This window comes from Schistocerca cancellata, chromosome 1 (assembly GCF_023864275.1).
Source record: "Schistocerca cancellata isolate TAMUIC-IGC-003103 chromosome 1, iqSchCanc2.1, whole genome shotgun sequence".
In the NCBI taxonomy this organism is placed as follows: domain Eukaryota; kingdom Metazoa; phylum Arthropoda; class Insecta; order Orthoptera; family Acrididae; genus Schistocerca; species Schistocerca cancellata.
In genome coordinates, this window is record NC_064626.1 from 762,340,904 (window position 1) to 762,629,261 (window position 288,358).

General features: G+C 39.5%; 1 protein-coding gene across 2 annotated transcripts; it reads left to right on the forward strand.

The window, feature by feature from the left end:
* Positions 1 to 35,718: 35,718 nt before the first annotated feature.
* LOC126186750 (protein SDA1 homolog) lies at positions 35,719 to 236,473 on the forward strand. 2 transcript variants are annotated; one of them, XM_049928238.1, is made up of 21 exons: positions 35,719 to 35,959; positions 41,799 to 41,948; positions 66,047 to 66,144; positions 76,131 to 76,235; positions 114,997 to 115,095; positions 115,183 to 115,365; positions 117,044 to 117,109; positions 124,277 to 124,369; positions 124,447 to 124,521; positions 137,926 to 138,024; positions 138,146 to 138,218; positions 139,009 to 139,170; positions 139,248 to 139,306; positions 144,422 to 144,498; positions 172,574 to 172,748; positions 176,328 to 176,435; positions 176,520 to 176,726; positions 176,886 to 177,040; positions 181,271 to 181,355; positions 211,278 to 211,433; positions 235,851 to 236,473. In XM_049928238.1, the coding sequence occupies exons 3-21, from the start codon at positions 66,055 to 66,057 to the stop codon at positions 235,893 to 235,895; spliced, it is 2,112 nt and encodes a 703-aa protein (XP_049784195.1). In that variant the 5' UTR covers positions 35,719 to 35,959; positions 41,799 to 41,948; positions 66,047 to 66,054; the 3' UTR covers positions 235,896 to 236,473. The 2 variants fall into 2 exon arrangements, with proteins under 2 accessions (XP_049784195.1, XP_049784194.1); XM_049928237.1 differs by lacking the exon at positions 41,799 to 41,948.
* Positions 236,474 to 288,358: the final 51,885 nt, after the last annotated feature.

The window sequence follows — 288,358 nt, forward strand, 5'->3', positions numbered from 1 at the left end:
GTTGAAGATGTGGCTTTGAAAACCATGAAGGAAGCAGTGGAGGAATCTGTAGAAATGAACGGTGGTTCTAGGGATTTGGTAGTGGCATTAGATGGTTCCTGGCAAAAGAGGGGTCATAAATCCGTCAATAGGGTTGTAACTGCTACTTGTGGTGATAGTGCAAAAGTGATAGATGTTGCAATATTATCAAAACATTGTAGGTGCAAAAATAAAATCAAAGGAGAGCACAGTGGAACCTGTGAGGCAAATTTTAGTGGATCAGGTGGAGCAATGGAAGTGGATGGAGTGAAACAAATTTTTGAACGTTCAGTTCCCTGATACAACATTAGGTGCAAATACTCCCTTGGGGATGGTGACTCCAAAGGTTTCAAGACTATAGAGGAACTGAAACCATATGGAAATGAATTTGTAGTTGAAAAGTTGGAATGCATTGGGCATGTACAAAAGCGTATGGGTGCACGGCTTCGAAGGCTCAAACAAAGTTTGGGTTCAAGTAAGCTCAGTGATGGAAAGACAATAGGAGGGAGAGGCAGGCTTACTGATGAGGTGATTGAACGTCTACAGAGATACTATGGGTATGCTATAAGGCAAAATACTAGTAATGTTAGTGACATGCGAAAAGCAGTGTGGGTGTTGTTCCTTCATAATGCCTCTTCCACTGAATACCCTCAACACAGCCTGTGCCCAAAGGATTCCCGGTGCAAATATAATGCAAAAAAGGACTATGATCACAAACATGGTTTGCCAGCAGCTGTGATAAATGCAATAAAACCAATTTTTCATGACTTAGCACAGCCAGAATTGTTACACAAATGTCTACACGGAAAGACGCAGAATCCTAATGAGAGCATAAACAATTTGATTTGGAAAGTGATTCCTAAAAGGGTGTTTGTAAGCATAAAAACACTACACTTTGGCATTTATGATGCAATAGCAACCTACAACCAAGGGAACAGTGTGAAGTTTTGAAGGCATTAGGATTGACAGAGAAAGGGTAAGAGGAGCAGAAAGAAGAGAAAGGCATATGAAGTATGATGGAACAACAGGCCAGAGAAGATGACAGAAGAGGAAGCTTTTGGAGGATGAAGAAGAAGACCCTGATAATCCATCCTATAGTGCAGGAATGTATTGAGAAACTACGATAGCCATTTCCCATAAATTAGAATTTTTCGAATATAAGGAACATCCACTCAAGCTAGAGAGATGAAATTTTTATACAGCACTCCTAGTGGTCAAACTTACACTGTGACACAACCATTAGGCAATATGTTCAGTAGTTTCATTTGAGTTTCATTATAAAGCAATTATTTGTAAAAAAATTTGGGTCATTAATAAAAAAATAATTGGAAGGAAACTAGAAAAGATACTCCAAAATCCCTCTGTCATAACTCCAATACTAAACCACTCCATATGTAAAAAAATTCAATTTTTTCTATTTGGTAGTTTATGCAGAAATGTTCCTCAAACTTAGTGATTTTAACATGGGCTGCATAGGCACCTCCGGCTCCCCTTAAGGACCAGAGTTTCTACAGGCGAGATCGGACTTCCTACTTGCATAGTTCTCACGATCCAGTTAAGTGTGGAAACATAAATTCAATTGTGTAAGTTTCGACATAAGAAACATTAACGAAGAGAAAACGAAACTCCCCAAATGGTCGAAACGAAAATAAGTTCCTTCTAAAAATAATTTGTGTGCTCAAAGACGATAACAAAAGATGTATCGTCCATGAGATTCTGCAGATGCTATTAAGTGAACTTGCTTTCATTTTGCATTTGCCCTTTCGACAGTAAGTTATACGTCTTGAACCATTTATTCATGTGTCTGCATTGTTAACATCACGGTCAAAAAATGAGATTTCCCTTCAACAGCATTAATAAATACTTAGTAAAGTGGAAAATGTAAAGTTAAAACAAGACCCTCATTCTAGCAAACCGAAATTCGCTTCAACCACTGAATACTATTAGCGCACGTGTCACAGGAACATTTCAGTATCACAACGTATTCAGAGATATTGTAGCCTCGCTCGTCTTTGAATGGCATGCACCTATAGCAAATGCCACACTTCGATGTCACTTCACTACTGCACAACTTTCTCTTGAAAGGCCCCCCACACACTGTAGTCTGAAATCTCTGAGGCAAGACAGAATGAAAGTGACATATTGAGGCTGTACAATAACTATCTTTATTTATTTATTTATTTGCACTTACTGTCCTTGAACGCCCTTAAATCAATGTTCAAATTAAAGGATCCGCTACTGTACTATGTTTTACTTTAACAGCCTGCAGAGCCCAGTGATACGGAAAGTTAATATCGTTCAGGAGTTTGTAGCAGAAGCCTCATGAACCGTAGATCGACTTCAACTGCTTTCGCATTCTTCTATTACAATTGGCTTCTCGCCATTCAGCATTATTCCTTCCATCGTGAGTTTGAAGCCTACAAACTGACTGTCAGCCCCAACATATTCACATTGTTCTAACTTCAACATCATTCCAGCCTTTCTTAGAGTTACGAGCACCTCTTCCAGTAACTTAAAACCTTCTATCAATGACGCTAGGGCTATCAAAATTTCAGCAGCATAAATTGAGAGTTTTCGCATCAGATTAGCTTGGCTCAGTAATCCAACGAATACTGGAATTGAAACTGTTTGCCCAAATGGCATTCTCTCTAACTATAATTGTGTTCAGTTTAAGCGCATCTAAAATAATTCTCACTAGCTTATCTCTATTTTTCAGACACTATGGGACACCTACAGAGTCCCATTCCATCTTTTTATTTAAGCTAATATGCATTACATCTCCATCCACAAGTGTAATAGGTTATGAGTTTACCTTGATTCGATCACGTGGCACAACTTTCTGCTTATACTCGAAATACACCACTTCAAAATGTTTTTCCGAAAACATTATCATACCTACTTTGTAACCCCAGTAGTGCTTCTTTTTGCACTGCTGTTAAATCATTAACTGTCTTGATATTACTCATGACTTGTACCCTTGTGCTCTGTGCACCACATCTGTCCTTGATCTTCTCCACTTTGCAACTCAAAAGTATGTCCTTAAATCAAAAATGGGTCTGGTTCATTTCCTGCTTGAACATCTACCCATAGTTCAGAGATATTTTGTATTTAGTCAAGGGCTCTATGCCTCAAATACTTCCCGAACTACAACTAACTGTGAAACAACTTATACCCAGTTCACTTTTTACAAGTAAATATCAACGAAGCTACTTGTTTAAGAGGCTTACTATGGCCACTTGTAGTCATTTTTATTTTTATATCTGCAACTGAAAAATAATTTGATCTTTATTCAGTTTTTTCTTAAAAAGCTGATATTTTCATCAGTTGTCTCCAGGAATTGAAAATCGTTTCTGTCACACTCCACGTACAAAAAATTTCAATGATGGGCTCAACATTCTCAAATGTCTTTCTCTCTAGACGTCATGCCCCCAATAAATTGTTTCCAATATCACAATCTTATTTTATTTATATGCTGCCTTATACAGATTCCATCAAAAACTTCACCTGCTATCTAATCTCACACTATAACCAGCTCATTGAACTCCACTTCAATATCGTGATACTCCTTAGTTTACGAATATTCTATAGATTTTATGCTTTTTACTTTCATATAATTTAGGAAGTTAAACCCTATTCACTGTGCCAAACAGAAATCTTGTTTAACTTTCAACAACAATGTCATGTTGACCTGCCTGTCGAAAGCTGATGGCCTGTACCTCATTAAGCAAATAAATGTGCTAACTCCACCATCAATAGTATGAGTTACAGCATAATCTCTTCATGTATAAGCTCATCATTTCCATCGAATCTGCCTACGCCACTGACATAGATTCTTCACTATTAGTGACACTCGTGGCATGAATTGCATCAAATGATGTGTGACTTTCCTGCCCACTTATATCCCTTTAGTGATAGCAATTGCATATGCAGCAAATGTGCCTGCAGCCACACTGCAATCAACACCTAAAATTTCTTTTATTTTGTGTCATACAATATCACTGTTACCATTGAATATGTACTTCAGAAATAGTTCAAAACACCCACTTTCTGAACTGGTCGGTTTTGCCTCTAACTCCGACTCAGTCGACGAATTTGGCCAGAGCCCTCCATCGGAATTTTGTGATGAATTCCAGTTCTGGGAACCCACATTATCTATATTACTAGCTTCCCTATTTAACAGAATTCTGCACTTTCTCCTAGAATAATTTAACTGTACTGCAATGTTCACTCCATCTTTTCCACAAGTTTTCGCCTATAATCATGTATATAGATAACAAATATTCTACTTCCATAAACATTACATTATTTATATACCTTTTCTGTTAATCTTAGTCCATCTTTCTTTCGCCAATGGTTTCCATCCTCAAAACCCAGACAGGACTCCTCCTAGTTTTGTGAATTGCGCTTGCCATTTAGAGGTCAATTGTTCATTGGTCCCAAAAATCCACTGTCTGGTCATTATAATTCCTGACGTGTGAATAATGGTTATTCGAGTTTGCAGTGGATGTCAGAATGAAGATTGCATCGAAAATAAGAATAACACTGACACTGCAGTATCGTATTATACCGCCAACACCACACAAGCGATTTTAAGTAAAATGTCTACCCTGTACGAAAATATACATAATAGATCTATGCATTCAGGTTGTAGACATGTGGAAGTTTGCGTCTGGCCATGAATCACGCTCAGATAGCCACATGATAAGATAACCATATGCGATAAGTAGGAAATCCAGGTTCAAGTCCTGTTCTGGCACAAATTTTCATTTCATTATTCCACTATAAAGCTGATAGTCATACACATTCGAAACTGTGTATACAATTAATGTAATGGTTATTCTGTTGCCCATGATACAGATTATTATGGTGAATGTTATGCAAACGATTGTTCTTATTATTGTTGTGGTTAATATTGTGATCATGTTGTAAACTATATTCTCATGTTGTAAACTACACCCTGACCAAAATTCTGAATTAAATTACCTGCTCTGGCGCCAATTTTGCCTTGTTTCATGCCTGTTGTGACGCTTTGTACAATTGTTTACTTTTAGAATTTGGAGCAAAGCATCTTACTTGTCCTGTATAATCTGCTTTCTCAACGGAATCCAGAACTTAATCTACCGAATTTGTCAGATTTTCGAGTAGGTTCTACATCAATATATATGTAACCTGTCAGCTCCCCTTGTACTGGAACACTTAACAGACGCATACATGGCTACTCCTTTACCTTGGCACACAGGCCAACAAGGGAACTAAAGTCTGGGTTGCAAAGAGTGGACAAATCAATGAGTCAGTTTTTAGAGTAACTTATGGTTTGTTGTAAAGCTGGAACACAGACCATCACACTAACAAGCTGAATACCAAGCAATTGGATTTTTCCAATTTTTTTTTTTTTTTGTATTTGTGATATGTGAAGTTCAGAACTCAAATACCTGTAAGGAGAAGCTTTTTGATACAGCTCACAAACAGTGTCGATAAAACCGACATTCAAGTTTCCTGAGGCACTTTAATTCAACAAACATAAGGGATTATTCACAACAGCTACATGGCTCACTCGACAGCAATGCCAGGGTAATCAATGGATTGTGGATTCAATGGAATGTGGATTTTTCGCTATATTTCTTTCATTCAATTCGAACATCTACATCTCTTAAATATTAATTAACACATATCAGACCACATTTTTAATGAAAATACACAGCCCTTCTTTCTAATTCCATATCACATACAAAAGTACAGTTTCGTTGTAATTATGAATTCTTAGTTAAAGATATTTTATAAAATATTGTTAATAAATTCGTAATGTTTTTATAATTTGAACTATCTCTATTAACGATTTGTTATAAAATATCGATTATTTACCATTCATATTTGCATTGTGTGCAAGGTGTAATTAGAAACAGGAAGGTGTTGATTTATTAAAAAAAAAGATAATAAGATATGAGTTAAGTAACATACATTCGATGAATGTTGTTTTTAAATGTTGTAAGTACTGGAATTGACAAAGAAATTAAATAAAAGAAAGTCCATAGCATTGGTTTCAAAGACTCATGACATTCAACATTAAGCAGTCTGAGAAAAGTTGCAAAATATTATTTACCTATAGTAAAATAATTTTGATTACTTTAAGTATACTGCAATTGCCAAAACAATATGTTTTCCAAATTTATTGAACTGTAAGCTATAGAATACGAAAAACAACAAAAAATAGAAGACAAATATAAATGACTCGCTGTACTACTAGAAGGAAAGGAAGCAAAAAGTAAAGAACTAAGATTGGTAAATTAGAAAATGTCTCTAATAGAATTGATTAATATAATGTAGATCATCACCGTTGATATACTACAAAAACATGAAGTTGGCATAACAGCAAGCATGTTAATTAATTCTGCATTATCTACATATAACACATGGGAGCATCCAGATGATAAATTTTATTATGCGTGCACCAAAGAGAGTATCAACTCCAGGGTGATTGAAGAAAAGTTTAAATCTGCTTTTAAGTGCTTAAGAATTGAAGAAGGCTGAGACCTATAGAATACTATACTTTAGAATACTTCTTGAATCAAAAGTACATACACTTATTGGAAATAAGAAGATTATGATGTGGAGTGAGTCAGTAAACAGTTTAAGACCAGATAACTCACAAACAAACATTAAGTACTGATAGTTTGTTTTCTAAGCTATTCATAAACAAGGCAGTGGCAGCTGAAGTAGGGCACATATTTTTTTCCATTTCAATCACATAAGTTATTTACAGTCTATGAATGGAATGAACGGACATACATGTTCACCGCCAGGATAAAAAACAGATGGAAAATATAGAGATGAACATTTTTGTAAAATATTTTTTTTATTTAACCAGCTACTATGTGAGTCATTATATTCCAATCATATAACATATACTTTATCTGCTTTGTTCCTCAAAACTTTCTCAACTAGATATTAATGAAGATAATTTTTTTGGTAGTTCTTTAATTTGGATCATAATTTTTGTTACACCTTTGTTGGTTTCCTTTTTATTGTTCAGTGTTTTCTATTATTGTATTCATCAAATAGTTTTATGATTAACTTAACCCACTTATAATTTCCCAATGAACTTCTTTAAGTGTTCTATTAAATCTTTCAACAATAGGCTCTTTTTTCATTTCAGTAAAAGCTGAATAATGACTAATATTGTATTTATTCACAGATTTTTGAAATTCTTTACTGTAGCACTCTTTGCCATTCTCTGTCTGTCCCTTTCTTGGAGTGCCCTCTTTAAATATTTTCCCAAAAGCATCACATATATTTTATACCACTTCGTCTTTGAAGACAAAGCAAAATTTGAAATAAAAGTCAACAACAATTAATAAATATTTACATCCTTTATTTATGTCTGAAATTCCTTTTAAGTTTCCACAATACTTTTCTACTAGAGCAGCTTCCCACAAATCATCTATACCAAGAGAAATTAGATTCCTTCTTTTAAAATTTGTTCCCCGCACTACATGCACCAGGTCTGATCACCCTGAAGGACTGAGTACAATACATGTTCCATTTATATAGATTAAAAACTTGATAAATCTAATGCATTTCGCCAAATATATTTATTTTTACATCTACAGGCAGAGTTTTCTCTGTACCTTTTAATCTTACAGTTAGAAAACTTCATGTAATATTTTAATGACTGGCTTGAAGGAGTTATTTGGTGGAGATCATAGAAGACACTAAGATATCAAAATCATTGAATTATAGATCTTTTTACATAGTTTTGCCAACAACAACAATGACTTTTTTAAGGATAAAATGTACTCAATGTGACATATTTTTTCTTCATTTCGTGCCATAAATGCAAATTCAAAGAACTATTTTCATATGCCTTTACCTCTAGCATATTAATCCTATGTAGTTGTTATTTAATGGTTGTGGATACATTAGTTAACTTTTTAGGCTAATACTCCATAGCATACTTGAAGGGAGCATTTCTCTTCTTAACATCTGAGAATCTTGGTGCATTCATCCATTGTTGTAAAATTTTATTTCCTTTTCTATTTAATTTTAGTAACGTGTTTATTGAATTGTGTTAAGAATCTTGTTTATTAAGCTTTGGTAACGAGATTATTTAATTTATTTTCTAAGTTTTGTTGTTCACTGAATTTTTTTTATCAGTGGGTTCACTTACAGCTACTAATCATTAATTACTAAAATCAATGTAACAAATAGTTATTTTAATAACACTAAGCAATTCTTTATGAAATTATTTCATTGTATTTGATTTCAAATATTCTAAATCTTCTTTATTAATCAACAAGTTGAATTTCTCCAAATACAATTAATTTTACATCTATAGGCAGAGTTTCACTGTGTGTTTTGATCTTACAGCTAGAAAGTTTTGTTTATTGCCTATTTTTATTGACTAGATGGCAGTAGTTATTGGGAAAGATTATCAAAGTCAATTTTCGAGATATCAAAATCATTGAATTATAGGTCTTTATCTATAGTTTTGCCAACAAAAATGACTTTTTTTAGGATAATCCAAAATATATTTTTTCTTCAATTCCTGTCATAAATGTAAATTCGAAGACTTGTTCTGTAAAATAATGTATTTTTTCTGTCATAAATGTAAATTCAAAGACTTATTTATCATAATGATGTTTTCTTTTCTAACATATTAATCCTATGTAGTGCATGATTAATGATTGCTGTTTGAATAGTTATCTTTTTATGGTAATACTCCATAGCACCCTCATAGAGTGCATTTCTATTTTTGATGCGACAGAATCTTGATATATTCGCTCTTACTGATAAGATTTTTGATTTTTTTTATATATAATTTTTAGTAACATAGTTAATAAATTGCGCCAAAATACAAGTTCTTTTTCATTTTCTAAATATATTTTGTTCACTATATATTTTTTATAAGTTAGAGCATTTAGATCTACCAATATTTTTTTATTACAATCAATATAGTTTTCAGTTAATTTGAAAAAGCTAAGATATTGTTTAATTAAATCAGATTCTTGAGATTCTAATTTTTCTCTTTGCTCTGCAAGATTTTTTTGTTCTAATTTTTTTTTAATTTTTTATATTTCTCCATTGATTTTCTCATTTATATTTAACTGCTGAAACACGATGCAGTCTCGTGACAACTACAGCAGTTGTTGCCTTTAGGCTGCATCTTATTTCCAAGACCGCCCATGTATGAGAGTCAAAATTTCGTTAAACTTGTAATTACATATCAACAGTTTTAAAGCAAATAGATACAAATGACCACCTAATATTTCATTGAATGTATAGCTTGTAGTTGCTGTCGATTATAGAACAACTCACTTGAACCAAGACATGTAACCAATTCTTTGGAAATGTTTCCTCCAAATCAATCAAACATGACTTTATTATCATTATTTCTATTGTAGCATATCTGATGTGTGCCAATATTATATGAAATATCTAAACTAACTATTCGTGATTCATTTCTTTCGGTTTATCATGTAATGCATAAATTATACCAATAACACGAAAGTGCTAAATTTAATATAGGTTTATTATTATATTCTTTCATATTTTTTTGGATTTTTTACTGCAGTTCCATTCTTCTCTAATGCTAGATTATGCCTTTTTTGTTCTGTTGGTGCTTCATCATCTTTTGTGTTATTTATTACTGCATTTGCTACAGCAGTTTCTCAATGAGCTAATGAGCCAATGGTAGCTAAATATGGTAATGGTGCCAACATAGTGGTAGGAAAATACCCTCATGTTTGTTAGTCCAGACCCTCTTCCTTTTTGTTATATATAAAGAATTTTTTTCACAACAGGTATGTCTAAGTTATGAGTAAACTTCCACACATTTTTATCTCTTTTTTGAGTATCAGTTAAAAATTATCAATTCTTTGAAGCTGATCATTATTAAGTTTAATTTTAACTGCTTTTGTCTTAGTTTTGCCACAAGGTACTAAACTGTAATCAGTGCTGAAGTTATTCATTTACATAGAGTAATAATTTCATTAAGAAGAATATTTTTAGATAATAGTGAAATGTTGTTACCAAAATTGTTATAGTCCCCATTAACTTTTATCAAATTCAATACCAGCAGTAGATGAAGTAGTCATGGCTGCAATTACAATGAATTCTCTTTTTCTGTTCATTATTCCTTTAAGTGCAGATGCAACTAATTTTTCACCATATGATGCATCAGAAGCATGCATTGTCTCTTTTGCAGCTAGTTGAAAATGTTTAAGTGCTTCGTGTCTTTTTTTCTATCTCTTTATAATCTCTATATGCAATGTCATGTTTACAAGTTTCATATAATGTATTAATTCCTTGATCTCTTCTAGCTAATCTTTCATCTAGTTTTGTCCCTGGTCCACAAAATTTATAGCCTGGTAGATGCATTTCGAATGGAAGTTTGTTTATTTTCTGCTTTTTTCATTCTTCTGAAATGTGTGTGGAATGCTATTCAAAAATCCAGTCACATATGGATATCCCTTTGGGTTGTTCATGATAAAGTAACTAATTTTATTCGTTAACAGTTGTATTATACTAACTTTTTCCTTATAGTAATTTTTACTTCACGCCATTTCTTCTCCATGAATTATTCCTAACCCCTGTATATCATTCATAGAAATATACTCAACTGTTTGTTCAGTATATTGTTTTTAATAAGCCTTATCTGATTTTCTAGTCGAAAGTTGATTGCAAATCTGCCTTTCATATTGGGAAACAGATGTCAACAACTACTTTCATCAAGGTTTTATATTTTTCGCTCTATTTGATTTTATTTTATGTGGATTATTATCAGAATACTATACTCCTCTTTGGTACAATATATAAGTATAATGTGATAAATTACCACCATCAAATTCTGTTTTTAAATCACCTGCAGTAATCTGTTCTTTAATTCAAAGTCCATTTGTACCTTAATATTCTTTTTCACCAATTTCTAATCTATCATCATTCACTTCAACTGGAAAAGAACCAATAAATTTAAAATAACTACAGGTCTCTATGCAATAAATTTATTTTCACTGTGGTTGATGTACTTTAACATTTGTTCACTTTCATCTACTTTTTTAATATTTTTATCCTCTTCATTCTGTTCTATATGTTTCAGTTTTTCTACTTTTTTCTCTTATTCATATTTATTCAGTGCAGCCTGTATTTCTGATTTACTTAATGTATAATCAAAATTTGGACTCTCATATTGTTTAATTTGTGGTACATCTCCAAATTCTTCTGAAAGAGGAGAGTATGTATACGGAATCGTTTGTCTTTGAACATCTCAATATCTTTCACATCATCAACTAATTGTTGTCTGAGAAGACCGACAAACACCAAAATCGGTGACAAAAGACAAATTAGGTACATGAAATAATTGCTATTTTTCTGTCTGTGTAGATATAATCATTTGCACGTCCCTAAGTTATCTTTGACATACAGAGATGGAGCGAATGTTTATTTATATATGTAGACCATTTAAAGGACGTACACAATTACTCCCTCTCCCCCCACTGTATGCTGGCTTGTTTCATATCACTGTACATACGTTTTCAGTGGTGGTACATTGCTCTTTTTGCATCTTTTTTTTGTAATTTAAACTCTTGGTGTCAGGATATTGAGACTTTTATTTGCAGCCATGTTCACCTCGTTTGCTCTCAGAATATTCATTAGGCCACACAGTCAGCAGCCACTCCGTGCAGCATATATATATACGCTGTTAGGTTTGAGGAGCTGTGTCACTGACTGTGTGGTCCCTGCTTCCGGAGGTTTTAGACATCCCTCGGGCATGGGTGTGTGTGTTTTTCGTAGCATAAATTAGTTTAAGTTGGTTTAAATAGTGAGGAACTCTAGAGACTGATGACCTCAACAGTTTGTTCCCTTACAAATTTGAACATTCGAGTATATATATATATATATATATATATATATATATATATATATATATATATATATATATATATATATATATAATTTTGTTTAATTTAAACCTTACAAATTATAACTGAACGATGTACAAAGATTTGTTAAAATTTGTGTCAAAAAGCACATTTGAATTCGGAGTGTTTAGTCTGATAATTGGAATCTAACAGCCAATGTCCAGTGCTTACACCTCTTATGATGCATACTGTGCATACACTTGATTTCGTTACCATTGCAGTTCATTTGAGCTTTCCTAGAATGTTGTTACCCAAAGTCAATAAAAGTGTTTATCCCATAGCTGGAACATGGTGTGCTGAGGCTTGTACGTAGTGGAACCATAGATGCTGCGATGAGCGAATTCATCGTTTACAGCCCAGGCATTTGCTACTGTCATAATCCACGTATTTCAGTGGTTGAACCAGGTTCACGCTATCAGCATCCTGAGGACACATCAGTGGCTGCAAGGTAAATCACCAATGCCTTTATTCGTTTCCATAGCCTCTCTGTGATAGAATGTCGTGTCATTACCCAGTCCACTGAGGATATAAATGTATGCTACTGCTCAGCACTGGCACACGTTTTTCACAGAAAGATACAGAATTACATGGTTCAAACCTTGACAAAATGTTTGTAGGACGTTTACAGTTATTATTTCCAGTATGCAGTCCCAGAAAATATATTCAGCTTAACATAGTGTTTACATTTCAGCCTCCAAACGATAATCTAAGTATTTACATTTTAAAATATATTGACATATGGGGTTTGCATATTTCTTTCTCCATGCAGATACATTTTCATATTGTACTTATATTTCTTTACGTAACTATTATACAAAAATTTATGTAAACACTGTACAGGAATTATACGTACAAGTCGTCTAATACTACATATGTCTCTTGTGTTTTTATGTCATGTAACATCTTTCAGTTTTTACATTATAATTTTTATCGCAATTTGAACGTTCATTTGTGAGCAATCTGTGTTCATAGTCTCATCTCATTTTAACATTACACAGAATATCCATTGTCATAGAAGCGGGTGAAGGAAAGCTTCATAACATGAAGTCCTATGTAACTATGCATAGTTACGCTTCTGACAAGTTTACTTTGATGTATCTACTGGTTTACAGGAAATGTTATGGACAGACAGAAGCATTCATTTTTACTCTACTGCTGCAATACTTCGCTCATCGAGAGAGAAGAAATGAGTACATCGTTTCATGACTTACTACTCATGTTAATTCACTTACTTCGTGTTCACTGTCTACTGATTAATACTGACAGTATAGTGGTGTGTTATACAAGTGTCATGGTTGACCATAAATAGTAAACGTCAGTGTCAGTGACTTATATTTCGTTTTCTACAGGATATCACTCTTGTATATTCTGTTGTGTATAAATATGTCTCTACGAGAGTTGTGCCAACCAACAAGTGTAAAAAAATCTTGAGAAAACCTACGTTCATGTGGAAAGATACTGTAGTAACTCTTGCTTGACGCTCTTCTCTGTCACAGGGACATGTAATGCTTGGACTGCCCTCTTTTCATTCGATAGCACAAGACCTAAGTTCAACCATTTTATACATCTGACGTAATGCAGCTTTTCTCTCATACACACGTTCACACTATCACATTCACACATGTTTTTAAACATATAATCATTTATTTTTGTTGCGGTACTTTTACTTTGGTACCAAACACCTAAGTGTTGTGTTCTCTATTTTACCCAGGACATGACTCGTTCGCTGGAAGGACACTTAAATACTAACTTAAAACTAAATGTATAGTTGCTTGCTGGCTACTAATGCACCATACTTCCAATATTCATATTTTCAATTTCTATCAGTACACAGTTCATCCTCGTATTTCAGAGGGTACATGTTCGTACTACGGTTGTCGTTTTCAATGCTGTTTTGTACCTGGAAATAAAAGTGTTATCTTAGGTGGGGCACAATGTCATCTCTCATAGTATATTCAAGATTTAACTTACACTCCTTCATTCCTCGTGTAGATATCCTCTTTCGTGTGGCATGTGAACAGCCACTTCTACAAATGTAAATAACTTGTACATAGTGTATCATAGTGTGTAGCTAGTTTTCTGTATACAGTGTTTCCTTTGTCCTCTGTATAAGTATATACCTTAACTTAGTTCTTCCTAATTCCTCAATCTTAGTTTAGCTCTGTAGTGCAAACACTGTATTTCCTTACAAGTCAACTCATATTACAAGGTTTCTCCAAATGTAGATTGCTTGGCATTACTTCGCTAAGCTACGATCATCACCTAGTGGTGATCCGTCGGCTTACGGTATGCTGTGAGCATGTGCGGATATTGTGTGAATGAAAGCTAGCTGCTGCGCGTCCGCAGTCCTGTCCTCACCCCACTTCGCTACTTACATGCTCTGCCTCTCAATCACAAGCCAACAACTGTGTTTAAACAGTATAGTAAAGAATATAAAAAGTAACTATTCCAGAATTCGAATCAAGAACAGTTTCCACCATGAGTAACGTTGAGTAGATATCCTCGGAGTAGTGAAACAACTTAAATCACCTTATAAAAGCAAGTCTTCTGGTCCAGATTGTACATGAGTTAAGGGGGTATTACACGACGGTCTGCTGTGAATGGTACTGGTCTATCACGACAGCCATCTAGTGGTAGAACAGGTGAAACTACGAAAATTAGCAGATACATTATACGTGCGGCAGAATAGAGAGCAGTTCTAAACTGCAGTTAATCCACGCATGCGCACTACGCAACGATAACTCGCATGCGCAGAAGGAGTACCACAGTGCTTTCTGCTTGTTATTTGCTCATTGATAGTTCGCTAGTGGCTAATACGTATAAGATTTTCGTTTTGCGGATTTTTCTGCATGTTTTTCTGTAAGTGGAATTCATAAACGCAGAAAAATATTTTTGCCTGTAGACCCTTTTTGTCACGCTGGAAATGAATATCCTCCTGTTACCATCTATTGTACTACAAATTTTTCCTTATTTTGTTACATGAAGATATGACATTTCTGTGTCTTTATGTATTGTAATTGTTTTACTATTTGTTTATATATATATATATATATATATATATATATATATATATATGCATTTATGTCGATGTATAATTGGTTTGTTTTGCAAATATTATTTGTATTTTTAGGCTGGGTCTGGCCTAGGGAAAACTATGCTATCGAACGATTACATCGATAGGTCGTTTGGAGAACCAAAGTGTTTAGGATCTTTGGTAGTCTGGGAGTCTGGCTGGGGTGGTGCAGTGGAACAGGTGTGTTGACTGAAGCTCCTGCGAGTTGCCGCGCTTTCGGGGTTTGGCAGCATGTAATTGCGCTCGACTTGCTATGATAGTTTCTGACACAGTGTCGTGAACGGGAAGCATTAGCTGGCGCATATCAAGAGCCTGTTTTGCATGGTGACTGTGTCGAGAAGAAGGCGCTCCAACGTCCAGCTTCTGCAACAGCGATGGCCGACAATGAGTCACTGTCGCCACGTCCGCGATAGACGACTGCAAACCACAAGGAAGACTAAAAGCACGTAAAGTTTTAGAACTGTATGGCAGACCTCAGCTTTTCAAACTGTTGCATCACAAAAATACAGCAACTTAGCATGAAACTTTGTTGCTCATTGACCCAATTGCATTACCAAGCAGGGTCCCTTCCTTTTCTGGAATGAACCCAAGTGTCGTTGAAATTCATACGCCAGCATTAAAGTAATATAATTCAATTTCGCTGCTTTAATTTCAAAGTTCAGTTAAAGTATTCATAGCTGGCTACAATATTTAGATTACACAACCAGAAATTAAGAGTGCGAGTTTTGTTACCAAATTATAGCTTACCTGTGACTGCAGCTCAGCTTGGTACGTACTTAATTTTACTATTGTTAATTGCTCAGAATCATTTAATTCAAGTTCAAAGTTAAATCTCTTATTTCTAAATTGCGTAGATTCAAGTAGCTTTTGAAATGATTGTTGAGGTAGCCCAAGACTAACCTTATTTTATTGAATTTCGTAGTGCTTCAGAAACATAGTTCACTATTAATTTCAGTCACTAAATTAACTTTCAATTTTTCGGTTTTATTAATTCTTTTGCTAAATTAAGTCAGAGTGTAGAGAAATTTATTACTTCTGACAAACATTCAGTTTTTACACAGCACGTGTCAACCTTCAGTTGCCACGCTTTTAGTGCTAATTATATGTGCATTTATCTTTCATTTTCAGTAGTTGTCCATAGAACTGGTGACCGTAATTTTCACCAAATCTCAAATATCTAATTAACGCCAATTAATTGTTAACATAACGATGGCACAATTACTTTCTTTATTAATTGTACCCCTTTTCTCAAAATTAATTTTCATCAATTTCATTTGCATTTTTCCTTTCATTTAGATGTAACTCTTTCCTCCCTCTTTACCAACAAATTAACTTCGATGACGATTGCTTTTCCCAAACTCCATTAGGTGCACGTGGATTAATTTTTCACTGTCAGTAAGGTCGATAAGTGAGGGGCTGTTTGTGAAAGCATTTTTTTTTCTATTGATTGCTTCATATTTTAGAAATGAAATGGTGCAAAGAGGCTTTGTTGTTGTTGTGGTCTTCAGTCCTGAGACTGGTTTGATGGAGCTCTCCATGCTATTCTATCCTGTGCAAGATTCTTCATCTCTCAGTAAGTACTGCAACCTACATCTTTCTGAATCTGCTTAGTGTATACATGTCTTGGTCTCCCTCTACGATTTTTACCCTCCACGCTCCCCTCCAATACTAAATTGGTGATCCCTTGATGCCTCAGAACATGTCCTACCAACCGACCCCTTCTTCTAGTCAAGTTATGCCACAAACTCCTCTTATCCCCAATTCTATTCAATAGCTCCTCATTAGTTATGTGAGCTACCCATCTAATCTTCAGCATTCTTCTGTAGCACCACATTTCAAAAGCTTCTATTCTCTTCTTGTTCAAACTATTTATCATCCATGTTTCACTTCCATACATGGCTACACTCCATACAAATAATTTCAGAAACGACTTCCTGACACTTAAATCAATACTCTATGTTAACAAATTTCTCTTCTTCAGAAACGCTTTCCTTGGCATTGCCAGTCTACATTTTATATCCTCTCTACTTCGACCATAATCAGTTATTTTGCTCCCCAAATAGCAAAACTCGTGTACTACTTTAAGTGTCTCATTCCCTAATCTAATTCCCTCAGCATCACCCGAGTTAACTCTACTACATTCCATTATCCTCATTTTGCTTTAGTTGATGTTCATATTATATCCTCCTTTCAAGCACTGTCCATTCCATTCAACCTCTCTTCCAGGCCTTTTGCTGTCTCTGACAGAATTACAATGTCATCGGCGAACCTCAAAGTTTTTATTTCTTCTCGATGGATTTTAAGACTTACTCCGAATTTTTCTTTTGTTTCCTTCACTGCTTGCTTAATATACAGATTGAATAACATCAGGGAGAGGCTATATCCCTGTCTCACTCCCTTCCCAACCACTGCTTCCCTTTCCTGTCCCTCGACTCTTATAACTGCCATCTGGTTTCTGTACAAATTGTAAATACCCTTTCGCTCCCTGTATTACGCTTTAAGCGTCTTAATTCAGGCATATGACGAGGAAAGGTGTGAGTAAGACAAGTTGTATCATAATAACGTACATCGGCAATCGTTTCTTTTTGAGTAATATGCTTATAACGGTACATGGGTATGTTCGATTAGTATCTTAATGCCTTACTTACGAAAGTTCATGTTTTATTTGATTGCGTCTTTTGCGTTATTTCAACATGCCAGAAAGAAGAGACTGGGAGCGATAGGGGAGGAATTCGCCAGGAAACGGGATGTCACAACCAGCCCACAACATAACAGGGCTTTAGCCAGCATTTTAATCGTGATTTGGGTTGGTATGATCACAAAACATATAAACATATGATTTAATTCTTACTTTCGAGAATGTGAGACTCTCTCATGACTGTGTCATACTTGTTACTTCCATTTTTTATTAAAGACAATAGCTTCTCGTAACAGGCCAAGTCCATGCACACGAAGTTTCGAAATTCTTGCGAATTTTCGAGCCTCAGTTTTTTTCATAAGCATTGAATATAATCCCCTCCCTTCGTCCCTTCTTTTCAGCCAGGGTCGAACTCAACAAACCCCGGCTTATGTTTTCGTCGTCGTTCTGCCCTAATTTAAAGATTTTCTGTCACTGCCATGGCACTAGCTCCAAAAACAACTCGGTCCTCAATGTGCAAAATGCTGTATAAGTACATATACCTTTGTAACCAAGTGTCGTCATATAAAACTAATTGTAGAATCTGTAATTCAGAACATTAGTAACCTACATAAGAGCCTAACATTTACTTAATTGATAATTACGAAAAACAATTTCTTACTAAATAGGAACCTTGAGCTCACATAAATAATTTGAACGAATGACGTTCCAATATGTCACACAGACTCCCTTGTGTTTGGCGCTGTAGAACGTACACCTTTGCAGGAGATCAGACAATTCTATCTGCGTTTCGCGCGTTATTACCATCTTGCACATGTGCGCCAGGTATATCACACGCTGATGGTGTAATAGGTCTACATGAACCAGCCTGTAGTTACAGATATGCACGCTTGGGGCGCTGGTGCGTAGATGTACGGTTTAGGTGCATCGTGTAAAAGGGGCTTTAGATTCCTTTCGAGTATGCTTAACACTTATACAGAACCGCTCTCTTGAAGAAAGATCTGACTGGAAACTTACAAAGGTCACACGAATATTCAAGAAAGACAATAGGAGTAATCCACTTAATTACAGGCCTATACCATTAATGCCGATATGCAGCAGGTTTGGAACGTATGTTGTATTCGAACATCATGAATTACCATGAAGACAACGGTCTATTGACACATATCAACATCGTTGTTATGAAACAGAACTAGCTCTTTACTCACATGAAGTGTTGAGTGCTATCAACAGAAGATTTCCAACTGATTCTATATTTTTAGATTTATAAAAGGCTTTTGACACTGTACATCACAAGCAGCTTGCAATCAAATTGCGTGCTTATGAAACATCGTCTCAGATATGAGGCTTTAAGAATGGGCTTGTAATCGTACAATGGTTGTAGTTACATGATGCTGTGATGCAGGCCTTCAAAACAGTCCCCTTTGGACTGAACACACCGACTCCAACGGTGTTTCCACTTTTGGAAACATTCCTGGAAGTTCTTTTCCTGAAGTGTGTCAAGGACACTCTCCGTATTTGCCTAATGTCTTCCCTTTCAGTGAAAATTTCAGTTTAGGAAACAGGTAAAAGTTCACATGGGTCAAATGAGAGAAATATGGCGGTTGTAGAAGCACAAGATTTCTGAATTTGGTCAAAAAATTCAACGATGGAGAAGGCATGATGAGCCGGAAATTTGTCATGGTGTAACACCCACTCCTGTCTTTCACAATGCACAATGCACAAACGCTCAAGGCCACATTTGTAATATTCCTCATTAATTGTCTGTCCTCCAGCGGTAAATTCGTGATGCACAATACCGGTAGTATCGAAAAAGTCACCAACACTGTCTTCACCTTCGACCAACTTCACCGTGCTTTTTTCGGTCGTAGTGAACCTGGAGTCTTCCACAGCAAAGACTGCACTTTGGTTTCAGCATCATATTCATATACCCACGATTCGTCACCTATAAGTACCCTATTTAACAAATCTGGATCATTTTAATCCGATTAATCAGTTCTTGGCACACTTCAAGCCGGTATTGTCTCTGGTCACTTGACAATACTTTTGGAATGAATTTTGTGGACTCGACACATGTTCGATCTTCAGTTAATATTGACTGAAATGCGTAGAAACTTAAATGAAGTTCATCAGCCATCTCCTTATTTGTAAGTCTACGATGAGAGCGCACTAAGTCGCGAACTTTAACAACATTTTCATTAGTTTTTTAGGTGGAAGGATGGCCGGACCATGGTTCATCTTCAAATGATTTGTGGCCATTTGTAAATCTGTTGAAACACACAAAAACATGTGACTCCAAAAGCTATTTTTAATAGTTCATAAGTCTCAGAAGCTGGTTTCCTGGTTTTAAAACAAAATTTCATATGAATTCGTTGCTCCGTTTTTACATCCATTTTCACACAGACAGAACCTATGGATTCGTGATTTCCTGTCAAACGAGTCACAGTTCGTAGTAACTGGCGGAAAGTCATCAAGAAAACAGGAGTGGTTTCTGGTCTTCCCCAAGGGAAGTATTCATTTTTTCCTGCGCTGTTCAGGAGTGGAGCAATAGAGCATTATTTCGAAGGTGATGCGATGAAAGGTTTGCCAGGCCCTTAAAGTGTGTTTTGCAGAATACTTAGCCATGTAGACATAGATGAAGATAGTTGTTGCATTATATGTAGATACATTTAAAGCGCTTAGGAATGCTGTCGCTTCTAAGGTTTGTACAGTGAAATGAATGACATTTGTTGATAACTGATGTTGTGTTAGTATACAGAAATGGAGACTGTAAAAATATAACAATAAGGAAAAGATGAGTGCGGCTCACAGTAGACACTTGCATGTAAGACATGCAGATATTTATTACCAATCTAGGTTAACCAATATTCACTAACAAAAGTATATTAGAGTAATTCATTGTGACCAATGTAACTAGTTTTTCTATTTAGTGGCAGACCATGTTAAGGTCAACTGAGTAGTATCTATATATCCTTGGAGGAAATCATTTCATGTACATTTGTGTTGTCTATAGTATTTGATTCATGTTATGTTAATTGTGTAGGTTATTGGAAAGAACTACCAAGTCTTAAACCCTATGTCGCTAAGCTAGGGAGGAAGATATGAAGTGTAATGCAATTTTCGAGTGTGCCTTCGTCACCAGAGCAATGTAAGGATATTTACTCACATTATTCCTAAAATGTAATTCAAGAATTACAATGTTTTTATGAAAAAATTACAAAGCCTTTTTCTTACATTTCATGTTGAACAATTCGAACAATCAAGGATAATAGCAACACAGCTGTGTGTTCTTAGCTGGGAGTGAACTATTGCCACACCAGTCAGAGTAACACATTTAACTGACGGATATTGACTGCAAGAAGATTTTGTTCACGTTGCTTATGACAATTATTTTTTTAATCTTAAAAAGTAAAATATGAAGACCATTGGAATTCATGTTGTTCATGGTAAGGAAAAGATGTCTGATTCCAGGAATATGAAATTGTGATTAGGACATGCTTCTGTTATTTGCAATGTTTTTCTGCTTTGAAGGGTGGAAATAAATAATTTGTTGGTGAAGCATTAAAATTAAACTGCACTGTCTGAAAAGTTTACTTGAAAAAACAACTGCTGACATAATGGAATCTTTAAATGTACTGAATGAATTGAAAAATTTATTATAATTGTGAAAGTGAAGTAATCCTAGATAACATACTGCTCTATTAGTAGTTTCAGTGACCCGGTTTGTACAAAAATTACTAGCTTTCAAATGTTAAAAACTTGATGATCATAAAAAGGGAAGAGCTATTCATGTTACATATGAAAAATTATAAAATCGGTTCAAAGGATATCCCATGAAATAAAACTTCATCTTTAATTAATGACATCACTATGAATGAGTAATGAAAAAATCATGTGTAATTGATGTAATAGTGAAGGAAAACAATGTCTTTGGCTGTTATTGTACATCATCACCCAAATTGTGAAAACTGTATTATGGATCATCTTGTAGACCAGTTGTGATCAACCTGACTCAAACTGCCCATTGTAAGCTTTAACTAACAGCAACTTTGTTTTACGATTTTTATAAAGTAAACAAACTTCCCTACTTTATAAATCATAGTTACTGTGGAAGTGGTGAAGGAATAGAAAATTTAAGTGCTAATAGAGATACAAAAGTAGGTGACTGGTAAAAAAAGTTGTAGATATAGATTTACAAGAGTCAAATATCAGTGCTGTTGATGTTAGATCTAGGTCCAGTGCTGAATACTTGCCATTCTGAGGTCAGTCATTTAGGAGAGGTATGCTTTATGTTTAAACTCAAGTAAATGTGGCTGAAAATATGTAAATTGTTCACTTGTGATATGCAGTTAAGTGTGTCTATCGTGTATGCGAAGTTTGCTGTGCTGTCATCTAGTGAATGCAGTATGAGGTCTGTGGTGGATTACAGTAAAATCCATCGATAGGTATATATTTCTGATCTATTTTTACAGCCCTTGAAAATTGTGAACCTCAGGAACATAGCTCATTCAACTCAGTAAATGAAATTACGAAATAGGGCTCCACAGTCCCATAAGTGATATAAGTGATATATTGTGGTGGTAAACTTACTTGTGAACTTTGAATGTATATGTGGTGCCTTTGGTTATAATACATCTGCCTTTTATTTAAGTCACAAACATAATGTAACATTTAAGTATGTAACTCCAAGATTTTTAATTTATGAACATACAGGAACCACCGTTTACTGATTTATTTTATACATTACAAAATTTTTTTCATAACTGTTTGTTAACAAATGAATGCAGCTTATTATGTTAGTAAGAGTGTGAACTGCATCATTTAAGTAAATATCATTGTTTAGTGATTCCATTTTGTGGTATTGGTTTATTAAGCACCACATGATTTTTTTCAATATCTGGTACAGTATATGATTACCATCTCTTGCCATACACTGTATTCATCTGAACCCTGTGTACAAATAATATGGATTTAGGAAGATACTTACTTTAGTCTGTACCTGACTGTATGATGTCTTCACCAATAAATGAACTACACTCCTGGAAATTGAAATAAGAACACCGTGAATTCATTGTCCCAGGAAGGGGAAACTTTATTGACACATTCCTGGGGTCAGATACATCAAATGATCACACTGACAGAACCACAGGCACATAGACACAGGCAACAGAGCATGCACAATGTCGGCACTAGTACAGTGTATATCCACCTTTCGCAGCAATGCAGGCTGCTATTCTCCCATGGAGACGATCGTAGAGATGCTGGATGTAGTCCTGTGGAACGGCTTGCCATGCCATTTCCACCTAGCGCCTCAGTTGGACCAGCGTTCGTGCTGGACGTGCAGACCGCGTGAGATGACGCTTCATCCAGTCCCAAACATGCTCAATGGGGGACAGATCCGGAGATCTTGCAGGCCAGGGTAGTTGACTTACACCTTCTAGAGCATGTTGGGTAGCACGGGATACATGCGGACGTGCATTGTCCTGTTGGAACAGCAAGTTCCCTTGCCGGTCTAGGAATGGTAGAACGATGGGTTCGATGACGGTTTGGATGTACCGTGCACTATTCAGTGTCCCCTCGACGATCACCAGTGGTGTACGGCCAGTGTAGGAGATCGCTCCCCACACCATGATGCCGGGTGTTGGCCCTGTGTGCCTCGGTCGTATGCAGTCCTGATTGTGGCGCTCACCTGCACGGCGCCAAACACGCATACGACCATCATTGGCACCAAGGCAGAAGCGACTCTCATCGCTGAAGACGACACGTCTCCATTCGTCCCTCCATTCACGCCTGTCGCGACACCACTGGAGGCGGGCTGCACGATGTTGGGGCGTGAGCGGAAGACGGCCTAACGGTGTGCGGGACCGTAGCCCAGCTTCATGGAGACGGTTGCGAATGGTCCTCGCCGATACCCCAGGAGCAACAGTGTCCCTAATTTGCTGGGAAGTGGCGGTGCGGTCCCCTACGGCACTGCGTAGGATCCTACGGTCTTGGCGTGCATCCGTGCGTCGCTGCGGTCCGGTCCCAGGTCGACGGGCACGTGCACCTTCCGCCGACCACTGGCGACAACATCGATGTACTGTGGAGACCTCACGCCCCACGTGTTGAGCAATTCGGCAGTACGTCCACCCGGCCTCCCGCATGCCCACTATACGCCCTCGCTCAAAGTCCGTCAACTGCACATACGGTTCACGTCCACGCTGTCGCGGCATGCTATCAGCGTTAAAGACTGCGATGGAGCTCCGTATGCCACGGCAAACTGGCTGACACTGACGGCGGCGGTGCACAAATGCTGCGCAGCTAGCGCCATTCGACGGCCAACACCGCGGTTCCTGGTGTGTCCGCTATGCCGTGCGTGTGATCATTGCTTGTACAGCCCTCTCGCAGTGTCCGGAGCAAGTATGGTGGGTCTGACACACCGGTGTCAATGTGTTCTATTTTCCATTTCCAGGAGTGTATTTTACAGCACTTCAAAAGGAAATGCTTTGTTTGTCACATCCACCGGTACTGTCATTAATAACAACTTCTGTTAAAAAAAGAAGTGGTGCATCCCTCCAGAAAATCAAAGTGCAATAATTGAAAGTCCTTAAGTCTTGACTCACAATGTGTTAAGTAATTTACACTTTCTGTTACCTATAAATACAAGGAATATCTATCTCTGTATCAGGACTAAACTTACAGTACACAATACAATTTTTACTTTCTATTATTCCTGAATGACATAAATCGAACTTTAGCTGGTGAAAGAATATTTTCACTTCCTAATGGATCATTGTATTACATACACCTAAGTGAAAGAATGTCATTACAGTGGCAGTCAAACAGTAGTTGAGACAATAACAGAAAGAAACACAGGTGATAGCTCTTCATAATGCTTCGGTGTAACATTAAAATTAACTCTGCTGTAACTGCTAATTTGCAAGTAAGTTATGGCGGCAAAGTTTTATTAGAGTTTGCAATCAGAATTTGATAACAAATTCCATGCTATATTATGGTTCTGAAACAGGAAACTTGTAAATAAATTTATGAGCATTTTAATCACATTTATCAGTCAAGTGTATTAACATACACTTGTGGCGATCATGGACCACTAAAATACAGGGTGATTCAAAAAGAATACCACAACTTTAAAAATGTGTATTTAATGAAAGAAACATAATATAACCTTCTGTTATACATCATTAAAAAGAGTATTTAAAAAGGTTTTTTTTCACTCAAAAACAAGTTCAGAGATGTTCAATATGGCCCCCTCCAGACACTCGAGCAATATCAACCCGATACTTCAACTCGTTCCACACTCTCTGTAGCATATCAGGCGTAACAGTTTGGATAGCTGCTGTTATTTCTCGTTTCAAATCATCAATGGAGGCTGGGAGAGGTGGCCGAAACACCATATCCTTAACATACCCCCATAAGAAAAAATCGCAGGGGGTAAGATCAGGGTTTCTTGGAGGCCAGTGATGAAGTGCTCTGTCACGGGCTGCCTGGCGGCCGATCCATCGCCTCGGGTAGTTGACGTTCAGGTAGTTATGGACAGATGAGTGCCAATGTGGTGGCGCTCCATCCTGCTGAAATATGAATTGTTGTGCTTCTTGTTCGAGCTGAGGGAGCAGCCAATTCTCTAACATCTCCAGATACTGTAGTCCAGTTACAGTAGCACCTTCGAAGAAAAAGGGACCAAAAACTTTATTGGCTGAAATGCACAGAAAACTTTCACCTTAGGCGAGTCACGTTCATACTGAGTTGTTTCCCGCGGATTCTCAGTGCCCCATACTCAATAACACAAAAAGCTTTCTGTTGAGCGGTCGCCATCTTAGCATCAACTGACGCTGACGCCTAGTCAACAGCGCCTCAAGCGAACAAATGTACAACTAAATGAAACTTTATAGCTCCCTTAATTGGCCGACAGATAGTGCTTAGCTCTGCCTTTTGTCGTTTTGAGTTTTAAATTCCTAAAGTTGTGGTATTCTTTTTGAATCACCCTGTACTATTGTACATCTTTGATGTTATGATCTTCGACTCTGTTCTGATTTTCTTTGTGTTTGCACAGCTTTACGAGTTGTTCAATTGTATTGTGCTTCTACGTTTCACTAACGTTTTTGATAACGAATGGCTCGTTTGTGATTTCCATCCTCCACCCTATCATCGTTACAACTTGAATTCCCGCGCTGAAGACCTCGACGTCGCTCACCGATGTCGTTTTCGACAGCTGCAACGCGGATTTGTACTTTATAACGGTCTGACAGTGCGGTTATCTATCATTGGACTTCTACATTCACTGGTTTTATAGACCACTGCATCTGGATACATTGCACTGGAAGTGTGATTAGTGTGTATTTTCTCAACCTGAGTGTGTACAGTCCCAGACTCGCCTAAATTCTGGTGTTTGTTTATTTCTGCTTATGCACCATTTCAGTGCTGTAATGTGCTCATTGTAAATAAGTATTACAGTAGTTGTATTACATGTTTATTACCTTATAAATAAATAAAAAACTTTTTTATTTTAAATTCAGTGCATTAGTATTTGTAAAATGACTCTTAGTGTTCATTAAAAAATGACGATCATTCCACTTGGGACCTGTGGAATGGTACATTAGCTTATTTGTTTTAGTTGTAAATATTTGTCATGTATTGTTGTTTTTCTGACAAGTTCCACATCCTGGAGGACCTCCTCACTACGGATCAATTGTAATGAAAGTAAATCTAATCTGATCTAATCTATGCACCTTACTATTAGTACTGCAACGTACAACGTGTCGAAGTTGCAACTGTAGACTGTGAATCTCAAACGTGTCGTCCTCGACATCCTACCACTAAACTGGAGCAGAAACAATTCTATCCTTATGTGGACCGAATGGATGCTCTAACTCTCTGAGTGCGCAATGACGCGAAAACAGCTCACCAACTTCAGTGTTTCCATGCAGTAACGTCGATTTCGGCACTTCGCATGTCACGCAACCTGTTGACATTTTAAGTTCTGGATCTGATGTAACCTTGCAATGTGTAACCACTGTATTACATACTTCGCCACTGCCACTCGATGGCGTGGGATCTGCGTACTACTTTCCTTCTACAGATACTGTCCGCTCTATGGCTCCGTTTTTCCAACTTAAACCGTTTTCGAGAACTGCAGCTGTGGATGTACCTCCAGCGATGGTCTAATGCACCTCCGTACCTTCCACATCAGCCCCTCCCCCCTCCCCTCCCAAATGGGCTATGGGTTACACTTCACAAGACATATGTCTTTCGCATGTTCACCCAATGCTACATAAATGATGAGGTCATCCTGCTGCAATGGCCTACTGTGTTCTTGTGCCTACAATGTTGTGTGCTGCACGTGGTCATCACATCAAGCCTCCCATGACGGCCTCAGGTGGCACCTCAATGAGACACCCACAATGTTCAATCACGATTTCGCCACTCCCAACATTGTACTGCCTTCACTGGTCACCACAGATCTATCTCCTATGCCAACATCTATGCAAATGGTTTTATCTGGTATGTTTCCTATATTTCCTCCATAGCTGAAGGATAATTAAAGTATGTTGTTTATCTTGACAGATAACATATTTGGCCTTCATGGCTTTATGGATGAAACCTCCTGTTCTTTTTCTTGGTTAGTCATTTGCATGACCACACAGCTCTTATCAGTGGCTTGGTCCTCTCTCCAAACATTATTGAAATTCAGAGATTGTGCATCATATTATACATGACGAGAACTGAGGATCCAGGACCCATCCCAACTTTGGCAGCACCTCCGTGCATAACTGGATGCCAAATTCTTACTGGACAGTGTGTTGTGGCATTACGGTTAGTCAGACTCCCATGTGAGGTGTAATTACAATTATTGTCACCTGCTTATGATACACTGGAACATAAGTTACGCCTTGCGGGTCGAGCATATAGCATCCTGGAGTACAGACACATTTTTGTTAGCCCGAGTGGTCGAATGGTTGATAATATTAGAACTGCAGGTGACATCCTCTACCACATTCCACCTCACTCAGTTGCCTGACGCTACATGACAGGGCCCACAGTTGCCTAGCATGATACACAGTCACCAGGCATAATTTCCATACACTGCTCACACTTACCCCCTGATTGCTTCTGACCTCTACCAAGGAAGTAGTCGAAAAGCAGGAAACCTCCGCTCAGAATCCAACAGAGTGCATGCATGCAGCACAGCTTACTCCTAACCCTGTGTACACCCTCTGCTGATTCCGCACTACATTCGCAGATGCCACTCAGAACTGCCACCTGTCCCGCATGGTAAAGGCTATGAGCACCTAACGCCAGCCCGTGTTCCCTGCTACATCACACCTCATCAAAAAACAAACGCTCCCTCATCTCCTGGTAGTCATCTTTACTTTACAGACCCCACAGTAGGTCTCCCATTTCTCATCAATGTAAGTGTGGATGCTAGTGTTATACCTATGACACTGGCCCCACCTCGCACATTTCCTACTGGACTGACATTGTATGCAGCAAACAACTCCTGCATCAAGTCCTCAGCACTGTGAATCTTCAGGTCCATCTGACATCCGAACCGTATTTGCCATGGAATTTTCATGTCGCTGATGTCGACGAATTGGTGCTTGACACTGATTTCCTTAGATGTTTCAAACTTTCACCCAACAAACAGTCAACTTCACTGCTACAACATGCATCTGACTCACTGATTCCAGGCCCATTCGACATTGCCCCTTCCATGCTATATATACAATACACCTTCCTACCCTCCTTCTCTGAGTGCTCTAGGTTATTAACCCAGCTCCCCCTTTCACTGATCGAACTTTCGCTTGGGCACTTCACCATCGATGCTCTTCGAGTGCACATGTCACTACATCAACAGATTGATGCTGCTTCTGCATGGCTGACACAGGCTCTTCACATAGCGTGCCAGCTCCCCAATCTGATTTCCTCACAACCAGCAATAGAGCTGCTATCAAATGTGCCCTCCTTCACTGTCATCAATGTCTCAGAATTCCAAGGTCAGTGACATTTGTCCAATCAGTGTCTCACCCTTGCTCTCTGACAGTGGCGCTACTCAGGTGATTTTCAACAATATATTCATGATAGTGATCTCTAATGGCATGTGGCACAGAATTAATACAAAAGAAGGTGCGTCCAAATATTATAAAGAGAACTGCCTTAACACTTAAAGGTGGCGGCATCCCAAGTCAATTATAAGGAAACTACTTAACGCTGGAACCACATGTCCATTAGATAGCAATTGTTCTTCCCCATACATCTTGTGCAGAATAAAGATGGCTTGTCTCTTCTATGCTGGGATTACTGGGTCCTGAACTCTAGAACTATCACAGACTTCATCCAGTTTCATTATGGTGGACTTGTGTTCAGAGTTCTGGACTGCTGTGAACCTTACCACCACATACCTTTTTTCACTGATGACTTTCCAAAAGCAGAACCGATTACCCCCTTCAGGCTTTATGAGTAATCCTTCATGCCTTACGGCCTCAAAAATAAGGCTCAAATGTAGGGGAGATTTATTGACTATCTCTTGTTCAGCTTGCCATTAGCATGAGCATCTCTTGATAACATTTTGATTTTTTCATCTACCAGTAAGGTGCTTGCAAAGCACATGCAGTGACGTTTGTTGAATGGTCGTTGCGGAGAGACTGTTGGTAGCCCCAATGGTTCATGTGATTTCAATTGATGACGTACTGAAATCTGTGCAACGATGTAGCATTTGTAGTGTCCTGTGTGAACGGTGGCTCACGATCCAACTATAGAAAGTTATAAGTTGTGGCGCCACAGTAAATGCGCCTGCGAACCCGGCTTTATACTTTACATTGTTTTTGAAGCCAGAGTGGGCGAGGCCTGCCGGCATTTTAATTAGCTCAAAACATTAGCAAACTACTGTTCATGAGTGCTTCGTGTTCGTTATTTCTGTCGTGTGCACGCAACAACTGTTTTAAATACTGGAAGTTATAAGACCAATGACCTTGCAGTTTGGCCTCCTCTCCAAATCAACCCAATCAACCCAACTAGAAGTTATAGAGCTTAACTCAGAGTACATGGCCAAGAAAAAGCCAGCAAGTAGCAAACAAGTGAAGTTAAAAAAAAGAGTTGTGATGCTCAGTGACAGTGACGCCAGGATAATTGCCGAAAAAATAAGTGATTATAGTACGTCACTTATGGCTAGAGGAATAACAAAACCGAATGCACCTCTCACTGAGATAATAAAAAACGGTAGCTCACTAAACTAGTTATCCAAGAATGATACCGTCATAATCATGGGTGTAAGCAATGATGTTTGCCAGAATGAGGGTAAACATGCTACACAGTGTTTAAAATCTACACTACATGATCTCAAAGTGCATAACGTCATAGTTGCTAGCATGCCACACAGCTACGATCTGCAGGGTAACACAGTCATAAATTTGGAGCTTGAAAAAATAAACAGTTACATAAATTATGGAAGGCCTATCATAATGTGACATTCTTCGAACTTCCCATATCAAGAGAACTGTTTACGAAACATCGACAACACATAGGAATGCTGGAAAGTCATTTATTGGTAAAATGCTAGCAGAATTAATACAGAATGTTGACCTCATTACAAGAAAAGCGGTTCGATCGCGTCCGCATTACTTTGTGCCCGGAAGGGCTCTTAACAAGGGAAGTGTTCAGGCATCTCGGAGTGAACCAAAGAGATGTTGTTTGGACATGGAGGAGATAAAGAGAGACAGGAGCTGTCCATGACATGCTTCGCTCAGGCCGCCCAAGGGCTACTACTGCAGTGGATGGCTGCTACCTACAGATTATAGCTCCGAGTAACGCTCACAGTAACGCCACCGTGTTGAATAATGCTTTTAGTGCAGCTCCCGGACGTCCTGTTACAACTCAAACTGTACACAATAGGCTGCATGATGTACAACTTCACTCCCGACGTCCATGGTGAGGTCCATCTATGCAACCACGACACCTTCCAGCGTAAAACAGATGGACCCAACAACATGCTGAATGGACCGCTCAGGATTGGCACAACGTTCTCTTCATCAGTGACTGTCGCGTATGCCTTCAAACAGACAATCGTCGGAAACGTGTTTGGAGGCAACCTGGTCAGGCTGAACACCTTAGATACACTATCCAGTGAGGGCAGCAAGGTGGAGGTTCCCTGCCATTTTGGGGTGGCATTATGTGGGGCCAACGTACGCAGCTGATGGTCATGGAAGGCGCTGTAATGGCTGTACGATACATGAATGCTATCCTCCGACCGATAGTGCAACCATATCGGCAGCATATTGGCATGGCATTCGCCTTCATTGACAATTCGCGCCCCCATCTTGTGAATGACTTCCTTCAGGATAACGACATCGTTCGACTAGAGTGGCCAGCGTGTTTTCCAGACATGAACCCTATCGAACATGCCTGGTATAGATTGAAAAGGGCTGCTTATGGACAATATGACCTGTCAACCACTCTGAGAGATCTACACCGAATCGCCGTTGAGGAGTGGAACAATCTGGACTGACAGTGCCTTGATGAACTTGTGGATAGTTTGCTATGACGAATACAGGCATGCATCAATGCAAGAGGACGTGCTACTGGGTATTATATGTACCGGTGTGTACAGCAGTCTGGACCACCACCTCTGAAGGCCTCGGTGGTGCAACATGCAATATGTGGTTTTCATGACCAATAAAAAAGGCGGAAATTATGTTTATGATGATCACTATTCCAGTCTTCTGTAGAGGTTCCAGAACTCTTGGAACTGAGGTGACGCAAAGTTTTTTAGATGTGTGTATCTGATATTACACAGACACAGCAGGTAGGTGAGTAATTTAATGCTTATTACAGAAAATACAAGACAACATTTTAAAAAGTTGTCACGGAAGCAAAAATGAAGGCAAATGATGTATACATTCAGTCTGCTGGAAACAAGAACAATGCTATGCGGAAAGTTGCGAAACAACAGCAGTTAATTCCATAAATTATCTGGGAGTATGCATTAGGCGTGATTTAAAATGGAATGATCATATAAAGTTGATCGTCGGTAAAGTAGATGCCAGACTGAGATTCATTGGAAGAATCCTAAGGAAATGCAATCCGAAAACAAAGGAAGTAAGTTACAGTACGCTTGCTCGCCCACTGCTTGAATACTGCTCAGCAGTGTGGGATCCGTACCAGATAGCGTTGATAGAAGAGGTAGAGAAGATCCAACGGAGAGCAGTGCGCTTCATTACAGGATCATTTAGTAATCGCAAAAGCGTTACAGAGATGACAGATAAACTCCAGTGGAAGACTCTGCAGTAGAGTCGCTCTGTAGCTTGGTACGGGCTTTTGTTAAAGTTTCGAGAACATACCTTCACCGAGGAGTCAAGCAGTATATTGCTCCCTCCTACGTATATCTCGCGAAGAGACCATGAGGATAAAATCAGAGAGATTAGAGCCCACACAGAAGCATACCGACAATCCTTCTTTCCACGAATAATACGAGACTGGAATAGAAGGGAGAACCGATAGAGGTACTCAGGGTACCCTCTGCCACACACCGTCAGGTAGCTTTCGGAGTATGGATGTAGATGTAGATGTAGAAGAGACACGTAACTACCAGAAATGCCAATATCGTCTTATGTCAAGATGGAGAGAAAGTAACAGAGTGAAGCAAAGTAGCAAATACCTTCGACAGCTATTTGACAAACAAATTTGCACAACTAATTAATAAGATTACTATAAGTAACCAAAATACAATAAGATCATCACTTAAGATCAACAGCTTCTTTCTGTACCCAACGAATGAAGAAGAAATCCGGAACATCATAAAAACCTTAAAAGCGAACCAGTCCTCAGGAGTAAATGGTATACGTGACAAAATAATAAAAAAGATGTAGTGAACATATTGTAAAACCACTATCATATTTATGCAACAGTTCAGTGGCATCAGGGACTTTCCCTTCTTGTCTAAAAATTGCAAAATTCAAACCAGTCTACAAAAAAGGAAACACAAAGAAGTTGGCAATTACAGGCCAATTGCCCTGTTGTCTAGATTCTCAAGAATTCTAGACAATGTCTTCCACAAAAGACTTACAGCCTTTATGGAAAAATATCAAATCTGGGTTTAGGAAGAACTGTTCAACCAACAGTGCTACCTACGAATTCCTAAGTGAAATTTACCAGAAAGTGGACAGTTGCGATTATCACTGGTGCATGCCTTGACTCATCAAAAGCATTCTATATAGCAGATTATGAAGCACTCCTACAGAAATTAAATCAACTGGCCATCAGATGCACACCTAATGACTGGATCAGGTCCTACTTTTGTGAACAGAAACAAACAGTGAAAATACAACACAATGACAGCAACAAAATCACAAAACATTACTCAGCTTACCAGGACATGAAATATGGTGTTCCGCAAGGAACAGTACTGGGACCAGTGCTGTCCTCCCCCCCCCTTCCCCGAGTACTGATCCTCCTATGTGTAAATGCCCTACAAACAAACATACAGTGTCAAACTGCTTACCAGTTTGTTGACGACACAAGCTTTCTCTTTACCGCAAAATCTGAAAACCTACTACAAGAAAACATAACAAAGACAATGGGCAGCATAGCAGAATGATTCCCATACAATAAGTTAATAATAAATGAAGGAAATGGTGTAGCAAACAACTTCCATAATGTCAAGGAAAAGATTCCACAAACTTTAAATACCCAGTTGTCAAAGGAAGCTCTAGAGTGAACCTGACAAAGTTTCTCGGATTGTGGATCCAGGATAATGTCAGGTGGGGAACTCATATTGTCCTCATCACATCATGATATGTGATGAGGATACTTGATTGCTACTGTAGTAAAGGCTGCCCAAAAAGTGTGTACTATGCAAGTGTCCAATCAATGCTGAATGATGGAGTCATTTTGTGAGGAGCTTCTCCAAATATCATAAAGCTATTTAGATTCCAAAAGAACCATAGAAGGTGCCAAACACAAAACTCTTGCAAGCCACTCTTCATAAAAATGTAAATCCTCCCACATCCACGCCTTCATGTATATGAAACCCTAGTGCTCAAACAGTAGTATGCGACTGAAAATCCTTCACTCTTCCTCAAAAAGGAATGTGTACCCACTCATAGCACAAGGCAAAAAAGATGGATTTCCATATACATCATACAAAAACTAAGCTCAACCAAAATGAAATTCTACACATTGATAAAAAGTTATTCAGGAATCTACCAAGTAACATAAATCAATAAACATAGCAGAGCTCAGAACTACAGGAAAGTCATATTTAACTTGTCACTGCTTCTACAGGCTTAAAGAGTACCTTGTTAAATAATAATGTACTAATCTTATCCACTGAAACCACAGTAACATTGTAAATATAAATAATGTGCCAATAGTAAATAATTTAACGATAAGAGATTAACGATCTTAAAATGATAGAAACAATATTGTATTAAATGATATCCAACATCTTATGTACATTCTATGTATCAACAAGGTCCCATGGACAAATAAATACATGGATAACATAATATCAGGAAGGAAATTTCGAACGTTTTTCTGTTCTTGAATGCGTATTTGCTGTAGTAATACGACACGGTCAGAGTGATGTCACGGACAAGTGTCTCCACTGTCAACTGTGGGGTATGAATGCAGTGAACCTAATGTTTTAGGCTAGTTAAGATGGCGAACATCGGCTTCAAGTTCGTGATGCAATGCCACCTCTCTTCTTTTTTTTACCTTCTTGTAATTGAGACTAAATGCATGTGTAATATTCGAGAAAACAAATGTGACGCGCAGAGCGGTAGCTGATGGCAGCAACTGTAAATACCTAAATGGGAAATGCCTTTACGGTCGCTCCTACCAGCCACAGCGCCAAGTGTCAACTTAGTTCGAGCATATTATAATCTTTGTATATTTACTGACAAGGGAACCTCCACATCGCACCCCCCTCAGATTTAGTTATAAGTTGGCACAGTGGATAGGCCTTGAAAACCTGAACACAGATCAATCAAGAAAACAGGAACAAGTTGTGTGGAACTATGAAAAAATAAGCAAACTATACAAACTGAGTAGTCTATGTGCAAGATAGGCAACTTTAAGAACAGTGTTAGATCAGGAGCGCCGTGGTCCCGTGGTTAGCGTGAGCAGCTGTGAAGCGAGAGGTCCTCGGTTAAGTCCTCCCTCGAGTGAAAAGTTAAATTTCTTTATTTTCGCAGTTATGATCAGTCCGTTCGTTCATTGACGTCTCTGTTCACTGTAATAAGTTTAATGTCTGTGTTTTGCGACCGCACCGCAAAACCTTGCGATTAGTAGACGAAAGGACGTGTCTCTCCAATAGGAACCGAAAACATTTGATCGCAAGGTCATAGGTCAACCGATTCCTCCACAGGAAAACACGTCTGATACATTCTATACGACACTGGTGACGGCATGTGCGTCACATGACAGGAATATGTTGTCGACCCACCAAACTTGTATGCTTGGCGAATGGGTAAAAAGATTCATCTACCTTGCCCAATTTAGGTTTTCTTGTGGATGTGATAATCACTCCCATAAAAGTGATGAAAACAGAAGAGTTTGTCACATAAACTGCTACAAATGAATGCAACTGTTTCACAGTCGCACAGTTTTCCCTGTGCTCTGTCAAAACATATATTTTTAACGTTTTCAAATTTTTCCGTGTGTAGACCGTCAAATCCTGCATATGTCCAAGCAAATCTGAACATGTCCTGGAATTTTGGAGAGCGAAGTTGATTATGTGTGAGTGCCTGAACTTTGATAATTGTCTGAAAATAAAAAATTAAAATTTTCACTCGAGGGAAGACTTTAACCAAGCACCTCTCATGCCACAGCTGCTCACGCTAACCACAGGACCTCGGCGCTACTGAGCTAGTATTCTCCTTAATGTTGCATATCTTGAGCATGGATTACTCAGTTTGTATATTTTGCTTATTTTTTTTAAATAGTTCCACACAACTTCTTCCTGTTTTCTCGATTGATCCGTGTTCAGTTTTTCAAGGCCTACCCACTGTGCCAACTTCTAACTAAATCTGAGGGGGGTCCGATGCGGAAGTTCCTTGTGAGCTAATTGAAGGATGGTGAATGTTTTCCTTATGTGGTCTTTGGAGAAGTGAACCACGTGGAAATGTGTACATAAGTTTGTTTTTATTGTGGTTGTAATTGTGCGGTGTAAACACGACATAGTTTTCTGTGGTATTTCTATTACTTGTTGTTAACGAACGTACATCAGTACGGAAACAAGATGTTAGTCATCTCTGCTTCTTAAACTTAGCGTATAACAGTAGTAGTGTCAATTTAAAAGAAATATATCCGGCCATTCTACTAAAGGTGAGTTATTATTTTATACTGAGTAAGAGAACTGCGGAAAATTATTTTTGCTTATATATAGAATGACGTGGTCGTAATTATGTTTTCATGGTCATCCGTAAAAATTAGGTATTGAAGATATACATTGACGAAACGTGTGCAGTATTGATGTTATTGAGCAAATGCCTCATTGGGCAGGGCATTGTGAGGACTTGGGAGTACTCTCAACACGTTATCGAGTGAACGTCTCAGTATCGTTACACAGAAGCTGTTGATATCGCTTTTGTGTAATAATGCAATAGTTTACAACATAGCAATAATCTGAATCTGAAACTGTTTGTGCAATATATTCCAGCCATATTCACTCCCTTTACGTAAGTAGTTCATAAAATTTTCGGTGGTGCTCAGAAGTCATTGTAGGGGAATCACTTGCTGTAAAAGGAACCGTTGCTTGTTAATCACTTTAATCATAAGTACCATTACATTAATTAGACGCCTTGGTGCTGACCATTGCGTAGAAGGCCTTCGATATCATATCTTATTAAAGAGGATCAATTCCGTAAAATACCGTTGTTAGTTACAAACATTTTTGCGCCCATCTCACTAGCACAAAACCCAAGTGACGAGTGATAGCAAAAATGTTAAGTTAATGACACAACATCTCAATGGTCAGCCTAGATCTCTCGAACCAGGAACACCTACGATTGGATCGACAAACATTGTCACGCAGACAACGCCAGATATACTCGCCCGTGGTTTGTGATGCAGCAACTTTAATTAATTTCCTAACTTTGTCACACATGTGGAGCTTGACACATTCAATCCATACAACCACAAAAACTTTGTGGTTGTACCCATATCATCGTTCATTCCAGCATACAACCACCATCTGTTAAGCTTCTTAGTCATACCAGTAACTAATTACAAACGAAAAACAAAATTAAATCGCCTAACGTAAAGAACATGTCGAATTAGTAATTCCAAAATCAAAAACAAATCCGTAGCCAGTAACTACTGACATTGAAATAACTCACTAACAAACAACCAGACACACACTTCCAATGTGAATACTAGCATAAGGCCATAAGGCATTCCACTAGTACGATAACTCATTAAAAAAATTAAAAAAAAATAAAAAAAAATTCAATACTAGCGTGTGCCACCATAGCCCTATACTCCAAAAGACTTTCTTCAAACAAAATCTATTCCAAAAATGATAGACAGGGACAGAACATTTAAGCTTTCGAACAAAAACGTCATTCATAGAAATAGGTGACGCACATTCAAGCAAGCACAATTCACTCACATGGCTATGGTCTCTGGCTGCTGGGGCCTGACTGCTGATTACTGTCACAGGAAGCCCTGCCTTTGATGGGATAAGATATACCTGTGACATGGCTGGGGTAGGTGTATAGTAGGAAGTCTTGCATTTAGGTGTATTGTAGGCATATGAGCCATGAGGCAAGGGGTTGGAAGCAGGCCTGGAGAAGGGATGGACAAGGATATTGTGTAGGTTTGGTGGGCACCCGGAGAGTCTGCTTACACAAGTTTACTAAAATTTGATTTTATTTGTTGTGTTGTTGTTGTGGTCTTCAGTCCAGAGACTGGTTTGATGCAGCTCTCCATGCTACTCCATCCTGTGCAAGCTTCTTCATCTCCCAGTACCTACTGCAGCCTACATCCTTCTGAATCTGCTTAGTGTATTCATCTCTTGGTCTCCCTCTACGATTTTTACCCTCCACGCTGCCCTCCAATACTAAATTGGTGATCCCTTGCTGCCTCAGAACATGTCCTACCAATCGATCCCTTCTTCTGGTCAAGTTCTGCCACAAACTCCTCTTCTTCCCAATTCTATTCAATACCTCCTCATTAGGTATGTGATCTACCCATCTAATCGTCAGCATTCTTCTGTAGCACCATATTTCGAAACCTTCTATTCTCTTCTTGTCCAAACTATTTATTGTCCATGTTTCACTTCCATACATGGGTACACTTCATACAAATACTTTCAGAAACGACTTTCTGGCATTTAAATCTATACTCAATGTTAACAAATTTTTCTTCTTCAGAAACGCTTTTCTTGCCATTGCCAGTCTACATTTTATGTCCTCTACTTTGACCATCATCAGTTATTTTGCTCCCCAAGTAGCAAAACTCCTTTACTACTTTATGTGTCTCATTTCCTAATCAAATTCCCTCAGCATCACCTGACTTAATTCAACTACATTCCATTATCCTCGTTTTGCTTTTGTTGTTGTTCATCTTATACCCTCCTTTCAAGACACTGTCCATTCTGTTCAGCTGCTCTTCCAAGTCCTTTGCTGTCTCTGACAGAATTACAATGTCATCGGCAAATCTCAAAGTTCTTATTTCTTCTCCATGGATTTTAATACCTACTCTGAACTTTTCTTTTACTGCTTGCTCCATATACAGATTGAATAGCATCGGGGAGAGGCTACAACCCTGTCTCACTCCCTTCCCAACCACTGCTTCTCTTTCATGTCCCTTGACTCTCATGACTGCCATCTGGTTTCTGTACAAATTGTAAATAGCCTTTCGCTCCCTGTATTTTACCCCTGCCACCTTCAGAATTTGAAAGAGATTATTCCAGTCAGCATTGTCAAAGGCTTACTCTAAGTCTACAAATGCTAGAAACGTAGGTTTGCCTTTGCTTAATCTAGCTTCTAAGATAAGTCTTAGGTTCAGTATTGCCTCACGTGTTCCAACATTTCTACGGAATCCAAACTGATCTTCCCCGAGGTTGGCTTCTCCCAGTTTTTCCATTCGTCTGTAAAGAATTCATGTTAGTATTTTGCCGCTGTGACTTATTGAACTGATAGTTTGGTAATTTTCACATCTGTCAACACCTGCTTTCTTTGGGATTGGAATTATTATATTCTTCTTGAAGTCTGAGGGAATTTCGCCTGTCTCATACATCTTGCTCACCAGATGGTAGAGTTATGTCAGGACCAGCTCTGCCAAGGCTGTCAGTAGTTCTAATGGAATGTTGTCTACTCCCGGGGCCTTGTTTCGACTCAGGTCTTTCAATGCTCTGTCAAACTCTTCACGCAGTATCATATCTCCCATTTCATCTTCATCCTCTTCCATTTCCATAATATTGTCGTCAAGTACATCGCCCTTCTATAGAACCTCTATATACTCCTTCCGCCTTTCTTCTTTCCCTTCTTTGCTTAGAACTGGGTTTCCATCTGAGCTCTTGATATTCATACCAGTGGTTCTCTTTTCTCGAAAGGTGTCTTTAATTTTCCTGTAGGCAGTATCTATCTTACCCCTGGTGAGATAAGACTCTACATCCTTACATTTGTCCTCTAGCCATCCCTGCTTAGCCATTTTGCACTTCCTGTCGATCTCATTTTTGAGACGTTTTTATTTTTTCTGGCCTGCTTTGTTTACTGCATTTTTGTATTTTCTTCTTTCATCAATTAAATTCATATCTCTTCTGTTACTCAAGGATTTCTACTAGCCCTTGTCTTTTTACCTATCTGATCCTCTGTTGCCTTCACCCATTCTTCTTCTACTGTATTTCTTTCCCCCATTCCTGTCAATTGTTCCCTTATGCTCTCCCTAAAACTCTGTACAATCTCTGGTTCTTTCAGTTTATCCAGGTCCCATCTCCTTAAATTCCCACCCTTTTGCAGTTTCTTCAGTTTTAATCTACAGTTCATAACCAATAGATTGTGGTCAGAGTCCACATCTGCCCCTGGAAATGTCTTACAATTTAAAACCTGGTTCGTAAATCTCTGTCTTACCATTATATAATCTATCTGAAACCTTTTAGTATGTCCAGGGTTCTTCCATGTATACAACTTTCGTTCATGATTCTTGAACCAAGTGTTGGCTATGACTAAGTTATGCTCTGTGCAAAATTCTACCAGGCATCTTCCTCTTTCATTTCTTAGTCCCAATCCATATTCGCGTACTATGTTTCCTTCTCTCCCTTCTCCTACTATCGAGTTCCAGTCACCCGTGACTACTAAATTTTCGCGTCCCTTCACTATCTGAATAATTTCTTTTATCTCTTCATACATTTCATCAGTTTCTTCATCATCTGCAGAACTAGTTGGCATATAAACTTGTACTACTGTAGTAGGCATGGGCTTTGTGTCTATCTTGGCCACAATAATGCGTTCACTATGCTGTTTGTAGTAGCTTACCCGCATGCCTATTTTTTTTTATTCATTATTAAACCTACTCCTGCATTACCCCTATTTGATTTTGTATTTATAATCCTGTATTCACCTGACCAAAAGTCTTGTTCCTCCTGCCACCGAACTTTGCTACTTCCCACTACATCTAACTTTAACCTGTCCATTTCCCTTTTTAAATTTTCTAACCTACCTGCCTGATTAAGGGATCTGACATTCCACGCTCCGATCTGTAGAACGTCAGTTTTCTTTCTCCTGATAACGACGCCTGGAGATCCGAATGAGGGACTATTTTACCTCCGGAATATTTTACACAAGTGGACGCCATCATCATTTAATCATACAGTAAAGCTGCATGCCCTCAGGAAAAATTACGGCTGTAGTTTTCCCTTGCTTTCAGCCATTCGCAGTACCACAACAGCAAGGCTGTTTTGGTTAGTGTTACAAGGTCAGATTAGTCAATCATCCAGACTGTTGCCCCTGCAACTACTGAAAAGGCAGCTGCCCCTCTTCAGGAACGACACGTTTGTCTGGCCTCTCAACAGATACCCCTCTTTTGTGGTTGCACCTATGGTACGGCTACCTGTATCATTGAGGCACGCAAGCCTTCCCACCAACGGCAAGGTCCATGGTTCGTGGCGGGGTGATTTTATTTAGAAATTGAAATTTATCCTGGAAAGAAAACTGTTAAAATTAACTTGAGCAGAGAGCCATTGTTGATGGTGGATGCATTTTTGTTAATGGCCAAACTGACTTGCAGAAAAATGCTGAAAAATTTAGAGAAGTTTACATCTTACAATACCGTCAGTTTTGCGGGGTGGTGTCTGTTATTTACTATGGAAATGGAATCGTAGTTTGGAGACTCTGGCCAGATTATTTAAGGTTCCACACTTGGATTCAGGTGCAAAACACTTTGTGATGATCAGTAGATAATTTTTTTAAAAAACTGTTTTGAACTTCTCAAATATAGGGAAATCATATATCTGTAGTTCTTTTAACAGTTCTACTGCCTCTTCCATCATGTGGGCCAACTTCCTCCAGACCAACTTCTGATGGCTCTCTGGGATCAAGATCCATTCCCCAATTCCCGGCCTGACAATAGGAGACGATGTCATCGTGGACCCTATTGCTATCTCCAACACCTTGGGCCACCATTTTGTGGAGATTTCGAGCTCCTCCCACTATCACCCTGCCTTCCTCCATGGGAAATGGGCAGAGAGGGCTTGGGTGAGACCTTTCTCTTCTTAGAAGCGTGACTGCTACAATGTCTCCTTTACTGTGAGGGGCCTAGATCATGCTCTCAGTTCATCCCGATCCTTCACCCCAGGGCCAGATGCTATTTACATGCAGATGTTGCAGCACCTTTCTCTTGCAGGCAAGCACTTTCTGCTTAATACGTACAACTACATCTGGACAGAGGGCACGTTTCCCAAATGCTGGTGTGAAACCACTGTCGTACCCACACCTAAGCTGTGTAACGACAGTCACCCTCGTCCTGGTTACCACCCCATTTCTCTCACCAGCTGCTTACAAAGTGATGAAATTTATGATTCAGGCCCAGCTGGTATGGTGGCTTGAGTCTCGCCATTTACTAACCACTGCACAGTGTGGATTTCGAGCGCGCCGTTCTGCAATTGACCATCTCGTCACTTTATCCACCCATGCCATGATTTTTTTTTTTTTTTTTTTTGCAGAAATCCCGGACTGTGGCTGTGTTTTTCGATTTGGAGGTAGCCTATGACACCTGCCGGAGGACTGGTATCCCACATACTGTCTACACGTTGGGCTTCTGTGGCTGCCTGCCCCATTTCGTTCAGGAGTTTTTAAAAGACTGAGTTTTCAAGGTATGTGTCAGTTCTGCCTCGTCAGACACCTTTATTCAGGAAAACGATGTGTCTTAGGGTTTTGTCCTGAGCGTGTCCTCTTTGCTACTGCCATTAACCCTATAATGGCCTTTTACCTGCTGGAATCTCCATCTCCCTTTTCGTTAATGAATTTACCATATATTGCAGTTCTCTATGGACCTGTCTCATTGAGTGGTGTCTTCAGTGGTGACTCGATTGTCTTTACTCAAGGCACATCAACAACAGCTTTCGTTTCTCCACCGACATGAATTTCTGATGGTGCAATTGGTTTCTTCCACTGCATTTACTTCTTCGGCCTGTTGCTCTTCTGTTTGTTGAAACTACGAGATTCCTGGGGTTCATGCTTCATAGGAAACTTTCTTGGTCCGCCCACATGATCACTGTAGTTAAGCGCTGTCTGGCTGGGCTAGCACTTGGATGGGTGACCATCCAGTCTGCCGAGCACTGTTGGCAAGCGGGGTGCTTTCAGCTCTTGTGAGGCAAACTGAGGAGCTAATTGATTGAGAAGTAGTGGCTCCGGTCTCGTAAACTGATGTACAGCTGGGAGAGTGGTGTGCTGACCACATGCCCCTCCATATCTACATCTACATCTATACTCCGCGAGCCACCTTACGGTGTGTGGCGGAGGGTACTTATTGTACCACTATCTGATCCCCCCTTCCCTGTTCCATTCACGAATTGTGCGTGGGAAGAACGACTGCTTGTAAGTCTCCGTATTTGCTCTAATTTCTCGGATCTTTTCGTTGTGATCATTACGCGAGATATATGTGGGTGGTAGTAATATGTTGCCCATCTCTTCCCGGAATGTGCTCTCTCGTAATTTCGATAATAAACCTCTCCGTATTGCGTAAAGCCTTTCTTGAAGTGTCCGCCACTGGAGCTTGTTCAGCATCTCTGTAACGCTCTCGCGCTGACTAAATGTCCCCATGACGAATCGCGCTGCTTTTCGCTGGATCATGTCTATCTCTTCTATTAATCCAACCTGGTAAGGGTCCCATACTGATGAGCAATACTCAAGAATCGGACGAACAAGCGTTTTGTAAGCTACTTCTTTCGTCGATGAGTCACATTTTCTTAGAATTCTTCCTATGAATCTCAACCTGGCGCCTGCTTTTCCCACTATTTGTTTTATGTGATCATTCCACTTCAGATCGCTCCGTATAGTAACTGCTAAGTATTTTACGGTCGTTACCGCTTCCAATGATTTACCACCTATGGCATAATCGTACTGGAATGGATTTCTGCCCCTATGTATGCGCATTATATTACATTTATCTACGTTTAGGGAAAGCTGCCAGCTGTCGCACCATGCATTAATCCTCTGCAGGTCTTCCTGGAGTACGTACGAGTCTTCTGATGTTGCTACTTTCTTGTAGACAACCGTGTCATCTGCAAATAGCCTCACGGAGCTACCGATGTTGTCAACTAAGTCATTTATGTATATTGTAAACAATAAAGGTCCTATCACGCTTCCTTGCGGTACTCCCGAAATTACCTCTACATCTGCAGATTTTGAACCATTAAGAATGACATGTTGTGTTCTTTCTTCTAGGAAATCCTGAATCCAATCACAAACCTGGTCCGATATTCCGTAAGCTCGTATTTTTTTCACTAAACGTAAGTGCGGAACCGTATCAAATGCCTTCCTGAAGTCCAGGAATACGGCATCAATCTGCTCGCCAGTGTCTACGGCACTGTGAATTTCTTGGGCAAATAGGGCGAGCTGAGTTTCACATGATCTCTGTTTGCGGAATCCATGTTGGTTATGATGAAGGAGATTTGTATTATCTAAGAACGTCATAATACGAGAACACAAAACATGTTCCATTTTTCTACAACAGATTGACGTAAGCGAAATAGGCCTATAATTATTCGCATTTGATTTATGACCCTTCTTGAAAATGGGAACGACCTGCGCTTTCTTCCAGTCGCTAGGTACTTTACGTTCTTCCAGCGATCTACGATAAATTGCTGATAGAAAGGGGGCAAGTTCTTTAGCATAATCACTGTAGAATCTTAAGGGTATCTCGTCTGGTCCGGATGCTTTTCCGCTACTAAGTGATAGCAGTTGTTTTTCAATTCCGATATCGTTTATTTCAATATTTTCCATTTTGGCGTCCGTGCGACGGCTGAAGTCAGGGACCGTGTTACGATTTTCCGCAGTGAAACAGTTTCGGAACACTGAATTCAGTATTTCTGCCTTTCTTCGGTCGTCCTCTGTTTCGGTGCCATCGTGGTCAATGAGTGACTGAATAGGGGATTTAGATCCGCTTACCGATTTTACATATGACCAAAACTTTTTAGGGTTCTTGTTTAGATTGTTTGCCAATGTTTTATGTTCGAATTCGTTGAATGCTTCTTTCATTGCTCTCTTTACGCTCTTTTTCGCTTCGTTCAGCTTTTCCTTATCAGCTATGATTCGACTACTCTTAAACCTATGATGAAGCTTTCTTTGTTTCCGTAGTACCTTTCGTACATGATTGTTATACCACGGTGGATCTTTCCCCTCGCTTTGGACCTTAGTCGGTACGAACTTATCTAAGGCGTACTGGACGATGTTTCTGAATTTTTTCCATTTTTGTTCCACATCCTCTTCCTCAGAAATGAACGTTTGATGGTGGTCACTCAGATATTCTGCGATTTGTGCCCTATCACTCTTGTTAAGCAAATATATTTTCCTTCCTTTCTTGGCATTTCTTATTACACTTGTAGTCATTGATGCAACCACTGACTTATGATCACTGATACCCTCTTCTACATTCACGGAGTCGAAAAGTTCCGGTCTATTTGTTGCTATGAGGTCTAAAACGTTAGCTTCACGAGTTGGTTCTCTAACTATCTGCTCGAAGTAATTCTCGGACAAGGCAGTCAGGATAATGTCACGAGAGTCTCTGTCCCTGGCTCCAGTTCTGATTGTGTGACTGTCCCATTCTATACCTGGTAGATTGAAGTCTCCCCCTATTACAATAGTATGATCACGAAACTTCTTCACGACGTTCTGCAGGTTCTCTCTGAGGCGCTCAACTACTACGGTTGCTGATGCAGGTCGTCTATAGAAGCATCCAACTATCATATCTGGCCCACCTTTGATACTTAGCTTAACCCAGATTATTTCACATTCGCATTCGCTAATAACTTCACTGGATATTATTGAATTCTTTACTGCTATAAATACTCCTCCACCATTGGCGTTTATCCTATCCTTGCGGTATATATTCCATTCTGTGTCTAGGATTTTGTTACTGTTCACTTCCGGTTTTAACCAACTTTCCGTTCCTAATACTATATGCGCACTATTTCCTTCAATAAGAGATACTAATTCAGGAACCTTGCCCTGGATACTCCTGCAGTTTACCAATATTACGTTAACTTTTCCTGTTTTTGGTCTCTGAGGACGGACGTTCTTTATCAACGATGATAATGTCCTCTCTGGTAAGCCGTCAGGTATTTTATCGTTTCGCCCAAGGGGGGGTCCCTCTAACCTAAAAAACCCCCGTGTGCACGCCACACGTACTCTGCTACCCTAGTAGCTGCTTCCGGTGTGTAGTGCACGCCTGACCTGTCTAGGGGGGCCCTACAGTTCTCCACCCAATAACGGAGGTCGATGAATTTGCAACCATTATAGTCGCAGAGTCGTCTGAGCCTCTGGTTTAGACCCTCCACACGGCTCCAAACCAGAGGACCGCGATCGACTCTGGGCACTATGCTGCAGATATTTAGCTCAGCTTGCACTCCGCGTGCGATGCTGGTTGTCTTCACCAGATCAGCCAGCCGCCGGAAGGAACCAAGGATGGCCTCAGAACCCAAGCGGCAGGCGTCATTCGTTCCGACATGTGCTACTATCTGCAGCCGGTCACACCCAGTGCGTTCAATAGCTGCCGGAAGGGCCTCCTCCACATTACGGACGAGACCCGCCGGCAGGCACACTGAGTGCACACTGGCATTCTTCCCCGACCTACCCGCTATTTTCCTGAGGGGCTCCATAACCCGCCTAACGTTGGAGCTCCCTATAACTAATAGGCCCGCCCTCTGCGACTGTCGGGACCTTGCCGGAGAATCGGCCACTGGCCCAACAGGCGAGGCATCCTGTGATGGCTCGGAAACGATGTCATCACCACTAGGAAGCACCCCGTATCTGTTGGAAAGGGGTAAGGCAGCTGCCACGCGGCCAGATCCCACCTTCGCCTTTCGGCCAGGCACGCGCGAGCCCACCACTGTCCGCCATTCACCCTGGAGTGATGGCTGACCGGTAAGATGCTCACTGCCGGAAGACGCAGCGACATCAGGGGTTCCATGTGATTCCAAGGCCACCGAAGTAGGCATAGGTCTCACCACAGTTGCCCCAACGCCACTACGAGCCGACGCCTGCGCCTCGAGCTCGATGAGCCTAACAGACAAAGCCTCCACCTGCCCCCGAAGAGTGGCCAATTCTCCTTGCGTCCGCTCACAACAACCACAGTCCCTACACATGACTATGTTTACCCTACCCTATACGGTGACAAATTCCCAAGATAATCTTCTGATGAGCTACTCTGATAATCAAGAAACACTCACTGAAATACGAGACGCGAAAACTACGCTAGGTTTTCCCAGAAAAACTATTTAAAAGCTAAGCGCAGCAAATAAGTACAAAAACGCTTTATACAAACAGTACTTGCTGCTGCTGGTGCTCTCGCTCTGGCTGTCACAAGCATCCAGTGACATCTGTGGGCTGAGGATGACACGATGGCCGGTCGGTACCATTGGGCCTTCGTAGGACTGTTCGGACGCAGTTAAGTTTTAGGGTGCAGATCAAACCCCCCTCCTCCATTTGTACTGGTCCCATATCTGTTTGAAGCTAGACCATGAGTGTTTTGGGTATGCATCTGCACATTCGTCCCTCTTACGCTGTCTCTATATTATCCAATATTGTGGCATCTGTTTGGCCTCTGGCATCTTTTACACTAGTCTGGTGGATAGTCTGCTTGCAGAAGCTGCCAAACTACTGCTGTCCTACCGCCGTGACTTTCTCCTCAGCAGCTATGCATGCCATTTGTCTGCCATGCGTGATCACCCATCCTATGCCTCCTTCTTAAATGACTCCTGTGATCACCAGTATGGGGCATGTCGTCTGTTACCTCCTGGAGTTCGCTTTTGGCTCTTGCTCCGTCAGCTTGACTTCAAGCTCCCTGCAACTTTCACAGCAGGTGAGAACCCTTCATCACCTTGGCGTTGTGCGGCAGCCTGTGCTCACCTCGGCCATCATTCGCTTCCAAAGGACACTACGCCAGCCTCACTCTAGTGCCTTCAGTTTCATGACCTTCACATGGAACTTCGCAATAGTGCCTTTGTGTATGCTGATGGCTCTTGGACTGATCGAGGTATCAGGTGTTTTTTTTGTCATAGGCGTCAATGTTGTTTTTCGGTATTGGGTTCCAGCACACTGCTCAGTATTTATAGCAGAGCTCTTTGCCCAGTATCAGGTCATGCATTACATCCGGCAACACAGGCTTGTCAGTTGTGTCATCTGCTCAGACTCTCTCGGCTCCATTCAAACCTCTGTGTGCTGTACATGATCCATCCCCTAGTGCAATGGGCCCAGGAAAGCTGTCACTTGCTCACTCTTGATGGAGCCGCTGTGATGTTTATGTGGGTTCCTGGTCACGTCAGTCTGAGAGGAAACAAAGCAGCTGATGTCACTGCCGAGGCTGCAGTCCTTGTACCTCAGCCTTCTAGTTCTTACATTCCCTTCAATGCTCTATTTGTTGCTGTCTGTCAGCAGGTGGTGTCACTTTGGCATATCCACTGGTCCTCCCTTCATGGGAACAACGTCCAGGTTATTAAGCCTCTCCCAGTGGCTTGGACGACCTACTCTTGGGCCGATTGCCATGAGGAGGTTATTTTAAGTAGGTTGCATATTGTGCACAGCCTTTTATGCCATCACCATTTGATAAATGGTGTTCCCCCACCACTTTGTGCATATTGCGCTCAACTTTTAATTGTCCACCATTTCCTGATGGAATGCCCTTTTTTTTAACTGCTTACATTCCTGTTTGTGTTTGCCATCTGAGTTATTGGCCATTTTAGCAAATGATACGCGGGCTGTCAACCATATTTTACTTTTTATCTTTTATAGCAATATGGCAAAAGCCATTTAATTTTTAGTTCTGGATCTCTGTTTCTCTATGGCGTTCCTCATGGTTAGGAAGGATTCCACAACATTTTTCCTCTCTCCTCCCCCCTCCTCCCCCTCTCTCATAGCAGCCTCTCGACTCTGCATCTAGTAGCCAATCCTGTCCCCACGATGCCCGTGCATGCTCCCGCAAGCTGGAAAAAAAGGGGAGGGGGAGGGGAGAGAGAGAAGAAAAATACACACGTACATACAGGCCTGATTAGTAAAATATACTGTGCAAGAAGGATTGAAAAAAAATATATATTTTTTAGAACGGAAAGATATTTTATTGTATTCATTTACTTGTCACAGCTATATGAAAACTGAACATTAATAGGTCAGTGTTAAAAAGAACTCAGTGGGATTTTTTGGCATTGTTTGTCCCCCATGACAGAGTCAAGATCTGGACTAAAACTGTTAATTTTAGCCTCAAATTACTATCTATGTACAGTTTATTCCTTTACTTTTTTTCAAAAAAATTAATTCACATAGATAAGTTCCCAAGAAACCTATCAAATGTCTCAGTACAATTTGCTGTATAGTCGTGCAGAACAAGACTGATGGTGATGTTTCAGAAATGTTGTTAGAGATTTTTTTCTGTCTCCGTTATCCAACATAGTTAGGAATTTTTTAGGAAATCTATAGAAGAAATGCTACTAATAAATCGCTACAACCTCAGTCATTGCTGTCATCCTCACAGTTTCCACCATATCCCTGCAGCTTCCAGATATAATTAAATCCATGTCTGCAAACAGAATATGCCGGCATCAATGCTTCCTCTATTTAAGTTTTGTTAGAAACTGTTGAAGCCAGTGAACTATACAAGGAGGTGTTGTATGTCAGCTATAACAGTGCATAAATAATATACAGGCTGACTTTTCTACGTATTCTGAAGTTTTGCCTTTAAAAAATTACACTCGGTATTCAGCAAAAGTTTTCTCTTTTCTCATTCTCTTTCTTTATTTCACAGTGACTCAGCTATAAAAATTATTGCACATGCTGAAATCCCAATACCTCAGTATCAGGTCTACAAACCTGCCAAATACAAATTCTTTCAGTGGCCAAATATATAGGAAACTCGGTGAATACTAATTCAGCCTTATCTCCGTGGGAACTGAACAAGTTGATGTAATGGCTAAAGCCCTCAAATTGTATTGGAGACACATGGGTTCAATTCCTGGATAGGCCATCCAGGCATCGGTTTTTCTGCGGTTGCCCAAGCAAGTTCTGGTATTGTCCCTTAAAACAGCCATGAGTGCTTCTTTCCCTTCCTATAGAAAGAAATTCAAGCAAAGCTCCACCTCTAATAATCTTAGCTGTGTCGCTGTGGGTAGACGTAAAACACCAGTCGTCCTTCCTTCTTTCTTGTTGTCGTTGGTTATTGGATGAGCACATCCATGCGAGTCTTTCTTGTGACTAACTGTTTCTGAGAAACTACCATCTCAGTAAGTTATGATTGGATTGTGCCATGTTATGTGTTTATGTCATGGACAACCAGCCAAGGTCATTTATCAGCCCTGTAGTGCAGTCTGTAGGCAAGTAGATTTAAAGGGGGTGGGGGGGGGGGCAGTTTTCGACGTGACAAGATGTCGGTTTGTTGATTCGGGGGAGGGGACCAAGCAGCAAGGCCATCAATCCCATCGAATTAGGGAAGGAAATTGGGCGTGTCCTTTCACAGGAACCATCCTGGCATTTACCTGAAGCGATTTAGGGAAATCCTGGGAAACCTAAATCAGGATGGCTGGGCGCGAGTTTGAACCTTCGTCCTCCCAAATGCGAGTGCAGTGTGCTGACCACTGTGCCATGTTGCTTGCTTGGTCAACAGAATGAACCATTTCCTCATGGGTGGTATAGGATAATGATATGGCACTTCAACTCTATTTCTTTCTGTACTTGCTGACCCTGGCAATTACCCCTGAAGCCCCCAATAATTTTGTCTCTCTCTCTCTCTCTCTCTCTCTCCCTCTCTCTCTCTCTCTCTCTCTCTCTCTCTCTCTCTCTCTGTGTGTGTGTGTGTGTGTGTGTGTGTGTGTGTGTGTGTGTGTGTCTCGCCTAATATAATTTTAAAACTGGCTTATTGTTCCATACAGTTGCAAGAAGTCACAATTATGATCTACGGAACATGCAAATAACAAAATAACATGTTTGTTCTTTTCTAAAATCATGTATATCCCATCTTTCATCTTCTAACTACTTGAAATCCAGCCGAGAATTTCCTTAGTCAGTCTATCATTGATTCACTTGATTATGAACCCTGCCTCTCTCCATTTCACTTCGAGTGTTCGACTCAAGTCCCTTCCTGACCCACTGGTTTGGTCCCCTGCCCCTCCTAGTAATTCCAACATACATTTCTAGATTGTTCACTGAACAACCCTCAGTATTTGAATGGGTTTCCCTGTAAAAGCCTGTGTTTCACTACCATGCTGATTGTAAACTTTCTGTTGCAGAAATAGTGGGAAATTCATTTTGAAAACTCCGTATAGTTTAACAGAAGCACTCAAGGTCATTTTTACTCTTCTGTTTATTTCTTTTTCAGTTCATTACATTATCTTCCTACGCCATAAATACAAAAATGAGTCAACTAGTTCAGTTGCTTCATAGATAATGTACATTTTTCTGTATCTTCATTGTGCAGCCCTTTAGTCATATCATAGGTCTAATTGATTTTCACAGCTGCTTTTATATTTCCATAGGTGAATAATGTGTGTAGTGTTTTACTATTTCTTTTGGTGGATTTTTTGTGCTGAGTAAGATGCCAAATTAATAACACTGTAGACTTTTATTTGGGAGGTGCAGGCTTAAAGTCTGCATATGTTGTCCAAATTTATGTTCTCTGTGATTTGCCTGAATCACTTAAGCCAAAGTTTGAGAGAACTGCATTGAAAAAGTCATGGCCCATTTCGTTCCTAATCCTTGTCCAATCTGAACTTGTGCTCTGTCTCTAATGGGATTGATTAGGTTTGATTTTATTTATTCATACATCCAGGGATCATCTCACAGTGATATATGATTTTTCATGACGATACAGTGACAATAATATAGTTCAGAATATACGTAGAATGTATCCTATGTTTTGATGAGTATTGGCCAGGTGGTTGGCTGTGGTATTATTGAGGAAAACAATGTATCCGTATGTTTTCATGAGTATTGGTCAGGTGGTCGGCTGTGGTATTATTGAGGGAAACAATGTGACATTTTCCCAAACAAATCCAGGAAATCCACGGGAAACATAAATAAGCATGGCCAGTCAGAGCAATCTCCAACCTCCTGAATATGAGATCACTGTCTTAACTACCTTACTGCTTTATTTGGTCCCACTCCCCCCATACGAAAATGTTCATTATCTGCACAGAGTTTTCACAAGATAACATATAACGGAAACGTAGTTTTGCAATGCACATCCTGATGACTTGTGGACCATGAACATGCTACTATGCTTCTTGCATTCCCTCCAGCCCATCCGGGAAACTGACTCTAGGTCTGTAAACATGCAACTATGCCCCAGGTATGTCTTCATGTCCTCAACTCAACCTACCTGAAAAACTGAGTCAGCATACCCCTATGATGAGTGGTACATTGAGAACAGGAGAATGACAAAATATTACTGTCATGTGCTGTAGGTCTCAGCAGATGATTTTTTGTAAAAGTGTTATGTTGTCATAATGTGTTGTAATGTGATGGAGTTTTGTCGTTCCCTTTCATTATTAACCACTACTCTGAGTAATCTTGAATTGTATAATATGTGTTGTGCATGAAGAATGTTTTAGCTTCCTTTTTAAACAGATGTGTTTCAGTAATCTGTTTTATACCCTTAGACAATTTATTATACAAATTTATTCCCTGGTGGCAGAATGATGTTGTCAGTTTTTTGTTTACTTTCACTACGTAAATGCAAGTCCAGACTGATTCCTTGTTCTGTGATTATGTATAGAACTAGTAGTGAAATACTTATATCTTCCCAGATTTGCACAAAATATTTGTTGGTTGCAGTCACTTTGTACAGTAAGGATACACAGTTTTATAAATAGTTCTTTACAATGTTTTGTTCCCTTATAATAAACCCTGTCTTATCTGAAATATGTAATGCATCACTTACTCAAGGCAATTCTGCAGAGATATTAAAACATGTCATTATTAAATCTCTCTATAAGAAATGTGTTAAGAGAAATGTTAACAACTATCAACCTGTTTCATTACTGACATTGTTTTCCAAAATTTTTGACTGATTTTTTAATTATAGAATAGTATCCCACCTAAGAAACAATAATATCATCAGTGAATCACAGTTTAGATTTCAGAGAGTTGTTCAACTGAAAATTCCATGTATACATTCACTCACAACATTTTACAAGCAAGAAATAATAATAGTACCAGTTGGTATTTTCAGCGGCATTTGACTGTGTGTGTGTGTGTGTGTGTGTGTGTCACAATATTCTTCCAGATAAATTGAGGTTTTATGCCATTGATGGTATAGTCTACAAATCGATAATGTCAAATCAGAAAAAAAAAAAAAAAAAAAAAAAAAATGTGCAGGAATATGTACTTAGTAATTCAACCAGTTTAATTGGAAGAGATTCTCGTAACATAGAGAAATGAAATATGGGATTCCCCAAGGCTCAGTCTTAGGACCATTATTGTTTCACATATATGTAAACAAACTTCCATCTAATATGCAACAAGTAGAATTAGTTATTTTTGCAGATGACACTAGTATTGTAGTCTGTCGAAGCATAGGTATAGAAACAGAAGAAATGGTAAACAGTGTTCTTGAAAGCATCACTGACTGAATTTCTGCAAATGGTCTCACCCTCAATTTTAATAAGACACAACGTATTCAGTTGTTTGTGTCTAGGGGGTACTACACAGTTGATAAGTGTAACACAAGGTGAGTGGAATAATGGTTTGGGGTAACTCATCTTTAAGAAAGGAAGTCTTCATTGCTAAAAAACGTGCTGTAAGAATAATATCTGGTGCTCACTCACAACCATCTTGCAGACACCTGCTTAAAGAATTTGGCATTTTGACTAACTACTGCTTCAGAGTATATTTATTCCCTCTTGAAGCTTGCTTAAATAATCCATGGCAGTTCAAAAGGAACAATGATGTACATAATTACAAGACCAGAAGAGAAAATGACATTCGTTACTCCACATTAAAGTTGTCTCTAGCACCAAAAGTGGTGCACAGTGCTTCCATGAAAATTTTTGATCACTTACCCAGTGACAGACAACAAAGTAAAATTTGATAACAAACTGAAAAAGTTTCTCCTCAACAGCTCCTTATATTCCATAGAAAAGTCTCTATTATATTGTATAAAAGCGGTGGTGAGGAAATACAAACTTGCATATGTCTATTTTAAAAAAATTAAAAAAAAGGGTCAGTATTTAGCCATGTGATTCTTGAGTTTCTCCCGGCGTATTTGATAATCAAAATATCCACGGGTGTGCTGCCGGTCTATAGTGTCCAACGGGCACATATTTCGGCGATCATACATGTCGCCATCATCATATGTGCTCGTTGGACACTATAGACTGGCAGCACACCCGTGGATATTTTGAGTATTTAGCCATATTTTTAATTTGTTATTTGAATGTAGAATGACTCTTGCCGCATCATTACGATTTATTGTGGAAGTGATCCATGGAACATGAAAGTAACTAGTGCTTGGATACTACTTCTTGCTGTTATTCTCGCAGCTCTAATATTGGAATTTAAAATTTGTTACTTGTTTTATGCTTGTGATCTCCAGAAAAGAATCCCATAGCTGAGAATTAAGTATATGTAGGAACAGCATGTCACCACTAGACTTGGGCTGTTACAAGCTGATGATAGAATCCTAAGAGCATAACATGCTGATGACATTCATTTTGCCAGTATCTTTGTGTGTTCATTCCACATTAATTAATAAAACCTATAGATTTATCATCTATGCATAATAGGATAGAGTTGTTTTCCTTTTTTGTACTAAAGTGCGTACTATCTGTTCAGTGTTCAGTGCTTTCAACTTTCAGAAATGTTTCCATAATCTACATCATTGTCCATATAGCCTACACTTCATCCAAGGCTTGATTTGTCAGTGCATTAGAAGAATAATGTGTTGAAAGTTTTGAGAAGATCCTTTTGTAGGCCTGTGGTTTTGTGGTCTTTAGCTGTATTATCTGACAGTAGTTATTAGAGAGACCAAGATATTTAAATACATTACAATTCATCCCCGTTGAATCTGTAAGTACGTGGTCCAAGAGACTTTTCATACCCTAGTAGCAGCATCTACCATTTTTGCCATGCTAAAAGTGTGACACAGTGTTAAAAGGTAATTTTCTTTCCATCCTCAAGTAAATTTAGCATTCATGAGTCTTGGCTATAGACTTTCCCTACCTGTCGCTTCCTTCCCTTCTTACAGATAAATATTATCTTATTTCCAAAGAAATTCTCCTCTTACTGTGACTGTGGTAGTATTGGATTTCTTGTCAGATTGCAGATGTTTCTCCCTAAACTTGTTTTATGAATGTAATGGATCAGATGGGAAGTTTCAGACAGCTAATAATTAGTAGAATTTTGAATTAATCTGAATGTTTTCTTCAGTGTGAGTGAAAGTTGAGGCAGTGTTTCAGTTTTGGGAGTCACTAATAAACGATACTGAAATACTAGTGGAAATATCCCAGTCACACACGGGAAATTATTAGAACAGAAATAGTGTTATACAGATTGGGAAGTTTGCTTACTCCAACCTGCAGCATGTTAGAAACTGAACGACAAGATGACTGCAGACCAATTGACTACCATACTTGTCTAAGAAACAAACAAAATCCTTCTAATTTCAAATGCTGCTATGCAGAGTGAGAATGGGAGTTGTTAACTAGTCATGAAAATTCTAGTGGCATCTATGAACACAGCAACAGCACATAGGTGGACTGCAAGTCATAGTGTTGATCCATGTGCGCACTGTATCTTCTCCAGCATCTTTCAATGCCATAATCTCACGAGTGAGTGAGTGACATGGCTCCAGCAATTTTATAACCCGTGCAATGTGTGTTTCCACGACTAAAACCATAGTGAACATTGCCAACCCTACCGGGTAGCTGCACTGACTCTTCTGCTCTAGGGCTATCATCACCACATGGTACCAAAGCAAAGATACAGATAAATGAGTATTGACAATGACTGTTTTTTAGTTGTGGTGTAGAGCCGAGAGTTTTGCAGATGGGCCTTTCCGGATCAAGTGGTTCAATTTCAGAAAAAGTTTCTGCATGAAGGTCACGGATTTTGATGGAATTTTGTGTGAACATTCAACATGGGTAAAATTTCATCACCAATTCAATACCCTTGGTGATATAGTCTTTTGTTTGGCTCCATAGCGCAGCTATCCACATTACACCCCTGAGTTTTTGACGACTTTGAGACATAATATCTCCAGCAGTATTTTCTTGAAAGTAACAAAGCTAAGGCCAGCTTGTACAACTTTTTGCAGTCTCTTATGTGAAATAAAAGATTTCATGAGCAATTTTCATATGGATAATTTGAAGCAGAGTCGACCAAAAGAAATAAACAATTGGAAAAAATGTGAAGTTTAGCATTTTCTATCTCCAGAAGTAATTGTGGGATTAACCTGAAACTTTGCCGATAATACATGCAATACAAGGACATAGACTATAAAATTTCATTCTCATTCTGCTTTCCAATAGTTTACAGATTTAAGGCAAATTTGACAATTTTGTAAAAACACCAAAGATAGGTATTTTTATCTCACTTTTACAATAAAGTATTTTCTGTGTGAACTTTTAAACTATTTTAATTAGAATGACTGTGTTATAAACTGCCTAAAAACTAGACTTGGTTTTGCAATATTAACCTATAAGGCTCTAAAAACTTACAACACAGTGGAGCTGCATTGAGAAGCTGACAACTTGTATTATGTTTTATAGTTATATAGTAATGTGTGGGGAAAGTAAAGTCAGAAGTCCTAAAGAATAGGAAATGAGTCTGAATCAGAAAAACAGAAAAAAAGTAATCTACAGCACTCTTTCTTTTTGAGGTACCAGCAATCACAGTTGAAAAGTGTAAATTTTTTGTTTCTGCCCTATCAAACATTCTTACTGAACAGTCGGCCCTATGTGTAAAATTGTGGCTTGCATGTTAAAAATGTTCGTATCAATATAGTGCGGTAGTAATTCTCTCTAAGGTGTGTATCTTGTGATTTTTTTATTTGAAGTTAGTCTGTGAAATAGATACGGGTGTAACAGAAAGTTTGTATTTCAGTACTTTTATGCAGATATCCTGTCTTTAACTGACTGATAGCACATGGAAAATATCACAAGGGAGGCACTGTGTGGGAAAACTTTATCTGCCTATTCAGTATGCAAGTTTACAAAAAATAATAATAATGTGCTTTAATTCCTTTGGCAAAAAGAATTGTAATGCTGTGGGTGTAACAAGCCGGTAAAATTAAACAATGACGAAACTCTACTGACAATGCACATTTTCTGGCTGAACTAAAGGGCAAGATACAGGAATCCAGTCATAAAGAACAGAAGGAAATTTTAAGCTTGGTATCTATAAGCTGGGCAATCAGAGAAACAAATACATATTGTGGAGTATCAGAAAGGATGGTAAAGTGTGGAGAAAGCTTAATGCAGAGAAGAGCATCCCAGCACTTTTTGAAAATAAGCAAGAAAGACAATTACCAGCAGAAATCACTAGTAGAGAGCAAAATATTTTTGAAGATGATGATTTTAGTAGAGTATGTCCTGGAAAAAGGATTTTTACCAGACTCTCAGACACAAAGACATACTTGCAGAATAGGTTGTTACTTTGCAGAGTATGGGAAATGTATGTGTGCTACAGGAATCGAAATGGGCCAAAAACAGGGTTCTCAGAATTTTGTGTAACAGTTGGATCACGTGGAATGCATGCACTGTGTTGTTTGTGTGCCAGCCGCTGTGACCGAGCGGTTCTAGGCGCTTCAGTCCAGAACTGCACTGCTGCTACGGTCGCAGGTTTGAATCCTGCCTTGGGCATGGATGTATGTGATGTCCTTAGCTTAGTTAGGTTTAAGTAGTTCTAAGTCTAGGGAACTGATGACCTCAGATGTTAAGCCACACAGTGCTTAGAGCCATTTTGTTGTTTGTGTAGTTCATGATGATCTTGATCTTCTGCTTATTGGAGCAGCAACAACTGGAATTATAAGGAGCTTCTCAGCAAGGCTGTTTGTATTCTGGAATCTAAGGAATGCTTGGTACTTGAGCATGAAAAATGTCCTGGACCAGAAGCTATAGCATCTGCAGTTGCCAACTATTTTATGGAGCATGCGTGAATGACATGAAATAATTCTGTGTAAGCAATAGATCTATACCAGTTGGGACACTCTGTATGTGCAGCAGATGGCAGTAGATGAATTTATTGAAGAAATAACACCAAAAATTTGGAGTTTGTCATGCCATAATTACATAACCAAACATCGATGTTTGCATCATAAAGCTCTTGAATGTGACCTACAGGAAGGCAAGCGTATTATCCTAATGAATATTGCCAAAAAATTATTGATTTATCATTCAGGATACAGTGTTTCCACTAGGCAAATGTCAAGCAACAAACTATCCATTTGTTGTTTATTTTCACCAAAATCAGAAGGTGGGCTCCTAGTTTTTGCATTGTAAGTGACTGTCTGCAGCATGGTGCAATTATTGTACATGGTTTTTGTGAAGAAGCTAATCAAATATGTAAAAACACAGTTTGCTCATGTATTTTAAATCTATTATTTCAGTGATAGTTCCTGCACCAAGCACAAAAATTTCAAAAACTTTCTCAATTTTGCTGTCTTAAAAGAGACCTTGGAATGATGGCAGAATGGATTTTTTGTTTTGTTTTTGCTATAATGATTGGCAGTGAGAGCAAGCTCATAACTGCCAATTAATATGTGGATTCTTATGCCTATAGATCAGTTTCACTTCTGCTCTGAGAGCATTAATGACCTTAAATTTGCCTTCATCAGCAAAGAAGAAATAAAATGTCACAAGCAGATACGTTTAAACATGAGCGTACTGTAGCAGCAGCAGCAGCTAGAGAAAATGATAATTTTTCTCCAACTGATAAAACATTAATTCAGGTCAGCGGAGTCTCAAATAATGCATCATTCTTTCTGGCCAAAATTAGGGACACCAGTGAAGCAAATATATTACAATCAAACCTCCAGATAGGGTGTTATGCTGCTTGCATTTATGAAAATGAGTGGTGGATTGTACACATTGTGAGACTTCCTCTGAACATAAGGACACTTTAATAAGGGTTATGCTGCCACATAACTCAGCAAATTCATTTTATTGGTCATCAAGTAGTGACGTTTGCTGGGTTTGAATTCACATATTGTTGCAGTTATTCCAGCTCCATCAGTGACATTGTCTGGCCAGCACCAGAGTTTCCCTCATGACATTCAACAACAGATTAATGAAACATTTAGGATCCTAAAAGGATTACTTTTAGTTTTGGCATGGGAGACTTTTACAAATGTATCATTGGGCTTGGGATCCTGTGTAAAGAAACTCTTTATGAGGCTTGGGATCCCATGGTGGCTGCTGTCATGCAGATATCTGGTGTGGCCCCATATGGCGATGGGGATGCTGGTTTTCTCACTTTAAATAAATAAATAAATAAAAGCAGTGGTTAAGCCACCATGGTCCTTAGCAACACATTTATACAATTTTTCAGCAGTACACTAATGTTTCACATTAACTGCAAACTATGTGAACACAAAAATGCACTTAATTTTATTGGACTAGCAGATTATTAGCACTGCACAATAAAAGACACATTTAAAATTCTGTGTAACTGGAATTCCTGTACAAAAAGTGTCAGGTGGACAGATACGAACTTCTCTAGAATTTACACAATATGACAATGGTGTAAAACTTGAATGCAGTTTATGTGATTTGTGTTGCGGCCATTCTTCATCAGTGATCTCCAGTGCCTGGGTAATGAACAATTTAATTTTGAAGTTTGTAACTAATTGAATTTATCTTTATTATAACAGAAAAATGGTCTGAAATATGTCATGATGAGCCACAACAAAAGACACTCCTTTTTTTCTAGTTTTTCTATGTTCTAACTCGATTTCACTTTGTAGTCATCAAGAGTTTTTTGATATTACCTTCCCCAGAAAGTACTAACTATTTGTAGCATATAATAAAAGACGTCATAGTTAATTTGAGTATGAGCAGAATATGGACATATTTTCAGTGCTTCTCTACCTTGTCGTTTTTTTAGAACCTTATATGCTCACACTGCACAACAAAACCTGGTTTTTAGGTGATTTAGAACATGGCCTTTCTTATGAAAATGGTGGAAAAGAGTTTGCAACAAATGCTTATTGTGAAGTTGGGCTAAAACTACCCATTTTTGACATGCAAAAATTGTCGACTTTGCCCTAATTTGTTAGGTATTTGGAAGCAGTAGCAAATTTTATATTCCGAGATCATGTATTGATAAGTTATTATTTGCAAAGTTTCAAGTTTATCCCACGACTGCTTCCAGAGATATAAAAAGCGGAACTTCACATTTTTTTTAAATGTCTATTTTTTTGGTGACGTTGCTTCAAATTATCCATATGAAAATTGCTCATGAAAACTTTCTTTAATATTTCACTTAAGAGAGCACAAAAAGTTATGCAAGATGGCTTAGCTTCATTTCTTTGAAGAAAACATTTTCAGAGAAATAGTGTCTCAAAGTTGCGAAAAACTCAGGGGTGCAATGTTGAAACCTGCACTATGGGGCCAAACAAATGACTAATCTCTGCAGTATTGAATTAGTGCTTGTGAAACATTACTGATGTTCAGTGGGAACAGGTGCGTTATGTTCACACAAAATTTTATTAAAATATTTGATAATCATGCATGAACCCGTAGACCACTTGGCACAGAATGACCAAGATATTAGCCCACGTACCAGCTGTAGAAGTATGAAACCATAATTTCCCTACAGATTGAATGCTTGTTGAAGCTTTTGGTGAACATGCTCCTGGGAAAACACAGTGTTTCGAGTTGTATGAAAAATTCAAAAATTGTGATTTTGACGTGCGAAATGACAAGCATGGGAAACCACCAAAAAAGTTCGAAGACAACAAATTGTAGGCCTTACTTGATAAAGATGATACTGAAACTCAACAGGAACTTGCAGAGCAATTGAATGTGATGCAGAAAGCCATTCCTTTTTGGTTGAAAGCTATACGAAAGGTGCAAAAAGTGGGAAACTGGATTCCGCATGAAGTGAATGAAAGACAGCAAGCAAATTGAAAGACCACTTGTGAAATGCTGCTCACCAGATACAAAAGAAAGTCGTTTCTCTATTGAATAGTGACAGTGATGAAAAATGGATATACACTCCTGGAAATGGAAAAAAGAACACATTGACACCGGTGTGTCAGACCCACCATACTTGCTCCGGACACTGCGAGAGGGCTGTACAAGCAATGATCACACGCACGGCACAGCGGACACACCAGGAACCGCGGTGTTGGCCGTCGAATGGCGCTAGCTGCGCAGCATTTGTGCACCGCCGCCGTCAGTGTCAGCCAGTTTGCCGTGGCATACATAGCTCCATCGCAGTCTTTAACACTGGTAGCATGCCGCGACACCGTGGACGTGAACCGTATGTGCAGTTGACGGACTTTGAGCGAGGGCGTATAGTGGGCATGCGGGAGGCCGGGTGGACGTACTGCCGAATTGCTCAACACGTGGGGCGTGAGGTCTCCACAGTACATCGATGTTGTCGCCAGTGGTCGGCGGAAGGTGCACGTGCCCGTCGACCAGGGACCGGACCGCAGCGACGCACGGATGCACGCCAAGACCTAGGATCCTACGCAGTGCCGTAAGGGACCGCACCGCCACTTCCCAGCAAATTAGGGACACTGTTGCTCCTGGGGTATCGGCGAGGACCATTCGCAACCGTCTCCATGAAGCTGGGCTACGGTCCCGCACACCGTTAGGCCGTCTTCCGCTCACGCCCCAACATCGTGCAGCCCGCCTCCAGTGGTGTCGCGACAGGCGTGAATGGAGGGACGAATGGAGACGTGTCGTCTTCAGCGATGAGAGTCGCTTCTGCCTTGGTGCCAATGATGGTCGTATGCGTGTTTGGCGCCGTGCAGGTGAGCGCCACAATCAGGACTGCATACGACCGAGGCACACAGGGCCAACACCCGGCATCATGGTGTGGGGAGCGATCTCCTACACTGGCCGTACACCACTGGTGATCGTCGAGGGGACACTGAATAGTGCACGGTACATCCAAACCGTCATCGAACCCATCGTTCTACCATTCCTAGACCGGCAAGGGAACTTGCTGTTCCAACAGGACAATGCACGTCCGCATGTATCCCGTGCTACCCAACATGCTCTAGAAGGTGTAAGTCAACTACCCTGGCCAGCAAGATCTCCGGATCTGTCCCCCATTGAGCATGTTTGGGACTGGATGAAGCGTCGTCTCACGCGGTCTGCACGTCCAGCACGAACGCTGGTCCAACTGAGGCGCCAGGTGGAAATGGCATGGCAAGCCGTTCCACAGGACTACATCCAGCATCTCTACGATCGTCTCCATGGGAGAATAACAGCCTGCATTGCTGCGAAAGGTGGATATACACTGTACTAGTGCCGACATTGTGCATGCTCTGTTGCCTGTGTCTATGTGCCTGTGGTTCTGTCAGTGTGATCATGTGGTGTATCTGACCCCAGGAATGTGTCAATAAAGTTTCCCCTTCCTGGGACAATGAATTCACGGTGTTCTTATTTCAATTTCCAGGAGTGTATTTTGAAAATCATAAGCATCATAAATCATGGGTGAATCCACTGCAAGACCAAATCACTTTGAAAAGAAGACAGTTCTCTGTGTTTGGTGGGATCAGAAGGGTGTCATCTGTTATGAGCTGCTAAAACCTCTTGAAACCGTTAACACTGATCGCTACCAACAGCAAGCGATCGATTTAAATTGAGCAATACGTGAAAAATGACCGGAATGTGGTACAAGGCAACACCAAGACTTGGCTTCATCCGATTATTATCTGTTTGCATCGCAGGGACACACTCTCACTGAACAGTGCCTCAATTCGTATGAAAATGTACGAAAATGGCTCGCTGAGTGGTTTGCTTCAAAAGAGGAACATTTTTTTTTTTTTGGCGTGGCATTCATAGCCTGCTGAAGAGGTGGGAGATGATTATAAATAGCAATGGAGATTATTTTGAATAAAATATTGTTTATCAGTTTCAAACAGCAGACATGTAATTACTGCAACCAAATTCTAGTTTCATACTTCTGCACTGATATACTGGTTTCCACTACAGATTATCCACCAGATCTTTGCCATTCCTAACATGTACCACTGGTTTTCATGTCTTGAAAGGGCAGCACTTAGTGCTTCTCAAATTCCACCAGACTGAACTTGGGGAGAAAACTTTTTAAGTTGATTCAAGAAATCAGTGATACATCACATACACTCTTCATAAATATCACTAGACCATGTACAATAGTTTCTCATAAGAGGAGTGAGATACAATGCTGGTCATTGAAATTGCCACCCCAGGTAGGATAGCAAATACCGAAGTTTTGCTTATTTGTGTATAAAGTGCAGTAGGAGTAGTACACAATTAAATTTCTAGTTGATTTGGGGATTTTGAGGATGGAAAATGTGGCATACTGAGCTATCACCTCTGGCAGCTACATCGGTTCTACCTGGCTGGGATTGAGTCAAACTGAGCTTGGATGACAGGCATGGGCACATCATTTCCTGCCTCTCCAACTCTGTACCAGAGTTCATCAATCGTAGTGGAGCATCTCCAACAAGAGTGGTCATATAGTGTGGAAAAATGATGTGAAATGTGTTTTCCAACCTTAATCTAAGATGAGGGTCCATTTAGTTTCTGTTAAGGATGATCTTTGTTTGTGAAAGGCTGTTGTCTCTCATATTCCTTGTAGTTGTGGCATGTCATGCATTGGTCACACTATCAGGATCATGGAGGACCAGTACACTGAGCATAAGTGTCACCAACTTGTGTGATGTCAAAGATAGGGCACAGCTACTGGCATTAAAACATTGGAAATTTAGTAGCAGCTGCATCCAAGTTACCCGCTATGTGGCCCTGAGATGGCTGTGGTGTGTACCCTACAGATCCATATTATGATGAAAATAATTTGCAAATTTTTGTTCTCTTCAGAGCCTCCACCTGTGGATCCCCTGCTCATCTGGATGTGCTGTCACTTCTATGTCCAGTATTGTCATTAAGTATACTATTGTTAGTGTACTTCTCTCTCTGCCGCTACACCAGGGGAAACCACAACAATGTTTTCTGTGCTGACAGTCCGTGGTGCACCAGACATTTTTGCACTGTCCATGGTAATATTTGTCTTGCTGCAAACTGGCTGATTTCCTGTTGTAATTGGCAAGTGTTTTAATGGCATCATTTGTAAACTGACAATGTAATAACTAACAGACTTGTTGTTTGATCCAACTTTGATTGCCTTTATTGTCTCCTTGGTGTAAATCTTCAAGAATTCTAGCTACTTGTCCTGGCAGAACACCTTTTAAAGACGTAAACAACTGTGAACTTAAAATCTTAAGAACAGCACCATGAGGCAGTGTGCCAGTCAGCTATACATTATGTTGGATGTTGTCAGATTTTATGTATCTTGTTTAGGGCTGACAGTCAGTTTGTAGCGAATAATGTCCATTCTAAAGTATACACTTAAATAAATGTCGCTTGTCAAAAATGAAATTTTCCTTCTTCATTGCAGATATCTGCTTCGTAATGAAATATTCATTGGTTGGAAATCTGAGAATGATAGCATTGTTGTTCTTGTTATAATTACTGGTTCAGCCAAGAATACAACATTTGTTTACCATTCTAAAAATTAATACTCCACTGCTAAAGATAATATGTGTGTGACTCAAAGGCAACTATGAAGGACAAGAGAACAGAAGAGTTTACATCTACATAAATACTCTGCAGATCACACTTAAGAACCTGTAGAAGGTTCATCAAACCACTTTCCCAATAATTCTCTATTATTCCAATCTTGAACAGTGAGCACAAAAATCAAACACCTATATCTTTCCTTGCAAGCTCTGATTTCCCGTATTTCATTATAATGATCATTTCTCCCTATGGAGGTTCGTGTCAACAAAATATTTTTGCATTCGGAGGAGAAAGTTGGTGATTGAAATTTTGTGAGAAGATTCCTTAGCAGCGAAAAATGCCTTTGCTTTAATTATGTCCACCCCAAATTCTGTATCATGTCAGTAACACTCTCTCTCTCTCTCTCTCTCTCTCTCTCTCTCTCTCTCTCCTGTTTCATGATAATACAAAATGTGCTGCTCTTAGAATGAAATTTTCACTCTGCAGTGGAGTGTGTGCTGATATGAAACTTCCTGGCAGATTAAAACTGTGTGCTGGACTGAGACTTGAACTCGGGACCTTTGCCTTTCGTGGGCAAGTGCTCTACCTTCTGGTCTACTCAAGCATGACTCACAACCCATCCTCACAGCTTCACTTCTGCCAGTACCTCATCCCCTACCTTCCAAACTTCACAAAAGCTTCTGTGAAGTCTGGAAGGTAAGAGGTGAGGTGCTGACGGAACTGAAACAGAGCACTTGCCCGCAAAAGGCAAAGGTTCCGAGATCAAGCCTCAGTCCGGAACACAGTTATATTCTGCCAGGAAGTTTTATGCTGCTCTTCTTTGAACTTTCTCGGTGTACTCCATTAATCTTATGTTGTAAGGATCCCAGACTGCACAGCAGTACTCCAAAAGAGGACGTACAAGTGTACTGTAGGCAGTCTCTACATTAGATCTATTACCTTTGGTTCACCTTCCCCACAACTTTTCCTGTGTTTTGTTTCCAATTTAAGTTGTGTGTAATTGTAATTATTAGGTATTTAGTTGAATTTATGGCATTTAGATTTGACTGATTTATCATGTAACTGAATTTTAATGTATTTCTTTTAGCCCTCATGTGGATGACTTCACACATTTCATTATTGAGGCTCAATTGCCAATTTTTGTACCATATGGATATCTTTTCTAAATCGTTTTACAATTTGTTTTGATCTTCTGATAACTGTACTAGACGATAAATGACAGCATCATCTGCAAACAGCGTAAGACAGCTGCTCAGATTGTCCCGTAAATTGTTTATATAGATAAAGAATAGCAGAATGATTTAAAGCACTTACAAATACCTCCACGTACCTGTCATCCATGATGTGCATAGCAATTAAGTGATGTCACTCTCTACTTCTGAAACAACTTTAAGGCTTTTTCTTTAGTGGCATTACGTGGAGATGTGCTGACATATTTTAATGGTTAAGGTGGTTGCTTGTGGTAATCAGCAAATCCATATATAAATCCTTCTGTGGTACAAATTTTCGTAAACGTAATATTGCAGATTGAGTATTTCTGGATGGATTTCACTGATGTCAATGTATGTGACTGATTTCTTCTCCAGTGGTTTCATTTCAGGTTATTTATTTAAATTTGTATGTATTCCTATGACCAAGAAAGCCAAATTCCTCATCTGAATTGGTTCAACCAATGGTGCCTTCTCAGATACCCAGTGGAAACATCAATGATTGTGATTTTCAGAAGTGATAGGAGGAAACATAGTACACAGTGAAAGTTTCAGTCAGGCAGGATACTCAGACAGCTTATGGTTAAGGCAGAACTTCGCTATAAATAGACCATGACATGGTTCAGCATGAATCTTTATTTATTATATATTCATTACAATGTAGACCCTGACCAAATTTTACTGATATTGCTTCATGTCACTGGTTTAAACCTCTTAGACTCCTTCATTTCATTTTAAGTAATGTAATGTAATTGAATTGAAATTGCTTTTGCTAATGTAATTTCAAGTATTTGTGACTGACTAATTTGTTGCTCTCTGTTAATACAGCTCACACCATGCTCAAACGCCGTAATAACCAGCTGCCTGATAATTTACCGCAGCTCCAGAATTTAATTAAAAAGGATCCAGAATCCTACAAAGATGAGGTAAGGTCGGAGTGGTGTTATCTTCAAGCATGTCTGTAGCAACATTATATATACTTTGTTAAGCATTGATAGTCAAGAGTCAGTTTTTTTGAAAGCTTAAAGAGGTGTTAGAAAACTGAAGAAATGTATGAAAGTAGTATAAATTGGGTATGTAATGACCAAGTAATGTGAAGCAGTGCTGAGTAGACTGGATTTTCATTCGGGAGGAGCAGAGTTCAAAACCTCGTCTGACCAGCTTAATTTATCTTTTCCATGGTTTCCCCAAGTGGTTTGAGGCAAAGGGTTTCTCTGAAAAGAATTGGCTGATTTTCATCTCTGTCCCTGCTCTATCCAAATTTGTTGTTTGGCTTTCATTGTTGACAACATTTCCATGCATCCTGTCACTCTCCTGTACTTAATGTGTGTTATCTACTCATTTTTACCAGGTGTTGAATTTCACTATATACTCTTCCTCTCTCAGCTTCTGTTTTCATCCTCTCCGTATCCCTCTTTCTAGTTACTAATTGCATTACCCATTACATTCTTCATTTTTCTTCATAATTTCTCTTCATCTTTAATTGACATTTGCTTATTGTTTTGTGTGAATGTGTGTGTATGTTATCTACTTTAGAAGAAGACCTTTTGACTGAAAGCTCAAATGTATAGCATTCTTTTTGTTGTACCTGTCTGCGACTCAACATCTCCTGGTTGAATAGCAGTTTACCGTTTTCACAATACTGACTGACATTGTAAGACAACTCATCTTTCATTGATATGCAACAGATGTGTGAACGCAATTCATATTTGCATTTTATTTTCATTAATTAAGTGTTCTTCGTCTTAAAAATGTTTGTACCATTTTGTTTTGCTTTAGAAAATTATGGTCACCAATATTTTGGTGGTTGACCACCCTGTCATTTTATGTCCAAAACTGGAGGGAATAAGACTATGCAAGTGAATTTCAAAGCTCTCTGTCCCTCTGTTTTTTGACAATATAGGGAGTAGGATTCCGTGCAGAAATTAAGCAAGAATCTCCATCTCTATTTACAAGGTTAATTGCTAATTTAATCTCAACTGCTTTCTTAATAACACTATCCCAATAGCTGGAAATGCATGCCAGAATATCCATGTTGTTGTGTTCCAAAAGATGACCAGTGCCAAGGCAGTGTTTTGCAATAGTGGATTTGCTGGGCTGTTGTAAGCGTGTGTGACACTTTTGCTCAGTGTACTGGTCCTCCACAATCCTGATAGTGTGACCAATATATGACATGCCACAACTGCCTTTCACAAACCAGCATCATCCTGGACAGAACCTAAAAAGGTCCCTAATCTTAGATTACAGTTGGAACACACATATAACATCATATTTACAGAAAATGTGACCAATCTTGTTGAAGGTGCTCCCTGCATAAGGCAGAAAGGTTGTAGACATCGGTGTCAACTCATTATTATCATCACTCACCCATTGTTCAGTTGCTCGATGATGTAACACACGACTAATCTGTCTTTCACTATATCCGTTCTGACGGAAGGTGACCTCAGTAGGAGTTAATTCAGCTTATAGGAGGAGGGCTGATGGTACAATGGGAGATGCTGTTTATAGGAAGCCTATTTCACTGACTTGTACCTTCAGGCTGATAGTTGTCACCATCCGGCTTAGCAGGAAGGTGTGCTTCGTACCTTGTTTCACATGGCACACATCATTGTAGATCATGAGAGTTTGTCAACTGAATTAACCTATCTTGAAGTTACTTTCCATCAGAATGGTTAGGGTGAAAGACAGTTTAGATGTGTGTTGCGCTATCAACCAACTATGCAACAGGTGAAGGATGATAATACTGAGTTCCCACCAAGGTCTATGGTCTCTTTGCCTTACACAGGGAGCATCTCCAACAAGATTGGCCTTATTTACAGAAATATTACGTGAAATGTGTTTTCTGACCTCTATCTAAGATTAAGATCCTTTTAGGTTCAGTTAAGGATGATCTCGATTAGCGGAAGATGGGTGTCTATTGTATTCCATGCAGCTGTGGCATGCCATGTATTGGTCACACTATCAGCATCATGGAGGACCAGTGTACTGAGCATAAGCATCACAAGCACGTACAACAGCCTAGCGAATCTGCTATTGTAGATCATTGCCTTGGCACCAGTCATCCTATGGAATATACCAACACAGAGACTCGGAATGCACTTTCAGCTACTGGGATAGTGTTTTTAAGAAAGCAGTTGAGATTAAATTAGCAATTAACCTTGGAAATAGAGATGGAGGTGTTTGCTTGAATTCTGTGTGGACACTGGCTCTCTCCATTGTCAAAGAACGGAGGTGCGGAGTTAATGCTACCTCATTTGCAATTCAGTAATTTTCGTTATTGGTGTGTGTGTGTGTGTGTGTGTGTGTGTGTGTGAGAGAGAGAGAGAGAGAGAGAGAGAGAGAGAGAGAGTGTTTTATCCTTCCGGAATTGCTCTGCAAACCGAGGTTTTAAATTTATTTGCACAGTGCTTACTTGCTGCAGTTTTGTCTTGAAAATGATACCTGTTAAAATAACAGATGTTGTCAGTGACATCACTCAGCCGCATTCCCACAGTTATTTAATCTTTTAGTCCTGTTAATTAATTGAACCAGTTCTGTTAAATCATAATATTTCTGTATTGTGGAATCATGTCTGTTAATATCATAATATTTCTATATATTCATTTATCATTATCTTTTCTACACCATTGAAGCTTAAAGTGTGCTGGTGCAACTAGGTTCTACGTAAAGAGGCCTATAGGTTTGTTTATAAATAACTCATCTGCTACCTCATGCAGATGAGTTATTTATAAACAGATCTAATGTTTTCACAGTCGCAGACTTTCAGAACTATTTATAATGGATCAAATCAGAAGTAAAGGGGGCTATTACTCATTGCAGTCTTCCATTTATTTTAACATGGCCTGTTGGCCTTTCAGTGACCTTACCATACAGTAGTTACTCCGTTCGTTTGTTTTACATAATTACACTAAATATTTAACTAAAAAAAGAAATCTAGAAAAATGTTAGGTTACTTTTTGGTGCAGTGATAGAGTACCTTGACTGGAAGTTGCTTGGGCATTCCTGCAAATTAGCCTTCCATGTAATCCACCATTTCTAAAATTTTTTAGATATGACACATTAATAATAAACTTTACTGTGTACATTATGGCGAAGTAATTTTCCTTAGAAACTTTTACAACTCATCCATATCATTCAGTAAATTCAGGATTTTACATTCCCATTGTACGAAACTCATACCAATGTTGATAACTATACAAACCTCACCAGATGATGTCATTTAATAAATCAAACCTAGAAAAATCCTTATAAATTATATTCCAATCAACTTCATCCAGATCTTCCCATTGGACTGACATATTCATTAATTTGGAACAGTAATCTTAATTTAAAAACGTGTGATGGGATTGACGCCATCATTTAATTAGTTTATGTTCCTCATAGTGGAATACTCCTAGATGATGATCTGTTTCCTATAGCATTGCATTTCCGGTGGTCTCTCTTATCAGGGCAAAATTCCTGCCAGAAAATTAGTACTTCCCTGTAGCAAGAGAAAAACATTGTTTCCCTGCACAGAGGACAAAGATAGAAACAGGGTAGAAAATTGGCACTTCTCTGCAGCAAGGAAAGAAAAGATATTTCCTTGCGCAGAGGACGAAGTGTATTAAGACCAAAGTACTTGTTGGTAGACTCTCCATGAGTCCCCACTCTTTCACAAAACTTCAATCTACACCACTACAAGTGCCCACCTCTTAGAGGGTAAAAGAAAATGGTTCCTTGGCCACCGCATTAACTAATGCTACAGTTGTTATTGTGTCTTCACATTACTTAATCTATCACAACACACTATGTGCCGCCGTTTGTCTAGGTCACAGAAGTTCCTCAGACCACAAAACATTTATTCTAATCATACATACAATTTACAAACGCTTCCACTTTACTTGCTGCGCTAGTTAGGCATCCTATTCTTCACACTATGATTAACTAATTGGTTGTTTTGTTCCATTACAATCCTTCACAGTTAATACATAACATGACAGTTGTTACCTCTGAAACTTCCTTAAAAGGGTCTCTCAAATCACCATATTGCCAAACCGTACTTTGAAAAACTTGGAAATATTTCAGTACCCAAAATTTTGAAACTTGAGGACATGGATTACTTGGTATACCTTTGTTATTAACTGTCACATTTGGTAATATGTTTTGTCAATATTGGTGCGTCACATTCTGTAATAACTCTTATCTATATAAGGGGAAATCAGAAAGTAACCTTTCGAAGGGCATAGATTCTAGAATCGGCGTGCCAATCAGGCAAAATCACTGTGAACATTGACGCAATCGCTCCTCCGACATACGAGGTTGAAGATATTCTTTTGGGAAAATATTGTGTCCTGCTGTGCGAAGAAGTTTGTACCTGCCTGCTGCACATTCAAATCCAACAGGAGTTGTTGACTTTTCAAGGCCATTTTTAAAGGGCCAAAGGTGTGATAATCATGTGGGAAGAGATCAGAACTACAGTGAGGGTGCTGGAGTCTCTCCCACTTAAGTAGACGTAACTTTTGCATTACATTTGTTATATAGGGATGTGCCTTAACATGAAGAAGCAGCACCCCTTGGCACACCATTTCACTACATTGTTTTTCAACAGACATGTTGCCCCTTACACATTCTTTGTACTCCGATGTCTGCTGGTATTTGTCCTTCGTTAGCCAAGAAAAGAATAACAGCAAGTAGTTCCTGTTTGGACACATTTGGTAATAACATCGCCATAGTTCACATTTTTACATTTACCGCACACACTCCAGAAAAACAAATGCCACACTAATCCCTTGCCTATGTGTCAGTGTTTATAGACCCACATCAGAGTCAAGCTACATTGCTTATACGCTGCAGCAATGTCCTCAAATAGAAACTTTTTGTTTGCCCCTTGTACTAAAAAGTGTGTTAGTGGTCCACAGTTTAAATATCACAAATTAATTAATAAATATAAAATATTATATGCATCTTTGATATCTACTCTCAGTATTTTCTGTACAGCATTAAACAATAATGTTTCTTCTTCTGTAGTACATACTTCTTTGGGCCAAAATATAAATCACCTAGTGCAGGAACAGAGACCAAATGAATATACTATTTTATTAAGTAGCTTGTTCTTCCTTAGTTTCCAACTCAAACTTCTTCAATGCAGATTATTTTCTCACTACAGTCATCACATGAGGGGGTCCTTGGTGGCAAAACCATAAAAGAAATCTTGATAAGTCTAGAATGAAATTTTCACTCTACGGCGGAGTGTGCGCTGATATGAAACTTCCAGGCAGGTTAAAACTGTGTGCCGGACCAAGACTCGAACTCGGGACCTTTGCCTTTCGCAGGCAAGCACTCTACCGACTGAGCTACCCAAGCACGACTCACGCCTCGCCCTCACAGCTTTAATTCCGCCAGTACCTCGTCTCCTACCTTCGTGCTTGGGTAGCTCAGTCGGTAGAGCGCTTGCCCGCGAAAGGCAAAGGTCCCGAGTCCAAGTCTTGGTCCGGCACACAGTTTCAATCTGCCAGGAAGTTTCATATCAGCGCACACTCCGCTGTAGAGTGAAAATTTCACTCTAGAAACAACCCCCAGGCTGTGGCTAAGCCATGTCTCCGCAATATCCTTTCTTTCAGGAGTGCTAGTTCTGCATGGTTCGCAGGAGAGCTTCTGTAAAGTTTGGAAGGTAGGAGACGAGGTACTGGCAGAATTAAAGCTGTGAGGGCGGGGCGTGAGTCGTTCTTGGGTAGCTCAGTCGGTAGAGCACTTGCCCGCGAAAGGCAAAGGTCCCGAGTTCAAGTCTCGGTCTGGCACACAGTTTTAATCTGCCAGGAAGTTTCATCTTGATAAGTGTTTCCTGTTTATATGATCAGTCTCCAGTCTTTACTTTTGAAATAAATTTCTTGTAATTCATATAACCACAAATATTTTTTATGTATCTAACTACAGACATGTATTTGAAGTGGAGACTAAGTTCATACTGGTTCCAACCGAAGGCTTTTCACAAGAGTTTTGATGCTTCATACTTGTCTTGGTTATTCATTGACGACTCTTGTTGTTGTTGATTTTGAGGCCCTCCTTAAATAGTATGTGTGGTGTTAAAAGCTCAGTGCCATATTTGCTGTGACCTAAAGGCATCTGAAGGTGAGCTTGAACAGCTTTATGCCACCCAATTAGTACCTCACACAAATAATATAATGCAAAACAAGAATTTGCACCAATACATCATAATATAATGTGTATAGAAACAATGCACCTAGATATTATTTAAAAAGTGTAACCTTTAATATAATGTCCAGTAATGACACACTTGCTCAACATTTATTGGAAAAATGCCAAATTTAATTCAGGAAAAATTCTGTACTCTCACAGCCTTGTGAAGAAGATACAACAAAACAAATGAAACAGAGCAGTTTGTGGGATATTAGTTGACCACTAGCCATCAGAACCTATGTTCATCAGTGTGCCTGATATGTCTGATCATTGAAATGTTGTGCCCATTGGACACTGTGAACTGGCATTACACCCGTGGATTGTTCAGTCAATTTGTTGACTGAACAAATTTGCTGGGAGAAACTGAAAAATCACAAAAAAAGTTAAAAGATCTATTCCAAACAAGTGGTTTTTGTGTACTCCTTTTGTTATATGTGAATGAGCTCTGTTTACTTTGGCATGAGGAAAGGAACTTTGTGTTTTTACTGATGGAGTGGGTAATTTTGTTAAACCAAATTAATCATTGGGTTATTACTATAAATCAGGTTTTGTGGAATTCGTTAATTGTTTTTCCAGAATTAAAAATACAGTTTATGAAATTTTGTATTGCAACCAATACAACATCAATTAAAATTCATTATATCAAAAACAGGTAGTAAACTCTATAGAATTTTTATCATCAGTGGGTTTTTGAAACTTTTATTAGATGTTGCGCTTCCAAAGAAAATAGGAGAGAATTTCTACTTTATGAAAGACTCAGTTTATTTATTTTTAATTTACCTATACATATTTCAGCGCTGTGGGTGCTATCTTTAGTCAGTTTTTGTATTAATTTGCCTGAAAAGTTGTTGTGACATGATAATACATTGTGAAAGTTAACCCTTTCGCGGCTATGGGCATAAATATGTGCCCGGCAGGTAGAGTGCCCAGATGGCTGTTCAGGTGTATATGTATGTCTAACAGGTAGAACAGCCAGATGGCTAAGCACATTCACTTATACCTGCAGGCAGGAAAGCCTGACAGTGGGGTGCAGAAGCAGGTAAATGTGCACAGTAGAATGACGACTTGCTGTTGGCTGCATTTCAACTTTCCTGCCAACATTGTTGTTAACTGCTCTTCTTTGTAATAAAGAAAATGCTACAGCTTTCACTTGCTCCTGTCTTCTTTCTACATATGAGGAGACAGAACCGATACAATTTGATTTTCTCACATATGCAAGACAAATGACACAAATCTATATAATGCTAACAATGCACAAAAAAAATATACTTGCAGTTTCTCATCAACAATCTCAGCTACGCATCGGGCACTGATAACCTCGCTGTTGTGCGCCCTAAAACACTAATAATCATCATCATCATCAGCTACGCATAACAGAAAACAACACTCACAGCCAGTTAACTGTAATTTGATTTCCCAATTCACAAAGTATACATGATACAAATACACACAAAGTGAAAGGGTATGAATTATTCTACACAATTCATGTATCACATATTTCAAACGGCAGACAGTATAACAAAATATTTGCATTTTGTCATCAGACCTTGCGGCCAGAAGTGACAGAAAATGGCACACACCGTCAAGTAACTGTAGTTTGATTTCAATACGAGAGAAGGAAAGCTGCTACTCAGCATATAGCGGAGATGCTGAGCCATGATAGGCACAATAAAAAGATTCACACAATCATAGATTTCGGCCATTAAGGCCTTTGTCAGCAGTACACACACACACACACACACACACACACACACACACACACACACACACACACACACACACACACACGCACTCAAGCGCAACTTGTACACACATCTGCAGTCTCAGGGAGCTGAAACTACACTGCGAGCAGCAGCACCAGTGCATGATGGGAGTGGCGACTGGGTGGTGGTAGGAGGAGGATGGGGCGGGGAGGGGAGGGATAGTATGGTGGGAGTGGCGGACAGTGAAGTGTTGCAGTTTAGACAGAGGGTAGGAGAGAAGGTGGGGAGGGGGGGGGGGGGGTAAGTAGTGGAAAGGAGAGAAATAAAAATAAAAGAAATTAAAAGACTGGGTGTGGCAGTGAAATGACGGCTGTGTAGTGCTGGAATGGAAACGGAGGGGGCTGGATAGGTGAGGACAGTGACTAATTAAGGTTGAGGCCAGGGGGGTTATGCGAACATAGGATGTATTGCAGGGAAAGTTCCCACCTGTGCAATTCAGAAAAGCTGGTGTTGGTGGGAAGGATCCATATGGCACAGGCTGTGAAGCAGTCATTAAGATGAGGGATATCGTGTGTGGCAGCGTTCAGCAACAGGGTGGTCCACTTGTTTCTTACTCACAGTTTGTCGGTGGCTGTTCATGCACACAGACAGCTTGTTAGTTGTCATGCCTACATAGAATGCAGCACAGTGGTTGCAGCTTAGGTTGTAGACCACATGACTGGTTTCACAGGTAGCCCTGCCTTTGATGTGATAGGTAATGTTAGTGACCAGACTGGAGTAGGTGGTGGTAGGAGGATGTATGGGACAGGTCTTGCATCTAGGTCTATTACAGGGGTATGAGCCATGAGGTAAGGGATTGGGAGCAGGGGTTGTGTAAGGATGGATGAGTATATTGTGTAGGTTCGGTGGACAGCAGAATACCACGGTAGGAGGGGTGGGAAGGATAGTGGGTAGGACATTTCTTATTTCAGGGCACGACGAGAGGTAATCGAAACTTTGGCGGAGAATGTAATTCAGTTGCTCCAGTCCCATATGGTACTGAGTTATGAGGGGAATGCTCCTCTGTGGCCGGACTGTGGGACTTTGGGAGGTGGTGGGAGACTCGAAAGATAAGGCATGGGAGATTTGTTTTTGTACAAGGATGGGAGGATAATTACGGTCAGTGAAGACTTCAGAGAGACCCTCGGTATATTTAGAGAGGGACTGCTCGTCACTGCAGATGTGACGACCATGGGTGGCTAGGCTGTACGGAAGGGACTTCTTGGTATGAAACGGGTGGCAGCTGTCGAAGTGAAGGTATTGCTGGTGGTTAGTAGGTTTGATATGGACGGACGTACTGATGTAGCCATCTCTGAGACGGAGGTCAACATCTAGGTAGGTGGCTTGTTGGGTTGAGTAGGACCAGGTGAAGCAAATAGAGGAGAAGTTGTTGAGGTTCTGGAGGAATGTGAATAAGGTGTCCTCACCTTCAATCCAGATAGCAAAGATGTCATCAGTGAATCTGAACTAGGTGAGGGGTTTAGGATTCTGGGTTTTTAGGAAGGATTCCTTTAGATGGCCCATGAACAGGTTAGCATGGGATGGTGCCATGCAGGTGCCTTTATACATTCTGCGGATTTGTTTGTAGGTAATGCCTTCAAAGGAGAAGTGCCTTCGCCACCTGTAGCCAGTTGGGCAGGTTGGACACTCAGTCCTGAGAGCTGCAAAATGGTTAGAAATGAATGCCAGCTCAAAGCCATTTTCCTGTAGGATAGAGTGCTTTGGCTTGTTAATGTATAACTTAATTCACTCCACATTTGTGACTACATATTGTAAGATTAATCTTCATGATTCTGTTTACGTAAGATGATCTGCAAATGAATGAGTAATGAATTGTATGGGAAAAGTAAGTGAAAAATTATGTTCAAAATCTGCGCTTGGTGAATATGATAATAAAGTGCTTCAGTGATATTTTGTATATTACTTAATAACTTGTGTGTAATTATTAATTTAATTGAATTTTAATTTTTATGTTTTTTCTGTACTTTCCACAGTTCATGCAACAGCATAATCATTTTGACTCGATGTTGAAAGTGTTTCGCCTGCAGCCTGATCGCTACAATAAGAGTCTTGATGAATTAGTAATGTTTCTTGCACAGGTGAGACCACTGTATGACATGTCTTTCCTACCTTTAAAGTCTGTAACCTCTTTAGGTTAGAAACTCTTCAACAGTAATTTTCCTGTAGAACTAATAGGAACTGTATGAATTTATGCTGAAATTATCATGCATAACCAGATGTTTCTTATTATGCTCTAGCTTTTGCATGTGGCGTATTCAGTCAGTGAGAGTAAGTACCGTGCTCTATATACGGTGTTATGGGTAGTGAGTAGTAAGTACAGACCAGAATTCGATACGTGTACTAATGACTGCTGCTTCCTCATGTAGGAATTGTATTTTGATATATTTATGTTCCTTGACTCATGATCTTGCATGACAGATTCCAGTAAAGAATATAACAGGTTATTGAAATGAAAAAGAAATCTTCATACCCACCTTTGACTGACGGGGCAATTTCCTAACATACAGTTGAAACTAGTCTCCTCCTGCAATCCAGGAAGGAGTGTGCATTTCTAGTTATGTATTGAAGTGGCATCTTATCTTGTGTGTTGAGAAGACCATGGAATAGATTGCCATCCAGTGTATTATCCAACTCCTCTTGTAATCCAGACATCCTGTCATTTATGGTATGAGCTCAGAAGCTACTAAGTGTGAATATGCTCTGGGAAACCTGGAAAAAATCTGGGAATTTTTTAGAATTCCAGAAGTTTGTAATTGTTTTAGTTTTAAGTTAAATTGTTAAAATTTTGACAGGTAAGAACCGATATTAATTTTGTCAGGTAAGAACTGATATTCTAATATATAATTTTACTTTCACCTACTACTACAGCAATAAAACATAAATGAGAGATTGACACCAAAATAAAGGTTTAGTTGCAATGGAAATGTGCCCTTTTCAACAACAAAACCCAGTGCATGCACAAGCATCTCCACCAGAAAAATGTGTCAGAGGCTTTAGGACAAAGCCTATGCAATAATTCGTAACAATAAACTGTTTTGATGAGCAAGACATCACAACTGCTTATATTTTTAAAGGCCTCTGACTCATGAGTGACCAGTCACAGTGACAGCACCTGGGCGACCATTTGCTTCATAGTTCGCACGTTTGGACAAATTGCAGTGATTGGTCACTGGTCACATGGAAATCCCAGGCAATCCGATGGATCACATGTAATTTGCACACACAATATGGCTGCATGGCTGGTAACAGCGGTGTGTGGCAATGTGGCAGCAACTCTTTTCTCTATTTATTAAGCATGGTTGTGCAGTTTTGTTGTATGCTTTACCTGCATTGAGTAAGAAATTTACTAATTTATAATTATGCAAGAACAGTGAACTGCTCTTAGAAGTGAAGTGGAAGCCAGAGTTGTCATTTATATCAAGAAGTAAAACCAACTATATTCTCCAGTTTTGCAGTGATTAGCATTTTGAAGCTTGTGCTATGGAAGTAGAATTGATGGGAAGTTCATAATTGTGATCCAGTGGGCTCCCTGTTATGATTTTGAGTTATTTATTAAATAATTATATGCTTTTTTAATTTAAATGTTCAGAGCTAATCTGTTGTACTGTTATACTCAGATCCCTTGTAATTTCATATGATCTAACTCCCCTTCATACAATTTATTACAAGAGTTATAGTAATCAGTAGTGCTGCTATTGACGACATCTGTATAGACACGTCGAGCAAACACTTAACTCCATCCAAACGATGTGGATCTGGACTGTCATGTGCTCAACACATTGCTGTCTCGGTTGTTACTAGCTTTCGTGACCGGAGCTGCTACTGCTCAATCAGATAGCTCCTCATTTGGCCTCACAAGGGCTGAGTACATCTTGCTTGCCTACATCCCATGGCAGACCCAGACAGTGAGAAACAATGCTATGCAGAAAGGCCATTGGCTAAATTGTAAGACCAATGAATGAAAAAGAAATTGAGGACTAATAAACATAATAAGAATTATATTGGCACACTGAGAAAATGTGCACAACTCATTTGGCAACAGTGAAAAACATAATACCTATATTCTGTGAAGTAACCTACAGTTCCCAAGAAAAGCTTTTCAAAACATGTTTAATAAATTATAGTTCTCATTTATTTTACCTTTATGTGTTGCGAGTATTCCTTGGGATACAAATATCAGTTCCAACTGCCGCTAAACATAGCAGCTCATTTTCCATTGCAAAACTTCTCGACACAGTAACATTCATAATACTGATTGAAATTGCTTGGCAAATCACATGTGTGCAGGGTGTCAAGGCAAGTGACTGATTACAGCCGATATCACATTCGACAGATTGCTGCGATCTGTCACGTGTGTGTGGGGCGCTTAACAGGTCGTGGGAAGATATTGTGAATGGTGGTTTGAGAAGCATTACTTTCAAAGTACATTTTCTTTTATGTTAGATGAATTACAATATGAGTGAGAATGTGCGATGGTTTGTGGAGTGTTTGACTTGTAACCTCCCCCTCACTTATCAACCTTAATGACAGTGAATAATGAAACCGCGTGTACCTAATGGGAATTTGGGAAAAGCAACCGTCACCGAAGTTAATTTGTCGGTAAAGAGGGAGGAAAGGGTTACATCTAAATGAAAGGAAAAATGCTAATGAAACTGGTGGAAATTAATTTTGAAAAGAGGTAAAGTTAATAAAGAAAGTAAATGTGCGGTCATTACGTTAACAATTAACTAGCGGTAATTAGATATTTGAGATTTGGGGGAAATTACGGTCGCCAGTCCTAAGGACAATTACCATAGTAACTGAAAAAGAAAGGTTATTACACATATAATTAGCACTAGAAGCGTGGCAACTGAAGGTTGACACGTGTAGTGTGAAAACTGAAAGTTTATCAGAAGTAATAAATTTCGCTGCACTCTGACTTAATTTAGCAAAAGAATTAATAAAACCGGAAAATCGAAAGTTAATTTAGTGACTGAAGTTAATAGTGAGCCTTCTTTTTGAAGCACATCGAAATTCAGTAAAATACGGTTAGTCTTGGACTACCTCAACAATCATTTCAAAAGCTACTTGAATCTACGCAATTTAGAAATAAGAGATTTAACTTTGAACTTGAATTAAATGATTCTGAACAATTAACAATAGTAAAATTTAGTACGTACCAAGCTGAGCTGCAGTCACAGGTAAGCTAAAATACGGTAACAAAACTCGCACTCTTAATTTGTGCTTGTGTAATCTAAATATTGTAGCCAGCTATGAATACTTTAACTGAACTTTGAAATTAAAGCAGCGAAATTGAATTACATTACTTTAATGCTGGCATTTGAATTTCAACGACACTTGGGTTCATTTTGGAAAAGGAAGGGACCCTGCTTGGCAATGCAATTGGGACAATGAGCAACAAAGGTTCATGCTAAGTTGCTGTAATTTTGTGATGCAACAATTTTAAAAGTTTGAAAAACTGAGGTCTGCCATACAGTTCTACAACTTTACGTGCTTCCAGTCTTCCTTGTTGGTTGATTGAAGGTTTGAAGCCGTTGATCGAGGAGGTGGCGACAGTCACTCATTGTCGGCCGTCGCTGTTGCAGAAGCTGGATGTTGGCGCGCCTTCTTCTCGACACGGTCACCAGACGAAATGGGCTCTTGATGTGCGCCAGATAATGCTTCCCGTCTGCGACACCATGTCAGAAACTATAATCGCAAGTTGAGTGCAATTACATGCTGCCAAACCCCGAAAGTGCGGCAACTCGCGGGAGCTTCACACAACACACCTGCTCCACTGCACCACCCCAGCCAGACTCCCTCTGCCCGCGCTCCACGCGACAGAGTTAACACTACCAAAGATCCTAAACACTCTGGTTCTCCACATGACCTATCGACGTATTCGTTCGATAGCATAGTTTTCCCTAGGCAAGACCCAGCGTAAAAATACAAATAATGTTTACAAAACAACCAATTATACATCGACATAAATGCATAAATATATATATACAAACAGTAAAACAATTACAATATATAAAGAGACAGAAATGTCATATCTTGAGGTAACAAAATAAGGAAAAAATTTATAGTACAATAGATGGAAACAGGAGAATATGCATTTCCGGCGTTACAGACTCTCATTCAGAACTTAACACTTCGAGGACCTGCCACATAGAAAAGTTTCGGACCCAAAAGACCAACCATGTATGCCATTCTTTAAAATTTTATTGGCACGTCTGTGTTTCATATACCTTGAAGTGTAACACATGCTAAAAACATCAGTATTATGTGGAAAAGCTTATCTGTTCTTGTAGCTGTACTGTATGTACACTGATCAGCCAGACCATTATGACCACCGATCTACTATTGATATGAACCTGTCCAGGTAATAGCAGCATCTCCTGGCAAGAAATGACTGCTAGGCAGACACACGGTGGTGCGTGTAGTATCAATGAGCGTGCTATCTGTATGTAGATTGGGGAAGACTTGGATCTATCTGTGTTTAACGGAAGGTGATTGAGGGTGATGGACTGGAGGCAATAGGAGCATTTTGGGAATTGCATGACTTGATGGGTATTCGAGGAGTGCTGTGATGAATGTCTTCAACAAGTGACAAAAGCAATGTGAAACCCCATCCAGATGTCATGGGGTTGGGCAGTCACTCCTCATTCAGATGTCGGATATCATAGGCTGGTCAGACTGGTAAAACAGGACACACAATGAATTGTGGCGGAACTAATGTCAGACTTTAATGCTGATCAGAGTACAAGTAAGTCTGAACACACAAATGCTCCTAACAGTGCACTTCCACGCAAGACTCAAGTTTCACACGGAATTTGCAGTCTCCCCTCCACAACGGCCACAGGCCGGTCACGTGATTCCACCTCCACACGGACAGGAGGCGGGGCGTGACTGCCAATGCTCAGCCTTAGACCTACTACAAACAGATGTTATTTGCATTCATCATGATTTTACCTGGGCTTTAATAACTGAAATTAAAATTGTCAAAGTCTACAATTTTTGAACATGTTGGTTACAAGGCATTTTCAATGTCTTTAGATAAACATAAGTATGCACTAGAAACATACCTTCTGTGCAATGTTATTCAAAAGAACAACTTTCTGAAACTAATAACACACACATATTTTGGATATTCAATAGATACGTAAGGTAATTCATAATAATGGCAACAGAGTTTGTCATGGCAGCAAATATATGTTGTTATAGTACAAAGCTTTAAAACCATTCAGCAGTTTGCTGAGGACGACTGTATGGAAAATATTGACAGTTCAATAATTATTGTATCCTATTTGAGCAGCAAATGGATAAAATGTTGGAAAATCATTCTTCAGCGGACTGTAAAACTCTGAAAAGTCATATCCCATGTATTGCCAAACTATGCATTAAATGTTATATCAGCCTAAGACACGGATATATTATGAACATAATGCTTGAAGTATGCGAAATAAAATCTCACAAGAACACCAGTAGACAGCAACTTTAATAAAGAAATGAATCGAACAATGAACTGTTTGCATCTGCTAAATGTTTAGGTACAAAGAAATAGCCAACTCGTTACAGCACGTTAAAGTGGAAATTTCACGAACTTAAGCCTTTTTAATTGCCGTACACGAAATTGAAGCCGACTCCTTCGGCATTTTATTTTGAGCAATAAAAACATCACAGTAGAAACTCATGTTTGCTACACACGAAAGTTAATAAGAAAAATATTTATTTTGTGAAACAAAACGGAAAAAGAGTGCAAACTTTTGTTAGGTCACTTAATCTTCTAGGCTCTTTTTGGGCTGTACATTTTTAAACAACTCGTACCAAAAACCTGAAAAGAATCTGTGCAATCTGGCTGTAGTGCACTCTGCTGGTTTTGCTTACAGATACAAAGCAGGCGAGAGTGTGTTTGTTTTCTGGCGGGAAAGGCAACATAGTACATTCAAGTAACACCAGGAGCGCTGGCAGTCACGCCGCGCCTCCTGTCCGTGTGGAGGTGGAATCACGTGACCGGCCTTTGGCCGTTGCGGAGGGGAGACTGCAAATTCCGTGTGAAACTGGAGTCTTGCCATGCTTCTGCCAATGTTAACACCACAACATTGACAACTATGGCTGCAACGGGCATGGCACCATTGGCACTGCACGTTGACTCAGTGGCAGAGTGTTGCATGGTCTGGTGAATCCCAATACCTTCTTCAACATGCCTTTGTCTTCTAGGTGAACAGCTCCTTGACACCTGTACTGTGGGACAGAGACAGCTTGGTGGCAGCTTTGGGGAACATTAACGTGAGCATTTATTGGACCAGTAGATCTCGTGCAAGGCACCATGATGGCCAAGGACAATGTACACTGGTTGCAGACCACGTACAACCCTTCATCATGATCATGTTTCCGGACGACAGTGGCAGTTTCCAACAAGATGATGCACCCTGTCACAAGGCCAGGAATATGAGGGAGTGGTTTGAGGAAGACAGTGGTGAGCTCCAATTGATGTGCTGGCCCCCCAACTCACCGATCTGAACCCAAGCAAACACATCTGGGATGTGACTGAATGTGGCATTAGAGCTGATTACCCCCCCCCCCCCCTGGAATTAACGGAATAATGGAATTAGGTGACTTGTATGTGCAGATGTGGTGCCAGCTCCCTCCAGCAACTTGTCAAGGCCTCATTACATCTATACCACGTCCCTTTGCCACTATTATCTGTATCAAAGGTGGACGTACCATATATTAGGTAGATGATTACAATGTTCTGGCTAATCAGTGTATATTAACATGAAGCATTTATCTTTCTTATTTGTGTGTTTGTGCTACTTAACAATGATGTTTCTATTGGCTGACTGCATCGCATGCTCTAGGCTCTGAGTGTCTGCTGTCATTGGGTGACTAGATCATGTGGCATTAGTTGTGATTGGCTGACAAAAGTGCATCGCACTCTTGATTTCAGTGGTTCAGAAGCTGCCTTGCTGTATTTAGTGTAATTCGTTTTTGTACTTTTGTACTACAAAAATATGCAGTGTACATGTTGCCATGCAGCAAATATTTTTCCTAAATTTATTCATTTATTTATTTATTTTCTTTTGAGTATCATTTTCTAAAGTGACAGGGAAGTTCTATGCTAGTGGAAGAAAACTTTACCGTTCAAAGGGCAGAAAAGTTTTACAGCACCAAGTGAAAGTATTTTGTCAATTAACATAGAGAAAGTATATTTTCACACAGGAAAACATGTATTTTTGCCCAAGAAAATGTGTATTTTTAACCAGGAAACATCCGGGAATGCTTTTTCTCTTGTCGGTGTACACACACTGCTTCTGCTCACCAGTGCTAACTTAAGCATGCTTTAGTAGACTTTTACTTGATAGGCACCACAGGGGGCTCATGGTTCTTTTGTGAGTTCGTGCACGGCAGCCACAGGGCCCCGAGATGTTGCAGCCCATTCTTCCTTCCTGGGCTGAGTTTTCTTCTGTATGACCCTCCCTCCTATCCTCGCTCTTTCCCTGCTGCCTCCTCCTCCCTCTCTCTTGGTGTTCTTACTTATGTTGACCTGACTAACCACATGGTTTCTTGTATTCCTTGTGGTTGTGTATTCCTTGCCTTTTCTCTTTCATCGTGTTTGGTGTTTTTGTTCCCCCTTTGGGATTTGTCCTCCACTTCTAAATTTTCTGTCTATAGTGTAAGTTATTTGGGGAAGAACTTCCTCCCTAGCGGTACAACATGGCTTCCTCTCCTCCCTTCCTTCTCCTCTTCATTTACCTCTGTAGCCCCCTTCACCAGCAAATGTAACCAGTCCATGTGGTGAGGGTGTTATGTTCCCGTCTGGCTGAGCTCCCTGACAAAACAGGGATCACACTTCTGACACCTGAGCTGTTACCTCCCCATGTATGCATCGGAGTGGTTGCTTGTCATTCCGGAGCATCGGAACTCCCAATAACAGCAGCCTTGCTCAATGGCCCTAGCTGTGGCGGGGTCGCACCCATGGGAACAGCCCCTGATCAGAGTGGGTGGTATTAGGGCAGATGCTTTGCACATGAAGCATATCAAGCTCCAAAAATCTGGCCACTCTTCTATGGCCATTTCTTAGAGTGGCAATGGATTGTTGAATGCTGCTTCCTATGAATCTGTGGCCTTACTTTCCTGGCCACACACTGAGAAGAGGGCCAGAGTCGCCGGCATGGTATGAAACACTTTCCCCATTGGGGCAATCCATACCAAGTGGTCCAGCACTGGTTGCTTCACCATCTCAGAAAAATTTTATATTTGCTGGGTGAATTCCCCAATGGTTAGTAGTCACAAAAATATTTTTTTTTAAATTATTGTTTATTATTTTGAAATGGCAGCCATATTTGTTCTAGGCCGCATGCATTTTTTCGTATTTGCAAGCATCTACATTTTTTACAATTATTCAGTAGGGGATTGTCCTAAGCCTTTCAGATAAAATGCATTTAGTTCAACACACTCTGGGCTACAAATTAACATCATTATCACTTAGCTAAATGCATTCTTTAATATATTTTTAATAGTTCAAAGTTCAGCCACAAATTTAAAAAACTCAATTTTTGAACAGTAGTTTTCCAAAGAAAGATTTTTCTCAGCTTCAATATTTTTCTGCTATTACACTGTATAGTGTAGTTACTTTTTATAGAGTATCAATAGTGAGCAGCTTACACTTAAAAAAATACACTATTTTTTTAAAAAATGGTTGTTTTTTAATTTTTCCATTTTGTGGCCTGCAATTCTTTGTTGGCAGACCAGATAAAAATCTGAAAATTTCACTGTTAACAGACCTTTATGATATCAAACTTCAGTATAAATTTCAAATTTGAGATTAAATTGGAAGTTACGGAAAAAAATTACAAACACGAGTAAAAAATAAATTTTTTAACATCTATGGTATCTAGGCTTATGGAATAAAATATATCAGTTGCAGTATATAATTTAATCATATGATTACTTACTTTATTGAAAATAAGCCTACTAATTACACTATATTATTCGCTTGTTATTTGTTTTTAGTACATCGCTCATTGAACATTTGAGAAATTTGTTCACTCACTTTGGGTGTTAGTAAGTTGTCCCAGTCACAGTTGTAAATTCCATGGCAGACAGTTTCCTTAGTACATTTTTAAGTGGCCTCCAAACTCAATTATTCCCAATTTTTTAAAAGATGTCCTTGGTCCTGGAGGGTGATAAAATACAACATGTACATCTTGGTTTTGATGATCAATATTATCAACTTTGCCCACCCACCACTGTTCATCGTAAACACAAGCCACTATGTCTGTAATTTGATGAACCAGTTACACAAGTTTTCCACACTGATAAAGTTCACTATCAGGCGAAGTTGATGTGATCTTACACTTCAGTAAGTTGTGTGAATGGGGTACAAAACAATGAAAAGATTGAGTGCCTTTAATCTTCTGACAAGTGTTGTACCTTTTCTTCAGGACACTGTCATAGACTTCTTGTATTTCCTCACATTGTACAAAAACATATGTAATTCCTTTGATATGTTTTTTACAGAAGTCAAATACTTCTTGAGGTGTTGTGATATGATTGTCATCGGTCTGCTGCAGACCTGCTTTTGTGACAGCTCACTTTGTTGTATCCCCAACACCATCACAAGCATTCTTCCCATGGCATGAAGCGAAAAAGTGCAATCCTACATCAAACCCAAAATCTTCTTTATGAAAGGAGATGTTAATATTTTTTTTTGTTTTTATATTGACTTGCTGCCCCATCTGAAAAGTAAACAGTTTTTTTCTGGAAGGGTGGTGCTGTTTAATGTAGTTTGTCAATTTTAGTTGAAAAATGTGCACTGCTGTAGTGTTGTGTTCAAGGTAGTCATTTATGACACAAAAGCTGTGGCTCATTAGTTTATCTTCATCTTTATAATATAATACAAATGGATGAACTTTGATATTTTTGTTTACCCAGTGGTGCCCTTGTACTTCATCTTGAACAACAATGGAATAATTTTCCGAAAAGTCAGCAAGAACTAAGCATTCATCGGCTGCCAAGGTTTGCTTTTTGCCTTTCAAAAATTTACTTTGAGCTTTTGGAATATAATGATGCATTTTCAGATTTTCAAGGTTAGCCACCAACACTTCAGAAAACTATTCTCGTGATTTTATGAGTGCCACCTTTTCAGTTCTGTCTTGTCTCACCCATTGTTTGTATTTTATATTGTCAGGCATCAGTTGTCTTCTTCAGATTCTTCAAACATGTCAAGTAAGGCTTGTTTGCCTGGACAGTCTTCAAATTTTCCCTTGATCATACAATTGTAAATGTCAATATTGCATACCATAACTTCCCAAAAGGTCTTTATAGTCAACTCTAAGATTGGCCTCATCTATCATCAACTTTACATCTGATGATACAAACAAACACAAACATTATGGGTGCCAGATGCCCCTGCAACAATACACCATCTTGGTCTCAACTCGCAAAACTTTGATCTTCCAATTTTAATGTCAGGATTTTCTTTTTTAAATTCAGTGAATAGTTCATTTAAATTACACAATATTAACCTTTTTTGTCTTTGAGTCTTAGAACCATTTTCTTTCACAGAAACACAGTCTTTTTTTGTCAGACATCAAACAGCTGTTATTGTCATCATCATAATACTTAATAACTTTATTGACTGTGTTTTCATCTACCAAATTAGATGCACTTTTCTTTTGTATTGCTGGTAAAATTCCCTGTTCTTTTACTAATCACCTTGTTAACTTAACAAGACGTTCTGACACAGTAAATTCATCACTAACTTTTGCTCGACTCCAAGAATTCGGCAGTAAACAGATAATCTTAATGTTATCCTCTTTATTTGAAGTACTGCATTTAGTTTTTAGTTTTTCTATGAAATCATCATATTCGGTTGGTGAAGTTTTAGAACTTCCATCTGTTTTAGTACAAATTGTATTTTGAAATGAAACTTCCAAATTCTTTTTGACTGTAGCTGCCACTTTCTCAATTTTTGTATTCAAGGCACTTGGTCTTTTATCTTGACTTAGTTTTCTAATTTTACTACCAGGCAATATACCCAGGATTTCACAAGCTGTATCTACTTTTTTGATGGTTGCTGATAAGTCACAAAATTCTGTATCTGAGGTTTCACTATCCTTTCTCTTGTGAATTACAAATATCTTAGAATAACATGTTGGACACAATGATTTTCCTGGTATGAGATTGACAAAAAACAACTCTTTTTCTTCTTCACTGTAATCTTTGATTAAAGCATTGTCTTTAGGATACACTCCATACACACTTTTATGACATGCTTCATTAATAATAACACCAACAGAACCCTGAGATGCCATTTTTCAACTGCACACTTCAAGAACTTCTAGCTAAATAAGTGTGAGTAGACAATTGTTGGTGTAGGGGGGAAGACAACAATCAGACTTGTATAGACTTGCAGATGCAATTGTTAGCTTGCTGAAACAATTACCACAGCGTTATTTTGTCAAATAATCATTAGTTAGTGTAATGTGGTGTGTTACATTATGCAATGTGGTGTGTTACATTATGCAGTTGGTATACTTTATTTGATTAGCCTACCAGATATCACAGATGCTAAAAAACGTATTTTTGACTCGTGTTTGTAATCTTTTATCCATAACCTCCAATTGTATCTCAAAGTTGAAATTTATTCTGAAGTTTGATATCATAAAGGTCTATTAACTGTGAAATTTTCAGATTTTTACCTCATTTCCTAGCAAAGATATTGCAGGCCACGATGATGATGATGATGATGATGATGATGATGATGATGAGGTCCCATACTCCGAGGAATGTAGGGGACGATGCAGGAGACCTGCACCACTGTACCAGGCAAGGTGGAGGTGGTTTGCCATTGACTTCCTCTGCTTGTAATGGGGATGAATGATTATGACGACGATGACGACACAACACCACCCAGTCATCGTGAGGCAGGAAAAATCCCTGACCCCGACGGGAATCGAACCCGGTGCCCTGTGCGAGGGAAGTGAGAGTGCTACCACAAGACCATGAGCAGGCCACAAAATGGAATTTTTTTTAAAAAGTCCGTTTTTTAAAATAGTGTATTTTTTAAGTGTAAGCTGCTCACCATTGATACTCTATAAAAAGTAACTATACTATACAGTGTAAAAGCAGAAAAAATATGAAAGCTGAGAAATTAATCTTTCTTTGGAAACCTACTGTTCAAAATTTGAGTTTTTTTTTAAATTTGTGGCTGATAACTTTGAACTATTAAAAAATAGTAAAGAATCCATTCAGCTAAGTGATAATGATGTTAATTTGTAGCCCAGAGTGTGTCGAACTAAATGCATTTTATCTATAAGGCTTAGGACAATCCACTGCTGAATAATTGTAAAAAATATAGATGCTTGCAAATATGAAAAAACGCAAGTGGCCTGGATCAAATATGGCCACCATTTCAAAGATTTCTGAGATGGCCAAGCAACCAATGCTGGACCACTTGGTATGGATTGTGATCCCATTACCTGATGTATAGTAGGACAGACAAAGACACATCTCATCACTACAAAGCTGGTGTTTTTTATGGAAAATATTGAAGACAAGTTTGGCAAAGTGGAGTTTTAGTAAAATGCAGTTGGGTTCCATGTTGATCAAAACTGCTTCTGCCGTCCAGTCTGCTGCTCTTCATGCCTGCGATTGTCTTCACGATGTCCCGGAGTCAGTCACATGTCATCAGTCTCTGAATGTGGTCCAGCGAGTCATTTTTCATTGGGACGTGATCCTTCAAACTGATGAATAACTCTGGACTAATCTGGAGTGAAGGGACATAGATTTTGTCTGACATGTGAAGAAAGGTTGTTAGGACAATCACAGTGATACTGGTGCCTTTATTCTGGATTCCGAGGAAGCTCAAGTTATGTGTTGTCGGCATGACACGAAACTGTGTGACACACCACCAATGAGGTGCTTTCGGTGCTTGCGATTTGAGCACATGTCTTCCTGATGTATGTGGACCCTCTATGTGGTGATTGTGGACACGCCCACTTAGTGAGGGGAGTCCCTGTGTTCTGCCACCCGTGGTTTAAATGGTCATGACTGTCACTTTCCACACTCACCAGATTGGTGGCTTACAAGAAAGGAAAGAAGATACAAGAGTATAAGTCCTTAGATTGTCTTATATTAAACACTGAAGCTCGTCCAAACTATGCCCAGCTCCACCTTGTGTCAATAACTTCTACTTTTGCCTCTGTTACGTCCTTTCCCCTCCTCCCTCTTCCTTGCCCCAGTCCCATCCCTGTCTCCTCTCCCCCTTCCCTGCAGTTTCCACATCCTCCCCTCCAGGTGCTGCTCCCACTCCCCGGCTGGGGAAGTGCCCACTCTACCCTCACTCAGGCATCTCTCACGTTGTAGGCCTGCTACCATGACTTGGCTGTGGGACACACAGTGTGTGTACCCCAAGGTTGCTCGCTCTCTTTCGGTTCCAAATCTTGCAGAAGCCTGCTCTTCCTCAGCCTGCTGTAACCTTTTAGGTTAGAGAATTCCCTCCCTAGGCCCGACAAGACGCCTCCTGAGACGCGGCAAGGTAGGAGTAGGCAAAATGCAACAGGGAATAACAATATTAATGTGCTAATAGTAAACTGCAGGAGCATCTATAGAAAGGTCCCAGAACTGCTCTCATTAATAAACGGTCACAATGCCCACATAGTACTAGGGACAGAAAGTTGGCTGAAACCAGATGTAAACAGTAATGAAATTCTTAACTCAGATTGAAATGTATACCGCAGAGACAGGCTGGACAGTGAAGGGGGAGGCATGTTTTTAGTGATAAGAAGTGCAATAGTATCGAAGGAAATCGACGGAGATCCGAAATATGAAATAATTTGGGTGAATGTCACAGTTAAAGCAGGCTCAGACATAGTAATTGGATGTCTCTATAGGCCCCCTGGCTCAGCAGCTGTTGTGGCTGAGCACCTGAAGGATAATTTGGAAAATATTTCGAGTAAATTTCCCCACCGTGTTATAGTTCTGGGTGGAGATTTTAATTTGCCAGATATAGACTGGGAGACTGAAACGTTCATAACGGGTGGCAGGAACAAAGAATCCAGTGAAATTTTTTTAAGTGCTTTATCTGAAAACTACCTTGAGCAGTTAAACAGAGAACCGACTCGTGGCGATAACATATTAGACCTTCTGGTGACAAACAGACCCGAACTATTTGAAACAGTTAACGCAGAACAGGGAATCAGCGATCATAAAGTGGTTACCGCATTGATGATTTCAGTCGTAAATAGAAATATTAAAAAAGGTAGGAAGATTTTTCTGTTTAGCAAAAGTGACAAAAAGCAGAATTCAGAGTACCTGATGGCTCAACACAAATGTTTTGTCTCAAGTACAGGTAGTGTTGAGGATCAGTGGACAAAGTTCGTACAATATGCATTAGATGAGTATGTGCCAAGCAAGATCGTAAGAGATGGAAAAGAGCCACCATGGTACAATAACCAAGTTAGAAAACTGCTGCGGAAGCAAAGGGAACTTCACAGCAAACATAAACATAGCCAAAGCCTTGCAGACAAACAAAAATTATGCGAAATGCAATGTAATGTGAGGAGGGCTATGCGAGAGGCATTCAATGAATTGGAAAGTAAAGTTATATGTACTGACTTGGCAGAAAATCCTAAGAAATTTTGGTCTTATGTCAAAGCCGTAGGTGGATCAAAACAAAATGTCCAGACACTCTGTGACCAAAATGGTACTGAAACAGAGGATGACAGACTAAAGGTCGAAATACTAAATGTCTTTTTCCAAAGCTGTTTCACAGAGGAAGACTGCACTGTAGTTCCTTCTCTAGATTGTCGTACAAATGACAAAATGGTAGATATTGAAATAGACGACAGAGGGATAGAGAAACAATTAAAATCGCTCAAAAGAGGAAAAGCCGCTGGACCTGATGGGATACCAGTTCGATTTTACACAGAGTATGCGAAGGAACTTGCCTCCCTTCTTGCAGTGGTGTACCGTAGGTCTCTAGAAGAGCGTAGCGTTCCAAAGGATTGGAAAAGGGCACAGGTCATCCCCGTTTTCAAGAAGGGACGTCGAACAGATGTGCAGAACTATAGACCTATATCTCTAACGTCGATCAGTTGCAGAATTTTGGAACACGTATTGTGTTCGAGTATAATGACTTTCCTGGATACTAGAAATCTACTCTGTAGGAATCAGCATGAGTTTCGAAAAAGACGGTTGTGTGAAACCCAGCTTGCACTTTTCGTCCACGAGACTCAGAGGGCCATAGACACGGGTTCCCAGGTAGATGTCATGTTTCTTGACTTCCACAAGGCGTTCGATACAGTTCTGCACAGTCATTTAATGAACAAAGTAAGAGCATATGGACTATCAGACCAATTGTGTAATTGGATTGAAGAGTTCCTAGATAACAGAACACAGCATGTCATTCGCAATGGAGAGAAGTCTTCCGAAGTAAGAGTGATTTCAGGTGTGCCGCGGGGGAGTGTCGTAGGACCATTGCTATTCACAATATATATAAATGACCTTGTGGATGACATCGGAAGTTCACTGAGGCTTTTTGCGGATGATGCTGTGGTATATCGAGAGGTTGTAACAATGGAAAATTGTACTGAAATGCAGGAGGATCTGCAGCGAATTGACACATGGTGCAGGGAATGGCAATTGAATCTCAATGTAGACAAGTGTAATGTACTGCGAATACTTAGAAAGAAAGATCCCTTATCATTTAGCTACAATATAGCAGCTCAGCAACTGGAAGCAGTTAATTCCATAAATTATCTGGGAGTAGGCATAAGGAGTGATTTAAAATGGAATTATCATATAAAGTTGATCGTCGGTAAAGCAGATGCCTGACTGAGATTCATTGGAAGAATCCTAAGGAAATGCAATCCGAAAACAAAGGAAGTAAGTTACGCTTGCTCGCCCACTGCTTGAATACTGCTCAGCAGTGTGGGATCCGTACCAGATAGCGTTGATAGAAGAGGTAGAGAAGATCCACCGGAGAGCAGCGCGCTTCGTTACAGGATCATTTAGTAATTGCGAAAGCATTACGGAGATGATAGATAAACTCCAGTGGAAGACTCTGCAGGAGAGACGCTCAGTAGCTTGGTACGGGCTTTTGTTGAAGTTTCGAGAACATACCTTCACTGAGGAGTCAAGCAGTATATTGCTCCCTCCTACGTATATTTCGCGAAGAGACCATGAGGATAAAAATCAGAGAGATTAGAGCCCACACAGAGGCATACCAATAATCTTTCTTTCCACAAACAATACGAGACTGGAATAGAAGGGAGAACCGATAGAGGTACTCAAGGTACCCTCAGCCACACACCGTCAGGTGGCTTGTGGAGATGTAGATGCCCAGCCCTCCTCAACCTATGGAACAGAAGAAGAAGAAACATAAGTCCCATGACAAGAATCCCCCCCTGTGCCCTCGGAGGTGCAATTTCTGCCCTCACAACCTGAGTCTGACGTCTTATTTACAGATGTCATCCCATTGTCATTGGTGACAGGTGGTGACCAAAGGCTTGATTAGCTCCAGCCCGTTCACCTCCCATTTGGATACCCACTCCGTGATTATTCAGTGGAACTGTAATGGATACTACTGTCACCTCCCAGAGTTTCAGTCTCTTATTGCCTTTTACTCGGTAGCTTATGTTGTCCTTCAGGAATGTCATTTTACTGATGCTTAGTCGTCAATTCTTCATGGTCTCTGTGCTTTCTACCGGAACCGAGTCAGCCCTTTGAGGTCTTCTGGTGGGGTCCGCTCAGTGGTCCTTATGTGATATTATTACATGGGTCCCACGTCGTACCAAATTGGAAGCCAGGTTGGCTCTTTGAGGGCTTCTGGTGGGGTCTGCACATTCGTCCTTACGGGTATTATTTTTACATGGGTTAGACTTCGTATCATATTGGGCGGTTACCATTTGGGTCCACTTGGACTCTGCCATCTTGGTTTGCACTCTCTTATCTTCCTGCTAACAGGCCACCTACATCTGCTGCCCTAACTGTCCTCCTTCAGCATCTCACGCCTCCCTTCCTCCTACTTGGAGATTTTAAAATGCCCATCACCCTTTGTGGATAGTGCTTCTTAATGTAATCGGGGGTTCCTCGTTGACTAATTTCTTGCAGACCATGACCTGTGCCTTCTTAATGACGGTTTCCTCACTCATTTTAGTGCTTCATATGGCCCCTTCTCTGCCATTGATATTTTGCTCTCTTCCCGTCTCCTTCCTTGTTCCTTACACTGGTCACCACATGATGACTAATGTGATGGTGACCACTTTTAGTTAATTCTCTTGTTCCCTTCTTGTCTCCTGATTACCAGGTATCCCCGCTGGGCTTTCCATCATGCTGACTGGCCTCTGTATACCTCTAGGTTGTGTTTCCACCATCTTTGTCAAGTTGTATTGATGAAGTCATCTATGATCTGCCTGATATGACAATCTGCACTGCTGGCGTTCCTGTTTCCCCACTTCACGGCCCCTGTTCATTGTTGGCAAGTTCTGTGGCGGAGCGCAGCAGTTTCCACCACTACCCATGATCATTGTTGCACCTTGCAACATCTTAAGAGGCACCCCTCCTCTGCCAGTCATATTATCTTTAAATGTCTTCGCACCAAAGCCTGTTACTTAATCAAACAGAGGAAATGTGAGTGTTGCGAACTCTTAGTCTCTTCTCTAGGTTCTTCTGTTCCTTCATCACAGGTGTGGGCTACACTCTGCACCTTCCAAGGCAGTTAGCAGCAATCTTCCATTCTGAGCCCTGCCCTTCCAAGTAGCCTTCGTGCAGATCCATCAGTTCTCGTGGAACACGTCATGATCCATTTTACGATGACATCAGCATCAGCCTCTTATCCAGCTGCCTTCTTCTTCCGGAAACAGCTGGCTGAAGTTTCTCACTTCTGTTTTACCCCATGTCAGTTGGAATCCTTCTGGCCCTCACTTCTTCTGATGATTCGGCTTCTGGTCTGGACTCCATCCATAACCAGTTGCTTCAACATCTCAATCCTCGACAACGACAATATCTCCTCCAGGTGTTTAACTGTATTTGGCTCCAAAGCATCCCCTCTCAATGGAGAGCAGTATTGTGGTTCCAGTCCTTAAGCTGGCAAGGATCTACCATCCCGTGATAATTACCGGCCCATCAGCCTGACAAATGTCCCTTGTAAGTTACTAGAATGAATGGAGCCTCATGCCCAAATGGCTTCTTGAATCTTGGGACTTTTTATCTCCTTACCAGTGTGTCTTTCGGGAGAGGCAGTCTCGATTGATCACCTGCTTCAATTGGAAACTGCAGTTCGGCAGGCCTCTTCTCAGCACCACCATGTTGTTGCAGTTTTCTTCAATCTCCATAAGGCCTGCAACACAGTCTCGTGCCATCACATCCTCCTTACATTCCATGAGTGGGGTTATTGACATCCTCTCCCAAATTTTATTCGTCAGTTCCTGTCCCACTGGTCATTCAGAGTCCGGGTCGGCACTGTTCTCATCTCTCCCTGGACCCAGGAGAATGGCATTTGACAGGGCTCCATGTTAAGTGTCCACCTTTTTCTAATTGCAATTAATGGACTTGTGACCTCTGCTGAACCGTTGGTCATCCCTCCTCTATATGTGGCTGATTCCTGTTCTGAACCATTGATCACCTATACCCTGTATGTGGATGATTTCTGTTTTGGGCTAGCAGCCACTCGGTGGCTTCTGCTGAATGAGGGCTCCAGGGTGCCATCAGGCCTGCTTCTACACGGTTTTCAGTTCTCTTCCCTTAAGTTGAGGATTGTGCTTTTCTGTCACCTTACTACAGTCCATCTTAACCGGAGCTCTACCCTGATGCCCAACATCTGATCGTAGCCTCCCACTTCTGTTTCTTGGGTCTTCTTTTTGACAGCACGCTTACTTGGTTGCCCCATATCCATCAACTGAAGGTTGACTATTTTTGTAAACTCAGTGTTCTTAGCTTCCTTGTCCACACCTCACAAGGGCAACGCAACAGTGATCCTATCCCGACAGGATTATGCTGAGAAGATGCGGGGCCTACTTGGTGACAGTGCATACGGCAAGATTGACACCGATCCTACCAAGAGGGTCGAGAGGAAGACTCTGGCATTTCTCAAGGATTTCGTCTTCCCTGACGAGATTACCAAGAAGCTATGCCCAAGGGCTGCTGTTCCTCCTAGACTTTACGGACTGCAGAAGGTGCACAAAGAATCGATTCCGTTACATCCCATTGTCTGCAATATTGGTGCCCCAACGTACCTTCTTGCCAAGCACCTTAAACAATTGCTTAGCCCTTACGTTGGGAGATGTACACACCATATCCGCAACTCTGTGGATTTTATGGGACGCATCAACAACCTTGCGCTTAAGGAATCTGACATACTGGTGAGCTTCGACGTGGTATCTCTATTTACTAAAGTTCCGTTACAAGAATCCTTGGAACTCATCAGCCAGAAATTTGACGAAGAGACCACCAACTTTTTCAGAGATGTTCTGACATCAACTTACTTCTTATTTGACGGTGAATACTACAAGCAGACAGAAGGAGTAGCCATGGGGAGTCCACTCTCACCTGTTGTCGCAAATGTGTACATGGAACATTTCGAGGAAGAAGCTCTTGAATCAGCACATCTAAAACCCACCTGTTTCTTTAGATCTGTGGGTGGTACTTTCGTTATCTGGCCACATGGAAGAGAAAAACGGGCAGACTTCCTCACACATCTCAACTCCAGACACAAGAATATTAAGTTCACCATGGAGATTGAAACAGATGGGATGCTCCCTTTCCTAGATGTTTTGATTAGAAGATGAGCTGACAGCACTTTGGGCTACAGTCTGTATAGGAAGAAGAGACACACCGATTTGTACCTACATGTGGATAGCTGCCACCACCCGGCACAAAAGAATGGTGTGCTCAAAACTCTTGTACACAGAGCTCACACCATCTCCGATAGGGAAAGTCTCCAACAAGAATTGGACCATCTGAAGACCGTGTTTCGAAGGAACGGTTACAAGGAAGGGCAAATTTGGAAGGCTCTACATTCCACACCTGCAGCACCGGCAGAAACTGAGGATGAACCTCAGGAGGAGGCAGCCTTGGGTATTATTCCGTTTTGTGGTAACTTATCCGGAAGAATTGGACGTATTTTACGTAAACACCAAGTGAAAACCATCTTCCGTCCTCCAAGCAAAACCAATAGCCTTCTTGGTAGTGTCAAGGACAACCTTGGTCTACATAATTCAGGGATTTATTAGATACCTTGCCAATGCGGTAGTGTATACATAGGGCAGACCATTCGTACCATTGAGGACCAATGCCGAGAACATCAATGGCACACTAGACTGCAACAGCCCAGTAAGTCGGCAATCGCTGAGCACTGCTTGTCGGGACTCCACAGCATGGATTATGACCAAACCAAAGTCCTTACACAGACTTCCAAATACTGGGACTGTGTCATCAAAGCACCCATAGAGATCAGAGTAAGGGAGCCACAGCTAAATCATGGCAGTAGTTACATCCTTAGCAAGGCGTGGGAACCCGCGATCACCCGGATTAAGAAGAAGAAGAAGGATATTTTCCAGAGTGTACCAACTTCAGGGAAGGAGGGAAGAATAACGAGAGCGGTGCCGGAAGACCCTCCTGAACGAGAAGACCAAGGATGCATTGCCCAGATGGCGGGAGAACGGACGCTGCACCTGGACCGCGCGCGTGCCACGGTCCGCACCGACTCATAGGAAGCGCCTGAGGGAGGAGCGGGAGGGGGATTGTCCTATATATACATGGCGCCGGCCCACCGCTGGTCAGTACATCAGCGCACCTGATGATGGCAACGTTGTCAATTACTGAAATATTGTGTCCTAGCACACTCATACCAGGCTGTTTACCCGAGATTTATTTCGTCAGAAATATTACTGGTGACAGCTAGTTTACCAGTTTGTCTTTAGTCAAGAGACTCCAGTCCAAGAAACTGACATATGTCAGAACAGTATGAAAAAACAAAAGAGAAATGCCAAAAGAATTTGCACTAAATAAAAATGATAGATACCCAAAATCATCTGTCTTTGGGTTTCAAGAAGATTGTACATTGCTGTCATACTGTCCAAAGAGAAATAGGACAGTGTTAGTGCTGTCAAGCATGCATCTTGATGATGCTGTAGACCATTCAACACAAGAATGAAAGAAACATGAAAAGATTACCTTCTGTAACATGTCAGAAGTAGGAGACAATCTTTCAAATCAGCAACATCAGAAAAACAATGTGTCATGTAATATAAGAAGTTGGCCCATGTTACTGTTTTACAATATTTTGAACATTTCAGCTTTAAGTGCTTTATGCATCTGTAAATATCACTACATGTCTTCAAAACTCACTGTAAAGAGGATTGATCTTATAGAAAAAAATCAACTGAGAACTATAAAGCCTCAAATAGATCTATGTTCCTTCATTGAAAGACTTCCATATGAAATTTGAAGACGGGTTAAGTTACTGTTAGGAGCTCATGAAATTGTAAAACTGCCAGAAAGATTAAGTGGATCATGTGGAGGGTGTTGTATGTGGAAGAGCTTGAAATAGAGCAACCCATAGATGTTGTACTGTATGCAACAAGTGGACATGTGTGGATCGTCTGAAATATGTATGCGTAAACTGTTGTCAGGTAATATGTTCCTCATTTCAATTTTGTTTGCACTTTATTGCATGAATTAGTGTTTGTATGTGCTTATTCGTTAGGTCCTTGCTTTGAAATAAACATTTTCATGTTCTTTTGATAAGTATTTGCATTGTTACACATACCTCAATGTGGACATGGGAAACGGATGTGAATTTGTTATATTGAAATTTAAGGTTTTTAAATTCTTGCACAAATGGTTTCAAATGTTAGAATATATTATACGGTAAACTTGTGTTAAATTTATTATAGATTTAATAAAACAATCCTAAAATCATTTATGTACACCATTCAAAGTATCCAAGTAGACCACTTATTTCGTTTATGACAACTGTCATTCGTGTGAGTGACCATGTTGGGAATTATCGTGCAAGTAATGTTGGACTATTTTTTGAAGGTTTTTGGATAAAATATATATTTCTCTCAATTTAAATTCCAGCTATACTTTATCATTGAGACAGATTTTATTGCATTCTATTACATATTAGTAATGCACAACAAGAGAGGACACTCATGATTGATAAAGTCAGCAAGAATGTACGACTACAGAATTCAAACTCATAATAATGTTTCATTACAAGCTTTCTACATGTTCATGACATAATAACGTACAGTGCAGTTTTTGACAACCCAATCAATATCTTGTTCTGGCACTTGCCATTGCCCAAGATGGCACAACAATTTGTGTGACTGTGTCCTCAGAAAAGAAACAGGCTGTATTGCCATGAACTCGTGCACTTACTGTGACATGGAAATATACAATATAGACATAATAAACTACATTAAAAAACAAACTTATATTTCAGGCAAGAAGACATTGGTGTTATAAGGAATATTCTGTAGTACTTAAATACTGGTTGGTTTGATCTTAGGTGATTTATTTTACTGGCACTGTTAGTTGGGTCATAGCAAACAGAGCGAATGAAGTGTGCTGTCTTCCTGTGGGTTAACACAGGCTACTTCGGATATGTGGCATGCCCATGAACTACAAGGTCTACTGTTGTTTGAGATTCAAGCTGGTGTGATTCCATTTTGTCAGATAGTGTATTTTACTTTTGTATCAGCTTATTTTGTGAAACTGCTTACAGTGCTCTATGTGAATGATGAAGATTTGAAAGCTGTGGTGATTAAGTAGTGTTACATATTTAAAAGATAAGAAGGAAAAATGCAAAGTAAAGTTTAAAAAAAATAGACCTCAAAGAAACTAATTAGAATTTTTAAAATGGGTGAATGCATCTCCATAAAAAAGACAGAAATATGACTCCCACTTGTTTCGCAAAGGAACTTTTTATAGAAGCTGACTTGTTCATTGTCAGCAGTAAACAAGTTGAAATTTCAAGACAAAGATGTCCTTAAAATTAGAGCTTTTTCTTATTTATTTCCCATTTTGCTGAAATCTCTATCTAAAATATTGCATAGTCCTCTTGGAAAAGAAAATTGGTTCTAGAGAAGATGGTAAACCAGAAGAAACTGCAGTTTTTGCCTCTGTGTCTTCTGCTGAAGAAAACATTCAGAGTTGAGAACAGAGATTGCCAAAATCAATCTACTGCAGAAGCAGTTCCCAGATGCTAAGTTTTAGATGACTGATCCATATCTCCTAGATCATTCTAAATTCAGTAACAAATAGAAAATTGTAGTTTGGATGATGTTAAAGAAATGTCAATTGAAATACGATAAGGGACTGTTGTATAACAATAAGTATACTGTATTCTGTGTAGTGTATTATTAAAAATTAGGTCATCCAAAGGGTCAGACATTGTCTGATGCCTGAATCGTTACACTTCTATCAGTAATTTGGAAAAGGTATCAAGTACTGATACAATATTAATACCCAAGCTGTTGAAACAATTGGAAACTATTTTGTGAATAACAAGGTGAAAACAGACATCTAGATTTGCTGATTTTTGATGAAGTTAAGCTTTAGCAAGAACTGGAAGTTGATGGTTTCATTAACCCTTGAGCGGGTGTGACTATGTATGAAGTGTGCCATCCACAAATAACATTGTCATGCACCATTTCATTTTTGTTTTACAATTGTGGGCCCGTACCTATTCCTTCATTATTGATTCAGCTAACACAGTGCTAAGTTGTGCTGTCATACATCCAAGTGAGCAGCAGTAACATATAATAAACAAGCTAGGTGAGAAAAAAATTTATGATCTATGCAAGACAATGACATAGATTCTGAGTTAGTGGCACAATTTTCCAATGAGACATTTGTCCACGAGATGAAATAACAATCAAATAAGCAGTTGACTGGGACCTGATGCAACTGCGCTGTTTAATACTTCAACTGCATTCATTAGTGTGGGGTAACACTTGTATGGAGCAACAGGAGATATAATGAAAGTTCATTTTATTATTGTTTAATTATACAGTGATTTAGCCTGTCTAATGTAAGTTTATTTTATCATTGTTTAGTTAAACTAAAATTAAACTGTGATTTTGCTCATACATTTTTACATTGGTAACATTCTTCACATGTGTAGAAAATATAATGCATAACTGCTAGTGTTATAAAAAGCAGCATGCTCACTTGAGGATTAATTTAGTAGAATATCTTAATGATGGTTTTAAGATTAAACTACCAAGTCATGTCCTAGTGGTTTATGTTTGTTCTTCTAGTGCATGATTGGATTCAACTTATTGCTGTATATTTCAAGTCATAATGCAACTCATGGTTCATCATCTTGAAGATCTTGATTCAAATAATTATCCAGCTAGAGCAAGCTGGGAAAAGAATTATTGCTTACACTCCAGGTTGAAGGCAACCGAATAAAAAAAATCTGGCAGCATCTAGGAATTAGTGTGATCTTTTATATGATTTTCATAATAGCTATACTGCTGATTCATGAGAAGTTTTGTGCAGTAATGTATTAATACTTCATGCAAGTTGGCTAAATTACAATGAATTAAAGTTCCCCATCACAGTGGAAATTATCCCATTGCTGTCTGAGAGAGATTGCAGTACTTCTTGGAATCATCCACACATATTATAGTATAAGGTCCTCCGACTGCAGTGCTGGACTGGTGCAAGCTACTGCTACCAGGAGGCCAGTGTGAGTACTTCTGACTTCCTAAATGAATTGTGATGCAGGGTGTATGAGATGTTGAGCTGATAAGAATATATTTTTTGGTATAGAGTTAATGATTAAATTTTGTGAAGGGAAATTCAGGAAAAGGTCACACGGAGAACGTAGCTTGTGCGATATTGGAGCTACATTTGAGCACCGGGTGGCACTGTAGCTCGCAGCTACCTGTGTGAAACCCAGGCAGATTGCTAGTGTTCAGTAAGTTGTTCTGTGCCAAGCAGAGAACTTTCCTCATATCCTCAGATTTTTGTTTCAGTAATAATTTCAAAGATTGTTTTAACAACAAAGGAAATTCCTAGATGGATAATACATAAAATAAACTAAAGGCAACCACTCACTCACAGCAGACTGGTGTGTGATGCCTAGATATGGTGTTCAAAAGTGAAATAATTGTGGGTCAGGATGTGGTCGGCTAGGAGGATTAGGAAAGAGTTGGTAGGTTTGGTATGAGGAGGGTGTTGGGAAGGGTAGTGTTCTACTGCCGCAAGGCTGTGGACGTGGGGGACATTGTGACATCACTTCCACAGTGACCAACAAAGAGTCTGCTGGTAATTGGTGGAGATCCTCAGCCACATAGTCACCACTGTGATTGGATCTTTGTCTGCGGGAAGGATGATAAGGTCTTGATTTGTTTTCAGATTATGGACCGCTGTGTTCCATAGAAGTAATGTTGAACTCACTGGGGAGGAATTGAGGAAAGGAAGGTGTGGCATGGTTAGAAGTCAGGAATTCCTTAAAGGTTACAAGGAAATGACTTGGTGGATGGGGAGGAGGATAACAGTTGGATGGAGGTTAGAACTCTTTTAAACAAAGTCTCCTGTGGGGTTTTGGTTGGCTGTTGTCAGTGGGGGTGTGTGGCAAAGAAATGTTTCCACTGTGGAGAAGAGTAAAGGAAAAGTCCAGCATGATTGAACTTAGGTTTTGGTTTGAAGGTGAGGCCTTTAGAAAGTACTGAGACTTCTGCAAATGTCCGAGTTGCAACAGAAAGGTTGACAACAGTGTTACAGGAAGGGCATTTAGGAGTTTTTGTTTTAGGGAAGGTGGAGGATGTTTTTAAAGGATGAGGAAAGCAAACAAAGTCAGCAAGGCATGGTTGGGGAACTGTGAGGGGTTATGGTGGTGGTGGTAGTGGTGGTGGTGGTAGTGGTGGTGGTGGGGGAGAGGGAGTGTTTGGATCGAGTGGTAGGATCATTGTTGGCTAAAGCTAATCCTATGAGGGCATATGCCAGGAGTAACTAGGGCAACATCCTCAGATGATAATGGGAATGCTATTCTAACTGTTGTCGGGCAAGAGTTTTTATTGCAGAAATAACAATCAGGAAGTTGTGGTCACAGAATACAAGGATTTTGCAAAAGGAATAGAATCTGGCAAGTATAGTTTGAGCTTGGATTGTATGATTATGAAAGAACAGATTGTGAGCATTGGGGACTGACGTAATTAGAAAAGTTGAAGGTTCTTGCAGTAAGATGGCTGACAGCCCGAGATGCAATTTTAATGGTAAGCCCATCAGGCGGGAAACCTTGCGTCAGACAAGAATTCAGTAACAGGATGTGTGATTGGAGATTTGCGTGAGGAAACAAGAATTTTCAGTGTTGACGAGGGTAGAATGAGCAAGGAGTCATGATTGGATGGTCAAAAGACAAAAGGAGTGCCTGAAAAAATTGTTAAAAAAGGTTGAAAACAAGAAGGTGAAAATTAATGGTTGAGATGTTACAATGGATATAAATGGTAGGTACTATGTAGACAGGTATGTGTAATGTTGGAAGGATGCATTAATAAACACACCGCACAACACAATATTAAAGGATCACTTTTTGAACTGGTATAATTGCCTCCCGTTGGGATGTGGAAGTTTGAAATTTGGCCCAGAAGTGACTACAGTCTTCCTCTGTAATGGTGCAAAAGCGTGGCATCCTGCGGCATCACCCTCAGGCTCAGCAATGCTTTAGACAGCAAGATGTTGTGAAGTGCGCAGAAAAGACCAGAGCTCAGAAGTTCATGAAAGGTGTAAGGTGATGTAATGATGTCACATTGGCATTATATTTCACCACATTCCTGCCAAAGTCATTGTGAACATGTCACATGATGAGAAGATTGTCACCCACTATTAGCCACATTTTATCCCTCTTTTTGGCTTCTCTGTGTTGGAGGTCAGAACTGCAAAACCCCATGTTAAAATTATGGGGGTCTTCTTAAGGGTGGCTGAGGAAATATTTCAGACACACTGTTGCTCAGAATCAGCACAAAAACACCTTATAGGGGGGCACAAAGGGCATCAGTGAAACGATCCCTTTCTTTGGGCCATTGGTTCCCATACTTTTTTCAGTGGAAAATGACTGTTGGCAATGTGATGAGCAATGGGATGAAGTTCTTGCTGACATTTGACACTGCTGACACCCATGGATGTTTCATCCTTTTCTAAAGACTTCATGAGCCAGCAACGCTATTGAACGTGATCGTACACCTTTGGAGAGCAGTGCAACCGCAGTTTTTGCTCTGGTGCACTGAATGGAACCACTAGGGACCTTTAAAAATCATTTGATAAAATTTGAATGTCATCCAAAGCAGCAAAGTGTGCTTATACTTTTTCAATCCTTCTGTTTCACATCATCCTGTGGTGTTATCATGGAGGGCTGGGACATTGACACACACATGAATAAAATGGGAAAGGGTCCCCAAAGACCCGTCAGTTCAACAGCACTCTAGGTGCAGACCCGTCCGCCCCTCTCCCACCCTATCGCTACTGGTGTTAAGTTCTTTAAAAACTTACCTGTACAGAAATAAACTGTGACAAGATTCCAGACTCCTGCAGGTAGGCTGTGATGCTGTTCTTGCACTTACTAATTGGCAAGCAGAATTGGAGTGGTGTCAAGGGGTTGCCTGTCTGCAAGTGCCTAGGACTCTGCCACAGCTTGTCTCTGTACAGACATATTTTTAAAGTCTTCAACAAATGTGGGCAGATGGCACCGAGAGTGTCACTAAACTTGTGGGTTGTAGAGAGACTCTGTGCTATTTTATCACACATTTGTCCTTGTTGCACCCCTCCATGATTGCGCCATAGGACGGCCCAGAACAGAAGGGCTGCAAAAGCACAAGCACCCTTTGGTGCATCAGATCAATTTCAGATTTCATCGAATGGTTTTGAACGGTCCCTAGTGATTCTAACTTGCATACCAAAGCAAAAAACGTGGTCGTACTGCACTCCAAAGGAGTGTGATTATGTTCAGTGATATTGCTCCCTCACCATTTGTTAGAGAAGGATTGAATAACCCGGGAGGGTGTCAGCAGTGTCAAAGATCATCAAGAATGCCATGCTGTTGCTCATCACACTGCCAGCTGTCATTCACGACTGTGAAATGTGTGGGAATCAACATCCCAGGGAAAGGGGTGATTTCATTGATGCATTTTATGTCAACTCTAAATCCTTCTTTGTCGATTCTGAGCGGCAGTATGTCTGGAATATTTTCTGTGGCCACCCATAAGAAAACCACTTTATTTCAACACTGGGCATTGCGGTTCTGACCTCCATTGCAGATGTGTCAAAAGATGGGGTTAAATTTATATAAGAGGGTTGTGACAACCGTCCCATCATGCTACACGTCAACGATGATGTTGGGCAGAATTGTATGGAAATTTGCTTCCATTGTGTCACCATTAACCCACCTTATACCTCGCATGAACTGATGAGCTCTGGCCTCCTTCCCCCCCCCCCCCCCCCCCCCCTCCATGTGTCAGTATCTTTTTTTTTTTTTTTTCTTTTTTTTTAAGCATTGCGAGCCCAAAGTTGATGTCACGGTGTGTCTTTCTTTTGCCCCATTACAGTGGGAGATTGTAGGCCAAGGCCAAACGCTGCACAGTGTGCAGACATGCGGAAGTGCTGCACATGTGTGCACGTGTGCGACAGCGACATCTGTTATTAGACATGTGTCCTAAATGAACGGCGGAGGCTCCACTTCCATGTTTATGTGGTAGAAAAAAGAGCGCAACATACCCAGTCTAGTTTACCCGTGGTAATCGTAACCTGAACAGAGAAGTACTGAGAAATGGCAGGTACTGTGAAAAAGCAAAGGACGGGAGATCTATGTTCTCAGTATTTAAAAATGACTAGGAACTGCAATTCTTTTTTGTAGCCATTGGTGAAAACTCAGTGTTTGCTGTGCCGCCGAATAATAGGCGGCCAGCGTAAGTTTTCAATTGAAAGACACTACAATACATGTCACAAAGACGAGTGTAGTGTACTCAACAGTGAAGAACGGCAAGCAAAATTAAATGTCCGTAAGAAAATGGATGAGGCACATCAACTCGATTTTACTGTACGTCAAAGTAACTGACACTTCTTGAACTCTATTAGTTTCTTGTGTTACATTTATGTCTATTTTACTGTACGCTGTGCAATGTACTGTTTTCAATTTTCCAGAATGATAACCACACTAAATCTTCTTAATGTTATTTGAAATCATGAATAAGGTTCATTGGAAGTCGCTAAGTGCTCTCTTTCTCAAATACTACTTCAAAAACATTACGCATATTTACGTGCCGTCAGTCAAGCTGCCTTAATAAAAACCCATGGTTGTTAACTGTAGTACTTGTCTTACTGGGTTAAACTGCTAACATAAAAGTAGATGTCTCAATGAGTAGACTGTGACAGTATTTTAAAGGTTTAATACGTGAAATACCTTCCCATGGTTGGCTTGCAAGCTATGGAAAGAGCGCTAGAATGCGCCGGTACAGAGTATCCCAGCAAGTGGATAAAGCAACATCTGTGCGTAGAAACATGCACTACATGAACGCTGACGGCTGCGGCGTGCACGTTGTGACCCGGAAGTTGCACATGTGCAGGAGCACCGCACGCGTGCAGAATATCTGGCCGGCCCTGTTGTAGGCACTTTTGAGCCAGATTAAAAACTTTGACACCACAATGGGAGACAATTACAGCGTTTCCAAAAATTAATCTGGTAATTGTGTTGCGGAGTGTAGATATGTTCGATTGCAAATTGACATACATGACAGAAAAATATGTGCAATGATAGATTTCGATTGTAAATAAATATACAGGGTTATTATAAATGATTGAAGCGATTTCACAGCTCTACAATAACTTTATTATTTGAGATATTTTCACAATGCTTTGCACACACATACAAACACTCAAAAAGTTTTTTTAGGCATTCACAAATGTTCTATATGTGCCCCCTTAGTGATTCGGCAGACATCAAGCCGATAATCAAGTTCCTCCAACACTCGGTGCAGCATGTCCCCATCAATGAGTTCGAAAGCATCGTTGATGCGAGCTCGCAGTTCTGGCACGTTTCTTGGTAGAGGAGGTTTAAACACTGAATCTTTCACATAACCCCACATAAAGAAATCGCATGGGGTTAAGTCGAGAGAGCATGGAGGCCATGACATGAATTGCTGATCATGATCTCCACCACGACCGATCCATCGGTTTTCCAATCTCCTATTTAAGAAATGCGGAACATCATCATGGAAGTGCGGTGGAGCACCATCCTGTGGTACGTTTAGCTCCATGCTTGCTTTATTCGTGACTTCCGCGAGCTACGCGTGATACTTGCCCGCATGCGTTCAACCGTTTCTTCGCTCACTGCAGGCCGACCCATTGATTTCCCCCTACAGAGGCATCCAGAAGCTTTAAACTGTGCATACCATCACCAAATGGAGTTAGCAGTTGGTGGATCTTTGTTGAACTTTGTCCTGAAGTGTCGTTGCACTGTTATGACTGACTGATGTGAGTGCATTTCAAGCACGACATACGCTTTCTCGGCTCCTGTCGCCATTTTGTCTCACTGCGCTCTTGAGCGCTCTGGTGGCAGAAACCTGAAGTGCGGCTTCAGCCGACCAAAACTTTATGAGTTTTTCTACGTATCTGTAGTGTGTCGTGACCATATGTCAATGAATGGAGTTACAGTGAATTTATGAAATCACTTCAATCATTTGTAATAGCCCTGTACATAATTGGCTAACAGTCAAGTGGGCAATACAAGTTGTTACTGAACAGTGTATTAAAAACAGCATTGGACTGAAATGGTCGAAAAAGGTGGCATTGTCATGAGACCAGAGAGTTGGAATGCTGCACTTATTAGCCTGGTGTGGTATTACAAAAGTAGGCGTTCAGATTATGTAGCAGAGTGTTTGCGGTGTGTATTTTGAAGGCAGGTACTTAGAGAATAAGGAAGTATAGATGTGTGAAGGAATAAAGAGTGGATAAATAAGTAGAGAATGACATTAACAAAGGTAAAATGGAATGGGATGGAACAGAGTCGAATCAGCAATGTGTGACAACACTAGAAACTCCTGGATGGATAATTTGTAAAAGAAAAGAAAGGAACCACTCATCTATTGTATGGCTCATAGAAAACCACAGCTTAAACGGCACCTTACTAGCATTCAAGCTCTTGTTCTTTCTCTGGTAGAAGTACACACGTTCACACACACACACAACTACACAGACACCCGAAAGCACTGCCCATGATGATGGTGAGACCGACTGTTAGTTAGCAGTTGTCGAGGCAGGTAGAGGTGGGGAAGAGGTAAGGAAGGATGTACAAGGTGCGGAGGGGGTAGTCGGATAGTGTGAGACAGGTCTTTCTACAGATAACTCAATAGCTGCACAAGAAGATGAAATAAATTCAAATGGTAGAGCAGATGTGGTTTGATGCAGTTCTCCATTCATGTCAATTGTCAGCTATCCTCTTCATTTGAGCTTACGTGCTGCATCTACCATCACCAGCAATCTGCCTTAGATACTGCTATAAACCTGTTTCTGCAAATCTTTAATTTCCCCAACCATTCAGATATAGTGTGCAGCAAATACTAATATTGTAATGGGTTTGTAATACCTTGCAGTTCTAACGCTTTAGATGACCCAAAGCAATGTGAAGTTGTATTGCAAAATTCACACCTCTCTCACATCAGTTGACTTAGTTGATCTACACAGCCGATCGTCTTCTCTGGATTGCGAGCTCCGTTGATCTCCAGAACCTTCTTCTCTGAAGAATAATGTTGGTTAAAGGAATTTATAAGACTCTCTCTCTACTTTTGAAATAATTTAGTACTCGAAAAATATGTTTAGTTCAGTCTTGGTATATTTCAACTTCCACCAATAACATATTCACCATTTCTCCATTAATATTTGAATGTATACAAGTCAACTGATTCATCTCGCATTAGACTCAATAAAATACAGCTGAAATAAAACTGATTTAACAACCACATAATTTATTAACACGTCTTGCCTCTAGAGAGCCCAATATACGTGAAGTACTTAAAAATCTGTATTCAATTGTTCATTTTTCTTTAACAGTAATCACAGTCGCTAAAACAGCAAAGAATACTACATAATTACTCCTTGTTCTTTCATCATGGCTGCTGTGGCTCTAGTGGAAAACACTTGTCGGCGTCGTTCGACCGCCACGCTTACAGTCTTCTCATAACAAACTTCCAACCTGCACACAGAAACAGGTGGTGCAGTAGATACATTTCCACTCTCCCACTTATATTTAAAATATTGTGTGTTCAACACGATGGAAAGACGAATGGTTCTAGAATTTATGCAGAAATTCTCGAAGCACTACATATTCCTACCTCAGCTCGAACACGCAATATTTTATACGTAATCATCATGTACGTTAATATCCCACATAATAATAATTCACATTTTAACCAGTGTACATTCTATTTCTTTTAATGATCGAGAACAGTCTTTTATTCAATACTTAGCTCTTCTTTTTTCATTCCACTTTGATAATAACAACTTGAGCATTTCACCTAATGTTGGAGACAGTTCTTTTATATCTAGGAATCGTGCAGACAACATTTCTGATTTCTAGTCATAAACTCCAGGTATCGTAGACACTTGATTATTTCATCCTTTATTCTAATTCTTTCTACTAGTTTTTCTTTAGCACATACTAGTTTCATTATTCACAGTAGTTTGTAATCTGGAGGATCTCTGGGCAAATAAAAGTGTTCTTTCTGACACTCATAACACATAATAATGCTAGTGGTATATAGAATCCAAACTTACCAGAATAATTCCTATAAAATGTGTGACTTTTGTCACAATACTGTCCTTTTCCCCTAGGATCAGTACCTATACCTTACATGTCGATTGACCCTCCCTCCCTCCCGAAGTTAGCTTGAGATCTTCCCAGATATGCTGTTTGTATTTCTAATACTCAATAAGTGTGAGTTGCCATTTAAAGTTCTCATCAGGCTCCTTCAGGTTAACTCAATGAACAGTTCAAACAGAAGGAAATTTGTTTCCATTGTGGAGAAGTACTGCTTTCAGACTAATTTGCCAGATGCTATGAATGAGAGCCACTCATTTACAATAACATAATTAAGAGTCTCCATAATGGACATGATGTCATTGCAAAAAGTCATGTCACCTTCTTTGGAAAAATATTCAGAAAAAGAAAACCAGTGTGGCAGTCACAGTAAACTTTCGATTGGAAAGAAGATTCCATCCATTAATTGACAGGCTAAAACCTCAGACTGTTGCTTTGCTTTGACAAATTTACATCACGAGCAATATAGTTGGAATCCCTTTGAGATAAAAAGTGTGGTTTATTTCATCCACAGTGGTCTTCAGATGTTTGCCAGCGTGCATATCTTCTTGACTTATTGGCACATCCTCAGGAGGGACTGCTGTCATCAATACATTACCAAGTCCACGAAGAACACTAGGCCTTCCAATAAGCTGCTGCTTATTAAATTGCCCAGTAAGGTCAATGTTAATTGCTTTCAGTGACCTATACGCAGGAACATACCACCTAAGGCGACAACGATGATAATGGCGACGAGGCATTGCAGAGGTAAGTTAACAAGGAGGACCATGCTGTTAACGTCGCTTGCTTGCAGCGTTCACTTAGTGTTAATGTACCGCTGCAATGCTTCATCTCCGTTATTATCATCGTCGCCTTAGGTGGTATGTTCCCGTGTATAGGTCATTGAAAGCAATTTAATAAGCAGCAGCTTACTGGAGGGCCTAGTGTTTTTCATGGACTTAAAAAGCAGTCCACATGTGATGTATCAGCAGTGTTTAGAGGCAGTACATGGTTGACCTTGACTGTTGTATGGGGCACTCATGCAGACTACGGTGGCCTTGAAGCTTTTCCTGGTGCAAGCATTTTGGCTTGGAAGACTTGAAGTATAGCGGAGAGTGCAGGACTGCTAGCAAAGATTCCCTATGGTACCTTGGTTCCAGACAAGCTGTTCAACATCTCAACTAGAAGAAAGAAACTGCTTAATTCTGATGAATATTTGTTTATTCGGGCCAAAGTAGGCATGCCAATCGTAAGATTAAGATCGTAGGTGACTGTGTGCCTTATAGTAGATAGTAAATCAGGATATTGCATAGTTTTCCTTGTTTTTGATTGTCAGACAAAAGTAACAGTGTATTATGTAAGCCTGTTGCTTCCCTCAGAATCGTAGGAACAGCAGAGGACATGTGAAGTGATCCTTTCAAGCAGCCAGTCATGAGCATGGAAAATGATTAACAGCGTATGTGGGGACCAAATTCCTGTACTGGTCACCAATTTTAGTTCATAGCTCTTCTTTACAAGAGGATGACGTTTCTGTTTTTGCTATTTCAGAGTTAACGTTTCACAGATATAAAAAAAAAAAAAGAATTTTGCTGTATTTCCACAAGTATGATGCATTTATTCTTCTGAATTAATAAAAACCACAAACCTTTGTGAACTTAGAACACCTAGCAGTCACTTCCAGCGGTTGATAGAACTCTCGGTTCTGAGATGCAAGTGGCAACAAATACCTAATTCTTCATATTCAGGCATGACTTTTCGGCAGTGCTGGCAAACCACTTTTATTTCCAGCTGTAGATTTCTGAATTGAGGCTCGTGTGATAATTCGTTATACATATTTTAGTTATTTTTCATCACTTAAATCAGCAGAATATTTAATTTAAGCCACAGAAGAATAATCAATATGCAGCATTTTCAATGATTCTCATAAATTGAGGATAATGTGTTACAAGAAAACTGAGTGCAATAGCCAGCAACTTGTTTAATTTTTTAATTCAGGATCCAGGATTTATGTAGAACACCTTTCACATTATCTGTAATAAATATATTGTTGACATGTATTATCAAAAACTATCTCCAAATCTACGAATGCTATGTTTATTTCCTTGTGTAGTGGAATCTCTTTTATCCACACTATGTCGACACTATAGTTCACCCGGATAATCAGAAGTCTAGATAATCCATGAATACAGAAAAATTAGAATGTCTGGTTAAATGTTATAAACATAAACATTATATTTATTTTCAAGTAACTCACAAATTATACAATATTTCCACATAAATTTTGAGCAGATATACACAATGTGTTTTGCACACTGAAGTAATCAGTAAGTTTCTTTTGAGTGAAATTCATATTTCGATTATATGCAGCATGATCACACAGGTATTTCACCAACATCAGTTCAGCCAAAGTTGTTTCTGCCTGGCATTCCAAATAAATCACTGTTTTGTACAGCTGTGTTGTTGCTTCTGTATATGTCCTAATATCTTCATCAGCTAATCCATCTACATTATCATCATTGTCCGCAGATGAACAAATGGTGATGATTTCTTCACCAGAAATCCTACTGCGCCAATGTGCTTGTCGTTTCACAGCTAGTCATTTATGTCCTTACCACCTATCTCTGAGATACTGAAATTTTACTAATGCTTCAATGAACATTGTCACTGGTATCTTTATTCATTGTGCAAACTACATCAGTGAACTTGTAAATGACTGATCATGGATTATGCTTTTAATTTAACACTGTAAAAATTCCAAGATCAAATTAAGCAGTGATGTTTTTCAACAATTCTTCTTTGTCCATCCCGTACAGTACATCTTTTTGTCCATGGACTACCACCTTCTTATTCTTTGATGTTGTTCTACATTTGCAACAAATGTGGACAATGCAGTACTATACAACTTAATGTTAACCTGTCAACTGGCACAGTTCCAAGGTCCGTGTATTGTGATTTCGATGTATTTAAATTTAATTATGATGATGAGGATGATGATGATCGTCGTCATCATCATCATCATCATCATCATCATCATTGGTTGTTGTCATTATTATTTCCAGAGTATTGAATACTGAGCAGTTAGTGTACTACCAAGATTTAGATTAGTGATATCCCGATAAATGAGGTTTCACTGTATTTTCTTAAGCTTTTACATTCTGTAATGCTGACACAGGGCGTCTCCATGTACTCATTATTTAAACTGCTGCTGTCCAGGCTGTGAGCACGAGTCTCTTTGTGGGAACAATGAGGCTATTGACCAATAATTAGGGTAGGCATTAAAACAAAAAGTGCACTTTCATTCAAATATATTTACATAAGTATTACAATACAAAACTTTTCATTGTGGGATATTTTTTGCATCTCTACAATGTGGACTGTTTCCATCGTTATTTCACTCAAATTGTTAAGAAATGAATCACTGTCATTATTAGAATCATTGTCATTTGTGTTTTCACATAGGCATTCCTCTAAGAGCTCTACAGTTTCGTCCTTAGAAAGGACTGTGCATGAAGAACTAACCATTTCACACGTAGTAATTTGAACATAAGAATTACAACCTTTCTCTCAACACATCTGCTACAGTTCTACTCCGAGTTAACACAGGCCTACATAGATGGCAGTACTATGCAGCACAGTACAGTCAGCTTCAAGAGTGGAGCATGTGAGAGCTGCAAAAAAATCATGTCAAATGAGGCTCGACATCAGAGTAAAAAACTAAATTCACATGTCAAGTGCCATTTGCTGTTGAAGTGTAAATGGTTATCTGTCTTCTGTTATTAGTTACATGCTAAAATTGCTTCTCAAAATCCTCTAGTTCTCCCAAAACTGGTTTGATGTTCTCCTAATCTACTTTCAGTCTTTCCTTCTGTTCTTCAGTAAAGAACTTTGGTGAGTATTTTTGATACATATGATACTAGAATGATTGTGTGTGTGCTTACTTTTTCATCTACCCATTTTTGCTTTCGTTGCAGTGTTATTACATTATTTTCAAAAACTGATGGAATTTCTGTAGTTTCATAAACAACATTCATGAGCTTGTGTAGATTTGTTCCACTATTTAGCTTAATATTTCAAGATAACAAGTGTCTCCTATCATCTTCTTACACTGTGTCATCACTCCTTCTGGACACACTATAAAGCTTTTCCAAGTATTGCTTCCATCTTCTCACCTCTTTTTTTGCTTCCATTAACCGAGTACTTTTTCCATCTGCAATTAAAATTCTCCATGTTCTGAGCTTCCTAAAGTGGTTGTTTAATAATCAGTGTGCAGCATTTGTTCAGTGTCTACAGGATGATTTTTTCCCACTATTTACAGACTAGGGATTGATTGATGAGAGGATACAGAACAAAAAAGGTCTAATGAACTCGTGTCCGCAAATGCTTTATTCAATCATACACTGTTACAGAGGCTGGAGTCTGATATGTGCTATACCATGCAGCCATAGCTACAGTATGTGTTGTAAATGGTTTGCATGTGCCTGAACACACACATGTACGCCGTAGCGTTTCCATCTCACACGTTCAAATTGCCGAGGCTGCATCCGATCAGTGTCAAAGGCAGCATGAATACACTGCTCAAATGTCTCCACATCTGAAATGGGCTGTGCATACACAATACTTTTGAGATGACCCCATAACCAGAAATTGCACAGGTTGAGATCTGGTGAATGAACAGGCCATGCAACTGGACCTTATCGTCCTATCCATCGACCAGGGAAGACACATTTGAGATGCATCCAGATGTTAATGGGAAAGTGAGCTGGATTGCCATCATGTAGCAGCCACATAACCCTTTGAATCATCAATGGCACTTCTTCCAACAGGGGAGGCAAAGTCACCTGCAAGAAACGCCTACAGTTCCAGTGATCTGCAAGGAAGATTGCTCCCAAAATACAGTTGCTAACTATCCCAGTCCACACATTCCAGCTGCACCAATGATGGTAATTCACTGTCACCATATCGTGGGTGTTCTGCATACTATTCCACCTATTACTGTTATCTGTGAATAGGATGGATGACACAAATCCCAGAATCATGGTTCCCTGGTGAAAAAACCAGTAACAAAACTGCTCTCGATGTGGAAAATCTGTCGCTAGTAAGCACTGCACATGCTGTAAGTGATAAGGGTAGTAACAATTGTCATGGAAATGTTCCACATGGTTACCTGGCTTTCCCTGGCCACCTGCCTGGTACTGACACGGCAGTTGCCTTCCACAGTATTAATCACATTTTCCTCCAAGACTGGTGTCCAAACATTTCTGATATGTCCGTCATGATTTCCCACTTTCTTAAATGATCCTGTGTCAGACAAATGGCGAAACACTGTTGGAAACATTGAATGGCATTGTTGTTGTCGCCAGGGATAGATCTTGTGATACAACCTTGCTGCCCATCACCCATTGCCACTTGCCTTTCTATAAGTAAACATCATGTCGGCAAGCTCTCGATTCAAATATGGAACACTGTATCACATCCTCTACAAAGTGAGTCAGCAAGAAAAGTGAATCGGATGCAACATTACCAATAACGATGGCAGGAGAGGGTTGTAGGGCATGATGTATGAGGAACAGTACCACCCTCTATGAGGAACCCATGCATACTGGAACTGTATTCACATGTTACAGTGCATATTAGACCACAGTCTCTGTAACAAAGTATGATTGAATAAATGGTCTCTAGCATGGAAACTATGCATTTGCAGACATAAGTTTGTTAGACCTTTTTTGTTCTGTATCCTCTCATTGATCTATTCCTAGAGTCTGTACACGGTATAAAAAATCTTCCTGTTCAGTACAAGTACATTGCATGGGAAAATAAGTAAATGAACATATAGAAAAAACACATTTCATACTGTTTTAAAATTGCAGAGTCCATTCATTATTGTTTAAGTTTGAGGAGAGAATGGATGTCTTCTATTTAAAATATTCTGTATTGTATGTAATGATTGGATGTGTTTCTATTCATGTGAAAAATTGTGTGTTTGTCGTCTATTTAAATTTCTGATTAATTTTTCTGAATTGCTTATGAATACTGAATCCCTGTTACAGGTTTCACATTGTTATCCTGATGTACTTGCTAAATATCCCCAACAACTGATAGATATCTTACAAACACATCAAACTGTTCTTGACAGTGACTTCCGAATGGTTAGTACAAAGTTATTGTATCTGTTATTTTAATCACTTTGTAAAAATTTCTGAGAGTTTCATTGTTCTGAATCTTTGTTTTTACAGACATTGTGTCGAGCACTTATTTTGCTGCGCAACAAAAATTTGTTAGCACCAACAGACCTGCTTTCTCTCTTCTTCCAGTTGTTACGTTGTCAAGATAAACCATTGAGAAAATTTTTAGAAACACATATAATCACAGACATTAAGAATCAAAATTCCAAGCACAAGAATGCACGGTTGAACACGGTAACTTGATAAAAATATTTCTATATATAATGGACATATCATACATGTAAGTCATTATTCAGTAGATTGAATCAAATTGAAATAATAGCTACTATTTGTATTGTACTTATTGCTAACTGTTCTATCCAAAAATTGTTTCTTATTTATTTTATTCACTTCGTTAATGCTGTGTAATGCCCCTACTTATTGTATAGAATTTGACTATGAAGACTACGAATTTTGTGAGCTACATGCTGCTGGATACATTTCTCCCAGTGATGTCTGACATTATCAAGATAAGCTAATACTATAAAATAGGTTATAAAGAACTACCAGCATTCTAGAGTGTTACTTGCTGAAGATGATTACTCTCACCAATGCAATAGTAAAATGGTTTGTATTAGTCCCCAGGTTTTCTCAGCAGTTTGTCCTTTCTGGCACAGTAATGTGGTGATGTGACTCATTACCCTCATTGAGTCCTACCTGATACTGTCTCAGGTAGCCCCTGATGAAGGTGACAAGCCAAATCATCAAAATGCCATGCAGAGAAGACAATGATATTCGGAAAAAAGTCAAGAATGTCGTATTGTTCATACTTACCACCAAATCTGTTATGATATATTTAGTCATATGTGTCTTCTAAATATTGTTTCAAGCAACTTATGAATTTCCAGGTGCAGCGATTTTTTTTTCTGAATTATTAAAAAATACAGCATTGCTAAGGGCCACTGGGAAATTTCATTTTAAAAAAATGGAATTATAACAGTTGCAGTTCCATTATTCATTTATTTTATTTTTAATGCTATAGTTCAATTTTAAGTTATAAACAAAGTAAAAAGAAGATTTTTCACAGTATGATGCAGTGTGCATGTGTACAGTTCAGTTTCAAGTTACAAATAAAGTAAAAAGAAGATTTTTCACAGTATACTGTAGTGTGCATGTGTACCAATTAGTTGCTGAAAATAGAACAGCTGGCATGAAACTTCTGCACACATGAAAACTGGATATTGTATCTCTGCCCTTCTGAATTGATTAATGAGTTTCTTTGGTGATGGAGAGAGGCACCTAGGGAATAAGTTTAAGGGTAACAGAGTGAACTGAGAGTGACTCTGAATTGCAGATGAAGGCGAAGGAAAGGTAGCGTACTGTAACAACTAGGATTTAAATTTCAGAAAATTGGTGATGTGATACAGCCAGTGGCTTACTGCACTTCTATTCCTCATTCCAGTGTGCATACTTGTAAATTCTGGTGCGCATCTGTAGCCCTTGGAAACATATCAATTGTGATTTGAATGAAATTTCTTTTTAGTCGGATGTACTTTGTATAATTCATGGTGATGTGAAACAGCAAGTCTCACACTCAAAATACTCAAGTATGTGGCAAATGTGCAGGAAGTGTCTTGAGGGAGAAACATAAAAGAAGGTTGGGTTGATTTTTTTGTCTGCTTCCTATTTCTGTTGTAATTTTATCTGTGCAACTTCTAATAAACAAAAAATTTGCTATGTTGCTTTTTTATCCTTGTAAATTATATGTCATTATTAACTTTACATTGCTTTTCTTTAAGCTTTCATTTGAGTATATTATGTACTGGCATTGTTAGTCCTGTGGCAGGAAAAGCAGCTGAATGCCTCATATTTTAATGCATTACATGGCAGCCTGATATGTGTTTAAAATATAGTCTCTATTGTAATTTTTCAGACCTTGCAGAACTTCATGTATAGTATGCTGAAGGATACTAATTCCAAAGCAGCCAAAATGTCAGTGGTATGTGCTGTAAAATAATATATTTTTAATAATATCTACTTCACTGCAATAGTGAATACCAGAACTAGGTGTAAAGTGTTGTTAATTGCTCTGAAATACAGTCACACTAAGAACCTAATAGTCCTCATATAATTTGTTTCACAAATAAAATATTTATTTTTACTTTTGCAGTATTAAATGTATCATTGTGATAAAGAGCTGCTACTGGATAAGGGTTATTGTGCATAGAGAGATGTGGTTGTGAACCATATTGTCGACCTCTGATCTGCCTGGTTGAGAATGTTTGCTGTAACAACATTCTCTTTACAAGATGTATATAATCAACATCATCAGCCAGGCGCAATTAATTTTTTTATTTAATCTTCGTTATGAGTACACTATTTAGACATTAACAGTTAAAAGAAAAATGGGATTTTCTTTAACTTAGACATGAACATACTTCAACTAAATGTTGTTTCTTCACTATCGGGTAAACAAAGACAACCTTAATTTCTAAATACTGAAAAAAAAAAGAAAATCAAGACAACTCAATTCCCTTTGGGATATAAATGATTCCTTAAGTAAAGTGGTGATTGCACTTTGTCTGAGTTTTGTGGCCAAATTTTAAAACTGATCACTAAAATAAATTGTGTCTGACATCAAAGCACTGCTTTATCATTCTTCATTAGAAGACTAATAGTGCTTGTTCAGAATGGAACTCTAAGATTGCTAAGTTGTGAATGCAATTGTTCTCTATGTTGATTATACGAGGGCAGTTCAATAAGTAATGCAACACATTTTTTTTCTGAAACAGGGGTTGTTTTATTCAGCATTGAAATACACCAGGTTATTCCCCAATCTTTTAGCTACACTACACTATTTTTCAACGTAATCTCCATTCAATGCTACGGCCTTACGCCACCTTGAAATGAGGGCCTGTATGCCTGCATGGTACCATCCCACTGGTCGATGTCGGAGCCAAAGTCGTACTGCATCAATAACTTCTTCATCATCCGCGTAGTGCCTCCCACGGATTGCGTCCTTCATTGGGCCAAACATATGGAAATCCGACGGTGCGAGGTCGGGGCTGTAGGGTGCATGAGGAAGAACAGTCCACTGAAGTTTTGTGAGCTCCTCTCGGGTGCGAAGACTTGTGTGAGGTCTTGCGTTGTCATGAAGAAGGAGAAGTTCGTTCAGATTTTTGTGCCTACGAACACGCTGAAGTCGTTTCTTCAATTTCTGAAGAGTAGCACTATACACTTCAGAGTTGATCGTTTGACCATGGGGAAGGACATCGAACAGAATAACCCCTTCAGCGTCCCAGAAGACTGTAACCATGACTTTACCGGCTGAGGGTATGGCTTTAAACTTTTTCTTGGTAGGGGAGTGGGTGTGGCGCCACTCCATTGATTGCCGTTTTGTTTCAGGTTCGAAGTGATGAACCCATGTTTCATCGCCTGTAACAATCTTTGAACCCCCCCATGAACCATGGACCTTGCCGTTGGTGGGGAGTCTTGTGTGCCTCAGCAATACAGATGGCCGTACCGTAGGTGCAACCACAACGGAGCGGTATCTGTTGAGAGGCCAGACAAACATGTGGTTCCTGAAGAGGGGCAGCAGCCTTTTCAGTAGTTGCAGGGGCAACAGTCTGGATGATTGACTGATCTGGCCTTGTAACATTAACCAAAACGGCCTTGCTGTGCTGGTACTGCGAACGGCTGAAAGCAAGGGGAAACTACAGCCGTAATTTTTCCCGAGGACATGCAGCTCTACTGTATGATTAAATGATGATGGCGTCCTCTTGGGTAAAATATTCCGGAGGTAAAATAGTCCCCCATTCGGATCTCCGGGCAGGGACTACTCAGGAGGACGTCGTTATCAGGAGAAAGAAAACTGGCGTTCTACGAATCGGAGCGTGGAATGTCAGATCCCTTAATCGGGCAGGTAGGTTAGAAAATTTAAAAAGGGAAATGGATAGGTTAAACTTAGATATAGTGGGAATTAGTGAAGTTCGGTGGCAGGAGGAACAAGACTTTTGGTCAGGTGATTACAGGGTTATAAATACAAAATCAAATAGGGGTAATGCAGGAGTAGGTTTAATAATGAATAAAAAAATAGGAGTGCGGGTTAGCTACTACAAACAGCATAGTGAACGCATTATTGTGGCCAAGATAGACACAAAGCCCATGCCTACTACAGTCGTACAAGTTTATATGCCAACTAGCTCTGCAGATGATGAAGAAAGAGATGAAATGTATGACGAGATAAAAGAAATTATTCAGGTAGTGAAGGGAGACGAAAATTTAATAGCCATGGGTGACTGGAATTCGTCAGTAGGAAAAGGGAGAGAAGGAAACATAGTAGGTGAATATGGATTGGGGGGAAGAAATGAAAGAGGAAGCCGCCTTGTAGAATTTTGCACAGAGCATAACTTAATCATAGCCAACACTTGGTTCAAGAATCATAAAAGGAGGTTGTATACCTGGAAGAATCCTGGAGATACTAAAAGGTATCAGATAGATTATATAATGGTAAGACAGAGATTTAGGAACCAGGTTTTAAATTGTAAGACATTTCCTGGGGCAGATGTGGATTCTGACCACAATCTATTGGTTATGAACTGCAGATTGAAACTAAAGAAACTGCAAAAAGGTGGGAATTTAAGGAGATGGGACGAGGATAAACTGAAAGAACCAGAGGTTGTAGAGAGTTTCAGGGAGAGCATAAGGGAACAATTGACAGGAATGGGGGAAAGAAATACAGTAGAAGAAGAATGGGTAGCTCTGAGGGATGAAGTAGTGAAGGCAGCAGAGGATCAAGTAGATAAAAAGACGAGGGCTAATAGAAATCCTTGGGTAACAGAAGAAATATTGAATTTAATTGATGAAAGGAGAAAATATAAAAATGCAGTAAATGAAGCAGGCAAAAGGGAATACAAACGTCTCAAAAATGATATCGACAGGAAGTGCAAAATGGCTAAGCAGGGATGGCTAGAGGACAAATGTAAGGATGTAGAGGCTTGTCTCACTAGGGGTAAGATAGATACTGCCTACAGGAAAATTAGAGAGACCTTTGGAGAGAAGAGAACCACTTGTATGAATATCAAGAGCTCAGATGGCAACCCAGTTCTAAGCAAAGAAGGGAATGCAGAAAGGTGGAAGGAGTATATAGAGGGTTTATACAAGGGCGATGTACTTGAGGACAATATTATGGAAGTGGAAGAGGATGTAGATGAAGACGAAATGGGAGATAAGATACTGCATGAAGAGTTTGACAGAGCACTGAAAGACCTGAGTTGAAACAAGGCCCCGGGAGTGGACAACATTCCATTTGAACTACTGATGGCCTCGGGAGAGCTAGTCATGACAAAACTCTACCATCTGGTGAGCACGATGTATGAGACAGGCGAAATACCCTCAGACTTCAAGAAGAATATAATAATTCCAATCCCAAAGAAAGCAGGTGTTGACAGATGTGAAAATTACCGAACTATCAGTTTAATAAGTCACAGCTGCAAAATACTAACGCGAATTCTTTACAGATGAATGGAAAAACTGGTAGAAGATCAGTTTGGATTCCGTAGAAATGTTGGAACACGTGAGGCAATACTGACCTTACGACTTATCTTAGAAGAAAGATTAAGAAAAGGCAAACCTACGTTTCTAGCATTTGTAGACTTAGAGAAAGCTTTTGACAATGTTAACTGGAATACTCTCTTTCAAATTCTGAAGGTGGCAGGGGTAAAATACAGGGAGCGAAAGGCTATTTACAGTTTGTACAGAAACCAGATGGCAGTTACAAGAGTCGAGGGGCATGAAAGGGAAGCAGTGGTTGGGAAAGGAGTAAGATAAGGTTGTAGCCTCTCCCCGATGTTATTCAATCTGTATATTGAGCAAGCAGTAAAGGAAACAAAAGAAAAATTCGGAGTAGGTATTAAAATTCATGGAGAAGAAGTAAAAACTTTGAGGTTCGCCGATGACATTGTAATTCTGTCAGAGACAGCAAAGGACTTGGAAGAGCAGTTGAACGGAATGGACAGTGTCTTGAAAGGAGGATATAAGATGAACATCAACAAAAGCAAAATGAGGATAATGGAATGTAGTCAAATTAAGTTGGGTGATGCTGAGGGAATTAGATTAGGAAATGAGACACTTAAAGTAGTAAAGGAGTTTTGCTATTTAGGGAGTAAAATAACCGATGATGGTCGAAGTAGAGAGGATATAAAATGTAGACTGGCAATGGCAAGGAAAGCGTTTCTCAAGAAGAGGAATTTGTTAACATCGAGTATAGATTTAAGTATCAGGAAGTCGTTTCTGAAAGTATTTGTATGGAGTGTAGCCATGTATGGAAGTGAAACATGGACGATAACTAGTTTGGACAAGAAGAGAATAGAAGCTTTCGAAATGTGGTGCTACAGAAGAATGCTGAAGATAAGGTGGGTAGATCACGTAACTAATGAGGAGGTATTGAATAGGATTGGGGAGAAGAGAAGTTTGTGGCACAACTTAACTAGAAGAAGGGATCGGTTGGTAGGACATGTTTTGAGGCATCAAGGGATCACAAATTTAGAATTGGAGGGCAGTGTGGAGGGTAAAAATCGTAGAGGGAGACCAAGAGATGAATACACTAAGCAGATTCAGAAGGATGTAGGTTGCAGTAGATACTGGGAGATGAAGAAGCTTGCACAGGATAGAGTAGCATGGAGAGCTGCATCAAACCAGTCTCAGGACTGAAGACCACAACAACAACAAACAATCTTTGACAAGAAATTGTCACCCTCAGCCACATGACGAGCAAGCAATTCCGCACAGATGGTTCTCCTTTGCTCTTTATGGTGTTCGGTTAGACAACGAGGGACCCAGTGGGAACAAATCTTTGAATATCCCAACTGGTGAACAATTGTGACAGCACTACCAACAGAGATGTCAAGTTGAGCACTGAGTTGTTTGATGGTGATCCGACGATCATCTCGAACGAGTGTGTTCACACGCTCCGCCATTGCAGGAGTCACAGCTGTGCACGGCCGGCCCGCACGCGGGAGATCAGACAGTCTTGCTTGACCTTGCGGCGATGATGACACACGCTTTGCCCAACGACTCACCGTGCTTTTTTCCACTGCCAGATCACCGTAGACATTCTGCAAGTGCCTATGAATATCTGAGATGCCCTGGTTTTCCGCCAAAAGAAACTCGATCACTGCCCATTGTTTGCAACGCACAGCCGTTACAGACGCCATTTTAACAGCTCCGTACAGCGCTGCCACCTGTCGGAAGTCAATGAAACTATACGAGACGAAGCGGAAATGTTTGAAAATATTCCACAAGAAATTTCCGGTTTTTTCAACCAAAATTGGCCGAGAAAAAAAATGTGTTGCATTACTTATTGAACTGCCCTCGTACTTTGGGCAGGTGAAGATTAAATTGTTAATGTCCTCCACATTTACTTAGTTTTTGGAGTCACAGGTATCAGAATTCCTAAGTTGTAGACAAAATAAATGGGAAGGAAAGCTGACATGATTAAATTTCATTCTCTTGAGTGTAGAAATAGCTCCACAGTGTACACTGTACAGTCATGTGGGGTTGTATCCAACTATAATATTCTCCTTTATTAACAGATGATGGTTCCCATTCCTCTTCCCTATGGCATCTGACTTTCATATTAACTTGATATGTAAATTCAGTGAAAAGTAACTGGATATCTAAGAAGGATCAAAATATGGCAGCTCCTTTAGCTAACTGGTCTACAATTTTGTTATACAAAATGCCTGTGTAAGCTTTAATCAAAAGTAGATAATTGTATTTATTTCTTTGAGAACATTTTGTTATTTCTTGAGCTGTGTCAATAACTAGTTTACTGCTGTGCTCTATGGCACTAAGAATGCTTTTAAAACCATAAATAATCAATATGCTTTCTTCATTTTGAATTGAAGATGATGTAATGACCATCATGGTTGGTACTGGATCCACTCTTGGAACATATATAAAAATTAAAGGATTTAAAGTGATACAGCTTTCAGATTGCATCTTTGAACAGAGCTCTGTATCACTTATCACTTGTTTCATGTCTGGCAGTGACTTTTTTAATGTGAAAAATGAAGTTACATGTGGTTCGAAGCCCACATTAAATTTTAGGTCATCTTATAACTGACTTAGTAACTAACTTAATAGATCCGAGGAAAATCAGGGCATATGTTGTGAAGTACTGCAGTGTTCAAACAAACCATTGCATTGAGAAGTGGTTTACTTTGAAATATTGGTTGTAGAGTATTCATGTTCTCACAGTTGAACCTGTTTGTTAAATCGTGAATCCACTCAGAGAAGACAAAATTACCAGTTCATGCCAAATTGAATATAAAAGCCAAATATCAAGAGCACACTAGAGATTATAAAAGTAGTGTTTCTGGTTTTAAAATCTGAGAACCACAAAGCATATAGAAAATTTTATTGAAATATTAAATTGCGATAATGGGTAAATTTAGACATAACAAAAACATTTCGTAATGAAAGACAGAAGGAGCAGCAAAGATTAAACGATTAATGAACTAAATTAATAAACTATATAAAGCAACTTTCTAACCAAACAGCATCATTGGTGCAACAAGAAATGGTGTCAGAAATTTGTTAAAATATAAATATAAACTAAAATACATTGGACAATCCGCTAATGTGAAAAAGGAGCAACAAGTTTCACAAATTTGCTAAAATTCAAACATATATCACAAAATCATAGACAGCAATTTAATAAGTGAGTACTCACTAATGTGATAAAGAAGTGAAGAGTAACTAGACATAAATACCTACATATACAACATTATATAGCCATAGAATGTAAATAAAAACAATTTAAGAAAATCATGATAAAATACTATGTGTTATTTGCACATACATTGACAATGGCAATTACAGCTGAAATAGCCCTATTGAGAAAGAAATTCGGTTGAAGCTGTGGACTTTCACACACACACACACACACACACACACACACACACACACACAATATTTACTCTAGTAGAATACTGATTTTGTAACAAAATGACAGCTGTTCTTTCAGCAGCATGCTAAGTGTTGGCTACAACTAATGATCTGTTACTAAAGTGAGAATCTGAGTTGGCTTAAGAGGTGTGTGTGTGTGTGTGTGTGTGTGTGTGTGTGTGTGTATAGTTTATTAATTTGCATATTTTTGTTTAAGGACATTATGATAGAACTGTACAAGAAAAATGTGTGGAATGATGCAAAAACAGTCAATGTGATTGCAACGGCGTGCTTTTCAAAATTTGTGAAGGTAATGTCTTATTTGCTAGTCAGTATTGAATTATTTCTTGTAATTAGATTGCATGTAAAGTTTGTTTTATCTTTTAGGTTATGGTAGCAGCACTAAAGTTTTTTCTTGGAACTGATCCAGCAGAAGAGAAGTCCGATGATAGTGACTCTGATGTAAGTAAATGTTATTCAGTTTGGCAGATATGTTTATAGTTTTGACTTGCCAGTGTGTCAGTGAATGGCAAGAAGTTATTCAGTGTCCTAGACAGTAGATAAAAATCTGTTAAACTAGAAAAATATACTGTTCCACATGAATAAAAGTGGAATGAATAAGTTCATTAGGCAGCAATATGGCTCACACTACATAAAAGAGAATTGTCTGCACAAGCCTGAAGAAACATACCAGATGTTGGAAATTGTAGAAAATAGGCTGCCCTTCTTGTGCTGCATTGTATAGAGGCCAAGCATAAATATTCCATAAATGGAAGGACAGTACATTAGGGGTTTAATGTCCATCAACAATGCATTCAATAGAGAAGCAGCACAAGCTCAGATTGGGAAATGGTAAGGAAGGAAACCAATTTGCCATACATATTGTTGGATTGCTGGACCAAGATTTGTTCTTCCTGAATATGAGTTCAATGTTGTACCATTGTACCACCTTGCCCTGTTGAAGTTTAGCATCTAGGTGAATAAAGATACTATGCAGCTTTTTTTTTTTTTTTTTTTTTTTTTTTCCAGTGATAGGCACCCTTGATGCTCCAGCGTATTTCCTAACATCATCTATCAACCTTTCATTATTTCTTGTCTTGGTCTTTTCTTATCTCTTTGAATCTTACTAAAAGACCCTTGGTCCACCTTTAATTACTGCAGTTACAGGTACTGTCAGAAGAGCTAAAGGAAAATCTGATTGAACTCCTCTCTCACCTGCCTTGTGGTGTTCAAGTAGAATTTGTACCGAAAATCTATTCTAAATAAATAATTACGCCATTAGAATGGTCTCTGAAGATGGGATTAATTTTAAGTACAAAAAAAGTATGTCTTTAATGAACCTATAGGAAAACAAATCTTACCTCTTGTGCTAACATATAATTTGTTTTCTTATCCTTATATCATGCACACATTTTCAGTAGTTTCTCGTTCTTTCCAAAGAGAGTTTTAACCCCCCCCCCCCCCCCCCCCCCTCCCCATCTTGCCCCCATGGACTTTGCCGCTGGTGGGGAGGCTTGTGTGCCTCGGCGATACAGATAGCCACACTGTAGGGGCAACCACAATGGAGGGGCATCAGTTGAGAGGCCAGACGAACACGTGGTTCCTGAAGAGGGGCAGCAGCCTTTTCAGTAGTTGCAGGGGCAACAGTCTGGATGATTGACTGATCTGGCCTTTTAACATTAACCAAAACAGCCTTGCTGTGCTGGTACTGCAGACGGATGAAAGCAAGGGGAAACTACAGCCATAATTTCCCTGAGGGCATGCAACTTTACTGTATGGTTAAGTGATGATGGCGTCCTCTTGGGTAAAATATTCCAGAGGTAAAATAGTCCCCCATTGAGATCTCCGGGTGGGGACTACTCAGGAGGACATCGTTATCAGGAGAAAGAAAACTGGCATTCTACAGACCGGAGCGTGGAATGTCAGATCCATTAATCGGGTAGGTAGGTTAGAAAATTTAAAAAGGGAAATGGATAGGTTAAAGTTAGATATAGTGGGAATGAGTGAAGTTGTGTGGCAGGAGGAACAAAACTTCTGCTCAGGAGAATACAGAAGCTACTACGAACAGCATAGTGAACGTATTATTGTAGCCAAGATAGACATGAAGCCAACGCCTCCAGCAGTAGTACAAGTTTATATGCCAACTAGCTCTGCAGACGACGAAGAGAGTAAAGAAATGTATGATGAGATAAAAAAAAAAAATTATTCAGATAGTGAAGGGAGACGGGGACTACTCAGGAGGACGTCATTATCAGGAGAAAGAAAACTGGACTCTACGGATTGGAGCGTGAAATGTCAGATCCGTTAATAGGGGAGGTAGGTTAGAAAATTTAAAAAGGGAAATGGATAGGTTAAAGTTAGATATAGTGGGAATTAGTGAAATTCGGTGGCAGGAGGAACAAGACTTTCGGTCAGGTGAATACAGGGTTATAAATACAAAATCAAATAGGGGTAATGCAGGAGTAGGTTTAATAATGAATAAAAAAAAATAGGAATGCGGGTAAGCTACTACAAACAGCATAGTGAACGCATTATTGTGGCCAAGATAGACACGAAGCCCACGCCTACTACAGTGGTGCAAGTTTATGTGCCAACTAGCTCTGCAGATGACAAAGAAATTGAAGAAATGTCTAATGATATAAAAGAAATTATTCAGATAGTGAAGGGAGATGAAAATTTAATAGTCATGGGTGACTGGAATTTGATAGTAGGAAAAGGAAGAGAAGGAAATGTAGGTGAATATGGAATGGGGGTAAGAAATGGAAGAGGAAGGTGCCTGGTAGAATTTTGCACAGAGCATAACTTAATCATAGCTAACACTTGGTTCAAGAATCATGAAAGAAGGTTGTATACATGGAAGAGGCATGGAGATACTGGAAGGTTTCAGATAGATTATATAATGATAAGACAGAGATTTAGGAACCAGGTTTTAAATTGTAAGACATTTACAGGGGCAGATGTGGACTCTGACCACAACCTATTGGTTGTGAATTGTAGGTTAAAAACTGAAGAAACTGCAAAAAGGCAGGAATTTAAGGAGATGGGACCTGGGTAAACCGACAGAACCAGAGGCTGTAGAGAGTTTCTGGGAGAACATTAGGGAATGATTGACAGGAATGGGGGAAAGAAATACAGTAGAACAAGAATGGATAGTTTTGAGGGGTGAAATAGTGAAGGCAGCAGAAAATCAAGAAGGTAAAAAGTCAAGGGCTACTAGAAATCTTTGGATAACAGAAGATATATTGTATTTAATTCATGAAAGGAGCAAATATAAATATGCAGTAAAAGAAGCAGGCAAAAAGGAATACAAATGTCTCAAAAATGAGATTGACAGGACGTGCAAAATGGCTAAGCAGGGATGGCTAGAGGACAAATGTAAGGATGTAGAGGCTTATCTCACTTGGGGTAAGAGAGATACTGCCTACAGGAAAATTAAAGAGACCTTTGCAGAAAAGAGAACCACTTGTATGAATATCAAGAGCTCAGATGGAAACCCAGTTCTAAGCAAAGAAGGGAAAGCAGAAAGGTGGAAGCAGTATATAGAGGGTCTATACAAGGGCGATGTACTTGAGGACAATATTATGGAAATGGAAGAGGCTGTAGATGAAGATGTGAAGAGTTTGACAGAGCACTGGAAGACTTAAGTCGAAACAAGTCCCTGGGAGTAGACAACATCCCATAGTCCTACTGACAGTCTTGGGAGAGCCAGCCCTGACAAAACTCTACCATTTGGTGAGCAAGATGTATGAGACAGGCGAAATACACTCAGACTTCAAGAAGAATATAATAATTCCAATCCCAAAGAAATCAGGTGTTGACAGATGTGAAAATTACCGAACTAAGTCACGGCTGCAAAATACTAACATCAATTCTGTATGGACAAATGGGAAAACTGGTAAAAGCCAACCTCGGGGAAGATCAGTTTGGATTCTATAGAAATGTTGGAACACGTGAGGCAATACTGACCCTACAACTTATCATAGAAGACAGATTAAGGAAAGACAAACCTACATTGCTAGCATTTGTAGACTCTGAGAAGGCTTTTGACAATGTTGACTGGAATACTCTCTTTCAAATTCTGAAGGTGGCAGGGGTAAAAAACAGGGAGCTAAAGGCTATTTACAATTTGTACAGAAACCAGATGGCAATTATGAGAGTCGAGGAACATGAAAGAGAAGCAGCGGTTGGGAAGGGAGTGAGACAGGGTTGTAGCCTCTCCCCGATGCTATTCAATCTGTTTATTGAGCAAGCAGTAAAAGAAAAGTTCAGAGTAGGTATTAAAATCCATGGAGAAGAAATAAGAACTTTGAGGTTTGCCGATGACATTGTAATTCTGTCAGAGACAGCAAAGGACTTGGAGGAGCAGTTGAACGGAATGGACAGTGTCTTGAAAGGAGGGTATAAGATGAACACCAACAAAAGCAAAATGAGGATAATGGAATGTAGTCGAATTAAGTTGGGTGATGCTGAGGGAATTAGATTAGGAAATGAGATACTTAAAGCAGTAGATGAGTTTTGCTATTTGGGGAGCAAAATAACTGATGATGTTCAAAGTAGAGAGGATATAAAATGTAGACTGGCAATGGCAAGGAAAGCGTTTTTGAAGAAGAGAAATTTGTTGACATCAAGTATAGATTTAAGTGTCAGAAAGTCATTTCTGAAAGTATTTGTATAGAGTGTAGCCATGTATGGAAGTGAAACATGGACGATAAATGGTTTACATAAGAAGAGAATAGAAGCTTTTGAAATGTGGAGCTGCAGAAGAATGCTGAAGATTCGATGGGTAGATCACTTAACTAATGAGGTGGCACAACATGAGTAGAAGAAGGGATCAGTTAGTAGGACATATTCTGAGGCATCAAGAGATCACCAATTTAGTATTGGAGAGTAAAAATCATAGAGGGAGACCAAGAGATGAATACACTAAGCAGATTTAGAAGGATGTAGGTTGCAGTAGCTACTGGGAGATGCAGAAGCTTGGACAGGATAGAGTAGCGTCGAGAGCTGCATCAAACCAGTCACTGGACGGAAGACCACAACAACAACAACAACAACAAAAACAATGGTAATAAAGAGATTTAGGAACTAGTTTTTAAATTGTAAGACATTTCCAGGGGCAGATGTGGACTCTGACCACAATCTATTGGTTATGAACTGTAGATTAAAACTGAAGAAACTGCAAAAAGATGGGAATTTAAGGAGATGGGACCTGAATAAACTGAAAGAACCAGAGGTAGTAGTGAGTTTCAGAGAGAGCATTAGGGAAAGGTTGACAAGAACGGGGGAAAGAAATACAGTATAAAAAGAATGGGTAGCTTTGAGAGGTGAAATAGTTAAGGCAGCAGCCGATCAAGTACGTAAAAAGACAAGGCGTAGTATGTCCTTGGATAAGCTTTCTATCATCACCAATTTGATTCAGTAAAACCAGTTTCCAAAAAATTCTATTCTCATCTTGTCTGAACTGCTTATCATCCATGTTTCACTTCCATGAAAGACTGTTGTCCATACAAATACCTTCAGAAAAACTTTGACTCATTTTTTTCCAAGAAACTTTTATAGTTATTACCAGCCTACATTTTACATCATTTGTACTTTGGGCTTTGCCATTTATCTTGCACACCAAATAACAAAGCTCGTCCAATAATTTTAAGGTAACGTTCCGAGCGCAGCGACAGCGACACTCGACAGAGACAGGTGACAAAGAGAAGTGTCCCCCAGCGAAAGCGACACTACTGGTTTCTATTATTTCTTATGTGAGCTCATTTACAGGGCGCGACAAGTGCTGCGCTGCACGTCATGCCTGTACCTGTCACGCACACGATGGGCGACACTGCTGCTCCCAGACCAGTAGTGTTGCTTGTCGCCGAGCGTAAATATTGATTTTACTCGCGAAGAAGAAGAAAAACTGATCAATTTGGTCTGTGTTAACCTCCAGCTATATGACGTCAAATTAGATGCATACAAAAATACACTTGTGATAGACAATATGTGGAAAGATGTAGGGTAGGAAGTCAATAAGAATTATCGTTATTTACAGCATTATCTTGCCATGGTACTCCGCCCTGTGTACTACAAAAAAACTGTTTAAGCTTATCTCTCACCTCAAATCCAACACTGTAAAACTTCCGTTGTGCACCAATTCTGTCATACTTGTTGACTGAGTCGATGTTTCACATTGATAGGAGGGAATTGGCTGATCGTCAAGATAAGCATCTCGCAGAATATTATGTAGGCAACAAGCTGTTATAATCAGGTCATCAACTGATTCTGGTAAAATTGCAATTTGTGTATAAAACACTCTAAATACTTGAGACTATAACCCAGAGGCGTTTTCTACTACTCGAAGAGCACGACACAAACGGTAGCTAAAAATTTCTTTTTACCGATCCAGTCGTGCAACTCTTCGAGAGTATGGCTTCATCACAAAATCACTAAGTGCAAATGCTTCATCGCCAATTATGAAGTGCGGCATTAAAATATCTGTTGGGAAGGCATTTAGATGCAGGGCAATTAAAATTGTTTGTGGCAATCTTTTTCCCCATCTCGGATTTTTGAAAAATACGGCTGTCACCTTCTTTGCCATAAGAGCCAACATCTACAACAATGAATTTGTAATTGACGTCAAGTATTGCAAGCAGAGCAATGGAAAAGTTAATTTTTACAGTTGAAAAAAAGAGATCCACTGTTTTTTGGTGCTTTTATGTGCACATGTTGGTAGGACATGTCCTGAGGCATCAAGGGATCACAAATTTAGCTTTGGAGGGCAGCGTGGAGGGTAAAATTCGTAGAGGGAGACCAAGAGATGAATACACTAAGCAGATTCAGAAGGATGTAGATTGCAGTAGGTGCTGGGAGATGAAGGAGCTTGCACAGGATAGATTAGCATGGAGAGCTGCATCAAACCAGTCTCAGGACTGAAGACCACAGCAACAACATGCGCACATGTTTGCCATCAATACTACCCACACAGTATGATATATTCCATATCTTCCAGAAATCTTGTTCAACATGCTTAAAAGTATTTTCATGTGGCGAGGGCAAGGCTGTTGGCATCAGTTTTGTTCTCAATACGTTCAAAACTTTCCTAATAATCCAGGAAATATAACTGCCTGATATGCGATAGGCATCCGACAAAGACATAATCGTTTCTCCTGTGCCCATGAATCTGTAAAAAAATGGAAAAAAGAATTCCTTATCATTATTTATATAGACAATATGTGTTTTGTAAATGTACATGACATGCATAAGAAACTGTGATTAGTATTTGAATGTTAACATTAAAATGCATGTCATAATTTTCGTTACAGGTGAGGATTGTAAAAGACGGTGGAAACACATTAAAGACTCCTACAATAGATTCAAGCACAACAATAAATCAGGAACAAGATCTGCTGCCCCTAAGAACTCTAAATGGACAATATTTAAACAGTTGAGTTTTCTTGAGACCGTATCTCAGCATAGAACTGTGGCACTAATGTGGTGAAAGATAGGGTAGACAGAGCTGATACTGCTGACGAATCTGGGGATGAGAGTATTGTCGCTTACAGGGAGGTAAATGAAGGACGAGCTGCAAATGAAACTCTTACAGACTGCCAACCTACCACAAGTACTGAGGCTACGAATACTAAATGACGACGCCGAAACAAAAAAGACGATACCATTCTCAATTACTTAAAAAAGAGGAATGACAGTCGGCAGACATTGTTAAATAAAATAGCACAAAAACATGATATTGAAATACATTCATTTTCAATCACGTCGGAGATTTTTTGGGCTCGCTACCACAAATTTACAAACTTAAAGCAAAGCAAGAAATTTGTAACATCCTGATTAATTATCAAATGATGGCAGCTGAGTATCCTGATCCTTGTATTCAGCAGTTCAATACCGAAGTCTCATTTAACTCTAGTTCTTGTCACTCAAATTCCTGAAGTCAGACTGCAAGCACTCCTGATTACATAATTTCAAAGCCTTCTGTTTCCACCAATTCTGTTGCCATGTATGCATACTCGCGTCAAGAGCTTACTGATTTGACGCTATCACCTGTTCGAGAACAGCATGATTTCATTGTAGAAGAAATTGAAAATATGATACAAGACAATACAAATACAATACCTTAACATTAAGTATAATTTTTCTTCGACTGTAATCACATCTCTTGTAGTTCTTGGTTGTAATTCTTCACGAATTAAATTCAAAATAAAATGAAATTGTTTTTTATTTAATCTGCAATTAAATCTAAATTTTTCTTCATCACTTTGTAAATGTTTTCCTAACATGTAGAAACCTTCCTTGCGTCGTTCCTTGAACATCAAATTAACGCGGCGTCTCCTCTTTAAATATTGGTACAAAAACAAATCATCATCTTCCTCCTCCCCAAAAAGTGAATGCACAATTTCATTGTCGAAATGTTTTCACAGGCAACCGTCGTCTTCAAATTCGAACGACACACTGTAGAATCTGTCACTGGGTACAGCAATAACGTGTGGCTGTCATGGGCAACACCTGTTTCTGTCAACTGTCGCCCGTCACTGTTGCTGCACTCGGAATGTTACCTTTAATGTCTCCTTCACTAATCTAATTCCATCAGCATCAACTTATTTAATTTTAAAATTTTTGAAAAAATTATCAGCGATCTTATATTACTGTGGTAATTAAAAACAGTCTTGATTGCAAATTTCTTTTAATCGAAGTGACCAGTTTCAATAATTAAGAATCATCTTCAGACTCCAGAACGGAAGGTGGACTCCATGGAGCAGGATGTTCAACGTCATGGATGGGCGCAGCCTGCTCCACGGAGTCCACCTGCCATTCTGGAGTCTGAAGATTATCCTTAAGGATTGAAACTGGTCACTCCAATTAAAAGAAATTTGCGATCAAGACTGTTTGTTTAATTATTATTTAATTTTACTACACTCCATTACTCTTGTTTTACTTTCCCTGATGTTCATCATATAACCTCTTTCCAAGACACATTCCATCCCGTTCAGCGGAGTTCTTGAGTTCTTTGCTGTGTTTGACGGAATTACAGTGCTGTTCGCAAACCTTAAAGTGTTTATTTCTTCTCCTTGAACTTTTAATACTCTTTCCAAATTTCTCTTTGGGCTCAATTAGTGCTTGCTCAATGTACGCTCAATCAGTGCTTGCTCAATGTACAGACTGAACAGCATTGGAGATTGGCTGAAACTCAGTCTTACTCCTTTCTCAACTGCTGCATTCAATTCTTGCCACTCAACTGTTGTGACAGCAGTCTGTTTCCTGTACAAGGCATAGATATCTCTTTTCTCCTTATATTGTATTTCTGTTACCTTGAAAATTTCAAAGAGTGTATTTCAGACAGCATTGTCAAAAGTTTTGTCTAACTATATAAATTCTATAAATGTAGTGAGAAGGAAAGTTGTCACTCACCATATAGTGGAGATGCTGAGTCACAGGAAGGCACAACAAAAAGATTTTCACACTTGAAGCTTTCAGCTATTGGCCTTTGAAACAATACACACACATACGCACGCACACACTCACGCAAAAACATCTCATGCAGAACTGCAGTCCCAGGCAACTGAAACCACCCTGCTAGCAGCAGCACCAGTCCATGATGGGAGTAGTGACTGGGTGGGGGAAAGGAGGAGGCTGGGGTGTGGAGGGGGAGGGATAGTATGGTGGGGATGGTGGACAATGAAGCGCTGCAGGTTGGGCGGCGGGCAGGGGAGAGGTGCGAGGAAGTAGCAGAAAAGGAGAGAAATAGAGAGAGAGGGGTGGTGGGGGAAGACTGGGTGTGGTGTTGGAATGATGGCTGTGTAGTGCTAGAATGGGAGCAGGAAGGAGGCTGGATGGATGAGGATAGTGACTAATGAAGGTTGAGGCCAGGAGGGTTACGAGAACATAAGATGTATTTTAGGGAAAGTTCCCCACCTGCGCAATTCAGAAAAGCTGGTGTTGGTGAGAAGGATCCATATGGCACAGGCTGTGAAGCTGTCATTGAAATAAAGGATATCATGTTTGATAGCGTGTTCAGCAACAGGGTGGTTCATTTGTTTCTTGGCCACAGTTTGTCGGTGGCCATTCATGCAGACAGCTAGCTTGTTGGTTGTCTTGTCTACATAGAATGCAGCACAGTGGTTGCAGCTTAGCTTGTAGGCCAAATGACTGGTTTCACAGGTACCCCTGCCTTTGATCGGATAGGTGATGTTAGTGACCGGACTGGAGTGGGTGGTGGTGGGAGGATGTATGGGACAGGTCTTGCATCTAGGTCTACTACAGGGATTTGAGCCACGAGGTAAGGGGTTGGGAGAAAGGGTTGTGTAAGGATGGATGAGTATATTGTGTAGGTTCGGTGGATGGTGGAATACCATTGTGGGAGGGGTGGAAAGGAAAGTGGGCAGGACATTTCTCATTTCAGGGCACAACGAGAGTTAATCGAAAACCTGGCGGAGAATGTAAGTCAGTTGCTCCAGTCCTGGGTGGTACTGAGTTACAAGAGCAATGCTCCTCTGTGGCCGGATGTGGGAGGAGGTGGGAGACTGGAAAGATAAGGTACGGGAGATTTGTTTCTGTACAAGGTTGGGAGAATAATTACGGTCAGTGAAGGCTTCAGTGAGACCCTCAGTATATTTCGAGAGGGACTGCTCGTCACAGCAGATGCGATGACCACAGGTGGCTAGTCTATACGGAAGGGACTTCTTGGTATGGAATGGGTGGCAGCTGTCGAAGTGGAGGAATTGCTGGTGTTTAGTAGGTTTGATATGATCCTGAGGTACTGATGTAGCCATCTTCGAGGTGGATGTCAACATCTAGGAAGGTGGCTTGTTGGGTTGAGTTGAACCAGGTGAAGCAAATGGGGGAGAAGTTGTTGAGGTTCTGGAGGAATGTGGATAGGGTGACCTCACCTTCTATCCAGATAGCAAAGATGTCATCAGTGAATCTGAACCAAGTGAGGGGTTTAGAATTCTGGGTGTTTAGGAAGAATTCCTCGAGATGGCCCATGAATAGGTTGGCATATGATGGTGCCTTGCGGATGCCCATAGCCGTACCCCGGATTTGTTTGTAGGTAATGCCTTCAAAGGAGAAGTAATTGTGGGTGAGGATGTAGTTGGTCATGGCGACTAGGAAGGAGGTTGTTGGTTCGGAATCCATAATTGGGCATTTGGAAAGGTAGTGTTCAATAGCGGTAAAGCCACTGGCATTAGGAATGATAGTGTATAGGGAGGTGGCATTAATAGTGACGAGCAGGGCACCGTGTGTAAAGGGACAGGAACTGTGGAGAGTCGGTGAAGGAAATTGTTAGTATCTTTTATATAGGAAGTTAGGTCCCGGGTAATAGGTTGAAGGTGTTGGTCTACGAGAGCAGAGATTCTCTCAGGAGGGGCACAGTAATCGGCCACAATGGGGCATTCCGGGTGGTTAGGTTTATGGACTTTAGGAAGCATGTAGAAGGTAGGAGTGCGTGGAATGGTAGGGGTAAGTAGAGAGATGGACTCTGGGGAGAGGTTCTGGGATGGGCCTAAGGATTTGATTAGTGACTGTAGATCCTGCTGGATTATTGGAATGGGGTCACCATGGCAAGGTTTGTAGGTGGAAGTATCTGACAGCTGACGGAGTCCTTCTGCCAGGTAATCTTTGTGGTTGAGAACAACAGTGGTGGAGTGCGGTGTGTTGCGTTTGCATGAGTGTCTGTGTGTGTATGTGTGTCTATTGTTGGCAAAGGTCATTGGCCGAAGCATTAAGTGTGAAAATCTTTTATGTGCGTATCTGCGACTCAGCGTCTCCGTTATATGGTGAGTGGCAACTTTCCTTCTCGCAATATGTTTAGAATTGCCGTGCTTGTTCCTATATCTCTCTCCAGAATCCAAACTGATGTTCCCTGATCTTGGCTTCTACCTGTCTTTGTATTCTTCTGTAAATAATTTGTGGTAGTATTTTGCAACCATGACTTATGAAACAGTTGGTTTGCTAATATTAACACCTGGCTTGTTTGGAATTGGGATTATTAGACTCTTCTTGAGGTCTTGTTTTTCGGCTATCTCATATTGATTGGATAACGCATGGACTAGTTTTATCATGGCTGGCCCTTCAAACAATCTCATTATTTCTGAGGGAATTTCTTCTACTCCAGGTGTGATGCTTTGACTTACGTCTTTTAGTGTTCTCCGAGTTTCTTCCCCCAGTTTCATATCTCCCATTTCATCTTCATTTACATGCTTTTTCTTTTCTGTAATATTGTCTTAAAGTCTCTTTCTGCTATATAGCCCTTTGCAAGGGTTCCAACAGTTTTACAAGGTTTCCAACAGTCTTGAAGTGAATTTTGTGTATGTCAGTTGGAACCTTTGCTATTGTCAGATGTTGTTCATGTAATGCAACTTCTGCCACAAAGCAAAAAGTGCCATTAGCAGAACAAAGTTTGGATTTATTTTCCAGTTTACAACGTAAATGTTTATAGAATTTAAATGCTTGACTTACAGAATAAGAGTTCTATCTTGACTGTCTCCTTTTTGTCTAATAACATTCACACAGAGAACTTCTTAAACTGCTGTGAAGCCCAAGCCATGGAACTTCACCATGGAGGGGCTTCACAGTGCTGCAGACTCTGAGGAATTGCTGATGATGAAGTCACCACTTCAAATGGAAGTTTTTCGTTGCCTCACAACACTCCGGAAGTGCCTCAAACATAAAATAACCCCCAAACAAACCCAGTATCATAATGATACCTTAAATAATATTACCTGAATCTATCAGAACATTCTATATTTCAAATTATTCATGATTATTCAACTATACCTATAGCCAAGGGTATAGCTGGTTGATCCATATGTCCATAGTTTATTAAACATAGCTGTACCCTCACACCTTCTATATATTTCGTCCAACGTTCAGTCTTCCTTTGTTTGCTTAGTACTAGCTTACAACATGAGCTCTTGATATTCATGTAGCTACTTCTCTTTTCTCCAAAAGTTTCTTTAATTTTCTTAAAGGCAGCATCTATCTACCCCTAGTCATGCGTGCTTCTACAGCTTTGCATTTCTCCTCAAGCCATTCCTGTTTTACCTTTTTCAGTTACTCCTAATCTCCTTTTTTGTACGTGTATCCTATTTTGCCTAATTCATTTTATTCATTTTTATATTTCACCTTTCATCATTTAAATTCAAAATCTTGTGTGTTGTAAAATGATTTGTACTGAATCTTACTTCTTGGCTATTTTACAGTCAGTTGCCTTCACCATTTCATCTTTCAAAGCTACCCAGTCATCTGTCGTCTTCTATTGTATTTCTTGCTCGTTTCAGTCAATAGTTGCCTAATGCTTCCTTTGAAGCTCTCAACAATCACTGGTTCTTTCAACTTGTCCAGGCTCTTTCATTTGCTACCTTCAGTTTTGATCTGGAGTTCATAATCAGTAAATTATGACCATAATCCACATCTGATCAGGGAAATAGTTTGATGTTTTAAATCTGGTATCGAAATCTGAAACTTTCGTGCCTCCATCCTGCTTCCATTTATATAATCTTCTTTCATGATTCTCACACCAACTGTTGTCAATAATGAAGTTGTGCTCTGTGCAAAATTTACCAGGTGACTTGCCCAGTTATTCTCTTTCCTACTGTCATATTCCAATCACTTATCAAAATTAAATTTTCATCTCCATAAGAAACTGAATAATTTCTTTAATCTCATTATATGTTTTTTCAATCTGTTCATCATCTGCACCACTTGTACTACTGTGATGAGCCTTGGATATGATAATGTATTATGATTGATGAATTTTTCATAAGAATTTATGAAGAAAAGCAGTTGATTAAAATTGGCAGCACATGAAATAATTTGATCTTAGTTTGGTTTTTAGTATCTCATACTTGTGACATTTTAATTTTACAGAATGAAATATCAGCCAAAGACGTTATCATGGCAAATCGTGTGAATAAAAAGAGCAGGAAAAGAGAGAAACAACTTAAGAAAGTAAAGCAGCTGATTGTGGTAAGTTTGGGTTTTCTGTTGTTTGGTAACTGTGGATTGATGTTTTAAGTTATTTGGAAGCTGTATGAATGTATTGAATTTCTGTGTTATGGAATTATTTGGTTCAAAATATTTCTTGCAGAAGAGTAAAAAGAAGAAAGGTGGTGTGCCTGCATTTAATTTCTCAGCTCTGCATCTAGTACATGATCCCCAAGGTTTGTATAGGATAATCCTTTTTTCTCAAAAAAATATTCATTTTGTAGTATTGCTTTGAATTTAACTTTGCAGGCATCCACTGCATTAATTGTTGTAAGTAGTTGTTATGGATATCAATCAATTTCTTAACTTAGTTCATTTATTTGATTCTGCATAACTGTCCCATGAAACATGTAGGTTTGGAGTGGGGAGAGACGTGAGAGATATGTATAGACTTCCTTGCACCCTATGTGTGATCCAAAGCTTTGAGTGACTTAGCCTTCCACGCTGCATCTAATATGTTTTTTTTCCCCTGGTGAATAAGTGATAATTACCAACTCTATGGATCAACAATTTGACCACATTTTTATAACCATCCCTGCACAAGTTCTCTCTCTCTCTCTCTCTCTCTCTCTCTCTCTCTCTCTCTCTCCTCCCCCCCCCCCCCTCCCCCCTTGCTAATCGACTACTTTTGTTGTAAATCTTTTTGATAATTCTTCTCAGACCGAAACAATTTGGCTGTATGTCGTGGTAAATATCTGTAAAAAATTAACTCTACTAATTTCCAGTTAGTGAAGGCTCATTTAATTTCAGTGTCTGTATCTCACATTACTCAAATTGATTTTGTGAAGACACTTCCTTCTTCTTAAATGCTTCAATATACCATTTATAGTCGTTATACTCCCTCATGGTAGAAGAGTCTATTAGAACAGGAGAAAGTGCAGTGATCTGTTTTGTAATTCTGTCAGAACATTATTGCTTGTATAGTGTAAAATATTGCTAATAGATTAAATTTTTCTCTGTTTTCAGATTTTGCAGAGAAACTTTTCCGGCAAATAGAGACAACCAATGAAAGGTTCGAGGTAAAACTTATGACCCTTGATGTAATATCAAGACTAATAGGACTGCACCAACTGTTCCTTTTCAATTTTTATCCATATATTCAGAGGTTTATGCAACCTCACCAAAGGGGTTAGTCTGTTAAAACGCATTTTATACAAATTAACTTTCATTTCTGCATAGACATTTACCTTCCATTGTTGTTACAGAGGTGACGAAGATGCTACAGTTTGCTGCACAAGCTTCTCATGAGTTAGTGCCTCCTGATGTAAGTGTATGAATTGATGAAGGATCAACAAGATAACTTGTAAAATGTACATCTCAGAAATCACAGTACTTAATTTGTGTTGAGATTTTTGTTCATAACTAATGTTAAATGGGCATACACAAGTTAAAACTTGTAGGCTATAATGGCAAATGAAGATGAAAGACCATACTTGCTAAGAGGTTGTTGTCCTATGATTTTTGTGGTTAATAGCATCAAGTAGGTACCTTTGTATCATCATCTAGTTGAACTCTGGACATAAAACAGGGTGTATACGACCCGGGACAATCGGGAGATCCGGGAAAAACCCGGGAATTTTTTCATCAGAGAAAACCGGGAAATACCCGGGAATTGTTTAGAATTCCGGGAATTTTTCACTGTTTTAGTTTTCAGTTAAATTTTTGTGATTTTGACTGGTAAGAACCAATACTCTAACAAAGAATATTATGTATCCCGCAACTGCAGAATAATACTGCAGCAACAAAACAGAGAAAAATAAACGAAAATAAAACTTAAGTTGCAAAGAAAATGCGCCGTATACAACAACAAAACAGTGCTCATACAAGTGTCTGCCAACAGCAAAGTGTGTCAAAGGCTTTAGGAAGACTATGCAATGCTTTAAAACAACAAATTGCCTCCGATGAGCGTGACGTGACAACTGTTTACATTAGATGCGTTTGAGCAGTTACGGGCTGGCTCTTGCGCATGCACAGTTGAGTCACGTATGTGTAGTACCTTCTCTCTCTTTTGGTTACAGAAGTGTGGCTGGGCGCCGGTTCGGAAATATAGTAAATCCGGGGCTGATGCACAGAACAGTCTGAGTTGTGGTGGGGAGAATAGTCGTCTCCACGTGACCTGTGTTTACGTTCAGTGATTTCGTTGTTTCCTCTTCGTTTATTACTCTCACGTTAAATGATAACAAAACGGATTTTTGTGGCCCGGAGCTATCAAATGAATGAAAATACGTTTACATAATTACGGAAGGCTAAAATATGTTATTAGTTTCAGATTTTATTTCCACCTTTCTGGCAGTCAAGCATTAATCGCCTTACAGCACAATGAAGTTATTTTTGCCGGTTTACTAAAGAGATTTGGCTTTTATTAATCTTTTCTGCTGAGGCAGTCAATTTATTTGAAACAAAGTGTTTAATTTCACTCTATTTGCTAGTTTCAACTGTTCGCTGCATTTCAAGTGCACGTATGGCATTATGCCAATATAAAGAACCAAACATGAGATAATACAGTACTGGTACTCCAAGAATATTTACATATGAATGTGCATTTTAAGCTGAATTTTGCATTTTAGTATGGTTCACGAAATTCCGACGCTCTTGAAGTATCCTCCGATGGCTTGTTTCTTTTATGACATAAAGTAAAATCTTTTAATGTTTTCCACTTATGAAAATATGGGCTTCCTGCGTCATCATAGCTGCTCAAGCGCGGTGATGCCTGTTATCTAGCGCTTTCTTGCAACTGCTGAAACAAACCTATTTCTAACAGGTCGCGGGAAAAATATTGCGAATGGTGGTTTGAAAAGCGTTACATTCAAAGCAGATTTCCTTTTGCGCAAGATGAAGTATGTGCGAGAATGTACAATGAATTTCTTAAATCACAAAGCGTTTGACTCTCATTTAAAAATAAACTCTTTGTGGACTACCATTTAGAAGAATTTCGACCCCAGAAGATCAGACATTTACGTCGTTATTAAAAATTTTACTGGCACAATTGTGTGATGTATCTTAAAGTGTAACACACGCAAAAAAGTTCAACATTATATGTGGAAGCTTAGCTTCTCTTCCAGATTATTAATCTTCGAGACCAGTAGTATATGCGAATGCTATGTCTATTAATTTCCACCATTAACTTTTCTTATTTGTGTGTTCGCGCTACGTAAGAGTGATCTTTCTATTGGCTGCATACATCACGTGTCCTATGCTGTCATCAGCTGGCAAGATCACGTGACATGAGCTATGACTGGCTTACAAAAGTGCATCGCAATCTCGATTTCAATGCTTCGGAAAGTGACATGCGGTGTTTGGTGGAATTCAAATTTATACCTTCGTAATACGAAATTATGCATTGTGCATGTTGCTGCACATCACAGGTCTTTCAAAACGTGTTTTCCCCCCTGAGTTTAATTTTCTAAAGTGCCGGGAAATTCTACGTCACTATATAAAACCATAAACATTCAAAGGATCGATGAGTTTTACAGTGCTGAGGAAGAGTATACTGTCACTTAACATGGAAAAAGTGTATTTTTAACTGGGAGAAAGTGTATTTTTTTATCGGGAGAAAGTGTATTTTTATCCGGGAGAAAGTGTATTTTTAACTGGGAGAAAGTGTATTTTCACCCGGGTGAATGTGTATTTTTAACTGAGAAATCCGGGATTTTTTTTTCCTTGTCCACGTATGCACCCTTTAACAGTTTTCTAAGTATGGTACCGCATCATATTGTAGTTTTATACAATATGACGCAATACCATACCCAGAAAACTTTTATGTCGACTGACTGGCTGAGGAAGCCTATGCAATTATATTAGTTGAATGCTGTTTATTACTCAACATAAAATGACAAAAAAAGGAGAAAAACACGTAAAATGAAAACAGAAATTTGAGTGAAGGTTAATTTATCTAGAGTTGTTCTTGTGGATTCCATTTTAATATAACATTGCAAGTATTAAAAACGTATTCACTACTGTCATTCATGTAGCCACTGGTAAGAGGTTTCAGTCTTTCTTACTTCTTTCCTTTTTCCCTATTAGCTATGCAAACTTGTATTCACTCTTTAAGTTTGATTTTAGAATCAGCCTTATTATAGTGTTAGTTGCAGCAGACAGCATTTAAACTTTTCATTTGTTTACCTCCTTTTTTATTCATTCACAGTAGTTCATTGTTAAATTTCACTAATTTATATAAATACAGGGTCCTTAAACAATAATCTCCTCCCTCCCTCCCTCCCTCCAATTAAATAAGGGTAAGCAACTACTCAACTGACTGAGATATCACCATAATAGTACCAAGAATTTCACTTTCAAGCAACTGCTCTTTTTTTCTGATTTAAGGACACTCACCAAAGCAGACAGTGCATCTGCTGTTGGTTCAGAGAGGTGTGTTCCACTGTAGAATTTTCTTTATCATAAGATTAATTATTTTGTGTACAAGCAGATATCTCAAATACCAATATGAGGGTCATTCAATAAATAATGCACTTAAAAAAATTACGTATTGGTGTTCAACAAAAATATGGAAACACCAAAAACTCAACACTTCACCATATCTAATACAGTACAGGAAATCTGTTGGCATTCAAATCAGCGTCCAGTCATCTTAGAATGGTTAAATACAGATCCTGTATGGTTTCCAAGACAAAATAGTGGCGAGTTCAGGTAGTGATGATGGAGCTGGATAGCAATCACAAACTTTTCTCTCCAAAGTAAACCACAGAGGCTTGATAACATTGTGATCCAATGACTGTGGTGGCTAGGGGAGATGCGACAATTCATTCCCTTGCTCTCAAAACCAGTTCTGGATGGTGCAAGCTGTGTGGCCAAGGGGTCCTGTCATCTTGGAACACAGTATCACGATTGGGAAACAAACATTATACCTTTGAATGGATCAGATATGCCAGAATGGTCATACAATCCTTGACAGTAATGCCACCTTGCAGAGTAACCATGGGGTCCGTGCAGTACCACAACACGACTGCTTAAATCATCACCGAACCCCTGCCATGTTTCACTCTTGAAGCGTAAACTCAGCGAGAAGTTGGAAACAGTGCGAAACGTGACTCATCCAACCAAATAACATTCTTCCTTTGCTCCGTAGTCCAGGTTTTATTGCTTCAGCCCATGTTTTCCTGTTATGGGTATTTGCATAACTGATGTGTGTGGTTTTGGATACCCAGCTTGCTCTGCAATTCCCAGATTATTGAGCTCCATTCATATTGTTTTGGTACTGACAGGGTTCTTTTGCAAAATTCAGTTCTGCACTGACTTTTGCAACTGTTGTCTTCTTTTTATCTCCCACAGTTCTTTTCAATTACTGTCTGTCACTATCACTCCACACCCTTTCATCCACATTGTCACTTAGCAGGTGATGTTTTCACCTGTATGCATTATAAATCTTCGATATTATGCATCGTGAAACATCAAACACTTCAGCTACCTGGATTACAGAAGTACCTACCATACAAGCGCCAACAATTGCCTACAATCAAATTCACTCAGCTCCAACACAGTACACTCACAACTACACAGAATGCTGACCATGAAACATAACCAAACCTCCAGAAAGGAACATATCAGTGCTGACTTCAAGGGAAATAAAAGCGTTGTGGTGACCAAAGTGGATAAGGAAAATGCTACGGTTGTTACAAACACCATGGAAGAGAGTGAGGAGATTGAATAACTATTGACTTATTCTGTGTACCACAAATTAAAAAGTGATCATAGAACAGAAACTTTCAAAAATTTAAATGTCCAGAATGGATAGCTCTGTTACCAAGAATTAAATGCCTCCAATAGCTGTCTCACCCGGAATATATGGTCTTCCAGAGATACACTTGGAATTCTGCCCACTGAAACTTTAAGTGAATGGAATTCTCTCTTTTTCTCCAACTTATCTTTTACCATATCTTATTGGGAAAACTGAGACATATAGTTGCTTAAACAAATATTTTTGTTAAAGATTCAAAACATTTTTTGTAAATCTGCAAGTGACATTTTTACAAGCTTTGATGTGAAAACTTTATTTAGTAACATCCCAGTTGTAGGTACAATAGGGATCAATAAGGAGAAGGTGTCATCTTTGTGGAATTGACACTCTTACAAAATTTCGGGCAGAAAAAAAGCAGATAAGTGGAAACTGACATGTAATATTATGAGATTGTACCATATTTCATAAAACTGCAGGCAGTATATTCTCTCGGGCATGATACATAAATTGTACCATAATTTAATCAGGTGAGTTAGCATCATCATAGTGCTATGTGTGTTGCATAGACAGTATAGCAAGAGAATGTAGTATTATTTTGATATTGGACTTTATTTTACTGTATTTCACTGAACCCTAGTAATTCTTTCTAATGTGTTAAATGACAAGTGCTCTGTGTTTTTTCAGATCTTAGAACCAGTTCTTAAGACAGTGGTGAACAATTTTGTCACAGAAAGGAATTCAAGTGATGTAATGGCTATAGGGTAAGTACTTTAAAACACCTGTACCAAAATTTTTATTTCAGATAGCATAAGAAAAACTGAAGTTTATGAATATATCTGACACTCAGAAATTACCATTACAACTAACTAAAATTTCACAACTTACCACAGTACGGTGGAATCTTGTTAGCACATTTTTGAAGGTCCACATATTTTTAACATCATTAGCAGGACAATATGCTACTGGAAAATACCTAATTTGCTAACGATTCGGCTTTTTCGTTGGCGAAAATGTGGAATTAAGGATTCCACATTTGAGGTAATATGCGGTCTCTTAATGCCATGCTTCATGACGTGCTATCTCAATAAATCGTGATTCAAAATGTGCCTTTTGGAGAACATGTTCAGAATATCACAACCAGAAACTCTCAGAATTATTATTATACAAGAACCAAAAATGTGTTAGATAAGACAAGATTGGTTAAAACCAGTGTGTCAGACACATACACTTCTGCTATCAGCCAATTGGAATGCAGGAAAGTCATGTGAGATCAAGAGCTTAGCCTCTAGGATTACTCGTGTAACAACTGATAAATTGTTACATTAATTGCCTGTTCATTTTACAGATAGAATCTTAACCTCTTTGCATGACAACTACAACACACTGAGTTAAAATGTAAACAACTGTAGTGCGTGTAAAATAAGTTGTGACTTTTGACAGTTCAGCAAGGAGTGAGTGGAGGGAAGCATAGTTGCCAGTGTGTGTAGCGCACACCAGCAAGTGATCGCAGCATAATGCCAGTCCTAGACGGCACAGAACCTGCCAGGCTCGCTTGACTGGATGAACAGCAAGTTGGCTCAGCCATGATCTTTCTGAAATGATTTTAAAGAAATTCTTTGGTAATAAACTCTCATTCACACACATCTAATAGTTTTTAAGTCATCAGCTTCATGACGAACCACCTATCTGTTTTGAATCATGTTCACACTTTTACTTATAAAATACTTTATTAAAATATACACATGTTAACTTTACAATAGATGCACGAAGACTGACTATTGCGCCTCATCACTCACACATATATACACAAACATAGCTGTCACCACAATCGATACTTCTCGAACATACTCGATATAACTTTTTCTAGAACGATGTTCTGGAACTTTCTCATATCCGATATAAATGTATTACATAATTCCAACACACCTCCTTACATTTATATCGCGATGTTTAACATATTCCTAATTTTAATGAATTTTTCTTTACATAACGACTTTGTGAATATATCTGCAACATTTTCATTTGAATCTACTTTAACAATATCAATGAGTCCCTGTAAATAATACTCATTCACAAAATGCTAATGCACTTCTATATATTTTGAATTCTTTGTAAAATTACCAAACTTCGCTATATTTAATGCTCCTGAATTATCTTCATATGACAATAGGTTTTTCAAATTTAACATTAAAAATGTCTAAAATATCATGTACAAGTTTCCAAAATACAACATTACCAAATAATTTAATTACATAACCAGAAGTTGACTTTCTATCCACACTATCACCTGCCCAATCTGAATCCACAAAACAATCTAATATCTCAGCACTTTCATTCCTACAATAGTTTAATTTCAAATCTTTAGTTAAATATAAATATTTCAAAATTCTCAAAGCATATTTGAAATGAGTACTACTGTAACAACTTTGGAATCTGCTCAAGTAATTCACACTATAGCTAATATCTGGTCTAGTACCCGAACTTATAGTCAAGAGTGCACCTATCAAGTTTCTATATCTAACGTCATTACAATCTTCATACGCTGGTTCTAACTTTAAATTTACTTCCATTGGAGTTTTGTACAAGATCGAATCTTCAATTTTATTTTTTGCAGCTAACGAATCAATGTATTTTTCTTGACTCAAACTCATAACTCTTGTTTCATAATCATAATTAATATCGATGCCAAGATATCTTTTTACCTCACCTAAATCTTTCATATTAAATCGCTTTGACAATAAGTTCTTAATCTTAACAATTTTTTCTTTTCTCACACAGCAAATGAGCAAATCGTCGACAAAAATAATCAAATAAATCGAGACATCTCCATCTCGCAATACATAAAGACAATAATCATATTTACTCCTTTTAAAACCTAAACTTCTTAAAAACTCGTCAAGACAATTGTACCAAGCTCGTGAGCTTTCTCGCAAACCATACAATGCTTTATACAATTTACAGACTCTATCCGTACCATCATCATATCCTCTTGGCTGCTTTACATAAACTTCAGATAAAACTTTACAATTTAGAAACGCAGTCTCTCCGTCCATTTGTTCTATAACCAAACCTTCTTGACAACAGTATGACAACAAAATCTTTAATGTTTGCATATTGGTTACTGGAGAATAAATATCCTCAACGATTTCTTTTTGTTGAAACCCCCTGACAACTAATCTTGCTTTGTAAACACTTTCTGATTTCTTTGTGAAAACCCACTTTACATCAATGGCTTCTTTATCAACTGGTTTATCTACTAATTCCCATGTTTTGTATTTGTTCAAACAATCAATTTCCTTATTCATCGCTTTTTCCCAATAATTTGATTTGGCGCTGTTAATCGCCTCCTCAAAACTTTCCGGACTATTTGCACTGCAAAAGTTTACATAAATAAAATTGCTGTAAACATAATCATTTAATATTTTTGGTTTTCTTTCTCTAGATGATCTCATCAACTCAAGTACTTTCTCTGATTCATGATTATCAGAAAGCTTTTCATTTTTCTCAATTTCCTTCTCTTTTTCTATTAGTTCAGTTTCATTTTTCTATACTTTCGTGTTCAGAATCACTAGAATATTCACTTACTGAATCATAATCTTTAAACCCAATACATTTAACACCACTTTCAACAATGTCCACATGTCGAGCAACAACTATCTTATTATTTATTAGCACTCTGTAGCCTACTTCACAATAACCCATTAAAACCCCCAAATCGGCTTTCCTATCCCATTTCGACTTTCTCAGTTGCTCAGGTACTCTTACAAAAACTCTACTCCCATACAACTTCAAATGATTAACATTAGGTCTTTTCCCCAGTAATATCTCATAAGGAGTTTTCTTTTCAATGGTATTAGCTAGAGTTCTGTTTTTGAGGTACGCTGCTGCACAAACCACTTCAGGCCAAAATCTCGTGTCTACTCGCGCTTCGGCTAGCAGACACTGTGACATGTCCATGATGGATCTGTTATACTTTTCAGCAGTACCATTAAGCTCATGCACATAAGGTGGACAAGCGTTCAATACAATTCCTCTTTGTTTCACAAATTCATAGACATTTTCATTTAAATATTCCTTCCCATTGTCACATCTTATCTTTTTAACAGTTTTCCCAGTGAGATTCTCAACTTCATTAATATACTCTACAAAACATTTGTATACTTGATCTTTAGATTTTATGGTGTAAACACGAGCTGCCTTACTGTAATTATCAATGAAAGAAAGAAAATATCTTTCCCCATGCATTCCAGTAGTTGAGTGAGGCCCATTTAGATCTGTGTGAACAATTTCTAAGATTTCTTTTGCTTTGGTTCTATTATTTTTAAAAGGAACATTATGCATTTTGTTTTTGATACAGATTTTACATTTCATAAATTCTGGTTCTAGTTCTGAAGGAACCCCATCTAACAATTGATGTTTACATAAAGTATTTAGATAATTGAAATTAACATGTCCCAAAATGTGGTGCCATTTTTCCTTTGCTGTCATATTATTGTCTTTACTCATAACATTAACTTCTCCTTTATTAATAGTACTACTCATTTTATACAACCGACCCTCTTTCCATGCAATCGCAATCAATCCATTAGCTTTATCAAAAATTTTAGCATTATTCCCTACCGATACAATTTTGTGATTATCTGTAATTTTAGCATAACTGATCAAGTTTTTGTCTATGTCTTTTACAAAGAAAACATTTCGCATATTAATTGGAACCATTTGATCATAGACAGGAAAATTACTAATTACATTACCAACTTTAGTAGCTTGCAAAATTTTTCCATCAGCAATTTTTACATTTATAGGTTGTTTTAAAGTTATACTCTTAGAAAAATATTCCTCATTATTAATAACATGATCAGTACAGCCACTGTCTAATAACCAATTGATTTGAATTTGATTGTTGTTACTTGACTCTACTGTTTTATTTTGACCTATCATAGAATTAACCTCTGTTATAAAACTACTCATACCATGATCACTCTGATGGTAACCTTGCTTGCTGTGATACCGACCGCTGCTAAAACCATGCTGCTCTCCTCGACCACGTTGCCTGCTGCCATAACCTCCACGCTGCATGTTGCCGTAATTTCCACGCTGTACATTGCTATAGCCTCCACGTTGCATATTTCCATTACCTCTGTCGCTGCTTTGAAAATGTACTCCACGATGCCATGTGCCTCTGTTACTTGTTCTTCCCTGGTTACAATCACGTTTGAAGTGACCTTCTTTGCCGCATCGATAACATACTTGCTCCTGATTTCTTGAATTCAATTTTCTTTCTGTGTGAAATGCATTTGATTTTACCTCTTCATTTCCAGTTTTTGCATTCAATAATTGAATCTTACTTTTAACGTATTCAACTGTCTGGTCCTCTTCCTTCAAGACGTCCACTAAGTCCCCAATATAGCTCATTGACTCTGGTAACGTTCGCAGCATATAATTTAACTTCTCCTTTTCCGTTACTTTAGCGCCTGCAGATTTCAGCTCATTTACAGTTTTTTCAAATGCACTGAAAAATGTCCCCGTATCACTGTAATCACTTAACCTCAATTTGTCCAACTTGTTTCTGCATAATATTTGAAGGGCTGTAGACTCTTTCGAATATAATTCATCAAATTTCTTCATGATCTCGAAAGCACTTTCTCTGTCACTCACGAATTCTAGTTGCTTATTTGTGATTGCACCATAAATATAGTTGATAGCCTTCAAGTCCTCTTCATCCCACGTTTTGTTGTCTGAACTCACTTTTGCCCTCGTAGTCACTGTATGGCATTTCTTCATTTTTAGGTACATGATTATCCGCTGCTTCCAGTTCCCATAGTCCTCGCCATCAAATACAGGAATAGTTATATCAGCCATGTCGAACTTTCTGAATAACACACGACAGCCACAATATAATATTTAACTTCTACTTTTCTTTTCAACAACCACGCTCTGCTACCATGGTTTTATTCATGTTCACACTTTTACTTATAAAATACTTTATTAAAATATACACATGTTAACTTTACAATAGACGCACGAAGACTGACTATTGCGCCTCATCACTCACACATATATACACAAACATAGCTGTCACCACAATCGATACTTCTCGAACATACTCGATATAACTTATTCTAGAACGATGTTCTGGAACTTTCTCATATCCGATATAAATGTATTACATAATTCCAACACTATCATTTCATTAATGGTCATAGTTATTGCAATATTTCAGTAGTAGGTAAATTACTTCAAGAAGTTCTTGGTTTGCAGTGAAAAATAGGTGTCACTATGAATTTGTGTTTGATGCCTGTTAGGTTACATGTTGCTATGTATGAAATGTTGATAATATATTGAATTACACTTTACACTTGCCAGGATATCGCTGTCTGTTTCCAACCTTGAGGAAATGGAATGTACATAAAGTGCTCTGACATGAAGTCATGCGTCAGTGAAAAAAACTAGAATGAAATATTCATAAATGCTACGTATCTCATAAATGTTTTGAGATATCAAAACGAGATTTTGGTAAATGCTAGTGATCATGAGACTTTTGCCACATAATTAGTATCCAGCATTTTCATATCTACAGTGTTATTCAAGTGACCACATATCTTTTCAATCAAATAACGTAATTATTGAGCACAATGGTGAAACAAGAACTGCTGTGGTTTTTGTAACAATATAAGTGAAGATATTACACATTAATTTTTATACTGAGAATTTACTGTTTCATAAACTATTAACCTTACTTGTACTCATTTGTTAGTTTAATAATACACTATTTCAAGATTCTGTCACAATTTCAACTGCATTACAGTGTTACTGAGATGAATATTTCTAAACTCTTCTGTGTTTTAACAAGAGAAGCAGATTTTAATGTGGCAACAGGAGAAGTTACATATTCCTTCAAACTTGTGACAGTCCTCCATGAATCAATGTCCCCACAACTACCTTCTTTGCATTATGGCTGACAATACCAGTCCTGTGGTGTAACATTTGCAGTGGCTTCTTTCATCAGTATTTGAATCCCAGTGAATATAAACTTCTTGCTGTTTTTAGCCACTTTACTTTTCACCTAGGCCCATATACTCGTCGGATTTAAATGAGTATTATACAGATGAAGCCTGATTAAACAATGTCCTTTACTGTCAGGCCAGTTCATCAACATGATAGCGTGAAGATTTGGTTGTACAACACTAAAATTTTCCATTAACTTCGCCTTATACATGGTAAGTTAAACTTCATCTCGTGGAACATTTCTTTGCACCCAGAGCAAAATATCTGCTTTCGTTTACTACATTGTTGGAGCTCTGTGCATCACAACAGAGTTGTACGGCATTTTGTCCATTACTGTTGTTGGATTCCAAGGAATGTTTTGTAGCAGAATGTTATCTTCCCAGCTGGTGAATGTGTTCTTGGAAGACATTTTTATTGCAAATCTTGTATTCAGATGTACTACAATTTATTAATGCAATGTCAACACAAAATGCTTGTTCACAATACCTGACAACTACAGAACAATTCAACGCCAGAAAATACAACTTTGCTATGAGAGCTGACAAATGTTGATGCATCTAATGCGTGACACCACATGGTACTGTTTAGTCATGATGTGGCAACAGTGGTGCATTACCAGCCAAATCACTGGCAGCGTGGTAGGGAAAGCCGGCTGGTCATTGGTGTTAGGTGGGCAACAGCGTCACATCCCCCTCCAGTCAGCCAAACATCAAAAGTTGCAACTAATTTTGAATGCACTATAAACAGTATACATCAGTGCCCTGTGGCAATTTCACAAAGCTCAGCAAAGAACTGAATAACGTCAGTCATCAGTACTGAGAATATTTTTGGGACCATCAGTAATGCTTCATCAGTATTTCTAGTATTGACAATACCTCAATAATCACCTGCTTTATGGATGTATATGTTGTGTTTATCTGTACATTATAATTCTATGTACTTTTCTATGTGGCATATAATTCGTACCTGCTGATAGGTTAATCAAACTAAAATAAAATCTGTATAATTTTAGCTTCAAGAGGCAGCAGCTGTCAAAGGTGTATTACAACCACAATGTAAAATTTTTGTCTCAATGCTTATCAACTGGATTCTATGAAACTATTGCATTAGAATGAATTTGTGGAAGACGGATTGAATTACTTAAAATTATGCTCTAATTTGATGCAATATTAGGAGGCAGGATTCTCATTTTACATCAAATGAATTATAAATTCACAGTGGAAATTTGGTTTAAAATACTACGTTAACCTATTTTGTAATAACTCTCTAAGGTGATTATTTGAATATTAGAACACTACTGCAACACATTTCCCAAAATTAGAAGAGTAAAAAACTTCAACATAAGTTATCATTCTTTAATGTGACATAACCTGTAAATCTGATTATAGCAACGCAAAACACTGGATAATTGTCATTGCAAGTCAGTTAAAAATAAAATAAAAATAACTGAAATTGCAATTTTTGTTACACATGTTAATACAAACAAATATCATTCATTTAGTGCCTCTCTGTTTGTGAACCATTACTAGTAACTGAATACAGGATATCAGTTTACCAAACTATCAGTATGTCAATTGTACAGCTTAGCGTCACTACACTATAATACAGTAAATACGGTACATAGTCCTGTCTTCACAGAGGTTTGAGAAACATATGAATCATTGACTGTTTCTTTTGTTCTAATTTTAATATTGTATTGTTTATCTTAGCTAATACATTCATCACTTCTTTGTTGACTTAATGCTTAACTGTGTCCATTGCTTCAGTAGATTTTGATATTGTATGATGGGGCAAAGGTTCTGTTTCATCCTCTTCTCCACTTTCTTCTTCTTTCTCTGCCATCTGTTCCTTCAAGACTTCATCAGTTGTCTTGGACTGACAGCTGGTAAAACCATCATCGTATTCAACATAAGCATTAAAGTTAATGTAGGTCATTGCTTTCTTCTTGCTCCATTATTTGCTGCTACTGCCCAGCTGCAGTTTCTTTGTTGTGTGGTGTGATGTCTTCTGTAAGTATCTAATGAAAGGCAGCCATCTTGAAGCATTCTAAGATTATGCTTTCTTGCATGGAATCGCAGGCACTTCTTAGAAGCATAGTGACTGAGATTGTTACCTTCCTCATTCTAGTATGAAGAATCTTCCTGTAATTTTGTTTCAGGCTTTTTGTAATGCCTTGGTTGAATGGCTAAAAGTGCTTCTACAGGTGGGAGGAAAAACCACATTCACAGTATATATATACTATATATCTTGGGCATGTGCTACATCCTGGTCAATAAACCCTGATGATGTTGAGGCCTACCCCCATGAACCATGGACCTTGCCATTGGTGGGGAGGCTAGCGTGCCTCAGCGATACAGATGGCTGTACCATAGGTGCAACCACAACGGAGGGGTATCTGTTGAGAGGCCAGACAAATGTGTGGTTCCTGAAGAGGGGCAGCAGCCTTTTCAGTAGTTGTAGGGGCAACAGTCTGGATGATTGACTGATCTGGCCTTGTAACACTAACCAAAACGGCCTTGCTGTGCTGGTACTGCGAACGGCTGAAAGCAAGGGGAAACTACAGCCGTAATTTTTCCCGAGGGCATGCAGCTTTACTGTATGGTGAAATGATGATGGTGTCCTCTTAGGTATAATATTCCGGAGGTAAAATAGTCCCTCATTCGGATCTCTGGGCAGGGACTACTCAGGAGGACGTCGTTATCAGGAGAAAGAAAACTGGCTTTCTACGGATCGGAGCATGGAATGTCAGATCCCTTAATCGGGCAGGTAGGTTAGAAAATTTAAAAAGAGAAATGGATAGATTGAAGTTAAATATAGTGGGAATTAGTGAAGTTCGGTGGCAGGAGGAACAAGACTTTTGGTCAGGTGAATACAGGGTTATAAATACAAAATCAAATAGGGGTAATGCAGGAGTAGGTTTAATAATGAATTAAAAAAATAGGAATGCGGGTAAGCTACTACAAACAGCATAGTGAACGCATTATTGTGGCCAAGATAGACACGAAGCCCACGCCTACTACAGTAGTACAAGTTTATATGCCAACTAGCTCTGCAGATGATGAAGATAAAAGAAATTATTCAGGTAGTGAAGGGAGACGAAAATTTAATAGTCATGGGTGACTTGAATTCGAGAGTTGGGGGAGAGAAATGAAAGAGGAAGCCGCCTGGTAGAATTTTGCACAGAGCATAACTTAATCATAGCTAACACTTGGTTCAAGAATCATAAAAGAAGGTTGTATACATGGAAGAATCCTGGAGATACTAGAAGGTATCAGATAGATTATATAATGGTAAGACAGAGATTTAGGAACCAGGTTTTAAGTTGTAAGACATTTCCAGGGGCAGATATAGATTAAAACTGAAGAAACTGCAAAAAGGTGGGAATTTAAGGAGATGGGACCTCGATAAACTGACTAAACCAGAGGTTGTACGAGGAGAGTATAAGGGAACAATTGACAGGAATGGGGGAAAGAAATATAGTAGAAAAAGAATGGGTAGCTCTGAGGGATGAAGTAGTGAAGACAGCAGAGGATCAAGTAGGTAAAAATATGAGGGCTAGTAGAAATCCTTGGGTAACAGAAGAAATATTGATTTTAATTGATGAAAGGAGAAAATATAAAAACGCAGTAAATGAAGCAGGCAAAAAGGAATACAAACGTCTCAAAAATGAGATCGACAGGAAGTGCAAAATGGCTAAGCAGGGATGGCTGGAGGACAAATGTAAGGATGTAGAGGCTTATCTCACTAGGGGTAAGATAGATACTGCCTACAGGAAAATTAAAGAGACCTTTGGAGAAAAGAGAGCCACTTGTATGAATATCAAGAGCTCAGATGGAAACCCAGTTCTAAGCGAAGAAGGGAAAGCAGAAAGGTGGAAGCAGTATATAGATGGTCTATACAAGGTTGATGTACTTGAGGACAATATTATGGAAATGGAAGAGGCTGTAGATGAAGATGAAATGGGAATTATTATACTGCGTGAAGAGTTTAACAGAGCACTGGAAGACCTAAGTCGAAACAAGGCCCCGGGAATATAAAACATTCCATTAGAACTACTGATAGCCTTGGGAGAGCCAGCCCTGACAGAACTCTATCATCTGGTGAGCAAGATGTATGAGACAAGTGAAGTACACTCAGACTTCAAGAAGAATATAATAATTCCAATCCCAAAGAAAGCAGGTGTTGACAGATGTGAAAATTACCGAACTATCAGTTTAATAAGTCACAGTTGCAAAATACTAACACAAATTCTTTACAGGCGAATGGAAAAACTGGTAGAAGCCGACCTCGGCAAAGATCAGTTTGGATTCCGCAGAAATGTTGGAACATGTGAGGCAATACTGACCCTACAACTTATCTTAGAAAATAGATTAAGGAAAGTCAAACCTACGTTTCTAGCATTTGTAGACTTAGAGAAAGCTTTTGACAATGTTGACTGGAATACTCTCTTTCAAATTCTAAAGGTGGCAGGGATAAAATACAGGGAGCGAAAAGCTATTTACAATTTGTACAGAAACCAGATGGCAGTTACAGGAGTCGAGAGGCATGAAAGGGAAGCAGTGGTTGGGAAGGGAGTGAGACAGGGTTGTAGCCTGTCCCCGATGTTATTCAATCTGTATATGGAGCAAGCAGTAAAGGAAATAAAAGAAAAATTCGGAGTAGGTATTAAAGTCCATGGAGAAGAAATAAAAACATAGAGGTTCGCCGATGACATTGTAATTCTGTCAGAGACAGCAAAGGACTTGGAGGAGCAGTTGAATGGAATGGACAGTGTCTTGAAGGGAGGATATAAGATGAACATCAACAAAAGGAAAACGAAGATAATGGAATGTAGTCGAATTAAGTCGGGTGATGCTGAGGGAATTAGGTTAGGAAATGAGACACTTAAAGTAGTAAAGGAGTTTTGCTATTTGGGGAGCAAAATAACTGATGATGGTTGAAGTAGAGAGGATATAAAATGTAGACTGGCAATGGCAAGGAAAGCGTTTCTGAAGAAGAGAAATTTGTTAACATCGAGTATAGATTTAAATGTCAGGAAGTCATTTCTGAAAGTATTCGTATGGAGTGTAGCCATGTATGGAAGTGAAACATGGACGAATAATAGTTTGGACAAGAAGAGAATAGAAGCTTTCGAAATGTGGTGCTACAGAACGATGCTGAAGATTAGATGGGTAGATCACATAACTAATGAGGAGGTGTTGAATAGAATTGGGGAGGAGAGGAGTTTGTGGCACAACTTGACAAGAAGAAGGGACCGGTTGGTAGGACATGTTCTGAGCTATCAAGGGATCACAAATTTAGCATTGGAGGGCAGCGTGGAGGGTAAAAATCATAGAGGGAGACCAAGAGATGAATACACTAAGCAGATTCAGAAGGATGTAGGTTACAGTAAGTACTGGGAGATGAAGAAGCTTGCACAGGATAGAGTAGCATGGAGAGCTGCATCAAACCAGTCTCAGGACTGAAGACATCAACAACAACAACGATGTTGAGTGCTCCACAAATCAACCAACTGGTCAATAAACTGGATGATTTTCCTTTTCCTAACACTCAACTTTGCCTCCCAGGCAGGCAAGAATTGTTTAAATATAGGTTTTGTTACCCATGCTTTCACATTAAATGTGTATTTACTTGGAAATGTCCACACATTTTTAATGCATTGTGGGCTCTTCAGCTTTCGAATTATTGGTGGTACCAACTTTTCTGTTCTCCTTTCACTACAACATAATAAGACAGATAGCTTCTCTGTACTACATACTACACTGTCAAAGTTTTGTCGGGCAAAAAAAAAAAAAGTCTATTTCATTTGCATTAAATCATTTTTGGGGCTGAACCTTTTTGTGATTGATGGAAGACTATTTTTGCATGACTGAATAGTCTCAATGTTTATGCTTCCAACCATTTCTGGAACACATTTATACACCAAATTATGCCAGTTCTTGAACCTTTTGATCCAGCCATTGGATACTATGAGATTTATGAGCCCCTACCTTTTATGCTAAATATATTGTTTTAGCCCAAACCACTGTACCGTTAAATGAAATATCAAAGTACGAGGTGGTTTTATCCACTTCAATAGAATGTTTTCGAGTTCTGGAAACTGACCGTTCTGCACTTGTTTTTTTTGCCATTTCCTCTATTCAGATATGCTGCTTCAACTATTTTTTGTTTGCTCATTATTGTATTTAATGTTGATGGAGGACAGTTCAATTTTCCTGCAATATCAACACACTACATATGTGAATTTTTGCCCACTTCCTAAATAAGATTCCACTTTTAATGGTTTATTAACTGCCTCACTGTCTTGTGAATGACTTATTGGTACACCATTTGACATAAAAAAGACTTGGAGTGAAAGTCAGTCAGACACTAAAGATGTTACATGCTAATAAATATTCGATTTATCGTTTGGCTACTACAACTTTGCCCCTGAGTCCAGTCAGTACTTTTTGGTAGAAGTTGGAATTCATTGGAGCTGCTACCAATCTATATGAACTACTGCTGTGCTTCATTTCCAACATAACAAATGTTCTAATATAGCAACAAAATTAATCAATTTTTCCTTCTCATCCCATCCGGTAAGTGTCCCCTGACTGAGGGTTCTGGCTGACTTTTCTGAACTCTACCCTTTTTCTTAAACCTTACCAGTCCTTTTCCTTCAGCCCTCTTCCTTCCCCTTTAACGCTTCTGCTGGAAGAAGGCGCCACTGGCTTCAAAAGCTTGCATATGTAATACCGTTTATATGAGTGTTCTGCTACTGCTTGGTGAGTAGATTTTTTATCTATCCAATAGCAAACGATTTGTACAATATGCATAGTTGCCAACACTGAACAACACTGTCTCCTTGCATGTTTACTCACCTTGCAGCCGCAAAGTGTCCTATTCCTACCTAGCAGGGCGAAACTCCTGTAGGGACTTCTTGTAACACAAGCTCATTTCACTGTCAGGCCACATGGAGTGCTTAGAGTTCATCAATCTGTCATCTGAGTTTCATATTGGGTAGTTTAAAGTCTTCCATATTTGAATTGGCTTTGTTAAAAAAAGAAGCTGGTTTCTTAGAATTCTGTTTTAGATTACAGCTTCATGTGTGTTGTGCACCGTTTGAACTGCATTTTGGATATGTTGCTCATATTAAGCTTAAGTTTTGCTCACTTCCACAGTATTGGGAGGAGTAAATGATTCATTATTTGTTTTTGTTTCATATAAAACAGAAGCTGGGTTCATCACATAGTATTCTGTGGACATTTATTCATGTGTACTATTTCATGCCTGATCTGCTTGATTTAAATGTCTTGAGAGTATATTGCTGCATCTTACTTTATTTTTGTTCACATCCGTTTTTCATACTTTCTTGCATTTGGTGAAGAACTCAATCGTAGTGACTTCTGACAGAATTGGCATTCAACTTTATTACATCTTGTCATGCAATGAGCATATATTTCTGCTTTGAATGGTGTTGCTTCTTGCCAGTGATTATCCTTTTTTGTATCAGAGACAAAGTATGTAGTGATTTTGTCAGGTACTACAAGGGCTATTCAGAAAGTAGGGAACATTTTGGTATTAAAAAAAAAACTAAGCACAAGATATACATTTTATTATATACATCTGAAAGAGCGACTGACATACTACTTTTCCACAGTCACCAAACTCAGTGAGGCACGTATCATACCGGTGGACAAGATTTGAAATACAGCGCTGCATTGCAAGCCAGTTCTTCATCTTGGGAAACCAGTGGAAGTCGCTTGGTGGGAGATCGGGGCTGTAGGGCGGATGAGGGAAAATTTCCCATTTGAATGAATTAATGAGTTCTTTAGTGTGGTTTGCCAAATGAAGTTGGGCATTGTCATGCAAAAACAAGATTTTGGACGTCAGATTTCCTCAGCGTTTGTTTTGAACTGCTCTTCTAAAGCTGTGCAAAGTTTGACAGTACTGGGCAGAATTTATGGTTGCTCCACGTTCGAGAAAATCAGTTAGGAGCACACTTTGCCTATCCCAGAACACTGTCCCTATCAACTTCCTTGCTGACAAGGTTTGCAAACATTTTCTTGGTTTTTGGGGGGACCTTGTGTGCCTCCACTCCATGTACTGTAATTTTGTATCTCAATTGACGTGATTCACCCACGTCTCGTCACCGGTCACGATTCGATCCAGTAAAGAATCACCATGTTTGTGGTAGGCCTGCAGAAATGTCAACGTTGCCCCTATTTGCTGTTCTTTATGGTGCTCTGTAAGCATTTTGGGCACCCATCGTGCACAAAATTTGTGGTAGCTAACTTTTTAGTTACTATTTCAAACAACAAAGTCCATGAAACTTGTGGAAAAGAAAGCAAAAGCTCCGTTATTGAGAAGTGACGGTTTTCACGAATCGTTTCATCAACTTTAGTGGCAAGATCGTCAGTCACAATACTCGGGCGTCCACTCTTCTCTTCACCATGAATGTTGGTTTGGCCATTTTTAAAGGAAATGCACCATTTCCGGATGGAACATTCACTCATTACATTGTTTCCGTACACTTCGCACAATTCATGATAAATTTCTATAGGTTTTAGGTTTCTTGCCAACAAAAACCGTATCACAGTCCGCACCTCACAACTGGCGGGATTTTCAATTGCAGCGCACATTTCAAATTCGAATATCGAAAAAACCAAATGCGCTGAGACGTTCCCATTGTCACAGATGGATGCTGACTGAGTTGCTGAGCATCCACATACCAAAAATATACGCGATCGGCGCATGCGTAGCGGCGTCAGACGGAAACGTTCCCTACTTTCTGGATAGCCCTCGTATTGTACTGCCAAAATATTATACATTTGTGTGTATATTTGTACATGATATGGTGTAGTATAGTGTAAAAGCACTTCCACTGCACTGAATGTTATTGCGCTTAGGATATTCAGGCTATATAGAATTCACTAATGGCTCCAATGATGAAAGTGTTAGTGTGTTTATTATTTGCTTCTAAATTTTCATTGGAGTGGGAGGATGGTAGCAGTACATTTATTTCTACTAACATCTATTGTTTATAGTATCTGTGTGTGTGAACATATTTGTGTAATTATTGGTGCATTTTTAGCATTTGCAAAGAAAACTGCCTTAGTCACTAAGACAAGTGGCAGGCAAACCATTCAACACTGAAATACACACTCATTCCAGGACGAGATGTAATAAAGTTGAATACCAGTTCTTCAAAAACTGCTAACATGGTGTTCTCCATTAAAAGTGAGGATGTACTGAAAATGGGTATACTTAACAATGATTTAAACTGAGCAGTTTACACATAGATTCAAAAGCAGAAACAAATGCACATGAACGTGCAGGACACTATGCAGTGAAACAAGCTTTTGTTTTATATGAAACTAAAACAAAAAAGGAATCAGTTACTCCACACAATGTAATGGGTGAATGCAAAAATAAATCATAGTATGAGCAGCATATTCACAATGCAGTTCAGAGAGTGCAAGACACACAAGAAGTCATAATCAGGAACACAATGTGATAAACCCACTTTGTGTCATGTCATATAATTTTTAGATTCTGGCATGTGCTATGGTGCAATTATTTTGATGTGATAATGGCCACATAATCAAAACTGCAATATTAGGTTTTACAAAGAAATAATCTTACAGTCAAAAGGCAACCATGATGATTACAAAATTTTACATGACTGTGAACGTGAGCTACGAGAAGTTAATCTGTGTTTTAGATTTCTTGAATAAATTACTCTGCAAAGTCACAAGAACCTTTTGGTTTCCAGACACGCACTTTACTACTGGGCTACGAGGCCCATCCATAAATTATAAATGAAGAACATTGTCATCTAAATTGCATATTTTGATTGAAAATAAGTGTTTTCGTACCATATTTTCTTATACCAAAGTTCAGTGCCAGACATGCAATTAAATTTCATATTACATTGGAATGTTCTGGTTGGAATACAAGAAATGAAGGTAGATACTCACCATATACTGGAGAGATTGGCAGGCACAGGCACTAGACTGAAAACATAGCTGAGTTCTTAGGTCCTCCTTCCATAACATGGGTCTTGCACTGCTTATTTTTTGGTGTTCTGTGTTTTCACCCTCCCAGAACTCTTAAATGGCAAAAGTTTCAATGGTCAAACATCCACTTTGGAAGTCCTAGTCTCAACTGCATTAAATGCATGTTAAAACACCTTGTTTTTACATTGTCCCTCCCGTTTTTACATTGTCCATCCCTGCTTAGGGCATTCAAATTTGTTGGCATTGTTAGTGTTTGACCACTGCAACTGAGAGTTGTTTAGATTAGATTAGATTAGATTTGATTTACTTTCATTCCAATTGATCCATAATGAGGAGGTCCTCCAGGGTGTGGAACATGTCAGAAAAACAATAATACACGACAAATATTTACAACTGAAACAAACATTAAGGAATAAATATATTGGGAAGCAGTAGTTAGTATCCCTAGTTCCCTAAACAGGCCTCTGCAGGATGTTCTTGAGTTCACACCACATATAACTCTTACTGCACGTTTTTGTGCCTGGAAAACTTTAGCTTGGCTTGATGAATTACCCCAAAAAATAATCCCATATGACATTAAGGAATGAAAGTAAGCATAGTATGCCAGCTTTTTCATTTTTATATCCCCTATGTCTGACACAATTCGCATTGCAAATAGAGATTTGTTAAGATGCTGTAAGCCCAAGAATTTAACACTGTCCACTTCTTCTATCTGCTTGTCATAGTGTGTTAGGAATATACTCGTGGGACACCCCTTACAAGTTCAGAACTGCATGTAGTGTGTTTTTTCAAAGTTTAGTGACAAAGAATTGGCTAGGAACCAGTGATTAATGTCCACAAATATTTTATTAGCTGATCTTTCTAAGACTACACTTGATTTGCTATTTATTGCAAATGTTTGTATCATAGGCAAACAACACGAACTTGGCATCTGATAATGTTACTGATGAAAGGTCATTGATATACACAAGAAAAAGTAAGGGCCCTAAAATGGATCCTTGTGGGACCCCACATGTAATTAGTTCCCAGTTGGATGATGCCTGATAGCTTGATACATGCCTCTTTCCTAATAACACCCTTTGTTTCCTGCCAGAGATATAAGATTTGAACCATTTTGCAGCATTTCCTCTTACACCATAATATTCTAATTTACTTAAAAGGATATTGTGATTTACACAGTCAAATGCCTTTGACAGATCACAAAATATACCAGTTGCCTGCAATTTTTTGTCTAATGAATTAAGCACATTTTCACTGTAAGTGTAGATAGCCTTCTCAATATCAGAACCCTTTAGAAATCTGAACTGCGACTTTGACAGTATGTTATTTGAGATAAGGTGGTTATAAAGCCGATTGTGCATTACTTTTTCTAAAATTTTTGAGAATGCTGGCAAAAGTGTAATTGGACGGAAATTTGATGCTATTTTTTTTATCTCCCTTCTTAAACAGTGGCTTAACTTCAGCATATTGTGGGAGTTGTGAAAGCACAGAACAGCAGCACTCTTAATGGCCTGGCAGCGAACTTTGAATATGAGGAAATATCTCATCAAGATCTGTATTTTTAATCAAAATGCGCAGTTTAGGTGAGAATATTTTTCATTTATATTTTACCAGTGGACCTCGTACCACAGTAGTGAAATGTGTGTATGGAAATCTAAATGTTCTTATGACCTTGCGAAGTAATTAATTCAAGAAATCTCAATAAAAAACTAAGATTAACTACTCATAACTGTGATTCACAGTCAGGTAAAATTTTGTAAATGGCATCATGGTTGCCGTTTGACTTTACATACTATGTGGGAAAATGCAGTAATGAGGGATATACTAAAGAGAGTTTGCCCGTGTCCCGTGGTGGAGGGGGAGAGATCACTTTGAAGTACAAGCAGTTTTTCTGAGAGGATTTCTTTCTTTCTTTCTTTCTTTCTTTCTTTCTTTCTTTTTTAACTGACTGATTTCTTGGTGATTATAGTCTTTCATTCACTGAACAATAGAAACTGAAATGAACTGTGCTTTGATACATGGCCTCAGTCTGATTGTTTTCTAGTATTGATTCCTCTCAGAGGGGACAAAATTTCTGCTTCCATAAGCAGAGTTTAATTCATGTGAGTGATTTTTAAATTATGGGTATGAACAGCCCGACCTGAAACTCTATGCTTGGCAAGTAGGTAACCCTGGGTGCCAACCACTACCTGGTTTGGTTAAAAAAAATCACACACACACACACACATTCTGAAAATCTTTGGTCTGACACCGATAGAAGATTGAAGTGGACAGGGGCAGATGACTCTGTATACAGACTTGCAACTTACTGAAAAAAAGACATTGCCCAAAATAAAGAACTGGCCCCTCACCAATGATACCAACATAACAGGACTTTCCTAAAAATACTAGAGTACTTTAAGGTGGCAAAGATATTGACATTTGTAGAAAGGAGGGGGAATGAACTGTGTGATAGCCAATTTCATATTAGTAACAGACTGTGAACAATGTGTTATCAAGTCTATGTCAAATTATTTCCTTTCGGGCATGGAAGAAAAGTGCTTCCAGTGACACTAAAAAGGCGGGGGAGGGCGTTGAGAGAGGAGGGTGTGAAAGGAGGAGGGAAAGAGTGGGGGGGGGGAGGAGATTTTTTTTTGTTAATGATTAAAAACATAATGTATGCAGAAGAGCCATAGAAATTTAAGAAGGGAGAAGTGCTAGCTTTGCTCTGTGACTGCAAAATTAGTGGAAATATATTAAATAACCTCAGGAAATTCTAATTGGAAAAAAATATATGTAGCAACCGTTGTAGACAGTGTCTCAAACTAAGGAAATTATAATTCAGTTATGAATATAGAAAAATCTCTGCTGAAAGCAAATTGAAGATGAAATAAAAGCTGCCATTGCAAGAAGATATTAATTGGATCAGATAATAATAAGAAGGAATTTGAGGAAAAGGAATTGGCGTATGTCAAAATTTTTCATTAGGAGGGGACAGGATTTGGCATGTGTCCAGAAAGACTCCAAGATTGATACCATCTTCCTTCAGTTGATGGAGTATGCTTATAGAACACCTGTCCCAAAGAAATTGAAATGACTGCAGCCCCTAGCTTGCAAGTGTTGTATGCAACACCGAGAGGACATTGAGCTTACAGTAGCTGTTGTAGGTCGCTTTACAGAGGGCTCTTTCTTGGCCAGGAAGGGGCTTGCTTCTTAATATTATCCAGTTTCAATGGCTGAGAAGAAGGTGACTCGTCTGTTAAAGCGGTATTATCAGATGATCTCGCATGCTGCAACCTGTAGCTTTCAAGGGCAGAAGTTACTACTGCTTCTATCACCACTCCTATCGCCGCACCTGATGCCAAAGGCTGTGGTGAGCTGATTACAAAGGGCATAAATGGTGGGTCTGCCCATTTACATTGTTAGGTGGATGATTGTCCATGGACTAGGTATAGGGCTGCTTCAGCTGCACTTGATGTTGAGTATATTCGTGGTGCTGGTAGTGCAACAAGTGAAAATTCAAATTTTAGCAGTCTTTTGGGAAGTATTTACTTTGTAGTGTTTACATTTAGCTGATACTGTAAGTGTTTTGGATGATTTGGTTGGTTATGTTTAAATATTAATAATTTCACCATCCCACATGTTTTCTGACTTGTTTGATGCAGCGTCTCATAAATTTTTTCTGTTGCCACTGTTTTGTCTCACAGTAACAACTGCAACCTATATTATTAATTATTTGTTGGATGTATTCCAGCTTCTGTCTTCCTCTACAGTTTTTACCCTCTGCAATGCACTCTAGTACCATGGAAGTTATTCCCAGATGTCTTAGCAGATGTCCTATCAGTCTGACCTTTTTCTTGTCATTGTTCCCCATATACTCCTTTCCTTGCTGATTCTGTGGAGAACCTCATTTCTTATCTTATCAGTCCACCTAATTTTCATCATTCTTCTGTAGCATCACAACTCAAATGCTTTAATTCCATTATGTTCAGATTTTCCCACAGTCCAAGTGTCACTAGCATAAAAGGCTGTGCTGCAAACAAACATTCTCAGAAAGTTTTCCTCAAAGAAATCCACTGTAAAAAAATTCCAAATGTTAACCATGACAATAGTTTAGGACAGTGAGACTCTGGTCTTTGAGCATCCACTCATTGGAACAATAGCAGTAACAAATGAGTAACATGAACAACTTATGGTTAGCATGAATTAGCAGATAGGAGCTGAAGTAAATGATTTGAAAAAAAAACCTGACTGTTGGGATAGATAAGTGATCATTTAAATTGAAGTATAGATTGGAAGACTGTTGAACAAGATTTTGGTGAAGTGGAAGCAGACAATGAAAACTCGGAGATTGTGGCACATTGAATAGTTAAGGCTGTGAGCAACAATGTGGAATTTGGAGCATCTTAGTTTGCTGGACATATTGAGTGCAGCAAGTAAAGGGTCAGTACATAAAACTAAAGAGGGGATGACTGAAATAAATGAAGTAGTAAAGACTAGTACATTAGAGCTTGACAACCATCGAGAAGTAGTTCGATATTACGTTGGTCAGGGTTGAGGGCCGAATAGAGGCAGTTATAATATTTAAGAAATTGCTTCTTCTCCTCCTATGTGGGATCTTTGCTGCTGAGCTGTAATTGTTATTTTTCAAGGATCCTAGGTATTTTTCAAACATAGATAATGTTAAAGTGTAATACTCAAAATACTGCAGACAACACAAATATTTTAAGAACTCGCCATGTATTTTGAATGAAATCAGATAACTTGTGTACACATACCTGACTTATGTTCACTCAAAACAACACCTACCAGAATAAGAGAGAGCTAAAAAAATATTAATTCATTTTGTGATAAGTAGAAATGATCTGGCAGCAAATATATACTTTTGCTCAAGTGCATGCGTAATTGATATCAAAAGAAGCATGAATGAAAAAAGAATAGTAAAGAATAATGTTACATTGCAACCACTAAACTAAATTAACTATATTATTGTACAGCTGTTGGGGGGGGGGGGGGGGGGTAAATTTACTTATGGTAAAAAGCGTGAATTCTTTGTGTTAGTAGAGGAGCAAACTAATACAAAACATAGGCAGCTGGTGTCAGGGAGTGAAGTGTGGTTGATGGCTAAGAAGAAGAGGCTGCATGAGACTGGGATAGGAATAGAGCACAGGTGAGCAATCCTGGCACAGGAATAAGTGTTGGTATTTTGAGGTGAAGTTTTGAGTGGCAGTGGGGGGATACAGGGAGATAGAACAGGGGAAAATGTGACTTTAGTTTAAAGGGACAGAACGGGAAAATATGACTTCAGTTTAAACGGACCAAGTGGGAGGTTAGGGATGGGGATGGAGGTGAGTGTGTGACAGGGACTAGAGGAGATTAAAGCCAGGAAGATAAAGGGTTTGAAGGATGATAACTGCCCAAAAGAGGGTACTGTTGATGGTGGCTATCAAAATTGACCATATCAAAAGAAGGGTACCATTAATTGTGGGTGAACCTGGTATGAACAGATGTTTTTATGGAACTAACAGGGAGGTGGTCATCATCCACAAAGGTGGTACGCAAGGTTAAGGGGGAGTAAATGAAGCCTATAGGAGGAACATGTTGAGGTTGTGGAGGAATGAGGATAGTGTACTGACCCTGTATCCAGTCCGTGACAGTATCATGAGTGAATCTGAATGAGACCAGAGGTTCTTGAGTGGCTAGGAAGGTTTTGTGTAATGTAGAGGCCCTTAAACAGGTTGCCTTATGAGGTGTCATATGAATGTCCATAGTGGTACTGCAGTTATGTTTGTATATCTTCGACCTGACTAAGTAGTAGTTGTGGATAATGTTGTATTGGATTGGGTGTTTAAGGAATGAGTGAGTGAGGTGGTGGACTTGGTGTTTGCAGGGTATTTGGAGAGATAGTTTAATTGCAACAACCTCCACAGCAGTGATAGGTTTTTTTAAAAGGAATATGTTTGCTGAATTGACTGTTTTCCAGTTTGTTTTGACTTTGTATACTACGTTTCAGCTTAATAGCCATTCTCAAGTAAATCAATACATATTAGAAAACACAGAATACAAACCACAAATTAACCATTGCTTATAGTCACTGCAATAAAATCATATTAAAAACAGAATAAAAAGGGCACTTTCAATTTTTAAAGCATTAATAACTTACATTTTGGATTACAGTGACATAATTTCATGGCCAGTCTATGGTTGGCCTGATATACAATAAAGTGAAATAAAAATTAAACAGTATGTAAGTGCAGGTAAAAACAGCAAGTATGTAATAGTTTAAAATGTCATATAATAAAATGGTTTACCACATTATTAGGCTTGAGAGCTGTAGCCATGATATTTTGTTCCATGCAAAAAATAATGCACAACTAAGTTGTTTACTATTGTGTGCACAGAACTACGTGCAGACACATAACATGACAAACAACTTGTATGGACATGTAGACTCTATGTGTGATCTATGTTATCTAGGATATTAACATGAATGTTAGGAAGGTAAGGAAAGAAGAATTATTTTCTCTTTATTGTGCGTACAAGGATCATAAAGGATACTATCAAAATATAAGTTATTCCAATAACACACTGTTATGTAACAGTACAGTTTACAATCATAAAATGAAGTAATATAATGTACAGATCCCCATCATTATTCTTAAAGACAGAGTTAAATATTGTAAATGCTCTTTTTATTCTGTTTGTAATCTGATTTTCTTCTAGTGAATAACCAGAGGTTGTTCTGTACTTCCTGGCATGTGTAGTTGCTTGAGAATGGCTGCGAAGCTGAAATAGTGTAGCATGCAAAATAAAAGCAAAATGAGACTGAAAAACAGCTTGTGTGGGAAACTTATCTCTTTCAAGGGAGAAGTAGTGCTTGACAATGACAAAATCATGTGCAAGGATGATGATGTTGTAAACAGAGGTGTTGCAGACAATGATAAGCAGGGATCTGTGTAGTAATGGGGTGAGATGCTTGAGAAATGGTTTGTGTCCTTGATATGTGGACAGTGGATTGGAGGTGCCACTTGCCCAGCTTTTACAAAGGCAATCATCACATAATGCATTAACTATAATGTTCTTACAGCTCTATCCTGAATTATAACACTCTTTACATATATTCTTTTCAATGCTATACAATATTACAGATATTCTTGTGCTGAGGGGAGTACCTGTGTATGTCCTTCATTTGCCTTCATAACCATGCACTTCAAATACAGGTACATGGTCAGTTTATTGGATTTCACCACACCCACATTCAGGACTTTCGATAGGTCCAACTTGTTCATCAATTGTTTGCATCTACCTACACTTGTTTGGCATGTTTCAAAGTTTTCCACAGTTTCCTGGAGAGGTTGAATCTGTTGGTCTACTTGTTGAGGCCGTCCACCAAATTATGGTTCTTATTACGTTCTTATGTCCACTTACAGCCCATGATTCTTTCCACACTACCTTCGAGTCAAAGCCTTTCAGTTCTTTATCAATTTTCGATAAATGTGTCTTGGATTTAAGTCTGTTTGTAGGTACTATGTCGTGGTATATAGGGAGCTCCGGGTTGTCTTGGATTTTTCTGTATGCTCTTCTAGCTAACTGGATCACCTAATTTGAGGGGGCTCTATTTTTGCCAGGGCAGGGAGCTAGGCACATGGGGTGGCCCTGAGTGTTCCAGAAATTATCCACATTGTCACCATCAGTGGCACATCCACTTTAACTGTGTGTGCGCTCCTCATCCAGACTGGCAAACAGTATTCAGTCACACTGAAGTCCTCGATGTGCTTGTTCTACAACCCCAGATCCTTCCAGCCAGTTTCGATTGGACAGCATAACAGATCACGTGGAGTAGTAGGTGTTCAGTTCTTACAGGTCTGCTTTCAGTATTTTGCTGAGGTCATTTCCTGTGACAAGCGATGGTCAGGTCCTCAGCATATGCAGTTGGTGTCTGGCATGTCAGCAAAATATAGATTAAAAAGAAAGGGTGCTAGTGCCAAATCCTGTAACAGGCCATTATTCAGAATGACGCTCTTCTCTTAACTTGTATTTGAGTAACTTGTAAGTCTATAAATGTATATCATAGGCTGATGTAAGATCTAAAAGGACAAGGGCAGTTTTAATCTTATTTTGGAAACCTTTCTCAGTATAGATTGTGAGAGACAGCACTTAATTGCAAGTTTCTTCCTGCTTTGGTATGCAGAAAGATTGGCCTTGATGTATGACGTTAATCTAGTCATTAAAATTCCTTCAAATAGTTCATAAGTAGTTACATAGCAGGGGTATCAGTCTGAATTTATTAACGTTATTTCTAGTTACTCCAGGTTTCAGAATTTCAATGACTCCGGCTTCTTTCCAGATCTTAGGGAGTGTACCCAGTCTAATCAGGGCAGAGTTTGGCCAACATCCTCCTTCCTAAAATTCCCAGTTCTTTCAAGAATTCTGGTAATATCTCATCAGATCAGGCTGCTTTTCCTGTCTCCATTAGCTTCGAGGCGTAGGTAATCTCTTGTCTTTCCATTTCATTCACATATCCACATTGGCTGGATTTTTAAGTAATGTTCAAGTTTCTGAAAATCTCTTTCTTTTCAGGTTTCTTTAGTTGCATTTTGGAGATATGTTTCAGGGCAGTCACAATATCACATGGACTAGGAGCAAGAGATGACCTGTGAGGTGCCTTGGCACTGCCTAATTTCTGCCGTAGGCCCCAGCTCTTCCTGTTGGAATGGGTAAAATCTAGACTTTCTGTTGCCTCCTTCCATCTGCTCTTGCATTCTTTGTTCATGGTATTGACCAATTGTTCTGCAGTCTCTGCTCATCTTAAATTGCACCATTAGTGTTTCACCCCCTGTCATTCAGCAGGGAGTGTATTCTTTCCTCAACCCATGAGGAATATCTTTTAGGGCCATTTTATGTATCAGGTTTGTGAATATTTTGTAGTTATTCGGTTATTTATTGTATTCTCGATGTAGGATTGACATTTATTCCAGTCAGCTTTCCTCCAGTTTTAGCATGGGATTGGGGTGCATTTTATGATTAAGATTGATAGTCCAGCCTCTACAATTACCAGGAAGTGCTTTCTCCATGGGAACACCTCGAGTACACCTATTGTAGAATGCACAAGTGTGCCTGTTGCTCTGCATGTGACAAAGTGATGTCAGATGTTGACATTATGCTTTACGCCTTTGATTTGAAGATCGTTGTGTACTTGGTGTCAAACAGGAGATGTAGGTCCTGACTTTGTGCCCCGTCATTCAGTCCAATGACTTCAGCTGTGGACCTCAGGTGGACCCATCTGGAGTGTCGAGACTTAAAATAACTGGTGTTTATGTGCTGTATGGTTAGCTTTGGTTCAAATATCTATGGGCCATTTTTGTGATGGAGGTGTATAGACTCTATAAAGCATCAGCTCTCCCACTTTTATATCAATTGCATGTCCTGCTAGTGTCATATTTGTGTCTAAATTCCCTAGTTCATTTTTCACCTAGTGACCATACCATGTTTGTCATGGCCAGTGTAGCCAAATTTAGTAAATCCTGGTATTTTGAGTTGAATGATTGTATCATCAGTCAGTTAATCTCTTCAAGAATGTAATGCTTACTCTTTCTCTGGTAAAATTTTTTTTCAGAAGTTTCTTCCTTTGCCCTCATATAATCCTCTATGTTGAAGTGATGTACATTCAGTCTCATCATGTTAAAATCACGTGTTTGCTCTATTTGCCTTTTTATGGATTGGGAGATGTTAGTGTGTCTGATCACAGTTGTAGTGTAGTTGTGTTGACTTTTTATAACTGTGCCATGTTATAGTGTTGCCCAGGGTATGCCCCCTAGAGGTTGTATACAGGCATTTGTTACCAAGAGGTGAAATTCTTCCCATGTGAGCACAGTAACCAGCAATAGTTGTGTGTTTAGGGTGGGTAAGATGAAATGTGACAATACACTCCTGGAAATTGAAATAAGAACACCGTGAATTCATTGTCCCAGGAAGGGGAAACTTTATTGACACATTCCTGGGGTCAGATACATCACATGATCACACTGACAGAACCACAGGCACATAGACACAGGCAACAGAGCATGCACAATGTCGGCACTAGTACAGTGTATATCCACCTTTCGCAGCAATGCAGGCTGCTATTCTCCCATGGAGACGATCGTAGAGATGCTGGATGTAGTCCTGTGGAACGGCTTGCCATGCCATTTCCACCTGGCGCCTCAGTTGGACCAGCGTTCGTGCTGGACGTGCAGACCGCATGAGACGACGCTTCATCCAGTCCCAAACATGCTCAATGGGGGACAGATCTGGAGATCTTGCTGGCCAGGGTAGTTAACTTACACCTTCTAGAGCACGTTGGGTGGCATGGGATACATGCAGACGTGCATTGTCCTGTTGGAACAGCAAGTTCCCTTGCCGGTCTAGGAATGGTAGAACGATGGGTTCGATGACGGTTTGGATGTACCATGCACTATTCAGTGTCCCCTCGACGATCACCAGTGGTGTACGGCCAGTGTAGGAGATCGCTCCCCACACCATGATGCCGGGTGTTGGCCCTGTGTGCCTCGGTCGTATGCAGTCCTGATTGTGGCGCTCACCTGCACGGCGCCAAACACGCATACGACCATCATTGGCACCAAGGCAGAAGCGACTCTCATCGCTGAAGACGACACGTCTCCATTCGTCCCTCCATTCACGCCTGTCGCGACACCACTGGAGGCGGGCTGCACGATGTTGGGGCGTGAGCGGAAGACGGCCTAACGGTGTGCGGGACCGTAGCCCAGCTTCATGGAGACGGTTGCAAATGGTCCTCGCCGATACCCCAGGAGCAACAGTGTCCCTAATTTGCTGGGAAGTGGCGGTGCGGTCCCCTACGGCACTGCGTAAGATCCTACGGTCTTGGCGTGCATCCGTGCGTCGCTGCGGTCCGGTCCCAGGTCGACGGGCACGTGCACCTTCCGCCGACCACTGGCGACAACATCGATGTACTGTGGAGACCTCACGCCCCACATGTTGAGCAATTCGGCGGTACGTCCACCCGGCCTCCCGCATGCCCACTATACGCCCTCGCCCAAAGTCCGTCAACTGCACATACGGTTCACGTCCACGCTGTCGCGGCATGCTACCAGTGTTAAAGACTGCGATGGAGCTCCGTATGCCACGGCAAACTGGCTGACACTGACGGCGGCGGTGCACAAATGCTGCGCAGCTAGCGCCATTCGACGGCCAACACCGCGGTTCCTGGTGTGTCCGCTGTGCCGTGCGTGTGATCATTGCTTGTACAGCCCTCTCGCAGTGTCCGGAGCAAGTATGGTAGGTCTGACACACCGGTGTCAATGTGTTCTTTTTTCCATTTCCAGGAGTGTAGTAGATGGCTCTTCAGTGCAGTCTTCTGTTCAAGTCATTATAACTAAAAAGAATCAAAAAAACTTTAAAAATATTTTTGGCACTAAGAGTGTTGGAAGGAGTATTCTCATTTTATAGCTGCAAAGGTCTATATGAACTTGTAGGAAATATGTTTACATGTTTAACTTAGTGAAGTTCTATGTGAAGTTGTTTCCACCTCAGATATTTTTCTCAAAATTAAATGAAAAAAACTTAGTTCAGAAGTGTGGCTTAAATCCAGGTGTGACAATTACGATAAAGCTTTTCATGACTCTCTTTTATCTTGCTATAATAATTCTAATCTCACTCTAATGACATGGTAGAGATATTATTTCATACTTGTTAGATCTGAGCTACTTTTGTGTCTCTAGTTATGTTGACATTGTTATAGTGTTTTATGTTAATAGAAGATAATGTAAGATCTACAAATTTCATATTACATTCCATCCCAGCATTTTTAATGAAACCAGTTTTTTTGCTATAGATTGAATGCAGTCCGTGAAATTTGTGCTCGGTGTCCATTGGTGATGAACGAGGATCTTTTGCGTGACTTAGCACAGTATAAACACTATAGAGACCGCAGTGTCATGATGGCTGCTAGATCTCTCATACAGCTATTCCGTGTTTCAATGCCCAAGATGCTTCATAAGAAAGACCGAGTATGTTCATGTCTTCCATCATTTTACTTTGAGAAATAATTGGCAGTGTTTTAGAAACATAATTAAGGTGCTATTAGAGTTATTATTCATGTTCTTGCGTTTGAAATGTGAATTTTTAAACTGCTGTTTGTACAGATGGTTTAATCAGTCAACAACAGTGATTCATTCAGTATATGCTTGTGTGGAGTAAGAGAAGTATGTGTGAGTGTGTTGCACAGTCATACCTTGTATTTAAGTTCGTAGATTGTGAATGTGTGTGAAGCATTGCACAGGCCAACAGTTGTTTTTGTGCTGATTTCATAAATTCATGATGCCCTGAATTCAAATATAGCATTAGTTTTTCCTAAGAGCTCAAATTCCTACATTACGCTATCTTAGGTTAAATATTCCAATCAAATAAAAAACTACATGAAATTTTTATTGTTATGTTATACAAATAGTATGATAAGAAAAATAAAGGAACAAATCATCAGTCAAACTAATAACCTACTGTACAGTTCAGAAGCTCCTTTTCCGTGACATTCTTGAACGTGTTTGGAACAGCCCCTTTTTAAACATCAGTTGTAATCTGCCATCTTGTCTGGATCCCATATTCCTTGGTAGTTGTCCTATATAGTTTTAATACTGTGGTAAAATTTTAAACATTGTTCCCCACTGGAGTGTCTCAAATTTTCAGGAAAACAATCTAAGTGGCTGTGTAGATAGTGTACCTTAATACTCAGGTTCCACCCAAGTGGTTTGAAACTGTTAAGCATCTTGTTGACCAGTTCAACATCATTTTCAGCTTCATGTTTTCCCAAAAATTTCCAGCAAATGAATTCCATGCTTTCATGCAGTCTCATTCATTGAATTTACGAATGCAACCACAAGTCACCAATGTGGTAGGTGCGACAAGCAATCACATTACATGAATCAAAACTCTCCAACCCAGCAGCAGCAGGAGCACTACTGTGAGTTCTTACAACACCAACAATAAACCAACCATTACCAGGAGTGAAGGTACCATTATTAACAATACTGAAATTAAAATTGCAGCCAGCAAAGAGACAAGGCCCATCAAGAATAGAAGTAGATGCAACTCCTTTCAGTTGTGGTGGTGTTTGTTGACGGTGCAGTGCGGCATGGCACAGTAGCTCAATTCAGTGCAGTTGCATCTGCAACAGCCATGTAAATCAATTCCCCAAAGGGGCTCCCTTATATAGCACACAGTTCCTAATCTAACTGCAAACATTGCATTATCTCTTCTGCATTCACCATGTTTACGCCCAAGGAGTCCTGTAAAATGAAGGCCAACTCTAGAATCACACTTGTGAGTCTTCATGGGAGCCGTGCTACATCATGCAGCTCTGTGTTGTATATGCATAATCTAGCCACAAGGAGTGCATGTGCTGCTGCTGCTGCTGGGTTGGAGACTTTTGATTCACCTAATGTGACTGCTTACCGCGCCTACAACATTGGTGACGTTGCACATAAATGTTTTGGCAGGTCTTATTACTAATCTGATAAGGCCATGACTCCATGAGCTCATAGCAGACACAGGGTAGGGAGTAGGGAAGGTGGGTTTATTTGGTTTAAGGGTTGTAAATGTTGTCACCAATGTGATACGTGCAATAAGCAATCACATTACGTGAATCAAATCTCTCCAACCTAGCAATGGCAGGAGCACTACTATGAGCTCTTACAACAGTAACAATAAACCAACTGTTACCATGACTGAAGGTATCATTATTAACAATTTTGAAATTAAAATAACGAGCAACAAGACCTCAAGAATAGCAATAGATGCAATGCCTTTGAATTTTTTTTTTCAACACCCACTCAAACTTTATGGATGAACAGTAGTTCAAAAGCCAAAAGTTATTATCTGCATGCCTGTAAATAGGATGTAAAAAAAGGTATAGCCAAACTTTCGGCAAACATTCCTCACACATAGAGAAATAAAATGTGTTACATGGGTCCTGAAACCTTTATTTCCATGTTAGGACTTATTTTCTACTTCGTGGTAATCACATTAACCACACAGAAACACTGTAACAGCATTACATGAAATGTTTCCATACATGTTCAAAATATGCTCTTGGTTACATTTGGTTATAATGTACAAAAAGTTGTACCTTTTATGTTCACTGCCGTGGACTGTTCCAATATAACACAGATAATGTTGATGTGTGACTCACTTCACTGCTTGTGTTGGCGTGCGACTAACCTCATTCATCAAGGACTCAGTTTCTGGTACAGTGCAGTAAAAGTGTACTCTAATGTCGACTTGGCAGATGGTAATGGCTGTGGCACTCAGTGTTCATATCGGGAGAAGTGTCCTGATGGGAGGATATTTGAAGCAGTTGTTCTTCGCCTTAAGGATCTTGGGATGTTTGAGCCTATTACTCGCAACTGGGGGAGGGCTAGACGGATGAGGATACCTCAGCTGGAGGAAGAACTACTTTTGTGCAGTTGATGATAACCCTAGTGTCAACACAAGACAATTAGCTGCAACATGTACTATTGAAGACATGAGTGTCTGGAGAGTGCTACTTGAGAACCTTCTGCGTCCGTACCTTGTACAGCATGTGCAGGCACTATTAGCAGCTGATTCTCCTGCACGGGTACACTTCTGCTAGTAGGTAATTCAACCCTGAGGATGTGTTTCATACATTGTTGATACCCATGATCAGTTTGTTGAAGAGTTGTAGAAACTGAGCTCTAACTTGGAAATAAAGTGTTTCTGAACCCAAGTCCATATGACTATTTTCTTCCTCTACATATGAGGAATGTTTCCTAAAAGTTTGGCAATACATTTTTGTTGCACCCTATACTGGCCTATATGCCAGTCATGAGCCATCTGTGAGTGGTTACCTGCCCTAAATTTCTCAAGGTATTTTCCTCTTCAATTTTTGGATGAAGATCTTGTTAGTTTCTGCCATTGCCATATCTTCTCCCACGTCTGAAAACAGGAAAGGAGATGTGCATTCAGTTGGTTGTATTATAACTTAATGTGATTTTCAAGAAGTGTATTGTACTTCCATTTACTTCATTTGCTCATTTTTCAATTTTGTGACATTTCTGCCCCCCCCCCCCCTCCATCACTGTTTTCATCATCAGCAATTTTACTATTAGTATTACTTGCCTTATATTTATGGTGGTATGTTTCAGTGTGATTTACTTTGTTGATTTGTATAAAATGCCGTGAAAAGGAAATACTTACACAAACATATTGTTATCTTCAAAGGCTATTAGTCACTTGCCATTTTTTTCAGTTTCTTTTTAGAACATAGATATTTCCTTAAGACTATGTGTGTATGTGTCCTTTTTAGCAAATGTGTTGTACTACTCCTTTTAGTGTAGTCTGTTAGTTTCTAAGGCAAACAAATTGAGGAAAAGCAACCTTTCAAATGTAGTTAATCAGTCAGCTATATGTAAGTGTTGCCTTCCCATGTTTTGTTTATTGTTTCCTTTCTGTGCATTGTGTTATTGTAACGAATTTTTTATATACCAGATCATTTATCTGTCAGAACTTTCCTGCTATAATGAATTATTTATTTTGTATAACAATTTGCGTGTCTAAGTAAACCACTTTTTCAGGGACGCCCAACTGAAGCTTCAATTGAGTTAAAGGTAAAGCAGTACGGTGAAGTAGATGCAAAGGATTATGTGCCAGGTGCAGAAGTTCTTGTAAAAAAACACTCACAGGTATGACAATTTTGCCTTGAGACAAAACCTTTTAAATTAAATTTTCACCGTTTTTGGCTTTATTGGAATGTTTTTGTTCCAAAGGATGCTGATCTCCAAGAAGCAGAAACAACTGACAATGAAGATGGTCATTCAAGTGATGGTGAAGGTGGCAGTGACAGTGAGGGTGATGACTCTGATGGTGGTGATGAGGATGACGATGATGATGACGGATGGGTTGATGTTCACCATTCCTCTGATGAAGAACCTTCTGAAAATAATACAAACTGTGCAGATGAGGATAACAATGAAGTATTATGATTTTTACATCTCTTATTACGTACATTTGCTAAACAGTTGTTATCTTAAATTTCAAATTCTTTTATGTGCCATTGCAATAACATTGTAACAATAACAGATCATATGTTAGCTTAACTAAACTCAGTCATCAACATGGATTCCTTGTTTTAGGTGGATAAAGTACATTTAGCCAAAGAAATCAGTACAATGAGAATATTAACTGATGAAGACTTCAAGCAGATAGATACTGAGCTCCTGCGGAAGCAAGTCTCAGGACCCTCAAAAAAACGCAAGAGGCCGAATGAAGAGGAAACACCTGCTCAGAAGTATAACAGCATTTGATTTTATTATTATATGCTGGTTGTTACTTTTTTTATAGAATACTTCTTATTAAAAATAAGTAATTTTAAACTTGTGTGTATGAGGAAGTACATCGTATCAAGGCTTTTATAAATTCATTGAGTAATGACACAGTTTGGAAATTCTAGTGTTTTTCAATTAATGGTAAAATTCAAGTATGTATTAGGGGCAGTTCTTAGAGATTTCACGTTATAGTATTGACAGCAGAGATAATTATTAACTCCAAAGACAGCTAGTGAAATCATTGCAAATATGAATACAAGACATGTAGTAAGGAAATCTCTCATTGTTTCTCTGTTTTTTAAGGATTTTCCGTGCACCCATTGGGAGCTGATGAAAAAACAAGGAAAGACAAACAAAATTGAAGAATTACATTTTCAACTGTTTCAGCATTTTGTTGTTTTTTGCACACAGGGATCCAGTAATGGAAAGGACATAATCAGATATACACCGCTTGATAATTGCTAAGGAGCAACTGACACATGCTTCAGAACAACTGACAATTTCAATGGACCACCTGACCAATGATAGTAAAAGGAAATGTGTAGGGCGGGACATGTTAACTGCAGTGAAGCCTGTGCTCGAACTGTCTGTATACATTCGACTGTTCAGGCAGTACCGTGTTTGATGAAGGTTATTGAAATGATCCCTGTGGTATGGCAACATGTCTGCAGGACATGAATGCTAATGATCGTGCACGAGCAGTTGCTGGGCTCTAAGCCGGTCATAGTGTCAATACTGTATCCACAGTAATTGGTGTATCTAAAAGTGTCATTTCATGGTCAAAAAAGGCTGTTGAAGGTGGAAATGCTATGCATAAGCATTCCATTGCTTAGGTGGATGACCACACTGCAAGAAGATTGATAGTAGCTCTAGTGGCGGAAAGGAACAGACTTTTCACTTGTAGGCAGATTACTGGAGACCTTGCAACCACTACTGGTACATCTGTCTCTTCCACAACCATTTTGTGCTGGTTATATCAGGATGATTTGTTTGCGCAAAACCCTGTTAAATGCATCCAACTGAATCAAGCCATGGTCAAGAAAGAGATCGTTGGTCTAGGGGGCATGCTGGTTGGGGTCAGCAACTGTGGTCCCAGTGGATGTTCTCCGTGGACCTACTTTACTGTGACAAGTACTTCTGGCCACCAGTTAGTGTAGAGAGGGGGGAACACATTACGCATGACAGAATGTTCATGAATGTTGTCAGTTTGGTTTAGACATTATGGTGTGAGCAGGCTTTATCCACAGTGGCCAAAGACTGCTGATATAGTCAATAAAATTCTTCTGGATTTGAGGCCACATTGTCTTCTGTAAATTTTCGCCGAAACGTCGGAATTTTACAGAAGACAATGCAGCCTCAAACCCAGAAGAATTTTATTGACTGTGACAACGGCCGCAGAAGCCTACGTTTACACTGCTGCAAGGTACTGTTACACAGCTTTATTACAGGGAGATTATTCCAGATTTTGTTTGTCTGTTTAGGGATATGATAGGTCCTGACTTTCTTTTTATGGATGACAGTGGCCACCCTTACAGGACTACTTAGTGTCAAACACACTGGAAAGTGAAGACATTGCACGTATGGAATGGCCTGCGTACTCCCCAGACCTAAACTGTACAGTGTGTCTCCTGGATGTTCAGCAAATGTGTTTCTCAACAAACACCATCAACTTGAACTGTGCAAGAGCTGAAAACCGCCTTGAGGGATAAGTGGGACAATTTCCCCCAAGGACTCTTGAACAGTTTGGTAGCTGGCATGAATAACAGGTGCAAAATTTGCATTATTGCCCGAGGAGGACATATTCCTTACTAAGAGTTCGATATCAACCTTTATGTTGGGAGTCTGACCTGTAAAAAACACTTTTTATTTCTGTTATCCTGCTTTCTCATGTGGTGTTTTGTTATAAATATCACTCCACCTCTATTATGTATGTACTGTGTTTCATGTCGTCCACCGTTACCTGTGATTATTTCTCTCCAACATCATCTCCGGTCATTAGCAGTTGTCAAGCAGTGTATATACACAGATTATTCAGAATATAACTATATGCGACTGTCACTCACCACACTCCACTATCACTGACACCATCATTTCATTTCGTATGCCACAGATGAATGAATATAGGAATTCTCATGGATTATATGTAATAAGGAATGAGGTTTGGAGGAAAGCATCCCAGACTGGTATACCACCAGTGTCATGTGTCATTTTGTTCTTCAGTTTACAAATAGCATTTTTTTTTTTTTTTTTTTTTTTTTTTTTTTTTTTTTTTTTTTTTTTTTTTTTCTCTCTTCTGGTGGTGTTACATAATACAGAAACATTGCTTTTTCATTAATAAGAACTTTATGTTGAGGTTTCGAAATGCCATTGCTTGTAATAAAATTTTGGACTACACTTGCTCAGTGTTCAATAGGTATTGTAACAGTCTGCATTGGATCCTCAATGATTTTCTTTGCAGTTGGTATGATAATGTTACTGTTATTTACTTTATGCCAGTCAGTGTTACTGGTTCTTTCTTTCCACATTGGGTTTATTGGCACCTCTCATAATATGTGTCATTGTTTAACATTCTTGTTGCTCTTCTAATTTTCCTGGACACTTTATAGCAGTTTTTAGCATGTGGTTTTAATTGAACATTTTGACTATCTAGCTTATTAAGAACTCAAAGTGTAAGGAATGATTTAGCTGAAATTGGAAAAAAATGTGAAGAAGAGGGCACCTTGACAAAATCATTATTATTTGTGTATACTTGTTTCAAATGTGATAAAAAGAACAACATAGAATTACAGTGAGGTTGTGTGTTTTATTGTGTAGATACGAAGTGGCAGGAAAATTCAGATGTAGGTGTTATTCTAACTAGAAAATTAAAAGCAATATTAGTTATATTGAAGGAATCTGAGGCAACACAGCATAAATATTACTAAAAATAAAAATAAAGTATATTCCAAGGAAATCATCCCAGTCTATGCAGCCACATGCTCACATCTGCAGAGAGTTGCAAAAACTAAAAACAATGCAGAAAATACAATTACAAGATGATAATGGTCTATTTTAAGGTGAAAGCATGAACAAAAGCTAGAGAGATAGCTTGCAACTTTAGATACAACACCAGAAATGACAGGTCATACGTTAGTACAATTTGATAATGGAAAATCCAGGATGGAATGTAACAATATCATGAGAAGGAAAGTTGCCACTCACCATATAACGGAGATGCTGAGTCGCAGATAGGCACAGCAAAAAGATTTTCACACTTAAAGCTTTCAGCCAATGTCCTTTGTCAACAATACACACACACACACACACACACACACACACACACACACACACACACACACAACTCACACACACGATTTCAGTCTCAGGTAACTGAAACCACACTGCGAGTAGCAGCACCATTGCATATGATAGGAGTGGAGACTGGTTGGGGAAAAGAAGTATGCTGGGGCAGGGAGGGGGAGGGATAGTATGGTGAGGATGACAGATAATGAAATGCTGCAGGTTGGGTGGTGGGCTGGGAAGAGACTTGGGGGGAGGGGGTAAGTAGTGGAAAAGGAGAAAAATTGAGAGAAAAGCCCCACCTCTCACCTGCCCACCACCCACTGCCCAACCTGCAGCACTTCACTGTTCGCCATCCCCACCATACTATCCCTCCTCCTCCTCACCCCAGCTTCCTTCTTTCCCCCACCCAGTCGCCACTCCCATAATGCACTGGTGCTGCTGCTAGCAGCGTGGTTTCAATTGCCTGAGACTGCAGTCATGTGTGTGAGTTGCATTTGCGTGAGTGTGTGTGTGCTTATATGTCTATTGTTGACAAAGGCCATTGGCTGAAAGCTTTAAGTGTTAAAATCTTTTTGTTGTGCCTATCTGCGACTCAACATCCCAATATGGTGAGTGGCAACTTTCCTTCTCATAATATTAGTTCAGTTTGTTGAGAAGAATAGCATGTTTGTCTTTAGTGCGTTACTCCAGAAGAAAAGAAATACATTGTGGACTTGGGGCGAATGAAATAAAAGTAAGAATGGCAATATTTAAGTATCACTGTAGACCTTAATATAAGGACTAGTCTAGAAGTGGCTTTTGTCCAGCAGTGGGTGCAAATATGTGATGCTGATGATAATGACTTGTTTATGTTAGTCATCACATTACATTAATGGCTGCAATGAAATACCATTATATTGTTTCTTTTGCAGGGGAGAACTTGTATCCTTAGGTGACATTGAAAACATCTACAAAAAACGCCGTCATGATAAACAGGCCCGTTTGGAAACTGTTAAGGTAAGATAATGTCATAGTGCAATGATTTGAAAAGTTTCATCTACACTGTTAATGAATAAGCATCTGATATTTAACACCTTAGCATTTGGTAAGTTATTCTGTCATATTGTTTTCTTTATTAAATAATAACAATAATAAATTGATCAGTTACCTGTGGCCTGGTACCCCCTGTATCGTTAGTGTGAAGAGGAACATATGCTATCTTTTAAGAGTAAATTAAAAGAGAAATCAAGAAATGGAAAATCCAGGATGGAATGTAACAACTGTAACAATGTAATTGTTAAATTAAAAGAGATTTTGTTGTGAAGATTTATATAAAGGGTTCTCAGAATCCATCTGAAAGCCTATAAGGGTGTTGAAGGGGAGGGTGGGCTGAGAAATAATTGTTAGGAAAAAATTCAATATGTCACATCATTTCAGAGTTATTAAGTATTAAAGGTAACCAATCAGGTCATTGCATACACAAATTGAAGCATCCTGCCAGAGGCAGTGTTGCAGATGTATTCTTCATTTGGTTTCCTCAAAACAAACAAGAGAGCTGTACAAAAACTAAATAGTTGACTATAGCAGGGATCAAATGTGAGCCAACAGCTCAATAGTCTCATGCACTCCCATCTACACTGTGACAACTACTGGCATTACTGGTATCAGCTTGTGTAGCAGACTTGTTTCTGTTAGCCATTCAATCATCTTCAGCATTTAGGCAATTGATTATTGTTGGAAGTGTTTGTTTAGCTGCAAATGTTCATGGAAAGAGATGCAATGGTATAACAGTGCAGATAGGCTCGACCCCACACTTCCACTGCTGTGAACGAAGTAGTACCATGGCGCGTCATCGGTATTCCTTTGATGAGTACGCTGATAAGCATTTAGCTTGTGGCACTCTGTGTCAAATTGTATTTAAGACCCGCACAATTTACAACGCAAGATTTCTGAACCACGTTATTTCATGTGCGAATTTGTTTGTAATGCTTGATAGTAGATTATCGGAGACCAAAAGTTTTGATGTGAACAAAGTTGACAATGGATGAGGATGCAATGTGCATATTGTTCAGTTTGAAAGAAGACTTTCTTGATATGGTTGTTGTAAATCACACTTTCAGTTTGAGGGCCATTAGTAATTCAACAGGTGTAAGTTTTAAATTACACCCGTAAACTAAACATGGTAAAATGCATCCGTGTGTGTGTCACTACAGATTCTGCACATTGTAGTATTGGATGATGAAAACTTATGTCCGTACCACCTACAGAAAGTGCAAGATATAGTGGAGGAAGATTGTCCTTCTCAGAATCAATATTCCCTGTGGAACTTAAATCAATGCCTTGAAATTCAGATTTCGAAAGGAGAGTGTTGTGGATAGTTGAGGCATGATTCACCAGAGAAGGGCTATTTAGTTCTCAAAAAAGTCACATTTGATATGACAAAAATAAGCGCGGCAGTCATGTGAAGTCATATCAGCGTAAGTTTGGCGTGAACAATTGGGCAGGTATTGTAGGCGAGTATTTGTTGGGTCCTGTGCTGCTTCTTCTTTAAACAGACAAATATATTTAGCATTCCATGTAAACATCCTTTTATTGTATTTAGAAGATGTTCCTCTGGCGGTACGTCATGCAATGTAGTACCAACATGATGGTGCACTGCCACACTTCACTGTTGCTGTATAGGAACATTTACATGTGTTTTATCCGCAGAGGTGGATTGACCTGAAGTCTTCCAGTTTCCTGATCAGCCTGTTCACCAGGTCTGTTCGGGCATGTAAAGATCTGTCTATGCATCTCCAGTAGACACTTGTCTTACAGCATTGCAATGCATGCATTCAGGTTGGAGGAAAGACCCTTTGATAAGCTGTTGTGAATAATTATTGTTAGTTTTTACTCTTGGTTATTTTGTTGTTGCCTGAATGACTTGAGAAAATTTCATATTTATTGCTTCATCATCATCATCATCATCATCATCATCATCTTTATTTTTCCTTGTTTTTATTACATTTCTGGCTGTTGACTAACAAGGATAGGCCCCCAGGGGTGGGATCCCCATTTTGAAACCATTGGAATTTTGTGTGATATGTTAGAGCCTTAAATATAATACTACTGCATACATTTGTGGCATAACATAGTTGTAAAGGAATATTGTTCACATGCGGAAGATTGTAGCTTTGAATCTCATCGGGTACTTTGACATTTTTTATTTTTAAATCTTTATTGAAATTATTTTGATCATCATGTTTATTTAATTACATGGCTTAATTGTAAATTTTTATTTCTATGCCATTGTCATGCCTTGTAATCATTGAATGAACTTTTTCATTTGCTCTCGTTGTTACTTCCTGTCATTCTTTTATCTGTTGCAATCTTTTTTCAAGTTATTTTGATTATGTATCAACATTGATTTCATTTTGTCCATTTTGACATCGTGTATTAGTCTTATTATCCCTTCTTTCATTTACATCTTCATCTGGATAATTTTTTTCTGTTGTACAACAAGAATTCATGTTTTAAATGTTTGTATGATGATTACTATCCACAGCATTCACATCTTGTAACAGAGTGTATACACCCCCTGGTAAACCTAGTAAAACCCTGGAATTTTGTCATCCAGGAGAAAACTGGAAAAAACCTGGGAGTTTTTTAGGATTCTGGGATTTTTTTTTTAATGCTTCAGTTTTCAATTAAATTTCTGTAATTTTGGTTGATAACAAATGATACTCTAAACCAGGGGCGGGCAGGAATTCTGCACGTGTGCAGTTAACAGGTGTTCTGCGCGCACACAGGGGCAAGCTGGCCACCCGCTTCTCTCCCCTCCCCGCCATACCGTCTCACCGCTTCTTCCTTTGTAATGCGTCTTGTTTCCTGGCCTGCTTTATTGAATGAAGGAATAAGGTTAGTAGGAGTGCTTGAAAGTAATCATGGTTTGAAAGAGTACCTATTACCTACGATACGTTTTATTTATCACAGGTGGAGTTTACAATACGTTTAATGTTTGCAACAAAATTTCTACATACAGACAAACGCAAACAGTTACGTAAATTTTCATTACTGATGTTTATTCTTAACCGAGACTTTCATAACAGAAAAAAATCTCTCACAAACGTATGTCGAGCGAAACATTGACATTATCTTCATGGCTTCACGATGGAGACAAGGAAACTCTTGCTGTGGAAAGTCGTGATAAAAATCTATTACACGTCTTGCCAAAAGGAACTTGTCTCTCAGACAAGAATTACGCTATAGATCTATTAAATCCATTTGCAAACTGGGATGAATATCATCTACAGAAACAGTAGATTGTCTCGAGAACTATTCAAAACCTTGGGATAAGTAAGATATATCCCCAAATCGCTTGAGAAATTCCTCTTTTATTGCACCAAGAACGGCAACATACTGAAATTTATTATGATGGCGTTCAATATTAAACTTCCGCTGACCAGCCAGAATACTGTCACATATTATACATTTCCAATTTTCACGTTTTTGCACAGAAAAGAAAATGATTCTCCCATTCCTTTTTAAAAGATAGCAAATCTCCAATTCTCCGTTTCCTTGCTTCACTCTGCATTTTCTGGTTATTGAAATACAACGTTCACTACGTAGTGGTCGCTTCGCTTCAACGTCCGCATCTTAGCCTGGTACGACACTGCCGCAACCTGCTGGCTGTCGCCACTGCCCCTGTCGACGATTGCACGCGAGCAGCACACGTGCAGCGCTGTGTGCTCATGAGCCGCGTGCAACGTTTGTCCGCCCCTGCTCTAAACAGAAGTTTACTTAGCCCACTACTGCAAATTAATACTGCAGCAATAAAATATAAACGAAAGAAAAACACGAAAATAAAACTCAAGTTTTGAAAGAAAATGTGCCATTTACAACAACAAAACACAGTGCACACACAAGCATCTGCCAAAAGCATAATGTGTGAAAGGCTTTAGGACAATAGCTATGCAGTACTTCGTAACAACAAACTGCTTTCAGTGAGTGTGACTTAACAGCTATTTACATTCGTTTCATTTGATCAATTGCCAGCAGGCTCATGAGCATATGCAGAGCTGAAGTCAATATGGGCAGCGCCTTCTCCCGCTTCTGTCTCCTTGAAGTGTTAGCAGTATAAGCAGTAGTAGCAAGCTGCCAGATTCACGCACACACTGAGCAGGGGTTTTCACTGCATGACACGTGTTTACCTTTTGTGATTTTGCTATTTTCTCTTTATTTACAGCTCACGCGTCAGATGAAAACAAAATAGATTTCTGTGGCCGGGAGCTATCAACTGAATTAAAATACATTCACATAATTATGGAAGACTAAATTCTGTTATTAGTTCCAGTTTTTAGTTTCAGATTTTATTTTATTTCCACATTATTGGAAATCAGGCATTAATCGTCTAGCAGAACAATCAAGTTAATTTTGTGGTGTGGTATAGAAATTTGGCTTTTCCACAGTAGCAGCTAATTTATTTGAAATGAAATGTTTCATGCCATGCTGTTGGCTAATTTCAGCTGTTCGCTAAATTTCAAGTCCACGTTTTCATCTTCTGGCACATATCGCATAATGCCATAACAAAGAACTAAACATGAGATAATACAGTACCGGACTCATAGAAAACTGGCATCCCGAAAACTGCACTGAAAGCTTAATATTTGGTAGGGGCCTACTTCAGTGTGAATCTGAACATACGAATGTATGCTTTAAGATGAATTATGCATTTTAGTATGATTTGTAAGGTTCTGATGCTCTCGGAGTATTCTAATGTGCTGTTTCTTTTATGACATAATGTAAGATCTGTTATGAATGAACATACTCAAATGTTGACTTGAGGATGGCTAAGCAGGCAAATTTGGTCAGTAATATTGAACAAAATGATTTGTTTCAAATATATTGACAGCTTAAGCAGAATTTTACAGATTTGCCTTCTGTGAAACACAATGTTTATTTGATTACAAGACATGTTCAACACTTGTCTGGTACCTCCTCTAGGCTTGACTTTATTTCTTAATTTGTGTTGTTTATGTCTTAAATTTACAGAACAGTAATCTTTGGTAAATTATTGACTGGCAGCACACCTTTTTTTGTCATTGTAACTCCCCTCAAGGCTTTATATTTGCTTCTGGAGTAGAAAATGAACTGCCAGTTATACAGTTTATTGGTTCACAGAAAACCTTTTTAATTTTGTATACTGTTTGAAAAAGTCATGAAAAATAGTAATGTTCTTAGTTCTTGTGTATACAAAAACTACTCTTATTATTTTTTCAAGAAATTTTGCATTCCCTTTTACTAGGTTTTTATAGTGATGTGTGGACGTATAACTGATTGGAAATTCTAGATAACAGTATTGCAGAGCACAAGTTTAAAAAAAAAAGTCTATGTTAAAGTCACCTGTGTGCCCCAGGGATCAGTGTTGGGTCACTCCTGTTCCTTATTTATATAAATGATATGCTCTCTAGTTTTACAGGTAACTAAAATATTTCTGTTTGCTGATGACACTAGCTTGCTAGTAAAGGATATTGTGTGTAACATTGGCTCGGTTTCAAATAGTGCAGTTCATGACATAAGTTCACGGCTTGTTGAAAATAAACTAACGCTAAATCACAGTAAGACTCAGTTTTTACATTCTAACACACAATTCAACTAAACTCGACATTTTAATTTCACAAAATGGGCATATGATTAGTAAAACTGAACAGTTCAAATTTCAAGGTGTTCAGGAAGATAGTAAGCTGTCGTGGAAAGCCCATGTTCAAGATCTTGTTCAAAGACTTAATGCTGCCCTTTTTACTGTGCAAATAGTATCTTAAGTAAGTGATTGTCTGACGTGAAAATTAGTCTAATTTGCTTATTTTCATTCACTTACGTCTTATGGTATTATATTTTGGGGTAACTCTTTACATTCCAAAATGATAGTTTTGGCTCCGAAATGGGCAGTTCGGGCAATAAGTGGTGTAAGTTTGTGCAAACATCTTGTCGATCTCTGTTCACTAGTTGGGCATTTTGACATTGACCTCACAATATATATATTTTCTTTACTGTCATTTCTTATTAACAGTATCAGCTTATTCCCAAGAATAAGGAGCTTTCACTCAGTTAATACATGGCAGAAATCAAACCTGCATTTGGATCGGACTTCCTTAACTCCTGTGCAGAAAGGTGAGCAGTATAATGCTGCATCCATTTTCAGTAAGCTACCACAAGAATTTAAAGATCTTAGCAGTAATCCACACACTTTCAAATCGAAACTGAAGAATTTCCACAAGGATCACTCTTTCTATTCTGTCGAGGAGCTCCTTGAAAAATTAAGCTGATTCTTATGTTGTATTGTTCATTGCATTTACTTAAACTTATGGCTTGTTTTTTTCCCATAAATTTTTTTTTAAACTGTTATTAATTTTACATTGTAATTTCATGTACTGACACGTTTCATGACCTTGGGGATTTGGTCCTCAATTTGGTCATACAGAACTTGACGTGTAAATAAAAATATAACGTTACTTTAAATAAAATAGAAAGAAACATTCCACATGGGAAAAATATATTAAAAACAAAGATTCCATGACTTACCAAACGGGAAAGCGCTGGTAGATAGGCACAATAAAAAAAACACACAAACACACACACAAAATTTCGAGCTTTCGCAACCCCCGGTTGCTTCGTCAGGAAAGAGGGAAGGAGAGGGAAAGATGAAAGGATGTGGGTTTTAAGGGAGAGGGTAAGGAGTCATTCCAATCCCGGGAGCGGAAAGACTTACCTTAGAGGGAAAAAAGGACAGGTATACACTCGCGCGCGCACACACACACACACACATATCCATCCACACATATACAGACACAAGCAGATGTCTTTCCGCAGAGCAAACATCAAGCACAGGTTTCCTACGTCGTCATAGCTGTGTGCGCCTCTTCTCCAGCTCACTGTGGCAGATGTTCAAACAACACAATTTCTAACAAGTCATGGGAAAATATTGCGAATGGTGGATTAAGAAGCATTCTTTCAAAGTAAATTTCCTTTTACGCAGGGTGAATCATGTTACATATGAGAATGTGTGATGAATTTCTTAAATCACAGTGTGTTTCACTCTCATTGAAAACTTAATGCTTTTAAGAACCAGCCATTTAGAAAAATCTCAGGCCCAGAAGACCAGCCATTTATATCATTATTTAAAATTTTATAGGCATATTTGTGTTTGATATATCTTAAAGGGTAACACAAGCAAAAAAGGACCGATATTATATGTGAAAGCTTATCTCTGTTTGTAGTTATATTATATGTATATGAATTTAAACCATGAACTTTTCCTATTTGTATACAGTATTTATGCTACTTAATGGTGATGTGGCTATTGGCTGACTACTTAATGTGTGCTGTGCTCTGAATATCTGCTGTTATTGGCTGGTTTGATCGCGTGACATGAGCTGTGACTGGCTGACAAAAGTGCATCACAATCTTGATGTCAGTGCTTCAGAAACTAATGTGCTGTATTTGGTGGAATTTATATTTACACTTTCATAATAAGAAAATATGCAGTGTACATGTTGCTGCATGTCAAAGCACCTCCCCCTCCCCCGATGATTTCTACAGCTTCAAAGGAAAGTATACCGTCAGTTAACACCGGAACCGTGTACTGTCGTCTACGAAAAAGTATATTTTTTTCAACCAAGAAAAAGAGTACTTTTAAATGGGAAATCAGAAAAAAAAATCCAGGATTTTTTTCCCTTGACCACTTATTAACATGGTGTAGTGAGTGGATGAGTAAGAATATTGCAAATAACTTGCACAAAGATACCAATAGGAAAACAATGATAGGAAAGAAAAGAAGAAGACTGAAAAATTACTGTGATGATTAACATGACATTGCAAAGAATAGAAATAAAAAAAAAAAACGCTACATTTAAAGCAATTAATTGTATACAAATAACAATTAATATCTTTTCAATAACAAATTACAAATAAAAATTTCAAATCACTCGACATTCAAACCCACAACCTTCTGCACTTTATGACTGCCCCTTAATCACTACACTATGCCACCACTCTGTGCAGTACTATTATTTATAAGCAGTGGGGCGCTAGGCGAAAACTGAACATCAGCGACGAATCAGCTGTGCGATGCCTCTTTCACTTTCCAGTCAGAAAGAAAATTTTTAATTAAATGAGATGGATCATATGCTAATAATAATTATGCACAAATTTTATTATTATAATATACAAGGATTATTGCAATGACAAAAATTACATTAAACAAACACACATTGAGATAAATGAAACTTTCGGCTTTTCGCCTCTCTGATTTTTTAAAAGATTACGTTGTAGTTAATACCAGCCACTATTTCCACTTCAGCTGATAGTACTGACAACGCAGATATGCTTTCTTGGCACATCATGCTTCTTAAGTATGGCTTAATTGATTTTAACTTTGAGAAATTTCTCTTGGCAGAAACTGTACTGAATGGAACTGTGAGCATTATTCTGATTTTTATGTAAAGATTTGTATATACTTCTTCCAAATTATTTTCTAATATGCACTGAATAACTTGTTATGTGTCTTTGTTTGAGTCCTATAGGTTGGATTTTAAAAGTTGGAGTTCCTCATAAACTTCGAAAGGCTGGCCTTCTCAAAGTATTGTACCTAAATTATTACAAAGTTAGCAAAAGGCAGCCTTGGATAATGATTTCAAATGCTTCATATCGTAAATAAAACTAAATTGTTCAAAATATTCATTGAATGCTTTGAATCAACATTCAGTGTCGACTATTATAGCGTCTATTATTATTTTTAAAAAGCTAACTCTGTTCTGCATTTCAGCAGATTGTGTAGTTCCATCAATTCATTTGTAACTGAACATTCATTTTTTCTGTGCTACTCTTTTTATTTATTTATTTACTGAGACTCAACTCAGTTTCATAACTACCTATTTCTGCAAACATTTGAGCTTCTGCACTGATTGTTTCAAATCCTGTGTTATGGAATTCTTGAGTCCAGTCACAAAATGAATGTAAAGTATCGATAGCGATTTTCAAGTTCACTTGAACTGATTGCCATAATTTACTTATACAGGTGACACTTAGTAAAATCTCGCACCACATATGTATTGCAACAATAAACTCAAAAGGTAATATTTCCTTCAAGACTGCTTCACAGTTGCTAAGAGTATCGGAATCATCAGTTCTGTTTTTCAGGTCGCTCACACTTTCAATTACATCATCAAATTGCAAAAATATCACTTTACAGCTCTGATTCTACTTTCCCATTGTGTTTCAGACATAGGTTTCAATATCAATTTCAGTTTAGTTTTTACAAGATCCCAACACTTGCTTGATTTTGTAAAAAGCACATAACTTTATTGTTAGAGTCGAAAAATGTTTTAGCTGTTGTAGAAGTGTTAGTGGCATCTAGCAAAAGCAAATTCCAAAAATGGCATCTACATGACGTGAACAAAGCTCGTGGATTAATAGTGAGTATTCTTGTTCTAACACCCTTTATTAATGCCAACCATATTGGCACCGTAATCATATCCCTGCCCTCAACAGTTTTGGATGTCAAGGCCATTATTTTCTAGTTCCTTTAAAATGGCATTCGTTAAATACTTTCCCATTGTTGTTTCTGTGATGAAAATAAACACAACTAAATGTTCCTCTATCTCTCCATTTGAGGAACTGCAAAATCTTAATATTATTGACATTTATCCTACACAGGTCGAATTTCTGGTACAATCGAGCATGAAGGCATAGTATTTTGCTTCTTTGACTGTGTTTATGATTTCGTTGTTAACAGATTTGGACATTAATGTAAGTAATTCATTTTGTATATCATGACTGCTGATAGTGTTGTTTTTTGTTAATACATTGCAAGTGCTCTTTTAGTGTTCGATCATATTTGGATAGCAATTTAAATAGGTCTATAAAGTTTCTGCTATCATTCAGGTTAAGGGATTCTCGATGCTCTTCAAATGCCAGATTGTGTGAAGCTAAGTATTTTATAATATTGATCAATCTTTCAAACAAGTTATATCAATACTTTTGTGACTTTTTTAAAATTATTATTATCTCTATTATTTATTGTTTTTCTGTATTTGATTTCTTTACAGAATTCCATCCATCTAATCATGCACTCCATGTCTCCTTTGCTTTGTTCATGCCTTTGCAATAACCTACCCAGTTCTTTCCAGTCACAACATCCTTCTTTTACCATCTGTGTCTGCAAATGTGATAAAGATTGACATGGAAAGCAATAAACTTTGTCTCAAGATATGGAGTAACCTAACCATCTGCGATGTTGCTTTTCTTTGTTACTCAGTTTTCTAGTAAAATGAAATTTACTAAAATGTCTTATTTGCCTCTTTGGGGTAACTTTCATCAGATTTCTCTAGGTTTGGTTGGGGACCATTTTCAATAAATCATGACGCTGCGAGTCAGTTAGTGGAAGTACCCACTTCCTGGATCTAATTCTGTAAATGGCACTTTTATATGAACAGTTTGCTCTTGATTTGGCTCACAATCTTGCATCACTGCAGTTTCACCCAACTCTGATGCTGTATCAGGAAGGGTAACAGATTCTTTCAACCCTGAAGCAGGTTCTGTTTCAGAAACTACAGACACTTGGCTAAGAGCTTCATCGGAGGCCTCTAGAGCAGTTACACCTGAAGTTTTCTTAAGAAACTTCATCATACTCGAACTCATAGCTTGGTTGGATATAATTGTCTCAGACTTTCTTTTTCTTAAAGTACTCAGTATTATAGTGTTGAGCGAATAGGCTGTGCGAGTATCATACATGACAGAATATTTTTTTTTGTATTCTTTCATGTATGATAGAAGCAAATAAATACACCAAGAAATGTATTTGTGTACTGACTTACCATAGGAGAGTATGTATGGCTGAAATTGGTACAATCACACCTTCAGAGATAAAAGAATTGTTCACTTGTACTAGTTCAATAACTTGAAAAAAGAGTGAAGTGTCACTTGGTAGGACTGGTTTCAGAGAGTTGGCATTACTGGCCAAGACAATGCTCCTGCCTCTATTGTCTGTTCCACAGAGCATTGTTTTATTTGCTTGTCGTTGGATCGAAGTGTCAGTTCGGAAAAAACTGTGCATACCAAGCAGGCTGTGAGTATGCTATCAAGAAGAGAAAGTGTGTTTTACATTTAACATGCATATTTCTCTAATATGGTGATCAGCTTCATCTCTTAAATATTTAATAATTTATTTTACAAAATTTTTTTAGTCTGTATGAACGACTTACAACAAAACAGCCTCCTTCGACTTCCATGCGTTACTGCTGTCTAGTGCTCATGCATTGCACTTCTTCACAACAGGTATATCCCACACGAATTGTTTAATGTAATAGGCCTACCAGAACCAGTCTGCGGTCTCAAACTTGTACGCTTGGCATGCTGCTGCATAGGTGTACACCTTAGGTGCATCTTGTAATGGAGCTTAACTGTCGTAACGTTGCCAGACAATCCTATATAAATACTGCTACATTTGTATGAAAATAGAGATGGATAATTAAGTAGATAAAACTTTAACAGCTTCAGAAACATTTTTGCGAGGCTCCCACAGGCATGAGGCCGTCAGTGGTTGCTGATGTCTAACGCTGCCACTGTTTATAAGGCACTTGAGTGTCAAGTGGACTTCTGTGCGTTGTCCCCTCAAGCAAATGAAGAACCCATTTTTGGCGCACTACCTGTGGCCAGCTGCTTGAATTTGCTACATTTTTTCCTTAACAGTTATTTCTCACACAACCTACCCCCGCAACACCTTTATAAAATTTTCAGTGTTCCTGACCACTCTGTATAAAAAGAGACACTAATATCAAATTAAATTTGTTCATAATAAATCTATGCCAATATCTGAAAGTTGCTTTCCTATAAAGTTATCCAGAAAATACTCCTCTGAAAAAATGAAGGTAAGCCATGGATAACTGAGAGAATCATTAACTCATGTAATAGGAAGTGTGTGTGTGTGTGTGTGTGTGTGTGTGTGTGTGTGTGTGTGTGTGTGTGTGTAAAGGCCAGAAGAAGTTTTGAGCTAACATTACTTGCATACTATAAAAATACTGTAATATTTTAAGGGAAATCCTTAAAATGTAAAGAAGTATAAAAAGTATGCACATAGTGACAGAAATTAATAATGCAGCAAATAAGGTTAAAATTATATGGGATATTGTCAAATAAGAGACAGGTCAGCCAGTCAGTGTACAAGATATCATAAAAATTAAACTAGATGACAATGTTGTGGCTGACAATTTACAAGTTGCAAGTACTTTTAATGACCACATGCTAAATGTAGCAGCAAAAAATTGGACTAAATTGTTCATTTGAAGAAGAAAGAGAATATATTAAAAATATCAATTCACAAAACTTTAAGCAACAAGAAAAAGCACCAAATCCTTCACTGAAATTTATAGAATTGTAAAGATTCTAAGAAACAAAAGCTCATAAGGTGTTGATGGGGTTTCAAACATACTTCTGAAAAGTTGTTCTGAGTTAATAAGTAACGTCATTAGTGATATATGTAATGCATTGCTGACACAGAGAATTTTTTTCAGATAGATTAAAATATGAAATTTTAAGTCCTCTTCATAAGAAAGGTGACAAAAAAATTATCATCCAATTTCCTGCCTTATTTTTTCTGAAAATCTTGTTTTTTTCATATATTTTTCAAAGTACTTTCTTAGGCTAACATGATGGGTATGAAATGGTACCCAGCTGAAAACCTCCTTGTGAAGTGGTTCCTATATCCCCACAAGCCAATGCTTGGCCAAGAAAGCCTTCTCAGATCCGTATGCAATATGTGGCAATACTTGGTTTCCATTGTAACCAAGATGCAGGACCCTCTCGTATATATCCACTTACAAAACTGATTTTCAGATCATTGGATCACTAGTGTGTCAGTGTACTATGGAATGCTCTTATAGAAATGATTGAGGGTTGTTCTGATTATCAGGCTAAAACGCTTAGAACTGACGGTGTTTTGTCAAATTCTTTTCAAGTACTGCGGAAGTAAAGATTGCAGCCTTCACATTATATAGCACTTTGTGCAAAAATTGAGCCAGCTGCTCACATTTTGGTCAATGTAGATTATTTGGCATTGATTCCACAGCAAGAATATGTTCCTAGATGTGTGTAGTCAATTGATTTTCATGCCAGTAAGTCTTTTACTTCAGCTAATTCTTTCTTTATGTTTCCTATCTGCTCACAGCATTTCACCATAGTGACAAATCTTGACGTATCTTTTTTGTGGGATTGCAGAAGTCAGTTTTTACCTGCCCAAATGATTTCGTTCAGGCATTACCTCATTCATTATTTTGCAGATTGCTACTTGCAACTTACAAGGAAACTCCTCATCACATCCCCCTCAGATTTAGTGGTAAGGGGGCCCAGTGGACAGCTTGTCAAAAATTCTACTCAGATTAAGGGTGAAAACAGGAAGGAAGTGTATTGAACTATGAAACAAAGCAAAATAGAAACAGTCGACAGTCCAGGGCAGCTTGAAATAGTAATGACATCTTGGTGAAGTAATCATGTTGTTGGACTACCACACAGGCAAACTGTGTTCAAACCTCACTTATACCAACCCTTTTATTATTATTATTTTTATTTGTGTCTGTGTTGTGGTGTATTGTCCATTTGCAACAGCGAGGTTTAAGGAAGGGAGCTATAATGACAATTGATTCTGCACAACACTCTATTAGCAGCCAAAAGGAATTGGCTTTCAAGTGGGAACTGCAAACATTTGATGACAAGGCGACAAGTCAATGGAATCCTCCACTGGAGAACATGCCTGATGTGTCATACACGGCATTAGTGACGGTATGTGTGTCACATGGTAGGAATCTCTTACTGACACACATAATTTGTACGCCTGGTAAGTGAGTGAGGTATGCGTCCTTGCCCAATTTAGATGTTCGTATGAGTTTGAAAGTGATCACTCCCAAGGAAATGATGAAAGCATAATAATATGTCACATAAGCTGCAACAAATGAACACAACAGTTTCAAAGTCACACAGTTTTTCTGTGCTCTGTCAAAACATATGTTTTTAACATTTTTAAATTGCATTCCGTTTTGGAGGTTTTGGTCCTTGAATTCTTTTGTTGTAACATAGTTCACACCCATTTATTTGTTGTTTTCATTTCTGCGAGATGTCTATGTGGCATCTCGCCTGCTCTCACTATTCATCACTGCAATGGTAACATATTCTTACTACATGACTCATATTCTATAACCAGTGTATAGTACGACAACTGCCAAGACTACAAAAAGAGAACAAACATTTCAATGACCGGACAGACGGTTCAAAATGTTGTGAAAAAAAGAAAATAATGATAACTGGTGTGAAGGAGTTTTGAACACAGCTCGTCCGCTTGGCAGTCCTAACACTGTGACCACTTAAGCATGATGCCACAGCCCTTAACTTTTGCTCAGTATTGCACTTGTTAATGTGGACCGTTCATTCTTTCTTTCTTTTTTTCCCCCACAGTTCAGTATACTTTCTTTCTGTTTTCATGCTTGATCTGTGTTCAGTTTTCGACGGGCGATCCTGTGGGCCATCTTACGACTAAATCTGATGAGGGTGTAATGGGGAGTTTCCCTTGTTAGTGTCTATTGCTTCAATTAATTGCCCATTCCATTCATGGAATTTTTCATCAGTAGTTTTGCTTATTTGTATGTCCTTTTTGGACTTCCAAGGTGCAAACTCATCTGCATGTTTCTGTCTTCATAGTTTGAATTATTCATGCATTATTTTTTTCTGTTCAGTGGCTATATTATTCACTCATTAAGAGAGCTGATGAACAGCTTCATATAGCTCTGTTTATGCTTGCTTTACTCCTACAACTTCCTTAGCTAATTTTGTACAGGCTGCTGGTAGGTCTCCTTGAGCTAGCTTCAGTTGTGAAATTAATTTGTTGTTTCCTTTGACATGGTTTCTTGTTTCTTTGAAATTTCAGATTGTGCTGCAGACATAGTTGCTTGTGGTGATGAAATTTCATCTCTGTGACTCAAGACTATGGGCGCAGTCCTGGACTTAAAATCAATGTTTGAGAAAGTTCAGTTAATTGATCGTGCCATTGACTAGTAGCACCTGCACCAATTTTTGCACAGCATGCAAATTCTTCATCTTGCATACACAAAGAATACCAATGACCATAAATAATTTACTGTATAAAATGCCTGCAAATTCTTCATCTTGCATACACAAAGAATACCAATGACCATAAATAATTTACTGTATAAAATGCCTGTGGCTGTAGGTTGAACTCTGAACAATTGTAAGGGAGTATGTAACTTGGTAGCAAGCAAATCAGTATAGAGAGAAGCAAAATTTCGAACTTGTAAGCGAGTTCCACTGATGAAAAATTGTTCTCTCAGAGTGCCAGTCTGTCTTTCTAAATTCTTTCCCTGACAGACATAATTTAATATAAGTCTACCATGGAGCAAAAGTACAATATTTTTAATTACAGGCTAATTCAATGACTCAACAAGAAGCACTGTCATAGTGTGACATTTATAATGTGCAATGTAATGAAAAGGAATAAGACCTGTCAGTTTAGATGTATGCCATGAATAAAATCTTTGGAAAAGTTATGTAAAGATATAAGTACAAACAATGCTAAAAGAAAATGACCGATCAAAGCCTCAGTTATCTGCAGCTCCAGGTAGACTCACAAGTACATTACACACTGTAATACTTGTACCAGTAAATTACTTTAAATCATGACAGACAGAAAGATAATGATCATTGAGTGTCTCAGATTTTGTTTCTATGTAATAACACAGTACAAACCTTAATTAAACTAACTAACTGATAATTTATTAATCATGTATAATTTACAGTGAGGTATAACAGGTGCTTATACATACACATGCCTCTTTAAGATGGACCACAGCAAAGAGGGCACAGGAGAATGAGGATTTAATATGGTTGTGATGGCTTATTATAATTTCTCATAATGCAGTGAGTGAATGAAAGAAAAAGAGTGACAAAGGGTCAAAGTACATCCGCATGGCACCTCTGGGTTCTTATGTGACCAAGAGCAGGGGTTACGGTTATTGTAGATCCTCATGAGATATTAAAGTATATTATTTTATTATATTCTCTATTGTATGAATATTACAGAGTTTAATGTACTTTTAACAAATTTTTGGTGTCTTAGTTTTTACAGCATTTTATATTGCTTATTTCATGCCTCACTGAGCCAAAGATAATCCTAATAAATCATAATCATTGCATTTCATGCTATAGATCTGACTGTATACTGGTGAAAGGCGTGTCATCCTCTGTGGAAAGTATAGTTATATCGGTGGATGTGTATGAAATAAAAATATGAGCTATAATATTTATAGTGTGCTGTAAACAGGGACAACTTTGCCAAGAAGGGCAACTTTGACACTTTTTGAGTAAGAATATCTTAAGCATCCTACCAAGTTTCTGGATCATGGAATAGATACGCCAATGATTTCACTGCACAAGGCAGCAATGAACGACAAATTTGGCAAGCATTTTACATTTATTCATTGTTTCCTGGTCTTTGGCAGTGCTTTTTCTTTTGGCTTGTGGAACACACATTTTCTGGTAGTGTGCAAAAGTATCTCAATCTGCTCACTAATTGTAGCATATTTAGTGTATGTAATATAATAGATAACTTGATAATGTTGCACTGGAATGCTTGGTAAAAATGAGACAACATTGCCAACCTAGAAATTAGCTTTTTTTTTCTTAACTCTTTCACACTTTTCTTCCCACCCAGCCCCCTTCCCACCCCCTGAGCATTTTTGAGACTCTGTACAGGTCGATAAAATGCCTGGACTCATTAGAACCAGACTGGGAGCACGCAGGTATCAGGTGGAGCTTCAAGGAATCCTCAGAACCTTAGGCCCCCTACAAAACCTTTCCCTGACTCCATCAACCTCCTGACCCCACCGAAACACCGCACCCCTACCTTCTACCTACTTCCTAAAATTCACAAACCAAATCATCCCGGCCGCACCATTGTATCTGGTTACCAAGCCCCCACATAACGTATCTCTGCCTACGTAGATCAACACCTTCAACCCATTACGTGCAGTCTCCCATCCTTCATCAAAGACACCAACCATTTTCTCGAACGCCTGGAATCCTTACGCAATCTGTTACCCCCGGAAACCATCCTTGTAACCATTGATGCCACTTCCTTATACACAAATATTCTGCACGTCCAGGGCTTCGCTGCGATGGAGCCCTTCCTTTCATGCCGATCACCTGCCACCCTACCTAAAACCTCTTTCCTCATTACCTTCATTCTGACTCACAACTTCTTCACTTTCGAAGGCCAGACATACCAACAATTAAAGGGAACAGCCATGGGTACCAGGATGGCCTCCTAATACGCCAACCTATTTATGGGTCGCTTAGAGGAAGCCTTCTTGGTTATCCAGGCCTGCCAACCCAAAGTTTGGTACAGATTTATTGATGACATTTTCATGATCTGGACTCACAGTGAAGAACAACTCCAGAATTTCCTCTCCAACCTCAACTCCTTTGGTTCCATCAGATTCACCTGGTCCTACTCCGAATCCCATGCCACTTTCCTTGACGTTGACCTCCATCTGTCCAATGGCCAGCTTCACACATCTATCCACATCAAACCCACCAACAAGCAGCAGTACATCCATTATGACAGCCGCCACCCATTCCATATCAAACGGTCCCTTCCCTACAGCCTAGGTCTTCATGGCAAACGAATCTGCTCCAGTCCGGAATCCTTGAACCATTACACCAACAACCTGAAAACAGCTTTCACATCTCGCGACTACCCTCCCGACCTGGTACAGAAGCAAAAACCAGAGCCACTTCCTCATCCCCTCAAACACAGAACCTCCCACAGAAGAACCCCAAAAGTGCCCCACTTGTGACAGGATACTTTCCGGGACTGGGTCAGACTCTGAATGCAGCTCTCCAGCAGGGATACGACTTCCTCAAATCCTGCCCTGAAATGAGATCCATCCTTCATGAAATCCTCCCCACTCCACCAAGAGTGTCTTTCCGCCGTCCACCTAACCTTCGTAACTTCTTGGTTCATCCCTATGAAATCCCTAAACCACCTTCCCTACCCTCTGGCTCCTACCCTTGTAACTGCCCCCGGTGTAAAACCTGTCCCATGCACCCTCCCACCACCACCTACTCCACTCCTGTAACCTGGAAGGTGTTCACGATCAAAGGCAAAGCCACGTGTGAAAGCACCCATATGATTTACCAGCTGACCTGCCTACACTGTGAAACTTCTATGTGGGAATGACCAGAAACAAACTGTCTATTCGCATGAATGGACGCAGGCAGACAGTGTTTGTTGGTAATGAGGATCACGCTGTGGCTAAACATGCCTTGGTGTACGGCCAGCACATCTTGGCACAGTGTTACACCGTACGTGTTATCTGGATACTTCCCACTAACACCAACCTGTCAGAACTCCGGAGATGGGAACTTGCCCTTCAGTATATACTCTCTTCCCGTTACCCACCAGGCCTCAACCTCCGCTAGTTTCAAGTTGCTGCCGCTCATACCTCACCTGTCATTCAACAACATCTTTGCCTCTGTACTTCCGCCTTGACTGACATCTCTGCCCAAACTCTTTGCCTTTACAAATGTCTGCTCGTGTCTGTATATGTGCAGATGGATATGTGTGTGTGTGTGTGCGCGCGAGTGTATACCTGTCCTTTTTTCCCCCTAAGGTAAGTCTTTCCGTTCCCGGGATTGGAATGACTCCTTACCCTCTCCCTTAAAACCCACATCCTTTCGTCTTTCCCTCTCCTTCCCTCTTTCCCTCTTTCCTGATGAAGCAACCGTGGGTTGCAAAAGATTTTGTGTGTGTGTTTGTGTTTGTTTGTGTGTCTATCAACATACCAACGCTTTCGTTTGGCAAGTTACATCATCATTGTTTTTAGATATATTTTTCCCACGTGGAATGTTTCCCTCTATTATATTCATATCATTAATTTGAACCCAACAATTACGTTTGTTATTGTCACTGTTGCATTTCGAAATCTTTTCTGTCATCTTACTTTCTCTTTCTGTTTTTGCAAGTAGTTTCACTTTGTATTCACCTTCTCCTTTTTACCGTAATCTACCATACAATTTTATCCTGCTTATACATCATTATTTCTTCGTCAGACAATTGTTAGCCTAATTTTCATAATCTGACACCACAAAACCACTCCTTTTAATACATTCACACGCAGTTTTTTCGAAATTGTCTCAAATTTCTCCACCCTTTTACATGTTTTGGCGGCAACACAACCACCTAACCTTTGTGCACATCGTTTTTTACCAATCCAAGTTCACCACAGGATCAACATAGCTCAGCTTTAACCAACACTTTTTCGACTTTTTTCACACCAGATCTCCAGTTGCTTTCTAGTTCACCTTTATCTCTCCCCATATATTTTTATTTTCATTTTCATTTCAGCCTCATGTTACACTTTCCACCTTCTAATACCATGTCACCCTCACAACATCCCCACAACGACCCCATTAAGTTTTATTTACATTCCCTCCGCAAACATGCCTTCGCCCTAGCCAGATTACGCTCCCATATTTTATTTACTCAGGCTTGTCTGACATTTGGCATTACCCCCAAAGGCCTCACACTTAAAGTTCCCATCTCTGACTGTAACCCTTCTTTCCATCAGTCCCTATAACAGTTCAAAACTGAACAATCCGTAGCCCTCACCCACCTAATCCTTCACCTACACATCAACTCAGCCAATGAACACACCTGTCAACTCCTATCCTTAATAAAAGTCCTCAATCTTTCCTCTCCCACATCCACACTGGCTGTTCAGAGCATCCTCCTACAGGCCAATCGCAAATTAGAACAGCATGCCACCCTCCACCTCAAAAAGCTATCCAATCTCCTGGTTTCCCACCTCCAGAAAGGCAACTCCCTCACCCTCCACAACCTTTCCAGCAAACCTCAACCTCCTCTCATTGCACACAGACCCAGTCTCTCCCATCTACTCAATCTCCCACTTCCAGCTCCACTCCCCCCAAAACCTCAAAATTCCAATCAACACAATCTCGAACCACAACACCCTAATTCAGTAGTTAACCTTTCCTCCAAACCTCTCTCCCAGTCCGAAACCTCTGTCCTATCCAAAGGCCTCACCTTCAGCCCCACTCCCAGATTCAGCCAAACAGCCCTCGTCAAAGATTTACTGTCCTACACTCGTACTCTCTGCTGGAAATATCACATTGCCACAAAGAAAAATAATCCTAAGGATCCAACTCCCCAAGCCGCTATCCAAATTGAACCCTGCCTGGAACAGTTCTGTCCTCCATCACAGCGGGACCCACCTCCTCTTCCTCAAAATCACCCTCTCCAAACCTTCCAGGAATTTCTCACTTCCAGCCTTGCCTCTCAATCCTTCTTAAAAAACCTTAATCCTACTCCCAACACCACCACTGCTGAAGCCCAGGCTATCCGTGATCAGAAGGCTGACTGATCCATTGTCATTCTTCCGGCGGACAAGGGTTCCATGACCGTGGTACTTGATCATCGGGAGTATGTGGCTGAGGGACTGCGTCAGCTTTCAGACAACACTACATACAAAGTTTGCCAAGGTAATCCTATTCCTGATGTCCAGGCGGAGCTTCGAGGAACCCTCAGAACCTTAGGCCCCCTACAAAACCTTTCACCTGACTCCATCAACCTCCTGACCCCACCGAAACACCGCACCCCTACCTTCTACCTACTTCCTAAAATTCACAAACCAAATCATCCTGGCCGTCCCATTGTAGCTGGTTACCAAGCCCCCACAGAACGCATCTCTGCCTATGTAGATCAACACCTTCAACCCATTACATGCAGTCTCCCATCCTTCATCAAAGACACCAACCACTTTCTGGAACGCCTGGATTCCTTACGCAGTCTGTTACCCCCGGAAACCATCCTTGTAACCATTGATGCCACTTCCTTATACACAAATGTTCTGCACGTCCAGGGCCTCGCTGCGATGGAGCACTTCCTTTCACGCCGATCACCTGCCACCCTACCTAAAACCTCTTTCCTCATTACCTTCATCCTGACTCACAACTTCTTCACTTTCAAAGGCCAGACATACCAACAATTAAAGGGAACAGCCATGGGTACCAGGATGGCCTCCTCGTACGCCAAACTATTTATGGGTCGCTTAGAGGAAGCCTTCTTGGTTACCCAGGCCTGCCAACCCAAAGTTTGGTACAGATTTATTGATGACACCTTCATGATCTGGACTCACAGCAAAGAACAACTCCAGAATTTCCTCTCCAACCTCAACTCCTTTGGTTCCATCAGATTCACCTGGTCCTACTCCAAATCCCATGCCACTTTCCTTGATGTTGACCTCCATCTGTCCAATTGCCAGCTTCACACATCTATCCACATCAAACCCACCAACAAGCAACAGTACCTCCATTATGACAGCTGCCACCCATTCCATATCAAACGGTCCCTTCCCTACAGCCTAGGTCTTCGTGGCAAACGAATCTGCTCCAGTCCAGAATCCCTGAACCAATACACCAACAACCTGAAAACAGCTTTCACATCTCGCAACTACCCTCCCGACCTGGTACAGAAGCAAATAACCAGAGCCACTTCCTCTTCCCTCAAACCCAGAACCTCCCACAGAAGAACCCCAAAAGTGCCCCACTTGTGACAGGAAACTTTCCGGGACTGGGTCAGACTCTGAATGTGGCTCTCCAGCAGGGATATGACTTCCTCAAATCCTGCCCTGAAATGAGATCCATCCTCCATAAAATCCTCCCCACTCCACCAACAGTGTCTTTCCGCCGTCCACCTAACCTTCGTAACCTCTTGGTTCATCCCTATGAAATCCCTAAACCACCTTACCTACCCTTGTAACCGCCCCCAGTGTAAAACCTGTCCCATGCAACCTCCCACCACCACCTACTCTAGTCCTGCAACATGGAAGGTGTTCACGATCAAAGGCAGAGCCACGTGTGAAAGCACCCATATGATTTACCAGCTGAGCTGCCTACACTGTGAAGCTTTCTATGTGGGAATGACCAGCAACAATCTGTCCATTCGCATGAATGGACACAGGCAGTGTTTGTTGGTAATGTGGATCACCCTGTGGCTAAACATGCCTTGGTGCATGGCCAGCACATCTTGGCACAGTGTTACGCCATCCGGATTATCTGGATAGTTCCCACTGACACCAACCTATCAGAACTCCAGAGATGAGAACTTGCCTTTCAGTATATACTCTCTTCCTGTTACCCACCAGACCTCAAACTCCGCTAGTTTCAAGTTGCTGCCGCTCATACCTCACCTGTCATTCAACAACATCTTTGCCTCTGTACTTCCGCCTTGACTGACATCTCTGCCCAAACTCTTTGACATTACAAATGTCTGCTTGTGTCTGTATATGTGCGGATGGATATGTGTGTGCGTGCGAGTGTATACCTGTCCTTTTTTCCCCCTAAGGTAAGTCTTTCCGTTCCCAGGATTGGAATGACTCCTTACCTTCCCTTACCCTCTTCCTTAAAACCCACATCCTTTCGTCTTTCCCTCTCCTTCCCTCTTTCCTGATGAAGCAACCGTTGGTTGCGAAAGCTTGAATTTTGTATATATATATATAAAAACAAAGATGATGTGACTTACCAAATGAAAGAGCTGGCAGGTCGAAAGACACACAAACGAACACAAACATACACACAAAATTCAAGCTTTCGCAACAAACTGTTGCCTCATCAGGAAAGAGGGAAGGAGAGGGAAAGATGAAAGGATGTGGGTTTTAAGGGAGAGGGTAAGGAGTCATTCCAGTCCCGGGAGCAGAAAGACTTACCTTAGGGGGAAAAAAGGACGGGTATACACTCGCACACACACACATATCCATCCACACATATACAGACACAAGCAGACATATTTAAAAATATGTCTGCTTGTGTCTATATATGTGTGGATGGATATGTGTGTGTGTGCGAGTGTATACCCGTCCTTATTTAAGAAAATGTCTGCTTGTGTCTGTATATGTGTGGATGGATATGTGTGTGTGTGCGAGTGTATACCCGTCCTTTTTTCCCCCTAAGGTAAGTCTTTCTGCTCCCGGGACTGGAATGACTCCTTACCCTCTCCCTTAAAATCCACATCCTTTCGTCTTTCCCTCTCCTTCCCTCTTTCCTGATGAGGCAACAGTTTGTTGCGAAAGCTTGAATTTTGTGTGTATGTTTGTGTTTGTTTGTGTGTCTATCGACCTGCCAGCACTTTCATTTGGTAAGTCCCATCATCTTTGGTTTTAGGTATATTTTTCCTACGTGGAATGTGTCCTTCTATTATAACCATATGGTCTGCTTGTGTCTGTGTATATGTGGATGGATATGTGTGTGTGTGCGAGTGTATACCTGTCCTTTTTTCCCCCTAAGGTAAGTCTTTCCGCTCTCGGGATTGGAATGACTCCTTACCCTCTCCCTTAAAACCCATATCCTTTTGTCTTTCCTTCTCCTTCCCTCTTTCCTGACGAGGCCACCGTTGGTTGCGAAAGCTAGAATTTTGTGTGTATGTTTGTGTTTGTTTGTGTGTCTATCGACCTGCCAGCGCTTTTGTTTGGTAAGTCTCATCATCTTTCTTTTTAAATATATTTTTCCCACGTGGAATGTTTCCCTCTATTATATTCATATCATTAATTTGAACCCAACAATCACGTTTGTTATTGTTATTGTTATTGTCACTGTTACATTTCGTAGTCTTTTCTGTCATCTTATTTCCTCCTTCTGTTTTTGCCGGCAGTTTTACTTTCTATTCACCTTCTCCTTTTTTACCGTAATCCAGTATACAATTTTATCCCGCCGATATATACTCAATAATACGTAACCCACTTCCAAACCATAACCAAAAATTTTTTTTCCGCCTTCAACACTACCGCTGCTATAAAATCCGCCGTTTCCAGTTCACAAACAGTTCCTTTCAGCTATTAAACAACCTTTTCGACTAGTTTTAATATCTTTTGCTTTATTTCCATTTCCGTTTTTCTCACATCATCGATCATTTTTAGCTGCTTCCCACAGGTTTTAACGTCATTATTTCTTCATCAGACAATTGTTAGCTTCATTTCTATAATCTGCCACCACCAAACCACCCTTTTAATACATCCTCACGTAGTTTTTTCGAAATTTTCCCGTATTTCTCCACCCTTTAACGTGTTTTGGCGGCAACACAACCACCTAACCTTTATGCACATTATTATCTACCTACACAAGTTCACCATAGGATCAACATAGCCCAGCTCTAACCAACCCTTTTTCGCCTTTTTTCACACCGGTCTGCTTGTGTCTGTGTATATGTGGATGGATATGTGTGTGTGTGCGAGTGTATACCTGTCCTTTTTTCCCCATAAGGTAAGTCTTTCCGCTCTCGGGATTGGAATGACTCCTTACCCTCTCCCTTAAAAACCATACCCTTTTGTCTTTCCTTGTCCTTCCCTCTTTCCTGACGAGGCAACCGTTGGTTGCGAAAGCTAGAATTTTGTGTGTATGTTTGTGTTTGTTTGTGTGTCTATCGACCTGCCAGCGCTTTTGTTTGGTAAGTCTCATCATCTTTCTTTTTAAATATATTTTTCCCATGTGGAATGTTTCCCTCTATTATATATATATATATATATATATATATATATATATATATATATATATATATATATATATATATATATATATATATATATATATATATCTGAAAACAAAGATGATGTGACTTACCAAATGAAAGTGCTGGCAGGTCGACAGACACACAAACGAACACAAACATACACACAAAATTCAAGCTTTCGCAACAAACTGTTGCCTCATCAGGAAAGAGGGAAGGAGAGGGAAAGACGAAAGGATGTGGGTTTTAAGGGAGAGGGTAAGGAGTCATTCCAGTCCCGGGAGCGGAAAGACTTACCTTAGGGGGAAAAAAGGACGGGTACACACTTGCACACACACACATATCCATCCACACATATACAGACACAAGCCACATCCTTTCGTCTTTCCCTCTCCTTCCCTCTTTCCTGATGAGGCAACAGTTTGTTGCGAAAGCTTGAATTTTGTGTGTATGTTTGTGTTCGTTTGTGTGTCTGTCGACCTGCCAGCACTTTCATTTGGTAAGTCACATCATCTTTGTTTTTAGATATATTTTTCCTTCGTGGAATGTTTCCTTCTATTATAACCATATATATATATATATATATATATATATATATACAATAGAGGGAAACATTCCACGTGGGAAAAATATATTTAAAAAGAAAGATGATGAGACTTACCCAACAAAAGCGCTGGCAGGTCGATAGACACACAAATAAACACAAACATACACACAAAACTCTAGCTTTCGCAACCAACGGTTGCCTCGTCAGGAAAGAGGGAAGGAGAAGGAAAGACAAAAGGATATGGGTTTTAAGGGAGAGGGTAAGGAGTCATTCCAATCCCGGGAGCGGAAAGACTTACCTTAGGGGGAAAAAAGGACAGGTATACACTCGCACACACACACATATCCATCCGCATATACACAGACAAAAGCAGCTTGTGTCTGTGTATATGCGGATGGATATGTGTGTGTGTGCGAGTGTATACCTGTCCTTTTTTCCCCCTAAGGTCAGTCTTTCCGCTCCCGGGATTGGAATGACTCCTTACCCTCTCCCTTAAAACCCATATCCTTTTGTCTTTCCTTCTCCTTCCCTCTTTCCTGACGAGGCAACCGTTGGTTGCGAAAGCTAGAGTTTTGTGTGTATGTTTGTGTTTATTTGTGTGTCTATCGACCTGCCAGCGCTTTTGTTGGGTAAGTCTCATCATCTTTCTTTTTATATATATATATATATATATATATATATATATATATATATATATATATATATATATATACCATACAATAATTAAAAATGTAACAATTATACAATAATTATATAAATTATACAGTACAAAAATATAATGACACTAAGCTGCAGCTAGCTGTCTCTGCAGTGATTAATAAGCAAATGAGCAGTGGAAAAGCAGCAAAGGAGTTCAATATTCATCAAAAATCAATTGGAAACAAAGTAAACGGTCTCCATTTAAAGCAAACAGGGTGTCAGACTGCACTGAGCCACAAACAAGAAGAGAATATCATCGAACAAGTCCTCGTGTGTGCGGAATCAGGAATGTCTCTTGATGCACTTATCTATGGCTCATCATGAAAAATTTCAAGGATTCCATGGGGCAGCAGATTTCACAATTCAAAAATAACTGACCTTTGTGATGACTGGTATTGTTATTTTGTGAAATGATGTAAACAAGGACTTTCTTTCAGTAAGTGACAAAATATTTCCTGTGCTAGAGCAAGTGTTGGAATAGATCAACTTAAAGCATACTTTAGTCATTTGAAAGACTCATTAGAAGGAATTTCTTCACCCCACATATTAAACTGCGGTAAGACAAATTTGACTGATCCAGGGTAAAATAAAATAAAGAAAGGAATCTATTTCGTAGGGGATGCAAGTATCCACAAACAGTTATGAATTCTACCAAAGCAAGTATTTCTTTAATTTTTGCAGTTTCAGCATCAGGAGAGTTGCTTCCTCCTATTGCGGTTTATCATTCAAAGCAGTCATGGGACACATGGATTTTAGGAGGACCAAAAGGAAGAAAATATGGCAATATAACAAATGGACGGTTTGATGCTCTGCATTATGAAAAATGATTTTCCATGTTGCCGTGCCATGGGCAAAAAACCTATCTGGCCTCAAATGTTTCATAGGAGATAACCTTAGCAGCCATATAAATATGAGTTATCAAGGCATGCCAAACTCTTGACATTCACTTTGTGTTGTTGCCCCCCCCCCCCCCCAGTATCCACTCCTCTGTGTCAACCTCTATGTTTCAGTCTTTGCTCCCTGTAAAAGGAAATGGAGAGACATACTGACAGGTTATAAGATGAGAAACTCATCTAGTTCCACGACACTTGAGAAAAGTGCATTTCCCAAACTGCTGGCAAAACTTCTCATTGCTGTGGACGAAGAAGAGAAAATGAAATCAAACATCATATCAGGGTTCAAGAAATGTGGCATTGTGCTATTAAATACTGAAAAGATTATTCTAGAATCCCAGATGCAGAGAGAGCTGATGGCAATGGCACACCTACAAGAAGTAGTGATTCACTCATGAATTAAATCAAGCCTGTCACGGAAATAATAGTCAGAGTCCACCGGAGAGGAGAAAGAGAATTGATATGACACCAGAAGAAGCTGTTGATGAATCACACTTGATGAACCACCAATCTCTTCGGAGTACCTCTGTAACTAAGCTAATTGAGGGGACCAGTGGAAGAAAGAACACTCAGAGGAATAGCCATCACAACAGCGATGAATCTGACTGTGCTTTTTCTTTACATAACACATCTTACTCTGAACCTGAACAAGATGCAGAATAAACAGAACAATGAGGTAGTCAGGAATTAACCGATTGTGTTGATCTCATTTTTTGCTGTGAAGAGGATCTTAATTCAGCCATTTGTGAACATAATGAAATTAATGCCATAATGACCCAGAATCTTATAAAACTAAAGCTTGGAATGTTCATTGTAGTAAAATTCCCGACAAAAAAAAGTGTCAAGCGTTTTGTTGGTAAACTTGTTCAGTTCTACGGAGACGGAGAGTACGGGTTGTCGTATATCTTTGCAGAACAGAGGGGGAAAAGTTTTTACTTCCCAAATGTACTAGATGAAACATCCCTGAATGTGAAAGAAATTCTGTACATAATTAATAACCCTTACAATCAAAACCAAGACAATTTTTTCTTTTCTGGTTAAATTTTGTATGTACCTTTCTGTATCACTCTCTTTCATTTTTAAAGTGTTTAATACTAAGATGTAAATTGTTTTCAATGCTTTAAACTTCTTTTTGATAATTTCTTTCGGTGATTTCCACTGATTTTGATGTTGTTGGCAAAATTTTCCAGTTTGCAGAGTATTTTTGCCAAATGTGTTTTTCGTTTTTTTTTAAATATGTAAATACATAAGTAAGTTGTCATCTGTCCACAGATTGTAAAAGTAGAGATATACCAGGCTGATGAAGGGAGAAAAAGCCAAAGTTGTCACAGTTTACAGTACATATTATTATTATTATTATTATTATTATTATTATTCTTTCTTTTCTCAGACGTTATGTCTGGTCAAAAATGGAAAGTAACGCGGACCTTGATCAAGCGTGACTTCCTTTTAACTGTACGGTATATGTTATATTGCATTTAGGAACTTTCGGGTAATTGAACATGTATCAATAATTGCGGATTTCTGTAGTTGTATATATAAGTTTGGATGTAGCTGTATTGCATTGATGTACTGGTGGATATTGTGTGGTATGACTCCTGTAGTTGATAGTATAATTGGTATAATGTCAACTTTATCCTGATGCCACATGTCCTTGACTTCCTCAGCCAGATGGATGTATTTTTCAATTTTTTCTCTTGTTTTCTTTTGTATATTTGTTGTATTGGGTATGGATATTTCGATTAGTTGTGTTAATTTCTTCTTTTTATTGGTGAGTATGATGTCAGGTTTGTTATGTGGCGTTGTTTTATCTGTTATAATGGTTCTGTTCCAGTATAATTTGTATTCATCATTCTCCAGTACATTTTGTGGTGCATACTTGTATGTGGGAACGTGTTGTTTTATAAGTTTATGTTGTAAGGCAAGCTGTTGATGTATTATTTTTGCTCCTTTGTCATGTCTTCTGGGGTATTCTGTATTTGCTAGTATTGTACACCCGCTTGTGATGTGATCTCCTGTTTATTTGTTGTTTGCAAAGTCTGCATTTATCTGTTGTGGTATTGGGATCTTTAATAATATGCTTGCTGTAATATCAGGTGTTTATTGTTTGATCCTGTATTGCAATCATGAATCCTTCCGTCTCACTGTATATATTGCCTTTTCTTAGCCATGTGTTGAATGCGTCTTGATCGATGTGTGGCTGTGTTAGATGATACGGGTGCTTGCCATGTAGTGTTTTCTTTTTCCAATTTACTTTCTTCGTATCTGTTGATGTTATGTGATCTAAAGGGTTGTAGAAGTGGTTATGAAATTGCAATGGTGTAGCCGATGTATTTATATGAGTGATTGCTTTGTGTATTTTGCTAGTTTCTGCTCGTTCTAGAAAGAATTTTCTTAAATTGTCTACCTGTCCATAATGTAGGTTTTTTATGTCGATAAATCCCCTTCCTCCTTCCTTTCTGCTTAATGTGAATCTTTCAGTTGCTGAATGTATGTGATGTATTCTGTATTTGTGGCATTGTGATCGTGTAAGTGTATTGAGTGCTTCTAGGTCTGTGTTACTCCATTTCACTACTCCAAATGAGAAGGTCAATATTGGTATAGCACAAGTATTTATAGCTTTTGTCTTGTTTCTTGCTGTCAGTTCTGTTTTCAGTATTTTTGTTAGTCTTTGTCTATATTTTTCTTTTAGTTCTTCTTTAATATTTGTATTATCTATTCCTATTTTTTGTCTGTATCCTAGATATTTATGGGCATCTGTTTTTTCCATCGCTTCTATGCAAATATGTAATCTTCTTGTTTAGTGTGTTTTCCCTTGACTATGCTATTTTTCTTACATTTGTCTGTTCCAAAAGCCATATTTATATCATTGCTGAATACTTCTGTTATCTTTAGTAATTGGTTGAGTTGTTGATTTGTCACTGCCAGTAGTTTTAGATCATCCATGTATAGCAAATGTGTGATTTAGTGTTGGTATGTTCCAGTATTATTATTACTTTTATTATTATTATTATTATTATTATTATTATTATTATTATTTATATCAGTGACTTGGATGCTTTGCAGATAATATTAATGTAACAAGAAACATTTCCTGTTACAATAACAAATTTACTTATCTTTTCAATAATACCTAATGCTCATGTATGTAGCACAATAAGCCAGATATCTCATTTTTGTTTCAGAAAGGTCAAGAGGGAAGAGAAAAGTATGGATTTCAAGATCGCCGCAAGAATCCATTTTCAAGTAAAACGAACAGAGAAAAAAGAAAAACAAAAAATTACATTATGCTTAAGCAGAAAGCTCGTAGTAAAGTGAAAAGATCATTCAAGGAGAAGCAGGTATAATCTTTTTCATAACTATGTTGAGAAATAACAAGTGCACACGCCAAATTTTCCTAAAAAGACAAGAACTGTTTGTAGTACTTCTGTCTGCTTCATGGTATACTATAGTAAAAATTTACACACATCACATATGCAATTAGCACTAGATTATTTCATGAAAGTAGATAATTTTAGAACAACTGAGCTTTTCAAAATAATGATGGGAAAAATTTTTAATTCCATAAAAAAGCAGTGTATTTGCATACCAAGTGATTACTAGTATTTTAGCAGTAGCAGTTATACTGATCTTTAGACAATATTTTTAATGACTTTATTTGCATCTGCAGTGTTCTGACATTATTTTCTCTAGCATTCACTCAAGTATGGAATGCATATTGTAGATATTTCTCATACCAATTATAACACCACTATATATCATAGTAATGACTGACTTACTAGATGCATCTAGTTTGAAGCAGATATGTTGACAATGAAAAAAAAAAAAAAAAAAAAAAGCAATTTTCGTAGCTTCTCCAAGACAGATGAATTTTTGCTGCCAGAAGTCAGTTGGTGAAATAATAACTTGTATGATGTTTTCAGTGTTTTCCCCTAGAATTACTTGAAAGTATAATAATTCTGTATCATTCTGGGTAAGAAAGAAATAGTCCCAAGTTCCAAATGCTACTGCTGGGTGCCTGGGTGCAATTATGGAAGCTAATGATAAATTCTGCATTTCCAAAATAAAAGTAAAGAACATGATAGAGACTGACCAGCTTCTCTCTGACAACAAATAGTCATGCCTACTGTTCCCTTGATGTTCAATAGCTGCAGATGGCTCCTGTGCTGTGCCAGTTATTGAGCACCTCTGGGAATTCTTCCTGTCTTGGCTGGGTACGTATGGTGAATCTGAGGTTCTTGAGCTGGAGTTTGGTGAAAATCATAACTCATCTGTTGCCATAAGTTGTGTACATGCTTCAGCGATGACCAAGTGGCGTGAAGGTGTAACGTCAGAGGCCACAGAGAGAGGCAATCTTGGCTTATCAGCTTGCTTTTTGAAGATGGTACAAACCTTTTTGAAATTCTCTAAACCTTGTGGTATGGTGTGTCGCAGTGAGACCAATAGCTGTTGAGGTAATGAAACTTCAAAATAAGTGTTCTGAAGAATGATATGGAGATGAAGAATATTATGAAATGGGTAAATTGGCGAATTGTAAAGAAATGGCTGCATTTATTATAACTTTTGATTCATTGCTTTAGTCAGAATATATCAAGGCAGATGTCCTCCATTTTAAAATATGACATATATTCCAATTCCCGTGCATTGTTATAAATGGCAGTGCTATGAGCGCACTAGCCTCAAGGAGGAAGCAACATGTTGTAGATGTGGTGGAACAACCCATGAAGAATCACTTGTTCACTACCCTAGGTCTGTGTGAACTGCTCAGGATATTGTGCTGCTTGTTGCCACAAATGCTCTCTGTGCCTTGAGGAAAGAAAGGTGCATAGAATGAACATGTCAAAATCAATGTCATATATGTAAAGTTGAAAAAGCCTACAAGACGAATACAGCCTCCTGCTTCTGTAATGTCTTTAGCATCCGTGGCAAAGGAATTAACACTGAAAGTTGAAATCTCCACTCAGGGCCAAACAAACAGGAAGTCTACATTAGTACTTGAGACCATTGGGAGAGAGTATGGGAGAAGTGGGAGATGCTAAAAACTGGTATAATGAGCAACAGTTCTCTTACAACCAGCGTAGTCCAGGCATTGCTGGAACATTTCACAGAGGTAATGGCTACCAGTAGCCAGGATCTGGTCATTCATCATCATAGAATTTTTGCCAAGTTGGGCAAGTACGACTTTTGTTCCAAGAGTGAGTAAAATTAAAATTGCCCCTTATCACTGTAGTGTCTGGATTCAGCAGTCTGCAGCATGCGACATGGAACTTGTTCACAGTAAGATCGAGAATACTATTTTGCAGCACCTTGCAGAGAATGCCATATACAGGCTAACTTGCGGAGGGATGCCACCCTAATTCTTTTTCTGAAACTGGGTATTGAGGTTATCCTAGTGTTTTCCTCAGAAGCTGCTTAGAAAAGATATTAGGAACTTACGGTGAATAGCCATCATGCATAGGTTCAGGAAGGATCATCCCACTGTAGATAATGTGACCCACCAGAAGGTGGCTATGCAACAGGATTTCCAATGTTCGCAAAAATATCTGTATGATTCTATCCTGTGGGAGAAGATTTGTTGGGAAAATGGCAATAATTATTTATAGTTGAAGTGTGCAGTCACAGCAGGACTGTGTTATTCATAGGAGATAACTGAAAGTGAAAGAGGGGGTTGTCTAGTTGCTCTTACCCTTGAAGAGTAAACAAGATAATAACTAAAGCTTTGTCTCATAATGCTGATTTTGTTTAGGAAAATGATAAATAATCAAGAGACCAGTTCATGCCCATTTTTAATTATATACTGAGTTAAGTAATAAAGGAATTACATAAATCAGAGTTACTATATTTTTCAAACAAAAGATTTTTTGATAGTTTATGCATCTCAGAGCCATGTTGGGAGTGCTGCACTATGTGCAGGAAAGTGCGAAATGCTAATATAAAGTAAAGTGAAGCAGTAGTCAGAAGGTTGCTTCAAACCACACAGTGCTTTACCCGTCATTGTCCTATTACAGGCGGTATAGCCATCTTCTGAACTGACTTATCTAGCCAGTTATAGGATGATCTACAGTTTAACATGGGCTCCAAACCATGATGTGACTTGGCTCTCTACACATATACAAATTGTAGTCAGAGGGGAAAGAACCATATTAACTAAAATTTTAAGTTCCCAGAAGAGTTTATGGAAATGAAATTTTACTTCATGAGGGACTACCTGACTATATTAAAACATTTAGAAGTTCAAATAACTTTAAACAATGGCATTTATAGTATGGACATTATACAGACCCCTTATCTATGGCATGTAGCACTAACCATTATCAGGAAACAAGGAAATTGCAGTTTGGAACTGAATTGTACTATATTTGACTCTTCTCCCCATCAATATAGCCCATAGTTGTGCAGCTGATTCTCAGTATTCTAAAAATGTTATTGAATCGGAATTTACATCCCAAATGAATGCACAAAACAAGTTTTGAAGACAGTTCAGGGTAAATCATGGTGGTCACAGTTGTATTTCTTCATAAGGCAGCTGGTCACTATTATGCACAATATATAGACAACTGTCTTTGTGAAAAACTTTGCCACAACATTCATGGCATTTTTCTGTGTGGTTGGTTCTGTGGAGCAGTACTGTGGATGAGGGTCATGCCTGGTGCGTCAACACCGAAATACAAAGGTGTAATACCAATTTATGGGTATGATCTACATCATAACCACTGCCCACTGTGACATTGGATGATGCCTGGTGGTGTTGTGGGAAAATGATGTGGCACCAAAAGTATGCAAGCGGTGCAAACATGAATGGAGGATCACCCTAGTGATGATATGGACTGCAAATGGGGTAATCCACTGAGATAAATGACTTTCACAAAGGGCAGATTATTATCACACAGAGCCTGTGAATGAGTACCTCGAAAACGGTAAAGCTGGTCAAATGTTCATATGTTACTGTTGTGACCATATATGGAAACAGGAGGAGGACAGTCAAACTACCACTAGCGCTAAATGGTTGGACTCTTCAGAGAACATGCAGCCCGGGGCCTTGTCTGCTCTGTAAAATAGGATAGATGGTGATCTGTAGCATCTCTGCTGAAAGAACACAGTGGTGGTGCATGTACAATGGTTTCGGAGCACAACATTCATCGTACGTAGTTGAAAGGGGAACTCCACAGCGGTCCACCCCTACCTGGTCATGTGTTGACCCAGTGACATCATCAGTTACGATTGCAGTAGGCACAGGACTATTGGGATTCGACTGTTGATCAATGGAAATATGCCGGCTCTTTGGGTGAATCACATTTTTGCTACACTAAGTCAATGATTGTCACCACAAATGCTGTCATCATGCTGAACAGTGGCACAAAACATGCAGGGGGCAATGGAAGTGTGGTAGTAATCAAAGACACGCTGACACCTGTGAACTACCTGCGTCCCCTCATGCTTGATGTCGTCCCCCCCCCCCCACCCCCACCCCCCCACCCGCCCCGGCAATGTCATCTTTCAGCAGTATAATTGTGCGTGTCTTGGAGCAAGAACCACGCTACAGTGGTTTGAGGAGCATTGTAGTGCACTCATGTTGATGACTTGGCAACCAAATTCACCTTATGTAAATCCTATGGGACCCGTTTAGGTCACTATCAGGCGCCATCACCACGTATGCAAATCAGAGGCCCATTATTTATGCGAATTACACGATCTGTGCATAGACGTCTAATGTGAAGTAGGCTACCTCCACTAATCTACCAGCAAACTGTTCCATCCCTGAAATGCAGGATCAGTGATGTATTTTGTTCCAAATATGGGCAAACAAGCTATTAAGCAAGTGATCGTAATGCTCTGGCTCATCAGTGTATATTTAGCATCTGTACTCTGCATGGTGGCTGTCGCGAATGGTGCGTAGGGAGATTGATTGTTGGTAAGCCTCCGCGTGGGCTTTATTCTCTTGAATTTTACTTTCATTGTCTTTTTGAAATATATACGTAGGAGGAAGCAATAAATTGATAGATTCTTCTGGGATCATACACACACTGAATTTTAACAGCAAAACCACACCTTGATCCCATTACCCTTTTGCACATACTCAGCAAACTAGTGACAAAACACACTACTCTTCTTTGGATATTGTCTGTTTCCTCTATCGAACCTATTTGGTAAGTGTCCCAGGCTGCCAAGCAGTACTGGAGTGTCAGTTAAACTATGACTTTGTAAGCTACATTTTTTGTTGATGGACTACATTTTGTGAGGATTCTTCCAGTGAAACTGTCTGGCTTCTGCCTTTCCTATGTTTAGTTCTAAGTGGTCATAGGTACACTCCCAGATATGTAATGAATACGAATGATTGAAAAGATTGTCCAGCAAATGTTTAATCATGCGTTTATGGGTCTGTTAAGCTATTTGTCCAATGTAGCTATGTTTGTTTATGTTGAAGGTCAATTGCCAATCCCTGCATTAAGCATTAGTCCTCTGTAGGTGTACCTGCATTTCACTACAGTTTTCTAGCACTGCGACTTCTTTGTATACATCATCTGCAAACATTTATAGGTATTGTGAACATTAATCGTCATATAACACTCCATTAGAGAACTCGCAAAGTTACAGTAATATTTGATGTTTTCTCTCCATTAACAAAGACTTACCGTTTTGTATTTGCTAGACACTCTTCAGTCCGATCATTTCACTGGTCTTATATTCTGTAAACATTTCTTTTGTTTGTTAGACAACAATGTGGAATTGTACCAGACATCTTTCAGGAATCAAGGAACAGGACATTAACCTGGTTGCCAGTATCTATTTGTTTCTGGACCTCGTGGATAAACAGAATGAGCTGGGATTCACATAAACATTGTTTGCAGAATCCATGTTGATTTTTCGGTTGCCAGAAATGTCATAAATTTGATCATAAACAGTGTTCCAAAATTCTACAACATACTGGTGCTGGTGATACAGGCCTTTAGTTGTGTATATTTGTTCAACAACCCTTCTTGAAAACAGGAATGATCTTCGTATTTTCCCAATTGCTTGGGATGCTTTTTTCCTCCAGTGCCTTATGGGAGACTGCTGCTAGAAGAGGGCCACACGCTTTAACTTACTCTATGTAAAACCATTTGGTTATTCTGTCATATACTGTTGCTTTTCCTCTTTTGAGTGATATTAGTCTATTTTCTATCCTGCAATTCAATATTTGTCATTTTTGTGTTTGTGCCATTGTTGAAAGGAGGAACTGAAGTATGATAAGACCTCAGTGGAACAATTTTGGCAAAAGGAATTTAGTATTTCATACAAACTTTTTGTTAGCCTTGTTTTAACATCATTATTGTCATTGAGTGTTGATCCCAATTGCTCATTGAGCACTGATGCCATTACAGTCACCGAGTGTCTGGAGAGACAAAATTTTACACTCGAATTCATTGGATTTTTCACTCATGGCTGTCCTTATGCTAAATTTGGCTTTGTTCTGTCTGTGGTTGTCTACAAGGCTTTTGCCATATTGAAATCTGCAGTGAAGCACTTTTGTCTTTCAGAGGCAGCTTTTTAACACAGCTGACAAACCGTGGTGACGCTTTCCCATCATGCACAACTTTGCTCAATTCATACACTATGTGATCAAAAGTATCCGGACACCCCCAAAAACATGTTGTTGCAGTCATTAGTCCAGAGACAGGTTGCATATCTCCATGCTACTCTATCCTGTGCAAGCTTCTTCATCTCCAAGTAACTACTGCAACCTACATCCTTCTGAATCTTCTTAGTGGATTCATCTCTTGGTCTACCTCTATGATTTGTACCCTCCATGATTCTCTCCAACACTAAATTGGTGATTCCTTGATGCCTCAAAACGGTCCTACCAACTGGTCCCTTCTTTTAGTCAGGTTGTGCCACAATTTCTTCTTCTCCACAATTTTGTTCAGTACCTCCTCATTAGTTACGTGATCTACCCATCTAATCTTCAGCATTCTTCTGTAGCACCACATTTCGAAAGCGTGTATTCTCTTCGTGTCTAAACTATTTATTGTCCACGTTTCATGTCCATACATGGCTACACTCCATACAAATACTTTCAGAAATGCTTTCCTTGCAATAGCCAGTCTACATTTTATATCCACTCTACTTCGACCATCATCAGTTATTTTGCTCCCCAAAGAGCAAAACTCATCTAATACTTTAAGTGTCTCATTTTCTAATCTAATTCACTCAGCAATACCCGATTTAATTCGACTACATTCCATTATCCTCGTTTTGCTTTTGTTGATGTTCATCTTATATCCTCCTTTCAAGATACTGTCCATCCCATTCATCTGCTCTTCCAAGTCCTTTGTTGTCTCTGACAGAATAACAGTACCATCAGCAAACCTCAAAGCTTTTTTTTTCCATGGATTTTAATTCCTACTCCAATGTTTTCTTTTGTTTCCTGTACTGCTTGCTCAATATACAGATTGCATAATATCGGGGATAGGCTACAACCCTGTCTCCCTCCCTTCTCAACCATTGCTTCCCTTTAATGCCCCTCTACTCTTATAACTGCCATCTGGTTTCTGCACAAATTGTAAATAGCCTTTCACTCCTTGTATTTTACGCCTGCCACCTTCAGTATTTGAAGGAGAGTATTCCAGTCAAGATTGTCAAAAGCCTTCTCCAAGTCTACAAATGCTAGAATTGTAGGTTTGCCTTTCCTTAATCTATATTCTAAGATGAGTCACCTCACATGTACCAACATTTCTACGGAATCCAAACTGATCTTCCCCGTTTGGCTTCTACCAGTTTTTCCATTCATCTGTAAAGAATTTGTGTAAGTATTTTGCAGCCATGACTTATTAAACTAATAGTTCGGTTATTTTCACACCTGTCGACAACTGCTATGTTCTTCTTGAAGTCTGAGGGTATTTCGCCTGTCTAATAGATCTTGCTCACCAGATGGCAGAGTTTTGTCATGGCTGGCTCTTCCCCCAAGGCTATCAGTACCTCTAATGGAATGTTGTCTGTTCTTGGAGCCTTTTTTTTGACTTAGGTCTTTCAGTACTCAAATTCTTCACGCAGTATCATATCTCCCATCTTATCTTCATCTACGTCCTCTTCCATTTCCATAATATTACCCTCAAGTACATCGCCCTTGTATAGACCCTTTATAGACTCCTCCCATCTTTCTGTTTTCCTGGTTTTCCATCAAAACTCTTGATATTCATGCAGGTGGTTCTCTTTTCTCCAAAGGTTTCTTTCATTTTGCTGTGGGCAGTATCTGTCTTACCCCCTAGTGATATATGCTTCTACCTCCTTACATTTGTCCTCTAGCCATCCTTGCTTAGCCGTTTTGCACTTCCTGTCTATCTCATTTTTTATATGTTTGTATTCCTTTTCACCTGCTTCATTTACTGCATTTTTATATTTCCTCCTTGCATCTATTAAATTCAGTATCTCTTCTGTTACCCAAGAATTTCTACTAGCCATTGTCTTTTTACTTACTTGATTCTCTGCGACCTCACTCTTTCATCTCTGAAAGCTACCCATTCTTCTTCTACTCTATTTCTATCCACTGTATTTGTCAATCATTCCCTTATGCTCTCTCTGAAACTCTCGTACAGCACAAAAGCGTAAAGGCCGACCTCGTCTGTTGACAGACAAGAGACTGCCAACAGTTGAAGAGGGTTGTAATGTGTAATAGGTAGACGTCTATCCAGATCATCACACAGGAATTCCAGACTGCATCAGGATCCTTGCAAGTGCTATGACAGTTAGGCGGGAAGTGAGAAAACGATTTCATGGTCGAGCGGCTGCTCATAAGCCACACACGACACCGGTAAATGCCAAATGATGCCTCGCTTGGTGTAAGGAGCATAAACATTGGATGATTGAACAGTGGATAAACATTTTGTGGAGTGACGAGTCACGGTACACAATGTGGCGATCCAATGGTAGGGTGTGGGTATGGCAAATGCCCGGTGAATGTCACCTGCTGGCGTGTGTAGTGCCAACACTAAAATTAGGAGGCTGTGGTGTGGTCATATTTTCACGGAGGGGGCTTGCACCCCTTGTTGTTTTGGGTGGCACTATCACAGCACAGTCCTCCATTGATGATTTAAGCACCTTTGTGCTTCCTACAGTAGAAGAACAATTTGGTGATGGTGATTGCATCTTTCAATATGATCGAGCACCTGTTCATAATGCAAGGTCTGTGGCGAAATAATTACATGACAATAACATCCCTGTAATGGACTGGCCTGCACAGAGTCCTGACCTGAATCCTATAGAACACCTTTGGGATCTTTTGGAATGCCGACTTCATGTGAGGTCTCACTGACCGACATTGATACCTCTCCTCAGTGCAGCACTCTGTGAAGAGTGGGCTGCCATTCCCCAAGTAACCTTCCATCACCTGCGAGATTGGAAGCTGCCATCAAGGCTAAGGGTGGGCCAACACCATATTGAATTCCAACATTACTGATGGAGGGTGCCACAAACTTGTAAGTCATTTTGATCCAGGTGTCCAGATACTTCTGATCACATAATGTACCCATCTAAGGCATATTGTACAACACCAGTGAACTTTGTCTGTTTATGCTCAATATTTTCAGCCTCAGATATGGATGTTTGATGTTGACTTTTCAGGTAATCAGGACTCTGCTTCTTGTAGCACTTATTAAACAAAAATTTCTGTTTATTCCCACTGATCCTCCCCACTGATCCTCAAACTCTATGATGTTATAACAGCCTTACGATCACCAATTCCCTGCTCTGCTGTAACTGAGGCAATAAGCTCAGGCCTGTTTTTGACCAGGAGATCTAAGGTGTTGCCCTCACAAGTTGGTTCTCTGATTTACCATTCATGGTGATTTTCGGATGTGGAATTTAGGACAGTTTCACACAATTCCCTAATACCTGCTATAGTCATTTGAGTTTCCCAGTCTGTAGCTGCTAAGTTGAAATTTCCCCCAATCTATACTACTATATAAAGACAAATTGTTGTTTAACATTGTTACCAAAAATATTGAAAAGTTCTTGACCAATCTGCATCAGATTGTTACACGATATTCTAATAAACATTAAGGAACTTAGAATGTGACAAAATTCACAAAGAAAGACATCATGCATAGTTAATATTTCAAACACACAAAACAGAAGAAAATGCAACCAACCTCAAAAATATCAGGAAGAAGTTCACACAGATTATCAGGCAACCAATAGACAATCACAGACTCAATAGAAGAAAATTACCATAAAACCAATTCCAGAGGCTTTTACAAAATGTTTGGAAGACAGTTACAAAAATTTGCCCCTCCCACCTTAATGCTGAAAAGGGAAGGTGGAAAAATGGCACATAACAACAAGGAAAATGACGAAATCATGGCAAAAGCATTTAGTAAACTTTTGAATTGTGAAGAACCCCAGGAACTTTTAGCAATTAATACAGACACACCCATCAAGACTCCACCTGATCTCACAAATCCTCCAACAATCCAAGAGGTGGAAACGGCACTCAGAGAGATGAAAAATTATAAGGCAAGCCGAGAAGACCAAGTGTTTTCAGAAATGTGGAAATATGTCAGTGATACTGTTCGAACGTCCTTACACATAGTCCTATCAAAAATCTGGGTAACAGAAAAGTTTCCCGAACATTGGACCACAGCCATAATCCACCCACTCCACAAAAATACCCAGATAATTACAGAGGTATCTCTCTATTAGACTGCACATACAAGATTTTCTCCAGAATCCTATACAAGAGGATCAAAGAGCAACTAGAGGAAGAATTAGGTGAATACCAAGGAGGCTTCATACCTTGGAGAAGCTGTGCAGAACAGATCATCACTTTGAAACTAGCAATAGCATATTACAAGAAACGAAATGAACCTCTTTTAATAACCTTCGTGGACTTAAAAAAAGCATATGACTGTATCCATAGACCTTCCACATTAAAAATCTTAAAAAATTTCGAGCTCCATTCAAAATTAATCAAATTGATAGAACTCACCTTAACCAACACTGTATCAGAAGTCAAGTTCAGAGGGGAACTCTCTGAGCCATTCATCATAAAAACAGCTTTAAGACAAGGAGATTGCTTGGCACCCTGCTGTTCAACTGTGGTTTAGAATACATAATGAGGGAATGGTACAAGATTAAACCAAAGAACATCCAAATTGGAAGACCGAAAGACAACATAAGTTTAAATTGTCTAGGATTTGCTGATGATCTTGCTCTCTTGTCCAACAGTATTCAGGAAACCAAACAACAAGTTATCTCACTACAGGAACTAGCACAGAAAATTGGTCTTGGAATATCCTTTGAAAAAACAATCATCATGTTAACTGACCCACCACTCATAAGCAAAATTGCCACAGGAAACCAAGGAATGAAAATTGTAGATAAATTTAAATATCTGCGAGAAATCATAACATATAACCTCAATGAAAAGCCAACATGACGTAACAGAATAAACAAATTGACTAGAGCACAAATCATCAGAATGTGCATAAACAAATCGTACCAGAAAGATAGACTCTGAAGAGTAGTTACAAATGAAACGGTCTGCAGGGAAATAGAACGAACTGGTAATGAGTACAATCAGGAAGAAACACATTTCATTTTTGACATCTAATCAGAACACCAAAGAACAGGATCATCAGGGGAATAATAGAAAAATTGTAGAATAGTAAGTGCAACATTAAGTGGATTACAGAAATCAAGGAAGATATGGATGAGCTACAGATTTCATTGGAAGACGTAAGAAACAAAACTGAGAAAATCAGGAAACTCAGACAAACAAACCAGACTGCAAATGAGAATCAACAAACAGACAATAGGAAGGGTGATTTCTGATGAAGAAAGAAGGATGAGATCTGAGAGAATGAAGAAATACTGGGCTGACAGGAAACTGAAAAATTCTTTGTATAAAGTTGGCTAGAGTGGTCCAATGAAGGCCATAAAATTTAAATAAATAAATAAAAACATTAAGGTGGCTGCAGACTACATATTTTTTAATATATGTTTATATGTATGTTTCATTTGCAGTAACAATAGTCAGAGAGAGAGGGGTAAGAGGACAGAGAGGGGGGGGAGGAAACAGACATTGGGGGGGGGGGGGAGGGAGAGAGAGAAAGAGATGGACAGAGAGTATGGAAGAGGAGATGGAGAGCTGGGTAGGAGGGGGTTGGGAAGGAGGGGGTATGGAGAGGTGAAAATGAGAAGAAAGAGGGGGGGGGGGGGCAGCTTAGTATACCCAACTCCCATATATATTTAGCAATTGAAAGCATTGCTGGGTATGCCAGTACTGTAACGTGATCAGGGAATTTACACATGACCTTCTCCAAATTTTCATGGTAATGTCTCACCACTACTGCTCCTGAGGCAGGCAGTCTGTTAAAAGCATCCCATTACAACATTTGATCCACCTTTAACACTTACCTTCACCCAAATTAGTCCACATTTAAATATTTATTAATCCCACTAGATATTATTCTGTTACTTGCAGTTATAAACATGCACCCTTCCTATATGTGCGATAGAGATGCCAATTGGAATTGAAAATTTCTTTGCTACTAACATCTGGTTTCAACCATGTTTTTATTCTGAGGATTATGTGGGCATAATTGCTATTTATAAGTGAAACTAGTTCTGAGACCTTCCCATGGGCACACTTATAGTTCACTAATATTATATTAACATTATATTTCTTTGATCTGTCATGATGAACACTGTTCTCTTTAATTGATGTGACTATTAATTTTCCCTTTCTGAAATAAAAACATAACATACTGGAACTGAGGAAGGATTTCACTATCCTAAAAATCCCACGATGCACACACCACATGTAACCCACTACTCTAGTAGCCAGCTTCTGTGTGCAGAGCCTCATCCATTAACAGGTTCCTACAATTTTCCAACAAGTAGTGAAGTCAATAAATCTGCTTCCAATATCATCACAGAATCATCTGAGCCTCTGTCTCAAGTATTCCACTCAGATCCAAACCAGAGAACTATGATTGATTCTAGGAACAATCCTACAAAGAGCTAGCTCAGATGTCATTCCGTACGAAGCTAGACTCCTTCACCAGAGTAGCCTTTCAACCATAAAAACCGAGTATTGCCTCAGAACCTAGGTAGCAGCATGAACAACTGGTGTACTTCATAGCCCATGTCAGAAACTCCTGCACATCTCGGCCTGCCTGCTGTTTTCCTAAAGGGTGCTATCACTCGTCTTACGTTGGAGCTGGACTTTTACTGTGCTATAATAATATTGAATCGAAGATAATACAATGTTCTCAACAGTCTGTCTCTCCTTGTTATGGTATGAAGCCAAACTGGCAATCAGTTGAATTTTCATCTAACTTTAACAGTAACATTTGCACATGCAGTTCAGTGACTCTCTCCACCCATGGGGCTCGCCACCCTTTGGCGGGTTCGTGCTTGGCTACCATGAGGCCCCAGCCTTTGCAGCATCTTTTCCATTCCATACTGCATGTCTGTCCTCTTCCCTTGGGGAACATGTCTGGAATGTTTTCTGGGAATGTGTTCTGCATTTTCAGTAGCCGACATCAGAACAGTCTCTCCACTGCTTTTTGTTCCTTTTTTCTTTCTTCGTTCCCCTTCTGCATCCTCTTCCTCCACTTTGGCATTTGAGGTTCCTCTATTTCTTTTCCACACTGTGCATCCCTGAAGGCTGGCCACACGTGTGACATATAATAGATGATTGGGTAATGCGTAATTCCGAGCCACAGATCGACAGGTAGGGTTCACATGTACCCCTAGATACAGACGAGGCCCAGTAAGGGGTGATTGCCTGAGCTGCTACCTTTCCAAATTTCCAATTGGTCCTTCTGTCAGATGTTTGGGAGGTGTGATCAATCACTAAAGGCTGGTGCACCCCCCAGGGGGGAGGGGGGGGGGGTGTAGGGGGCAGTTGGAAGGAAAGTGCTATCATCAGAACTGCTGGTAATCATGGGGATTTTCTCGCAATGAGCCAATCATCATCTACACAGTTAGCATTTACTAAATGTAAATGGAATGTTGTCACGATTCAAAGACCCTCCCAGCTGCATCACATTTTCTCATGATTTCGTGTACTGAAGACAGCAGTCCTTTGCTACAGTAAATCCGTTGATTATTCAGAAAGGTGTTGATGCAATTGCCAGCCCTGTAAAATCCTGCTCTTGTTTACGCAATGGTACTTTGCTTTTGGAAACCTTCTAGTTCTTAAGCACAACAACTGCTTGCAGCTTCACTCCTCCACAGCTATCCTGTTGAGGTCCTTCGAACGCTGAATTCTTTCTGTGGTTTTATTTACTCTATGCTGCTTGATGATTTGACCAAGGCAGAAATCCAAACATATCTCTCTGATCAGGGCATCATTGCAGTCCATCAGGTCATGAAAAAGATAGATACATCCCTAGGCCCACCCACACACACTTTTCTCTCTTTTGATAGAGTGGTGCTTCTATCAAAAATCAAAGCAGGCTATGAAGTTATCACTGTCCAACTGTACATTCTGAACCCTGTGTGCTGCTACCAGTGTCATCGTTATAACCACACTCAAATGTCCTGTGATAGGGATGCTCATGAGGGCAATTGTCCGCCTCCTTCTCCCAGTGTGGTGGGGTATCAACTGTAATGGCAACCATGCACCCTCTTGCCGAGATTGTCCAGTGTATCTCAATGAGTGGTTGATCAAAGGGAACTGGGGGAAGGAAAAAGTGCCTTACACTATCTCTCAGAAGTTGTTGGCTAATCAAAAATCCTGCGTTCTACCATCTGGTACTTACAGTCTATACTTGCTACATCTCGCTTTACGAGAGACACAGCCATGTAGAAATGCGACCTCAGATTCAGCACCACAGTTGCAAAATCACCCAGTGTCAGGGAAGCATCCCCGTCTCCTCCTCCAGCTGTGCAACAAGCCACCAAACTTTCGCCTCACAGGATGAAATCACCTGCTACATAACCAACAAGCCAGAAAGGATAGAAGGAATACTCCTGTGAAGACTTTTTACATCCCCCCCAGCCGCTAAACATCTGAGGCTTTCTCTGCCAGCCAGAAAGGCCCCAACAAATCAAAAAGAGGCAAACGGCCTTTTCCTTTGCCAACTCAGTGATCCTCTTCAGCAGTGCTGCCACTGATACCCTCACCCCATCTTGCCGGTGCAGATCACAAACTGTTTTTCTGCCCTGGACTCTGCAGACTGACAGAGTGAAAATGCCAGTGCCTCTGTAGATCTCATGGAGCAGGATCCTCCAGCATCTGTGCCCTGTAGCAGTGAGTCTTTGAAGGCTATCACTCGCCAGCTGCCAAGGCAACACTCCATTTTTTCCCTCCTTCCCTTTCCTCATCTTGACTCTCCTCCAGTGGAACGTTCACAGCCTTAGGTCCAACAAAGAGGAATTGCAACTGCTCTTGGAATCACAGCGTCCACTTGTTCTCTTCCTCAGGAAAACAGAAATGGGTCATCATGACCACTTTGAGCTCTTGCATTTCTTTCTTGTCCGCTTTGAGCTTCCCCCCAAGGACAGCATTCCATCTCATGGGGGAGTCATGCTGCACAGCCAGGATGATGTTCATAGTCAAACACCTCACTGAGACCCAGCTGCAAGCTGTTGTAGTTCACATTTTTCTTCCCCCACTTCACCTTTTCCTTTTGTACCATTTATATCCCTCCATCATTCGGTGTCACCAGGGCAGACTTCCTCCAGCTTACTGGGCAACTCCCTCACCCCTTTCTGCTGTTTGGTGACTTTAATGTGCACCATCCCCTTTGGGGTTCTCCCAGAACCTGTCCAGGAGGTGCCCTTTTGGCTGACCTTCTCAATCGGCTTAATCTCACTTGTCTTAACATGGGAGCACCCACATTCCTTTCAGGCTCTATGCACACCTATTCCCATTTGGTCCTCTCCTTCTGCGCTGCCCGGCTTGCCCACCCTTGTGAATGATCTGTTCTCTCAGACACTTACTCGAGCAACTGTTTCTGTGTTCTATCCGTTTCCTGACTCCTACATCACTTACAAGCACACCCAACTGGCAGCTTTCTACGGCCGGCTGGAGGCTGTACTCCTCTCTGGTGACCTTCAGCGAACATCATTTCCCCAGTTGTGATGACCAGGTAGAATATCTTACAAATGTTATCCTTACCACCTCAGAACGTTCCATTCATCACACTTCCTCTTTACTGCACCATGTCCCGGTCCCTTGGTGGACTGAGGAATGCTACGACAATTCGCGCGCAGAGACATGCTCTCCACATTTTTAACTGTCATCCTATTATGGCAAACTGCATTCATTATAAACAGTTGTGTGTATAGTGTCGTTGCATTCTTTGGGGTAGCAAACAGCTAGCTAGATTTCATTTACTAGTTCTCTTAACAGTTCCACTCCCTCTTCCGTCATGTGGGCCAACCTCCAGCAGCACTCTGGGACCAAGGTCCATTCCCCAATTTCCAGCCCGTCCATAGCAGATGATGTCATAGTGGACCCTATTGTTATCTTGAACACCTTGGGCTGCTATTTTGCAGAGATTTGGAGCTCCACCCACTATCAGCCTGTTGTCCTCTATCAGAATGAGTGGAGGAGGCTCGGGCCATACCCTTCTCTTCTCAGAATCATGAGTGCTACAATGCCACCCATACTATGAGGGAGCTAGACCATTCTCTCACTTCATCCTAATCCTACAGCCCAGAATGGGACGACGTGTACATTCAGCTGTTGCAGTACCTTTCTCTTGCGGGCAAGCATTTTCTCCATCACATCTGGGCAGAGGGCTTGTTTCCCAGACAGTGGCTTGAAGTCACTGTGATACCCATATCTAAGCCTTCTAGTTACCACCTCATTTCTCTCACCAGCTGTGTTTGCAAGATGATGGAATGTATCATTCATGCCCGGCTGGTTTGGTGGCTCGAGACTTGCAATTTACTAACCACTGCAGTATGCAGATTTCAAGTGCACCATTCTGCAGTTGACCACCTTGTCAGTTTGTCAATCCATGTCATGAATGGTTTTCTGTGGAAATACCAGACTGTGGCCATGGTTTTTGATCTGGTGAAGCCCATGACACCTGCTGGAGGATTGGTATCCTCTGCACTCTCTACATGTGGGTCTTCCGAGGCTGCATGCCCCATTTCCATCAGGAATTTTTAAGAGACCGAGTTTTCGGGGTACATGTAGGTTCTGCCATGTTGGACACCTTTATCCAGGAAAATGGTGTGCCTCAGGGTTCCTGAGCATTGTTCTCTTTCCTATCACCATTAACCCAGTTATAGCCTGTCTCCCGTTGGGCATCTTGGACTCCCTTTTTGTTCACAATTTTGCCTAATGCAGTTCTCCATGGACTTCTTTCCTTGAGTGGCATCTTCAGCATTCTCTCTTTCATCTTTGCTCATGGAACATCCACAGTGGCTGTCATTTTTCTGCTGACAAAAACATTTGTACGAATTTCTGACAGTGCAGTTGGTTTCTTCCACTGTCTTTACATCTTAGGCCAGTTGCTCTTCCATTCATTGAAATTACAAAATTCCTGGTGCTCATGCTTGATAAGAAACTTTCTTGGTCCTCCGTGTGTCTTATCTGGCCGCCTGCTGCATGTGGTCCCTCAATGTCCTGTGTGTCCTCAGCAGTACTTCCTGGAGAGTGGATTGCACCACCCTCCTCCATTTGTTCCAGTCCCTTGTCCTTTCAAAACTCGACTATGGGAGTTTCGTTTATGCACCTGCACATCCATCTGTCTTATGATCTCAATACAATCCACCATCATGGCATCGGTGTGCCCACTGATGCCTTTTACACTGGCCTGGTTGAGAATCTGTATGCAGAAGCTGCCGAACTACCACTGTCATGATTCTCTCCTCAGTAGATGCGCATGCCATTTGCTGCCATGTCTGACTATCCATCCTATGCCTCCTTTGATCACCAGTATGGGGCACGTCCCACCCTATGCCTCCTTTGATCACCAGTATGGGGAGCATCCCTCTTTGTGTTACCTCCTGGAGTTTTCTTTCTTCTATTGCTCCAGCAGCTTAACTTCATGCTACCTTCCCAGTGGGTGTGAACCCTTCACCGCCTTTGCTTCGTGCGGCGACCCACGTTCACCTTGGACTTCATTCGCTTCCTAAGAAAACTACTCCACCTTCACTCTATTGCCATAAGTTTCTTGACTGTTGCACGGAACTTCGTGATAGTACCTTTGTGTACACTGATGGCTCTCGGACTGATCTTGGTGCCAGGTATGCCTTCATCATTGGCATCAACGATTTTCAGTATAGGATTCCGGAGCACTTCTCAGTATTTACAGCATAGCTCTTCGCCCTGTATTAGTGCACATAGTACATCTGGCAACATGGGCTTTTCAATTGTGTCATCTGCTCTGACTCTCTCAGTGCCCTTCAGAGACTCTGTGTGCTGTACTGCCACTCTGCGATACTTCCATTCTTGGTGGAGCTGCTGTGATGTTTATGTGGGTCCCTGGTCACATCATTCTGATGGGAAACAAGGGTGCTAATGCTGCTGCCAAGGCTGCAGTCCTCATATCTCGGCCCGTTAGTTCTTCCATTCAATCTAATGATCTGTGTTGCTGTCTGTCAGCAGGTGGTGTGTCACTTTGGCATCACTACAGGTCTTCCTGTTATGGGAACTAGCTCCCGGGAATTAAATCTCTCCGAGAAGCTTGGGCAACCTCCTCTCGGCCCTCTTACCATGAGGAGATCATTTTAGCTTGGTTACATACTGGGCACTTTCGTTTTAGCCATCGCCATTTGTTAAATGGTGACCCTCTGCAACTTTGTGCTCATTGCCCTCGACCCTTGACAGTTCACTGTTTCCTGTTTTTTAACCACTTATGTTCTCATTTACGTTTGCCGTCTGATTTATCAGCTATTTTAGCGAATGAAGTGCAGGCTGACCACCGCATTTCATTTTGTATGCTTCGTAGCGATATGGCAAAGGGCATTTAATTTTTAGTTCAGAACCTCCATTATTTGTCTGGCATATTTTATGATCCTTTCTCCAAGTCTCTGTTTTTAGCTGGCTTTTCTTCTATTGATTGAGCTTAATGTGTAGTCATTTTGAACTCCTCTTTCTTCTTCTTGTTCTATGGTTCTGACATGGACATGTATGACCCTAGTTGTTTTTGCGCCCTAAAACAAACCAAACCAAATTAGCAACACTCTGTTGTTGACCAGTGATATTGAATCAGTGAAGAAAGTGCAGACTGCCAGCCCAAAGGTGGCAGTAGTCGAGACAGCCTAAGAAGATCCCTGACAGCTCACAGCACTGTTGTGAGCTTTGACCTGTGAAGCACTAATGGCTGCGGGTGAAAATAGTAGCCATCTAAAGGGCTCTGACACTGAGGCATTGCCATAGAGACATTTACAAAAATGCATTACAATACTGGCTGAGGTATCCCTGCAAAGCTGTTATGCCTAGTCCATTGCAACTGTCAAGTATCACTTACCCAGTTCCACTGTAGGTTGTTATTGTGAGGCACACAGTATACAGTAGCCTTCTACTGGTAAGATGTCACATTGTTAGTCAGAATACACATGGTGTAGTGAGCATCCGTCTTGTATTAATTGAATTAGACACTGTGAGAGAGGAAAAGTCAGTCATCACTGCCTGTTCCACAACTGTATTTTTGGTGCAGTGTTGAACTTGGATCTGGCCCATTTTGCACTCCATATGCATTGCTCTCTAACAAATTCATAAGCATTTTTTTTTGTTTTTCATCACTGTGTTGCCTACACATAGGATGGTGAGGGTGCATATTGTATCAATGATGATGTCTGGCTGAATCATAGTGTAATGTAATAGAACTGTAATAAAATTTGATGACTGTCCTAGTTATAATAGATCATAAAACTGAATTAATGTTATGAAAATGTATGAGATACTGTCCATGTTGGGCCATTCCCCCACTGACCCCCCTTTTTAATTACTTGCTAGTGGCTTTGCACTGTACTGATATTGGATCGTAAGTTGTTAGCTCTGGGATTGAATTACCGGTTAGTTTTAGGATTTTTTCTGTCACATTACATAAGTTTCACCTCTATCAGTGTCTAACGTACATTAAAAAACTGAAGCTGCATCATGATTTCATGTCCTTATTACACAATAGTAGGAAAATTGTAAGGCTATTTCATCTTCAGTAAAACCATAGACTGGTGAACTATTCAAAAAAGGAAAAATTAGTCAGAACTGATCATGTCAACTGAAACTTTCTTCATTGTTGTAGAAGAAAATGAGATATCCACACACTGCAAGAACATTTAAATTCTTCTTTGTTATTGATAGACACATACAGTTGCTGTAATTCTATGCATCAATATTACCACCATTCTTAATCAGATAACACATCATCAGATAATTGCATCAGACTCGTTTGTTCTGTGATACAAAAAGTTGGGGATTGCAGTAATAAACAGTTTGCAAGTTCCCACTCATGCTCATGATGTGACATACTTCATGATTCTGTGAGTTGTTGTTGCCATTTACAAATTGTGTTCATGTTTCCGTCGACAGCTCAGTACTTGATCACTCATCTCACCAAGAGACTGAAATTGCGAGAAAACAGATCAGTGTAGAAATAACTTTAGCACTGGTAATAATACTACATGTTAGGTTGGGTGCAAAGCATTTTTGTTTTGCATGTTGGTATTCTGGTTGCTGTGGATTTATTTAGCGATTGTCATTTTTTATTTGTAGTTCACTGTTGCTATTTGAGTTTACGTATTGTTATTTTGTCATTTGGAAATAGTGATTGGAGCTGTGGACTCTAGAAAATTGAGTTTCAAGGGGAGAAATCAGAACATTTCTGAGCTATTCTTCTGTCCGAGTTCAATAGAGAGGTTACAGCAGTGGAAGCAACCAGAAAAATTTACATCACGTTTGGGTATAATGCCTTTGCAAAGGTACTCCATGGTAATGCCCACCTGCATTCTCCTAGAGTGGCAAAAAACACTATACAGGAATTGGGTTGGGAAGTCATTCTGCACCCACCTTATTCACCTGATCTTGCACCCTCAGATTTTCACCTTTTCCGCTCTCTAACAAACAGTGTTCAAGGAACTTCCTTTACAGATGAGAATGCACTCCAAACATGACTCCATTAGTTCTTCACCTCAAAACTACATGATTTCAACAGTTGCGGAATCGAGAAGTTACCACAGCATTGGCACACTGTTGTAAATAGTGAAGGACAATATACTATTGATGACTAAATTCTCTGTTATTTGTATCTGTTATGTTTATTAAACTTATGGAAAAATGCTACAGCCTCGTGCACCAACCCAGTACATGTGACGTGAGGTGGCCTTGACTAGTGATAGTGAAAGGGTTATGTTATGCTTTCATATTGTTAAAAAATTGTCATAGGAGTCAACAGAAACATCCGATCTCACGCGTCAGCTTTGACCCGTGACGTAAGGGTGTTGTGGTGTGTGACGTCATTTCAATCTTTATGGTGTATATGTTTTGTCGCTACTCGTTATGTCTAATGAATCAATATTGTTTTTTCTTTTTTTTATTTGTTTCTTTTTTTTATCTTTTGATTGACCTACACATTGATCTGTAGCGTAGCCCTGAATACGAGGTTAGGTTGGGAGTTTCTTTTTGGCGGGGGGGGTCGGGGGGGGCGCAGCCCCCCCCCTGCCTGGCCTTGAGTACCACTTGTTTATTATTATCTTTGTTTGCTATCAATGTTAGCAGATTATTCTTGTGAAACCTTTGTGTGTGTTCTTTTTCTATGTGTTTTCGTCTTTGTGATACGTATGCAACGTTTCTATATCCGCCATATTGGAATTGTCGTTTCCGCTATATTTGTGACGTCATGGGTCAAAGCCGACGGGTTAGATCGGACGCTTCCGTATTTCCTTGTCATAGTAAATTTATTGTATGCTCCATGCTAGGATGGTAATTAGTAACAAGGGTAATCGAGTTTTGGACCTTGGAGGCACACCAGGAAACTGAATAAAATCCTCTGAGGACATATCATGTGGCATGTGGTTAAATATCCATGAATCCACTAGTTTTGACCAAGTGCTCCGTAGTCATACTCAAGTGGTAACTCACAGTTGTGTAGTAAGTACCTCATGCTTTATAAACCTGGGGTACAGGTGCTCAGTCCACCATCTTATAAAGCTATGTTTCCATCCCGCATTTGCCATACTAGCTTAAACTTTCCAACTGCGGGGTCTCATCCTGAGCTCAGCTGCAAACTGCCATGTTTATATATCTGATATTTTTATCTGTATAGCTTCTTTAATTATGCTGTCCCAGAAACCATTAGCCTTCCTGATGATAGAGGTGTTATTGAATGCAGTTTGTGTCCATTTAGCAATGCATGTTCCAGTACCACTGACTTCACCAGATAGCATAGTTGCAGACACCTCTCATGTTCGGCGTGCACAGTCCACCTTATGTAAAAAGTAAAAATACAAAAAATAACATCTATTCACTCTTCATGCCCCCAGCTAAAATACTCCAATTCATGAGGTCTATGGAAGAAGGTAAAAAAAAAAAGTTTAGGCTGCAGAACACTCAACATTTACAAAATACTGTATGAGTGTGTACAGTGTAGGTGTGGGTGGACCAAGCACACAGTAGAATAGTACTGGATTGAATATGAGAGGTGTCTGCTATAAGCTATCTGTAGGTGTCAGCAGTAGGTGGACATACATTGCAAGATGGACATAAAATTACATTCAACAGCACCTCTGTGATCATGAAGGCAGCTAGTTTCTTGGAAGTTGTAGTTAAAGAGGCATTACAATCAAAATATCTGGTAACACCAGCAATAATGGTATGATTTTGCAGTGTCTGTATTGTTCAGAAATAAGATGCAGTGTTCCTTCAGACATGCATTCATGGCAACTGCAGCCGTTATGGAAAACATGAAATGTCTTTGCAGGTGTGAATATGAACAACCATCAGCTTTACTGCTCACAATAAGAGGGGAATCTTGGTTCTAGTCCTGGTCTTTCCATTATACAGCTGATGGTTGTCCAGATTCAAGAGTGTTAATACATTTGATGTATCAATAATGGTGGTTTGCAGCTGAGCATGTGGAATCTGGACATCGCCAGGTTAAAGCAGGCACAGCTAAGGGACAGAAACATTGCTTTAATTAATCTCAAAATTAATGTGTTCCAGCTTTGTGTGGAATGTGTGCATTTGAGTTTGACGTAACCAAGGCAATTTTCATGTCATGTTTCATTGGATTAGTTAGTGGATATGGGAGTACAACAACAGATGTTGTCAGTATATTTTAACACATTGACCATAATGTGACTGCTGGCGGCTACAGCAGAAGACTCCATGGCGGCCTCATTGTTAGTGAACATGTTAATGAACATTCCACTTCAAATTGGATGAAAAGAAACATGAACTAAGAAAAGAGCATCATTTCTTATGTATAATAAGGTTGTTTATTATTGGGTTTGCAGTTTGCTAAGACTGGGGGGCATAAACATCACAGAACTGTCTTAGGGATCTTGATAAAGACATAGTAAGTTTGATATATGTGAAGATTTTTTCCTTCATCGCCTTCTTAAGTGTCTGTGATTGGTAACTTGCAACCAAATGGAAATGTAGTTAACTGATAGAGAAATGTTTCTCTAGATGCTAATGGGCCTTTTGATCCTGGGTCATTCCTAACACCGTTGTTCACAGACTATGTTAGGGAGAGTGTTCAAGTATCCAGCATATAAGAGTAACCTATCACAACTGGCTCTTTTATGTCTCCTGATCATTGTTGAGGTGCATCTCATTGTGCTTGCTTCTTTCCTGTTGTGGCTATAAAGGTTTTCCAGTAGCTAGCACAGGAAACTTATTTGGAAAACTTAGATTTTCCACCACATCCCTTAGCTATACAGATGCATAGAAAATGTATATGGTAATTTTCCATACATATTTTTGTAGTCTTCCAAAGACATTATTGAAATGGAGTGACAACAGTCAATGCTTCATCTATTCTGATTTCCGCAATTTTCTTATACTGCATGTTTGGCCTCAAATATTCAAATTCAGTAATTTGCGCACTATCCATGTAGACAGCAGCAGTGACTGTTAGTTATTATTAGTGTGGTCTACAGTGTATTGATATTTGCACAAATGGATTTGCTAAGTTGGTGTACAGTATAAATTAGCCATTGAATCATATCCAAAAATATAGTATCTAGTATGTATTATAGCCATTGAGGCCAAAGGAGGAGGAACAGTATAAAATACAATATTACATTCTTGACATCTGTCCTATGCTATTAAGGTTAAGATCTGAATCAATGGCTGAAAGTGAGGGGTGGATATACTTATGAGAAACCAGTGTCTGAGTGATTATGTCAATTTCTTGGGAAGGCCTATGTTAATGTGAGCATTACTTGTCATAGCTTCTAGCAGTGTGCTTCATTTGTTCGCAGAGAATTACTTAGTTTCATTGGGAGCATGTCCTTAATTTTAGTCAAAAGTGTGATACACATCTTGGTAAAGTGTTAGAATTACTCAACAATATATAAAAAAATGAGCACAACTTTCTCGAGTAGCAGAGCTATGCATCCAGTCCCACCCATTGTTTGACTTTTGAACGGGGGTCACAGTGTTGTACTCAGTGGTCTACTGATTCAGTTGTAACAGTGCAAAAATTTCCAAACACTCATAGCTGAGCTCTACAAGTGTCTGAGGTGCTTTGTATAAAGATGTTCATAAATTATGGTGATGTCATAAGTTATTTAAATAATAGTGCTCAAAGAAGCAATGAATTTCATTTTGTAATGTATTACAATTTGTAATTGGTTCTGTTTTTCAGATTGCCCTACGAAACCATTTGCTGAAACTTAGGAAATTTAAGTAAAATAAGAATGACTTATGTCAGCGGACAGCTACGTGTAGTGCAGTGTTGCTGGGAGATCGATCAGAGAGCTTCATGTGTCAGCCAACTGTTCCATCAGTACTTGTTGTTGTGAAAACCAAGAATCCTACAAAAGCTGTAAATGAGGATTACTTACAGTAGTTTCTAAGTGCTGATTTACTGTTTGATATTCTGCCTTATAAGAGGACAATTTTTTACAATGAGTATCTGGAACTTGGGTGTAGTTGAAACTGTATTCGTTTCAGCAGTTCCCTGCTTCTTTTCTTACCATTGACAATAAAAACTCATTTGATAAAGAAGTACAAGAAGAGAGAGCTGACAAATTCCTTTGTTCGATTCGTTTATTGCAATTCACTCTGATCTTGGAAGATTGTCACCATCAATATTTGTGAAATGTGGACGAATGCTGTAAAATATTATCTTGTAATAAATGTGCAATCAGGATATAAGTTCCTTTCATCTGGTTGAGAAGAGTGTTTATATTTCCCCTTTGTAAATGTTTGCCATGCAGGCATACTGCATTTACCTACAGATTTTCTCTGTAATTATGATATATATTATAGAAAATACTGAGAGACACTTCTTCTGCATTATTTATTTTTTGTGGCCCGTATACTTCCATCAAATTAAAGCTGAAAGAAAGAAGGTGAATTGTCTCCATCATTGGATGGAAACAGTCAGCAGTGTATTCTAGCACAAATAACAAAATCTAGCACACTTTTTGCTTTAATCTTTTGCATTATTGCAAATTCACTAAAAGGTGTCACATTAATAATAGTTAACCAGGAATAATACACATAAATACTTCATAGTGTCTAACACTGAAACTATCAGTAGTAATTTTTTAATATAGATCACCCATTTTCAGTTGAGAAATAAAGATACATAGGGCAAAACACTATTTGAATTAATGAGAGTTGCATCAACATTCCAACCAATCCAAGAATGGAAATTCCTGGATAGAGCAATACGTAAAATAAAAGAAACACAGCCAATAAGCTGCAATGGATCGATGTGTGGAGCGCAGTAACGCATAACAGGAAACAGCATTCACACTAATTTTTGAGCACCAGCTCCTTTTCCAGCAATAGTACACACACACAGCCGCACGGTCTAAGGCACCTTGCCACGGTCGCACATCTCCCCCCCCCCCCCCCCCCCCCCCCCCCAATCGGTGGTTCGAGTCCTTCCTTGGGCATGGGTGTGTGTGTTGTCCTTAGTGTAAGTAAGTTTAAGTTAGATTAAGTAGTGTATAAGCCCAGGGACCATTGACCTCAGCACATTTACACACACACACACACACACACACACACACACACACTTGTGGCCATGGCATGAGTTGAGACCAAACAAAAATGTAAACTGCTGCCTTATCTGAAAGATTTTGTTAGTGGATGACTAAAACAAAAAAGGAAGTAGCTTTCAAGGTATGCACACTCGCCATTTTTTAGTTCACCCTAATAACCACTCTATGAATAAGTAAATTAAATACTGAAACATTGGAAGAGGTATATTTAGAAGCAAGCATGAATTAGAAGCTCCCAAAGTGTATGGTAATATTTATATTCAGACTTGAAGAAATTTTCCCTTAAGTATTTCCACACAATCACAAAATCAAAATAACTAGATGACCAAATCAATAAGAAAATTGCAACTCTTAAGCATGTCATCAGAAAAGAAAACAATCAAAGGGATTCCACACTCCCGAGTAACAGCTACTGCTACCGCTAGCGTTACTGCTACTACTACAACCACCACTGCTGCTACACGTTCCAAACAGTATACATAAAATATTACTAGCTGCAAAAAAACTACTTATAACCAAATATAGAAAGTGCAGAAAACAAAATCGGATATGTCTAGAATTTTAGCAGACAGGAAGCAAAAAACTATTGACATTAACTTACAAATTAAGCTCAGTGGTATCAAAATACAAGAGTAAAAAAGCAGAAAATTTTGAAAATGAATACAACATTGCTATCAAGTTATAAAAGAATTTTGACAAAACACTGAATTCCATACTGAACTCAAATGTAACTGCTATTAACAAAGGGGAATGAACTTACCAATGTTGTGTGTAACCTAAAACTTAGAAGTTCAGTTGGTTTAGATAAAGTACCTGTGTACTTGTTTAAGTATAAAAGATCCATTAGTCATAAATTAAATTTCAGTACAGATTGCTTTCTAGTGTTCCTGAAAATGCTCAGTCCTGCCTCTTCATGAGACGAATGTTTCAGAATATACAGAAAATTATGCACCCATATCATTACTGCAGAACTTTTCTGAGATAATAGAAACTATCATGAGAAACAGACCCATGGGGTACATAAAGAAGTACACTCTTTTAAGTTAAGATTACCTTGGATTCAGTCCTTGAATAATTCAGATCAGCAACAGCCCATTTCACCAATGTTGTTTAAGCAGCACTGGACAGAGGAAATCATGTAACTGACATTTTCCTCAACTTGAGTAAGCTTTGGCATAGTAGACCACAAAGTATTACGAAACAAAATCAATGCATTAGAAATAAAGGGATTAACAAATAAGAGATATAATCATGCCTGAAAAATTGAATACACTGAACATAAGTATCTCAAATAAAATCATTCCACACTATAAAACACATTTTTTGCTATCTGTAAGGGTGTGCTGAAAAGTAATGCCTCTGAATTTCTTATGCAAAAAATCTTAAAGCTTTCTTAAATAAAACAAATTTTATTAACATTCTACATCTTTATTCTTCATGTGTACATATTTATTTCTCAACTTATTCATCCTGACAATGAACACATTTCTCCCAAAGAGAGACTAGGTTATTGATACTGCCATGTACAAAGTTTGACTTTGTTGATGCAGCTGCAGCCTCACCTCTGCTTGCACCACTTCATCACAAGCAAAGTGAGGTCCTCAAAGGTGTTACTTAAGTTTTGGAAACAGAAGAAAATCAGGAGGGGGCCAAGCCGGAAGTGTATGGAGAATGATCGAGGGAGCCCTTGCTCGTTGTGTTACAATTCGGAGCCCTAAATCACAAAGTCTGCAAGCATATAGACATGAAGAATAAAGATGTAGAATGTTAATAATGTTTGTTCTATTTAAAAAGGATTAAGATTTTTCACATAATAAATGTTGATGCATTACTTTTCACTGTGTCCTCGTAATATACAATAACACAGGAGTTCCTCAAGGAAGCGTACTGGGCCTGATACTGTTACTAATACAAAACCATCCTCAAAGTGTAAAGTGTAGGAAAATAAAACTTTTTGATTATGGCAGCAACATACTGATTAGTGACAAGCCATTGAAATGTTAAGGGGCAAAGATGAATAAATGATCAGACATGTTTGCAGGAAGACAGAAAACAATAAATTAACCCTAAATACACAAAGACTCTTTTCAGTATTAGCTTCCACATAAACAGAAAGCCCAATAATACCAATACAGAAATGAAATATGATATTGTGAAACCCATATCAAACAAAAAATTTCTAGGAATCCATATTCACGCACAGCTAAGTGGGCTGAACATATTACAATGCTGGCAAAGCCAATTGCAACAACAGGCCATGCTCTCAAAATGATAACTTCTGTATGTAGTGAGAGAGTGCAGGATTCAGCAGAATTAGATTTTGGGAAATTTCATGTACACATTAAAATTTGGAAAATTTCTGTAGCCTAGTTGACCATAAATGAACTAGCCTGTGTTAAAGAAATTGTATTGTTTGCTTTCATAACAAATGAAAAGACAGAAATGTGCAAGTAGTCTGGGAAGCTGTGTTTATTTCTAAGTGGATAATATTTTTCTTGTCTTTTGATACTTGTTTTGTGTTTTAATATCTTGTTTGAGGTACCCATTGGTCAAAATGATATGGATGGTGTTAGCCAATAGAAATGTCAACATCACAGCAGATGCCATAGAAAAGGAATTTGAGAAATTGCTTGATGCTGAAATCATTCTGCTTACACTCTACTTACATTTGTATATTTAGTTATGTATTTACGCACATCAAAAAAAGTTTTGCAACACCCCGATTCCCAAAACTCCTGATGATAGACGTGGGCTTTGGATATTGTATGACAGACACAGTCCCTTTGACTGTTCAGAGATGTCACTAAACCTGCCCAAAGATGTAAACAACCATGCATGAGCAGCACCTATTAGATGGAGGGGGTCCAACAGCCAATCAGTTACAGTCATTCCACCATAAAGGAGGTACACAGCTCGTGTAGTTCAACCATGCCTAGACGGTCGATACTGCAGTTTTATCGTGTCCGCATTGTTACTTTGTGCCAGGAAGGGCTCTCAACAAGAGAAGTGTCCAGGTGTCTCAAAGTGAACCAAAGCGATGCTGTTTGGACATGGAGGAGATACAGAGAAACAAGAGCTATTGATGACATGCTTCGCTCAGGGCACCCTAGGGCTACTACTGCAGTGGATGACCGCTACCTACGGATTATGGCCTAGAGGAACCCTGACAGCAACGCCACCATGTTGAATAATGCTATTCGTGCATCCACAGGACGTCTTGTTATGACTCAAACTGTGCGCAATAGGCTGCATGATGTGCAACTTCACTCCCGACATCCATGGCAAGGTCCATCTTTGCAGCCATGACACCATGCAGCACAGTACAGATGGACCCAACAACATGCTGAATGGACCGCTCAGGATTGGCATCACGTTATCTTCACCAATGAGGGTCGCATATGCCTTCAACCAGACAATCGTCAGAGACATGTTTGGAGGCAACCTGGTCTGGCTGGACACCTTAGATGCACTGTCCAGCAAGTGCAGCAAGGTGGAGGTTCCCTGCTGTTTTGGAGTGGCATTATGCGGGGCCGGCGTACGCTGCTGGTGGTCATGGAAGGTTCTGTAACAACTGTACAATATGTGAATGCCATCCTCCGACCGATAGTGCAACCATATCGGCAGCATATTGGCGCGGTATTCGTCTTCATGGACGACAGTTCGCACCTCCATCGTGCGCATCTTTTGAATGACTTCCTTCAGGATAATGACATTGCTCGACTAGAGTGGTCAGCATGTTCTTCAGGCATGAACCCTATCAAATATGCCTGGGATAGATTGAAAAGGGCGGTTTATGGATGACGTGACCCACCAACCACTCTGAGGGGTCTACACTGAATCGCCATTGAGTGGGACAATCTGGGCCAACAGTGCCTTGATCAACTTGTGGATAATATGACAAGATGAATACAGGCATGCATCAATGCAAGAGGACGTGCTACTGGGTATTAGAGGTATCGGTGTCTACAGCAATCTGGACCACCACCTCTGAAGGTCTCGCTTTATGGTGGTACAACATGCAATGTATGGTTTTCATGAGCAATAAAAAGGGTGGAAATGATGTTTGTGTTGATCTCTGAGCCAATTTTCTGCACAGGTTCCAGAACTCTCGAAACCGAGGTGATGCAAAACTTTTTTTGATGTGTGTATTATTTTTTCTTATAAAGCCAACGGTAAAGTAGCAAGCTATTTTGAGCCAGAGATAAAGTTTTGATACGAAAAAGGAAATACGGTTTTCAATTGATTAATTTCTGTACCTTCACCTGTTTGTTTCTGTTAGTGGTAGCTTGCGGACGTATGACTAGGTCCGCCGTGCCGGTATTGTTTGAAAATGTGTGTTACAACCGTACATTAAAAAGTGTTAGGCTATTAAAGTTACTGGAAGGCAAGTTTATTCATATACATATTTATATCGGTATCACCCATCTGTTTATCATTTCGCCCGCGCCGAGAATTCTGCAGCATGAGGTTCACATCATACAAGATGAATTTGCGTGAGTAGCGGAGGGGCGATCCTGTACCACTTAGAATAATATAAAGATGAAGGTCGTACTTGTGGCAATAGGCGACAATGACAGACACAGTAGGCCCACAGAACGATAAATGAGCTGTCGATCGCTTTTGCATGTAGATGTACATGTCTGTGTTTCTCACGTGTGAATCTGTGTGTTTATGTTCTTTTGATACCAACGTGGTAAGCTGCAATTCTATCCAATGTCACAAGTGTTTCTTCACGAATGTGTTTAGATTAGATTTACTTTCATTCCAATTGATCCGTAGTGAGGAGGTCCTCCATGATGTGCAACATGTCAGAAAATGTTGTAGCTTGCCACTCGATTCTCGGTTTTTGTCCATACTTGCGCTTATTTTAGAATCATTTTTAGAAAAATATATGCCTTCTGATGCTACACAATCCTTTGGAGGCAAGGAAATAACTCAAATATATCGTAAATTACGTAGGAAATGGATGCAAAACACACATTATGCTTACGACGGGTCTGACGTTCACCTTATTCGCCACTTGGAGCGCTAGTGTCGCTCCATCTGTCGAACGGTAACAACATTTTCAGCAGTGAGCGTCGCGACTGTTATGTTAGACTGTGGCCAAAACTAAAAGCACGACTGAAGCAATAGTTTTTCAAGAGAAGGACAAGGATTGCTGTATGGTGAAAAAAGAGTTTGGTTTCATCTCAGCATAGTCAGAAGTGGGACAACTCAGAAGATGTCATTAGTTTTCTGCAACAGACGTTTTGTAAGCATTAGTTATGGAACTATATACAAAAAGAGAGAAAAATCAACTAACTCTTACCTGGCACTCTAATTATGTATTCACAAAAGGGTCATAAATAAGGAAACATTAAATGCTTTTCAGACAGCACTATCTGCAGGAATATGACAGCCTGGATTGCAGAAAATGGCACCGACTGGTGCATTTAATGACTTTTCCAGATAATCAAAGCCAAATTTGTGTATATATATATATATATTTCTTGGTATATATATATATATATATATATATATATATATATATATATATATATATATATATATATATATATATATATATATATACACACACACCAAGAAATGCCCTGCAAATGTGTCACAACACAACCACAGTGTGAAAGAAAGAACATAATATGGTACTGTTTGTCCACGATAAGTTGACGACTGGCGCTGTGGCTGTTACGGACGGCGGAGCCCTGCATTAGAGCTGTGATGGGGAGAGGAACGGTGAGGGGAAGGCAGCGTTTTCTACTTAACACGAAATCGGAGGCGACACTCGCAAATGTATTGTCCACTTAAGTGACACTTCCGCCATATCAGAAATCACATAATTTGTTGACATATTAACGCTCGAGAGTTTTACCTATAACTTATGTATTATTTATTTGTCGAAAATAATGAGAAATAAAAGTGGCTAAATGTACAGCTCATAACACTATGAATCAAAATTCAAAAACTGATTTTTGCAATCTACTTGCATACTGTATTGATTAAACATAGCACAGAATAGTGAAAATAACGTTGACTAAAGGCGACTGCCATTTGTGTTTTACTCAAGAACTTCATTGTCATCATCATAATCACATGAGGACGGGTTGTTGATGATAGCTTCATTGATGGCTGCTTCCATTATTGTCTCGTGTCCAATACTCTTCCTCCAGCTGCGGTACTTTCCTGCAGTAACCTTGCCAACACTGTGTGGTAGGTTAAAAGAAAGCAGCATTAACAAGATTCTGCAGTCTTTCCTTCGACATGTTACCCTTGACGTTGTCCATAAAATTTTGTCTTAATTTGGCCCATACCAATTCTATCGGGTTTAGATCGCAGTTGTAGGGCGGTTAACGGACTACTTTGTGGTCTCTGCTCTCAGAAATCTTATCCACGATGTACACTTTCACGATTGGTTTGTTTTCTCTTATTTTAGATAACAGTTCAGCCTTCGTTAATGGGTCGTTGCCGTTTATTTGCCTGTGTTGCAACCACTCCAAATTCGCAATCCTGAGATAATATTTACTAGGCATGCTGTCGAACTTGCTGCTGTGGTATGGCGCTTTATCCATACAGAATTCGGTGGAATATTAGTATCCATCATATCTGCTGCAACGCCCCCCCCCCCCCCCCCCGCTTTATCACGTGCCACCACCACCCGTAGACTTCAAGAAATGCGAAAGTTAGCAGAAACAGTGTCTTGCATGAAACTTCCTGACAACTTAAAATTGCATTCCAGACTGGGTTCCCAGTTTCGAGACAAGGCCTCGCACACAGTTTTAACTTGTCTGGAGGTTTAAAGACGGCGCACACTCCACTGCAGGATAAAAATTAGTTCTAGTTTCTTGGATTGTGCTGCAAGTACTGGCCCTATTTGTCATTTCATGATAGTTTTTCTGAAACTTACAGAAGCTGTATGTATTCAGCGCTGGTGCGGAAATATCAGTATCAAAAAGGAGCATGATACAAAGACAGATGGCCTGAAAAACAAATTTGATATTGTAAAGCATAAACACATAACTGGCACCACCAGTGAAGGAAGTGAGAAATGAGTTTACCGATCACTTTGTTTCATCAGAAGGGAAAGTAGAATGGCGGTACAGACGTCTTTAAATTTTATCTGATTTTTAAAAATGTTACTATAAATAGAAATACATTATATTTTTTGTGTAAGTACTAAATATTGATTACAAAAATCGAAGTGTAAGGGGGTTGTTTGAGTTGTTGCCCCTGATGATAATTGTGCGAAATATTTGTCAGGATTTTTAAGTGGTGGATCCTTGGTGTATGGCAATATGCGAACACGAGAAATAAGTCTAAACAGTTTTATTAACAAAATCGGATTATAAAACATGCATGCTACATGCACCCACCAATATCCTAATTACGGTTGTATTGAAAGGCTCCATGGTGAGCTAAGAAAAGAGAGATATTCGCACCCGAGGCCATGATAGTTAATACGTTGCACTGCGGATGGCGGTCAGTGGCTTACTGCTGCATCGCACTGCAGCCCGACACACATGTACTGACCAAGCAAATTGTCAGCATTCCAGACAGGTCGGCTAGCGAGCGCGTGTTATGTACCATATGGCTATGTGCAACCCGTGGACCCTTACATCACTCTCCCCAGAGAAGAAGAGCAACCATACGTGGCTCAAAATGACCTCCTGGGCGTTATGAATTTATTTCGCCAATTGTGGCATCAGAAGGCATTGCAACATACATTTCATTTGCAGTCACAGTAACGTTCGGTACAGAGAAGCGTGCCTTCAGGAGGACAATTTCATACATGACAAATGCAGGTGACAAAAGACAAATTAATAAAAGCAGTAAAAACACAATACTGACAATCAAGTATGCATCAACATTACTGGATGAATCAAAGGACTTAATTCTATTCGCTGCTTCAATGAAGTTTATTTCATTATTGGAAAAGATTAAATTTTCATGGATGTCCTTAATTAAATTATAGTCTTCAGAAAAACTTGATAAGGAATGCTTTCAATATGTTAATGTGTATGAATCATTGTAATAAACAGATAACATTCTTGTTAATGGCAAATGTCCAGTTGCATGAAATGTAGTTGGCAATATACCAGGATGTTAAATAGTTCACATGCTAAATCACAATGTGTGGCATTCGAGATTAATCCAATATTATTCAATTTGAATGTAAAGGGTAAATGTGACATCAAGGGTGGAGTTAAATGAGAAAATTATACCTTCAGAACATCATTTAAGAAATGGATGAGAAAGATTAGTGCTTCAACGAAACCAACAGCTGATTCTACTGCTTCCTGAAACGTTTTACATGGTGCGAATCGAACAGCTTTGCTTACTTCCTCACCATACAACCCATGAATGAATGTGTCCAAGGCTCTCGGGTCGGCTTCGAACAACTGAATGCGATTTTCATTTTCATCTTCTACTAACTCGTACGTTTGAGCGTTGATGTTTCGAATTCTGTAGGCAAACTGCTCAATACATTGGTCTCGTCGCATTCGCAAACTGTGAAGCTGTTCTCTGTAAAATTTGATGACGTTTTTACGTTTAGACCTCTCAACAACAACCGTTCTAAACTCATTGTAATCTTCTGTTTTCGCGCAAGTAGGCTCCGCGCTAATGAAATCTTGTGCTGCTCCCTGAATTCTTAATTTGGCATCCACTAGCTTATCGCCTACTACAGTAGTACAAGTCTATATGTCAACTAGCTCTGCAGATGATAAAGAAATTGATGAAATGGATGATGAGATAAAAAGGAATTATTCAGGTAATGAAGGGAGACGAAAATTTAATAGTCATGGGTGACTGGAACACGAGAGTAGGAAAAGGGAGAGAAGGAAACATAGTAGGTGAATATGGATGGGGGTAAGAAATGAAAGAGGAAGCCGTCTGGTAGAATTTTGCACAGAGCATAAATTAATCATAGCCAACACTTGGTTCAAGAATCATGAAAGAAGGTTGTATACATGGAAGAACCCTGGAGATACTAAAAGGTATCAGATAGATTATATAATGGTAAGACAGAGATTTAGGAACCAGGTTTTAAATTGTAAGACATTTCCAGGGGCAGATGTGGACTCTGACCATAATCCATTGGTTATGAACTGTAGATTAAAACTGAATACAGGGAGCGAATGGCTATTTACAATTTGTACAGAAACCAGATGGCAGTTCTCAGAGTCGAGGGGCATGAAAGGGAAGCAGTGGTTGGGAAGGGAGTAAGACAGGGTTGCAGCCTCTCCCCGATGTTATTCAATCTGTATATTGAGCAAGCAGTAAAGGAAACAAAAGAAAAATTCGTAGTAGGTATTAAAATCCATGGAGAAGAAATAAGAACTTTGAGGTTCGCCAATGACACTGTAATTCTGTCAGAGACAGCAAATGACTTGGAAGAGCAGTTGAACGAAATGGACAGTGTCTTGAAAGGAGGATATAGGATGAACATCAACAAAAGCAAAATGAGGATAATGGAATGTAGTCGAATTAAGTTAGGTGATGCTGAGGGAATTAGATTAGGAAATGAAACACTTAAAGGAGTTTTGCTATTTGGGGAGCAAAATAACTGATGATGGTCGAAGTAGAGAGAATATAAAATGTAGACTGGCAATGGCAAGGAAAGCTTTTCTGAAGAAGAGAAATTTATTAACATCGAGTATAGGTTTAAGTGTCAGGGAGTCGTTTCCTAAAGTATTTGTATGGAGTGTAGCCATATATGGAAGTGAAACATGGACGATAAATAGTTTGGACAAGAAGAGAATAGAAGCTTTCGAAATGTGGTGCTACAGAAGAATGCTGAATGAGGAGGTATTGAATAGGATTGGGGAGAAGAGAAGTTTGTGACACAACTTGACCAGAAAAAGGGATCGGTTGGTAGGACATGTTCTGAGGCATCAAGGGTTCACAAATTTAGCATTGGAGGGCAGCGTGGAGGGTAAAAACCGTAGAGGGAGACCAAGAGATGAATACACTAAACAGATTCAGAAGGATGTAGGTTGCAGTAAGTACTGGGAGATGAAGAAGCTTGCACAGGATAGAGTAGCATGGAGAGCTGCATCAAACCAGTCTCAGGACTGAAGATCAGAACAACAACAGCTTATTGGAATCTGTCCAGGATCCTAACAGGGCAGCACCTTCAAGTTTACAAAATAACATCTTCACATCAACTTCGTATTTCCCGCTAAACACTGGTACTGATGGTAATAATGAAACATTCTTTATTGTAGTTGTACCTGTACTGCATGAACTATCATTTGACAAGTCTTTCAGAATGTTATGCTCGCTTGTTTTTGCTTTTAACTACCGAATCTCTTCTTGCAGTCCATTAATAACAGTTTGTAGGTCGACAACGTTACTCTGACATTTCATCATTGCGACATTTCGTCTAATTTAACGCCAGCGAGTCACTCAAATGAAAAATAAAAATCCATCACTGCCTTTTGTATTCTAGGCAAACTGGAGTACACCAACCTGAATTCCAGCATTCGATGTCCCTATGTAGTTGAAGATGTTCACGCTGCTGCTCAAAGTTCACGTTGTGCTGCACCTGTTCAGGACTGTAGATTTTTCTTAATTGTCCCCATGCTGACACCACTTCTATAAGGGGATGTTTGAGTTGTTTCTGCGGATGATAATTAGACGAAATATTTGGAAGGATTTGTAAGTGGTGGGTCCTTGAGGTATGGCAATACGCGAACACGAGAAGTAAATTTAAACAGTTTTATTAACAAATGCGGATTATAAAACACGCACGCTATGTGCACCCATCATCACTGTGTCTGACGTCCTAATTACGGTCGTATCGAAAGGCTCCATGGTGAGCTAAGAAGAGAGACATATTCGCGCCCAAGGCCACGCTATTTAATACAGCGCGCTGCGGACGGCAGCCAGTGGCTTACTGCTGTGTCGCACTGTGGCCAGACACACGTGTACTGACCAAGCAAATTGTCAGCATTCCAGACAGGTCGGCTGGCGAGCACTTGTTATGTACTGTACGGCTGTGAGCAACCCGTAGATTCTTACATAAGAGTAATTAAAAGGCAGTCTCTTGATGACATACCACACTACATTTTTATTTCCTGTTATCGAATATTTGATTATACAATAGACGAGGATGTTCGAAATTTGCGTACGATACGCTCAAAGTTTTTAATGTAAGTGAAGTCTGCTGGTTTTAGTTAACTAAATAATGTTTCTTGGTAACATCAATATGTACTCCTTTAACATTTTTCCTACTTTCTCATTTTGTCTTTCGTGACGATTTTTATTTATTAATAATGACGCAACAACAGCTCTACGTCTCTGGTTTTTAAGAATAACTGCGTTGCCCCAAGAAGTACTTGCAACTACTCCATGAAATGAATTTGCTTCAATGACTTGAAGAAGTATTTTTAGTAAGTTTTTGTTTTAACCTAAAAACCTCAGTGTATACATATAGAAGATAACTGGTAGTGGACACAAGGCTTTCATAATACTTCGTGTCTGTGGCAGCTTGCCGTAGGCAGCATTCAGATACAAATGAATATCTTTCAAGTAGGTCGATTTTCTCCTCTTCTGACAGCAGTAGCGAAATCGCCAAATTATTGTGGCCAAACTGTTTACTGATGAATTGAAAAAATGAGAATGCATCGTATTGATATTACATGATCACTACACAACAGCAATAGATCCCAGTACAAAGGAAGTGTTCTAAAGCAGATATTTAGAAGTAAAAGGACGTTATAGAAAGTATGCTGAAGAAGCCAGAAAGCAAAGCAATGATAGGTTCATTGAAGGAGCTCACAACTCATGCAAGGCAGCCTGGGACCTGATCAATGAAAACAGGAAGAAAACCGCTTCTCCCTCAAACACGTGTAGTCCAGATTACGTTAACAGTTATTTTATTTGCGTTGGAAAACACTATAAGTATAATCCCAGACCACAATATTGACTCTGCAGCTGCTGTAATAAATAACAAAAGGAACTGGAAGGAAATACATGTTATATAATAAAGATTGTAAAGTCTTATAAGCCTTCTGGTAGTCAGGATGAATACAAGATGTCTATTAATATCCTCCAGGAAATTATCTATGGAATTGCTGAACTGTTGACTATGGTAATTAATAAGTGTTTTGTTGCTGGTGTATTTCCAAATTTTCTGAAACTTGCACAGACAGTAACCGTCTATAAAAAGAGTGACTCAGCTATGGTAGCAAGCTTCAGACCAATCTCAATCATTCCAGTCTTTGATAAAAACATTGAGACTGGAATGAAAGAGAAAATATCAAATTAATTTGAAGTTAACGAAATTTTCACAGATGCACAGCATGGTTTTCAGAAAGGCAAATCTAAAATTAACAGCAGCACTAGATCTCTTTACTATGATAAACATAGCTTTGAGAACAAAGAATCTGTAACGCTGACACTTTACGACCTTAGTAATGCCCTTGACTGCATTCCTCGTAAGGTACTCCTAAAGAAGCTTTTAACGAAATCTGCTGTTATTTTCGTTAAAGAATAATAATAATAATTATTGCTTTTAGTTACTTAATTTGCCTCTCTTTAACTGTCTTCTGTAAGTACGAACTTTGTTGTAGAACCTCTCTCTTATTTATGTGTGGTAATAAAAAAATTCACTTTCAAAAGAATTACGTACATTTAAGAATTACGTGAACTCACATTAACTGATTAAGAATACTTAGTTGAGAATCAAATCCTTTAGATAACTCGGCCTTGGCACACATTTTCTAAATGCAGTGGTTTTTTTTGTTAAATATTTACTGAATTCTTTCCCGGCGTTAACTATGGAACACAAGATTATCTCTATTATCAGAAAATGGTTAATTATTGCCAAGCCGACATTTAATTATCACTGATCAAACCTACTTCGCTATACATTTAAGTTATTTGAAAGAACCAAAATTGTTAAATTTCAATGTTAACTAACATTAAATATCCGCCTACAAATGCACAAACGTATAATTAGTTTAAAAATTCATCAGTCTCAGGGTCACTGTAAAAGAAGAACATTTTCTTAATTCATAGTTAATTTTTATCTGTTCCCGATTTACGGGTTTGGTTGATTTTTCCTTTAGCGGAACAATTTTTTAAATGTGCCGCCGCTGCAAATCGATCGGTCGCGGCACAGCCCAGCAACACCGCTAAAAATGCTGAAAATTCTTTAGAGAAATTTTATAGATGACATGGGCAAGCTAATTTACATTAATAATACACACTTTTGATAAATTCTGATATATTTAGATCAAACAATAATTCAACTCACATTAATTTGTAACTTCTGCTCTAATGGCGGGCTAAATCTAGACACTGACAAAAGAAGTCTACCCATTCATAAAACGCTTCGACACAGCTTCCTCTCGCATTCAGCTCTACACGGAGAAGACCAAAGAATACGCTGTACATGGTGCTTTTATACTACTGCTGACTATTAACATTTCTTTGTAATTTGACAATATTATTCTCCTCTGGCTAAATTTCACATCTCTGTTATCGCAGATACTGACACATTTCACAATCACATAACAAATATAGAAAAATTACTATACTAAATACAGAGAGAATATTACTACAAAAAATATTACGATAATAACAAATGTCTTTTACACAAAATTCAATAATATTTTTTGTTCAATAATTACGGTATATACAACTTGCTCAGAGCGGCGTATATGGTACAAATAAACTCTTGTTCATTAATAGCGTGAGTTTGCCAGGGAACGTTACATTGCCCCCTGGCAGCATTTGGCAAAGAGTTTCTATACTTTGACACAATGGTGCCAGTAACGTTCTTTACAATTCTGTATTTTTTATGGAATGGCTCTTTTAATTAGTCCCAGGGTTATATATGTTCATGGCTCCCCCATTTGGGCGAAGGCAGACAGGAAACCTGGGCAAAACTGTGCCGGAGCCCAGCCATCCCAGTTGGTTCATGATTAATATTGTCTCTTTAACAGTCATTCATTTGAATTAATTTAGCAGTTTGTCACCAACGGTTACATAACATCACAGTCACATACAGTTCTACGAAAGTTTTTTTTGTGTGTGATTAACAATTCGTTATTATTAATTTTGGGATATACTGCAAGGTCACTTGTACTAGGATATATCACTTAGTTTTTTTTTTTAAAAATCACTTAGCACAGGATCACTTTTCATAATGTTTCCACTACCTACGTGTTACAAATTCATCTCTTGCACTTGTTAGTGTTCATTTTCTCTTATCAGTTTACGGACATACATAATAAATGTTTAATGTTTATCAAAATGGAGTCATTGACATGTTATGCAGTTTATGTAAATATTTTGGAAAAAGTCAGTAATGCTGTAGTTGGTGAGCGGTGCGGAGTAATTGTTGAGCGGCGCTCGGCGCGGCGCGTCGGCTCCGTGTAGGTCACCGCCCCCGGTGTTGTCAGCTACGGCGCGGAGAAGCGTGTGGCTGTCTGGTCTGCTACGGGCTGCTGCGGCCGCTGCATGGCTGATGTAGCCGGATGCGCGTTGTATATCAGCTCGCCCGTGTGACATCTTCTTGCAGTGCTCCAGCAAACATGCAACAAGTTCACAAACAGTGTACTATCCTTATGGGCATTTTTCCTGCTGTAGGAAAAAACGCACACAGTTATTGGCAGTTATTATTCAGTAGGCCTTCACTAGTCTGGTTTGCACAATGTTTCGTTGTCACAGTAACACGTTTTATGGGCACACAATATTTTTCACCATGTCATGACTTGTCATTAGTCACACGCAAGTTTTCACCTTAGGACAAAATGTATCTCTGTAGTCAATGCGCTTTCCTAGCGTCCCTTGACACACAAAGAATTAAAGCTTGACACTAACTTGGTCCACCGTCCGTTATCGGCTCACTGTTCGTGTCGTGCTAGTTCCTTGTCCACTTGCACACACGGCGATGATACAGTTTTTTGTTACTTATACACAACAACTTCGTGGCGTATTGCTGCAGGTTTAACAGTCACTGTCTGTCTCTGCCACACAATACTGCACTTTTGTTTAAGTTCCTTTATTTTTATTTACAATGTCTGTTGTGCAATTTTTGTAACAGCACATTCGTAACTCTTTACCAAGGTGTGTGATATTTGCGTACATGGTAACAAATATTAAAATTTCGTATTAGTTTGCCCAAAAATCATCTATATTCGTGTTCGAGTAGATTTTATTTGTGCATTCCAGCCGGATTCAGGCATATTGTTCAATAACTCCTTTGAAACTGTCTTACTTCACTTGCAAGTTCCTACGTAACTACAGTGTAGTCTCTGTAGGCTAAAATTGACTTGGACTGTATCAGGCTAGCTCCTTTTTTACTGATTGAATCTGCACATGCTTCAATTGAAGCTTCTTTGTGCGTAACTTTGCGCTACTTAAATTTGCAATAAGTTTGCCTCCCATGGTGCCCTCGGGTCACTACTGGGTGCATTATTCTCTCTGATAACATTGGTTAGATAATAAAGTTCTCAGGGTCTCATATTATTGATATTATTCTGGGTTCGAATCTGTCAATCTGACAGCTACACATATATACATATATACACATATAATAGAAAAGATTGTACAAGAAATATTTCAAGTTTGACACACATATAGAATACTATGCAGTACACAAACTAATCATTACTAAAATGTTCCTCCTGACTGATCTCTGTCACAATTTAACACTATAAATAATTGCACTAATCAGGTTATCTGTGCAGACATTTAGAGCATGTTTAAGCTAACATTAATTAAAAGAAGACATAACACAAATATTCATAAACAAAAGAGAAAGTCAATCATATTCTTATAACTAAATACTTCTACACTAGTACATTATCTCTACAGATCACACATCATTAATGTTCATTCATTTACAAAAGAATGGTGTCCACATAGGACTATTAGTCATTTACTGTAGGAATATTTTTACATCCGTACTCTCCATGAGTGGGGATCTGCTAAGAGATAGCTACTATTTCCTTCTTGGACTAAGGAATGGAGCATGAGGCTCGACAGTAGGTTTCGTGAGGTTTCACCTCGATATTGTACTGATATCCCTTAACAATTCCTGTTCGTTCTGAAAATACATCTGCATAGTTAGATAATAACTGTACCAAATTCTGCTGTTGCATTGAGTTCAAATTTTCTGACTGTGATACTTTGTTCACTAGTGCGTCCACATTTGCTTTTAATTGATCACTTTGTACGTCTGGATAATAGAGATTTTGTCCTTGACAATGATTGTCTAAATGTAGTATCCACTGATTCCTACACTTTATGTTAATAGCATTACAATTAGGCACAGGTACCTCTTCAGATCTGAGCATGGACAATTCTATCCTCCTACCAGCGTTCATCAAACTTAATTTTCCCCGAGAAAGGTCGATTACTGCGTCCCTTTCTCTCAAAAAATCTACCCCCAAAATGCAGGCTACCCTTAAACCCTTTACTACCAGGAATGAGCACGCTATGGCTTCTTCCCCTATATACATCTCTACCCGCACTTGGAGTTTAATTATTTGTCGCTGTGCACTTATGGCTCCAGTGACTTTACAATTGTTCACAGGAAAAGACAGCATACGCCTTTCTTTCCCCAGTACTTTGAATAAGTCCATACTCATGACACTGACAGTAGCACCTGTATCTACGATCGCTTGCATATCAATATTGTTAATTTTGATCTCTATTATAGCTTGTACTTTGGCTTTGTGCTCCTTTATGCACGTGGATGGTTCAGTTATCAATTCATGTCCCATCTGTACCCCGTCATTATACCTGAGGATACAGATTCCCAATGTTTTGTTCGGTGTCGGGCTGCTCTCACTCCAAACCTCAGCCGACGATGGAGAGCGTATCTCGGCTGAATCTAGTTTGTTGAATTATTACAGGTGGATGAGTGTGGCTGCTCTGTGTCACTGACCTCCACTATGTGTAAGTTGTGTTGCGTCGGCCGCCACGGTTGCGCAATGGCGCATTTTGTGGTGGCGGTCGGTTATTGTCATATCCTTCACTGTTTGGCCGGTCCGTACTGGGCCTCTGGTTCTGTGGCCAAGTTCGGTTTGCACCATTATACACTCCTGGAAATGGAAAAAAGAACACATTGACACCGTTGTGTCAGACCCACCATACTTGCTCCGGACACTGCGAGAGGGCTGTACAAGCAATGATCACACGCACGGCACAGCAGACACACCAGGAACCACGGTGTTGGCCGTCGAATGGCGCTAGCTGCGCAGCATTTGTGCACCGCCGCCGTCAGTGTCAGCCAGTTTGCCGTGGCATACGGAGCTCCATCGCAGTCTTTAACACTGGTAGCATGCCGCGACAGCGTGGACGTGAACCGTATGTGCAGTTGACGGACTTTGAGCGAGGGCGTATAGTGGGCATGCGGGAGGCCGGGTGGACGTACCGCCGAATTGCTCAACACGTGGGGCGTGAGGTCTCCACAGTACATCGATGTTGTCGCCAGTGGTCGGCGGAAGGTGCACGTGCCCGTCGACCTGGGACCGGACCGCAGCGACGCACGGATGCACGCCAAGACCGTAGGATCCTACGCAGTGCCGTAGGGGACCGCACCGCCACTTCCCAGCAAATTAGGGACACTGTTGCTCCTGGGGTATCGGCGAGGACCATTCGCAACCGTCTCCATGAAGCTGGGCTACGGTCCCGCACACCGTTAGGCCGTCTTCCGCTCACGCCCCAACATCGTGCAGCCCGCCTCCAGTGGTGTCGCGACAGGCGTGAATGGAGGGACGAATGGAGGCGTGTCGTCTTCAGCGATGAGAGTCGCTTCTGCCTTGGTGCCAATGATGGTCGTATGCGTGTTTGGCGCCGTGCAGGTGAGCGCCACAATCAGGACTGCATACGACCGAGGCACACAGGGCCAACACCCGGCATCATGGTGTGGGGAGTGATCTCCTACACTGGCTGTACACCACTGGTGATCGTCGAGCGGACACTAAATAGTGCACGGTACATCCAAACCGTCATCGAACCCATCGTTCTACCATTCCTAGACCGGCAAGGGAACTTGCTGTTCCAACAGGACAATGCACGTCCACATGTATCCCGTGCCACCCAACGTGCTCTAGAAGGTGTAAGTCAACTACCCTGGCCAGCAAGATTTCCGGATCTGTCCCCCATTGAGCATGTTTGGGACTGGATGAAGCGTCGTCTCACGCGGTCTGCACGTCCAGCACGAACGCTGGTCCAACTGAGGCGCCAGGTGGAAATGGCATGGCAAGCCGTTCCACAGGACTACATCCAGCATCTCTACGATCGTCTCCATGGGAGAATAGCAGCCTGCATTGCTGCGAAAGGTGGATATACACTGTACTAGTGCCCACATTGTGCATGCTCTGTTGCCTGTGTCTATGTGCCTGTGGTTCTGTCAGTGTAATCATGTGATGTATCTGACCCCAGGAATGTGTCAATAAAGTTTCCCCTTCCTGGGACAATGAATTCACGGTGTTCTTATTCAATTTCCAGGAGTGTAGGTATTAGTGTTCCACGGCCCCCTGGCATTTTTCCATCTACTATTGCTTGGTGGGCCTGTTTCATATCGGTCATCAGACCTCCTTTTCCGGTCATTATTCACCGGCGGACTATTGCCGTTCCGGTCTCTACCTCTATTCCCGTTTTGTACATAATCTTGTCTCCTATTGTTGTTACCTCCGCCGTTTCCATTATTTGGTGGAGGCGTGTTATTTCGACCACTTCTGTAACCGTTTCCGATACTTCTAGCCTGTTCAGAGGCTGCCTTAACATCCTCCTGAATCACGTCAATTGAGTCCAGAACAGACAAGAAATGTTCCATGTCATTCTCCGGCACGTGTATAAGTTTTTCCTTTACGTGTATCGGCAAGTGTGATTTCAAAAGTCTGATCAAATCCCGGGATGAAATCTGCTCGTCCCAATAACGGGTCTTATTAATGTACTTCTCAAAATATTTTCGCAAATTGCCTAATCGTGGAGAATACGGCTCTGGATTTTATACCTCCTTCCGTAATCTCTCCTGAATACATGTTGACCAATATTTGGCCAAGAATGCCTTTTCAAATTGCTCATATGTATCGCAACTGTCAGCTGCTTCGGTTGCCCATAATGCAGCATCTCCTTGTATGTAAGACATAACGAACTGTATTTTCTGTGTATGACTCCAAACGCTAGGCAAAATGTTTCTAAATCCCTTGATAAACACTACAGGGTGAACAGATTTCTTCTCCGTTGTAAAGATCTGAAACTGTCGGTTTCTAATCAGGCTTTCTTCAGTCACTATTTTGGAATGACATTTATTTGTTTCGCTTACATTGGTTGCCTGTTCTGTCTCGCAGTCGCAATTTTTTACTGCTGTATTTATATGCCTATCATTGTTGGACCTGGCTGGCGTGACATACACCTGTGAGTCGTCATGCCGCAAGCTGATTTCTATTTCGGCAAGACGACGGTTGACATTCCGCTGCCACAGCGGAATGTCAGTGTGTACATACACCTGTGAGTCGTCATGCCGCAAGCTGATTTCTATTTCGGCAAGACGACGGTTGACATTCCGCTGCCACAGCGGAATGTCAGTGTGTACCACCTTTTTCAGGTTCTGCACTTCCGCATTTGAGCCCACATCTTTGGCTTCAATCGCGGCGTGCACTTTCTCGTCTATTTCTTTTATAACTTCGTTTTCTATTTTGTGCACTTTGTGCTCAATTACTTGATTTGTGGCAATTTCTAATTGTTCCACCCTGTTAGTCAGTACACCGATTTCATCTACGATACTGGCGTTAGCCACTTGGATACTATCTACTCTTTCGCTTAGTTCTTGCACCGTTTTGGGTATGGTTTCATAGTTTTGTTTCAAACTAACAATCTCACTTTGCATAGCTTCCAAAGATTGCATTAACTGCAAGTCTCTCTCATGCAGGCGTCGATCACGCTCTGCTTGTTTAGCATCACGTTCTCTATCGCGTTCTGCTTGCATACATGCAAATTCAGCTACCAATCTCTGGTCACGCTCTGTTTGTTCAGCATCACGTTCTCTTTCACGCACTGCTTGTTTAGCATCACGTTCTCTTTCGCGTTCTGCTTGCATACGTACAAATTCAGCTTGGAAATTGAGCATGCGCTCGAACATAACTCTTAATGATTGCACTTCTGACACCTCACCACTCTCTGGTCCGTGTCCAGTGCTTGCGGGTGGCACAGTATTTCCGCTATCAACTGAATCACTGGGTGGCAGTGGCAACATTTCTTGCCCTTCTGCCCCCAGATTCTCACATTGTACTTCCTGAACTACGCCACTAACATTACTTTGTGTCCCACTTTCTAACTCGGTATCACTACTTACTAATTGTTGTTCATTATCCATGTTGATATCTTTCTGACTACGCAACCTAACCATAGTCAACAAAAGAAACAAAATCTGAACTAAATATCCTAACACTCAGGTTTCACTGACATAATCGCACAAGAAATGGTCATTTGTTAAAACACACTTATTATATACTACAGTGACTAACTACTCAAATGTCCTGTTATTTAAAAAAAAAACACTAACAACAAGCACACCACTAATGATTCGAGAACACTGCACTGAGGCTACTTTACTACCCACAGGACAACTACACTGTAGCTTTACCTTTTGGTGATCTATCTTGGGTGCAGCTGCCCCCTGATATTGTGGTAGGTAATTAATTTTTCGAAATAATGAGCTCTCTTCTTCAGCTTGCCTCTGGGTATATAGTGTTCTCAGGCAAAAAATCATATACAGGTATTACCACACAATATTGGTTATGCAATACATACAATACGTGGAAAAATTATTAAATGGTCTCCAACAAAGTTCGACTATAATAATTCCCTAGATATCTCATGGGTATTTAGTGGCCACTGCATATTCGAGCCCCACGTTGGGCGCCAATTTAACGAAATCTTGCTGTTATTTTCGATAAAGAAGAATAATAATTATTATTGCTTTTAGTTACTTAATTTGCCTCTCTTTAACTGTCTTCTGTAAGTACGAGCTTTGTTGTAGAACCTCTCTCTTATTTATGTGTGGTAATAAAAAAATTCACTTTCAAAAGAATTATGTACATTTAAGAATTACGTGAACTCACATTAACTGATTAAGAATACTTAGTTGAGAATCAAATCCTTTAGATAACTCGGTCTTGGCACACATTTTCTAAATGCAGTGGTTTTTTTTGTTAAATATTTACTGAATTCTTTCCCGGCGTTAACTATGGAACACAAGATTATCTCTACTATCAGAAAACGGTTAATTATTGCCAAGCCGACATTTAATTATCACTGATCAAACCTACTTCGCTATACATTTAAGTTATTTGAAAGAACCAAAATTGTTAAATTTCAATGTTAACTAACATTAACTATCCGCCTACGAATGCACAAACGTGTAATTAGTTTAAAAATTCATCACTCTCAGGGTCACTGTAAAAGAAGAACATTTTCTTAATTCACAGTTAATTTTTATCTGTTCCCGATTTACGGGTTTGGTTGATTTTTCCTTTAGCGGAACAATTTTTTAAATGTGCCGCCGCTGCAAATCGATCGGTCGCGGCACAGCCCAGCAACACCGCTAAAAATGCTGAAAATTCTTTAAAGAAATTTTATAGATGACATGGGCAAGCTAATTTACATTAATAATACACACTTTTGATAAATTCTGATATATTTAGATCAAACAATAATTCAACTCACATTAATTTGTAACTTCTGCTCTAATGGCGGCTAAATCTAGACACTGACAAAAGAAGTCTACCCATTCATAAAACGCTTCGACACAGCTTCCTCTCGCATTCAGCTCTACACGGAGAAGACCAAAGAATACGCTGTACATGGTGCTTTTATACTACTGCTGACTATTAACATTTCTTTGTAATTTGACAATATTATTCTCCTCTGGCTAAATTTCACATCTCTGTTATCGCAGATACTGACACATTTCACAATCACATAACAAATATAGAAAAATTACTATACTAAATACAGAGAGAATATTACTACAAAAAATATTACGATAATAACAAATGTCTTTTACACAAAATTCAATAATATTTTTTGTTCAATAATTACGGTATATACAACTTGCTCAGAGCGGCGTATATGGTACAAATAAACTCTTGTTCATTAATAGCATGAGTTTGCCAGGGAACGTTACAAGCTCAGAAAATATGGAGTTGGAGACACTATTCTGGCAACTGTCAAATATTATTTGGAAAACAGAAGGCAGATTGTATCAATCCAATTAGCACTATCATGTGAACAGAAGTTGGGATAGGGATGAAACAGAGATCAGTAATGGGCCCCCTCCTGTTCGTAGTATACATAAATGATTTAAGCTCTCATGAACAGTGCTTGCAATTCGCAGTTGACACAACTGTACTCCCAAGGCGTTGATGGCAAGAAGGTTCAAGAAGAAGTAGATGCTTTGTTTTATGTTGCAAAGGAGTGGTATGTTGCCATCAAAATGAAAATAAATGAAGAAAAAACTGGAAATTGGTGTGTAGCCTCAGTGACAAAGGCCACATAGAAAGTGCAGCAACTGTGAAGCTTCTTGGGTTCATGGTGGCTAGTAAACTCCCTTGGCAAGAACATAATTCACACATATGTGACAAACTCTCATGACTCAAATAACTCCTGAGGAAAGCATGTGGTAACTGATCAGTGTCTACTGACCATATAATATTCACTGTTCCACAGCCATATCAGCTAAGTGCTGTTACTATGGGTCTACTCCACAGGTTACAAGAAAATTCTATTACTTCAAAAAAAGGAATAAGTATCATATCATCAAGGAGGAAACTGGACCACTGCTCAGTCAATATGACTTCATTCAGCAACAGGAATTATATCCACAATTATAACATACACAGTAAGGAAGACATAGACATTCCAGTTGTTGACTCTTTATGACACAGGACAGTTTTCTAAAAGTAGCTATTAAAATGTTCACCCACCTAAATAGTAAAATGAAATCCTAGGACTTTGAAAAATCTTGGGGGAAGATGTCACAAAGTCTATGCCAAGAACTACTGTACAGTTGAAACAAGTTCTTTGAGAGTGGAACAGCAAATTGGACTCCCTAAACAATGCAATGCCATATGAAATGAAGTGAACATTTACTTGTTAAAAATTTCTCACTCTATGTGTCATTAAGTGTTATGCTATACATATGTGAATTTTTTTGTATTATTATACATACTTTTGCTAATTTGTTTTTGTATTATAATCTTGCGTAATTTTAACCTTGTGACACTGATGCAGTCTATCCAGCCTTGACTGGCAAACGATGTAACTCTGCTATTACAAATGCCTTTCAACATGCAAATAAATTCCACTTACTTTCAGTTTGTTACAGAAGAATGCTGAAGATTAGATGGGTAGATCACATAACTAATGAGGAAGTATTGAATAGGATTGGGGAGAAGAGAAGTTTGTGGCACAACTTGACTAGAAGAAGGGCTTGGTTTGTAGGACATGTTCTGAGGCATCAAGGGATCACTAATTTAGTATTGGAGGGCTCCATGGAGGGTAAAAATCGTAGAGGAAGACCAAGAGATGAATATACCAAGCAGATTCAGAAGGATGTAGCTTGCAGTAGGTACTGGGAGATGAAGAAGCTTGCACAGGATAGAGTAGCATGGAGAGCTGCATCAAACCAGTCTCAGGACTGAAGACCACAACAACAACAACAATCAGTTTGTTTCTACCCACAGTACTTTTTTCACTTCAAGTTGCGATCCATTTCATTGGTAAAATATTAAATATGGTACTGGTATGTATAAAAATCCACTCTATAAATTTAATAGATGGCCAGTAATTTAGTATGCTCATGTTGTACATTTCGGACTGTGACTGTCTGCTGCTATAAATCTTCCATCGTTTATTAGAGAATTATAAATTTAAATAAAAGAAATAACGAAACAATACTATTTATAACAAATAACAAAAGTAATGAACAACAAACAGCTTATATCAACCATGAAAACCATGATGAAACGAATTATGGAGATGTGCACGTGACCATGTACTCGGAGGAAATGGGATTGGCGTCACATGACCAACAAGGGGACATGAAGACAGCCATCAAAGCTTTTTTCCTGAAAAATCTTGACAGTGCCATCATGGGATGGCCGGTGTAGATGCCGCCATTTGAAATGCATTGCAGAATGTTTTGACAGGACGTGACAGCCAGCCTGAATTGGCCTGAATGCAGACGTTGATCTGTTGGACTGGCTTCCCAAAGGTGCTGATCTCAATCGTATAAAGCGAATATGGAGAGAGATGGAGAAAAGTAATAGGAGTAGAAGGCCTCCATCAACAACCAACACACTGCTGTCCAAAACAGTTCATGCCGCCAGGGAAGAGATGTCAAAGCTAACATATTCGTCTGGAAATTTGTTGCCTCTGTTTGCTGGTGATTAAGTGCTGTTGTAGACAGGAATGGAAACTGGATGCAGCATTGAATATATTGTGTTCTTAGGGAGAAAACTTGTTTGAAGATGAACGAAAGTTTTCTTTTCCTTTCAATTACTTTCCTTCAGCATTTACATAACAATGAACAAAATGAAAATTGTCTTCTCTTAATCTTCTTTTTGTTTTTTAAATAAAAGTATAATGTAACTAAATCGCAAATGTATGTGAAAAAAACATCAACGAAATTTATTTTAAAGAAGAGGGGTAGACTATACAGTATATTAAATCAGTGCCACTCTATTCAAGTTTTTTCATTCACTCAATTTACTCCTGATTTTAAGTTATTTTACGACCACTTACCACGAAGACCAAGGCCAACATGAATTTTTTTTTCCAAAGAGAAACCATTTAGTTTTTTTACACCCACAATAAGGCATCACATTTATTTTTACTCTCTTCATTTACATGCAGGCACGACACCAATACCGATAAAAGCACAAAAGGGACATCCATTACTTTTAACCCTAAACAGGACACACAGTATGTAAAGGAAAAAAAGTCATGAACAGCCTGCAGTGCAGATGCAAACTAAAGCATTTGAGTCCACCCCTTCCACAGTTCCATAATTATGACTTTTGAATGCTACAATTAACATTGTCCTTCGGACAAATATCTCCTACAATGAATTAGAAGTCATGGAAGTGACACAAACTGAACTCACTATCTACAGATTACGCCATTTCAGCAGACGTGTATGCTGGTATTACTGATTGGTATGATACCGTCTGTAAGGTTACAGCTCCCTTTTAATACACACAATAGCCAGAGAAACATAGCCTAAATCGCTATGTGAATCTAAATTACGATTCTAATGCATGCTACTTCGATAGCATTCGAAATAGTACAGTCTTTTACATAAATATGAGGTTGCTGGGCAGCCTCTGCAGTGGCTAAGCCAGAACCGATTCATTAGGCAGTAAGTGGGTGAGACAGTCTTTGAGCTTGTCGAAGACATCCTGCATGTCAATGGTTCACTTATCTTCTGTTTAATGCTGGTGTTTTTCCATTTCAGGGCTTCTGTGTATGGGAATTTAATGGTGACTGCCAGTAACACGTGGTTCCAGTAGAAATTGATCATCTGCATAAATCGATGTAATTCCTGGTAGTCTTGTGGAGGTGGTAGTTAACGGATAAGTTCCTCATTGTGATGTAGGGCAGATGTCCAAAGCGTTGACAATGGGACCAAGAAAGAACCCCAGGTTGTAGAAGTTGATTTTTTCCATCATTAGTAATGACACCATTTGCAGTAAGTATATCGAAAACTTGTTTGAGGTTGGAGTAATGCACGTCATTATTTTTAACAGAAAATAAAGATGTCATCGAGAAAAGCATAGTATAAGGATAGCTTAAATAGGAGACTGTCTAAAAACCTTTCCCATCTTTGTGCTGAATTTTTGAGGCCATAAAACATAAAAAGGCACTTGAATAGGCCAAAGGGTGTAATGATTGATGTCTTTTGCAGATCTTACACATTCTTCGATATTTGTTGATAACCTTGTTTGCAATCCACTCTTTTGAAGACAGAAGAACCCACAAAGTAGTGAGTAAAGTCCTAGATGTTTGGTTCTGGTAATTGTCGATTACGGTGTGTTGAATTAAGAGTTCCGTAGCCACTACATAAACATGTGGTACTGTCTTTCTTTGGTGCTAGTTTAATGAGTGAAGCCCATGAACTGTCCAAGGGTCTGACTATTTCTGCTTTTAAAAGTTCATTGATTGTCACCTTAGCCACATGAAGGTTGTCTGATATTGTTGTAGGCACATCAGAAGTATATTTCACCTAGTCATTGAGGTGATTGATTGTCAATGACTGATGTCAATGACTGGTGTAGGTAACATCATGCTGTGGCGAGCTCTTCAGATGGGATTTTTTTGTCTTGCCAGTCATATTGTTTCATTCTCCTGCCCTAGGTGTAGTCTCAAACCGAGTTTCAAGGCAATGAAATTGGTTTTGACGAGCTTTCACGAGTATGTTAATGCAATCCTGTAGATGTTAATAATGATCATTTGTTGGGGTGCGCTGCTGATTGGTCGTTGGAGAAGAGGTAATAAGGCTGTGTTGCATTTCCAGGAGGGCATGGCTGATGATGTCAACAACTGCATGACAGGTGCTGCATTGAATCAGTATGCTGTTGAACAGATCCAGTAGGGGTCATGATTGGCAGAAAAATCAGCACTGAGTACCAGTTCGTTTACATCTGTGAATAAAAGTTTCATAACCATCATTCTAAACACAAGTTCTAATGTGCAGGATTTGGAGCTGTAAACAATGATAGCTTAATTGTTCGCCACACAGAGCTGTATGACTATGTTGTTGTATACTATGGTGGGGGAGGTCAGAGATGCTGCACTGATTTTGGAGTCAGGATCAACTAAATAGTATTTCTGTCTGATATGATCCAGGATATAGACCCTCCCATTGTCCTATGTTGGTAAAAGGTGTGGTGGTCTGTTGTTACATGAGATAACGCAGCTTGAATGATAACTGTAGTCTGGTGCACTTATCACAAGCCATGTGGCTCTTTTGATTGTGCAGGTTGGATGGCAGTTGCACGCAGTGTCCCTGAACTGTGCGTGATACCAGCAAAGCTGTGGGGTGGTGGGTTGGGGAACGGTTTCCAGCAGTTTGCTATGTTGACATAGCTATGTGGTGGTCATTGTAAAGGACGAAGACTGTAATGTCACAGTCAGTGGCAGTCAGGTGTGGTCGGCCTGGTTCAACTGTCATAGGGAGCAGTGCAGCCTGTGGCTGGTGCTGCCGTCTGTGCATAGTGGTACTGTTGTTAACTACGATGATGCATTGCCAGTGTTGTATAACAGCGAAAATTTCATCCACTGAATTAAGTCTGTAGTCCAATGGTTCCCACTCATTGGTGGCCATGGCAAACTGCACTTAGGATGGTAGTTTACCTACTCACAACTTCCACACCATAAGGCCAAACATCAGATGAGAGTCAATTAATGTTCACAAGCCATGCGGCTCTTATGAGTGAGCAGGGTGGATGTCAGTTGCAAGCGGAGTCACTGAACTATTTGATGGGGTTTTGTTTGTCAACTGTTCACGGAAAATTGCTTGTTGCAGTTTCTCTTGTAATCTCCTGGAAAGTCGTTGCAAAAGTGCTTATATTGGAGGAGAATATTAGTTGTCCTCCAATGGTGAAAGTATAATGTCATTTGTACTGTATTTGTCTACATATTGACCCAAGTGGGTGAGTACCATGACCAATTTTGCTGCATCAGTGGTGATGTCATGTCTGGTGGGGATACTCTCCATTGTGGCAAACCAACTGGATGACTGATCGGGTCAGTACAGTGGATGTTTGTGGTGAACGCTAAATAGACTGAAGGCGACATCATCAGGTAGTCGTGCCAGTTGCCATGGAAGAATTGGTTGTGGCAATGCAGGCGAATCTCCTGTATCCGTACAAGGCGCAGTTGATGGCATGCACAGGCTATATGTATGCATTGGCAAGCAGGGCAACACCCAGTCGAAATTTAATTCTCACAGTACAGCAGAGTGGTTATTTAAAATGGACAACTGAGGTTCCGATTGGTTATAACTCATGGTTTAAAACGAACTGCCTGTGAAACATGGATGGCGCTGAAAACTCACAATAACTCCATCGCAGGATGTCATTCTTCAGGATTACCAGCAATTGTCGATGCACTGCACTGGTGAGTGTCGCTGTCACTCTTAAAGAATACGCTTTGTTGGAGATTCGATTGCAGAGCATCATATGCTGTGGCGTTGCACTTTGTGTAGTTAGGGAATTTCAGTGCACAATGATTGAACAATGGTTCCATAGTCACTGCATAGTTGTTGTTGTTGTGGTCTTCAGTCCTGAGACTGGTTTGATGCAGCTCTCCATGCTACTCTATCCTGTGCAAGCTTCTTCATCTCCCAGTACCTACTGCAACCTACATCCTTCTGAATCTGCTTAGTGTATTCATCTCTTGGTCTCCCCCTACGATTTTTACCCTCCACGCTGCCCTCCAATACTAAATTCGTGATCCCTTGATGCCTCAGAACATGTCCTACCAACCGATCCCTTCTTCTGGTCAAGTTGTGCCACAAACTTCTCTTCTCCCCAATCCTATTCAATAGTTCGTCATTAGTTATGTGATCTACCCATCTAATCTTCAACATTCTTCTGTAGCACCACATTTCGAAAGCTTCTATTCTCTTCTTGTCCAAACTATTTACCATCCATGTTTCACTTCCATACATGGCTACACTCCATACAAAAACTTTCAGAAATGACTTCCTGACACTTAAATCTATACTCGATGTTAACAAATTTCTCTTCTTCAGAAACGCTTTCCTTGTTATATCCTCTCTACTTCGACCATCATCAGTTATTTTGCTCCCCAAATAGCAAAACTCCTTTACTATTTTAAGTGTCTCATTTCGTAATCTAATACCCTCAACATCACCCGACTTAATTCGACTACATTCCATTATCCTCGTTTTGCTTTTGTTTATGTTCATCTTATATCCTCCCTTCAAGACACCATCCATTCCGTTCAACTGTTCTTCCAAGTCCTTTACTGTCTCTGACTGCATAGTATCTGGTTCAATATGTATATAGGGTTGTATACATGGTGAATCCTGGAGATACTAGAAGGTATCAGATAGATTATATAATGGTAAGACAGAGATTTAGGAACCAGAATTTAAATAGTAAGACATTTCTAGGGGCAGATGTGGATTCTGACCACAATCTATTGGTTATGAACTGTAGATTAAAACTGAAGAAACTGCAAAAAGGTTGGAATTTAAGGAGATAGGACCTGGATAAACTGACTAAACCAGAGGTTGTACAGAGTTTCAGGGAGAGCATAAGGGAACAATTGACAGGAATGGGGGAAAGAAATACAGTAGAAGAAGAATGGGTAGCTCTGAGGGATGAAATAGTGAAGGCAACAGAGGAGCAAGTAGGTAAAAAGACGATGGCTAGTAGAAATCCTTGGGTAACAGTAGAAATATTGAATTTAATTGATGAAAGGAGAAAATATAGAAATGATGTAGATTTCATACTTTATTACACAATAAAGGTACAATGTGAGAAACATGTTTGCTCCCTACAAGATCATGGGGCATACTGGCAATGCCGAGTCAACACCAAAGATCGTCTCTTGTGGTTGATTGTCAGTGGGGTTACACAACATATTGTCCCCGCACATACTAAAATTTCTAAAGTGGTGACCCATAAAGTGAATGCAGGACTATTCAGATGTGATACATCAATGACTATTGTGGCCATTCTGGAAGACAACACCGGAAGAGAAGCATTTTGTTATATATTTCTTGCAAATGATATAAAATGGTTATCACATGTAGAAGAGATTGCATCTTTGACACACAAAAAGAGAGCATATTCGAACAGAATGGCTTCAGGGATAGTGCAAATCGATTTCAGTTTGTTATGGACCACTTACATGAAACACAGGTAGTTCAAGTGGAAGAAATGTTGCAAACTCATTGTTATACTGAATTAAAAAACTGCCTCGTCAAATATTTCTTAATATACCAGAGATACAGCTCCAGAAATCACTTGCACACAAACAATTAGGAAAGTGTCCCAAACAGTTAATGAAGGAACTTAAGTCAATCGTGGCGACAGGTTTAATGCTAGTAATTTCCATCCATATGTCGTTACTAACATGGAGTTGCCTTCTTTCAGTTAAAGTAGAAGCCATAGGAAACAGCTTGCAATATAATGTTTTAAGCAAGGAGGCAAATGACAAGATGGAAGATGGCCCCAGACAGACATGCTAGTGATGGGGACCATCCAGTGGTCCGGGACCACCTATTTTCACCACTGCACAAGCAGCAACAAATGATAAGCTGGTGACCAGTGTGTAAGAGCTGAGCACCTTGTGAGGGGTCCATTTGTACGTGGGGCTCCATTTTGTTACATATTTCCTGCAAATGATATAAAATGTTTATCACATGTAGAAGAGATTGCATCTTTGACACCACTGAACAAAAGATGTTACCTGAGTCACAGAATCGATTGTAAGTAGGAGAGCATGGAGCGCAGTAGCAGTTGCAGTTGCACTCTGTTAAAGTTAGGATGTAAGACGTAGTCATTAATTGATAATATGTCCGTCTGGGGGACTAACATGTCCAAATTTTTCAAAGAATTTCCACTGTAGTGAATATCGAAAACAAATAACAATTTACAAGCTTGGTGAACAATTAATACTAATATTTTTATTGCCTTTCAATTACTTCTTGCAATATAATAAGAAAAAATTATATAACTAAGTACTAGTTTTTACGTGAAATAGTTTTTAAAGAATATTATTCCTTTGAAAATGTCACAAAATTTAATATTTCTGTTTCAAATGGAAATGGGAATGTTGTGTGGCTAGGCCTCCTGTCGGGTAGACCATTTGCTTGGTGCAAGTCTTTCGACCTGACGCCACTTCGGCGACTTGTGTGTCGATGGGGATGAAATGATGATGATAAGGACATCACAGTCCCTGAGTGGAGGAAATCTCTGACCCAGCTGGGAATCTAACCCGGCCTGTTAGGTATGACATTGTGTCACGTTGACCACTCAGCTACCAGGGGCGGACTAGTTTCAATTGAAATAGTTTCTAAACTTGACATGTGTTTTCTCAAATATCTTGATATACATGCAAAGAAATGGAAAAAATTACAAACTTTCTACACACATTTTACATATTTTCTTGGAGCACTGTAAACAATTGGGTTTATCGCATTTCACACACTTGTATCCCATCATTATGTTCAATGTGTAGGGACCATAACGACAGTTTCTTCTCTTTTATAGCTTGTCGCTTATTTTCTTTTTGTTGGATTCCCATCTCTTTCCGTTTCACCCAAAATACTTGAAATAATTTTCCTGAGGTCATCCAGTAAATTTGGAATCTGGAGCCTTCCCTGCATATGACATCTGATTGAGTTTATTCCTATGCTCTTCATGAATTCAAATCTTGACATTGTATCTTTATGAAGATACATAACATACGCATTTGCGCAGCTCACAGGTATTAGAAATTAAAATACTGCCAGTGGCCATCTCCTTGTCTCCAGTTAGCTGAGCATTTTCTGCACTACATGTCTAGAGTGTCTACACCTGATTTTGTAGCATTGTAGAAATTGATAATTTCTGGTTTGTTGCTACATTCATCAGTATATGCAGTGTAGTGTACTGAAGAAAGCACTAAAATTGCCTTAGATTTTTTTGGAAGACAAGACAAAAGTAAAAACATAAATACTGGAGCCCATTTCTTTCTTTGGGTTGGGAAGAAACTATTTTACAACTTCTCTTTAGTTGAATTTTAGAGTTCCAACATATGTCAACCTGTTTTTCAGCAGCTCATTACACAACACAATGGAGGAAAACCAACTGTCTGCTGTGATATTCCTTTTTGTCCTGTATATACTTTCGGAAAGACAAATCACAGACTGTATTGGCTTTTGGAACTTTTTCTCTTCCTCAGATAGTGTTGAGTGGTACTTAAGATAGGTAAATAAATTACTGAAATCAATGTGAAGTGAAGTAGAAATTAGAAAATAAATGAAAAACTTAGTTTAGTGTAGAAGAGTTACACACTGGCAAACAGCGGGCAGAGCAGCTGTGGCAACGGCCGGCACTTGCAAGTCAGCACGTTCAGGAGAAGCGATCGCCCTCCCCACATAAGCGGAAAATGTCGATTCAGCCATCAGGGCATCGCCCGACTGGCTCACGTGTTTCTCAATTGTCACATGTGATCAAAGGCCCTCGCCTACATTCCAAGAGCCAATGACCGACGTTAAGAAAATTCTTCAAGAAGCTTTTCAACGTGACAGAAGAGGCAGTGACCATGAAGTCGTTCACCTCCAGTGAACTGAAGTAAATAAATACGCAAGACGCAGTGGGCCCGACAGTAGTTTTCAGTTCAGTTTCGTTCGAGTTCAGTTCCAGTACAGTTCAGTTGGTTCTGAAGACCGTCATGCAGGAAGAGACTACATCGTACACAGAAGCACCAAGTCCGCCGCTGTAATGGAATAGCAAGCAGCAGCCTCGCCACCAGAAGACAGAATTTAGGAGGTGTTTGAAGACTGATTTTTACGTACCCGGGTGACTCGTGAGAACAGGAAGGTGACGGCCTCACATCCGCAGTCACCTGTGAGCTGGTGATGAAGATCTGACAGCCGAAGACTGGCAAGCGGAAGTCCGTTGTTCGAGTCCGGGACACTGGCCTTCCCCCGCTGCGCCACTCCGCTGGCCGACGCACAACACTGACACACGCAGCCGCTTAGGAAGAGAAACACTGGGACGCCACATCCAAGGTATCACCATCCGATTCACGACTTCGTTCTCAATAATTAAACGGGCCACCTCATGATGCGTGTCTCCCGTCAACAGGGTGGAACGGCGACACGAGATACACACCGCCAGGCGTAATCAGACGCCGCCGTTCACACAGCAGAAGGCTTCGCAAACGACACAGCTGCTGCTCTCCCAGCCAGAACAATCCAGTAAGGAAACCATTGTACAAAACTTTCAATAAAAGTTACCTTATGTAAAAATGCTGTTTCATTCTACCTCATACCTGAGCCAAGGAAGAACCCAACCTGCCAACATGTTGTTAAGAGAGAAAACGCAATTTATTTAGTGATTTAGAATCAAATGCCCTTCGCAGTAATGCTCATCCTGACAATTGACTAGCATCAAGAGAGGTTACCCAGTCACAATAGCGTTGCTCCATCACTATCTTTCCCTACATAAATGTAAGCATTATATAGATATGAAGAATGTGCATCTGTGAGGCACATGACTTTCATGCCATATTTTGCAAGTTTCTTGGGCATAAATATTATGAATCGGTATCTGCCTCTAAATGGGATTAGACTCTCATCAACACAGTCATGAGCCCCAATCGAATATTCCTTCTGACAATTAGAAATAAAGATGTTGAAAATATTGGACACAGTTGCTACAGGATCATCTCTTTTCCTCTGTTTGCGAGTAGATGCATCATCAAATCTGAGAGCCACCAGTAAAACTTCACATCTTTTTAGAGACATGGTTGCTCGAAAAATGGGACATCCAGTACAGTCTTTTGCGAAAAGTGATGCCAAGTTTTCATGTCCAGACGAAAATAGAACATAAATCCCTCAAACCAATCACTGCCTCGATTGCAGTTTTGTCTGTATCTTTATAACTGGAAGACGAAGGATTTTGTAATTTATTCCTTATCACTTGGAGTTTTGAGTTGGTATGTACTACTATCTCGTCCAAAATCTCAGTGTTAAAAAAATAAACGCCGTATTTCTTCTGAGTCTGGATCATTACCCAACAGATTGGCAGTGCCTAATCACGATTACAACCTAAGTTTCATTATATATTTGTTTGGTGCCTCATTTCTGCAACTGGGCACTCTGGAACTCCAACTGAAAGAGTTCGTTTTGCCATGATAAATTGTGTCAGTTTCGGTGTCATCATTTTCCCTATTCTGAAGAGAGTCAACACCACCTTGTTCATTCACATCAATTTTAGAATCACTGTCATGGTCTGAAACTGATACGTGATCTTTCTCAGGAACATAAGAATCTTCTGAATGATAATATCATCACTTTCTTCAAACTACACTTAAGCCATCTACACCATTCTTTTGCTTCTATGTGACACACGAGGTATCCCTCCCATATTAGGCATCTACAGTGATGAGGTATTTGAAAAGTAAGGAGTATAACACAAAAAAACTTGCTCACTTAGAGTAATAACCGTCGGTCAGATGGAGTAAAAATCTTACCTCTACAGTAATATCCATCTGTAAGATGATGTGACTGACGTTTGTGCACGAGTAAAACAATGACATCCACACAGTAGCGAGTTCAACTTACAAATGAAGCATAGCTGAAATATCAGATCCAAGTAAAAATGCACATCTGTCAACAATACATTGAGAGCTTTTATATCCACCTAAGAGACTGTATGGTTAAATGATGATGGCGTCCTCTTGGGTAAAATATTCCAGAGGTAAAATAGTCCCCCATTCGGACTGTATGGTTAAATGATGATGACGTCCTCTTGAGTAAAATATTCCGGAGGTAAAATAGTCCCCTATTCGGATTTCCAGGAGGGGACTACTCAAGAGGACGTTGTTATCAGGAGAAAGAAATCTGGTGTTCTATGGATTGGAGCGTGGAATGTCAGATCCCTTAATCGGGAAGGTAGGTTAGAAAATTTAAAAAGGGAAATGGATAGGTTGAAGTTAGATATAGTGGGAATTAGTGAAGTTCGGTGGCAGGAAGAACAAGACTTTTGGTCAGGTGAATGTAGGGTTATAAATACAAAATGAAATAGGGGTAATGCAGGAGTAGGTTTAATAATGAATAAAAAATAGGAGTGCGTGTAAGCTACTACCAACAGCATAGTGAATGCATTATTGTGGCCAAGATAGACACGAAGCCCATGCCTACTACAGTAGTACAAGCTTATATGCCAACTAGCTCTGCAGATGATGAAGAAATTGATGAAATGTATGATGAGTTAAAAGAAATTATTCAGGTAGTGAAGGGAGACGAAAATTTAATAGTCATGGGTGACTGGAATTCGAGAGTACGAAAAGGGAGAGAAGGAAACATTGTGGGTGAATACGGATTGGGGGAGAGAAATGAAAGAGGAAGCCGTCTGGTAGAATTTTGCACAGAGCATAACTTAATCATATCTAACACTTGGTTCAAGAATCATAAAAGAAGGTTGTCTACATGGAAGAATCCTGGAGATACTAAAAGGTATCAGATAGATTATATAATGGTAAGACAGAGATTTAGGAACCAGGTTTTAGATTGTAAGACATTTCCAATGGCAGATGTGGACTCTGACCACAATCTATTGGTTATGAAGTGTAAATTAAAACTGAAGAAACTGCAAAAAGGTGGGAATTTAAGGAGATGTTACCTGGATAAATTGACTAAACCAGAGGTTGTGGAGAGTTTCAGGGAGAGCATAAGGGAACAATTGACAGGAATGGGGGAAAGAAATACAGTAGAAGAAGAATGGGTAGCTTTGAGGGATGAAGTAGTGAAGGCAGCAGAGGATCAAGTAGGTAAAAAGACTAGGACTAGTAGAAATCCTTGGGTAACAGAAGAAATATTGAATCTAATTGATGAAAGGAGAAAATATAAAAATGCAGTAAATGAAGCAGGAAAAAGGGAATACAAACGTCTCAAAAATGAGATCGACAGGAAGTCAAAATGGCTAAGCAGGGATGGCTAGAGGACAAATGTAAGGAAGTCGAGCCTTATCTCACTAGGAGTAAGATAGATACTGCCTACAGGAAAATTAAAGAGACCTTTGGAGAAAAGACGGCCACTTGTGTGAATATCAAGAGCTCAGATGGAAACCCAGTTCTGAGCAAAGAAGGGAAACCAGAAAGGTGGAAGAAGTATATAGAGGGTCTATTCAAGGGCGATATACTAGAGGACAATATTATAGAAATGGAAGAGGATGTAGATGAAGATGAAATGGGAGATACGATACTGTGTGAAGAGTTTGACAGAGCACTGAAAGACCTGAGTCGAAACAAGGTCCTGGGAATAGACAACATTCCATTGGAACTACTCATAGCCTTGGGAGAGCCAGTCCTGACAAAACTCTACCATCTGGTGAGCAAGATGTATGAGACAGGCGAAAAGCCCTCAGACTTCAAGAAGAATATAATAATTCCAATCCCAAAGAAAGCAGGTGTTGACAGATGTGAAAATTACCGAACTATCAGTTTAATAAGTCACAGCTGCAAAATACTAACACAAATTCTTTACAGGTAAATGGAAAAACTGGTAGAAGCTGACCTCAGCGAAGATCAGTTTGGATTCTGCAGAAATGTTGGAACACGTGAGGCAATACTGACCCTACGACTTATCTTAGAAAATAGATTAAGGAAAGGCAAACCTACATTTCTAGCATTTGTAGACTTAGAGAAAGCTTTTGACAATGTTGACTGGAATACTTTCTTTCAAATTCTAAAGGTGGCAGGGGTAAAATACAGGGAGCTACAGGCAATTTACAATTTGTTCAGAAACCAGATGTCAGTTATAAGAGTTGCGGGGCATGAAAGGGAAGCAGTGGTTGGGAAGGGAGTAAGACAGGGTTGTAGCCTCTCCCCGATGTTATTCAATCTGTATATTGAGCAAGCAGTAAAGGAAACAAAAGAAAAATTCGGAGTAGGTATTAAAGTCCATGGAGAAGAAATAAAAACGTTGAGGTTCGCTGATGACGTTGTAATTCTGTCAGAGACAGCAATGGACTTGAAACAGCAGTTGAACGGAATGGACAGTATCTTGAAAGGAGGATACAAGATGAACATCAACAAAAGCAAAATGAGGATAATGGAATGTAGTCGAAATAAGTCGGGTGATGCTGAGGGAATTAGATTAGGAAATGAGACACTTAAAGTAGTAAAGGAGTTTTGCTATTTGGGGAGCAAAATAACTGATGATGGTCGAAGTAGAGAGGATATAAAATGTAGACTGGCAATGGCAAGGAAAGCGTTTCTGAAGAAGAGAAATTTGTTAACATCGAGTATAGATTTAAGTGTCAGGAAGTCGTTCTTGAAAGTATTTGTATGGAGTGTAGCCATGTATGGAAGTGAAACATGGACGATAAATAGTTTAGAAAAGAAGAGAATAGAAGCTTTCGAAATGTGGTGCTACAGAAGAATGCTGAAGATTAGATGCGTAGATCACATAACTAATGAGGAGGTATTGAATAGAATTGGGAGAAGAGGAGTTTGTGGCACAACTTGACAAGAAGGAGGGACCGGTTCGAAGGACATGTTCTGAGGCATCAAGGGATCACCAATTTAGCATTGGAGGGCAGCGTGGCGGGTAAAAATCGTAGAGGGAGACCAAGAGATGAATACACTAAGCAGATTCAGAAGGATGTAGGTTGCAGTAAGTACTGGGAGATGAAGAAGCTTGCACAGGATAGAGTAGCATGGAGAGCTGCATCAAACCAGTCTCAGGACTGAAGACAACAACAACAACAACAAGAGACTGATATTACCAACTGAGGGTTAAAGCTAATGGCTAGCTGTGAGAATTTAACTGTTGGCCTATTGATGCAGCATAATACAGTTTTGTAAGGAAATGAAATTTTGTATATTTAGTTTCACGTATGCAGCAAAGCAATGTGGTTCTTGCTAATTTTACAGTACTGACCCTTGAATGTAGGAACCAAGTATTTTTCATCAGACTTAATGTATAGGTTGATTAGGTATACCCAATTTGAAATATTTTGTGTGTTTTGTAATCCTGATACAGAGAAGTTAAATTTTGGAACCTATGTTGCCAAATGATGTCAGACTTTTTCTCATGTAACAATCAAGTATTTTTGATTACGACAGTAAGTGAGAATTGGGGAACAGTTTAGAAGTTCACTGAGTTTGAAGTTAATGTAAAATGTTTCATATTGGATTTTCTGAAGCATAAACTTTATTCTGAATACAAGTTTCATGGAGGAACTGTATAAGGGGGGCTATGCTCCAGACTGAACGCTGAAAGGCATAATCAGTCTTAAATGATGATGATGATGATGATGACAAGTTTCAAACTGAAGCATTCGGTCTTAACATATCCCGTTATCAGTACCTCATCCTCTTACGTGCTGTGTTTGTTTAAATCCAATGAGTATTTTTGAAAAGAAATGATTTTTCAGTCAGAGTCAGAAAAATATTAATGTACCAGAATAAGGAAAGTGTTATTATTTGTAACAGTTTCAATTTGGGCAGCACTGCACAGCGCTGGGCCAGTATCCAAAATCATCACTGAACATTTGCAAGGTTATTCATTTATCAACTAATCTACTGACATTATTTTTATTAAGCTATTTTATGGCCTGCATTGCACTTCGCTGAGCCAAGATTGAATATTTTGTATGCCTACTGTGTAGAGAACAGAATACCAAGATTACATTCATTGCGACTCTAGAACTAAGAAATTGTATTTAATTATTTTTTTTGCATAGGGAATTTTATCCGTTTATTGCACAGAGCCATAGATCTTGGTGCTCACGACCTGAGTAAATTTCAGATGGATTGATTTCATTATAGACATTACATACTGGTTTTACAGACAAAGTTGTTTAATTTTTCTTTGGATTACAATAAAACTGATTAAGCACATTTTTTGTTCAACAACACATTACACAGTAAATTTCCGAAAGACAAGCATTACGCATTTAAATCCATTAACAAACACAAATAATATAATTAAAAGAAGGTTACAACCCAAATAGCTGTGTTTAAACATGCACGATCTGCAAACACCAGTCTACATACCAAATGGTGAACCAAAACTTTTCTGCAGTAACAGTTTCACAGGGAATGGGTCAACCGTACTAACTGGTGTTGGTGTCACCAAAGATTCTGTAGCAAGGCTCAAAAACGTATTTCACCCTGCAGTTGCCCCAAATGCATCAGAAAGCCACTAAGGGGAGCCGGTGGCCATCACAAACATCAGTTTCAGGAAATGTTCAGGAATCAATGTTGGAAGCATTGGTTGATGACTGAGCGCTGCAAAGAAGGTGTTGATCAGGCATTCTCAACATGATAGTATTTCACAAGATGTAGAGGCAAATGCCGCAACCTTCTGTTCAAGTTTTGGCAGTTCTATCACTTCTACTAGATCTTCCAAGGTGAATTTCACACCAGTTCCAGGTTCTGATACGATTGTAAAGGACAGAATAATGAAAACCCTCTATGTGAGACACCATTTCCTCACATCTATGTATGTATTTGAGAACATAATCCTTGAAGAAGTGCATTTTTGAAGAGATGTTGGCTTCAGTAAACTTTTTTCAACAGTTGACAGATAGATGGCATAGAATTGTTTTATCGCATGCTGCTGGGGGAGACTTGCGACAACTGTATGTGAAGGAGAAATTACCGGAAACCACATTCCTTGTGTACATGGGACTGGACCTCAGCATGTTTCCATGGCACAGTTTGGAAGTTGGGATGATTGCTAACAACTTACATGTTCAAACTCATGGTAGGAAGTGTCCAGAATTGGGCCTATTTATGAACAGGAAGTTTCAGTGGAGCTTTGTAGTAGCAATGTCACAGAACCTGTCACTGGGTCTGATTTCCTCCGCAACTTTTTATTGTCTGCTGATCTCTACAGTGGGATGCCTTTTCATTAGCAGAAGTAGTTTCAATGCACATCAGCCTTCCTTTCAGCTGTATTGTACAGGAAATTGTGGGTATCATGTGCACAGAGAAGACAGGGCGTACATGCAAACATGATACAATGCATTACATTCAGACATTATTTGGACCATAAGTTGCTGCTAAGACTCGCCGTCTAACTCTGGAGAAATATTTGGCCACACAGAAGGACATAAACAGGCAGATTCACTTTCTGACAGTCAGTGGGCCTCGCCACTCCATATGATTTGAAGAAAAACAATACATGGCATTTGTGGAGCGACTCCAGAGCTTTAAATCCAAAGGCGGTGCCCAATAGACATCCCATGTAATCCCTAATGTACATGGAATTGGACCTTAGCGTGCTTCTGCAGCACAGTTTCGAAGCTGAGGATACTTCTAATACACAGTTACTGATGGTTCATAACAACTCGCAATGGACTTTAACAATGCAGCTGCAAAAAAAGCACAGGTATTTAGCATCACTGATGGTGAGAAAGCTTACTCGCAAATGCTGGTAATGTCAGAAAGAAGGACATTACTACCCCGTTTGGTCTGTTCGAATATCACTAAGTGCTTCATGATATGAAGAACACAGGGAAAACCTGGCAACTGTTAACCCACCAAGTCCTTCGTGGCTTGGCTTTTGTTTTCTATTACAAAGATGATATTTTAGTGCTCTCCTTCACTAGAACGACACAAGTCTCATCTCAGGCAGTTTTTCTAACACCTAAAACACTGCAGTATAGTCATCAACAAGATCAAATGCATCTTGAGAAGAGGCAATGTGATCTTCCTCAGCTTTAACACGTCTGCAGCGGGTGTAGTTCCTGTGCCATAGAAAGTGTCAAACATACATTACATGCCACTGCTGCATATCTATAAAGATCTGAGGTGTTTTTTTCAGCGATGTTTAATTTCTACAGACAGCATATTCCCAAAGACGTAGAAATACGAGCACTGCTCACTGACATTTGAAAAAGCAACATCTGACAGCTAGACAGACAGTGAAGTGGGCTCAAGAGCAGTTGGTAGCCTTCTATAAAATCAAGTATGTGCAGCTTCTCACCCATTCCTGGCATGATACACAACTAGCATTAATGGCAGATGTCAGCCAGATAGCGATAGAAGTAGCATTAGAGTAATTGGTAAATGGAGCCTCGCAGTACGGCATGTTTGTTGCAATTGCTCATGCTGGCGCAACAAAAGAAGACTGTGATAGATAGAGAACTGTACGCAATCGATACTGCAGTACAATACCTCAGAGGCCCTTGGAAGGCAAGCATTTCACTGTCTACACAGACCATGCTCTTTTAACCACTATCTTTTCGAAGGTCATAGCACAAGGCTCGCCTAGACATTATTGACAGTGCGAGTACATCTCTCACTTCACCACAGATGTGAGACATATCAGTGGCAGCAAAAGCGTTGTGGCTGACTTCTTTTCACGCTGCTGTGCAAGCGTAAAGGCTATTCCTTGGAACCACATAGTGAAGTAGCTACAGGATGACAATGACTACCTGCTGCTTGCACAGCAAATGTTCAGCCTCAACTTGACAAAGGTTTATGTTCCATAACTACTAACTTTGATGTGGTGGGACACACCCTAAAACCTGCAAAACGTATGTATACCCAAACAGTTCTGGCACCAGATGTCTGAGGCTTAAGGGGGCACACCCCTGAACGGGCTGCATTTTTAGCATTATCTTCACCCTCATAGTGCAACTGATCTATAAATGAGAGATAGCTCAAAATTCTTATACACAATTAGGGTCATTAGTCGAAGCATTTCCCAAACAATCATTGAGATATTTGTTATATTTTGGTACTGACAACAATATTTATAATTGTATAAAAAACTGAACACTATTTCACTGCAGTGCCATTTTCTTTGGAACCACTGCCTGCACAGCTTGAAAAAAGAGTCAGAATACAGACAACATTCACATAAGAGTTTTATGCCTCCAGTTTCCTTTTCTGATCTCTGAAAAAGGCAATTAATTTATTTTACTACAGCAAAAATATTTAAAAATGTAGCTCAAATATCACCGATATCATCCCCATGTTATAAATTTTTCAGGGAATAGCAGGGAAGGGAGGTAGAGGAGGTCATTCTAAATATCTGTACCAATTTTTGTGATTTCAACTTCAGTCATTTAGGAGAAAACTGTACCTGAATGATGTAAATTCAAGTTTTTGGTAAATCTCAAAGAAAGATTTATTAATTTACTACTATGCCCATTTAGAACATTCCAGCTGCATACTACAGTTGTCCTCCTGTTTCCTTATCCTTTACACTCTTTCTCTTCTTTCTTTCCTTTATCATTTACTCCTTGGTAGCAGCTACTGCAGCTGTCTCTGCTTCGATCACCCGCCACTTATCAATAGCAGTTAGAGCTGAAGCCATATTCCTTCCCATCTGGATGTTCAATTTCTTCATAACATTGATCCTTGAAATTGCACCATCATTGAATGCTATTATTGCATCCATTACACCAATCTACAGCACAGTCAGCCTGACAAATACAGTTTTGGGTAACCTCTCCCAAGTACAGCAGTTGAAGTTTTCATTTGCATTCCGAGAGAGGCCATGCATAAATTTCCTAAGTAGTTTTTTATTTGTCAGTTCCCTATATATAGGCCTAATTGCCTCCATTACAGCAAGTGGTAAGGAATGCTTGTGGGTATATTGTACGCCTGTAGCATTGCTCAACCAGTACTTGCACCACATATCTTCCCCTTTTGGACACAAAAAATGCTGGGGTTTCATCCGTTGTCACTCGGTGAATCCATATTGCCCAAACAGCTCGTCTCATGTTCTCCAAATCTCCTACCTTTCTACTTATTGCTAGTCCATAATATTGAGTCAAAGAATCAATTTCACTTTTTGTAAGACGACCTGGACCACCTATGTGTTTTCCATCTGACAGTTTTTTTTTCCACTGAAGTCTTTACATAATTTTCTCAAGTGGTTCAAATGGCTCTGAGCACTATGGGACTTAACTTCTGAGGTCATCAGTCCCCTAGAACTTAGAACTACTTAAAGCTAACTAACCTAAGGACAGCACACACATCCATGCCCGAGGCAGGATTCGAACCTGCGACCGTAGCGGTCACGCGGTTCCAGACTGTAGCGCCTAGAACGGCTCGGTCACTCCGGCCGTCTAATTTTCTCAGGCGAGCTCCCCTTCTTTTTTGTACATGCCCAGCACATTCAAGCTTTTCTATCAGAGTGTCCCCATATGGTCTGTCATTAACAACAGTAGTGTGTCCTTTACAGTCTCCATCCCCATGGTAGCCTACATACCTCACACCATGACTGACCTCTGATCTTCTAAAAACGTTTAGAACTCCTTTCGTTTCCATGTTTCCACTTTGGCCATCAAAGTTCTTTACACAAACATGGGTGTCAATAAATTTACTTCAACAATCCTGGGACTGCTTTGTTAGACATTCATAATCTAGTATCTTAGCAGTTTCAATAAATGTGGCAGTTGCAACCCCATTCAGAGAAGTATGGCCTCTCTTCTGCCAAGATCCATCAAATGCTTCTACAATGTCTGTATTCTCAGACAAGGCTACTGCTTCTTCTGCTGCTCTTTTCATTGAATGTTCACTTACACCACATAAAGCATTATGTATTAATTTATTATATTTGTCAAACCTAAGTGGTGGTGGAGACAAATCCAGATAAAAAGTCTGGGAAGCTCTCCTTCCCCTTCCAATATATCGTGTTGTGGTATCAGACGCCAAATGCGGCATGAAGACACCAAATGTATTGGGTGAGTGCCAAGAGGTGCCGTATTAAAACTCGGCCGAGCTTTTCAAATGATTTATTTGTTTCCACTACAATGCTCCATTCCCCTCAGTCTGTATTGCTGAGGAAGTACCCCAGCGGTCCATGTAATGCAATGCTGTTTCGTGCTAGCCTTGTTTGCCAGCTGTAGAGTTCCAATTACGTCAGGATGGCAGCACCAGCAGCACACTCAGCGACCACTGTTCTCGTTGTCTCTGGGGTGCTCCGCTGGGAGCCGTAGGCTGGCCCCGCTGCCGCTTTTTCCTTGGCTGGCGTAGCTGGGAACACGGTGTCAACGACCGCTCACGATTCGGCATCCGAATCTGTGGCCCCTCGCCTCGGAAGTCTCCGGCGTGTGTCGGGAGCAGAGACAACTGCCTGAGGTAGGGAGCCGAAGAGTGGCCTGCTCTGGCTGGCTGCGGACCGCGCGTCGGCCTCAGATGGTCGAACCATCGACCCATCGTGGACTGGGACGCTATCGCCCCATCTGTTGCTGCGTGTAGCCCGGCGGAGTGACACGTCTCGCTGTCCAGGAGAGTTGCCACACTTGAATGAATCTCGTTAGAAAAGAACACCTATTTATACTTGGCTGCGCGCCTCTATATCATTAAGGTGTCGCTTCACGTCACGTACGCATCACACCCTGGTTGCGCCACAGGGCCCCTTCTGCCTATAGCCATGTGAACTGCTGTGTTTACTCTTTTCAGCGGTTCGACGGCCCTGCGGCCTCCATTCCACTTCGCAACTGCTGGTCAGCGTAACTTACTGCAATCTGGTCTGCACCTGGCTGTAACTCGCGCTAGGAATATCGCACAAAACTAACTTTCTCTATCCTAAACAGTACTGCCGCTACATTATTCCCCTCTTAGGAAAGACCCGGTTCCTGGGTCGACCCTTAACTAGCCCTTAACTTGTGATTCTTGAGTTTCTCCCGGCGTATTTGATAATCAAAATATCCACGGGTATGCTGCCGGTCTATAGTGTCCAACGGGCACAATATTTCGGCCGCGGAGGGTATTTAAATCAGCCGCCGCCGCGACCGAACCCAGTTCCCTCTGAGCAGCCATAGCGTACGGATCTCCGTGCCGGTACGTTCACAGGAGCTCAGTCCGTCAGTTCACCTGATGATGGCGACATGTTTGATCGCCGAAATATTGTGCCCGTTGGACACTATAGACCGGCAGCATACCCGTGGATATTTTGATTAAGCCCTTAACTTGTTTGGCTTGGCACTTATGACATAGTTACTTACTATTAGAAAACTTAGACGTGGTCTAGAGCTCTTAAGCACATAACATGAGGGAAAAACATAAAAAATCCTTAATGGCTGACCACTCAGCTTAACGCTCTTTCAACCCCTTACTCGCGCCCTCGGTATCCAGTCTACTGGGACTTGGACTACCCTTGGATCCCTCTTGGAATTAGTTCTCCGCCTGATCAGAAAGAAAACAACACATAACAAAGTTAAGACTGCGGTGACACTTGGCACAGAGGTGCTCAAAATTATCGTCATTTGGCGTTGCTTTCCCTATACTGAGCGACATGTTGAACACGTTGTTCAGCTAATATGTGCCCCTCTTGCTCTGAAATGAACTGGTTTACGGATCTCAATAGGCCTGACTCCAGAGTTTGATTTAACAAGGTCAGAATCTGTCATGGCAAAAACTCTAAAGCGGTTTCTGGCCAGTACAGCTGTGGCTGTGTAACATTCAATTACGTGACTCCTGAAATTGACACTGGCAGATGGAAGGTTGGTCCTATTATGTTACACTTAGTTCCGTTGATTAAAATTCCGCTCCTCTCGAGCTCTACACGTTTTGCTTCCATAAACACTCCTTACTCAAAACAACTTGCTACCACTACCAAATCCTCGTAGGTGGAGAAGATCCAATGCATTCCGACACGTTGTAAGCTCAATTTTGCTCCACGATATCCCTTGAACAGTCTATTCCTTTCCCCCTGGCTAACAGTAACTGCACCGTGCACGTGTCCCATATTTGTAGCTTCACAGATTTTCCTCCGACATTCACTATTTTTGATCATAACTCCAAACCGATTGGGTGACTACTTTCATCCTTAAATTTGCGTTATATGAACTGGTGCAATAAACACGACTTTCCTGACCCAGCACTGTCGATAACTAAAAATTTAAACAAGAAATTGTACGACTCTGACATGGTTCAACACATATATATTACGGCTTTGCCGCAAAATTTACTCCGACGCATTTATTTCTCCAGAACTGCTTTCGATTTTTCCTCCAGCAACACTCCACATACGTCGGACGCTACACTTCCCTTTTAAATGATCTGAGGACAGGGATCATCATCAGCCTTCCTCCCTCTTTAAAAAGACTGCTGCCCCAGCAGGCTCACAATACTTGAAAACATATAAAATACAATGCCTCATTAATCTACACAAACCCATCGATACATAACAAGAAAATAAAAAACAAAACTAAAAATACTCTACTACTTTCTGGATCGCAAAGCATACAGTACTTCATGTTGTACTCTATTTCCCGGTTTTCTCTGCGCTTAGCACCTCTCTTCACTCTCTCTTTCTTCCTCTTTCCTTCCTGTGTCACGCCTGGAATCACATCCTGGCAACCCTTAAACGGCCGTAACCGCCCAACGTGTACTATCGTCGTTCTAGTTGGCAGCTGAAACTTAACATTAACGGGAGATGTGGTTTCAACAACTTGATATGGCCCTTGATTCCTCGTGAGGAACTTGTTCGTTTTCTATTTTTGCATGTAGGGGCTGGACAGCATTACTCATTGCCCCACATTACACTGTAGTAAACTTCCTTTCCGCGTCACTGCATCTTCTTGCCTTTCCAAAGCCTTCGTATTCGCTTTTTGTACTGGTTTCCAAACATCCCGAATTGTTCTCGCCAATTGACTTACAGATTCACCAGTCCTTCCTTTCTGTAGCTTCACTAAATCTAACGGTAACGGCATTTTTCGCCCGTACACAACCTCATATGGATACAAACCGGTATTTGTATGGACTTTTGAATTGTACGTGCATACAATATACTTCAAATACTCGTCCCACTGATGGTGATGAGAATCCACAATAAAAGCTCAGCATCTTCCCGATTGCTTTGTGTACCCGTTCTGTCCTTCCGTTCGCCTGTCGATGCAATGCGCTCGTCCTCAACTTCTTTACGTTCAAGAATTTACATAGTTTCTTCATTAAATCCGACACGAAGTTGGTCCCTTGGTCAGTAATTATTGTCTCTGGTTCACCAAACTTCAAAATCCAGTTGTTTACTAATGCTTGCGCGACCATTGCTGCCTGTTGATTTGGCATAGCCACCATCTCCAAATACCTCGAAAAATGGTCTGTTATTGTGAGAACGAATCTGTTCCCCGATGGTGTTGGCCTAAAAGGTCCTAAGACATCAATCCCCAGGAAAGAGAATGGGCATGTTGCTTCTGGTAATTGTTGTAGCTGTTGTATCTGTTTCTGACTCAAATCTGCTCTGCACACATGGTATACAATTCTTGACATACTGATCCACATCTCCTTTCCTGCCTCTCTACCAATACCCCTCCGCCACTCTCCTGTTCGTCGCTCTACACCCTCCATAACCAGATAACACATGATCATGTGCTTCCTGTAAAACCTCATCCCTCAACTTCGCTGCACTACTACCCTTGGCCCTAACTTAGTTTCCCTGCACACAAGACCGTCGTACACTGTTTCTGATACAATTTACAATCGTTGTCCGCGTCCTGTAATTTTTACCATACTGCTCAGTCATAACCTATGACTTCTACTTTCGCCACCTTCCTACTTTGTGCATCCTCATTACTGTGCTTCTTCCCAGGCTTGTGCACCACCTCATAGTCGATTTCACTAAGCCTCACAGCCCATCTAAATCTATCACTACCCGAAATCTTCTCCTATATAAATAACATTTAAAATATGTAATTCTATAGATTACGCTAAGCATCTCCCTCTCTGTTGTTGAGTAATTCTTCTCTGCTGCATTCAACTACCTAGACGCATAGGCTACAGGATGTTCTTTCCCATCAATTTACTGACTAAGAACACACCCTAATGCTTGATTCGATGCATCGCATGCTAGTATAAACTCCTTTTCAAAATCTGGAAACACAAGAACCGGACTTGATGTTAACACTTCTTTCAGTTTGTCAAACGCTTTCTGACACTCTTCTGTCCACTCAAATTTCGCACCCTTCCGTAACAATCGCGTCAACGGCTGTGCTAAATCTGCAAAACCCTTCACGAACTTTCGAAAGAAATTACAAAGTCCAATGAATGACTGCACTTCCTTAACTGTTTTCCGTTCCCGAAAATCCCTTATAGCCTGTACCAACCTCGGATCTGTTCGCACTCCATCCTTACTGATAATATGACCCAAATATTTTACTTCTTCTAATGCGAAATGACACTTCTCCAGGCTCAACGTCAAACGAGCTGCTCTTAACCTCATAAAGACTTCCCTTAATCGCTGCCTTTGTTGCTCCATACTACTTGAAAACACTATAATGTCATCCAAATAGACAAGACACTGCTGTGGTTATCAAACCCCTCAAGACACTGTCTAGCAACCTCTGAAACGTTGCCGGAGCGCTTTTCAAACCGAATGACATTCTAATGTACTGGTAATGGCCTCCACGTGTAGAGAAAGCAGTTTTTGGACGATCCTCTGGAGCCACCTCTAACTGATGATAACCACTTGTCAAATCGATCGTAGAAAAGTACTGGCACTGTCCTAAGTGATCCAAGGTATCCGCTATGTTTGGAATGGGGTGTGCGTATCTTACTGTATTATTATTGAGGTATCGGTAATCACAACAAAACCTGTATTTCTTTGTTCCATCCGTAGATTTTTTAGGCACAACGACAATGCCCGCTCTCCAGAAACTATTACTGTGCTCTATAATACCGTCCGCAAGCTGCTGATCAATGAAATCCTGCACAATCGGCTGCAAATATCTCGGTATTCTGTATGGTTTACGGTAAACAGGTGCTTCATTCCCTGTTGGTATCCTATGTTGAACTAGTGGAGTTGGTGGTGACGGCCCTTGTGGAAAAGACAAATCCTTAAATTCACACAACAATTCTTCCATATGCTCTCTTTCTCTTCCTTTCAATTGCTTAATTTTGTCACGTAATGCAGTTATATCGGCATTTAGTGGTTGATCGCTTCGCCTACCTCTCGAACACCAGTCTTTGTCATCTTACACAACCAAATTTGCTACTAAAACTCCTTTCCTCAAATTCGCGTCTACAGTGCTAAAATTATCCACGTTCACGGGAACTACTCGCCCATCGTTCCCCTCCTGTACGAGTACAACGAGTTGAACTTGAATTACATGATTCTGAACAATTAACAATAGTAAAATTTAGTATGTACCAAGCTGAGCTGCAGTCACAGGTAAGCTAAAATATGGTAACAAAACTTGCACTCTTAATTTGTGCTTGTGTAATCTAAATATTGTAGCCAGCTATGAATACCTTAACTGTACTTTGAAATTAAAACAGTGAAATCGAATGATATTACTTTAATAATGGTGTCTGAATTTCAACAACACTCGAGTTCATTTCGGAAAAGGAAGGGACCCTGCTTGGTAATGCGATTGGGACAATGAGCAACAAAGGTTCATGCTAAGTTGCTGTATTTTAGTGATGCTAATGGAATAGTTTGAAAAGCTGTGGTCTGCCATACAGTTCTAAAACTTTACGTGCTTTCAGTCTTCCTTGTTGGTTGATTGAAGGTTTGAAGTCATCGATCAAGGAGGTGGCGACAATCACTCATTGTCGGCCATAGCTGTTGCAGAAGCTGGATGTTGGCGCGCCTTCTTCTCAACACCGTCACCAGGCAAAACGGGCTCTTGATTTGTGCCTGCTGTTTCCCATCCTCGACACTGTGCTAGAAACTATCATAGCAAGTCGAGTGCAATTACATGCTGCCAAACCCTGGAAGCGCGGCAACTCGCGGGAGCGTCACTCAACACACCTGCTCCACTGCCCTGCTCCAGCCAGTAGTGGTGGGCAGGAAATCGCGTATCTGTTAGAAATCACAGTGATTGAGAAGTCACAGATATCACAATAACAATTTTACAGAATCTAACTGCGATTTCAGTCACAGTTAGCAGTCGCAAGTAGCATTTCACATTCAAACCCGTGAGCCACCTGCTGGCCGAATTTCGTACTGCTTTCTGCGATTTCAGTGACAAGCCGCGGCTAGAAGTCATAAGTAGCAACTGAAAAGCGCAGTTAACAGTGCCATCTGTTTGCCAAAGTTCGTACTACGCTCCTACCCTGCGATTTCTGTGACAAGTCGCAACTAAAGTTACGTTGTGCAAGACGCGACAGTTGGCTGCGACTGCGACGCTGCCCCCTCCTCTTTTCCCACCCTGGCAGACGGCGACACGGCCGCAAGACGACTGGAGTCGTCGCCGTTTCCCAAGCTCCGGTCGGCGGCGGCGGATTCAAATACATAAGAAAAATAAGAATTCCGATTTTCTTGCTGTAAAAAATACTGTATGTTAATGCAACAAAGTTACATCGGCTCCCAGAGTTAGTTTTTCGATACACATTCTCCTTTTACTTTAAAAAATTGAAAAGTGTCTCTTCCGGTTTTGCGTGTTTTTTTCGCTGTATATTACTTCTCTATCAATTGTGAGGAAAGTAAAAGGCACAAAAAATTGATGTTTGCGTATCTTACAGTTTCACATCACAGCTTGATAATGAGGTGTCTATTTTTCCGATATTCGTCACAGTTATTCCGATACTTAATTTACACGTAACCCACTGCATAAAATTTGAATTGTGTACAGTGAAAAATGTGGTCGCTGGCTACTTTACGTATGGTTCACGTTAGGTCATACATCGTTGCCGATGAAAAGAAGCTAACATATCGAAATTATTTTTAAAGTTGAGATCAGAATGATATCGATCTCCGTTTCCGAGATTTGGGCTCATATATCTCCAGGAGCGTCGTGACTAGCCGCCAGTTCTGTCGACGCGCAACGAGAATCGTGTGGTCATCACACGATAGAGAAAGCATTTGTTTTGTTTCGCTGACACATTTGGACCTAATGAAACCATTTTATGTCATATATTTCTCCGGTATGAGTTACTAATATTTCTCCACATGCTCTTGACAATTTCATTTAAAATGCCACGAAATGTAGGTTTCTTAAAGCCAAGTGATCAAGCAGAACCCATATTCTTGGTTTTGCTGAGGCATCTGAACCTGTTCCAAGCTTTCTTTCTCGTTTATTTCTCTGATACGAGTCCCGAATATTCCTCCATCTGTTTTTGCACATTTCACCTAAAATTCCAATGAAAGATAAGTTTATTAACAATAAGCGCACACTAGCGGCATTGCATTGTTTCAAGTTCTTGACAACAAGATAGGGTCACACCTTAAACATCTCTAGAACTTTCATTCTGAACGTCTACAATATACACTGACAGAAATGTGGAAGAAATAATGTCCGTGCTTGTTCACAAAATTTCCCCAAATTATACTTGTTAGTTTCTCCCATGCAGAAACTTTTGGAACAAGCTAAGGCAACTTTCATAGCCGACTGACTCTTTATTCCCATCCAAATGAACTTCCATATTCTTATATTCTGACAGCATACATCGTTATGGATGACATGAACATTTAATCTTGCCAAGCTGCACTCAAAAGATGACTCCAGGATTTACAAAAGAC

What these genes read in the sequence shown, in the direction of transcription:
- LOC126186750 (XM_049928238.1), top strand. Translation starts at nt 66,055, where the DNA reads ATGCTCAAACGCCGTAATAACCAGCTGCCTGATAATTTACCGCAGCTC. An exon ending in AAGCAGCCAAAATGTCAGTG is followed by an intron (nt 117,110 to 124,276) that starts GTATGTGCTGTA and finishes TTTTTGTTTAAG; the next exon opens with GACATTATGATAGAACTGTA. An exon ending in CCCGTTTGGAAACTGTTAAG is followed by an intron (nt 181,356 to 211,277) that starts GTAAGATAATGT and finishes TTTTTGTTTCAG; the next exon opens with AAAGGTCAAGAGGGAAGAGA.